The sequence below is a fragment of the Oncorhynchus mykiss genome, chromosome 19, assembly GCF_057628025.1.
Source record: "Oncorhynchus mykiss isolate SJ-2025 chromosome 19, ASM5762802v1, whole genome shotgun sequence".
In the NCBI taxonomy this organism is placed as follows: domain Eukaryota; kingdom Metazoa; phylum Chordata; class Actinopteri; order Salmoniformes; family Salmonidae; genus Oncorhynchus; species Oncorhynchus mykiss.
Genome location: NC_143040.1, coordinates 47413479 through 47670064, shown reverse-complemented (window position 1 = coordinate 47670064; position 256586 = coordinate 47413479). Strand labels below are relative to the sequence as shown.

The window sequence follows — 256586 nt, the reverse complement described above, 5'->3', positions numbered from 1 at the left end:
ATTGTATGAATAACACTGTAAAAACTTCAGTAAGAGACCGCGATCTTCAAGTCCTAGAGATTCCTGAAAATAACAGATTAACCACTTTTCCATGCTGCCACCAGCCCAATTTGAGCTTTCAGAGACTTTGGGGTTGGGAGTAGACATCATTCTTGGGAAAATTAAGAATTTGGTCATTATTGACCCAATAGCACTTCTGGAAACATTGGCATTCCACTTTTAAGAGGCTGGTGTCGGTTCAAAGCCTCTCAAGCATCATGAAGACTACATATCTGCGGTTTTGTGAAATGGGTTCTCCAGATCAAAATGGGCCACAATCAAATTGGCATCTTCTCTTTTCATGACCATGAGTTGGTTTCCATTCAGACGTTCAGATTCACCGCCTGTCTAGCATATGGAGTCATTCTTTAAACTAGCATTGAAACCCCAAGAACCTCACTGTTTTTCTCAATGGAATAAAAAAGTGGAATAGAGGAAGGGGTGGAGGAATGTCTGCAAGGGCAAACCAGACAAAACAATCTGCTATGCTCCAGTTGTGGCTCTTTTTACATCCTTCATTGGTGGGAAGCCCTGCTGCCACCCCTACCCTTGCTTCTCATTTTGTTCTGGCGGATGACGCCCACCACCCCGAAGCACACATGGCTCCTGAGCAGGAAGTAGGCCTCGGTTTACCACATATACAGTGCCTTCAGAAAGTATTCACACTCTTTTTCCACATTTTGTTATGCTACAGCCTGAATTTAAAATTGATTACATTTAGATTTTTTTGTCACTGATCTCCCCATACTGTCAAAGTGGAATATTCATTTTCTTTACAAATGAATAAAAAATCTAAATCTGAAATGTCTTGAGTCAATAAGTATTCAACACCTTTGTTATTGGAAGCCTAAATAAGTTAATCAGTAAAAATGTGCTTAAGTCACATAATAAGTTGCATGTACTCATTGTGCGTGCAAAATCGTGTGTAACATGATTTTTGAATGACTAGCTCATCGCTGTACTCCACACATACAATTATCTGTAAAGTCCCTCTTATTCGAGCAGCGAATTTCAAACACAGATTCAACCACAAAGACCAGGGAGGTTTTCCAATGCCTCGCAAAGAAGGACACCTATTGGTAGATAGGTAAAAGAAAAAAGAAGACAGTGAATATCCCTTTGAGCATGGCAAAGTTAATAATTACACTTTGGATGGTGTATCAATACACCCAGTCACTACAAAGATACAGACGTCCTTCTTAACTCAGTTAACGGAGAGGAATTTCACCACGAGGCCAATGGTGACTAAAACAGTTACAGAGTTGAATGGCTGTGATAAGAGAAAACTGAGGATGGATCAACAATATTGTAGTTGCTCCACAATAGTAACCTAATTAACAGAGTGAAAAGAACATAATAAAAATATTCCAAAATATGTATTCTGTTTGCAACAATGCACCAAAGTAATACTGCAAAACATGTGGCAAAGCAATTAACTTTATGCCCTGAATACAAAGTGTTATGTTTGGGGCAAATCCAATACAACACAGTACTGAGTACCACTCTCCATATTTTCAAGCACAGTGGTGGCTGCATCATGCTATGGGTATACTTGTAATCGTTAAGGACTCGGGAGTTTTTCAGCATAAACAAATCAATGGAATGGAGCTAAGCACAGGCAAAATCCTAGAGGAAACCCTTGTTCAGTCTGCTTTCCACCAGATAATGGGAGATTAATTAACCTTTCAGCAGGATAATAACCTAAAACACAAGGCCAAATCTACGCTGGATTTGTTTACCAAGAAGACAGTGAATGTTCCTGAGTGGCCGAGTTATAGTTTTGACTTAAGTCTACTTGAAAATCTATGGCACTACCTGAAAATGGTTGTCTAGCAATTATCAACAACCAATTTGACAGAGCTTGAAGAATTTTAAAAAGAATAATATTTTTTTTTTTTCAACAATCCAGGTGTGGAAAGCTCTTAGAGACTTACCCAGAAAGACTCACAGCTGTAATTGCTGCCAAAGGTGCTTCTAAAAAGTATTGGCTCAGGGGTGTGAATACTTATGTAAATTAGGTATTTCTGTATTTAATTTTCAATACATTTGCAAAAAATGACAATTTTTTTAATGTTTTCACTTTGCCATTATTGGATATTGTGTGTGGATGGGTTATAAAACAAAATATATTTAATCCATTTTGAATTCAGGGCTGTAACAACAAAATGTGGAATGAACAAGGGGTATGAATACTTTCTGAAGGCACTGTACATGTATCTGCTTGTTTAAAATGGCAGGGTCATGGGATACGGAGTGTGCAGCCGTAGCGACCCTGAGTTTAGGCAAAGGAATGTCCCCTCGTCTTATCTTCCTCACTCTTTATTTCTCGCTCTCCTTCTGGTTCTCTCTCGTTGTGTTTTCCCCTTCCTCTTGTAGCCTACTTTCCATCTATCTCTCTCTCCCTGGTATATAGAGTCTCTGTTATCGCTTCAGTGGTTTGTTGTGGCCCAACCCTGTAGCTAGGCCTTACACAAAAGTGATGATTTAGCACAAGGGCAGCCCACAAGATACACAGCTGTACAGTCAGGGCACATGGTGTTTGTGTGTGTATTCTGTGTGTGTGTGTATTCTGTACATCTTGAACAAAACACAGAATAGTTACCTCATTTACAGCAGGACACAGACACACACTGTTGCACCACATACTTTCAGATTCTTGCGGTATGATGGTATGAATTGCCATGGTATGATGGGACAAGCCTTACACAATATGTAATGCTTATTTTGTGTGCCTCAGCTACATGCACAGATTTCAAGAGGATTTAGTCTTTGAATGTTAAAGTAGTTGTCCAGTGTTTCCAGATTTCTATGAAATATTACCTATAATTACAATACGAGTGAAATACTCAATTACCATATTTTGGAAGGAAAAGTATGTTAAAAAGCAGCTTTTCTGTGTTGGAATGGTGTGGGCGTATCCCAATTAAAAATATTAACGCGAGTAGACCGCTGATTGGACAGCTCAGCCAATAAGGCAGGATGACATCATTCTCTATGAGGAAATAAAGCATTTTTTAAACGGTCTGTTTAATTTTTCAGTGGACAGAGTCTTTAACTTAATAACTTGTGAATGTTGGCCCAGTTTCACAAAATACATCCTCATCTTCATCTCACATGAACAGTAAACCCAAACCAGTAGTTTAAGCACAAACAGTTGTTGTGCCTTGTGCTTTGAATAATTACGATGGCTTGAGTTCTGCACGCATGTTTAGGGTTGCGTTTGTCCATGACAAGGAGATCTCCCGTGAATCTCTGACGTAAACAGGTGGGCTTTGTGTCACATGCTGATACGGGGTCACAAAGCAAACGGACCCACATTTGCTTCTTTTTTCTCTCTCTATCCCTCTCTCTCTTCTTGCTAAGTAGTAGATCTCTGTTAAACCAAAAAGATTAGTCTGAGCTGTGAATGCTGTCACAACAACTATAGCATCAACTTATTGCCTGTAATGGAAAAGAGGCATGCACTCTTTCACAAGTTTTAACTTAAGAGTCAGAGCAAGGCAACATGGATAGCCATTGTTAGGCTTTATTATGAAATTACTATATGTTATGAAGCATTGGCCTGGTTTGATCAGAGAATGTGTTAGAATCAAGACAGGTAAGATGAGATCTTATGAGGTGAGCCAATTAATGCAGCCTGACCTAATGACCATTTGGCAGTGATGAGGTGTGTTTGACAACCACTAAGTGTGCGCTGATACACAAGTGATCCTATCTTTGCACTCAAGAACCCTCTGCCCCATGTGTGTACATCATGCTCTGGCAACATAGTAGCTATGACACTACGTCACTAGTGGCCAGTTAATTTAAGTTTGATTTATTTACCCAGCTGTGTCCTCCTGACAATTTTTTAAAAGTGAAAGCAGAAATATCACCCAAAGTGACTTACTTAAAATCTTAAAAGCTATGTGTTTTCTGTTTTACAATCTCTTCATTGTCCTCAGTTCCCATTATCCTGTGCCAAGGTAGTTTTATTTGTGACCAACAAAATGATCAACAATTATCTTCCCTGCATTAGTTGTAAAATGTGTTGGATAATCTCCCCTTTGCTAAATAATTTCCTCAGTTGCAGTGTGGTTAGGTACTTGCTTTTATAATTTCTTCTCTCTCTCTCTTTCGCTCACACACAAACAGATCTGGGTGGGTAGCTTGCGGCTGGCTGTAGGTCGTTTCCATTGCTCTGGTAAGTATAAAATAAAAAAAGGTATGAAAAGAAACATGTTTCAGTCTCTCCAGTTCTACCTCAACACCAGAGAATGTTTAAAGAGAGAGAGAGAGAGAGAGAGATGTGTGGGTTGGGGTTCACACTGATTTCACTCAACCATAAAATCTTTGACCTAAAACTTCTTGGGATGTCTTTGTCTACCCAGATTTTCTACCCGGCAATTTTTCACTGTTTCAAGTTGTGATTGCTTTCACAACCGGAAGAGCAGGAGTCATTGTGTGTACACACTCACATTGCATGAGTCAATGGGTGACGCAGGGAGGTGGTACTTACCCAACAGTGGTGGTGAGTAATGTTCCCTCAATTTTCCTGGCACTGAGCCAATTTCAGGTCTGCTGAGTGCAAACATGAATGTTGTGAAAATGTTGTGCAACTTTCGGCATGTGATTACTGTGAACGCCACACAGTTTTAACAGAGGACAACATTTTAACATGGACATATCATTCAGCCCACAGTAGCAGCCAATATGTGGTGTTCAATGCCTACAATACATTAAACTTTGAAAGAAAAACATGCAGGGCTTGACATTAACCTTTCAGACAAGGAGGGTGACTGAAAATGTTGTGTTTGATGCAAGAAACCACTTCGCAAAATAAAACTCAATTCCATACCATTATTACAGAAAATCAGACAAATTATGCTACGCTCTACCTATTGTCTACTTAGTTAATTCAAGACCGTCTCAAAATACACTTCCCCTTTAAGACATAAAAAAAAACTATTTCTAGCTTTTCAAAGATGGCTAGAAATGCACACATTTGGTATTCTTGTTGGAGGCAACCACTCCCCCATTGTTGACTAGAAAGTAGCTATAACTGGGCTAATAACTCACTAACAAGCAAAGAATATGAACAAATGTGCACACATGGCTACATGCAGAACTCACTTCGATCTCAAAACAAGCACATGTACTTGTGACCACTCATACTGTAGCCTAAAACACAGTACAGTTCAAAGTGAACGGCACTGATCCATATATGGCAATGGTTATTTAAAAATAGGCTTACTGCAACTCTGATTGGTTATGGTGCACATACGGGCGGGCCTGAGTCGTGCCTGTCAACGCAATAGAATCCTACTCCATGTACACTAAATCTTGCATAGTTTGTTTTGTTTTGGTATATTACATTGGAATTTCAACCGGTGAAAGTGTCTTTGTCATGTTGTGTTGTTGTTGCCCGCATTGTTTACTGTTGAAGAATAAAGTTGAATTGAGCTTCCTTATTTCATGTTCCTCTTCAGCACTGTACTGTTTTGGATCATTCAACGTAACCAAACAAGAAATAATTGCACAAACACACACATCCACGTATAAGCACAAGCACACCCACAGACACACAAACATCCACAAAGGTACACACACAGACCTCACACAGAAACACATTACAGCATGTGTACAAAGAATGTGCAAACCTATATACATTTTATTAGTACTGTAGGGGTTAGAACATGATCCTCCATAAAGACAACACAATCCTTTATTACGACTCAACGAGTATGCCTCTGGACAAACATCTGCTGTAGAAATTCAGCCCAGATTAAATTTATCCTGGTTCAGTTCTCTTTTTGGCGTGAAGTCTTTCCTTGCGTGACTTCATCCCAGAGATCACACACACACACCTCATCTTTTTGGTATTTCCTTCGTAGACACACGTCATTAACTTTTGTCTACGCCCACTATTTCCCAACCTTCCCATGATGAGCATGCATCGTCTCTGATTAAACCACTGCTGGCAAAATCCCAAAATATTTATTATGACAACCCCAACCCATCCTCCTGCTCCAAACAATCTCTGTAAAATTCCAGTGTTCTACATTTGGGACGGAGTGTGTGTGTGTGTGGGGGGGGGGGGGTTGAGTGTGGAAGTGTGTCAGTTGGATGTTACAACTACTCATTCATTGGGAAAGGGAACGAAGATGATTGGAAGATGTTCATAAATTACCCCCAGTCACACAAAACGTGAGAAGTGTTGTTTGGGGGTGGTGCTGCTACCTAAAGTCCTTCCTTGAGGCATCTGGAGTGCACTGCTAGCTACTACTAAACCTGAAGCACCTAGCACATCCCATATGTTCTCTCATGAGTTCTCACTCATAACTGGCCCTTAAGCAGAGGAAAGGAGTCCCTTTTAGGGTATTGGCATCTAGGCCATGTCCTCCCACTACCATACTACCTCCCTCTTTCTCTGATGGTGGCAGCATCATGCTGTGGGGATGTTTTTCAGTGGCAGGGACTGTGAGACTAGTCAGGATTGAGGGAAAATGAACGGAGCCAAGTACAGAGAGATCCTTGGTAAAAACCAGCTCCAGAGTGCTTAGGGCCTCAGGCTGGGGCAAAGGTTCACTTTCCAACAGGACAATGAACCTAAGCACACAGCCAAGACAACGCAGGAGTGGCTTTGGGACAAGTTTCTGTCTTTGAGTGGCCCAGTCAGAGCCCTGACTTGAACCTGATCAAACATCTCGAGAGACCGGAAAATAGCTGTGCAGCAACACTCGCCATCCAACCTGACAGAACTTGAGAGGATCTGCAGAGAATGGGAGAAACTCCCCAAATACAGGTGTGCCAAGCTTGTAGCGCCATACTCAAGAAGACAAGGCTGTAATCGTTGCCAAAGGTGCTTCAAAGTACAGAGTGAAGGGTCTGTAAATGTCATATTTTTTTATGGGGTATTGTGTGTAGTAGATTGACGAGTGAAAAAAAGCAATTTAATTAATTTTATAATAAGGCAGTAACGTAACAAAATGTGGATACATTTAAGGTGTCTGAATACTTTCCGATTGCACTGTACTGTAGTGGCCCTGTGTTTTTAAGCGTGGATATCGACTCTGCCACTTCAGCATGCTTTTGTGGCACAGTCGATGGTCCGCTGGGCTTCGGGCCAGAAGGTTGAGTGTTCAAGCCACACTACCTGTCAGTTTCATTGCAATACATTCATTTGGAAAGTGCGCTAATGCACATTTGCTCAATGATGAACAACAGCATGCTGCATGCATACTCAAATGTACAGAGCTGCACCACTGACTTGCCAGTCTTCGGCAGAACACAAACCTTAATAGCATCTGCAATGTACATATGCATATATGAAATGCACCGTGAGAAATACCCTCTGGCTTAAATCTTACTGTTTAAAAGAGTGGAAGGGAGCTGGAATCAAATTGAACTTCTTTTGTTGTTCATCCTTGTTTAAACCAAGTTTGAATTTGCTTTCAGAATAAACCTTGGTTTAAAAAAGGATGAATCACAAAACCAGGTCACAGTGAAACAATCAGGTTGGATTTTGTGACACTTGACTGGATATATTTAACCTTTAGCAGTCCATGCCACTCAGTCTGAGTTGATGATGAGTTGGCCTTTTCTGCCAACTCATCATTTATCCCTGCCCTGGTTGACAGTCACAATGCTTTCATCTTTGAGGCATCTCTCACTGGGCCTTTCAAGTCTGGGTCATCCAGCGTTAGCTTTGCCTTAAAGCAATGGCGTTTTTTTTCATGGGATATATTTTATCACTTGTTAACGGTTCATAAAGGTTGAGCTGTCTGGGTCCTCTAGCTGTGCTGGAGGGAGGAAGGCAGTAGCTGAGGTATGAGAGATGCCAAGACAGCAGTGAGATCATTCTCTCCATCCACACGCCATGTGGGAAAGTAGGGGAAAATTATCCGCATCAAAACATTCCGCTCCATCCATCGTTCTGGAAGAGGAGATGAGACAAAAGAGGGATCGGAGAGAGAAGGTGAGAGATTAAGAAAGGGAAAATGTTTTCGTCCATAAAAGCATTTGAAAGCTTCTCCTCTCTTGATTGATCAAGTGTTTTTTAAAGTCTTGGAAGGCATTCACATGGTGCCAGCCTGATTCCGACCCAAGTTAAGCTTGCGTAAATGGAACGTAGTTTCCTTTTTATGCACTTTTCTCTACGCATATTCCGATCTTGAATTTAAGCATGAGTATAGCGTGCGTTTTGGGTGGAGATCGAATAAATGAAGGTGTGGCGGAGGTGTCTACAGATATGTTGCTGCCAATTTACTGTTAGTTCCCTTCAGTTGGTATAGCCTACATTGTCATTCCATGTGTTTCGCTTACCATCATTTGCTTCCTCTGTAAATGCGGTCATGGCCGTGTGGCAACAGTTGATCATTTTAAAAGACACGTAGGCTAATTAAATCGTTATGGAGTGTAGACCAAGCCGTAACAGTTTGAACCCGACGCACGGCACAGTACTTGGCTGTGTCATCACACAGTTCCATGGTTAGTGCAGGCAATAGACGCGGATATAGCCTACTATTGTACACTATATTCTCCCTATTATACTTCTATGTACACTAATCTTCCAACATTACCATGAGTTGAAGAACTGAATGTGGCAATTTTCAGAATGAATCAAACCACAGTTCTTTCTTTCGTGTCTACAGGCTCTCTAAACCTGTTGTTAAGATTAATAAATACTTTCCTAAACCTAAATAATCTACAAGATCAGAGTATTTTTACATCTACCAATTGGTGCTGAAATGGAGACAATATGCATATATTTAGATGGCTTTCTTTCATTGATCCCTAATATTCTTCACCTGTTTTCTTTATCTATTCTAGCCTGTCGCAAAAAAAACGAACTAAAAAGGTACACCATATTTAAAAGGATGGCTTAAGATAAGGTTTTCAGTACATTTAAATGAATGAAAACTCCACAAGAAAACCTGTTGGCCAGCAAGTGGGAGGGTTTTCATTCGTTGAATGAAATGTATTCAGAGCTAGTAAGGTAGCCACACCTGCAGAGCGCGTTATGAGACTGATTAAGTAAGTCTCAATACCAAATACTGAGGAGAAGTGTGTAGGAAAGACGTGCATAGGAAAGGCATACATTCCTGAGTCAGAATCGGACCCCATTGGGATTTGTACACACATGTACTTTATTAGCATAAGTAGGCTACACGGTTAATTATTTGGAGTCACAACGTTCCCACACAATGTCACTGCTAATGTTACTAGGCCACAGGCTAAGTTTTACTGCAAGCCAAGAAAGGGGTGCTCCGGTGTTGCTGTCATTTGAACACTGGATTGCTCATTAAACCAATTAAAATCTTCATATGCCCCAGAGGACCGGTCTTTAAAAGCACTGACAAAGATTGGTCAAGTGATGATGAAAAAACTACCCAGGTTCAAAAAGCAGTCCGAAGTAAAATGTTATTTTTCCTAGAATTCACATTCTCTCCCCTGATCCCTGCTCTTCACTCTACCCCATTTAAGGCCATGGACCATGGCCCCCTCCCTAACCCCACGTCAGAGCTCAGATGGTGACTTGTGTGTGTGATTGCTTCTCAGGGTGGCCCATTCAATCACACAGTGGAGGGGATTACTATGAAAGCAGCCCCAACTCGGCTTCTTTTGTCTGGGCTGCTGTGGCCTGCAGAAGCAGTGCACACTGGGTCAAACCTGGCCTTTGAGACAACCCAAATTCCCATTTTGGTTGCCTCAATGCAAAATGGAGAGCTCTTAATGATTGGTCTGAGTAAGTTACTGCTTGTCTTGTGCTGTGAATGAGTCATTGTGGTGGTAGTTCAAGATGAATATATACCATGATTTGGGTACTCAATCAATAAACTAATGATGGAATTGTGGTGAAACAATCTTTCACACATTTTTGGAAGCTCTTTTAAAAGGTTTATTCAAGGAGCTACTGTCATCTTAGTTTACATAATAAAGCATTTGAGCTAGTACACATCTCAATTCATTGGAGCATGGGGAATTCAATGCAATGATCAGAGCTGATTGTAGACAGCCTAAACTGAAATGCATTCTATTGGTTACTCTGACGTTTTCCTTTCTTTGTAATTTCTTGGAAAAAGAGTGATGTGCTACAGGAAGTGCCAACTTACCCTGACCCACTTCTTGTGGCCTAGATCTGGCGTATCCATGGTGATGGTTTTGTCGAGCAAAAAAGAAGACCTTATGAAAAAATCTACAAGCGTCACCAGCTGTCCAGACTTGACAGACTAACCATTCCCACATCAGTCGGTAGGTTTGCTGTCTTGAGGATAAGTTAGCAAATGACAAACACAACCAAAGTTCACTTTGTAGCATCCCAGTTGATGGCTTGAATGAGCCTCTTACGTAAGTATCATTGGTGGTGACACGCAGTCACTCTCTCACGCTCACTTTCTTTTCCTCTTTTCTTCCCAAACACAATGAGGAAAAAGTAGGCTGTGGCTATCAGCTATGTGACCCCTGAAAGTACACAGTAATGCTTAACATACATAAATCATCTGCCAACTCCCCATGCACCACTGCCCACCACACAACTGTGCCATGAAGAAAGAGTCTCCCGTTCCTGACTAACTTAAATGTGTGTCATTACTGTATGAAGACCACAAGCCTCAACCCCTCAGACACTCATAATCCCTCACTATTTCCGTATAGCAGGTCTCTCTAACCCTGTTCCTGGAGAGCCATCTTCCTGTAGGTTTTCGCTCCAACCCGATTCAGCTTCTCAACCTGCTAATTATTACAATCGGGTGTGCTAGATTAGGGTTGGGGCGAAAACCTACAGGACAGTAGCTCTCCAGGAGCAAGGTTGGAGAGCCCTGCCGTATAGTCTCCGACTGCCCTCTATTTCGCTTTACTATACTATACACAACTTGTACACAACTTGTTGTATGGTGTAAGGCCTTCCTTTTGAATCATACCATTGAATCTTGAGATATGCTTGCATAACTTGGACATTTGAGTAAATTAACAGTTATCCTTTCTTTGTTTCACCTGTTGTTATTCATCCCACTCTGCAGCAACCAACAATGGAAAGTAGAATGAACAGCTTCAACTTTCTTCAGACATCCTATAATCTTTGGATTACATTTGTATGTCATACTCCACTCGCAATGATCTGGGCAAAGACAAATGAGCATAACAATTGTAAGAGCGACTAGCCAGGTTACAAGGGTAAGCACCAAACAGGCGGGAAGGAAGAGCAAGAGAGGCAGGCAGACAATGGCTAAAGCTGGGAATGAACTCAATATACTTTTAATTACTAAAAACAAATCAAAACTGTGGAGAAATGATAACGGACCTACATTCATACAGTTTATTTACTGTGGTCAGATTGCTAATAAATCACCCAAATGAAAGCTAGACAGTCAGAGAGCATTGGCAATTCCAAAAATGATGGATAGAGGACAATTGTCTGCTAATTTTGATGGCGGACCTCGTTGAAGACCGAATGCGGGGCAAAACTAGTTTGAGGTCCCAGGCAACAGTGTTTTAAAGGAGTGGGTCGGGGGGAATTGGACAACACCTCCTGACATTTCAAAAGGTGCAGGATCAAAGGAGACAAGAGGGCCCAGCCATGTGTGAAAGGGCGATGGGTGGCCAAACGGAGAAAGGTGCTTCCAAGAATTGGGGATCCATGTTCCCAGGACTTTTCTTTTCTGTTTTCTCTTCCCATTTGTCTGGACTGAAGTGAAATGGTGGCTGTTTGATTTCCACAGAAAGTGTTGTTATACAAGGAAGTAAAAGTTGTTAGTCATGCAAGTGGACAGACATTCATTATTGGGTGCTAATCCTTATGTCAGTTGATTAAAACAAATCCTTTACCCATACAACTGAGGCTTCACCTGTAATTCATTTAAAGATGCATGCATCTCTTCGGAGAATGGAATGAGTCAGTGACTCAGTGTGTCCAATTGTTGGACGTATTTTTGGATAGCTGCTTCCATCGACCATGAGGCTACTATCAGAACATAACACAGACCAGGGAGATACGTTTAGTAGAAAGGGTTTATGGGCTAGGCACAGTGCATAATACAGATATGGTTTTGTCTGCACTAGAGAACAATGAAGATTGTGAAGTGAAAAAAAAAACACGGTGAAGGTCAGGAGCCTTTCACAGACATACGAATGCACACAGATCAAACTGCATACACCACACAATCACACCATTTTGCACCCAACAGATATTACAAATTGTATCCTTTCATAGCAGCTCCACCAACATAACGGAGTTATAGGGCAGGTCACAATCGGTCAGGTCACTTTTGTATCACAACCTCTTGATTCTCAGACGGTAACAAAGTTTCATTCTATTATAAATTAGGTTGGGAAATGGCTGTAAGAAAAGACGTTACTCTTTTGACTTTGGACTACTTAATCTCAGTATTTTCCCTGAGAGTAGTTCAGTTACCACTGCCTCTACCTCAGTAGTGCCCCCTGCCTCTACTCCCTCCTCTGCCTCTAAATCCACCTCTACTCCCGCCCCTCCCTCTAAATCCACCTCTACCTCTACCCCTGCCTCTCTCACTCGACAGGTGTCCAGCGGACCTCCTCAGCTTCTTCCTCTCCTCGTGGTGATCACGCTCCGCCTGCTGCTGCCGCTGTTGCTGCTCCGACTGAAGGAGATAATTGAGAAAGGAGAGGCAGAGAGCGAAAGGAGAAAGATATACTTTTAATTATAGTATGATTTAAGCTGCAATATATAACTGTTTGGGCAACCTGACCCAATTCACATATAAATGTGTGTTATAGATCTGTCATTCTTATTGAAAGCAAGTCTAAGAAGCGGTAGATCTGTTCTATGTGCCCTATTTCTATGCTTCCTGATCTTAAGTTTTGTTTTTGCATCTTTTACTTTCAGGTTTATACACTTTCAAACAGCTTAAAATGCAATATTTCTGGTTATGGAAAATATATTTCACAGCGGTTTAGATACAGAGCTGCCAACTCTAACGCATTGGCCGTGAGACACTCAGTTGACCCACTTCTCACGCTCTCACATCTCACGCATTGAAAAGTACTTCTTTCATTTTTCAACTGTGCTCCAAATCGTTTTGAAATCGGAGCATCTGCGCCTGAAATTTAACATCACGAGTGAAATCTATATCATTGTTTGGATGCATGGTATAAAGAAACGCCCCTCAAGATTAGAGCGGAGGTGAATGGAGAGAAAGAACAGTCTCCCCTGAGTTTATAAAACTGTAAAAAGAGAAGCACGGTAGCACACTTTTGTTTGCTGTTACTCCCGTCCCCATTTCAGAATGCAGCCTTGACAGCATGTACTAAAGTCAATTTAATCCACACTTGCATTAGTCCCCTTGTTTGGTGATTGGAATTTAGGCCGTGACAATGACAAGGCAGCACACAGACCTACAGTATGTTTTAGCAGGGAAGTTTGGTAGGGTGACCTGATTTGGAACTTTTAAAGTAATTTTGTCAAACAGATTATGAACCCAAAAGGAAAAAACTTTTAATTCTATATATACAAATCATTTGGGTAGAGTGTAGGGGTAGATTTATGTAATCTTGTCTTCAGTAGATTTTATTAGCTATTTACTTCATTTAGTCTGATCAGTAAAACAATTGTCATTCTTAACGATGGGCTAAAATATAGGGTAATTACTGTGCTTCATCAAGAACACTGCTGTTATTGCCCACACTTATTTTATTATTCTACTTTTTCACAATTCTGCCACTGTAAACACATTTTAAATCTGATATGCCTACTTCTGTGTTTGAAAATGAATTATATGAGGCTATGTAGTTTTTTGCAGCTATTTACAGACAGTTTTGAATAAGTCATACAAATAAGCATTGGATATTAAATGCTTATTAAATGACATTTTAGTATTGTGCACATGCTAGGCAGAGATGGTAGGGGGACTCAACTCATAAACACATATTTTGTCTATGGAGAGTAAGATGATGGCAAGAACATTCAACTAGTAGGCATAAACCACCTGAATATTGATATTCATTACATTTTTCTTTAAGGTTCGGCGATTTTAAGAAATGTATTGTTATAACAATAACATTTTCAAACACCCAGCACTTGTGAAACATAGATCGGGGATGGCCAACCCACCTGGAGAGCAAGCAGGATTTTCTTCCAGTCCTATTTTAAAGAGATAGCTCACCCAAATTACAAAACATAAAATGTTTGTGTCCTTACCTTGAAAGCAGTCTATGGACAAACAGACTGCAATCTATAATTTGGTTATCCACTGCCATCAACCATTAATAGTGGTAACAATCCCCGGTAGGTGTCGTATACAACTTTACACCCGAGAACAGGGGTCAATCCCGGTTTCCAACCTTCCCACTGTTTCTAGCATTTGCCTGTCTCCCTATCTCATTTTCATTACTGAATAAAGTGTCAAACCACCTAAAAAAACATTACAGCTAATATTAGCATACTTTACATTACATCCCCCCAAAATCTCAAAGTAACAAATTCGTCAAATTTTGAGTGTTCATTTAATGTTCAATGCATCCTGAATACACCTAATTTTCCACCCTGGTCATAGGCCTTCAGCCATGTCCAAATATGCAGAATTGCAGGAAATTAGCTTTAAAACAGTAAAATCTTCCTGGGTAGGACCCCCAATCCCCTGTCTAGAGATTGTGCCAGGGGAAAATCTAACTCCAAGATATCTTCAAAAGTTGGCTGACCTGTAGATGGTAAAATGATTGTCTACATTGTACTTGCTTGTTTTGTAACAAACTGAAATTAGGCGACCTATTACAACTTTAGCAACCAAGAAATGGCGGAGCGATTTCTGCATAGTGCATCTTTAAGCGATCTTCTGCAAAACAATTATAGCTTTCTCTTAACAGACCTGTAATCAACATTGACCCCCAGCTCATGCTGTAGTACAGGGGATTTACCAGCAGACAGTCTCTCTGCATGTGAGGGACCCTTGGCCAAACTTGTAAGGCTTGTAAGGGAGTTGCAGCGATAGGACAAGACTAACTACCAATTGGATATCATGAAATTGAGGAGAAAAACTAAATTATAAATGGAAGAGGCAAGTGGAAAGGGGGAAAAAAAGAGAAAAAAAAGGAATTTGTTCGTCAGCCCTGCATTAAAGACCAGAATTGGTTAAAGAAAATTGTGTTTCATTTAAGGAACACAAAAATGGTTCGCTGTGCCATATAGATTGCAAAATAGTTGGGAAGAGATTTGATGTACTGATTCTATGGCACACGGTCTACGAACTGATACGCAAAACAACGACAAACTGTTTGTTACTGAATTCGAGGATCCAGATCCGTAGTTTGAAAATACATTTGTTGTCCCTTTCAGTGGCTTATTATGTAATGGTGTCATCATGACTTACCTTCTTGAGGGTGAAGGTGAGCTGTTTGCTGCCAACAGCTGTGTCAGCCACGTTTACTGTTCCAGAACGTTCCTCCAGCTTCAGACGCTCCTCCAGTGATGCTCTAGTAGACACATAACATGTCAATACGGGACACATGGGCAGGTCTATCACCAGCTTACACACACTACAATAGTGATGAAATGCAGTACCTATAAAAGGGGAGAAAAGAGTACTTAAATATCCTACTCAAGTAAAAGTACTTTAAATGTTACTTTAATTACATTTTTCGCTCATTTAAAAAGTACTCAGAATAAAAGCAATGGAGTTACTTTTCAAATAAAAACACTAACAAATTCTAATTTAAAAAAGGCACTTTGAGACCACCATTTTTTTAAAATGCTGCAGTGAATTCATTGTCTGTTTTAAGTGTTGGGAGTAGGGTGCACTACAAAAACTTAAATAATTGCTTTTAATTGAGTTTGAAGCACAAGTAGAGGGTGTGTTACATAATGTGAAGAAAACCTTGGGACACCCTTCCTGTATTTGGAGCCTTCCTATATTTGACCCGTGTCCTCATTTTTCTTGCTACGTGCTGCATGTGTCCACCTGTCAAGACAGTGATGGATGTGACAGACTCTCAGGCCAGGCCACACATTTCTGTCTGCTGTAGAGAGCTCAGTACAGTCAGGCACCTTAGACACAGTCACACAGGCCCACACGTTTCCCTGCTAATCGTTGTACTGGCAAAATAAATACTTATAAACTAGGGCTACACAATGAATCAAATTCACATCAAAATCGCAATAGAGGCATGTGCAATATCCAGATCGCAAGAGATCCATGTAGATGCAATATTTTGAAACATCTCAGCCGCGTGTAACATCCGTTTTCATAGTTCCTCCTCCTCGCTGTTAGATCAAATCCAATATTATTTGTCAGTCACATGTACCAAATACAACAGGTGTAGTAGACCTTACCGTGAAATGCTTACTTACAAGCCCTTAACCAACAATGCAGAGCAAGATAATATTTTCTAACTAATGTAAAAAAAATATTTAAAAAAAGTAACAATATAACAACAACGACGCTATATACACAGGGGGTACGGGTTAGTTTAGGTAATTGAGGTCATATGTACACTGAACAAAATTATACAACTAAGTTTTGGTCCCATGTTTCATGAGCTGAAATTTAAAAAAATTGCAAAAATGTTCTACATGCACAAAAAGCTTATTTCTCTTAAATGTTTGTTAAATTTGTTTACATCCCTGTCAGTGAGCATTTCTCATGAACCAAGACAGGTGTGGCATAAGAAGGTGATTAAACAGCATGATCATTAGACAGATGCATCTTGTGCTGGGGACAATAAAAAGGCCACTTTAAAATGTACAGTTGTGTCACACAACACAATGCCACTGATATTACCCCAGTCTTCCACCAAGGCACCTGCAAGTTCCAGGACATTTCTGAGGGGAATGGCCCTAGGCCTCCCCCCGTCCAACAGGTCCCAGATGTGCTCAATGGGATTGAGATCCGGGTTCTTCGCTGGCCATGGCAGAACTGACATTCCTGTCTTGCAGGAAATCACACACAGAACAAGCAGTATGGCTGGTGGCATTGTCATGCTGGAGGGTCATGTCAGGATGAGCCTGCAGAAAGGGTACCACATGAGATGTCTTCACTGTAACGCACAGCGTTGAGATTGCCTGCAATGACAACAAGCTCAGTCCGATGATGCTGTGACACACCACCACAGACCATGACGGACCCTCCACCTCCAAATCGATCCCGCTCCAGAGTACCGGCCTCGGTGTAACGCTCATTCCTTCGACGATAAATGCAAATCCAACCACGACCGCGACTCGTCAGTGAAGAGCACTTTTTGCCAGTCCTGTCTGGTCCAGCGACGGTGGGTTTGTGCCCATAGGCGACGTTGTTTCCGGTGATGTCTGGTGAGGACCTGCCTTACAACAGGCCTACAAGCCCTCAGTCCAGCCTCTCTCAGCCTATTGCGGACAGTCTGAACACTGATGGAGGGATTGTGCATTCCTGGTATAACTCGGGCAGTTGTTGTTGCAATCCTGTACCTGTCCCGCGGGTGTGATGTACCGATCCTGTGCAGGTGTTACACGTAGTCTGCCACTGCGAGGATGATCAGCTGTCCGTCCTGTCTCCCTGTGGTGCTGTCTTAGGTGTCTCACAGTACGGACATTTCAATTGATTGCCCTGGCCTCATCTGCAGTCCTCATGCCTCCTTGCAGCATGCCTAAGGCACATTCACACAGATGAGCAGGGACCCTGGGCATCTTTCTTTTGGTGTTTTTCAGAGTCAGTAGAAAGGCCTCTTTAGTGTCCTAAGTTTACATAACTATGACCTTAATTGCCTACCGTCTGTAAGCTGTTAGTGTCTTAACGACCGTTCCACAGGTGCATGTTCATTAATTGTTTATGGTTCATTGAACAAGCATGGGAAACAGTGTTTAAACCCTTTACAATGAAGACCTGTGAAGTTATTTTATTTTTTACAACTTATCTTTGAAAGACAGGGTCCTGAAAAAGGGATGTTTCTTTTTTTGCTGAGTTTATATCCCACGTCAAATCATAAATCTCAATATTTGTTAAAAACCATATTTGTTTCCAATATCGTGCAGCCCTATTATATACTCTGTGCCATTTCCATGTGAGGGGTGATTTATTTCTGTTGAATGACAGTAACAATGGGAGAATCCATAGCATTTGATGCAATCGCTGTAGTATTCTGTGGCATCTTTTCAAAATATTATGGTTCAGAGGTTGTTCGTAGAAACTAGAGAACATCACCAGAAGCTCACTTGGGAAAAAAAACAAACTGTACTCACTTCTGCAATTTCTGCTTGCGCGCCACATCCCCGAAGCTGCGGAACTCCTCACCAGCCTTGATCTGGAAGAAGCGGGGCTGCTGACCCTGTTTCCTGCCCTGGGCATGGTTCTGGGTGGAGTCCTGGTCCAGCAGGGTGGTGTTGCGGTCCTGCTGTTTCCTCTCCTGCCGCCTGCGGTCCCTCCCCTCCTCATATATGAGGCGCCGCTGCTCCCTGACCTCGTCCACCCAGCTTTTATCATCATCAGAACTCTCGTCTGAGCTGCCACGCCCCTCTGGTTCCTCCTCTTCCTGGTCTGCCTCCACCTGCAGAGGAAGAAGAGGTGGGGGGTGGCATTGTAGAATTAGAAAGGGTAGAAAGGTTGTTCATACTGAAAGTCATATTTCATAGTGGGTGTCAAACTTCAGTAGGGGTAGTACGCTAGCTATCTAGCATCGTTACATTTTCGGCGTCTGTGGCCTGCTTGGCTAGCAGCCGCAGCTTCTTCCTCCTCTTCTGGCCCACTTTGGACACAATGGGGTTGAGCAGGCGGAACTCCTCACTCTGCTCCTCCACCTGGTAGTCTGGATTCTCAAACATCACCTGGAAACGCTCGTCACTAAGGATGCTGGGTAGAGCCTGGCAGAGGGGCAGAGAGAGTGAGAGAAAGGATTTGCTTGACAGCTTAGGCAGCTGACATTCGCTAGATGAGTATATTTCAGATATACATACCAGTTTCCTCTAGATTACCTTAGAACCAAAACTATATAAACCCAGCCTACAGCTCGGAAGTCTTCATCAATTGTAGACCAGACCAGTAGTATGTGAACTATGTGTGCAGGTACATGTGCTCCTACCTTGCCCTTCTTCTTCCTGGCAGACAGTTCTGCTTCGTCGTCTCCCTCCTCCATCAGTTTGAGAGCCAGCTCCTTGTTCACCTTGGGCAGCTTCTGTCTCAGCAACATAGAACATTCATACAACAAACAATATATTAGCTATACAGTTTAAGTTTACATACACCTTAGCCAAATACATTTAAACTCAGTTTTTCACAAATCCTAACATTTAATCCAAGTATACATTTCCTGTCTTGGGTCAGTTAGGATCACCACTATTTTAAGAATGTGAAATGTCAGAATAATAGTAAAGAGAATTAATTATATCAACTTTTATTTCTTTCATCACATTCCCAGTGGGTCAGAAGTTTACATACACTCAATTAGTATTTGGTAGCATTGCCTTTAAAATTGTTTAACTAGGGGCAAACGTTTCGTGTAGCCTTCCACAAGCTTCCCACAATAAGTTGGGTGAATTTTCTCCCATTCCTCCTGACAGAGCTGGTGTAACAGAGTCAGGTTTGTAGGTCTCCTTGCTCACACACGCTTTTTCAGTTCTGCCCACAAATGTTCTATAGGATTGAGGTCAGGGCTTTGTGATGGCCACTCCAGTACCTTGACTTTGTTGTCCTTAAGCCATTTTGCCACAACTTTGGAAGTATGCTTGGGGTCATTGTCCATTTGGAAGACCCATTTGCGACCAAGCTTTGATGTCTTGAGATGTTGCTTCAATATATCCACATAATTTTCTTTCCTCATGATGCCATCTATTTTGTGAAGTGCACCAGTCCCTCCTCCTACAGCAAAGCACCCCCACAACATGCTGCCGCCACCCCCATGCTTCACGGTTGGGATGGTGTTCTTCTTTTTCCTCCGAACATAATGATGAGCATTATGGCCAAACAGTTCTATTTTCAGTTTCATCTAATCAGAGGACATTTCTCCAAAAAGTACGATCTTTGTCCCCATGTGCAGTTGCAAACCGTAGTCTGGCTTTTTTATGGTGGTTTTGGAGCAGTGGCTTCTTCTTTGCTGAGTGGCCTTTCAGGTTATGTCGATATAGGACTCGTTTTACTGTGGATATAGGTACTTTTGTACCAGTTTCCTCCAGCATCTTCACAATGTCCTTTGCTGCTGTTCTGGGATTGATTTGCACTTTTCGCACCAAAGTACGTTCATCTCTAGGAGACAGAACGCGTCTCCTTCCTGAGCAGTATGATGGCTGCGTGGTCCCATGGTGTTTATACTTGCGTACTATTGGTGTGCGGGGACAAAATACATTTATGCACGATGGCACATGCGCGCAGCCAGTTTGGGTTCCGTGTTAGTGTATGTAAACTTCTGTCCCACTGGAATTGTGAATTATAAGTGAAATAATCTGTTTGTAAACAATTGTTGGAAAAATTACTTGTGTCATGCACAAAGTAGATGTCCTAACCGACTTGCCAAAACTATAGTTTGTTAACAAGACATTTGTGGAGTGGTTGAAAAATGAGTTTTAATGACTCCAACCTAAGTGTATGTAAACATCCGACTTCAACTGTATATACTTCTTAGAAAACATCATTTGTCACCATATCCAGTCTGTCTGAATGTATGTTTTTAACAGTCAGACAGAGTACGACATCCCACCTTGATTTGTACTCTCTGGGCCCTGGACTCTTCTATCTTCTGGCGAATCTTGTCCTTGCGGTACTCTTCATAGGCAAACGGATTGGCCATGGTCTTCACCTGGACAAATCACACAAAATGTATTTAAAACACATAACTCTGTAACATCAACAATCAACATAGACACACACCTACACAACCTACCTTGTGGTACAGTCTGATGTCCATGAAGAAGCCGTGCATGTATGCCCGCAGGAGAGCAGATCCCACCAGGTGAGACAGACCTATGGTTGAACACAACATTATATGTACATGAAATGTACATATTTGCATAACATGAGTAAAGAGCTACATTATACATTTGTATAATGATAGTTGATTTATACACTGCTCAAAAAAATAAAGGGAACACTTAAACAACACAATGTAACTCCAAGTCAATCACACTTCTGTGAATTCAAACTGTCCACTTAGGAAGCAACACTGATTTGACAATAAATTCCACATGCTGTTGTGCAAATGGAATAAACAACAGGTGGAAATTATAGGCAATTAGCAAGACACCCCCAATAAAGGAGTGGTTCTGCAGGTGGTGACCACAGACCACTTCTCAGTTCCTATGCTTCCTGGCTGATGTTTTGGTCACTTTTGAATGCTGGCGGTGCTTTCACTCTAGTGGTAGCATGAGACGGAGTCTACAACCCACACAAGTGTCTCAGGTAGTGCAGCTCATCCAGGATGGCACATCAATGCGAGATGTGGCAAGAAGGTTTGCTGTGTCTGTCAGTGTAGTGTCCAGAGCATGGAGGCGCTACCAGGAGACAGGCCAGTACATCAGGAGACATGGAGGAGGCCGTAGGAGGGCAACAACCCAGCAGCAGAACCGCTACCTCCGCCTTTGTGTAAGGAGGAGCAGGAGGAGCACTGCCAGAGCCCTGCAAAATGACCTCCAGCAGGCCACAAATGTGCATGTGTCTGCTCAAACGGTCAGAAACAGACTCCATGAGGGTGGTATGAGGGCCCGACGTCCACAGGTGGGGGTTGTGCTTACAGCCCAACACCGTGCAGGACGTTTGGCGTTTGCCAGAGGACACCAAGATTGGCAAATTCACCACTGGTGCCCTGTGCTCTTCACAGATGAAAGCAGGTTCACACTGAGCACGTGACAGAGTCTGGAGACGCCGTGGAGAACGTTCTGCTGCCTGCAACATCCTCCAGCATGACCAGTTTGGGGGTGGGTCAGTCATGGTGTGGGGTGGCATTTCTTTGGGGGGCCGCACCGCCCTCCATGTGCTCGCCAGAGGTAGCCTGACTGCCATTAGGTACCGAGATGAGATCCTCTGACCCCTTGTGAGACCATATGCTGGTGCAGTTGGCCCTGGGTTCCTCCTAATGCAAGACAATGCTAGACCTCATGTGGCTGGAGTGTGTCAGCAGTTCCTGCAAGAGGAAGGCCTTGATGCTATGGACTGGCCCGCCCGTTCCCCAGACCTGAATCCAATTGAGCACATCTGGGACATCTTGTCTCGCTCCATCCACCAACGCCACGTTGCACCACAGACTGTCCAGGAGTTGGCAGATGCTTTAGTCCAGGTCTGGAAGGAGATCCCTCAGGAGACCATCCGCCACCTCATCAGGAGCATGGCCAGGCGTTGTAAGGAGGTCATACAGGCACGTGGAGGCCACACACACTACTGAGCCTCATTTTGACTTGTTTTAAGGACATTACATCAAAGTTGGATCAGCCTGTAGTGTGGTTTTCCACTTTAATTTTGACTGTGACTACAAATCCAGACCTCCATGGGTTGATAAATTTGATTTCCATTGATCATTTTTGTGTGATTTTGTTGTCAGCACATTCAACTACGTAAAGAAAAAAGTATTTAATAAGAATATTTCATTCATTCAGATCTAGGATGTGTTATTTTAGTGTTCCCTTTATTTTTTTGAGCAGTGTATATTTTATTTACAGTGTCTCTATATTCAACCTCCCTGAGGCAGGCTACATGTCACCTGAAACATAAAATATTGGTGCTCTTCCAAATTGGTGACGTGTATTGCCAAGCCCAGTAAGGAGTATTATTTAAAGAGATAGTTCACCCAAACGACTATATTACACATAAGTCTTAAACAACCAGATGTGGGGGAGTTCCTTTGTTATAATTTCCCTGGCACCGTTTCCAAATGCTAACGTTTTAGCAGTTGTGGCAAAAGCCCCATTCAAGTCATGGTACCGATATTAGCATTTTTCACGCATCATGTCCAAATCAGCTGAAAGTATCTAAAATTGATTGTGAAGCTCAACGACATCACTTATAGATGATTTGAACATGATGCGCGTAAAATGCTAATATCGGTACCATGTCATGAATGGGATTTATGACCAGGAACAGTGCCAGGGAAACTAAACCAAAGCATAGATTGCTGTCAAACCTTGTCCATAGACCGCTTCCAACAGTGGTATTCAACCTTTTTCAGTGGGGACACAATTTTTTTCGCCAGAAATTGTGTCGACCCCACCACAAATCTAATATTGTAAATGTTAATTTTCACATTAACAAATAACCTTCAATTCAGTACATATTCATCAAAATTAAGAGAAGCAATAAATACATTTACTTAATGAAATTATATTTTGCAAATGTATCTTTTTTCAAAACTTTTGTATATTGTCCCATAAAATAATCTGTACGGTTAATGTCTAGTTCCCCAGCCCCCCAAAAATATAGTTTTATTTAAATTTGGTGGCCCCACCGTACCTGATTTTGAATACCACTGGCTTAAAGGGTAAGGAAACTAATGTAATTTTGTAATTTGGGTGAACTATCCCTTTAACTTTGAGAATCAGCCTATTGGAATGTGCTGTAAGGAAATGGCATAAGACTACAGATATCTGCAGACATCTGCTTCTTTCAACAGGCTGGTTGTTCCCATTTAAACTGACACGTTCAGGACAGTAGGGAACATAGGGTAGGCATATACTTAGCAGTGGGTTTTACAATCATTAAGCTTTTACTTCATATTACAGACTTTAATAATCAAGTGTATGCTAAAGAAAAACAGTTTTGTCAACAGGACTGTAATGAAAGCTTGTTTCATTTTGTGCTAGATTCGGCTAACTTGGCCTTTTCAGCTATTTGGCAAGACACCTTTTGAGAGCATTTAGATAAAGTTTTGTAACATCCGTCTCCACCCACAATTCTTTAAGCCCTGAATGAAGTTGAGTTAGTGACTGCCATGAGGCTTTTTAATCTCTGCTTAGTTTCATTCCAGAAGACCACTTTAATTCAGGAATGTGTGGGAGTTGTGGCACGCAAGGACCAGGGTTGGCTAGCTTACTTTGTAAGTGTAATCCGTTACAGTTAGTAGTTAGTTACCTGTCCAAAATTGTAATCAGTAACATAACTTTTGGATTACCCAAACTCAGTAAGGTTATCCGATTAATTTCCGTTACTTTTGGATTACTTTCATTTTAAGAGGCATTAGAAGACAAAAAGCATCCATCAAACGCATTTGGTGTGTCATCATAGTGCTCTCTGACTTGTGGTCAGACTTGCTCAGGTGGAACAAACTTAATATAGAGCCCATTTTCAATGCTGAATTGAAAGTCACTGAGAAATAATTTAAAAGTAATCCAAGAAGTAATAATCGAGTATTTCAAAAGTATTTGTAATTTAATTACAATATTTTTGCTGATAACGGAACGTATTTCATTTAACTAGGCAAGTCAGTTAAGAACTCTTATTTACAATGACTGCCTACACTGGCCAGATTACAGTTAGCTGTTTTGTAATCAGATTACATGTAATCAGTTACTCCCCAACCCTGGCAAGGACTGTGTGCGTGTGTGTGTGTGTGGTAAAAAGATAGAACCCCCCTTTCCCCAGAAATCTCACTATCCTTCTGGCAGCCTGTCTGTTACATAACAAGGACATTTCACAGCTGCAGTGAACTGAACTCCCCTTCCCCCCTAATCTACTCCACCCCTCCCTCCTGCCCTCTCTCACCCTCCCACTCTATCACCCTCCCTCTCTCCGTCTCCCCCTCCTTTTATTCCTCCCCAACCAACTGAATTTCTCGTCTTTGTCATTTGATCTCTTTAGTGCTAACCCAAGCATTCTTCTGTTCTTTCAACCCTTCTGTTCGCCACCCCTTTATCTCTCACTATCCCTTATTCCATCTCTTAATTTCTCTCTCCATTCCGACAGTGTTTCCCCTACCGTTCATTTTTAGGAGGGACTTGTAAACCGGGCCTTTGTGTTGCCTCAATATGCCTAAATTCAAAATGGTCTCCACTGAATGGCAAGTGTAGTGTAGACAGCCCTGGAAGTTTCCCTAGGACCTGTAGGCCTAAAATAACTTGAATGCTCAATTCAATAGGCACTTGTATTTCTGGAGATCTTAAGAGAAACAAATCTCTACCCCCCTCTCACCTAGGGCTGGGGCGGTAGTGACATTTTGTCAGCTGGTGATTGTCAAGAAAATAACTGCCGGCCTCACGGTAATTGACCATTAATTAACAAACACATTTAACATCTCCTGGCTTCCATGCACAGCCTACAAGACACTGATGCAGACCTTTGAAAAATCTAAATTTAAAAAAGTCTAATAAATCCCTGTAATATAGCCTACACCTTGACAATAAATCCATTATTTATTGTAGACAGGTCTAAAGAAACATGATATGATGAAAATGTAGTCTATTTCAGAAGAACAAAATAGCATACTCTTGAGTTGTCCTTATGTTAGGTCCTGATCTGGCTATGCAATATGGCTGTGGGCCATACTTCATTTAGCAGACAAGACTTGCTTAGAATTCCGTCGCATTATTTTACAGTATGAAGAATACAATTGAACATAGCTGAATAACCCAAACGATTTGAGGGAGTGCGCATATGCAGCTAGTCTGTGCTAGTCTGTGTTGAGCGGTTAACAAAGAAACAGGTCCTCCTATATGCTTAATTTAGAGTTATTTATGCAATCTTAGTTGTGATACAAACATTAGGCTATACGTTTTTAATACATTATAAGGCTGCATGATGTGAATAATGATGAGTTGAAACAATTCGCATGAAAGGCTCTGCTTTATCTTTTGCGCAGGGTGCACACACTTCATCAGTTTCTCATTCATAATTTGACAAGCACTTGATAATGCCTCAAATTTCCCGGCAGCATCCCCTTTGTGTGGCCGTAATACCCCCTAAAAAAATCCATGCCTTTTACAGCCAGTGGTCGTTGTGCCTGTGGGCTGAATATAATAATACCCTTCTCCAGGCCGCATGCTCCGAAGAATCTCTCACTCATATGGCTCTCTCAGACACAGTGCATTCAGAAAGTATTCGGACACCTAAACTCTTTCCACATTTTGTTATGTTACAGCCTTATTCGAAAATGTATTCATATATATATATTTCATATACATCTACACACAATACCTAATAAAAACAAAACATGTTTTTTTAGAAATGTTTGCAAATGTTTTAAAAATAAGAACAGAAATAGGTCAAAGGAATTGTCCGTAGAACTCAGACAGGATTGTGTCGAGGCACAGAGCTTGGGAAGGGTACAAAAATAATTCTGCAGCATTGAAGGTCCACAAGAACACAGTGGCCTCCATGATTCTTAAATGGAAGAAGTTTGGAACCACCCAGACTCTTCCTAGAGCTAGCCGCCCAGCCAAACTGAGCAATCAGGGGAGAAGGGCCTTAGTCATGGAGGTGACCAAGAACCTAATGGTCACTCTGACAGAGATCCAGAGTTCCTCTGTGGAGATGGGAGAACCTTCCAGAAGGACAACCATCTCTGCAGCACTCCAACAAACAGGCCTTAACAATGGTAAAGTGGCAAGACGGAAGCCACCCCACAGTAAAAGGCACATGACAGCCCGCTTGGAGTTTGCCAAAAGGCACCTAAAGGACTCTCAGACCATGAGAAACAAGATTCTCTGGTCTGATGAAACCAAGATTGAACTCTTTGGCCTGAATGCCAAGCATCACGCCTGGAAGAAACCTGGCACCGTCCCTACAGTGAAGCATGGTAGTGGCAGGGTCATGCTGTGGGGATGTTTTTCAGCGGCAGGGACTGGGAGAATAGTCAGGATCAAGGGAAAGATGAACGGAGCAAAGTACAGAGAGATCCTTGATGAAAAGCTGCTCCAGAGCACTCAGGACCTCAAACTGGGACGAAGGTTAACCTTCCAACAGGACAACAACCCTAAGCGCACACAGTCAAGACAATGCAGGGTGGCTTCGGAACAAGTCTCTGAATGTACTTGAGTGGCAGAGCCCAAACCCAATCGAATATCTCTGGAGAGACCTGAAAATAGCTGTGCAGTGACACTCCCCATCCAACCTGATAGAGCTTGAGAGGATCTGCAGAGAAGAATGGGAGAAACTCCCCAAATACAGGTATGCCAAGCTTGTAGCGTCACAGCCAAGAAGAATTAAGGCTGTAATCGCAGCCAAACATTTACTTATGTAAATGTAATATTACGTTTGTATTTTTTTTATTTTTTTTTACTTTGATGTTATGGGGTATTGTGTGTAGATTGATGGGGGAAAAAAAATGTTCATCCATTTTAGAATAAGGCTGTAACAAAACAAAATTTGGAAAAGGGAAGGGGTCTGAATACTTCCCGAATGCACTGTATCTCAATTCTTATTAGCCAATATCCATCAGGTGATCGGGTCCTTCTCACAGGCTACAAGTGAAGACAGACACATCGGGGAAGCAACTGCGTGTGTCCTTATTGAATTCTGAGGCGCATATTGAAGATGTTGGAAAAACTGTCCACATTTACTTTTCGTCAGCCAACAAGATGAGTAGGCTTAACAAACAGCAAAAACACTAGCTTATGTCAATCTACTATCCCCCATAGTACAAAAGTTGACTTTTCTATTGTGTGTGAGAAATAAATATTCAAACATAGTCTTGGATAGTTGTGGGACATGATAGATCCCAAATTAATTCAACCACTAGAATCAAAATCCTTCTAAAAACAGGGCTGACGCAACAAATCAATACGTTTAGCTTAAAAAGTGAACAATTAGGCTATTTCTTCACATTATATTATAAGCGTGAATGTTCCAAAATGCAATCTATTAGCGGGAAAACACCATTCTCAAAACTGACTGCAAATGTGATTATGCATGTAATGCTTTAATTATAAAGAAGCATTTTTATGGTGAAAATAATCTTCCCCAAACTTGAAACTCACGTTGAGTTTGTATGCTAATTAGGCTCTACACCCCTTGGTAAAGCGGATTAATGTACATAATTTTAAGAAGATATTTGGCCACTTTAGTTGTGATACAAACCGTATCAAAACATATAGGCCTATGGGCTAGGCTACATGAGGTGTGCGATTATTATTTTTAAAAGTCGGGGGAAAAGGCACGTGCCGTTTCTTGCCTTACTGCACACAAACTGAGCATTATTCACAAGTGATAATATATCATTCACAACTGATAATCTAATATTGTCACCCATCAGACTATTCTTGATATGATCTTATCTTTACATATACCAAATAATGTGTGTGAAATTTGTTTGGATTTAGAATGGACCATTATCATGCATCAGTCTCGAAGCAGGGGCTGGGGGAAAATACATGTATTCTATGCACTTAACTAGAGGTAGACCGATTAATTAGGGCCGATTTCAAGTTCTCATAACAATCGGAAATCTGTATTTTTGGACGACCAATTTTTTTTACACCTTTATTTAACTAGGCAAGTCAGTTAAGAACACATTCTTATTTTCAATGCCGGATGCCACCCGTTAGATAAAATACGGAAAGGTTCCGTATTTCACTGAAAGAATAAACTTTTTTTTTTCCTCGAGATGATAGTTTCCGGATTCGACCATATTAATGACCTACGGCTTGTATTTCTGTGTGTTATTATGTTATAATTAAGTCTATGATTTGATTGAGCAGTCTGACTGAGCGGTGGTAGGCACCAGCAGGCTCGTAAGCATTCATTCAAACAGCACTTTCGTGCATTTTGCCAGCAGTTTTTCGCAATGCTTCAAGCATTGCTCTGTTTATGACTTCAAGCCTATCAACTTCCGAGATTAGGCTGGTGTAACCGATGTGAAATGGCTAGCTAGTTAGCAGGGTGCGCGCTAATAGCGTTTCAAACGTCACTCGCTCTGAGACTTGGAGTAGTTGTTCCCCTTGCTCTGCATAGGTAACGCTGCTTCGAGGGTGGCTGTTGTCGATGTGTTCCTGGTTCGAGCCCAGGTAGGGGCGAGGAGAGGGACGGACGCTATACTGTTACACCGGCAATACTAAAGTGCCTATAAGAATATCCAATAGTCAAAGGTATATGAAATACAAATGGTAGAGAGAGAAATAGTCCTATAATTCCTATAACAACTACAACCTAAAACTTCTTACCTGGGAATATTGAAGACTCATGTTAAAAGGAACTACCAGCTTTCATATGTTCTCATGTTCTGAGCAAGGAACGTTAGCTTTCTTACATGGCACATATTGCACTTTTACTTTCTTCTCCAACACTTTGTTTTTGCATTATTTAAATCAAATTGAACATGTTTCATTATTTATTTGAGGCTAAATAGATTTTATTGATGTATTATATTAAGTTAAAATAAGTGTTAATTCAGTATTGTTGTAATTGTCATTATTACAAATACATTTAAAAAAATTTAAAAAATTAATCGTCAGATTAATCGTCAGATTAATCGGTATCAGCTTTTTTTTGGTTCTCCAATAATCGGTATCGGCGTTGAAAACTCATAATCGGTCAACCTCTACACTTAACAGCCCTACTCTCACCCAGGTTCTCCAGGTCCTTGCGGGTGACAAACTTGTAGTCATCGTAGACGGTACTCTCAGGGCTCTCCTCCAGCTCCTCTGTCAGGTTGTCCAGGAAGGAGCACCAGCGAGGAGCAGGTCCCAGTGCCTACACAGGGACAACATGGAGGGGAGGAAGGAGAGAAAAGAACAAGGGATGTAGTGAAGGAGGGAAAAGGAATGAAGAACAAGGAACATTTAAGAATTCTAATTCAATATATTTCTCTCTTTTCACTACGCTGTGGGCTGGTAAGGGAAGTAGGTGTTGGCAACATTCCTGTTGGCTAGGTGTAGTTTCTGCCATGTTGCTTGCACCTATCCAATCTTCTCAGGGCTCTGAGGATGAGTCGACAAGGATTGAATGAGTCTTATCAGATTGAAATCACCCCATCATCGTAAGATAATGTAATGCCACTGGGTTCAATCCAAACTGAGTTCTGTCCTATCAAATCAGAGTTCAAAGTCTACGTAATGTCCCCTTCCTCAGTGTAATCATTGAAGAGCAAATGGCTAATGTTAACTTCCAAACTTTGCCCTACTGTAATGTAGGCATCTAGGGAGGCCTTTGTACACCAGTTGAAAAACCAGGGAGAAAGGAGCTCTCTGCAATTGGAATCATATGCCTGCCTCAAATTCATGAATGATAGATTAGATGAGTAAACCAAACAAGGTGACAACGTTGTGTTATATTTGAAGTTACCATTGATGTTCATATCATACCTGAGTGAAAAATGTAGCTATTTATTCAGAGCAGTTTGAGCACTGCTATGTGAATGTTTGATATCGGCCTTCCATTTTCTGCAGAAGTATTCCAAAACTCCAATAACCAAAAATAGAATGTGTTTGCTGTTAACAGATGAACGCAATATTTCCTAAGTTCAGTATACGCTCTTTGTAGCCCCAAACACACGCTATTTAAGACCTTGTTTTCTGTATCTCATCATCACAATGATCTAATCAGTGGTTAATGAATGGGACCAGTAACTAATCGCGTCAGGGTTACCACATGATCTTTCTATACAGAGATTACATTACAGTACACACACCTCAACTTCCTAGAAAGACTACTTCACCGTAGAAACACACACATTAACTTCCTAACGAGACTATATATATATATATATATATATATATATATATTACACGTTTTTTTTAACAATGTACAAACACTTTTCCTATAAGAACTGAAAAGCTGGTATAGGGGTAGGCACAAGGCCACCTGTTGCTGAAGAACATTCCCGTTCCAACAAGGGTACTTTCTAGGTAAAACCCAGTGGGAGGTTTTCCATGAATAATGCCCTTTAGTGTTTTTTGCAGACCATAAAACACAAGCCAAATGGGGATGCCGTAAACACTAAACTGAACAAATGAATGTCTCAAAAACTCAAGACCTCAAAACAGAGATCGTCCTTTCGTGCCTTCTCTATACTGCCTTGGTCGGTTTGGTTTCAATTCACACCATGGAGTAACTCTATCTCATGGGAAAATGTACCTTTCAAACCAATCATGCACACCGAGGCATGTAAAACTAGCAGTTAAACCCAACTGTCAAATGGGCCTGAGGGAGTGCAAGGGTGGTAGAACTCACAGGGATATAGAATGTATTCATCTTAGGGTCTTCATTGGCAGTGAAGAGCATACCTGTGAAGTTAGGAGAGAAAAAGAAAAGATGTGGATGAGTGAGATGAGCTAACGAAACAACCAGATCCTTTTCCCCATACTGAAGTTAGCATTGCTATAAACTAAGGTTATGCAGAACTGTACAAAAAGGCTCATTGTCTGCTGGTTTTGTTTGACTCTAGTTACAAGCCTAACTGCATGAACATGCAGAAAGTAGAGCCCACATAAACATAGGGTGACTATAGTAGGTTTGCAGGCAGTAGACTAGTCAAATAGGAAATAGCAAAACCCTTGTTGGATTTTTAAATGTTAAAATGCATGTAACCATTACTGACAAAAGCCTGGCTTGCTCCCATCTTCATCTTCCTTTGACAACAAATCATCCATGCAAATGGTTGTGCGGATTTGCTATTTATGTGAAATTACAGCAATTACATCATGAATGAGCGTCTTAAACAGTTTAACTCAAGTGCTCAGTAAACATTGCTGTAATTAGGCATAATTGCTGGTAGAGAAGCTGTCAATGGATAGAGTTGCAGTCTTATTTCAAAAGCAAAGTCCAAGCCATCTCACAAAGAAGCATATCCTTGGTGCAGAAATGTTTAGGACTTGTTGATGAGGTCACTTGGCACCATCTAGTGGTAGTTGAGCATACTGGTAAATGACTACGAAGCAGATAAGAGTGCCTGAAGTGTAGGTCAACCCTCCAAGTTAAAATCGGTACAGAAGCAATGTTTAGTGTATCTGTCTCATTACTCATAGAATGGACCAGTCTTTCTGAGGTGATTCTCACCAGAACCAGGATAGATGCACACGTCGTTGATGTTCGTCTGGGGCTCAATGGAGGAGAACACTTTTCCCTGGGGTAAAACAGACCAAAGATATGGTTAGAATATCTGTTATAGCACTGTGATAGTTAGTGGTCTCTCTTTCATCAACCAAGTGTACAATGACACGGACATTTTTACCATAAAAAATGCTTTTCCCACATATGGGCCATTTCAATTCTTCGCACCCACTCAAGCCTTTATAGCCTATTGGCTCTTGATCATTCAAAAATAATTGTCTAGAGATCATAGCAATCACCATGTTGTCTTGTTCACTTGTCAGTTTGTTACTTAAAACAAACAGATCACGGCCATTTCCACCGTTCTCCTTGTCCAGGTTATCCAGAAATCTGGTAACTTATTTAGCTAATTTCAGTGTGATGTTTCTTTCCTTCCATTTGACCAGTAGTTGTGCAGGGTACATCAAAGGGAACAGGATTATTTTTCCCCCATAGCTTTTTCCTTATGGTGTCAATTTCTCTGCTCTTCATGTAGAGGTCTCTGCTCATGTTGGTGTACTGTAGATCCGTTGGTCATACATCAAAGGTCCGACAACCAACTTCCAGGCTTGGATGGCCAGTCATAGAACTTTATCTTTGTCCCTATAGTTAAGTAACTTTGCTATGATGCCCCTTGGTTTGCTGCTGGTGTCCCCTCCTGGGCAGCCTGTTCGAATGTGCTTATTCAATTGTGGGAGCCCGTGTGACGTTCTCCTGGCCCAGTAGTTGTGTGGTATTACATTTTCCAGGAATTCTTCCATTCCGGTTGTTCCACAGCTACCGGGGAAATTTACCAAACAAAGATTTGAGCGGTGACTGAAGTCGTCCATCCCGTTTACGTTGTCAGTAAGGCCCGTAAGGATTGTTTTTTTGTTCATCCACGGTTTTCTAGAGTTTCTCTCATGCAATTATTGCTAGAATTAACCCGGTTTCGGCCTCCTTCATACGTTTGCCCAGTTCAGTCATATCAGTTTAGATCTGATATTTTCTTCATCTTTTTCTGTTAGTAGTGTCTCTAAACTCACTTTAGTTGAGTCATCAGCTACTTGGTCCATGACTGCGTTGTTTCACTGTGTTTGTTTTTATTTCTCGATATAGTATTTGCCGTAACAATGAGTATGCCAACATGATGTTTGTTATTTCTTGACTTTTGAGTCGAGTTCTTTCAAATTTAAGAGGCACATTTTTTTTTAATAAAAAAGGGAATGCCAAGCGGATCACCTTTACCTTACTACCTCACGGTCGCCATACCGGAGATAGTTTATTATATATTATATTCTAAAATTGGCATAAAACCAATATGTGCATTTTCCCACCAGAGGGGTGTTTCCTTCAAAACAGACTTGTTGCAGATAAAAGCGTGTGCATGATAACGTAGTGCACATAAAAATAACTTCAGTGGTTAAATTCCCATGTATCGAATAAAAAATACAAGTTAAATGGGTTTCCATTGCATTTTCAACTCTACTGATGGTTTTGTCAGTTATATAGCAAATGTGCCCACTGTGGTCTTGGCATGTGCACTCTACCCAACAGCTCTCAGATACAGTGCGGGTATAGCCTACATGATGACATTATTATGGACAAAAAAAACATAGACCATTTTGATTAGTCAAACTGCAGCTAAGCATCATGTCACCAGAATAAGACTCAATGTTAACTGGAAAGAAGCGTGAATTTTCACCACCCTGTGAAGTTCAAAATGTTGTTAATCTGTAGCCTAATAAACAGCATGCTTACTAGAGTCGTAGTGGAGGACCACACAACATATTGCGTGACTCCAGGTTTACATCGATATGATTATTATTATATAAATATTTGTGCATAAAGGCGTTTACACCACCATTTCTCGCATAATTCAAGTGGAACTGACAGTGGTTTAACTACTTTGCAGATATGAAACAAACAGACAATCATTATAAAATCAGTAAAAAAATATCAAATTCCCAGTTTATGCTTCAAAACCAACTTCATAAGAGGTTTTAAAAATAGGTTCTATTTGACTCAAAATTACATGACATACATGAATTAAGGAATTGTTGGCAGAATAGATGGATGCAGTTCAATGCATGATTAATGTAATTCACCAATACATTTCTTGGTAGTCCAAGAAAATATAGCTATCAGGTTGTAAATCCCTGCTGGCCTGGTACATTGTTTGCTGGACTGTAACTAAGGTTGGGAATGTAAAAAAAAAATCGAACTAGCAAGGGCAATGATCACAGGGTCCGCGGCCCGAATAGGACACAAAAGCGAGTATAAATGAGTCTACAGCAACAACAAAAAAGTCACATGTTTTAAGTTTAAATGTTACAACAAACCTATTGTTGTTACTTGGAATTATTCACATCTGCAAGCATAACAGCAGAGTCTGGACAAATATTATTATTTGTTCTAATATGTTCAAACGCTATATACAACATTCTATGTACATACGTGAGCATTATAAAGGGCCATATTTTTTCAAATAAAACAATGGCCAGTTTGGATCGCAGTTGTACTTTTTTGTATGTCTGGCCCGTGAATTCATTGTTTTTTCAATATTGCCCATGCGCTGATTGAGTTCGACTCCACTGGGATAGGCGTGTCTATTTATGCAACTAGCTATTTATTTAGCAAGCTAAAAACACGGAGCCTAATGTTAGCTAGCTGCTGGGAGGATGTCATGTCATTGGAGGAGTGGATGAGTGACCGACTCTTCCCCCTTATATTGTTTTTTGGTGGCTACAGCTAGAGATGCAAGGGTCATTTGGTTAGCTAGCAAGAAATGTGAATCGCTTTGCTATTCTGAACTTGAACGACTATTAACTGTCGGTGAGGGGCTCGTAAGTAAGCATTTCACCTGTTGTATTCGGCGCATGTGACTAATAAAATTTGATTTGATCCACAGTTAACATATCTTTTAGATGTCAATCAAACGTATTTGGCAGGCTGGCAAGCAAGTTCCTATTCAGTTGTTCAAATGTGGGTTGGAAAAAGCATGCATTGGCAGGCAAGCTGCAGAAGAACGAGCAGGCTACTATTCCCTATCGTTTCAGTGCAATTCTGACTGCCAACTAGCTTAAAAAGTTTGAGAGGGGTTATCTAATGTTCCCTCATTAGATTCTCATTCTGGCAAGCATTAGTTGTTGATCTTGTTGTTGTTCACATGTATAGGCAACTGAGGGAGAGATGGCCTACCTTTCATGGTTGTTAATATCAGTAGGACTGAAGTTTCCAAATGTAAGAGGACTCCTGTGGTATTTACATAAAACATAAATTCAGGTGTATTTTGTGGCTTTTGGCGAATGCATTCTAATGATCTAAAGTTCCGCTGTTTCAACTGCCTGTAAACACACAGTCTGGTTCAAAGTGAATGATGGCAAGCCCGTGTGGCAAATGGCTTATTTGCATATAAGCCTACTGTAGCTTGGATTGGCTATGGCTATTGAACTTTCAAATGTCTTACTATATATCACTCCAAAACATTGTCAGAAAATGTTTTTTTTTTTTTTTTTTTTAACTGTCATTCTTCCTTGGGGTGTATATGAACAGATTTTAAAATGTCATGTTGCTAAAACACTGTCAGTTTAACTTTAATTTTACCGACACAAAAAGATCTCACATTGTCTAGTGAATTTTGTTTTGATGACATTTGGAAACGTAACCGACAAATTTGTTGTTTCCATTAGGCCTGTTATGCCATTTTTTATCCGACATGTACTTTACTCGCAAAAAATAAATTGGATAGTGCCCCGCCGAGTGGCGCAGCAATCTAAGGCACTGCATCGCAGGGTTGCGGCATCACTACAGCCTGGGGTTCGATCCGAGGCCGTGACCGGGAGTCCCATAGGGTGGCACAAAATTGGCTCAGCGTCATCCGGGTTAGGGGAGGGTTTGGCCAGGGGGGGCTTTACTTGGCTCATCGTGCTCTAGCGACTCCTAGTGGCGGGCAGATTAACGTGTTTCCTCCAACACATTGGTGCAGCTGGCTTCTGGGTTAAGCGAGCGGGTGGGTCATGTTTCATATGACTCGACCTCCGCCTCTCCTGAGCCCGTTGGGGAGTTGCAGCGATGAGACAAGATTGTATTCACAAAATTGTGGAGAAACAAGGGGGTAATTCAAAATAATAATAATAATTTCAAAGTTGGATGGAAACCTGGTTGATGTCTGGTTTCCCAAAACACAAATCAAATATATTTTCAACATTCATAAACATTTACCGTGTCTTTGTTCCAGATCTTGATGATCTTGGAGTCCGCAGTCAGAACTAGGTCTAGGTGGTCCTGGAAGTTGACAGACTTGATAGGAAGGCCGTAGTAATGGTCTTTTACCAGCAGGGGGCGGCTAGAGCGCAGGTCATAGATTAGGACCTACAGTATCAGGCAGACAGATCGTCAATGGGAAACTTGTTGGGAGGGGAACATTTAGGCAGTTTTCTGCATTATCCCAGCTATTAGGACACACAAGACGCCATTGTAAAAGTTCATACCTGCCCAGTGCTCGTTCCCACAGCCATGGTGAGAGAGCCATTAAACTTGAGTGCGCTGACTGATGGCAAGCCCTCCACTCTAAAGACAAACACATCCAAATCATGGATTTGAACGATGGCGTTTTTCTAAATACATGTAACTGTTCATGTTCTAGTGCTGTACTTACTCTGTTCCCTCTGTGACGCTGCTCAAGGCACAGTCTAGCATCCCCACCCGACTTCGTACACGAGGGTCCCAGCACTCCACTTTCCCCTAGCCACCAACAACACAGGGAACATGGTTAGACACACACAGGCACACACACAAAATGATGTCAATAGGGTTCAGGTTATGTCCGATCCATTCACTCATTATATGCACATAGGCTCCACCCACCTCGGCTGTTCCTGAAGCTAACAGTTGATGGACAGGATTGATGTCACACACATTGTGCTCCCTGTCAGTCAGAGAAATGGCAAAAAGAGACATGATCACACCATATGCATACTGACAAGTCTTGTAGTGACTGTATTTACTGTATCGTAATGCACAGGGGCGATTCTGTGTCAGCATGGCACAACAACAACAAAAAATGTATCTCGGATTGTTTTGGCAACTCTCACATATACACTTGATATGCTTTAAAAAATTTGTAACAAACCATTTTTTGGAAACTCACGATGAAAGTTGCCAATATACAGCCCTTTTTAAGACCTTTAGATGCAACCTGTAAGACCCAATGATCCGTGAACAGTACATGATACAGACAACACCTTATTGTCATTATCCTCATAGTGTCCTCTAAAATAGGGAGTATCCCTAAATTCTGAAATACAATTTCACACATGAATTTACTCAACATTAAAATTATTAATATTAAAAAAGGTACTAAACAGAATTTCTCCTCTATGTGGAAGCTAGGTGAATTGCAAGAACACTGGCTGCATTCAAAACAAATATCCCCCTTCCCTGCACCCATTTCACTGTAACATGTTAAACTATTTTATGCACTGTACAATAATAGTAAAGACATCAAAACCTATAAAATAACATATATGGAATCATGTAGTAACCAAAAAGGTGTTAAATCAAAATATATTTTATATTAGAGATACTTCAAAGTAGCCACCCTTTGCCTTGATGACAGCTTTGCACACTCTTGGCATTCTCTCAACCAGCTTCATTAGATAGTCACCTGGAATGCATTTAAATTAACAGGTGTGCCTTGTTAAAAGTTAATTTGTGGAATTTCTTTCCTTCTTAATTCATGTATTTGAGCCAATCAGTTGTGTTGTGACAAGGTAGGGGTGGTATACAGAAGATTTGGTAAAATACCAAGTCCATATTATGGTAAGAACAGCTCAAATAAGCAAAGAGAAATGACAGTCCATCAATACGTTAAGACATGGTTAGTCAATCCGGAAAATCTCAAGAACTTTGAAAGTTCCAAGTGCAGTCGCAAAAACCATCAAGCACTATGATGAAACTGGTTCTCATGAGAACCGCTACAGGAAATGAAGACCCAGAGTTACCTTTGCTGCAGAGGATAAGTTCATTAGAGTTAATTGCAACTCATATTGCAGCCCAAATAAATCCTTCACAGAGTTCAAGTAACAGACACATCTCAACATCAACTGTTCAGAGAAGACTGCGTGAATCAGGCCTTCATGGTCGAATTGCTGCAAAGAAACCACTACTGAAGGACAGCAATATGAAGAAGAGACTTGCTTGAGCCAAGAAACACAAGCAATGGACATTAATTTGAGATTTTTGGTTCCAACCAGTGTCTGTGAGACGTAGAGTAGGTTAACAGATGATCTCCGCATGTGTGGTTCCCACCATGAAGCATGGAGGTGGTGGTGCGTTGGTGCTTTTCTGGTGACACTGTCAGTGATATATTTAGTATTCAAGGCACACTTAGCCAGCATGGCTACCACAGCATTCTGCAGCAATATGCCATCCCATCTGGTTTGCACTTAGTGGGACTATCATTTGTTTTTCAACAGGACAATGACCCTAAACACACTTCCAGGCTGTGTAAGGACTATTTGATCAAGAATGAGTGATGGAGTGCTGCATCAGATGACCTTGCCTCCACAATCACCCAACTTCAACCTAATTGAGATGGTTTGGGATGAGTTGGACCGCAGAGCGAAGAAAAAGCAGCCAACAAGTGCTTAGCATATGTGGGAACTCCTTCAAGACTGTTGGAAAAGCATTCCTCATTAGGCTAGTTGAGAGAATGCCAAGAGTGTACAAAGCTGTCATCAAGGCAAAGTGTGGCTGCTTTGAAGAATATACTTCTTGATTCCATATGTGTTATTTCATTTCATTATTCTACAATGTAAAAAACAGTCAAAATAAAGAAAAACCCTTGAATGAGCAGGTGTGTCCAAACGTTTGACTGGTACTGTATTTCACAGTGATTTAGATGGTACAATGATTCCCTACAGTATTCAGTTCTTGTTTTCTCCCAAACTGAAATTGAACGAATTGTGCAGATTTTTAGCAACAAAGAAATTACAACCATTTCTACTTTGTTTCCACAGCCACAAAGGCAAAACAGCTTTCCCATTTCGACAACAGAAGCCAGTCTGGCGGGAGAAATCAATAGGTGAATATCACAGCCAATCATAACACTGTGTAAGTAATACTGTGAAACACTATTATTCCACTATGACTGCAGGTATATTATGGACATTTTATGAACATTATGGAAATTACAATGCACTTTTAATATCTCAAAAGTACCCCCTTTGATTTTGTTATTTTTAAAGACATATTGTTTGAAACAATATACACTCATTCAACTACTGTACATAATTCCAGAATGGGCTCTCTGCTGCTTTTGAAGAAATTAACAATTTTATAGATAGAAATTGACATTTTACTTTATTCAAAAGTACCAGAGGCCACTCTGGAAATGTGATGTGTTTGAAGAGTATATTGTTCCAAACAATATGTCTAAAAAATAAGCAAAATCTTTAAAAAAAAATGTACTTTTTAAATAATCATAATATTTTGAATATTATGAATATTCAATATATGTTGAATAAATTAATGTGAAAATGTCTATTTCAGAATATAAACATACGACATATTTTAGAGCACACTATAAGGAGTATATGACATCAAGATGTTGTCTGTACCATGTACGGTTCATGGATCATAGGGTATTACAGGAGGCATCTATAAGAATAAAAGGGTCCTAAAATCGGCACTTTCAGAAATATATATTTTTTTAAAGAAAAAAAGTTGGTGATACAATTGTGAAAACCATGTTAAACATCCTTCCTCACAATAAAGTTATGTGAGAATTGCCAGAACAATCTGTGACACCAAGAATATTTCCACGCAATGCTGTGGCGGAATCGGCCCCAGCTGGCTTCATAAATAATGTATTGTTGATGTATACTTACACAGCATCTGTCTGAAGGGAGTTGAGGAACCTGCCTTGCTCCAGATTGAGTCTGAATATCTCTGAGCTGAAAAAGGATTCAGTCTTACTGTGCCCAGTCAACATTAACACAACTTCAACTTGTCTTTATTTTACTGCTGCTCTTTAATAACGTGTTACTTTTATTTCTTATTTGTACTGCATTGTTGGTTAAGGGCTCGTAAGTAAGCATTTCACTGTAAGGTAGATTTGATGTTAAAGACAAGTCTAATGATACATAGGAAATCAAGACAGTGAATGATCCACCTCCTTTGGCTTTTAACCCTTACCTTGCCCCAACAAAGTAGAGGTCGCAGGAGGGGTAGTGGTAGGCAAAGTCCCTACCAAACTTGGGAATGCGTGTCTTGTAGTAGTGTCCATGCTGCGAGTGGAACTCCACGTACCGGTTACAGTGCAAAAACACCAACTACACAAACAACAATATCAGGTCACATTTGCTTGTAGAAGATAAAGTTTAGATAACCCCCACTGCAGGAAACAACCAAGTAACAGTAAGTCTGTCTTACCTTCGAGTAGTCATCAGACAGAATGTCAAAGGCCACAACTGTGAGGGGGAAAAAAACACACTTTCAGAACTAGCTACAAGAAAAAATAATATCTACTGGTTAAGGATTTTGTACAATGTAAAAGGTTTCTTTATTGGTGACCATCACATTATGGCAATTGTGTATGTCGGGTGTGTGTTAGTCACAAAACATGGCAATGTCTTAAAATGATGTAGACAACGCCATACATAGAAAAATCCTAAACGTCTGTCACAAATGTAAAAATATATATATATATTTCAAATTAATCTGCCAATTGTCCATTGTGTTGGTCGAAATAGTTAATACGCAAACCACGCATACTAACCAAAGTCTTGCAGGTTGGTTAAGGGACCAACACATGGTCCACATGGTTTTGCCAGATGACAGAAATGTCTACTTCAGTACAAGTGCTCTAACAAGTTGGGTAAACAATACTTTCCTCTGGATATTTTACTTTCCGGCAGAGTAAGTTCAAATATAATTGTATTCAACATTCCAGCTTGTAGAGGACCTGAGAGGTACCTTTCGAGAATCAAACACTGTCATATTCCAGACGATGTACTTAGAAATTCAGTGACTGGTCCCCAGGCAGGTGTGTGTTTGCTTGAAAATGTATATGTCTGGCTGCACCGTAGTTAAATATTAAAGACAGAGTAACTGGTTCAGGCCTGCGAGCTTTCATTAGTGGAGTCAGGACTAGCTGACACCATCACTGAGACAGCTGGATCCTCTTCCTATGTACCAGTCACTCACTTCACAACAAAAGGAGGGAGGGATACTTGCAGGGATTCCCATAGCAAGTCAGAATTCCAGCCGACCATAGAAGCAGAACGATCACCCTACGATTATGTAACAATATAACTACTGGGTCTATCACTTACCATCCGAATCCAGACACCGTTCAAATTTCAAGGACAACTGATACGTGTCATAGCATCGGATCCTGGGTTTGTATGTGCCTGAAAGGATGTTAAAAGAAAGTGACAAATTCATATATAACAGCAATTTGTGTTTTCCACAAGCACAAGCCAGCCAAATAGAACAATGATCCAGCTAAGATCCCCCGGGCTGGAGTTAAGAACTTTTTGCATCTCCATTTTGGTGGCGTCTGGTACATTCACATTCCATCCAAAATAAACAGCTAAATTATTGAATACTTTATTGAGATTACCTCCCAGACTGGAAACATTTGTTGTTGTGGTATTGTGTTTACAATTTAAAATGACTGAAAATGCATGGATTCAGTGAAACGTTCATTTTTTTTGGATATCGTCTAGGCCTGATCAGGACCATGATGATCAGGACCATTTAAGTATGAGAACATTAAACCAATTAATTTTTATTGGTTTACATTTAACCTGTCTTCAAGATTAAAGTATTTTACTGCAAATTATGAATTGCCACAATTGTTTGTTCTTCAAATTATGTATTTTATTAAAAAAGAAAAATTAAGTAAATATCCCAAATTACATAGAAACATGTATTAAAGGTTCAATATAATAGAATCAAACAAATTGTGTGATGGGCAATTTCAAATGGAAAAATGGGTCTCTAAAATAACAGAACAGGTGCTCAATTAAGTTCTGGGTCCATATGTGTTAAGAGAAGATCGACATCAGCTAAATTGTTTGCAACTCTTTTGATTGCAGTATGTAATTCAGTAAAAAAAAAAAGACTTGTTTAACAACTGACCCACAAATATCTGCAATAAAGGTATGATCGAAGGAGGAAGCAGGTGTTAACCATGGTCTCTGATACACTTTGATGAAATCAGTAGACCTATATCAATATCATATACAGTGCATTCGGAAAGTATTCAGACCCCTTGACTTTTCCCATTTTGTTATGTTACAGCCTTATTCTAAAATTAATTCAATCGCCCCCCCCCCCCCATCAGTCTACACACCATACCCCAGAATGACTAAGAAAAACAGCCAATTTTTTTAAGAAAAAAAAAAATTAAATATCACATTTACATAAGTTTTCTTTTTTTCTTTTTTAACATTTTACCCCTTTTTCTTCCCAATTTCGTGGTATCCAATTGTTGTAGTAGCTACTATCTTGTCTCATTGCTACAACTCCCGTTCGGGCTCGGGAGAGACGAAGGTTGAATGTCATGCGTCCTCCGATACACAACCCAACCAGCCGTACTGCTTCTTAACACAGCGCGCATCCAACCCGGAAGCCAACCGCACCAATGTGTCGGAGGCTACACCGTGCACCTGGCAACCTTGGCTAGCGCGCACTGCGCCCGGCCCGTCACAGGAGTCGCTGGTGCGCGATGAGACCCCTACCGACCAATCCCTCCCTAACCCGGACGACGCTAGGCCAATTGTGCGTCGCCCCACGGACCTCCCCGTCGCGGCCGGTTACGACAGAGTCTGAGCGCGAACGAAGGGACTCTGATGGCACAGCTGGCGCTGCAATACAGCGCCCTTAACCACTGCGCCACATTTACATAAGTATTTACATTTACATAAGTACCCTTTACTGAGTACTATGTTGAAGCAATTACAGCCTTGAGTCTTCTTGGGTATGACGCTAAAAGCTTGGCACACCTGTAGTTGGGGAGTTTCTCCCACTCTTCTCTCCAGATCCTCTCAAGCTCTGTCAAGTTGGATGGGGAGCGTCGCAGTAGAGCTTTTTTCAGGTCTCCAGAGATGTTCGATTGGGTTCAAGTCCGATATCTGTCTGGGCCACTCAAGGATATTCAGAGACTTGTCCTGAAGCCACTCCTGAAATGCTTACTCCTCCGTTTGGCCCAGTGGCCAGCTCTAGGAAGAGTCTAGGTGGTTCCAAACTTCTTCCATTTAAGAATTATGGATGTTCCTGTGTTTTTGGGGACCTTCAATGATGGGAGACATTTTTTGCTACCCATGCCCAGATCTGTGCCTCAACACAATCCTGTCTCTGAGATAGAAGGACAATTCCTTTGACCTCACGGCTTGGTTTTTGCTCTGACACGCACAGGCAACTGTGGGACCTTATATAGACAGATGTGTGCCTTTTCAAATCATGTCCAATCAATTGAATTTACCACAGGTGGACTCTAATCAAGTTGTAGAAACTTCTCAAGGATGATCATTGGAAACAGGATGCACATAAGCTCAATTTCGAGTCTCATTGCAAAGGGTCTGAATACATATGTAAATAAGGCATTTGCAAATTGATGAGGGGGAGGAAATTATTTTATACATTTTAGAATATGGCTGTAATGTAACAAAACATAGAAAAAGTAAAGTGGTCTGAATACTTTCCGAATGCAATGTAGGTATCATTAGCTTTTAAAACAATTAAATCTGTTATCTTTTATGATATTTTGGAACAGAGTGAGACTATCACTCCACTAGCCTACATATTGTTTCTGCAATGAGGAGGATTCACCATCTTCATGGAATGTTTTCATAATTTATCTGCCGATAACCAGGAGCCAAATGAACGGCTCTCGTACCGACGCGATTCGGTAGCCTACTGATGAGTCACCCACATAACGTCACTGTCTGGCAAGTCCTGCTGGACTTCATATCGAAAATTCAAACGATATCTTTAGTTTACTTGTCCAGATGTGATACCATGGATATATGATCAACTTTACTCAGTCAGTTCAACACCATTTATAAACTAGTCGAGCTTGCTGTTCGTCAATCACATCACAGTAAGCCCATGCACTAGCACTGCGTGGCTGTACATAAAACACGCAACAACAAAAAAAATCAATGTGCCAGAAAATAGGCTAAGTGGATTTCGACTCATAATTACCACATTATATGGGACGTGCAAATTGGTTCATATAGACGATGAAGGAACATCATGCTGGGCAGACTTTTTTTTTTGACTTGCGAAATGTAAAAACACAGCCTAATTTAGGTGGCATAATTCCCCGCTGAAAATTAGTGTGCAACTGGATGCATAGCCGACAGCCAGCGCTAGTGGAAAGCACTGCAATTACTTACAATCCTTTACTGTTCTACTCTACTAATATGCCAAATTTATCTGACAGTGACAGCAAGCCAAATCCTCACCTGCTGCTAGAATAAACTGCCCATCCCTTGACACTTTGATTGAGGTGCACACTGTGGGCATCTCAAAGTCCTGGATGAGCTCGATCCTGCGTTGGATGTCTGAGAAAAATACATTAGGGAGGTGACGCGTGAGCACAGGACAATATACAGTCTGACAACTTGGCCAGCACACAAATACCTATAAGACATTGACATTAGTAAAATGAATACTCACCAACATCTTTATTTTGCAAAGCCCTTTTCTTTCGATCTGAAAGCCACTGGGAAACAAATATTGAGACGTGTGTTATCACATAGTCTGGTTATTATGACAAGCTACTGTTTACTTTGTGAGCTCATACCCAATTTCACAGCAATATAAACCTCCATGCTTACTGGCCATGGATGCAGCTAGCTAACGTTAACTTAGTTGCTTGGCATGCCTGTGCTTCAAGACAAGACCGAGAAGCAATAACGTTATAGTAGCTAATAATAAAAACGACTTGACTTTGGAGATTCAATCGGTTATCAAAGTAGTATATATTAACAGTAGCTAACTAGCTTATTGGATTGTAAATTAGCTTGCTTGCTAGCTAAAGTTAGCTAGATAGCTACTTTTGAAAACGTGTCTTACCTCTGGTAGAGACTTTCCGTGGCTTAAATTATAAATCTTCACATCATTCACACTGGATATCTGCATTGTCGAGGCTGTCAAATATACTTTCCACTCATAACACTAATGTACAATAATTGTAAGTTCTAAATATTAAAAACGCATGCCCCACGTTGCCACTAACAACAGGAAGTGTTGGTCTTTACTATTTAGGTCCGTGTGGAAGCCAAAAACAATAGATGGAGTTCCTTCTTCTTTTTCTTCGGTGGGGTTTAGAGGAGGTTTGGCATCCAACGTCATGGTGCATTACCGCCATCTACTGTACTGGAGTGTGGGCCAGAGACAGGGAGAAACTAAATCCTGCCAGCCTTGTTGCTCTTAAAAAAAGATAACAACATATTTTAGACTATATCTAATGACTTTCTTCTCAATATACTCTTTAAACTAATTTCCTGTATCCCCTTCTCCCTCATACTAGATCTCAGTCTCTCTCTTTCCCTCTGATACTGCCCACACTGTAGCAATACATGCTCCACAGTCTCTGTTTCCTGACAATAATCACACTTTCATGTTGAATGCTTTCCTGTCACATTTAAGGTCTTAATCAACTGTCTGTGTCCCACCATTGATCTTGTAAAAATAGCCTCCTCTCTTCTGTCCCTTTCTGCAGTCCTCCCTCACTTTCCTCTGTACTTTAAATAAATGCCTGCCCTTAGTATCTCTATTCCACTGCTCGTGCCTTTTCTGCACCATTACTGTCCATATCAGGCTTTTTGTATCTGCCTTGCTCATTGAAACTACAACATCAACATCCCCACTACTAAGTGATTGTTTAACCAGTACATCAACTGCCTCGTTCCCCCTAACCCCCACATGGGCCGGGACCCAAGTAAATCTCATCTGTATAACCATCTGTCTAATTCTGCCATGGGTTTGTAGCACCTCATAAAGCAGGTCTTGTCTGCTACATGAGCTAAAGGACTGGAGACTCATTAACACTGCACATTAATCAGAGCAAATAACTACTCTGTCTGGCTCGTCTTCCTCCACCCACTGCAAGGCCAACAGTATGGCCATCAGCTCCACTGTATATATACAGCCAGATGATCTGTAATACGTTTCCTGACATCAACCCCAAATTCATGTACTACAAATGCTGACCCAGTACATCCTGTCCTCCCAGTACATCCTGTCCTTCCACAAAATCCTGATACACAGTATGCAGACATCTCTTTAAAAAATCAGATGGATCAATACTCTCCCTATCTTTCTGTAGTCTCTCCAACACTTCTAGATCAACTACTGGAAGTGGGAGTAGCCATGGTGGATTTACAGGAATAGCTACCGTTGGACTAAATAACCCTTCCATACAGTCCCACCTCCTTCACCTGGGTATTACTCACCCAAAGCTTGTGTTCTGTCTCCCCTAATGTTCCCAGCATGCTTGTAAAATCCCTTTCGCAGGATGAGACACCCCATGTCCCTGTAGGTTGTCCTAATAATTAATTACCAGCTGCTGTCTCCTAATCTCAATGCCATATCCCCCATCTCCACCTGTAGTGCAGCCACTGGGGACGTCCGAAACATCCCACTACAAATTCCGAGTCCTTGCCCCTGTATGGCATCTAGCCTTTCCAATGAGGTCCGGGCTGTCGAACCATACGCTATACTGCCATAGTCTATTATAGATCGGATCAATGCAACATACATGGTCCTCCATGATGAACGCCCAGCCCCCCACTCTTTCCCTGCCAGACAGCGCATCACATTTATCACCTTCTTACACTTTCCCACCCTTCTCTCAATGTGTTCGCACAGGTCAGTCCAGTGTCAAAGTATACCTCAAGGAACCTGAAGGCCCCCACCTTCTCCAAGTTTCTCCCATATAACCTCATGCATACCTCATCTCCCACCTTCCTCCTGGTAAAGCACACTGTCTGAGTTTTCTGTACAGAGAACCTGAATCCCCACATTAATGCCCACCACTCTACCTCATCAATTGCTTCCTGTACCTTCCTGACTATGTATGGCACATTTCTTCCCCTCTTCCATAAGGCCCCATCATCTGCAAATAATGACCTCCCAATATCTGGTTGTACCTGAGAGTAAAAAACACTGATCATGATTGAGAACAACAGAAGACTAATCACGCTCCCCTGTTTACTGTAAGACTTTTCTGTCATTTTAACAGAAAAACACTGTAGGATGCACAGTACAATGCCATAAATGTGTTTTACATGTACATTGCACTATTATGGGTAAAATTATTTTTAAAATACTGTTATTAAATGCAATTCAGAAGCCTCCTGTAAAAATGACTCTAACATACTGTATTTCTTTACAGTAATAGCTTATGCCTAATGTAGATTCATGCTGTCGGGTGAGACACATGAAGCTCAGACTATTTTAGTAATTATCTTCTTGAAGCGGCTGTGAAGTGTAAGAATATTTTCAGCAGCTGATGGGAAAGTACCTTGCATTGTTTATAAGTATATTTATTGCTAGCCAAAGTTGAATTACTGCATGTTTCCTTAGCTAACCTAGCTAGATAGCTGGCTAACATTTGCTAGCTAGCTAGCTGAAGTTGACAAAAGCCATTACAGTCTGCTCTAAATTGCTCATAGATATCTAGCTGTGCGACCTAGAAAAACATCACAGGGAGAATATTGAGATTATAGGCTGTATCACATCTTCTGAGTGCAATAGAGAATACACAGCACAAATTCATGACCGTTATGTTTCCACCATTACTACAGAGAAAATAGATTGTTTATTGCAGTTCAAAAATGACTTGGATTGATGGGCTGCATTTTAAACATATATTTTACCCGTATATTTTAAAACAGCGTTCCTTTTTCTGGCCCGCAAATAGCTTTTTACAAACAAATTGGTCAGAAATTTGGGAAGCACAGCCAAGAGCTGCCCAGTGACACAAGCCTACAAGACAAGCTAAACTACTTCTATGCTTGATGCGAGGCAAATAGCACTTGAACATGCATGAGAGCTCTAGCTGTTCTGGAAGACTGTGCGATCACGCTCTCCGCAGCGGATGTGAGTAAGACATTTAGACAGGTCAACATTCACAAGGCCACAGGGCCAGACAGATTACCAGGACGTGTACTGCGAGCATGCGCTGACCAACTGGCAAGTGTCTTCACTGACAATTTCAACCTCTCTCTGTCTGAGTCTGTAATACCCACAAGTATTAAGCAAACCACCACAGTGCCTGTGCCCAAGAACACTAAGGTAACCTGCCTTAACGACTACCGACCCGTAGCACTCACGTCTGTAGCCATGAAGTGCTTTGAAAGGCTGGTCATGGCTCACATCAACACCATTATCCCAGAAACCCTAGGCCCACTCCAATTTTATACCGCCCCAACAGATCCACAGATGATGCAATCTCTATTGCACTCCACACTGCCCTTTCCCACCAGGACAAAAGGAACACCTATGTGAGAATGCTATTCATTGACTAGAGCTCAGTGTTCAACCCCATAGTGCCTTCAAAGCTCATCAATAAGTTAAGGACCCTGGGACTAAACACCTCCCTCTACAACTGGATCCTGGACTTCCTGACGGGCCGCCCCCAGGTGGTAAAGGTAGGTAACAACACATCCGTCACGCTGATCCTAAACACAGGGGCCCCTCAGGGCGCGTGCTCAGTCCCATCCTGTACTGCCTGTTCACTCATGACTACACGACCAGGCACGACTCAAACACCATCATTAAGTTTGGCGATGACACAACAGTGGTAGGCCTGATCACCGACAATGATGAAACAGCCTATAGGGAGCAGGTCAGAGACCTGGCCCAGACCCAGGTTCTGTTGTAACCGGCCAAGACCGGGAGGTCCGTGGGGCGACGCACAATTGGCCTAGCGTCGTCCGGGTTAGGGAGGGCTTGGCCGGTAGGGATGTCCTTGTCTCATCGCGCACCAGTGACTGCTGTGGCAGGCCGGGCGCAGTGCGCGCTAACCAAGGTTGCCAGGTGCATGGTTTCCTCCGACACATTGGTGCGGCTGGCTTCCGGGTTGGATGCGCGCTGTGTTAAGAAGCAGTGCGGCTTGGTTGGGTTGTGTATCGGAGGATGCATGACTTTCAACCTTCGTCTCTCCCGAGCCCGTACGGGAGTTGTAGCGATGAGACAAGATAGTAGCTACTAAAACAATTGGATACCACAAAATTGGGGAGAAAAAGGGGTAAAATTAAAAAACAAAAAACAAACAACAAAAAAAAGACAAAGGAGATGATTGTGGACTACAGGAAAAAGAGGACCGGGCACGCCCCCATTCTCATCGATGGGGCTGCAGTGGAGCCGTGTCATGACGTTGTATTAGTTAATGTGACGACTGTTGTTCATCGAATGATTAAAGTTTCTAATTGTGTGATTAACTGAATCAAGCAATTATTAACTCATTAACCTGGGGCACCATGGGAAAACTAGTTTTTATTGAGTTTCTATTTCCCAAATTAACTCAAAGAATATCAGAATATCGATTTTACAACAGCCGCTAATGAACTAGTTGCCTCTACCAATCTCGTTCTGAATGTCGTATAGCCCGTGAATCTGCACGGACCCGGGTTTCACTAATGAATTCGTACCACACCAATCTTAGTTGAATATTTATTTACTAAAAAGCTAAAATAATGATAAAAGATACACATAGACAAAACACATTATAGGCTATTGATTAGAACTATGGCGTGTGTTACCCACAATGAGGATTTCAAAAGAGAGAGAAAAAAGAAAGTACACAATATAAATATACATTTGGGTGAATTTGTCAGCTATGCTATTCTAACCCTAGCCTTGCCCCAAACTGCCGCTCTTATGGGTCAGAATATAATGATGTAATTACGTGGGGATGATCTCCGAGGATTCTCTGCGTGGACCGTTCCGCTGTACGATGACGCACTTCTCCTGCGCACCTCAAATCAAATCCAATTTTATTTGTCACATACACATGGTTAGCAGATGTTAATGCGAGTGTAGCGAAATGCTTGTGCTTCTAGTTCCGACAATGCAGTAATAACAAGTAATCTAACTAACAATTCCAAAACTACTGTCTTGTACACAGTGTAAGGGGATAAAGAATATGTACATAAGGACATATGAATGAGTGATGGTACAGAGCAGCATAGGCAAGATACAGTAGATGGTATCGAGTACAGTATATACATATGAGTATGTAAACAAAGTGGCATAGTTAAAGTGGCTAGTGATACATGCATTACATAAGGATACAGTCGATGATATAGAGTACAGTATATACGTATGCATATGAGATGAATAATGTAGGGTAAGTAACATTATATAAGGTAGCATTGTTTAAAGTGGCTAGTGATATATTTACATCATTTCCCATCAATTCCCATTGTTAAAGTGGCTGGAGTTGAGTCAGTGTCAGTGTGTTGGCAGCAGCCACTCAATGTTAGTGGTGGCTGTTTAACAGTCTGATGGCCTTGAGATAGAAGCTGTTTTCAGTCTCTCGGTCCCAGCTTTGATGCACCTGTACTGACCTCGCCTTCTGGATGATAGCGGGGTGAACAGGCAGTGGCTCGGGTGGTTGATGTCCTTGATGATCTTTATGGCCTTCCTGTGACATCGGGTGGTGTAGGTGTCCTGGAGGGCAGGTAGTTTGCCCCCGGTGATGCATTGTGCAGACCTCACTACCCTCTGGAGAGCCTTACGGTTGAGGGCGGAGCATTTGCCGTACCAGGCGGTGATACAGCCCGCCAGGATGCTCTCGATTGTGCATCTGTAGAAGTTTGTGAGTGCTTTTGGTGACAAGCCAAATTTCTTCAGCCTCCTGAGGTTGAAGAGGCGCTGCTGCGCCTTCTTCACAATGCTGTCTGTGTGAGTGGACCAATTCAGTTTGTCTGTGATGTGTATGCCGAGGAACTTAAAACTTGCTACCCTCTCCACTACTGTTCCATCGATGTGGATAGGGGGGTGTTCCCTCTGCTGTTTCCTGAAGTCCACAATCATCTCCTTAGATTTGTTGACGTTGAGTGTGAGGTTATTTTCCTGACACCACACTCCGAGGGCCCTCACCTCCTCCCTGTAGGCCCTCTCGTCGTTGTTGGTAATCAAGCCTACCACTGTTGTGTCGTCCGCAAACTTGATGATTGAGTTGGAGGCGTGCGTGGCCACGCAGTCGTGGGTGAACAGGGAGTACAGGAGAGGGCTCAGAATGCACCCTTGTGGGGCCCCAGTGTTGAGGATCAGCGGGGAGGAGATGTTGTTGCCTACCCTCACCACCTGGGGGCGGCCCGTCAGGAAGTCCAGTACCCAGTTGCACAGGGCGGAGTCGAGACCCAGGGTCTCGAGCTTGATGACGAGCTTGGAGGGTACTGAATGCCGAGCTGTAGTCAATGAACAGCATTCTCACATAGGTATTCCTCTTGTCCAGATGGGTTAGGGCAGTGTGCAGTGTGGTTGAGATTGCATCGTCTGTGGACCTATTTGGGCGGTAAGCAAATTGGAGTGGGTCTAGGGTGTCAGGTAGGGTGGAGGTGATATGGTCCTTGACTAGTCTCTCAAAGCACTTCATGATGACGGAAGTGAGTGCTACGGGGCGGTAGTCGTTTAGCTCAGTTACCTTAGCTTTCTTGGGAACAGGAACAATGGTGGCCCTCTTGAAGCATGTGGGAACAGCAGACTGGTATAGGGATTGATTGAATATGTCCGTAAACACACCGGCCAGCTGGTCTGCGCATGCTCTGAGGGCGCGGCTGGGGATGCCGTCTGGGCCTGCAGCCTTGCGAGGGTTAACACGTTTAAATGTCTTACTCACCTCGGCTGCAGTGAAGGAGAGACCGCATGTTTTTGTTGCAGGCCGTGTCAGTGGCACTGTATTGTCCTCAAAGCGGGCAAAAAAGTTATTTAGTCTGCCTGGGAGCAGGACATCCTGGTCCGTGACTGGGCTGGATTTCTTCCTGTAGTCCGTGATTGACTGTAGACCCTGCCACATGCCTCTTGTGTCTGAGCCGTTGAATTGAGATTCTACTTTGTCTCTGTACTGACGCTTAGCTTGTTTGATAGCCTTGCAGAGGAAATAGCTGCACTGTTTGTATTCGGTCATGTTACCAGACACCTTGCCCTGATTAAAAGCAGTGGTTAGCGCTTTCAGTTTCACCCGAATGCTGCCATCAATCTACGGTTTCTGGTTAGGGAATGTTTTAATCGTTGCTATGGGAACGACATCTTCAATGCACGTTCTAATGAACTCGCACACCGAATCAGCGTATTCGTCAATGTTGTTGTCTGACGCAATACGAAACATGTCCCAGTCCACGTGATGGAAGCAGTCTTGGAGTGTGGAGTCAGCTTGGTCGGACCAGCGTTGGACAGACCTCAGCGTGGGAGCCTCTTGTTTTAGTTTCTGTCTGTAGGCAGGGATCAACAAAATGGAGTCGTGGTCAGCTTTTCCGAAAGGGGGGCGGGGCAGGGCCTTATATGCGTCGCGGAAGTTAGAGTAACAATGATCCAAGGTCTTTCCACCCCTGGTTGCGCAATCGATATGCTGATAAAATTTAGGGAGTCTTGTTTTCAGATTAGCCTTGTTAAAATCCCCAGCTACAATGAATGCAGCCTCCGGATAAATGGTTTCCAGTTTGCAAAGAGTCAAATAAAGTTCATTCAGAGCCATCGATGTGTCTGCTTGGGGGGGGATATATACGGCTGTGATTATAATCGAAGAGAATTCTCTTGGTAGATAATGCGGTCTACATTTGATTGTGAGGAATTCTAAATCAGGTGAACAGAAGGATTTGAGTTCCTGTATGTTTCTTTCATCACACCATGTCACGTTAGCCATAAGGCATACGCCCCCGCCCCTCTTCTTACCAGAAAGATGTTTGTTTCTGTCTGCGCAATGCGTGGAGAAACCCGTTGACTGCACCGCCTCGGATAGCGTCTCTCCAGTGAGCCACGTTTCCGTGAAGCAAAGAACGTTACAGTCTCTGATGTCCCTCTGGAATGCTACCCTTGCTCGGATTTCATCAACCTTGTTGTCAAGAGACTGGACATTGGCAAGAAGAATGCTAGGGAGTGGTGCACGGTGTGCCCGTCTCCGGAGTCTGACCAGAAGACCGCCTCGTTTCCCTCTTTTTCTGAGTCGTTTTTTTGGGTCGCTGCATGGGATCCGCTCCGTTGTCCTGTTTGTAAGGCAGAACACAGGATCCGCGTCGCGAAAAACATATTCTTGGTCGTACTGATGGTGAGTTGATGCTGATCTTATATTCAGTAGTTCTTCTCGACTGTATGTAATGAAACCTAAGATGACCTGGGGTACTAATGTAAGAAATAACATCGTCCTCCCGATGTCAGTGTCCTTTTGGGCTTAGGAGTCTGTTCCCTCACCCTTTTCTCTGGAAGGGGTCTTCTGAGGACAGACAGCTCTGTAGCTCAGAGCTCACAGCATAGGAATTAAACCCTTTAGATACCACGATTCGATGGGAGATGGAGGCTAGGTGGTTCGACTTGAATTCACCCGCTTAGACACAGCTACTCATCCGTAGCTTGGGTAGAAAGGGATTTTTTTGTCTTCAAACTTGAGTTGCTTTCTGGGTTCGTTGACTTTTTTAGACCTTGCTGCAGCTGGGGTCACATAGTCCTGTCGTAAATTCTATACTCACAGGTTTTATACCCTTTGGTCAGAAGTGGACGTAACCGCTTTTAGGGCAATTCTCTGGGCGTACCAAGTTAATGAGGCAAGGTCTAAGTTTTTCTCAAATCCAATTTTAGACAACTAACTTCACATTTCATCTTTCCCAAAACATTCTCTTTGATTTGGATATTTTCCATACAACGTACAATGTATAAACATCAAACATATACTAGGAAAACTCTTCAGGTTACAATGTTTTCGTAATAACGTCATCTATTAACCTTTAATAACAGAACAAAAATGGCATTCATTTTCATATTCCATCTATCGTCATGACCACCATTGTGGCTGACGAAAACCATTGTTCCAAAGTCCCTTTAGTTCATGTTTCAATGTTCTGAGACTGGTTCTCCATAGTAACAGGACAAAGGAATTTTTCTGTGGCCTGAGATTTACCAGGGGCGCGAGGGGCCATAAAACTCTCCACATCTTCAGACCCCTAGATCTCTCCTCCTCTGTTGGGGTTGAGAGATAATCTGTAGGGTTGTGGTCTCCTGTAACCTGACCTGATCAGGACAGTCATGACAGCAGGTTGAGAGCTTCAAGTTCCTTGGTGTCCACATCACCAACAAACTAACATGGTCCAAGCACACCAAGACAGTCGTGAAGAGGGCACAACAAAACCTATTCCCCCTCAGGAGACTGAAAATATTTGGCATGGGTCCTCACATCCTCAAAAGGTTGAGTTGAGTTGAGTTTATTTTATTTTTACAGGGACAGTGCACATTAATCAACGTTTCAGTAAAAGTGCCGGTTTTAGCCAGCCGGCTAATTTTCAACCGCAGTCCCTGGGCCGGTTATTAAAAACAATTACAATATAGACAGTCATTGAGCAGTGAGCACACGCAGAGCAACATAGCACAACAGAGCAACATAAGACAAGCAAAACATAGCATACAGACAGAGCAACATAGAATAAAAAGCAGTAAGACAAAATTCATAAAAGCAACAGAGTGTTTCCACACCTCACAAGCTACAGACAACAGACAACATAGAAGGCGGCAATACACAGCTAGGGATTATGTTCACAAATCTGATTGACATTTAGCCATGTCTTCATGCATTTTGTGAAAGTGTGATATGTGGTGCAGCTATGTGTGTCTGATGGCAGTGTATTCCAGACATGGGAAGCTCTCACAGAGAAAGCGGATTTACTAAAGGTGCTTTTCCTTAAGGGAACTATACAGTCACCTCTCATGGCAGACCTTGTGGATCTGCTGCCACATGTTTGGGTTTTCTGTTTAACAAAAATACTGAGTGGGGGGGAGCCAGGCCATTTAGGATCTTGAATACAAGACATGCATCAGTGTATTGCACAAGATTTTCCCAACTCAGGAGCTCATGCTTTCTGAGGATGTAACAGTGATGATGGCTATTGGGCTTCCTATCAAGCACTTTGCGAGCCTGTTTATGACAGACTGAATGGGCTTTAATGTTGTACAGCAAGCTTGGGTCCAACTAGTCAAGTAGTATGTTAAGTGGGGGAGTATCATAGATTTGAAGTACAGTTTTGCTACCTCTGTAGTCAAACAATTTCTTATAATTTGGAAATTAGCTAGGTTGAATTTGTTTATTTGAATGACCTTTTTCAAATGTTTTTTAAAAGAGAGATTGGAATCAAGTATGATGCCAAGGTACTTAAAATCAGATACCACCTGGAGCTTCTCCCCTGACACATAGACATCTGGCTCAGTAGCATCTGTTGCCCTCTTTGTGAAGAACATGCAAACATTTGTTTTCACATTGAGATGCAAACACTGAGCCACTTTGGACCATTACAGTAGTGAGTTCTTGTGCAGCTTGTTGTTTGCTCTTTGCATGCACATATATCACTGTATCATCTGCAAACATTTGAACTTCAGACCCAGTACAGACAGAAGGCAGATCATTAATGTACAGGCTGAACAGGAGGGGCCCCAGTATTGACCCTTGGGGCACGCCCACATCATAGCTAAGAGTGGGCGACAGCTCACTGCTCACTCTGACACACTGAGTTCTGCCTTCAAGGTATGATTTCATCCATCTCAAGGCATCTGGGGAAAAGTTGAACTTAGACAATTTTGTGATGAGAATCTCATGGTCAACAGTATCAAAAGCCTTCCGTAGGTCCAGAAACAACGCCCCAACAACGCCCCCTTTGTGCATCTTGGACTTCACATTTTCCAGAAGAAAGCCGTTGGCCGTTTCTGTGGAGTGTTTCGCTCTGAAGCCAAACTGCATGGAGTGTAATGTGAAGGGGCTGTTGTTGAGGTGGGCAATAAGTTGTTCTGCTACACACTTTTCAACAGCCTTTGACACCACAGGTAGTATACTAATGGGCCTGTAGTTACTCACGTCAGCAGGGTCGCCCGATTTAAAGATAGCCGTTATTATGGCCGACTTCCATACCCTTGGAAACACCCCCAGACCTTAGTAATGGGGCCAATGAGTGACTCTTTGTAGTTTTTAAGAAAGGTAGAGTCCAGCCCAAACATATCTTTGGCTTTAGAGTTCTTACTGAGCTAATCACCTTGTTCACCTTTGACTCAGAAACCTCCCTTATGATGAAGACAGGTTGAGCGTCATTCACTAGCACTGAGCCCAAGAAACCAGTGGAGGGGTTCTGTGTCAGTACCCTGACAGAGTGAATAAAGTAGGAATTGAAGGCTATTGCTATTTCGACTGCATCCTGTGTTAGATTGTTATTCACCATGATCTCTAGTCTTTTTGCAGTGTTACTATGGTCTTTCCCTGTTAATTGTTTTAGATTCTCCCTGATCAATTTAGAATTTCCCTTTGCTTCACCAATTATGTTAATAAAAAGGTTTGCCTTGGCCTGTCTGATTTCTTTCATCACCTTATTTCTCAACATGGTAAACCTACATCTGTCATGCTCTAATTTGGATCAGAGCTATTTTTAAAGCATAATCTCCTTCTTTTATCAATTTTGGATTTGATTTTCTTTACGAAACCATTTATTGTAGTCTGGATTGTGGATAGAAAATCTGACTATCAGCTTCCACGTCTATATGGGACAAGAGATCATTCCAGTTAATTGCCTTAATTGCGTTTTCAAAATAGTTGAATTCCCTCTTAGGTATTCTTAGTTGATCCGGCTTTCTAACAGTAGAGAGGTTAAACCTGCTCTTAGACAGCTTTCTGGCTATAAGTGTCAGATTATGACCAGATAGCCCAGTAACCATACTGAATGATTTAGTCACTCTCTCTGGTTTATTACTGAACACCAAATCAATCTGTGTTTTAGAGCAACAAGTCACCCTGGTTGGTCCTTTAACTAGCTGTGTAAGGTCAAAGGTATTAGTGATCTGTTTGAGGGTTTTCCTACAAGACTTGTCTTCATAATTAATATTAAAATCTCCCATTAAGATGACCTCTTTCCCAAAATCACATTCCCTAAGCATGTTATTAAACTGATCAAAAAACACACTTTTGGTGGAAGGTGGCCTATACATTCCAATAAGGGTAAAATACATTTTGGGAGACAGTGTAACGTTCAGGCCTATACATTCTAGTTCATTATCACATGACCACTCAATTTGTTTACATCGGATATGTTCTTTAATGTAAATCATCACACACCCCTCCTCTTCCTTCAATCCTGTCTCTCCTGAAAACATTGTAGCCAGGCACAATCAAAGCAGCATATGGAGAGTTTTTATGGAGCCATGTCTCTGAGAGGCAGAAGAAGTCAAGGTTGGTACAGCTGCACCATCGAGAGCATCCTGACTGGTTGCATCACTGCCTGGTATGGCAACTGCTCGGCCTCCGACCGCAAGGCACTACAGAGAGTAGTGCGAACGGCCTAGTACATCACTGGGGCCAAGCTTCCTGCCATCCAGAACCTCTATACCAGGTGGTGTCAGAGGAAGGCCCTAAAAATCGTCAAAGACTCCAGCCACCCTAGTCGTAGAATCAAATCAAATCAAATGTATTTATATAGCCCTTCTTACATCAGCTGATATTTCAAAGTACTGTACAGAAACCCAGTCTAAAACCCCAAACAGCAAGCAATGCAGGTGTTGAAGCACGTTGGCTAGGAAAAACTCCCTAGAAAGGCCAAAACCTAGGAAGAAACCTAGAGAGGAACCAGGCTATGAGGGGTTGCCAGTCCTCTTCTGGCTGTGCCGGGTGGAGATTATAACAGAACATGGCCAAGATGTTCAAATGTTCATAAATGACCAGCATGGTCAAATAATAGTTCTGGGACAGGTAGCACATCCGGTGAACAGGTCAGGATTCCATAGCCGCAGGCAGAACAGTTGAAACTGGAGCAGCAGCACTGCCAGGTGGACTGGGGACAGCAAGGAGTCATCATGCCAGGTAGTCCTGAGGCATGGTCCTAGGGCTCAGGTCCTCCGAGAGAGAGAAAGAAAGAGAGAAAGAGAGAATTAGAGAGAGCATACTTACAGTGCCTTGCGAAAGTATTCGGCCCCCTTGAACTTTGCGACCTTTTGCCACATTTCAGGCTTCAAACATAAAGATATAAAACTGTATTTTTTTGTGAAGAATCAACAACAAGTGGGACACAATCATGAAGTGGAACGACATTTATTGGATATTTCAAACTTTTTTAACAAATCAAAAACTGAAAAATTGGGCGTGCAAAATTATTCAGCCCCCTTAAAAAAAGCACAGCCCCCACACCACTAGAGGGATATCTTCAACCACCAACTTACCATCCTGAGACAAGGCCGAGTATAGCCCACAAAGATCTCCGCCACGGCACAACCCAAGGGGGGGCGCCAACCCAGACAGGAAGATCACATCAGTGACTCAACCCACTCAAGTGACGCACCCCTCCTATGGACGGCATGAAAGAGCACCAGTAAGCCAGTGTGCCAGCCCCTGTAATAGGGTTAGAGGCAGAGAATCTCTCTGCTACCGCATGGAAAGTGGTACCGTAGTTCCAAGTCTAGGTCCAAGAGGCTTCTAAACAGCTTCTACCCCAAAGCCATAAGACTCCTGAACACCTAATCAAATGGCTACCCAGACTATTTTCACCCCCCCCCCCCCCATGCTGTTACTACTCTCTGTTATTATCTATACATAGCCACTTTAACAACCCTATCTGCATGAACATAATTATTTCAATTACCTCGACACCGGTGCCCCCGCACATTGACACATTGACTCTATACCAGTACCCCATGTATATAGCTCCGCTATTGTTATTCACTCCTGCTCTTTAGTTATTTGTTTTTCTTGGATCTTACTTTTTTCTTAATTCTAATATTTGAGGTATTGTCTTAAAACGGCATCGTTGGTTAAGGGATTGTAAAGTAAGCATTTCACTGTAAGGTGAATGAATACCTGTTGTATTTGGCGCAGAAATGTGTCTTGTCACCCAAAACCCTGACAAGCTTTTACAGATGCACAATCAAGAGCATCCTGTTGGGCTGTATCACAGCCTGGTATGGCAACTGCACCGCCCTCAACCGCAAGGCTCTCCAGAGGGTGGTGCGGTCTGCACAATGCATCACTGGGGGCAAACTACCTACCCTCTACGACACCTACAGAACCCAATGTCACATGAAGGCCAAAAAGATAATTAAGGACATCAACCACCCGAGCCACTGCCTGTTCACACAGCTACCATCCAGAAGGCGAGGTCAGTACAGGTACATCAAAGCTGGGACCGAGAGACTGAAAAACAGCTTCTATCTCAAGGCCATCAGACAGCTCAACAGCAATCACTAACTCAGAGAGGCTGCTGCCTACATTGAGACCCAATCACTGACCACTTTAATAAATAGATCACTAGTCACTTTATACAATGCCACTCTAAATAATGCCACTTTAATAATGTTTACATGTCTTACATTACTCATATCACATGTATATACGTGCATTCTATACCATCTATTGCACCTTGTCTATGCCGCTCGGCCATTGCTCATCCATATAATTACATGTACATATTCTCCGTCACCCCTTTAGATTTGTGTGTATTAGGTACTGTAGTTGTTGGGGAATTGTTAGATTACTTGTTAGATATTACTGCACTGTCGGAAGTAGAAGTACAAGCATTTTGCTACACTCACATTAACATCTGCTAACCATGTGTATGTGACAAATACAATTTGATTTGATTTGGTATAGCTACTGCATATCTGGAAGCTTTCCCCTCATTTTCCTTTCGAAGAGGAGCTCAGCTGGGCTCCTGCCCATGGTAGAGTGATCAATGGATCTATAAACTGTCACGTACTAGCGTAGCTCCAGCTTCGAGTCCAGCCCCTCAGCTTGTGCAATCTGAATCCGTTTCATGAGGGAGGCCTTTTGCCGATCCACTTCACCATTTGCCTGTGCCCATTTTGGGGTTGTTTTTGTGGTCATTGCATTTGGAGTTGCGTTCACAGCCACAAATCTTACATAGTCCTCTGCTCTATGTGTGTGTGTTTTCCCTGGTATGTGGACAACTCAAAAGTCATAGGGTTGGAGTCTCAGCACCCACCATTCGATGCGAAACGGATGGCTTTGAGCGAGGACTGTAAATAGCCTCTAACAGTCTGAAGTAGAATGTTGTTTCCTTCTTGGTCATCTTCCGCAGAGGCTCTGAGAGTATAGAGAACTGAGGAATGAACCTACTGCTGTAGCCCACTAAACCTAGAAAGCTACGAACCTCTGATGCCGTCTCAGGCTCCCTGGCCTCGACCACGGCTCTCACTCTTTTAGCTGTGGATCCTATGCCTTTCTGTGAGAGTAACATGCCCATAAACACCAATTTGTCCATGTTGAACTGACATTTCTCTGAGTTGAGAGTCAGCCCACAGTTCTCCAGCCTATAGAGGACAGCATGTAGCCGCTGGTCATGGGTCTCCTTGTCTGGGGCGTGGACTATGATATGATGTCTGATATGTTTTCCACCACCTCGATGCCTGCCAGTGCTGTTGCGATTTCATGTTGATACTGCTCGCTCGCTAATGAAACTCCAAATATGAGTTTTTTTATATCCATATCCCATTATGCAATGCAAACGTCGCTATGCGTCTCGACTCTGGTGTTAGTTCCAATTGAGGATAGCCCCATTTAAGATCCAGTTTACTGAACATGACAGACCCATTCATTCCTTGCAAAAGTTAATCTGGTGTGGGGATTGGGTACCTGCCACGTATGATTGCTGTGTTCGCTTGTCTCATGTCAAGACACAGTCTTATGTCACCGTCCGGTTTTGACAAAATCACTACCGGATTGACCCATGGTGTGGCACCATACACTCTCTCTATTAAGTCCATATTTTGTAGTTATTTTTCTCCACAGCTTCTCTACAGGTAGAATGGTACACGCCTAAGGGCCTGTGCTACTGGTGTTATGTTTTTATTAACATGTAGGTTGATCTGTTTTGTGTTTAGCTTACCCACCCCTTCTAACAACATTGGGTGTTGCTGTTTTATCTGAGTTTTTACATCTGTCACTGCTGCTATGTGAACACCCACGTCTAGCACACCCAATTTAATGGCAGTCTCTTTACCTAGCAACGACACTCCGTGTCCACATATCTCAGTGAAATCAGCCTGTGTGCATGTCTTTCTTTGGCATGTGAAAACCCCTTTTACTGGTAATGGCTCACTTGATGAGTATGCATATAGCTTTTTATCAGTCAGTGATGAACCGCACCTTATTTTCTTGGCTTTCAACATTTTCCATGTGCTCTCATCTACTATATTACTCGTGGCCTCGGAGTCAATTAACATTAATAAACTGACCCCTCCCACTAAGAACGTGATCCTGTGAGTTACAGTTCTCATTTACCAAAAATGATCGTCTCTGTTTTGTTCCTCTGAATTAACATATTTCAAGGGTCAGTTTTGAGTAACCTTTGGTCTTGCACATTTTTGCAAAATGGTCCTTCCCATTACATTTCTTGCAGGTCTGCCCACGTGCTGGACAAGCAGGATCCTTTGCAAAATGATCTGCATGTCCACAACGATAGCAAACCTACTCTGATTGGTCTTTTCCTTCTGTATTCTGTCTCAGCTCATTTTTGTGAAATTTCCTCTCCTTTTTGAAAACATGATGCACGGTCTCATCTTTAGCATCTGTACTCACATGCATGGTGGCCATTTGCACTCTTTCACATTGTGTGGATAGCTCGAGTGACCGCGCTCATGTTAGCCCAGGGCCCTCATCCAATAGTTTTCGGTGCACATCGTCAGTATTACACTTGCTCAGTATGGCATCTCTAATCTGATTGTCCTTATCTCCAGCATAGTCAGTCTTTAGCTGCTTGCCTAAGACGAGTAACAAATTGCTGAACTCCCTCACCAGTTTTCTGTGTCAGTTGATAAAATGTCTGTCTTGCGAACGCTGTGTTCACCTGTGGCATGAAGTATGCGTTTAACGCCACCACATCCCTGACATAGTCTGTTGGTTCTCCGGTGTCTGCGAGTGTAGAGAAAATGTCCTGCACATCTGTCCCAGCATGATGCAGAAGCAAAACTCTCCTTCGTTGTTTTGTAACAGCATCAACGTCACCGTACACTATTAATCCTTTACCATCCGCAAACAGCTCAGATGCCATCAACCACCTTGTCCAGCATGGACCTAGTGTAGCCGGCTCACTGTAGCAGTCAAACTTTGGCACAGTGTTTTCCATCTCGACGACACTAACTCACTTTACAGATTCAACTATCGTTTTCAAACGTTATCCTCGTCGCCATTGTTCAATCCTATCCTTACAACTCGAAGTAAGTTAAGATATTATATCGAATTAAATCAACCAGACTCAGAGGTAAACTTCAACATGTCTTTCCTCCATCACTATCCGTGTAATCCCCTCACATTCCTCAACCGACGTGATGACGTCCTATCTCAGTACGTCACATCAATACATGACAGAAACATGTGTGGTTGAATGTCACCATGTAGCTAATAGAACATCAAAAAATGCTCTGTGGTCGAATTCATGTTGATGAGAGGAATCACTTGAAGCCATTGCGTCTGGTCAGTTCTTTGAGTTTTGCCAAAATAATTGTGTTGTTAGCGTCGGCCACCGTTTCAACAACGCCTGCCCTAGGGGAGGGAAGCCCATCACACGTTGTAGAGACAACAACCCCCATCAATACACTGGAGGCCGTCATAGGGTGTATCATTCAGTGTGTGAAGGCCAGATCTGCCTTCCTCCTGGTCAATTATGTGTGAAACACATCCCACTGTCCTAGAAATACCTCGGGCATGATAAAAACAAGCTCAGATTCCCCCATGGTGAAATTCCCCTTTAAGGAATCTGCTTGGTAAGTTCAAGTTGATGTTCATAAACATTAACCCCTAATTCTATATGTCATGTACTGTCATGTTGTGTCTTGTTTCTGTCCTTTCCCTTCACCCTGTCTCCCTCTGCTGGTCGTTGTTAGGTTACCTTTTCTCCCCCTCTTTTCCCCAGCTGTGCCTTGTCTCCTCCTAAGTACCTCGTCACCACTTTTCCCACCTGTTCCCTTTTTCCCTCTGATTAGGTCTCTATATCTCTCTCTGTTCCTGCTCCTGTCCTTGTCGGATTCTTGTTTGTGTTGTTCATGCCGGAACCAGACTATCGTCATGTTTGCTGCAACCTTGTCCTGTCCTGTCGGAACCTGCCGGTCCATCTGAGCCTACGTTTTGTTTTGTTATTAAAGAAGCTCTGTTTACGTTAATTCGCTTTTGGGTCCTCATTCACGCACCGTAACAGAAGAATCCGACCAAGAATGGACCCAGCGACTTCGGATCCTCTCCACTCAGCCGTCGAGATCCAGGGAGCGATGCTAGGCAGACACAAGCCGGAATTGTCTGCTGCTCGGCATGCCGTTGAGACCCTGGCCACCCAAGTCTCCAACCTCACAGAACAGGTTCACCATCTCCGCCTCGATCCACCGGCCACTTCCAGGGCTTTCGAATCTCCGGAGCCCAGAATCAATAACCCGCCGTGTTACTCTGGGGAGCCCACTGAATGCCGCTCGTTCCTCACCCAGTGTGATATTGTGTTTTCTCTCCAGCCCAACACTTACTCCAGGAGCACTGCTCGTGTCGCCTACGTCATATCTCTCCTTACTGGACGGGCTCGTGAGTGGGGCACGGCAATCTGGGAGGCAAGGGCTGAGTGTACTAACCAGTATCAGGACTTTAAGGAGGAGATGATACGGGTTTTTGATCGATCTGTTTTTGGGGAGGAGGCTTCCAGGGCCCTGTCTTCCCTATGTCAGGGTAATCGATCCATAACAGACTACTCTATTGAGTTTCGCACTCTTGCTGCCTCCAGTGGCTGGAACGAGCCGGCTTTGCTCGCTCGTTTTCTGGAGGGTCTCCGCGCAGAGGTAAAGGATGAGATTCTCTCCCGGGAGGTTCCTTCCAGCGTGGATTCCTTGATTGAACTCGCTATTCGCATTGAGCGACGGGTTGATCTTCGTCACCGAGCTCGTGGAAAGGAGCTCGCGTTCTCCGTTGCCCCCCTCTCCGCATCACTACCATCTTCCTCTGCCGGCTCGGGTGCTGAGCCTATGCAGCTGGGAGGTATCCGCATCTCGACTAAGGAGAGGGAACGGAGAATCACCAACCGCCTCTGTCTCTATTGCGGTTCTGCTGGTCATTTTGTCACTTCATGTCCAGTAAAAGCCAGAGCTCATCAGTAAGCGGAGGGCTACTGGTGAGCGCTACTACTCCTGTCTCTCCTTCAAGATCCTGCACTACCTTGTCGGTCCATCTACGCTGGACCGGTTCGTCAGCTTCCTGCAGTGCCTTAATAGACTCTGGGGCGGAGGGCTGTTTTATGGACGAGACCTGGGCTCGGGAACATGACATTCCTCTCAGACAGTTAAGGGAGTCCACGGCCTTGTTCGCCCTGGATGGTAGTCCTCTCCCCAGGATTCAGCGTGAGACGCTACCTTTAACCCTCACTGTTTCTGGTAATCATAGCGAAACCATTTCTTTTTTAATGTTTCGTTCACCTTTTACACCTGTTGTTTTGGGCCATCCCTGGCTAGTTTGTCATAATCCTTCCATTAATTGGTCTAGTAATTCTATCCTCTCCTGGAACGTCTCTTGTCATGTGAAATGTTTAATGTCTGCTATCCCTCCTGTTTCCTCTGTCTCTTCTTCACAGGAGGAGCCTGGTGATTTGACAGGGGTGCCGGAGGAATATCACGATCTGCGCACGGTGTTCAGTCGGTCCAGGGCCACCTCTCTTCCTCCACACCGGTCGTATGATTGTAGTATTGATCTCCTTCCGGGAACCACTCCCCCCCGGGGTAGACTATACTCTCTGTCGGCTCCCGAACGTAAGGCTCTCGAAGATTATTTGTCTGTAGCTCTTGCCGCCGGTACCATAGTCCCCTCCTCCTCTCCCGCCGGAGCGGGGTTTTTTTTTGTTAAGAAGAAGGACGGGTCCCTGCGCCCCTGCATAGATTATCGAGGGCTGAATGACATAACAGTGAAGAATCGTTATCCGCTTCCTCTTATGTCTTCAGCCTTCGAGATCCTGCAGGGAGCCAGGTTTTTCACTAAGTTGGACCTTCGTAACGCTTACCATCTCGTGCGCATCAGGGAGGGGGACGAGTGGAAGACGGCGTTTAACACTCCGTTAGGGCACTTTGAATACCGGGTTCTTCCTTTCGGCCTCGCTAGCGCTCCAGCTGTCTTTCAGGCATTAGTCAATGATGTCCTGAGAGACATGCTGAACATCTTTGTTTTCGTTTACCTTGACGATATCCTGATTTTTTCACCGTCACTCCAGATTCATGTTCAGCACGTTCGACGTGTCCTCCAGCGCCTTTTAGAGAATTGTCTTTTTGTGAAGGCTGAGAAGTGCTCTTTTCATGCTTCCTCCGTCACATTTCTCGGTTCTGTTATTTCCGCTGAAGGCATTAAGATGGATCCCGCTAAGGTCCAAGCTGTCATTGATTGGCCCGTCCCTAAGTCACGCGTCGAGTTGCAGCGCTTTCTCGGCTTCGCGAACTTCTATCGTCGTTTCATCCGTAATTTCGGTCAGGTGGCAGCCCCTCTCACAGCCCTTACTTCTGTCAAGACGTGCTTTAAGTGGTCCGTTTCCGCCCAGGGAGCTTTTGATCTCCTCAAGAATCGTTTTACATCCGCACCTATCCTTGTTACACCTGACGTCTCTAGACAGTTCATTGTCGAGGTTGACGCGTCAGAGGTGGGCGTGGGAGCCATTCTTTCTCAGCGCTCCTTCTCTGACGACAAGGTCCACCCTTGCGCGTATTTTTCTCATCGCCTGTCGCCGTCGGAACGTAACTATGATGTGGGAAACCGCGAACTGCTCGCCATCCGCTTAGCCCTAGGCGAATGGCGACAGTGGTTGGAGGGGGCGACCGTTCCTTTTGTCGTTTGGACTGACCATAGGAACCTTGAGTACATCCGTTCTGCCAAACGACTTAATGCGCGTCAGGCGCGCTGGGCGCTGTTTTTCGCTCGTTTCGAGTTCGTGATTTCTTATCGTCCGGGCTCTAAGAACACCAAGCCTGATGCTTTATCTCGTCTCTTCAGTTCTTCAGTAGCCTCCACTGACCCCGAGGGGATTCTCCCTGAGGGGCGTGTTGTCGGGTTGACTGTCTGGGGAATTGAGAGGCAGGTAAAGCAAGCACTCACTCAAACTCCGTCGCCGCGCGCTTGTCCCAGGAACCTTCTTTTCGTTCCCGTTCCTACTCGTCTGGCCGTTCTTCAGTGGGCTCACTCTGCCAAGTTAGCCGGCCACCCTGGCGTTCGGGGTACGCTTGCTTCCATTCGCCAGCGCTTTTGGTGGCCCACCCGGGAGCATGACACGCGTCGCTTCGTGGCTGCTTGTTCGGTCTGCGCGCAGACTAAGTCCGGTAACTCTCCTCCTGCCGGCCGTCTCAGGCCGCTTCCCATTCCCTCTCGACCGTGGTCTCACATCGCCTTAGATTTTGTCACCGGACTGCCTTCGTCAGCGGGGAAGACTGTTATTCTTACGGTTGTCGACAGGTTCTCTAAGGCGGCTCATTTTATTCCCCTTGCTAAGCTTCCTTCTGCTAAAGAGACGGCACAAATCATCATCGAGAATGTTTTCAGAATTCATGGCCTTCCGTCAGACGTCGTTTCGGACAGAGGTCCGCAATTCACGTCTCAATTTTGGAGGGAGTTTTGCCGTTTGATTGGGGCTTCCGTCAGTCTCTCTTCCGGCTTTCACCCCCAGTCTAACGGTCAAGCAGAACGGGCCAATCAGACTATTGGTCGCATCTTACGCAGTCTTTCTTTTCGCAACCCTGCTTCTTGGTCAGAACAGCTCCCCTGGGCAGAATACGCCCACAACTCGCTTCCTTCGTCTGCGACCGGGCTATCTCCTTTTCAGAGTAGCCTCGGGTACCAGCCTCCGTTGTTCTCATCTCAGTTCGCCGAGTCCAGCGTCCCCTCCGCTCAGGCTTTTGTCCAACGTTGCGAGCGCACCTGGAAGAGGGTCAGGTCTGCACTTTGCCGTTATAGGGCGCAGACTGTGAGGGCTGCTAATAAGCGTAGAACTAAGAGTCCTAGATATTGTCGCGGTCAGAGAGTTTGGCTCTCCACTCAGAACCTTCCCCTTAAGACCACTTCTCGCAAGTTGACCCCGCGGTTCATTGGTCCGTTCCGTATTTCTCAGGTCATTAATCCTGTCGCAGTTCGACTTCTTCTTCCGCGATACCTTCGTCGCGTCCACCCGGTCTTCCATGTCTCCTGTATCAAGCCCGTTCTTCGCGCCCCCGCTCGTCTTCCCCCCCCCCCCCATCCTTGTCGAGGGCGCACCCATCTACAGGGTCCGTAGGATTTTGGACATGCGTCCTCGGGGCCGTGGTCATCAGTACCTAGTAGATTGGGAGGGGTACGGTCCTGAGGAGAGGAGTTGGGTTCCCTCTCGGGACGTGCTGGACCGTGCGCTGATCGATGATTTCCTCCGTTGCCGCCAGGTTTCCTCCTCGAGTGCGCCAGGAGGCGCTCGGTGAGTGGGGGGGTACTGTCATGTACTGTCATGTTGTGTCTTGTTTCTGTCCTTTCCCTTCACCCTGTCTCCCTCTGCTGGTCGTTGTTAGGTTACCTTTTCTCCCCCTCTTTTCCCCAGCTGTGCCTTGTCTCCTCCTAACTACCTCGTCACCCCTTTTCCCACCTGTTCCCTTTTTCCCTCTGATTAGGTCTCTATATCTCTCTCTGTTCCTGCTCCTGTCCTTGTCGGATTCTTGTTTGTGTTGTTCATGCCGGAACCAGACTATCGTCATGTTTGCTGCAACCTTGTCCTGTCCTGTCGGAACCTGCCGGTCCATCTGAGCCTACGTTTTGTTTTGTTATTAAAGAAGCTCTGTTTACGTTAATTCGCTTTTGGGTCCTCATTCACGCACCGTAACACTATATCTTGTGTGGAATTATTTCAGTGACTCTCTGTTTCTGCATTATCCATAGGGTAACTAACTGTCAACTTGTGAGTCTGAAATTGGACACGAGAGGTTAAGGAATCTGCATTGTAAGTATCAACACTGGCCGAAAAGGGTCAATACCAGGGGATATCTTTATCTACAGTGCCTTCAGAAAAGTATTCAGACCCCTTGACTTTTTACACATTTTGGTAGGTTGCAGCCTTATTCTAAAATAGATTAAATTGTTTTTTCCCCCTCATCTATCTACACACAATACCCCATAATGATGAAGCAAAAACAGCCTTCAGTCTTCTTGAGTACGAGCTTGGCACACCTGTATTTGGGGAGTTTCTCCCATTCTTCTTTGCAGATCCTCTCAAGCTCTGTCAGGTTGGATGGGGAGTGTTTTTTCTCTTGATATGTCAGTCACTGACAGTCACTCAATTAACCATGTTAGCCAAAAATTATTTTTAATCATCACTGAATACCGACGGGCACTCAGGGCACGTGCCCAGGGGCCCCGACCTCCAGTGGGCCCCCATTGATGTTGTTAGTCAATCTCACTCAGATATCATATTAACATGGCATAAGTCATTACAAATTGTGTACAATTGCAGGAAATTAGCTTTAGAAATACAAAAAAAGCTCCCCACCTCTGTTAAACAGCACAAAGAAAATATCTGTCCCTTAGCAAAATTAGTAGAATTGCATTAAATGTGTTAGAAATTGCTAAGTTTCTCCCCATCCCATCGCAAAATGTGTAGAATTCTTTAAAACTGCACATTTTTTCTCTACACCCCAAGGCAAAATGTATTCTCTCCACCATTAAGAGGGGGGTCACTAAAATGATGGTCGGGAGGTGGGGGCCCTCCAGCCAAATAGTGTCCTCTTCTGCATCACAATGGGATTCAATAAACTATTAGCGTCCGTTGCTATATCAACGGTGTGATTACCTAATTATTAACATTTGGAGATCATTACAGCTTAAATGACCTTTTCATCATCGCTATGGAAACAAGGTTGATTTCCGCAACACTTTCACTGTCTAAACAACTTTTGTTTAGCTAATAAAAGGGGAAAAATTATTAAAACTACTTTTGGGTACCTTATTATTACAACATGAAATCCATGTCTTAAACGTTGCTACGTTTCAGAAATGTCAAAGAAAATGTGTAATCTTCTTGACACATTAAAGTTACTTACCTTACATTGAAATACTGAATTCTGGGAAATACTGAATTCTGGGGTGTGGAATATAAAGGAGGTGGTTGCTGTCTGGGTGGGAGGTTCTGCCTGTCACTTGTTCTCAACAGGCAGCCAGTCTTGGAAGGGTGACTTGAAGAGGAAGAGGCACTGCTTCTCTCTTTGTTCTGAGTGTTTGCAGTGCTAGTATTTTTTAATAATGGCCTGCATAATTACAACGTCTGTTTGTTTTGTGCTTTTAGGCTTTGTTATTATACTTACAACCCACTGAGCACAGACTGCTTGAATCATCAACATTCTTTCAATGTAATTTGTTAACGTATTGTGATGTAGAATCGATATGGAAAAAACATTAGATTTTTTTTTATTCATCAATGTAAACTGCATTTTTGAGGTTGAAATTTCAACCATAGGATTATGTCAGCGTGGTAACCAAATTTAAACATAGACAAATCTTGTATAACATATGTTTAATTTGTACCTGTAAAATATCAGATCTTCAAAGCTATAAACACGATCAGAAGAAAAAAAGAATATAGGCTGTGTCACGACTCCTACCGAAGGTGGCTGGCACCCCTTCCTGTTCGGGTGGCGGTCGTCGTCACCGGCCTACTAGCTGCCACTGATCCCTTTTCCCCCTTTCTGTTCATTGGTTTCACCTGTTTTGTGTGTAGGCTGATTAGTCGGGCTATGTTAGCCAGTAGGCCCGCCTGCTCTTTGTACGGGATTGTTTTGTGTTGCTCTGAGCACGTTCGATGTGGACGTGTTTTGTTCGTGGGTTTTTCTCCGGACTGTTTGAGTCCCCGTGTTTGGGGCATTTATTTTGTGTGCGCCCTGTGTTTTGTGGGGTGGCTTATGTTCGCCTTGTGTGCAATAAATAGCACTACCCTGTACTCTCTGCTTCCTGCGCCTGACTTCGCACCCACTACGCCCAGAGCGTTACAGGCTGGCAGCACCTACTGGAGAATTGATCTACCTACAGCTACCCTTTGGTTTTAGCTTAGCTATGACATTTTCACTGACAATTACAAATGTGCTATCGTGAATTTTTTTTGTTGAGAGAGCTCCAGTTAAAAACTAAATAGATACACTGTTGCTATCAAAGTCACTCCAAAGGTTAGGTTTTTGACTGAGCAAATAAACGTTCCCATACTTTATCACTCATATATCATCAATGGTGATATTTAGGCCTATATATAATTTGCAAAGTTATCAACAGCTATTGTTTCAATTCAACCCAGGATTCAACAAAAAATATACAATACATAGGCCTAGGCTTTCAAGCTCTGGTTTATTTCAAATGTACTGATATTTAGTGATGTTTAATTGTGTTTGGTTTTCAATGCAACCAAATATCAACATTTGAAGGAGATGTATCTTCTGCTTGGATAGTTCCATCTGTGGCACTGACTTAGTCTGGCTTTAATTCCAGTTTGTCTACAAATTAATAATTGATATGTTTCATTCACCTCTACATCTCAAACAAAAATCTAAGTTAAAGAATAGGACTAAATAAAATCAAACTATAATGTGCATTTTAGGTTTGATGTGAATTTAAACCTATTTTTTTACTTTGAGGTGGATACATGAATCCAACATATCAATTATTCCTTTGTAGGCACAGATGAAACTATCCAAGCAGAAGATACATTTAATTTTAAATGTTGATGTTTGGTTACGTTGTCAACCAAATACAATTAAACATTACTTTTGTAATACAGTAAAATAGCCTACAGTTAAGGCAATCTTACAAACTAATGTAACATTCAACCTTAAAATGAGCAGCACATCCATGGCCACATTATGAGGCTATATATATACATTTCGTATTATGTAATCATAAAGCGTGCATGTACATGATAGCCTACATAGGTCGTCGCAGGTCTGTGGAGATCTTCACAATTGCGCAAAATCTCGAACTACTTTGATCAGTTGAATTTTTTATGTAATCTCAACTGCAATCCAGATCATTTGGTTATGCTATTAGATGAAGCACAGTGATGATAACACATTCATCTGTTGTATAAATAAACAAAATATCTGACATTGTATTCCCTTTTAAATGGTTGAAATCGTGGTTGAAATCGCATTTTGAGTGGGTGAATATAGGTTGCAATCTCACTGATCAACGTCTCATCCAAATGCTACCCAATTTTCCATATTGAAATAAAATGGTGTGCCAGTTGAAATTGTTAATTAAACACCCTATTTGAAATGACCGAATGTAAGGAGAATACACCAATACAAAGGATGTTGTAAATGTACTTATTTGCATAAAGTGAGGATAATGTCATTTGTAGAGGTCCCTTTTCCTTGTATGCTTATGACATGTTTCGTCCCATGCTTTACCTATCTCCAGGCAACAGGGACGCCAGACAGCAAGCATCACATTATCCAAGTGCTAAAACTAGGAGACATCGATTGAGCCAAACAAAATCCAAGAAACTGCATAATAACTTCTGGAAATCGTATTCACAGGACCGGAATTTACAGTTTTATTGGTACAGTGCTGGATTCTCAGCACCTCGGACAGCACCCCTCCATGTTTAATCACACACACACGTGCACACATACACACTCACACCGAATGGAAGCACAGGGTCAACGACCAGGCACGCAGCATCCCTGGAGCAGATTATTGGCTGCGGCAGTGTCATATATTAAATCCTTTTAATCTGTCAATTCATTAAGGATAAAAAACTATGAATCCCTATATATGACTGGGTATTGTTTTGTGTGTCTTTAATTAACAGCTTAGAGGTCTGCCAATACAGTAGCCTTCTTTGAACAGGCTCTGTTACAGCTAGTAATCCATATGGGATAACCTTGGAGTCTATTTTTCACACAAGCAATAATCAGCAGAGTGGAACACACTACAGGCCCAGTCAAATCCAGTGTGTGTAGGAAGGATAGCCTTGTGTCCTTCATTTACACCACAGAGGCGCTTGGGGACCAGATATCTAATCTCTCAAGTCATTCTCTTCTTGTGTTTCTCTGAAGTTAAGCCTTATGGTGTTTTCACTCCTTTGCCAGGGACAGTGTCAACGCAGAAAAGAGCTCACAAACCATGAGGGTGCTCTGGCCAGCTCAGAAAATAAAAGAACAAAGAGATGTGTGGTTGTGAAAGAAGGAGAGCAGCAAAGTAGCCTAATCCACAAATGAGATATCCAAGAGGGGAGGGGGGCCTCGGGCCTTTGAAATTATGTGTTGACAGAACATTCATTATAATTGACTTGAACAAACTTCACGGGTAACATTTTGATCATGCTAAAAGCGCTGCTGTTGTCAACCATGTCCCTTCTTCCCAATGGCGATTTTAGCATGTAAATCTTGGTGGTGCAAATAACAACAAACAATTTGGGGATGCATGGCAGCAAAGCCACTACACAACACTGCCCACAAACTGTTATGGCCTACATAAAGCAGTTCCAACAGCAGAGTCCCAACAGCAGTCATTGCTACACCTGGCTATCAGCAGTCTTGTCTGGCAGCGAAACAGTTCATTCAGTTTAATTTACTGCCTTTAAAAAAACATAGCTGATATGGCTGATTTTCTTAAACAAATGTGGTTTCTACTGACAATTGAGATGTACAAACTATGGCATATGGGGATGACGAGCAGATTAGAGGCAGTCCGTAATTTCGATTAAGACATTAATGAGCGAGCTAGGACAGACGTAGTCAATATAACTATTTGTTCAGCACTTTTGAAATGTACAGGGACAGAATTCAGAACATGGGCTGTTCTTACAGGATTCTCCCTGTACACCAAGTCAGAAACATAGGATAACTAATGGGGACATATAAGCAGACAATGACAGCACTTACAATATTTGATGACATTTCTCTAAAACAGGCTATAGGCTACATGTGCACCACCAAGTCAGAACAGTAGGCTAAGGGGAAAAGGGAACAAATTGTTAAGGTGAGGCATATGGGCTACTAACAGCTTACTACACAACATACACTTAGTATTACTTTCTTAACTACAGTGTACATATCTCCCTGTCATATTACATCATTTATGCAGCAACATATACAACCTTTTTGGACTCGCCTTGTGCTGTACTCACTTGAACAAGAAGTTGGCGGGGCGGTCCTTCATTGAGACATTTTGTCATCAAACTTTGTCGTCAGAGTCTGTCATTCTCTGGATTTATGGTGCTTTCAAGACAACTGGGACAAGGTTGAATCATGATGTCAGGGATCTTCAGGTTGAAGCTCTAGGAAGAGGCCTGAGTTCCCGACTTGGAATTCCGAGTTGAATTTGCAATTTCTATCTTGTTATGTAATGTTTATGTCCAATGGCCAGTGAGGACCGATACGTTTGATCTATAATTTCTCTATTCTATAATGTAGAAAATAGTAAAAATAAAGAAAATCCCTTTAATAAGTAGGTGTATCCAAACTTTTGACTGGTACTGTATATATATTTTTTAAACAGGTGGGTCTCAAATGACGGGTCGCCACTGCTCCTTCCACTCCACCATCACCTCGTCGCCAGCCCAAATAAAGAGGTCTAAGCATCTGGGTCCCTGGCAGTACCATGTTTTCTTCATTGTCTAGCTGTAAACATTCTATATCACTTCAGTAAGGGACTGTGTTTAAGAGACTGTGTCTAGTCTACTCACAGTTCCCGTGCATCATTTGTCCAGTTCACTAAGGTCTAATTTGCATAAGTAATCACTAAACTGCACATAGTGTGATGTATTCATTGATTTTTTAAATATTTTGGTTCTTCATCATTCTGGTGTTACAAACAAATGCCCATTTATGCAGAAATAGGACATGTTAAAAGTATTTAATGCTTCTTTCCCAAATATTTGTTTATTTTTAAAAAGCACATTTTATCCCTAATTACAATAAGTCCATTTAAAATCTTTGAAATAAAACTGCTCTGTCGTAATAAATGGGCCGGTTTTCCTCCTAAAGACTAAATGCCCATGGGACATTTGTCCTCTAAGAACAGATGAACAGACAGTGACTAGACCTAGCTGGGGAGCAGATTGTTTAGTACAAAGGTATGCTTTCATTTACACCTTTGATAGTGATGAAGCACTTCCAATCTTCAGGAGTAAGTGTAACTGAATTGAAGAATGGGTCACAAATCAAATGGACTCTCAACAGAAGTCTCTTATCCAGGTTGAACAGTCTCCAAAGACTCAGTGAAACCAAAACCTCACCTGTGAAATACATTCTCTCCATGAACTTTGTACCAAAGCCCCATTTCTTGTAAGGAGCTATTAATAGCTAGGACAAAGGTGAAGCACTTATTAGTCCTCACAGATGAATGAAAATGTACTGTAGTGGGGATGTGAATAATTTAGATCTGTCTTCTTCATTCATTATTAGAAAGGCTGAACTGTAGATAAAGAAATGGCTGCTGATGTCAAGCCTCCTGGATGGCCATTTATTAACTCCACATTCACATAACATGCCTGCAATAATACCTGTGAAGCCAAATACTCACTGCTTTATAAGCATGGCCAAGGACTTCTCTTCTCTCTCTCACCCTCAAGCAGTTTGTATGGAGGACACAGTTCTGCAGTCAGTGACATTAAAGAGGAGTTAGACTGTCTTTGAGAAATGGGATGTGAAAATGGAGCTCACACATTATACTGTTGTTTTCACACTGTTGCCTGTAACAAAAGAAGAGCACTATGGTAGATGGCATCCAAAGGTTTAAGAGTAGTAGTAGCTGCACTTTGACAAATAATATCACTATAGATAAAAAAGGTTGACTGAATAATCTGCATCCTACTGCTTAGAGAAAGGCACGGCCTGTTCCTGTAGAAAAAGACACATTTCAATCTTAGCTTCTTAAATAGCTAATTTTCTAAATGTCAAATCCATATCAACACAAATGCCGAAGTATTTATATGTGGGAACATGTTCAATTGGAGAACCATCTAATGAGTGAGCATGTATTTCATCTGAAACATTCTTAAGAGTTTTAAAACAACACATATTTAATTTTGCCCATATTAAGCACACGTTTTGCATCAGCAAGGCATTCCTGCATAGCCATAAAATCTGACTTCAGTTTTGATACAGCCAGATCAACAATCGGGCACACATAATACTATCATCAGCATATACTAATTTGTTGCAGATAGGGTATTTGACTTCTCCAAGTTTGCCAAGCAATTGACATTTCATGTCCACCTAAGAGTAATCACCTACTTACTGGTTTGTTATATTTCCCCTTCAGACATGAGGAAAATGAGACGGGAATAGGATTTTATTGGGATTCTTCTGCTACTTGATATAGCCTTTTCAAGTTAGTACCCATGGGGAATAGGTGGTAAATTCAGTCTGCCTTAGAAATCTTTATGTAATGTCTTTACACATCTTGCCTGTACTAGACTCAGGGCGCAAGAGACTATGTCTGTAGAGACAAGTGTTTTATTCTAAGAATAGAGACATCTGTGAGGAGAGTCCGCTTGGTATTTTTGCACTTGTCTATTATTTTATTTGACGCCAGAAAACAGCATAAATGTTATAATGCATAGACCAGCATGAATTTCAAGCTGGTCCATGATAGTCTATGCTTGTCCATGCTAGTCTTTGCAGGACAATGCTGGTTGGATGCTGGTCAAGCTAGTCTGACCAGCATGGTCTAGCTGGTCAAGCTGGTCTGACTAGCATGGTCTAACTGGTTCAGCTGGCTGACCAGCATGGCCTAGCTGGTCAAGCTGGTCTGACCAGCATGGTCTAGCTGGTCTGACCAGCATGGTCTAGCTGGTTATGCTGGCAGACCAGGTGTCATTTTGTTTTCGCTGGTGACCAACATTCATTTTCTTTTCGTTGGTGACCAGCATTCCTTGTGTTTTTGCTAGTGATCAGCATTCGCTGTGCGTTTCCTGGTGACCAGTATTCGCTGTGTTTTTGCTGGTGACCAGTCTTCGCTGTGTTTTTGCTGGTGACCAGTCTTCGCTGTGTTTTTGCTGGTGACCAGTCTTCGCTGTGTTTTGCTGGTGACCAGTCTTCGCTGTGTTTTTGCTGGTGACCAGTCTTCGCTGTGTTTTTGCTGGTGACCAGTCTTCGCTGTGTTTTGCTGGTGACCAGTTTTCGCTGTGTTTTTGCTGGTGACCAGTCTTCGCTGTGTTTTTGCTGGTGACCAATCTTCGCTGTGTTTTTGCTGGTGACAAGTCTTCACTGTGTTTTTGCTGGTGACAAGTCTTCGCTGTGTTTTTCCTGGTGACCAGTCTTCGCTGTGTTTTTGCTGGTGACCAGTCTTCGCTGTGTTTTTGCTGGTGACCAGTCTTCGCTGTGTTTTTGCTGGTGACCAGTCTTCGCTGTGTTTTTGCTGGTGACCAATCTTCGCTGTGTTTTTGCTGGTGACCAGTCTTCGCTGTGTTTTTGCTGGTGACCAGTCTTCGCTGTGTTTTTGCTGGTGACCAGTCTTCGCTGTGTTTTGCTGGTGACCAGTCTTCGCTGTGTTTTTGCTGGTGACCAGTCTTCGCTGTGTTTTTGCTGGTGACCAGTCTTCGCTGTGTTTTGCTGGTGACCAGTTTTCGCTGTGTTTTTGCTGGTGACCAGTCTTCGCTGTGTTTTTGCTGGTGACCAATCTTCGCTGTGTTTTTGCTGGTGACAAGTCTTCACTGTGTTTTTGCTGGTGACAAGTCTTCGCTGTGTTTTTCCTGGTGACCAGTCTTCGCTGTGTTTTTGCTGGTGACCAGTCTTCGCTGTGTTTTTGCTGGTGACCAGTCTTCGCTGTGTTTTTGCTGGTGACCAGTCTTCGCTGTGTTTTTGCTGGTGACCAATCTTCGCTGTGTTTTTGCTGGTGACCAGTCTTCGCTGTGTTTTTGCTGGTGACCAGTCTTCGCTGTGTTTTTGCTGGTGACCAGTCTTCGCTGTGTTTTGCTGGTGACCAGTCTTCGCTGTGTTTTTGCTGGTGACCAGTCTTCGCTGTGTTTTTCCTGGTGACCAGTCTTCGCTGTATTTTTGCTGGTGACTAGTCTTCGCTGTGTTTTTGCTGGAGACCTGCCTTCGCTGTGTTTCCCGTGTTGACCAGTGTTCGCTGTGTTTTGGACACTAGTGATCAGAATAAGCTAAAAAAATACCAGCATCAAGTCAAATTATGCTGGCTTGCAATGTGATATTTAATTGCTATTAGAATCCAGCCAGAGTAGGTTCCCAAAATCTGCATTCAGAAAGACTGCTAGGGTTAGAATGATGAATGAATGACACTTTTTAACTGGAACAACCATTTCAGTAACGGGTGCAATGAGTCCAACTAACAGATTGGATGAGTTAAGAAAAATGTATGGTATTTATCCTTGTGTAGAATAAGATAAAATAATTGATTAATTTATAAATCAATGGACATGCAAAAACACAGATATTGAAAGAAACTGCTGCCTCCCTATAACACAGATATTGAAAGAAAATGCTGCCTCCCTATAAAGCTTGCCAGCTAAAAAATTAGTTAACAGAGGTTAGTTAACTCTGGTTTGTTCAGCCATTCCTATGGGGAAAATGAATGACTGAAGAATAGGGTGTTGGGATAAATGCATTGCAGTCAACATGGTTGCAACTCAATATTAGGATGGTGTTCTTAATGTTTTGTACGCTCAGTGTATGTTTACACTACTATAGTGGGTAATCTGTTGAGATGTGTTGGACAAACATATACAATTTGATGGTTTTACATGCTAGATAGCATACCTTTTGCACATTTGTAAGTGAATAAATAGCCTTTATTTTGGTAAAGATATTCTAATCCAATGTTAATTGACCAGCATATGCTGGTGATCAGCTTATGTATCCAAAAAACATCGAAGGCTGGTCACCAGAAAAAACACAGCGAAGGCTGGTCACCAAAGAAAACAAAATGAAAGCTGGTCACCAGAGAAAATAAAATGAAAGCTGGTCACCAGAGAAAAGAAAATGAAGGTTAGTCACCAGTGAAAAAAATACATTGAATGCTGATCCCCAGTGAAAACATAACAAAGGCTAGTCACCAGCGAAAGCACAACGAAGGCTGATCACCAGCGAAACACAACAAAGCTGGTCACCAGCGAAAACACAACGAAGGCTGGTCACCTACCTGTGCTGGGCTATGCTATTTTTTCAGCAGGGCTGAGATTGCAGATAACTCAAAAAAGGACCAGGTAAATACAGTATTTGTGGGAAATTCATATAGAATATGAACAATAGTTTAACACCCATGAATGTTTTATTGTCAAAACACAGCAAGATATGTTTTATTTTGTAAAAACAAATGTTCAGCACACAGTATTTTCGTCCGTATTCACACCACGTAGGAGGATCAAGTCAGCAACCTACAGCATCTCCAACTGGCGGCGCCCTTTTCACAACACATGTATTATTGATTATAAAGCTATTTTTTCTCCTAAAAATATGAAGCATAAACTTCAATCTCCCCGCCAAAAAATACATTTCCAAAAGTGCTTCCACCCTGAAAGGCCCAGCAGGATCATCTGAAATGCCAATAGACAACGTGGGTGCGTGGGTGCGATAGAGAAAGAGAATAGAGAAAGAGGTAAAGAAAAATCCATACATGCAACTGCAAGGTTGACTGTAAGGTTTAAGGATTCTTAAAAGGTCACCTTACAATAGGAGGCTGGCATGATAGACTGCAACAACTGTCTCTTTGTTATTTGACCCAACACATTTCCACCTGCTGATTTATTCAGACATACCTCAGAGGACAGAACAATAGCTTTCAACTATATCCCTCAATGTTCTTGACAATATGGCAGTGTTTTTTTATTAATTTGATATATTGACAGTTTCATTACAAAAATTACACACAAGTAAATTCAGGATTAGGAATCTAAAACATATTTTGTCTAGTGTTTTTTTCATTATACAGCATTGTGGTAAAAAAATTTCTGTATAGAAAAATGTCGTAACTTTCAGTAGCCTATGTGCGTAATCACTCCTAGAATTGGACTCAATGCCAAAAATACCCTTAAAGATGGTTGAGTTTCCTCAGTGGTAATCCATCATTAGTGACTGGGTTCTCCTGTGAGGCCTTGGAAACGCTTCTGACTCACCTCTCCCCAGTGACTACTGAAAAGTGAGAGGATGTGTTTTCTGTCACCAGTTTAAAGGGAATGAATTCCCACTAGGTAATTAGCTAGATTAGCATAGTCTGTAACTCTCAGAAAATGTGCAACGGGTTTATGCATATAATATTAGTGGGTTATAATTAGTCTTTGTGTATGTAATATATACAGTACCAGTAAAAGGTTAGGACACACCTACTCATTCAAGGGTTTTTCTTTATTTTTACTATTTTCTACATTGTAGCATTATAGTGAAGACATCACAACTATGAAATAACACATGGAATCATGTAGTAACCAAAAAAGTGTTAAACAAATCCAAATGTATTTTAGATTTGAGATTCTTCAAAGTAGCCAACCTTTGCCTTGATGACAGCTATACACACTCTTGGCATTCTCTCAACCAGCTTCATGAGGAATGCTTTTCCAAAAGTCTTGAAGGAGTTCCCACATATGCTGAGCACTTGTTGGCTACTTTTCCTACACTCTGCAGCCCAACTCATACCAAACCATATTAATTGGGTTGAGGTCGGGTGATAATGGAGGCCAAGTCATCTAATGTAGCACTCCATCACTCTTCTTCTTGGGCAAATACACCTTACACAGCCTGGAGGTGTGTTGGGTCATTGTCCTATTGAAAAACAAATGAAAGTCCCACTAAGCACAAACCAGATGGGATGGTGTATAGCTGCAGGATGCTGTGGTAACCATGCTGCAAAGCACCCCCACACCATCACACCTCTTCCTCCATGCTTCACGGTGGTAACCACACATGCGGAGATGATCCGTTCACCTACTCTGTGTCTCACAAAGACACGGCAGTTGGCACAAAAAAAAATCAATTTTGTACTCATTAGACCAAATGACAGATTTCCATTGCTCGTGATTCTTGGCCCAAGCAAGTCTCTTCTTATTATTGCTGTCCTTTAGTAGTGGTTTATTTGCAGCAATTCAACCATGGCCTGATTCACACAGTCTCCTCTGAACAGTTGATGTTGAGATGTGTCTGTTACTTGAACTCTGTGAAGCATTTATTTGGGCTGCAATCTGAGGTGTGGTTAACTCTAATGAACTTATCCTCCGCAGCAGAGGTAACTCTGGGTCTTCCTTTCCTGTGGCGGTCCTCATGAGAGCCAGTTTCATCATAGCGCTTGATGGTTTTTATGACTGCACTTGAAGAAACTTTAAAAGTTCTTGAGATTTTCCGGATTGACTGACCTTCATGTTTAATGATGGACTGTCGTTTTTACTTATTTGAGCTGTTCTTGCCATAATATGGACTTGGTCTTTTACCAAATAGGGCTATCTTCTGTATTCCACCCCTACCTTGTCACAGCACAACTGATTGGCTCAAAAAAATTAACTTTTAAAATGCCACACCTGTTAATTGAAATGCATTCCAGGTGACTACCTAATGAAGCTGGTTGAGAGAATGCCAAGAGTGTGCAAAGCTGTCATCAACACAAACTTTGAAGAATCTCAAACATAAAATATGTTTTGATTTGTTAAACACTATTTTGGTTACTACATGATTCCATATGTGTTATTTCATAGTTTTGATGTCTTCATTATTATTCTACAATGTAGAAAATAGCAAAAAACAAGTTCAAAATAAGTGTCAAGTTCAATGTTTAAAAATCCCAACGTTGGCTTGGGTTTCAAAGTATTTGTGATCAGAGCTGTGCGTAAGAATATTTTATAAATTAAGCCCCTGGGTTTACGTAATTGACTTATAAGGTCATCATGATTGTATTTTATTGATTTTCAATGTAACCAAAAGGCTGTGTTCCTTGCAGAGACAGAATACATTCTCCACGGAAACAGAAATAATCTCATTCCACCTATGGTGTTGAGAAAGATGTGCACTTGCATAGAGTGAATAGAGTGGTAAAGGTTGCAGGTAATAAAAATGTCTGTGTAAATGTCTGGTCTTTCCTTCTAATAAGTTATTTTGTGGTCAAATCCATTCATTTGGACATAACATGATTTAATATTTGTCCCTAAAATAAAGCTATTAGATAAAGATCTGCTCCCTGAAACGTGTCATTGGTGACCAACAAATGAACACCGTGGGAGACAGAATATTTATGTGTTTGTCAGCAATAGTAATTTTTGCAAGCATTCGATAACGTGGATGTGTGCTTTTGGTTGAAGGAAGCCAGAAAAGATATGCTCTGAGAGTCAAACCTTAACAGATCAACTTTTTTTGTTAGCCTGATCAGTCAAGCAATTGTGTAGCGGAGTGTGTGCAAAAATGATAGTATGGATGTAAATAGTATCTGACTGGATGACACAGGGCTCAATTCAAGTCAACCTTCGATATCTTCCATTTTCTTCTTTATTTCATGGTCAAATTAATTCACAGTAAAAGACTACTAAGGGCTGCGTTTACACAGGCAGCCCAATTCAGATCTTTTGCAAATTGTTTGGCATATCTGATACCTATCTGATATTTTACTTAATGCTAAACAGCAAACAAAACACATGGAATCTGACCTTTTGACTTCAGATTTATACCACATCCATATGTGGACCTCATCCCTGCATGTAGGCGAGTGTAGGCACTCTCTGAACTGTTCTCCCCATTGAGACAGCATTTTCTCGCACGCAGGTACACACAATCACACACACACAATGGAGTGATCAAGCGGGGCGCGGCTGGACCGGGCTGGACTGGAAAAATATATATCCACTAGGCAGTCTGCGCATAAAAGTTCTGTGCACCGGTATAATAATAACAGGCATGCCCTTAACCCCTATACAAACATCAAAGACATAGGAGCAATATGACTGGGGCTGCAGGTGTGAGCACTGCATTTCAAAACTACTTTCCTCAGAATGCACCTTTCCCTAAGGGATGGGAACGGGGTGGTTCAGCTCCACATTAGTATGCCTGTCTACTCATGTTTTTTTATGCAAACGCTTTATTCGATGCTAATAAATAAATAATACTACTACAATTCTCTCCGAAAAACTCAATTCAGAGGAAAACGTCCTCCATTGGATTACTGTTAAAGATAGTCGTTTAGCTGTAGACCCACATAAAGACGAAGTAACCACAGGAGGAAATAGCTCACTAATCAAGTTTCCATCCAACATTTTTATGCCAGTAAAGTGCATTGTCGGATAAAACATTTAATGAGCCCCGATGGAAACATAAAATGTTTCGGTAAACATTACAAATGTGGACAACAAAAAAAATACGCTAGACAAGGTGCGATATTTTAGTCGGTAAAATGAATTATGCGAGAAATGTCGGTGGAAACGCCTTTATGCGCAAATATTGATATAATAACCCTTATATCGAAGTAAACTTGGAGTCACACAATGACATGTTGTGTGGTCCTCCCACTATAACTGGTTGGGAAAGCATGCAGTTTATTAGGCTACAGATTAAGAAAAGTTATCATGAACTTCACAGGGTGGTGAAAGTGCAAGGTGATGAACTTGATACTCCTTCCAATAAATATCGAGGGTCTTATTCTGGTGACATGATCCTCGATGCTTGTTTGCTGTTTGACAAAAAAAAAGAATCTCGCTCTTTTGTCCATAATAATCTCATCATGTAGGATATACATGCGCCAGCACGCTCGAGCGCACGTGCCAATACCAGAGTGGGCACACTCGTCAAATAACTCAACATTTTGTACGAGAAAGCCATACGTAGAGTTGAAGATGCGATGGAAACCCATTTACCTTGTATTTTTATGTGCACTACGTCATCAGGCACAGCATTTTATCTAAAACAACTCAATTTGATGGAAACATGTCTCTGATGGGAACATGCCATATTGTTTGGGAACAAGGCATATTGTTTTTATGCGGATTTTAGACTATTCGCATGAAAATCTGTCGCCAATTGGATGGAAACCTAGCTATTGAAACACATCCCTACATAATGTTTCTTCTCCAAGTTAAAATGATTCGGTTTCCGAGCAATAATCTTTCGACTTCAAAGTCCTGGTCGATTCCTCGAGAAGTGGTATACAATTATCACTATGCGAAGTACGCATCGAGCTCTCCAACGCACCCGCTGCGCCACACTTGCGCGTTGCCTTCATCAGTGAATCATCGCTAGACTGCAACTCCATGAGCTCCAGCTCGTGCTTGGCCGCGGTCTCGAGCACTTTCTGCTTGTTGTAAAAATTGACGAAGTTGTTGATAATGGGGTGAATTGGCAACGCAATGGCAATCACCCCACACAGGAAGCTGATGGCTGCGTTGCACTTGCCTAGAGTGGTTTTGGGGTAAATGTCTCCATAGCCCACGGTGGTCATGGTGATAATAGCCCACCAGAAGGACTGTGGGATGCTACTGAAGAGGGTCTCCGGGTGGCTTTGCTCTATGGTGTAGCCCAGTGCTGAGAACACGAATATCCCTATGCCCATGTACATAAGGAGCAACCCCAGCTCTTTGAAACTCCTCTTCAGCGCATAGGTGAAAGTCTGTAGCCCAGAGGAGTGGCGCGCCAGTTTGAAGACGCGGGCGATACGCATGATGCGAAGCGCCTGGACCGCTTGCTGGACCTTGGCCAGATCCATCATGGCCGTACCCAGGTAAGTAAGGGTCAACACCACGTAGAAGGGAATGATAGCCATGAAGTCTATTATGTTCATAAAGGATAGGAAAAAGTGCAATTTGTTTGGGCAGGACACAAAACGCAGCAGGTATTCCACGGTGAACCAGCCTATGCAGGCTGTCTCGATGGCCTCCAGCATCGGGTGCTCCACAAGGTCCCCCTCTTCATCTTCTACTTGGACTTCTGGAATGGTCCCCACGCACATCACCACGGAGGACACAAGGACGAAGAGGAAAGATGCAACGGCGATGCCACGCGCAGGCAAAGAGGACTCCGGTTTCTCCATGAGTTTCCAAAGGAACTTTAGACATTGCGCTGAGCAGTTGACAGAAGGGTCCCCATCTAGATCATCCAAGATAAGCTTAACTTTGTTGACAATCTCTGCCAGCTCTAACTCTTTTTCAGCCAGGTAACTTTTACAGCACTCGTCCAAATAGCTTTGGTGAATTTTCCAGAACTCCATCTCTTTAATGAAACAAATTGGACATATACCTCGTTTGATGTGAATCTCACCGAAGTAATACACGTCAATGATACATCTGAAAGCGTCAGGATCCCGGTCGAAATAAAACTCTTTTTTACCCGGGTCATAATCATCACAAAGTGAGTAGATCATGTCGTAATTCAGAGTTGAGCAGTTGATCAGTTCTGCAAGTCTACTCTCCGGGTAGCGGTTAAGCACATCGCCGTCTAAAACTAGCCTCACGCCGCCAATGTTCACGGCCATCTCGGCTTCATCCCTTGTATCCAATTTGTTGCAGTTCTTATATCGGGGTTTGGGTATTGTCCACATCTTTCCTGCTGTCGTAGGCTATTTTTGACGCAGTATAATAACGGGAGGAAATGTCGAAAAGCAATAAACAGACTTGTGTTTCATGTAGGTCACATGAAATGTTTAAAGTGCCGGTAGCCTATAGAAAGTCATTTAAAAAAGAAGGAAAGGCATTGTGCAAAACCCCGCTCAGCGCTCTTCCATGACCAAGTGGCAATTAAGTAATCTCTCTCTCTGTTTTACTCTCACACAAACACACTCACACACACGCACACACTGCTACTGCAGCGCCTGTGAGCTATGTGAGCAAATATCACTTGGTTGCCAACTTTCTGCTTGCAGTTGAATTTACCAAGTTGTCTTGGGCAATAAAAACACAAATATTGCGTATGGTTTAAGTTGAAGTGAGGTGATATGATGTGAGTGAGGTGATTGGATATTGATGTAGAACTTGTTGGTGAGCGCATTGCACAGCCATTACATAGGCCTATTTGTCTTGACAACACATGGTGAAATTAAAAACCGTCTGGGAAATCAAATCAAATTAAATATATTTATATAGCCCTTCTTACATCTGCTGATATCTCAAAGTGCTGAACAGAAACCCAGCCTAAAACCCCAAACAGCAAGCACAATTAATACGAAGATTAGGGGGGGGGGGGGGGATTTGTGTGAAGCATAAACACAGAGGTTCAAGCACTCGCCATAATCAGCAGGTTAGGAAGAGTACATTCTTGGCCAAAAGTTTTGAGAATGACACAAATATACATTTTCACAAAGTCTGCTGCATCAGTTAGTATGATGGCAATTTGCATATACTCCAGAATGTTATGAAGAGTGATCAGATGAATTGTAATTAATTGCAAGTCCCTCTTTGCCATGCAAATGAACTGAATCTCCCAAAAACATTTCCACTGCATTTCAACCCTGCCACAAAAGGACCAGCTGACATCATGTCAGTCATTCTCTCGTTAACACAGGTGTGAGTGTTGACGAGGACAAGGCTGGAGATCACTCTGTCATGCTGACTGAGTTCGAAAAATAGACTGGAAGCATCAAAAGGAGGGTGGTGCTTGGAATCATTGTTCTTCCTCTATCAACCATGGTTACCTGCAAGGAAACACATGCCGTCATCATTGCTTTGCACAAAAAGGACTTCACAGGCAAGGATATTGCTGTCAGTAAGATTGCACCTGAATTTACCATTTATCGGATCATCAAGAACTTCAAGGAGAGCGATTAAATTGTTGTGAAGAAGGCTTCAGGGCGCCCAAAAAAGTCCAGCAAGCGCCAGGACAATCTCCTAAAGTTGATTCAGCTGCGGGATCGGGGCACCACCAGTACAGAGCTTGCTCAGGAATGGCAGCAGGCAGGTGTGAGTGTTTCTGCACGCACAGTGAGGTGAAGACTTTTGGAGGATGGCCTGGTGTCAAGAAGGGCAGCAAAGAAGCCACTTCTCTCCAGGAAAAACATCAGGGACAGACTGATATTATTCAAAGGTACAGGGATTGGACTGCTAAGGACTGGGGTAAAGTCATTTTCTCTGATGAATCCCCTTTCCGATTGTTTGGGGCATCCAGAAAAAAGCTTGTCCGGAGAAGACAAGGTGAGCGCTACCATCAGTCCTGTGTCATGCCAACAGTAAAGTATCCCGAGACCATTATGTGTGGGGTTGCTTCCCAGCCAAGGGAGTGGGCTCACTCACAATTTTGCCTAAGAACACAACCATGAATGAAGAATGGTACCAACACATCCTCTGAGAGCAACTTCTCCCAACCATCCAGGAACAGTTTGGGGACAAACAATGCCTTTTCCAGCATGATGAAGCACCAAAAATGATAACTAAGTGGCTCGGGGAACAAAACATCAATATTTTTGGGTCCATGGCCAGGAAACTCCCCAGACCTTAATCCCATTGGGAACTTGTGGTCAATCCTCAAGAGGCGGGTGGACAAACAAAACCCCACAAATTCTGACAAACTCCAAGCATTGATTTTGCAAGAATGGGCTGCCATCAGTCAGGATGTGGCCCAGAAGTTAATTGACAGCATGCCAGGGCGGATTGCAGAGGTCTTGAAAAAGAAGGGTCAACACTGCAAATATTGACTCTTTGCATCAACTTCATGTATGTCACGTCCTGACCTTAGTTCCTTTTTTATGTCTCTGTTTTAGTTTGGTCAGGGCGTGAGTTGGGGGGGGGGCATTCTATGTTGTGTATTCTAGGTTTTGTATTTCTGTATTTGGCCTAGTATGGTTCCCAATCAGAGGCAGCTGTCGATCGTTGTCTCTGATTGAGAACCATACTTAGGCAGCCTGTTTTCCCATTGTGGGTAGTTGTTTTACCATACAGAACTGTTTTGGTTTTCATTTATTTATCTTGTTCTTTTGTATTCAGTGTTCGGTTATTTCATTAAAATATGGACACCTACCGCACTGCACATTGGTCCGATCTTTCCTACTCCTCCTCAGAAGAGGAGGAAAACCGTTACAATGTAATTGTCAATAAAAGCCTTTGACACTTATGAAATGCTTCTAATTATACTTCAGTATTCCACAGTAACATCTGACCAAAATATATAAAGACACTGAAGCAGCAAACTTTGTGAAAATGTATATTTGTGTCATTCTCAAATCTTTTGGCCACGACTGTACACAACCATTCTAGGAGGCACTCTGCCACAAATGTGCTCATTTGATCTTTTCCAGCTCCAAACAGCGTGGTGGCGAGTCAATCTGCAAGTCCAATCAATGAGGAGCGCACATAACAATACAGGCTCCAGACATCACAAGCCAGCAAAAAGAAACTCATGAACTCATAAACACTCAACCTCGTGTGATGGATAGCTGTCGGCTATATTAACCACGACTTACCGTTCTTTGTGCAGCTTCAAATGTCGAACAAAGTTGGAAATGGTTGCGCCTCCGTCTGTAATTTTCTTCCCGCATGTTTTGCAATCCTTTTTTTGTTGATACAGCGTCGTCTTTATATCCGAAAATAATAATTTGGGGTATCATCTTTCCAATGGCTCCATCTGAATTCACCCGCCGATGTTCCTCTGCACTGCCACGCACAATTTGATTGGCTGCTGTCCAATTCAAACTGTAATCCATTAAATAAAGAGTTGGTGCACTGCATACTTTTTTAAAAATAGCATAATATTTTATATTTGGGCTTGGGGAGGGTATCAAGTCAGGTCAAGTCATAAGGCTCAAGTCCAAGTCAAGTCATGAGTCATTGGTGTTAAAGTCAAAGTCGAGTTGCAATTCATCATATTTGTGACTCGAGTCTGACTCGAGTCCAAGTCATGTGACTCGAGTCTACATCTCTGCTATGAAGACACCACTGATCTCGACAAGAGGCGCAACATTCAGAGAAATTTACAATCAAATGGATAGGTGTAAGCAATTATGGAAATTCCAAATGCCCTTAACTAGGTGTCTTCGCTAGACAGACACAGAAAGGGGGGATGAGAAAGAAAGGATGATAAAGAGGTGGGAAGAGAGTGGAAGACAGACAGACAGAGAGAGAGATGGAGAGAGAGAAACAGAGAGAGAAAGACAGCAGTGCAAATGTACTTAGTCTTGAGTATTTCAACAACTCTTCTCTTCCAACTTGTTAGTCAATCATATCTACCTATGGGGGAAGGATGGCCAGCCACACAGGAGGGTGATGTTTACTAAGGAGGAGAAGGAGGCCTTGCTGACCGAGATGCATGCTGGCCATTTCGAAGTGAAGCGCGTGGTTGCCAAAATCAACCTACGCTTCTGACAGGGAATTGTCAAGGAGATGGACATCTGGGCAACTGAAATAACCTTTTGTTTATTAATCACATTCTATTATATCTGAAATTATTATGATTTCAATGAATGTCATATCAGAGAGCACACAATTTTTCAATTTGTCACTTTGCTTAAAGGTCAGTACCGTCTAGCCTGCCAGAAGTTTGAGAGGGCGAAGACTGTGGTGCTGGAGTTGAAGCCCATCAGTTGTTTCACCATGGCACATGATCGGTAAGCGTCCCAATTCAAATTTTGCCCTGATAAGTTGTTTTGTAATGGTTGCTTTATTTGACCACAGCGGAGTTCAATATTATAGAATGTGAGTGTGTGTGTGTGTGTTTGTGTGTGTGTGTCAATATCCTTACAAATATGAAAATCTGCATACTGTATTACACAGATACGAGTAAGAATAAAGTAATCTTCTTTCTAACACTTTAAATGTTAGGGGTGGACCTCATCGGACCCTTCACGAAATCCAGGAATGGCAACAGCTGGTGTCTGACGGCGACCAATCACTTTACCAAGTGGGTGGAGGCAATACCCATTAAGGTCAGTAAAGAAAGAGTATGTGCTTAACTTTAATTTCCCTTCTGTAACCTATTACGGACTCAGAAGGATGTAGAGGTTTTTGACCAGGTAAAAATTATTGTTGGCTGTTCATTTATTTTCTGGCCCTCCAAGAGATATGTAAGAAATGTATTTGTAACATGAAATATAATTGCATTTATTCTCGTTATCAATCAAGGTGAGACTGAACATGGACAAAAGCACAAGAGAAACAGAAGGAGAGCTACCAGAGCAGAATCAAGAAGGAGACCAAGTGCTATGACATCCGGGGCGAATTATTTGGTTTGGAAGAAGAACAAAAGGAAGGCGAGACCTGGGAAACCTCGCTGCTCTTTCGCTCCTAGCTGTGCTGTGTTTTAGTTTCCCTAACACTGATACTTTTCTCTTTGTATTCCTATGGCTACCTCGGTGGAAGCCAACAATCTTCTACAGTTGGAGCAGTTGGACGCCCTACACTTCAGTGAAGCCCAATAGACAAAGTATGTTAAAGCTTTGGTTGACATTTGAGAAAGCAAGAAATGGTAGTTATGCTGAGGTTATAAAAAGGTACCTCTTCGATTTATCTCTTCAAATGACTTTAGGACCATCGACTGTCCGAACCTCCCAGGAGGTATCCCATCCACCAGAACCTGTGAGTTCAGATCAGTCTGATTCTCTGTGCTCTGAGTTGGAGGGGGACCAGCTTGAGGTAGGCTATACCTTCCAAAAGTGTTGAAAGTACATACCATTTATAACACAGCACTAATCCATAAAATGTTCATACAGAAAAGTGTAACCTGTGTGTTTGCTGGTTTAAGTCTCTGTCTCCCACCCTGTTCCTTTTAACTCTGCTCCTGTTCTCCAGGAGCAAGAGGTATTGCCCGACACCCAGAAATGGATCCATCTGATGTCCACCATACCAACCACCCTCCAACTTTTCATTACATCAGATATTCCCAAACTGGGTACGTGCAATGCCGTCGGGGGTACTAGTTGAGTATCTGGGGCACCAGCATTTGTGGGTTCGATTACAGGCTCAAAATGGCCAGAAACAAATAACTTTCTTCTGAAACTCATCAGTCTATACTTGTTCTGAGGAATGAAGGCTATTCCATGCGAGAAATTGCCAAGAAACTGAAGATCTCATACAATGTTGTGTGCTACTTCCTTCACAGAACAGCGCAAACTGGCCCTAACCAGAATAGAAAGAGGAGTGGGAGGCCCCGGTGCACAACTGAGCAAGAGAACAATACATTAGAGTGTCTAGTTTGAGAAACAGACGCCTCACAAGTCCTTAACTGTCAGCTTCATTAAATAGTACCCGCAAAACACCAGTGTCAACAACATCAGTGAAGAGGCGACTCCGGGATGCTGTCCTTCTGGCCTTCTAGACTGAGACTCTCTCACAATTTTCGATTAATAAATAAGGTTTTATATGTAAGATGGCTAAATAAAGAGCAAAATTATTGATTATTGTTATATTATTATTTGTGCCCTGGTCCTATAAGAGCTCTTTGTCACTTCCCACGAGCCGGGTTGTGACAAAACTCACACTCATTCTTATGTTTAATAAATTGATTGTATAGTGTGTGTGTGCCAGATTTACAATGATGGCAAAAAACAACATTTGAGAGTGAGCTGACCTTGGTGCTAGAAGGGGTACGAAGCTGGAGGTTGAATGTTTGAAGGGGTACGGACCTATAAAAAGTTTGGGAACCACTGCATTACATAATCTACAACTACTGTTTTTGTCATGTTGTCAATATCTACTGAGATATCATACTGGGCACATAATATGTGAGATACACAGAAGGATCGGACCCTTTTTTTTTCAATTTTCGCCTAAAATGACATACCTAAATCTAACTGCCTGTAGCTCAGGGCCTGAAAGCAAGGATATGCATATTATTGATACAATTTGAAAGGAAACACTTTGAAGTTTGTGGAAATGTGGAATAAATGTAGGAGAATATAACCCATTAACCCATTAAATCTGGTAAAAGTTTTTTTCCATCATCTTTGAAATGCAAGAGAAAGGTCATACATTCAGACAGGAGTCTAGGTTTAATTTAGATTTTGGCCACCAGATGGCAGCAGTGTGTGTGCAAAGTTTCAGACTGATCCAGTGAAGAATTACATTACTACACAATATTTTGTCTCAAGGATGATAGGAGTTTGCCCAAATTTGCTGAATTGGTCAATTGATACATTTTTAAGTATATACAGTAACTATAGAGAGCATATGAAAATGCTATTGTAATAAAATAAAAAAAAATTACACACTCCCAGGAATGTCTTACATGATGGATAATTAACTTCCCTACAGAAAATACACTAACCTTCACACATCTAGATGACCGAGCTGGGTGGGTGTGGGGGCAGAAACAGCATTTGAATATGAAAATGGATTTTATCAAACGAAAGTATGCTACATTTTATCTCTGGGACCCTCATTTTATCTCTGGGACCCTTTTATCTCTGGGACAAATCAGAGCAAAATTACTGAATGTAAGTACATTATTTAACTTCAGAGGTGAATGTATCAAACCAGTTAAGTGTTTTGTTGTTGTACACTCTCCTCAAACAATAGCATGGCGTTTTTTAACTGTAATAGCTACTGTAAATTGGACACTGCAGTTAGATTAACATGAATTTAAGCTTTCTGCCCATATAAGACATGTCTATGTCCCGGAAAGTTGGCTTTTGGACGTTTATAACGTCATTCTAGTCACATTAGTGCACATTATCAACAACCGTCCCGATTTAGGGGCACCGATCCCGTAGTTTCAGAAGAAAGGTCTTTGTTTCTGGCCATTTTGAGCCTGTAATCAAACCCACAAATGCTGATGCTCCAGATACTCAACTTGTCTAAAGAAGGCCAGTTTTATTGCTTCTCTTATCAGCACAACAGTTTTAAGCTGTGCTAACATAATTGCAAAAGGGTTTTCTAATGCTCAATTAGCCTTTTAAAATGATAAACTTGGATTAGCTGACACAACGTGCCATTGGAACACAGGAGTGATGGTTGCTGATAATGGGCCTCTGTACGCCTATGTAGATATTACTTAAAAAATCTGCCGTTTCCAGCTACAATAGTCATTTACAACATTAACAATGTCTACACTGTTTCTGATCAATTTGATGTTATTTTAATGGACAAAAAAGCTATTTTATTTAAAAAACAAGGACATTTCTAAGTGACCCCAAACTTTTGAATGGTAGTGTATATATGGAAGGTTTCATTCAAATCAAAAGGGGTGCTGTCAAAAAGTGATTGAATTTTTGCGGATTTACCGAATGTACTCAGATAATAGTAAAAACTCTTGCACCACGAAAGATAAATGCTAACAAACGGCTAATCGCTGATTGGCATGCTAAATACAGTATCAATGCATTCTAAATGATAAATGCTAATGCTAGCGCTCACACTAGCAGGAGTGTGAGCTAGCTAACAAGCTCAATATAAATGGTAATTACAAACAACAATAGGCAATCTCGATCTCAGAAAACAAGCCATAAACATCTTACGGCACTTACTTTTAGATGCACGCACAATAAAACATCAGAACAGCAAATGTATTGTGACCACAGGAAGAAGAGTTGTTGGAGGGATAACATTAAATGCTCATCAGAATGGTGAAAGCATGTTTCTGACTGAAAGCACGTTTTTGACATCTGACCTGCTCGTCTTCTGACTAGTTGGAATACAGCTATGACCGGAAGTTACTTTTTCTTAGCAGGTTAGGAGAACTTACACAGCAGGTTAGGACAATTAACGTGGCAGGTTAGGAGAATTCGGTTAAGGTTAGGAAAAGGGTTAGGGTTAGCTAAACTGCTCTCCTAACCTGCTACGAAAAGTAACTTCCGGTCGTAGCTGTACTCCATCTAGTTACAACCCCGTGCTCATGCTGGGGTCTTTTCCAGGGAATACTGACTGCTGATAGGCAAACATAATACTGACTAGTGTGATCTTGACAAATAAGAACTAAAGAAACGTTGTGGTCTTGTCAATAGAAGGCTGAGCTGCCTAAAGCTAGTTTAGAGTATGCTTCCCAGTCTAAAAAAGTTTGCAGACATTTTATGATTACATTTTTTGATGTTTTTGTTCGTTTTGATCTTCAGCGGGGGGGTTTTCAGCTGTTCGTGCACACAACATTTTTTGTTGAGACAAGTCGGATTTTGGTAGCCAAAGTTTACATCCCTTCATCAGTGATTGGTCAACAGTATTACTCCTACTCGGAGTGGGAACATAAAGTGTTTGTTGTCATTCAACGAGAGATGACTAGATTTCATGCACATTTTTCACTTGAGATAGTAGTCAGATATAAAATTGTGTGACTAAGACCTCTGCAAAAACTTCAAAGTTTATTTCAGATTTTTTGATTTATCTTTGATTAATTCAGACTATTTTCAGGAAGTGTATACTGGCTATGTTGTTGCCATGGTGTCTCAAGAGGGACAAACAGTAATATTGCTGCTTTTTTCTTGTTTTTCAAGTGAAGCTCTTTAGGGAATATGCGAGCATGCCTAGCTGAGTTCAATTAGAAGCAAACCGAACCTACGTATGCTGATGCCTTTAAGTAAGTACTAAATAGCTGACTGAAGCTGGCCATTTTTACACACACACACACACACACACACACACACATTAACACACACACACACACACTAACACACACACACACACACACACACACACACACACACACACACACACACACACACACACACACACACACACACACACACACACAGTCTTATACAGGTAACCTTGTGGGGACACACAAGTCCCATTCAAAATCCTATTTTCCCTAACTACAAATCCTAAAATGAACCCTAACCCATACTCTTACCCTAACCATAACCCTAATCTTAACCCAAAAACCTAACCTTAACCATAAACCTAACCCCAGCTCCTAACCCTAACACTAATTCTAACCTTAACCCTAAATCCCCTAGAAATAGCATTTGACCTTGTGGGAATTAACAAAATGTCCCAAGTTGGTCAAATTTTTGTTTATTTACTGTTCTTGTCTGGTCCCCACAAGAATAGCTACACACACACACACACACACACAGACACACACAGGTTTGAAGTGTATTGTAAACTGTCCCAGGACCTCAACAACTTGTCCAGTAGTATAGTGGTGCCTGGAGAAGGGGGTATACACTAATTTTGCTCCCCAAAATAATTATATTGCAAACAGTGACATACAGTCTGAATGACCTAGAATGATTAATCCCATATTGGTCTTTCACAGTCATTCACAGGTTTCTGATTTAGATGTTGTTCAGGTTTTCCCTGTCAAACTCACACTTTTTTCTAAATTGAAAAATAACAAATCTGGATGTTCTAAGTCCACAAAACTGCTTAAACCACATCAGGAGACCACTTTTAAGGTCTGGGAAAAATCTAAGAAATTTTTATTTTTGAGGGTAGTTACCCTTTAATTGAACTGTGCAGGCACCTAGCACTGTTGCTTGGTTAGCAGTGTTTCTATAGTGCACATGAGCTGGAGTTTGCAAATGAATGGGGAAGCTGCATCCCAATATGGCAAACAGAGAATAGGCTAGTGGGTGTGTCGAAAGGACAGTAGTGGGCGTGTGGAAAGGAGTGGGTGTGACAAAAGGAAAGTAGTGGGCATATGGAAAATAGTGGGTGTGTCGAAAGGAAAGTAGTGGGCATGAGGAAAGGAGTGGGTGTGACAAAAGGAAAGTAGTGGGCATGAGGAAAGGAGTGGGTGTGACAAAAGGAAAGTAGTGGGCATGTGGAAAGGAGTGGGTGTGACAAAAGGAAAGTAGTGGGCATGAGGAAAGGAGTGGGTGTGACAAAAGGAAAGTAGTGGGCATGTGGAAAGGAGTGGGTGTGACAAAAGGAAAGTAGTGGGCATGAGGAAAGGAGTGGGTGTGACAAAAGGAAAGTAGTGGGCATGTGGAAAGGAGTGTAGAAAGCTGTGTCGAAAGCTGTCTGCTAAAGGTTAGACGGTTTTGATTGAGCAGTGTTGTTTTCATTCTGTTTCTTACCACTCAACTACCTTGCCGTGAGAGTTTAGACTTCTGTTTTGAAGCCAGACGATGAGTCTGAGTTGTATTTCACTGTTGTATTTCATAATTGTAAATGTTCCGTTATAAAACTGATGATTGTTTATTTTTTTATTAAAAGTATTAATTATGTGTGTACTCTTGCTTCGTGCGTTGTATGCATGTGCTTACTGTGACTTTCACCCTGATATTTGCTACTAGGTAGCAACTTCCCATGCCCTTGCAGGACAGCAGTGCTTGGCAAGCGTGAGCAAAGGGAACTGTGTCCTGGCGTTGTTGCCTTTCATGCCCTCCCCACTGAGTAGTAGACTGCATGTAGGCCCTATGTATCAAGGTGAGATGGTTATCAATATTAGTTATTTATTGTGTAGGCTGCTATCCTACTTTAAATAAAATCATGTGAGAGACAAAAATGGCCATGTTAGCAACTGCTGGTGACATGAGCGTGATAACCAGTAAGAAGAACCCTCAAGTCGGCAGGGATGTCGATACAACACCGGTTCACTGGTCGCCTGGTTATCAACTCATCGTGCAGCCCAATCAGCCACGCAAAACGGTCTTGAGTGGAAACCAATCTGCCCAATTAGCTGATTCGCATTCCACACACCCACTCGCCCATTCTCCAGTCGCCATATTGGGGTGCAGCTACCCATACTTGAAACAAATGGCCACTAGATGTTTGTAAATAATCATGATATCATTCTGCCATCATTTTGTAGCTAGTTAACATTTAACTGAGAATGTTTTGGGGAAAGCCTTTCCATCTACCAGAATACAATTAGGCCTATCATTAGCATTGCAATATGTTTCCCGTTCCTTAATTGTTTGAAGCCTGGAAGGTGGAGGCAATTATTTTATAAAGACTTCCTCATATGCGCACTCCTGTTCTATTGGTTTTCAAATAAACTTTATTTAATTGTCTAGCAGCCAAAGCTATTATCCTAGTTATATTACCAACCCATGGTAGTTGTTGCGTCTTTAGATCTCCCCTCATTTTAGAACAGTGTTTTCTCACAAATTGTATTTTGGAAGATTTTTAAGCTAAACACCTTAAATTTAATTGATTGGACATGATATGGAAAGGCACACACTTGTCTATATGAGGTCCCACAGTTGACAGTGCATGTACGAGCAGAAACCAAGCCATGAGGTCAAAGGAATTGTCCACAGCACTCAGAGACAGGATTGTGTCGAGGCACAGATCTGGGGAAGGGTACCAAAACATTTCTGCAGCATTGAAGGTCCCCAAGAACCCATTCTTATATTGAATAAGACTCTTCCTAGAGCTGGCCGCCCAGGCAAACTGAGAAATCAGGGGAGAAGGGCCTTGGTCAGGGAGGTGACCAAGAACCTGATGGTCACTCTGACAGAGCTCCAGACTTCCTCTGGGGAGAACCTTCCAGAAGGACTACCATCTCTGCAACACTCCACCAATCAGGCCTTTATGGTAGAGTGGCCAGACGGAAGCCATTCCTCAGTAAAAGGCACATGACAGCTCGCTTAGAGTTTGCCAAAAGGAACCTGAAGGACTCTCAGAACATGAGGAACAAGATTCTCTGGTTTGATGAAACCAAGATTGAACTCTTTGGCCTGAATGCCAAGCGTCACAGCTGGAGGAAACCTGAATGGTGGTAGCAGCATCATGCTGTGGGGATGTTTTTCAGCGGCAGGGACTGGGAGACTAATCAGGATCGAGGGAATGATGAACGGAGCAAAATACAGATAGATTCTTGATGAAAACCTTCTCCAGAGCGCTCAGAACCTCAGACGTGCACAAAGGTTCACCTTCCAACAGGACAACGACCCTAAGCATACAGCCAAGACGAAGCAGGAGTGGCTTCGGGACAAGTCTCTGAATGTCCTTGAGTGGCCCAGCCAGATCCCGGACTTGAACCCGATCGAACATCTCTGGAGAGACCTGAAAATAGCTATGCAGCGACACTCCCCATCCAACCTGACAGAGCTTGAGAGGAATTGCAGAAACTCCCCAAATACAGGTGTGCCAAGCTTGTAGCATCATACCCAAGAAGACACTAGGCTGTAATCACTGCTAAAGGTGCTTCAACAAAGTACGAAGTAAAGGGTCGGGGGGGTTGTATACATTTGCAAAAATTTCTAAAAATCTGTTTTTGCTTTGTCATTATAGGGAATTGTGTGTAGATTGATGAGGGTAAAAACAATTTAGTCAATTTTAGAATAAGGTTGTAAAGTAACAAAATGTGGAAAAGGTCAAGTGGTCTGAATACTTTCCGAATGTACTGTACCGCTAGTACACTACTTTAATACGCATTGTGGCTATTAAGAAGTGAGTATACACATTTCCCACAAAAAAATGGGTTTAGGCTTATACCTGCTATACCCTCTACTACACCACTGAACCTGTCCATAAAAAATGCTTCATCTTCAAATACCAGTCACCTGGAGTTATATTATGGTGCCATCTGGTGGATAGATTTTCCAATTATCAATTCTTAAGTGAACAATTACACTGACTGCACAAAACATTCGGAACACCTGCTCTTGCCATGACATATTGTTGATGTCATTTGTAATTCCACTTCAATCAGTGTAAATGAAGGGGAGGAGACCGGTTAAAGAAGGGTTTTTAAGTCTTGAGACATGGATTGTGTATGTGTGTCATTCAGAGGGTGAATGGGCACGACAAAATATTTAAGTGTCGTAGAACAGGGCAAGGTAGGTTGTAGGTCTGTGCCAGGCACACAGGTTTGAGCAGAGCCGCCAACTCTCACGCATTGGCCATGAAACACGCATTTGACCCTCTTCTCACTCGCCACACCTCATATCTCACGCATTGAAAATAACTACTTTTATTTTTCTAATTAGTTCACTGTATAGTGTATTGTCCTGTCCTGCAAAACTACTGTGAACCACAGCACATTGAAGCATATGAGTGGTCTAGTTATGTAAGGGGTCAAGGGTATTGGATGAGTGTTTTAAAGAAACGCCCCTCAAGATTAGAGTGGAGCTAAACGGAGAGAGAATGTTCTTTGTTGAGTTTATAAATCTGAAAAATATAGCAGCAGGGTAGTACTTTTAAAAAAATGTACTTCTCCTCGTTTGGCATTTGGCTGTGACAATGAAAAGGCAGCAGACATAGGCCAACAGTATGTTTTAGTAGAGAAGTTTGGAAGGGTGACCTGATTTGTAACTATGTTGTCAAACTTTGTGAACCCAAAGCTGTGCTTGTCAGCAAGAACACTACTGTTATTGCCCACACTTATTTTATTATTCCACTTCTTCACAATTTTACCACTGTGAACACATTTTAAATCTGATATGCCTACTTTTGTCTTTGAAAATGAATTACGCGAGGCAAGGTATTTTTGCAGCCATTCATGGACAGTTTTGATTAAGTCATACAAATACGTGTCACGGCAGATTTCCTCCTCTTCCTCTGAAGAGGTGTAACAAGGATCGGACCAATACGCAGCGTGGTAGGTGTCCATGATTTTTAATAAGAAAAACTAAACATGACCACAGATACAAAATAATAAAGTGAACTGGCAACAAAACAGTCCCGTGTAGCACAAACACTGACACAGGAAACAATCACCCACAAAATACCCAAAGAATATGGCTGCCTAAATATGGTTCCCAATCAGAGACAACGATAAACACCTGCGTCTGATTGAGAACCAATCTAGGCAACCATAGACTTATATAAACACCTAGAATGAACACAACCCCTAAATCCACAAAAACACCTAGACAGTACAAACACCCTAGATGAGACAAAAACCATACATCACCTATGTCACACCCTGGCCTAACCAAAATAATAAAGAAAACAAAGATAACTAAGGCCAGGGCGTGACAATACGTATGGGATATTAAATGCTCCAGGCCTCAAATATAATGTGACATTTTAGTATTGTGCACATGCTAGGCAGAGATGGTAGGGGGATCTTCAACCAGTAGGCCTAGGATCTGGCAAGGATCTTCAACTAGTAGGTCTAAACCACCTGAATATTGATATTCATTGGATTTTTCTTGAATGTTGGGTGATTTTGAGAAATGAACTGTTATAACCAGAACATTTTCTTGTTATAACACCCAGCACTTGCGAAACATAGATCAGGATTTTCTTCCAGACCTATTTTAAAGAGATAGTTTACCCAAATTACAAAATGTTTGTGTCCTTACTTTGAAAGCAGTCTATGGACAAGGAGAATGCAGTATATCATTTGGTTACCCACTGCCATCAACTATTAATTGTAGTATCTCCTTTGCAGAATTTAGGTGTAGTGGTAACACTCCTAGGCACGTGGGTAACAACTTTCTACCTGAGAATAGGAATCAATCCCTGCTTCCAACCTTCCCACTATTTCTCCCATTTTCCTGTAACCCCATCTCATTTCTGAATGTCCGAATTAAAATGTCAAACCACCTAAAAAATGTGTTTAAATATTAGCATACTTTAAATTTAATTCCCCCAAAATCTCAAAGTAAGTCGTCAAATCTGGAGTGTTCATTTAATGTCCAAAGCATCCCGGATACATCTGACCTGTGATTTTTTGCATTTTCCACCCTGGTCATAGGCCTGGGGCCATGCCAAAATACTGTACGTAGAATTGCAGGAAATTAGCTTTAAAACAGTAAAATGTTCCTGGGGTTTGTTTCAGGGGGCAATGAAATTAAAATCTCACTCCAAGCTTTCTTGCTACAAAAGTTGGCAGCCCTGGGTTTGAGTGTGTCAAGAACTGCAAAGCTGCTGGGTTTTTCGCACTCAACAATGTCCAATGTGTATCAAGAATGGTCTACCACCCAAAGGATACCCAGCCAACATGAGCCAGCATCCCTGTGGAATGCGTTTGACACCTTGTTGAGTCCATGCTCCAACAAATTGAGGCTGTTCTGAGGACAAAATGGGGTGCAACTCAATATTAGGAAGGTGTTCCTAATGTTTTGTACACTCAGTTATACAAAATAATATGTCATGTCAACCATTTCCTTAGCCTATAATCCTGGCTGGCATCCTATTGAGTGCAATTTATATTTTTAATCCCCTGTTAACATTCTCAAGATCTCCAATAGGCTATTCTGCTGATATAATTCCATGATAATAACTAAAAACATAAGTGCAACAATCTTGTATTGCAGATCTATCGTCCCAGCACAACACAGGCACACATTGTTGCATTGACAGCACGGATTGATTATTGCCCGTGCAAAGAAAAATTATATTTGATTTTGTCTCGGAAAATGTGCTTTGAATAGGCATCGGTAGGCCTTATCTTCTGTCCCGTATAGACGGTAATGGTATAGCTGTGGAAACCAATTATTGAATAGATGAATAAGTAGAGCTGAATTACCCGACTGTCTCCCGGGGAGACGGAGAAGTAAACAATAGAAAGCTGAGCCCTGGCCTAGAGACAAAAGTAGTCTACAAGGCAGTAGTGATTGGGGGCACATCCGCACTCAGTTCTAAATTTACACAATTTGTCTTTGCAAAGTTAGAATGGATACGAAAGGCAACAAACGCGCAACTTCAGCAGGCTACCGATTGCCAGACCCACCTAACGTCGCTTTGATATCACAGTCCTCCGTCTCTGTGTACAAACTTCCGCCGGACAGGACTCGAAACACCCGCGGCGGAGAGAGTCCTTGGGAGAACCCCGACTCTCGCGACCCAGTCAAACAGGATCAAGTCTGGCGCGAGTTCGTGCGCGCAGAGAGGAATGGAGTGAAAGAATGGTAATGGCTGCTTTTAGAATGCACAACATGAATTATTTCCCTTCTTATCGTTTTTTACCAGTCTATCGTTAGTGCACATTTCATACAGGTAGCCCAATCTGAACCCGAAATCTTTACTGTTGTTAGCATTTAATTCAAATTCATGATACAGCCTATGTTTTCCATTTATTCTTGAAGAATTAAACGTACAAATGCTGACAATGCTATCTGGTACCTAATGAAATAAATGTAGGCCTTTCATTAGGGAGGTAGGCCGTAGACCCATGACACAACTGCGTTTTAAGTGTATATCCCAATGACTGTATATGAATGGAAAAAAGCCCTAGATCACGTGATACCAATCATTCCTATGTGAAGACTCAATAGCGCATTGAAGCAAAATCTGCTAACATTATGCGTAACCTTAAAATAAGACAAAAAAATAAAAAATAATGATTTTTTACAATTCGGACCATTTTGACTTTGTGGCTGTACTATCTAGTGGAAACCCAACTGAAGTAGGTTAAGATGGTGTCTCAGGGAGACATAACATGGTCACATAACATGTATAGCTATTCCAGGAAGTGATGTTGCAGGCTAGCTCAGTGCTGCCCCTTCTCATTGAGTAACACAATTTGAAGGCTAACCTGGGTACTTTAGGCTGCCATTAGCAACGATATAAATTATCCTTATAACTTCTTCTCGGTGCGATTTTAAAATAATCGGTTCAAGGACATACATCCGGTATATTAAAATGATTTATTGGTACTATGATTGTCGGAAGCTAGCCAACAGTAGCCCAGAGGTTAGAGCGTTGCGCAAGTAACTGAAAGGTTGCTGGATCGAATCCCCGAGCTGACAAGGTAAACATATGTCGTTCTACCCCTGAACAAGGCAGCCAACCCACAGTTCTCCGGTAGGCAGTCATTGTAAATAAGAATTTGTTCTTAACTGACTTGCCTAGTTGAATATATATTTTTATGTTATTTTATTTACATGAAGATTTACATTTTTCCATCCACTATATTTTCTGCTAACAATGCATACCGCGGTCGGCCTTGAGCTTCCGTGACATCAATGAAAGGGGGCAATCGTTCTCCCCTGGTATAGACAACCATATAGGCTTACAATCATAATTGTGTTTTGATCCACAGGCAGAAGAATTGGAGTTTTCTCAAGAACTATGATCAGCTGGTAAATAATTAGCCAATTTGTTATCTCATTAAATAGTCAACTGTTTTATTTTAACACAATCTCTTGTTGATATCAATGCTGCATGACCCCGATCTTAAGTTGGTATGACCCTAAACTTTGTGCCCACTTGTCCACACAGGGTAACCACAGGGCAGAGAGCCCTTTACCAAACTATGTGCCAGTGTTTTCTGACCATATCCCCAACACCACCAACCAGATGTTTGGGAGTCGTGTGTGCACACCACTGGGCAGGGAGCTGATGAGAATGGATAAGCTGTTAATTGGAAGCTATAGCAAGTGCAAGCCGGGTCCAGATATGCAGCCTTGCTAGCATCAGCAGGGAATAAGACTCACCCAAGAATGCCCACAATCAACCCCGCCTTCCAAAAGAAAGCATATCAGTTCTGTTTAAAAAGTGTAGCTCGTGTTCATGTAGCTAGTGATGGCTGATATGTTCCTTGAATTGAGGTTTTACTCATATTCATTGGAGGCTTGCTTTACATTAGGAGCACCATTTTCAAGAAATCTATTTTAACTGATAGCTGCTCATGTGTTTGACCCGTGAAGAGTTTACACATTGCCAATAGATCTAGTTGAGGCTCTACTTAACTCAGAAAATGATGCCATTTTTGTTAAATTTCTGTTATATTTCTCAATAAAGAAGTACTGTATATTGTACTATGGATATTATTGTGTGAACTAACTGAAGCATAGCCTATTCAATGATACACAAAAAAAAAATATTTCCATAGTGAATACTTTCAAGCTCATGGGAACTCACCCAGTTGAAGTTGACCTATCATAGCGAGTCATTGGCTCTTGCCATATGCTGTGTAGATCATCCAGCTATGTGCCTCAAGCACAAAAGAATGCATAGGAAATATTAATAATGAAATTAGATGGTTCTATTTTCCCTATTTACAGTGCCTTGCAAAAGTATTCGGCCCCCTTGAACTTTGCGACCTTTTGCCACATTTCAGGCTTCAAACATAAAGATATAAAACTGTATTTTTTTGTGAAGAATCAACAACAAGTGGGACACAATCATGAAGTGGAACGACATTTATTGGATATTTCAAACTTTTTTAACAAATCAAAAACTGAAAAATTGGGCGTGCAAAATTATTCAGCCCCCTTAAGTTAATACTTTGTAGCGCCACCTTTTGCTGCGATTACAGCTGTAAGTCGCTTGGGGTATGTCTCTATCAGTTTTGCACATCAAGAGACTGACATTTTTTCCCATTCCTCCTTGCAAAACAGCTCGAGCTCTGAGGTTGGATGGAGAGCATTTGTGAACAGCAGTTTTCAGTTCTTTCCACAGATTCTCGATTGGATTCAGGTCTGGACTTTGACTTGGCCATTCTAACACCTGGATATGTTTATTTTTTAACCATTCCATTGTAGATTTTGCTTTATGTTTTGGATCATTGTCTTGTTGGAAGACAAATCTCCGTCCCAGTCTCAGGTCTTTTGCAGACTCCATCAGGTTTTCTTCCAGAATGGTCCTGTATTTGGCTCCATCCATCTTCCCATCAATTTGAACCATCTTCCCTGTCCCTGCTGAAGAAAAGCAGGCCCAAACCATGATGCTGCCACCACCATGTTTGACAGTGGGGATGGTGTGTTCAGCTGTGTTGCTTTTACGCCAAACATAACGTTTTGCATTGTTGCCAAAAAGTTCAATTTTGGTTTCATCTGACCAGAGCACCTTCTTCCACATGTTTGGTGTGTCTCCCAGGTGGCTTGTGGCAAACTTTAAACAACACTTTTCATGGATATCTTTAAGAAATGGCTTTCTTCTTGCCACTCTTCCATAAAGGCCAGATTTGTGCAATATACGACTGATTGTTGTCCTATGGACAGAGTCTCCCACCTCAGCTGTAGATCTCTGCAGTTCATCCAGAGTGATCATGGGCCTCTTGGCTGCATCTCTGATCAGTCTTCTCCTTGTATGAGCTGAAAGTTTAGAGGGAGGCCAGGTCTTGGTAGATTTGCAGTGGTCTGATACTCCTTCCATTTCAATATTATCGCTTGCACAGTGCTCCTTGGGATGTTTAAAGCTTGGGAAATCTTTTTGTATCCAAATACGGCTTTAAACTTCTTCACAACAGTATCTCGGACCTGCCTGGTGTGTTCCTTGTTCTTCATGATGCTCTCTGCGCTTTTAACGGACCTCTGAGACTATCACAGTGCAGGTGCATTTATACAGAGACTTGATTACACACAGGTGGATTGTATTTATCATCATTAGTCATTTAGGTCAACATTAGATCATTCAGAGATCCTCACTGAACTTCTGGAGAGAGTTTGCTGCACTGAAAGTAAAGGGGCTGAATAATTTTGCACGCCAAATTTTTCAGTTTTTGATTTGTTAAAAAAGTTTGAAATAACCAATAAATGTCGTTCCACTTCATGATTGTGTCCCACTTGTTGTTGATTCTACACAAAAAAATACAGTTTTATATCTTTATGTTTGAAGCCTGAAATGTGGCAAAAGGTCGCAAAGTTCAAGGGGGCCGAATACTTTTGCAAGGCACTGTATTTGGCATTAAGGTATAACTGGAGCTACACGGATGATTCATTTCATTATCAATGGGCTTGTAAGTGATGAACATATCAAAGCTATGTGAACATGATGAAATGACGGAGAGAGGGAAATGCTTGAGTCTTTTAATAACTAAGAACTAATTTGGCAATTGCCAAATAATATTTTTCTTTGCTAAATCTTTTTCTTATTCTTTGTAAATGCTGAAAAATCCCCTTATAAGGAACTCCACTCTGGGAAAATTGCCTGTGGGACAAAAATACAAAACGTTAACATCACTGTTACTTCAGCCATATGCTACTGTATGTTACTGTAAAGTAAAGACATAGTTAATGAAATTGATTATTTTTGGAAGGATTGTTCAGAATCATACCTCTATAGGATAGAATACCAGGGGCAGGATTCTGCCAGCTATCTTGAGCAGACTCAAATGGCAACGCCATAGGCACAATGAGGGTAGAGTGTGAGGGAGGCTTGGAGGCTTTGTGGTGGTCCATAATTGCCCCATAGACTTGCAGTTAGTGGGGAAAATGTTAGCAGGAGATCACCACAAAGAGCAATGATTGGCTGGTACAGTCTTGGAGTTAAACCTAATGTAGTCTAAATTAACATTCACCTGCTCTCCTTTGGGGAGACTGCCAGCGTTCCCCAGATGTCCATTCATTCCCATTGGGGGAGGTGGTGGTACTGGCTTGTTCTGTAAAACACGTTAACTTATTTTACAATTATTAGTAATATTCTCACAGTTGAAATACAATGATCATTCACTGCTTTAAATTGAATTGAATGTAAGTGTATACCTCAGCATTGGGCTCAATTTTGTCAACCCATCTGTGCAGTGTTGGATCCCAGATAATCTGAGGATGAAAATAATAACACTGTGAATCAAGCCACAGAGAAAAACACTAATCCACTAGTGTCTATATATAGAATATAAATAACAGGTTCTTTACCGATTTGTCATTGTCCTCGGGTAGATGAGCCTCCTTCAGATGAACCTCTTTCCCCTACAGAGAACCAGCTGAGCCAGCCACCATTGTTTGGTGTGTTCTTTGCCGCAGGGGTCTCAGGCTCAGCCACTGGCCCGGCTGCCAGTCTGGCTTCGAGGGTTGGCCTCGGAGTGTTCTGGCTTGGTGATGGACATCATAGCAGGATGCGCAACATGTCTACTCCGGACATCTGTAATAAGAAGGAGAAGTCTGGCCACTCTGCTCATGTCACCATACAGAACAATCACTAGCTGACAGGTTAGGAGCGTCTCGCTCTGATACTCTCAACCAGACTGCCGGCAGTCACAAAGATTCTTAGAGCTAAACCTATTTTATGTAGCTAGAGAACGCATGAAAATATAACAGCCACACACTCACACGAGTAGCAGGCATTTGATCTATCACAACTAATTATCACACTCTTGCAATGGCAAATTAATTTCTTATAAAATAAGGCTTAAATGACCTCTTCTCTTGGAATAGTACACACTCCACCATCCCATTCCCACTTTCGTCCCACCATGGGGATGATGGGAGGTGGTTGTGGAGGATTGTCTCTATTCTTCACAGGGAAACCGGCTTTCGTGAGGATCTCTTCCCTCTGTTCAGAAACGCTGCTTGTTGGGAAGATCCCCTCCCTCTGATGAATGTTGAGATTACCTCCCTCTGTGCAGCAATGTTGGCTTCTGGGATGAAGTATAGAGCACATACAGTCATTCAAGAAAAATCTACCACTTGCAATCTATATTGTAATTGACACCGATCCATCCCAAACATTTCAATCATCATCCTCACCATAACATCATTACATAGAGTTATTCTACAGTATCTTAGACTCATCTGACACTATCTGAGAGATAGCAGTCTGCAACTAAATAAACTTTCCATGCAGGTCATTCAGCTGACCCTTCCAGGTGTTTCATCGACTGCTTTACATTGTTCAGCAGGACCTGAATCTCTGCCCTACAGGAAATCAGGTGGTTCAACAGACTGAGATGAAGAGAGAGGCTTCATGCCCATTTGACCATCTTTAGGATTCTTTCTCACTTAACACCAATCTTATTAGGAATGCACCTTTGTGGAGATGTTACAAGTGTTATTTAGAAAGCCTTACCTTGTCAGGTGCCGAGAGGACGACGGGATGTCTTCCTGCTCCAGTGAGCTCTGCTGGCATGTCTTGCTTACTGTTGGAGGAACGTGTAACAGATTAGAGGACAAATACTTATGGTTGTTCAGCAATAAAACATTCAGCACACCATGAATGTTGAACAGTAAAGCTGAAGTCAAACCTTGCTCCATTGTTGGTCATTCACAGGGGACACCATTTCCATTGGCCATATAGAGATTCCCGTAATTGTTAATGGCATATGGGGGATGGTCTAACCCTGGTAAAAGAATAACAACAGCTAGGATTTACTCTCTCACTTTCAGATAAAGTAATACAATCATGACCGGTCAGAAATGCAACGCTTACCTCCATCCAGGTTGTATCACATCCGGCCGTGATTGGGAGCCCCATAGGGCGGCGCAGAAGTGGCCCAGCGTTGTCCCGGTTTGGCCGGGGTAGGCCATCATTGTAAATAAGAATTTGTTCTTAACTGACTTGCCTAGTTAAATAAAGGTTAAATAATAAAACATAAAAAAAATTATATATTGGCCCATTGTTTTGGGCAACATTCTCCCAATTTTGCCCACTAGTTCCAGCTTGTGATGCACCGTCCTTAATGAAACAATCAAGTCAATATATTTTTTTATATACATTTCAGAGAAGGAACATTACCAATTCTACATGAGGCAGTGTTTCGACAGTGTTTCCAGATATTGCAATCTCAGGGGTCCTCATGAGGTAAGTAAAGAATCTGATGTCTGAGTACTCACAGGGAAGGTATGCATGATTCTAGGCGAAGCCAGTCCTTTACGCGATGAGCATCTCATCTGGGTCAGCAGTGGAAGGATTGATACACAAGCCTTCAGACTACTTTATGTCTTGGGCCTTAATGATGAAACATAGAAATATAATTTATATTGTGATGCATAATTGCCATGGCAATGTTGAATGTTCAGTCAATTAGCATTATGGGTAATGTTGTCAGATTCATGGAGTGACTGGCCAATGCTGATTTTAGACTATGATACCCAGGGCTATATGCAAGGATGAGCCAAATAGATTATGCATAAACGCATTGCATAAATGTCCTGGTGCTAGGCCAGCAACAGTCTTCTGCTGGAGTAGGTTTGAATTTGTTTGCAGAAAAGTGCATACCGAAAGTATACTGCTAATATCTGCCCATTACCCTGTTAGGTTCTATGAATGTGTAATTGTTTTTTGATTGATGTATTGCATGCACGGTGTTAATTGTAAGCTAGAAATCAAATGCATTATATGTGATGATAATTGTAACGCCTGCGGATACAGTTTAGCCGACACAATATCATGCATAAGTTAGTTACATTGTATTTAGCAAACCCATGACACGCAATACACTTCCTGCCAGTACTGGTCCTGACCGTCCTGCTGCTTTAGGAAATAAAATTGTCCCAGTAAGCAGAATGACGTTGAAAATAGTCTAAAAAACATATTTTCCAGACGTTGAAGAAAGGTTCCATTTAGGTGCTGAATGAAAGGTGAAAATACGTATATACGGAGGTTGAAATCAGTAAAAAAAATTGTTCTGAATGAAATGTGAAAATATGTCATTTATAGACGTCTATGTTTGGGCCAAATCAGTTCTGGTCCAGAGTGGACAAAATCTTAACCAAACATAGACGTCTTTGATTGGTTCAGATTTGGTCCAAATCATTGGACAGGATAAGAAAAATACACCCTAAAGTCGTCAGCGTCGGTCCATGCTTACTGAGGTATAGCCTACAGTGTCGCCTTAAATTTAATTTGAGGAATGCCCATCTATGTGGTAGACCTATTGTTTATAAAACACCAAAAACGGCCAATCCAGACAGGACCAAAAAAAGACTCCAAAAGATGTCGGCGTCGGTCCACGCTTACTGGGGTGTAGCCTACTATGTTGTCATCAATGGCATTTTATGAATGTCCATCCATGTGGTAGGCCCACCTTTTGTAAAACAGGCTGTTGCATTGGCTTTATTAGTCCTAATTCCCGTGACTAATCAATTGAGCTATTTGAATATCATCTACCCAACTTTATCAGGAGTTATCCTGAGTATATTTGCAATGTGTTAACACAGCGGGAAATGCAGAACTATTTTATGTTTTGCTATGATCCGTTCATAAAAAATGTATGAATACAAATTTGAAACCACTGATCGTGACAATTCAGCCCATGGGATGAAACTCCTGGACAGCGGTTGTGAGTAGCTTGATTGTCCATTCGACATTGTCCATTTTACTTTGACCTATACTGTTTTTAGGATATGTTCTTTGTTAACATGTCAGCGCATTTTTTAAATTTGATTGGGCGCCATTTAGGTTAAGCTATTTGATCCGAGAAACCTGCATAATGTAATTTTTGTCTCATTACGTTGTCAGACATTTTACCTCCAGCCTCTAGGCTACAGAAAAGACGGAATGTTCGTGGAGCGCTGCGTCTCTCCAACTGCACCCTAGAGAGGAGCGCTGGGAATGGACAAGATACATATTTTGCTTCGTTGGATTTGGCACAGTGTGCACTTCTTATCCCAGGGCGGCATCAGCGCTAACCTAAAAAGCCCATATGCCACTGGTTGAGAGAAGTTGTTATTGTTTTGGGGCAGAATTATGTGAGGTTGTATGTGCTGTTGGTGTGTCTTGGTCAGTTTAGCTAGAAAAGAACGCCCTCGTCAATCTGTAGGCCGGCCCTCAAGTAAGAAGAAAGTAAATAGAGCTTCCTCTGAAGTTGACACAAGAATGACACCAAACCATTCAATCATGATGACATGTACAATGTCGCAGTGCTGCTCTGAAATGAAATATCCTTGTTGCAAGGGCCAAGGCAAGTATATATCAGATTTGGTTCAGCATCAGGTTAAGGACAACCCAGGGAATATGTATTTCATTTAACATGTATTTAACTAGGCAAGTCAGTTAAGAACAAATTATTATTTACAATGACAGTCAAACCCTAACCCTGAAGCTGGGCCAATTGTGCGCCGCCCTATGGGACTCACAATCACGTCCGGTTGTGATACAGCCTGAAATCGAAACAGGGTCTGTAGTGATGCCTCTTGCACTGAGATGCAGTGCTTTAGACAGCTGCGCAACTCGGGAGCCCCCAAGTGGCACATACAGCAACTAATTTGCATAACAGATATATTTTTGAATGTGTAAAACATTCAAGGAGCATAAGAAATTGGGTGTCAAATCAAAGCTACGAGTCTATATTTGTGAGTAAAATAAACATACATTTTCCATCTGAAATATTTGGCATAAGCAAAGTCTTTGATTTCTGGGTCAACAGATGGAAAATAGATCTTAGAAAACATCTACCAGAAAAGTTTTAAAAAGTATCAGAAATACATCAAACACAATAACATTGATGTAAAGAACCCTGCCAACTAATATCAACAAGGACAGTATATTTTGTTTAGGATACATTGTTTACCTTGTGTAAGTTTATGAAATATTGCCTTGTTCCGTTACCCACACACATATCATTAAGATATATTCTAATTTCTCTCCCTCATGAGGGGGAGACACCCTGGACCCAAACTGTTACAGACCTATATCCATCCTGCCCTGCCTATCTAAGGTCTTCGAAAGCCAAGTCAACAAACAGGTCACTGACCATCTCGAATCCCACCGTATCTTCTCCGCTGTGCAATCTGGTTTCCGAGCCGGTCACGGGTGCACCTCAGCCACGCTCAAGGTACTAAACGATATCATAACCGCCATCGATAAAAGACAGTACTGTGCAGCCGTCTTCATCGACCTTGCCAAGGCTTTCGACTCTGTCAATCACCATATTCTTATCGGCAGACTCAGTAGCCTCGTTTTTCTGATGACTGCCTTGCCTGGTTCACCAACTACTTTGCAGACAGAGTTCAGTGTGTCAAATCGGAGGGCATGATGTCCGGTCCTCTGGCAGTCTCTATGGGGGTGCCACAGGGTTCAATTCTCGGGCCGACTCTTTTCTCTGTATATATCAATGATGTTGCTCTTGCTGCGGGCGATTCCCTGATCCACCTCTACGCAGACGACACCATTCTATATACTTCCGGCCCGTCCTTGGACACTGTGCTATCTAACCTCCAAACAAGCTTCAATGCCATACAACACTCCTTCCGTGGCCTCCAACTGCTCTAAACGCTAGTAAAACCAAATGCATGCTTTTCAACCGTTCGCTGCCTGCACCCGCGCACGCCTGACTAGCATCACCACCCTGGATGGTTCCGAACTTGAATATGTGGACATCTATAAGTACCTAGGTGTCTGGCTAGACTGTAAACTCTCCTTCCAGACTCATATCAAACATCTCCAATCAAAAATCAAATCTAGAGTCGGCTTTCTATTCCGCAACAAAGCCTCCTTCACTCACGCCGCCAAACTTACCCTAGTAAAACTGACTATCCTACCGATCCTCGACTTCGGCGATGTCATCTACAAAATTGCTTCCAACACTCTACTCAGCAAACTGGATGCAGTTTATCACAGTGCCATCCATTTTGTCACTAAAGCACCTTTACCACCCACCACTGCGACCTGTATGCTCTAGTCGGCTGGCCCTCGCTACATATTCGTCGCCAGACCCACTGGCTCCAGGTCATCTACAAGTCCATGCTAGGTAAAGCTCCGCCTTATCTCAGTTCACTGGTCACGATGGCAACACCCACCCGTAACACGCGCTCCAGCAGGTGTCTCACTGATCATCCCTAAAGCCAACACCTCATTTGGCCGCCTTTCGTTCCAGTTCTCTGCTGCCTGTGACTGGAACGAATTGCAAAAATCGCTGAAGTTGGAGACTTTTATCTCCCTCACCAACTTCAAACATCTGCTATCTGAGCAGCTAACCGATCGCTGCAGCTGTACATAGTCTATCGGTAAATAGCCCACCCATTTTTACCTACCTCATCCCCATACTGTTTTTATTTATTTTATTTTATGCTCTTTTGCACACCAATATCTCTACCTGTACATTACCATCTGATCATTTATCACTCCAGTGTTAATCTGCAAAATTGTAATTATTCGCCTACCTCCTCATGCCTTTTGCACACAATGTATATAGACTCTCCTTTTTTTCTACTGTGTTATTGACTTGTTAATTGTTTACTCCATGTGTAACTCTGTGTTGTCTGTTCACACTGCTATGCTTTATCTTGGCCAGGTCGCAGTTGCAAATGAGAACTTGTTCTCAACTAGCCTACCTGGTTAAATAAAGGTGAAATAAAAATAAATAAAAAATGAGGAAGGATAATTAAAATTCACAAAAGTACCAAGGAATGGTAGGTCTACCAATTAGTTATAGTGATTTTACTGATATCAATTTTGTTTATGAATTATTAAGTGATTAAAACTCGTAATTCCATTACCAAATCAGTAACGTAATTACAAAACAATCAGTAATGGAATTAATGCATCTGAATTGGCTATGGTAAATCATAGTATTCACAAAGCACAGTTGGGTCACCTGCTACTGTCCTACCTTCCACTGGCATAGTTATGTTCAACTCACAGGCCTAAGTTTTCTTTCTCTTTCAGTTGTCTGGTGGTAAAAGCAAGAGTATTAAAACAGTCTGGACAACCTCTCACTCTCAGGTCTTACCGACACATACCCATGAGCCCCCTCTATTTCCATTTACTGTAACCAGCATCCTCACCCAATGAGCGCCGATTGACACCATACAGCCACGATAGTTGAAATTTGGTCAGTCCACTCTGGCCTTGATGTTAACGTCTACAGATGGACCGGACCGGACCAAATCTGAACTTATCATAGACGTACGTTTCACAAGTTTGGATAGCATTTAGCTTAGTCCCAAACAATTGCATTTATCAGGAGTTGACTGGATTTACATCATGGAATGAAAATGTCTGTTTTATTGCATGTCATTACATAGTGTGGATTGCTGCACATGCATTTCTGATGTCTCCGTTCTGTCCACAGTTCTGGTATTATTTATTGTTAGGATACTGCTGAATTCATGGGTGTTGTCTACAGTTTGGTACTACAGGAGAGGGGGAAGAGAAGTGCTAAAGAAGCAAGATTGAATCTGCTATTCACAAACAATCCTGACAAATACAGTTGATTGTACCTCTGCTCGGTCAAACTGGACATTTAGCCTCCACTTCATCTTTCAGATTTTTACTGGACATTTAGCCTGCACTTCGTCTTTCAGGTTTTTACTGGACATTTAGCCTGCACTTCGTCTTTCAGGTTTTTACTGGACATTTAGCCTACACTTCGTCTTTCAGGGTTTTTACTGGACATTGAGGCTTATTTCAACATTTCACCCAAATGTGAGTCTGAGAACAGGACAGTGCTGGTGACAAACGGACAGGTGGAAACCCAATTATCATACTGAAAAAGGAATGGGTGCCGTACTGCCGTTTTCCAGAACAATGTTCAAATGAGTGAACCGATAGTGTTCATGTGCGTGGAGGTGTTTCAGGATCAGACATTAGTTCAGATGCAGATTTTGTGTGCGTATTTTTGAGCTTTTGCTACTGTCAATTTATTTCCTGAATACCTGAATCAATAAACCAAACCCTATTTAAAAAGATTGTATATGCCAGTACTTGTATATGCTGGTAAAATCACTTGAAAGTTGACATATGTGGTTATAGAAAATACAGCATACCTCACAATGAGATAAACCAGAAGGCACATACATTTATTTATTGTTCAACAGGTTATCATGAACTTTACTCTAGCAATATCAAACATGCAGTCTGGATGAGGCGCCTTTAAATACAAAGTGGACAAGGCAGTATAAATAATACAATGTGCACTGTATGTCGTCATGTAAAATATATACCGTGTATATTTATATGTATAAAACGTGCTTTTCAGAAGCTTCTTGGATAAAGGAGAGCACTCAAAGCACAACATCACTCTCCAGCTGTAGTATGAGCCAGATACACACAACGTGCCAAAAGAGGAATTCTTTACAAAAATATCGGAGAAAAACATTTGAAAAGCTTCTATTGCATGTTACTGTTCAATACTTTCAGCTTGTGAATACCTTTGCAGAAACTTTTCCTTCTTTTTTTTTTTCAACAAAAATAAGTAAACTTTCGATTTCCCCCCCACTTGTTCACAGGAATAAAAAACATTCTTACTACGGGTGCATTCACCAAAAGGAAAGGCATGTAGTCAACAGCACTTTGAGGCCTTAGGGGCAAAACGTAAAACACATGCAACATCACACAGAAGATGGTGGAGGGGTCATCAAGTAGATTTTGAATAGAAAATAGACAGTATCATTTCTAAGTAATACAATGCTTGTGTTTCATCTCTGGTTTGCCCAGACGTACATTCAAACAATGAAGGAGTCAAGCTATGATATTAATGCTGCATAATGGTGCACCATTGCATTCAGCTGGTGCAGTAAACATTTCCCTCTAATAATTGTCATGCTGCGTGGTAAGTACATTAAGGCAATGCCAGGGTGAAGTGCTATAAGGTCAGTGTTAGCATCTGAACTTCAGCTCTATCCACCTACCAGTTTACAGTATTATTCTCTTGTGGGCGTAGTGTTCTGCAGTAGATACTTATGATGGCTTGTAATTGTAAACTGTATTATTAAAATGTATTTGCCTCGGCCACAAGCATTCAGGTTGGCAGAGCACCTCAAATCGCTTACCTCTTGATCTCTGCTTTCCAATGAGGAATTTCTGTTTAAGTGTTGTCAAGGTAAGTGCTTCAACCCTCTGTTTGGCGTAATTGAGGCTATTGTTCTGTGTTGAGTGAACATCGGGATACACAAAGCCCAAAGCCAAACCCCTTCCCATGGCCTTGACATCCAACCGCCCCTCTCCTAAAGGAACCTGGAGAGAAGTTGCTCTTCATATGCACACAGACGACAGGTTGGCACATCGTTCATGGGTGACTAGCAGTTGAAGTGACTGGACATAACTGATAATTCGACACAAGGCCAAATACTATAGGACTATCAAGGTGGAAATGGGAAGAGAAGTCGTCTGGAAGAGTGAAGTGGAATCAAAGCTGTGCAAGGAGGAAATGCCAAGTGGAACATTGTTTGTTATCAGTCTTTTGATTGCGTGTTAGGACGAAACACCCACCACCTCGATCCCGAACCACATTTCCAAGTAAGGTTAACTGGAGAAAGAGAAAAAGGGAAACAGTATTAGTTTCTCCATAGTTTCTCCAAACCAACCCACAGCTCCGCGACATTGCCTGCACCACAGCATGCATGACCCCCCATAGCACGCAGCTATCACACATACAACCTCCCAGAGCCACACAGCTCCGCCCAATGGATTGCATGTTTTATTACAAAACGTCAAAAGTCATTGTAAATATATGTACAAAACATCATATTATAACACATTCTCTTTTACATTAAAATGACTAGTCAAACTGAAACACACACAGAAGAGGTAAGTCATGATTTGTGTCGATGGCCACTTTTGGAGTCTTCTCGTCGCATCCTGGGGGTGTGTGATCTAGGAGGACTGAGGTCAGAGGGCAAAGGTCACACAGGGTTCAGGAGGAGTCTGATACAAGAAAGGGTTTACGGTTAAGGGTTTGATCATGATCAGATTCAGTAGGCGTTCCTGGAAACCTAAAAGTGTACATAAAAATCTTATTTCCTGACATATACAACTACGAAGACTATAAGAGAACACATGAACATCTATTTTCTCAAATTCAGGTACACAAACCACCTCTTGGGCATGGTCCAAGAAAGCAGCCAATAGTTTAAAGAAATATAGGAATAAACAATATTCAGAAGGGAATATCCAAGTCCTATTTCAATACAACCAAACTCACTGCACAATATGCCTTACTAGGGATTTACTCATCAGAAATCAAGCACATCATCAATATCATCATCGATATCATGTAACGCCCAATGTTAGTCCTATAGGCCAAAGTTGAGCAATCTGAAAGCGGAAAGTGGTAATGGGCATTGCCTAAATCCACCTAGCATTAGTCACATTCTTTTCACATCTTAAGTAGTTGATAGGTGTAAGGTTCCCCCTTTTCCCAACCACCAGAGCCCTAGCTTTACTGTCTAAATCTGGTCTGTGGTCTTACCTGCTCTTGCTGGGGGGCAGCTGTCTGCTGGGCCGCCTCATGGACTGGCTGGGCTGGACCTTCATGGAGGAACGGGGCGAGGAGCGGGAAAAGTGCTCGGGGGCCGGGGGCTTCTTGGGGATCTTCTTGACCAGACGTCCCACCCACTTCTGTTGTTCCTCCTGAGACACGGCCAGCAGCAGCAGGTTCTTGGCCGTGGACACGTCATAGTTCACTGCAGTGGGACAAAGGGAAGGGTTTGTATTGTTTTTAATAACTGTGTTTAATAACTGTGAATAACTATGCAAAAAAACAGCAGTGCACACCTCAACCCCCTAACCATCCCTTGATATGTCCCTGACAATGTCTTTATATGCGTCTATGTAACCCCGCTCTCCTATAAGCAACGACACCACACCCCCCACACCCCTACCTCTGCAGGGCGCGATGATCTCCTCCTTCTTGTCCATGTGGTCTTTGTGGCACTTGATGTGGCAGCGCCTGCACTCCAGGGCGGGCGGAGGCTTAAACATGTTCCACAGGGGCTTGGTGCACGCCTCACAGTTGGTGGGGAAGTGGTAGAGCGTAGGGATGAACTCGTGGCCCTTGTGGCAGATGTAGCTGGACTTCTCTCCACTGGCCAGCTCCACTGGGAACTCTGGCTCCTTCTTACACTCTCCCTCATTGGCATACAGAATCTGAGGAGAGTAGGAAAAGGTCATCATGGTAATTGTCAATCATTATAATCAGTATGAACCAGCCCCATCACATGAATCGTTAAATAAATGCATGAACAAAGAGCCATAACAATCAAGGGACCTGGAATATCCTGGGGATCTCTTTGGCATCAGCACGGTAAACGTCTGTTTGAGTGACAGGCCGCACATGGAAGAGTTTACTAAAAAGACAAGGAAAGGAAGAGAACAAAAATATTTTTGATGTTGAAGGTAAACATTTTTTATTTTTGTGTCAAATCGCCAGTTGGCAACCCATCCCTTGTGGGATTAATTGATACATAAACAAACATTACAGTAATTCACTGTGATAAATCAGTGATAATCTTCTGGTGTTCTCTTCAGTGCATAAAGAGTGAAACAATGAAATATTGTTAAATTAAATATAAAAATCAATACATAATAGTAAACAAGGTTATCCAAACAATAATTATGTATAAAAAAATATACATACATATACAGTACCAGTCAAAAGTTTGGACACACCTACTCATTCAAGGGTTCTTCTTTATTTGTACTGTTTTCTACATTGTAGAATAATAGTGACGTGCTATCGACTCTCTCTCTACCGCACCAGCTGTCTTTAACTCTGAATGATCGGCTATGAAAAGCCAACTGACATTTACTACTGAGGTGCTGGCCTGTTGCACCCTCTACAACCACTGTGGTTATTATTATTTGACCCTGCTGGTCATCTATAAACGTTTGAACATCTTGGCCATGTACTGTTATAATCTCCACCCGGCACAGCCAGAAGAGGACTGGCCACCCCTCAGAGCCTGGTTCGTCTCTAGGTTTCTTTCTAGGTTCCTGCCGTTTTAGGGAGTTTTTCCTAGCCACCGTGCTTCTACATCTGCATTGCTTGCTGTTTGGGGTTTTAACCTGGGTTTCTGTATAGCATTTTGAGACATCGGCTGATGTAAAAAGGGTTTATAAATACATTTGATTGATTGATTGTGAAGACATCAAAACTATGAAATAACACATATGGAAACATGTAGTAACCAAAACAAATCAAAATATATTTTATATTTGAGATTCTTCAAAGTAGCCACCCTTTGCCTTGATGACAGCTTTGCACTATTTGTTTAACACTTTTTTGGTTACTACATGATTATATGTGTTATTTCATCATTTTGATGTCTTCACTATTATTCTACAATGTAGAAAATAGTAAAAATAAAGAAAAACCCTTGAATGAGTAGGTGTGTCCAAACTTTTGACTGGTACTGTACATACATAGGTACATATACACTGTGTATGTGTGATATATATATATATATATCTAACACGCACACACACACACACACACACACACACACACACACACAGAGAAAAATGAAACAGAAGGCATTTGAACCCAGTCTGGCACAAAGTGAAGAATCATGTCAGAGACAAGCCTATACACAATCTATATACAGTACACATGTGCCATTTACCACATAGAAGCAAAATATTTTTCTAATTTATTTATAGGTAGCCCTTTTTCTTTTATTCCAGGCTTCATCTAAATATTCCGCAAACGGAAATACACAATGGACAAAAAAACATTTCAGTTTCTCTTCATTGCTCAGCCACATAATGCCAGGGTAGAACTGGTGTAAGAGCAAGCATATCTGTGTTAGCATGATGATTTGAATTGAAGCAAGAGGAGCAGGTAGATAGTCGTTACTCACTCAATATCCAGCACCATGTAGGGGTTGGATAGCTCTTTGTCCTGTTCACTGTTATAGAACAGAATCTTCTTGCTGCTCACAACCACATACTAAAAAGAGACAAGAAACAATACTTTTAACTGTAGCGCATCAACAATATTAACTACAGAATGTTTGATCAGTAAAGCCAGGTTGTAAATCTTATCTTCACCTTTCTCTCCCATCCAAACTTCTTGGTGTTGTTCCTCACAGGCAGCGAGAGCCATCCCGCTAGTCTCATTTCTAAGAGAGTGAGAGAGGGGTGAAACATTAAAACAGCAGGTCAATGTTGTGATCGATCTACATGCTTCCCAGTTCGTACATATTCCCAGGAAACATAGCATTTTCTATTTCAATGCAAAAAAATTGGTAAACAGTAGATGCATCAAATGATCGCAGCACTCTGCACACATTATGGACGGACTCGACGACAAAACACGAAGGTTAAATGGTTTAAGTTTCAGCTCCAGAGAGGTTTCCCTTCATGATGGACAATATATCAACCAAATAAATGTATAAATCATCAGAGTAATCAGTAGCCCATTATACTGAGTACTGGCAACTGGACAACACAAGTCAAAAACAATCAGATGCCAAAGACAAAAAGAAAGATAGGTGGCACTCCAGGACAAGACAGAGCAAGTCACCAAAAACAACCAAATGTCAATATAAACATACATAAGAGGTACAAGGCTGTGAACAGAACTGCTTGTACATTGTGTTTGAATGCACAAAAACGGGTCCTCCTTACCTGTGTAGGCGTCATCCGCGTCAAAGTCTGGTCCACTGCTGAGGCTGGCTGATTCTAGGGAGGAGACGTTGGCGGAGCTGAGGAGGTTATGTAGCTGCTCAATGTCACTGTCCTTACTGTCCAGGGCCATCTGCAGCTCGATGCGTACCTGACTCTCATCTGCTATTTGCTATTTGACACAAACAGGAAGAAAGGAAACATACATTTGAAATGTCTATATATTGTTAGTTTGAGGCCCCTGTTAACTTTGTTGGTCTATCTTGGTGTGACTGACCACCTGCATGTCGTTAATCTCCCTCTGGTAATTAATGATAATGCTGTACAGGTGGTTGTGTGATGGTTAGTATTAGGTTGTGTTATGGTTGGACTGACCGCTTGCATGTCGTTGATCTCTCTTTGGTACTTGATGATGGTGGAGTTGAGTTTCTCCTTCTCTGACCTCAGCTCCAGCTGCAACTTCCTGTTCTCCTTCTCCTTCCTGCGCACATCAGTGTCATTACCGCGCCGACTGCCTGCTGCACGTACCTCCTTCCTGTTCATGATCTCCGCCAGCTTGTTCACAGCCTGAGAAACACACAAGACAAGAAATAGTCATGATGAGTATCTAAAACAATAGACAAAGGCAAGTGTCTTCAACACGGTTTCCTTGCTATGCAACATTGTAAAGCTAGAAGAAATGACATTAAATCAGCCTGCCTGGGTCTTTAGTGTTTTCTCTGACTGGAGCTGCTTCTCAAACGTGAGCTTCATCTGGCTCATCTGCTGCTCATCATCCTTGGACGTCTGCAGCTCTGAACACATCACAAATAGAAGAATAGAATGTTACAATCTAATGTTGAACAGAAATAGATATGATCCTTTTTTACCAACCTTTTTTACCAACCACACAGTCTGGAGGCAGAAACTTACCTTCAAGTGTCTCCTTGAGTTTGTTGTTGAGCTCCTCTTTCTCATTGGCTAAGTTGGCCACATCGCTAGTGAGGGTTCGGTTGGCCTCCTCCAGCTGGGCAGGAAAGAGCAGAGAAAAAGTGAGACCAATGCAATTTGATAGTATTCAGCTGCAGCAAGCATTCTCAAGGCCCAGCAGGTGTCACCTCAGAGTCAGACTCATAGATCTATTGGCTACAATAGTCGATTCCGTTGTTGTTCACTCCTGGTCCTGGCTATAGTCCCAGCCCAGTACAAGCACACAAGCACACCTGATTAAGCGCATCAAGTTCTTGATGATTATTCGACCAGTTGAATTCTGTGTTTTCGAAAGCACTAAGCTCACGCCCAATGCAGCCCACCACGGCCCTCCAGAAACAGAAGAACCAGGGCTGACTCACCGAGCCAATGGTAATGTCCTTCTCGACCAGCTCCTGCTTGTGCCGAGCCATCATCTCTTTGAGCTCCAGCTCCTTCATGATTTTCTCCTTCTCCAGGTCGGAGTACTGCTCCTCAGCGATGGAGCGAGCCAGCTGCTCCGAGTCCGCCTTGGTCAGCGTGATCTCCAGCTGCGCCGCCAGGGAGTCCCTGAGCGGTCACAGGTCAAGCATGTCTTTATAATGTTTTATAATGTAGCATTGAACATGGGTTTTGGTTGTGTTCTTTTTTTGTGTAAATAAATCAAAAACAATGTATATTACAAGAACTCAGGAGGAAGGAGGAAGAAAGCTTGAACCAGACCCTAAAGAAACCCATCCTCTTCTGGATCTCTGGGCAGATGTTTATAAGTTCAGCAGGACTGGAGTTGTACACTAGATTGTCAGTAAACAGTGCAGGGCCAGGCCATTTTCCTGTACTCACCTCTCCTCTTGTAACTCCTGAAGGGATTGCTGCATGTCCTTGTAGAGCTTGCTCTTCTCTTCACATTCCTCCTTCAACTCCCGCACCTGGGTCTTATACAGCGTCTGGGCAACACAAAAAGATGATCAATCACAAATTCAATGCAATAATGTATACACAGGGTGCAAGTTATCTCAAGTTAGGATTCCTCTCAAAGACAAGTGTTGCAGCAGACTTACCGAAAAATACTGCTCAGCCTCTAGCTGGTCCTGAAGTTCCTTCATTTGGCCGTCCGAGTCCTGCCTTTCTCTGTGGACACAAACGCAAATGAATCCTTTCAGTTTATTGTTTTATTGTGTTGACACTTTCTCTCAGCGTTATTACTTGCTAAAAATTCAAAGGTAAAATATTAAAAAAGGAGAAAAAAAAAAGAGTCTGAATGTTGACTGACTTGCGTAGCTCCTGGTTTTGTTTCTCCAGGCTGCGTTTGATTTCCAGCAGGTGGTTAGCCTCCTGTTTCAGCTGCTTCTCAGAGGTCCTCAGGGTGTTGAGCTGCTGGTTCTGGGCCTTCAGGTCATTCTGGGTCAGACTGCGCTTCTGGGTCTCCTGCTCGATCTTCAAAGTTAGGTTCTTCACCTCCTCGGTGAGCCTCTCCTTGTGCCTGCGGAGCTCATCCAGTTTCTGTAGGGACTGCTTATAGTCACAATCCAGCATGCTGCTGTGTTTCTCCAGCTCCAACATCCTGTTCTCCACACGCAGCTTGGATGCCCTCTCCTCCTGCAGCTTCTGCTCCATGTCTGGGGAAAGGGGAAAGAGGGAGAAGAATGATTTATTGAATTGGATTTGACCCTGCTGACCACAGTCTAGTTTCTTTACCGAAGATGGATTCCTGTCCTTTGTCATACCTGATAACTCAGGAAGGGCCTTACCCTTCATGGCCTCAGACTTGGCGCCCTCGATCGACTCAATCTTGCTCTTGTCTGCGAGCCGTGCCTTGGTGGCTTTGTGCGACGCCTCCTCCTGCTCCAGCCCCTGCTGCAACACCTTCAGCTTGTACGTCATGTCTATCTCCTTGCTGCTCTTCTCCTACGGGAGAGTAGAAGAGAGAGAGAAGGTTAGAAAGTGAGAGTGCATAAAATAGAGAGGGAAAGAAAGAGCATAAGAAAGTGTGGAAGTTTACCTTCTCCAGGTCGGTGAGTTTCTCCTGTAGTAGTCTCTTCTCTGTCTCTGCTTTGGATAGGGCTTGTCTCACCTGCCGAACCTCATCCTCCAGCCCTGAGATTCGCCCTACAGAGACAGAGAAATGTCACCAAAGGCTAAATCATACTGTGAATAAATACACACAGTCTCTCCCACACAAACAAAATCCCCACTAACCCTGCATGTCTGCGATGGTCTCTGAGCCCTGGCTGTGCTCTCTCCTCTCAGCCTCCAGTGCTGCCTGCAGCCCGATACACTCTTTCTCCAGAGTGAGCTTGGAGCGCTCCAGCAGGCAGCACTTGTCCTGCAGCTCTCTGCCCCCGGCCTCCAGAGCCTGCAGCTGCTTGCCTGCCTCCGTCTGGGCCTTCCTCAGCCGTGTAGCCGCCTCCTGCTCCGCACGCAATAGAGCATTGGCCTCGTCCAGCTGGATAACAAATCACTTAGTCACACTTTGTAATGTGCATTCCAATCACAAATGTAAACACATGCACATAAACACACAGTCAAGTTATTTTATACCCCAAAAAACCACACCTGTCTTTGTAAGTGAATGTTCTTCTCGTTGGATATGTGCGAGTTCTGATTTCTTTTCTTCATATCGTCCAGCTGGTCTCGGAGGCTGTTGACTGCAGATCACATCACAAGTTAGATATGAAAGTATACTGTGTGTGTGTGTGTGTGTGTGTTTGTGTTCAGCCAGCGGTCTCACCCTCGTTCTCCAGGCAGCGTTTCCGGTCGGCCTCGCTTTCGGCCTTGCGGTGGCTCTCCACAGTCTTGTGCTGCAGTAGAGCCTTCTCTCTCTCCAGCTGCCTCAGACTCGACTCCAGAGCCTTTCTACTACTCGTCTGTCAATGCACCACCACAAAGGTCAGTGTTGGAAGTGCACAACTAATTATTTCTTGGTTGATATTTTTTTTATCAGTTGTGTGCTATAGTGGTATGCTCTATTGCTACTGTAGCTCCAGAGTTCTCACCTCTTCATCAAGTTCTTTGGAGATTTTCTCTAGACGACTGGTGGAAGTTCTACAGAAAGAGAACATAGTGCATGTCACTATTCTCATCGCCCCATATCATAAAGAACATGACTAAATCACATAGCAAGTGAGTAATAGTAGTAGGTGTATTGTGTGTGTGTATGAGGCCAGGGCATGTCGTGTCTACCTGCACTTGTGTTCCAGCTCATCTTTGGTCTGCATCTCATTATTGAGCTGCTCTTCCAGCTGGTGGAGTTTCTTCTGTAGCTTGGCCGACTTGAGGAAGAGGGGAAGGAGGTGGCGCAACTGTTACAATACACCTCACCTGGATTCTGCTCTAAAACTAGAGCGTATCATTTTACCACAATTTGACCTTGTTTTTTCAAAGCCATAAACAAGTGAAATCAATTTAGAAGAGCTTTGTTTAAAGAGAGAGAGAACACTTAACATCACAAAATCCTGCAACAGATAAGAAATACATTTCATTTGCTCTGCAAAACAATTTCAGTCAGCACGGAAGTCAAAGAGCTGACTGCTTTCACGGGATTAGCTTGTTGTTTAGCTCCTGAAGCAAAGCCTCGTAAGTGTTTCAGTAGCGCTAAGAACTTGACAGATTATTGTGTATAATTCTTGAGCCAAACAAAGGAATTATATTATTATGACCTGTTATGACATTGTTATTATAGTGTTGCGTTAGATTCATATGCACAAAATATAATTACATAACTTAGGTTACTTCTCTAACTCCGGTTCTCTGATATTATGAGTGAAACATCTCACGTGGGAGATTCGCTAGGATCACCTACTCTCGGAAGCGTAAAGCATCTGTTGGAGACAGACAGGTAGAGGGGCGAATGAGGTGAGCCCCTCACCTTCCTTAAAAGGAGCCACTCTCCCAATTAATGAGATATGTCCCAAGAACAGTGTCCAATAGGTAAACTATTCTGTAGGAGAGGCAGTGTTTCCTATGGAAAAATATGTAGCAGAGGGGGACCCCGCACCACCAAAACAAGGGGGAAGAGGAACCACCCATTCAACCCTGTTTTGGGGGTCGGGGACCCACCCTGGAGAATTTCCATGTATAAAGGACGGAGAAGATACATTCTGGTGATTTTTTAAAAGGACATTAAACTTCAAAATGAATGAAAATAAAATTATGCTTGACACCATCTAAAACATGCTTTCCACCTCCAGAAATGAGCCTAATAACATACTGGTAAAATTATTAACATAATGGACCATAAATATAGCTTATGCATAGTTCATATGATCAGGTATGCTATTAGCAATAAGAATGATCACCTGTAGCCCAGCTGATGTAGCTATAAATAAATAGGCTGGAGCATGGGGCTGCCTATCTGCATTTACCCTATAGGGCTAATCATTACAGATCCCAAATGTGATCTTTTAACTAGTTATAGATATATATTAATAAATGTTGTGTCCCCAAATAATTCTATAAACACAGTGAATATAATGTAGGCCTACCTGTTAGGGTAACTTGGGATAAAACTGCCACCCGGGGTAACCCACCCTCTCCCCCAACACTTTCCCTGGTTGCCATTAATGTTGCTAAAATAAAAATGTAATCTGTCTCATCACAATTGTTTTGAATCACTCCGAAAAAAAATGATTGAGGTAGGGTGGTGTTTTTCCCCGTGTTACTCCAAAATTGACCTGTGTTACATTTATCCCCACTCTCCCCTATGCACTCACATGCTTAACCATGCTGCTGCTGAAAAATAAATATCTGGATTTAAAATTGTGCAGTTCATGCATATTTAGGAGTTGAGAAACGAATAGGATTGGAAAGACGATTGCAAGGATTGTTGTGCTGCTTGTCAAAATGCAAGTTTCCCTCCCTATGGCACTTGTAACTTGAATGCACCTCGAGAGGAATATTTCTCACACCTAGAACACACGACAACAGCTCGACTTGGACAACAACTCGACTTGGTAAATAGATTCTACGCCCAATTTTTCCATGGTGTGTCAGCTCTTCTACCCCAAACGGCGTGGTCACCGTCTTTTGGGATAGGGTCTCCCAGGACCCTCATAGGGTTGTTGCTTCTACCAGACTGCAGCAAGTCAGTCTAAATAGATGCGGAAAGAGGGCTCTCTCTGGAGCAGCCAGCACCATGACGTAAGATGTCAGGCAATATAGCCGTAGGAAGAAGGAAACAACTGCAGTGCAGTATTCCTAATCCTGGTCAGTAGGACAGCTACATAACTGGTATGTCTTGGCATGAACCAATTGCAGTAAAAAACTGGATGAAGAAAAGCCGAAGGTTCGTGGACTCGGGAGTACCAGATAGCAGTCTGGGGTTCTGATGCCTGGTGAAGGCGCCCCATCCCACTATTTTGACTTATCTCGAGCTCAATGGAGAGTGTTCTCCATAACAGAGCCAAGTCGCATTTGCAATGTAGAGGGGGGGAAAACGGTGAGCCCTGGAAACCTGCTCTCCCGTAGAACAAGGAAGCAAATGCGGTTTGAGTTCCCCTGCCTTGTTGTATAAAGTCGCAGCACCCTCTGGTGGGAAAACCGTCATCGGCGCATACCAGAGCTGGCTTGACTGGGATAGCTCGTGCCATAGCAGTCAGAGGCAAAAATGCCTCACACAATATGTAAAAAGGGCCACAGTGGATGTCAAAGACCGAATGCCATCCTGCTTCCAATGTCGGTGAGAACAGAGGGAGGGCTCACATGCTGACTTTACTGCCCCTGGCTGAAAATCCGAGAAGGCACGGGGGGGCTTGAGAATAGGGTTGTCGCAACGCAGCCCTGCCTTCCCACTGCTGCAAAACTTGGAGAGGGGAAGGAGCAGAAAACGTTAAACCCGAAAAAGGAGGGTAGGGCAGAGAGCCATAGGTCTTGCACACTATCCTTCTAAGCCGCCCTAGGTTGTCCAGCTCTTCTTATCTCCCTCAGGAAGGTTAGAGAGGTTGTTTGTTGCGGCTGCAGCGTAAGACTGCTTCCCTACAGGTTTGGCCTGGTTCAGGGGCCTTGCCGGAGTCTTGGCAGACTGCTGCGTCACCAGGGACCTCAGTCCCCCAAGGACAGCTTATTACCCCTTCCCAGCAGTGAGGCTGGGGCTATATACAGGAACCAACGGCTGCCACGTGCTTCGCCTTTATTCTTGTGCATGTCACACTTTGGCCGCATGGCGGCAACAGTTAGCCCGAACAACTCCTTGAGTGTCACTGGGGCATCCAGTCGGTCTTTAGTAACACGGCGCGAGGGGCTGAGATGGTCAGCCAGTGACGGCTCCACTGCGGGAGGGTTGCCATACTCGGATTCTTCTATATGTCCAGGCTAGGGGTATCCCTAGCAAGAATTTAGCTAGTTAGGGCTTTATCCCACTAGTTCTTAGCTTCCCTGAGGCAAACTGATAATGCGTGGAGCAGCTATTTTAAATCGAAGCTGTATGAGACAGGAGTCCCTTAACGGACGCTGAGCTCCCACAGGAGACGGCCACTCAATGCAGAGTCTGGCCACGGCTTGTTTGCAGAGATGAAGGAGCTCAAACTCCAAAGGAGGAGGGGCAGTTCCACTGCTCTCAGGGCCTGAGAGGGCCAGCCCCCATCTCCTGAGTTATCTCGAGGATATCCGTGAGATTAATTCCATCGTCATCCTCATCATCCCCTAACTCACCTTCCCCTGAAACTACATCGTCCAACAGTGAAGGGAGGGAGTTGAGGCATTCTATGGTCTAGCCCCAAATTGGCATGGTTGCGGGGAGCTGAGCCACAGCTGTCTCTGTTGGCTTGGAGGAGAGAGGGGCTACCGATATAGAAGCACATTTAAAGCCTATTCTTCAGACCTGCCCTTGTCAGCAGTTTGCAGTGCTCACAGGACTCAGGGTCGTCGAGCCTCTCATGGGGATGTTCCTTATTGATGCACAGAGGTTTGGAACCTTTCCCTACAATCATGGAACCACAAGCACAAGAACGTGGGGGTTCGAGTGCTGGGCTAGTCTCTTCCTGGGATGGGATAATGGTGGCTATTGTTTTTTCGGGCCCCTGTTCAACAGAGACATAGTGGATGAGAAGATCCTTCCCACCATGGTCCAGGCTATAGCTCTCAATGCCAGCAGGGCTCTAAAATCCCTCTCCCCCCTCTACCAGACATTGTATTCTGCCATAAAGGAACAAGGCTTGCTAGGGGGACAGCAAGATGCCGGTTGTAAGAGCAACGTGCATATGGTGTAGCCTAGATAGTTAGAAGCTTTGTGGCTGGTGGCTAGCCAAAAATATATTGTGTAAATGGTGTAATAAGCTAGCTAGTTAGAAGCCTTGCTGCTAACAGCTAGCAATAATGAGCAAAGTAGAACGCTATAGCCACGAGGCTAGAGTGGCATTAGCTAGCAGTAACTGTAGCTAGCTCAGTACTAGTTGAAGGAAACCGTGCGGGGGCGAAGTTAGCCTTCAGATAGTGTGCTCCTGTGACTGAAGGAGCCGTGAGGCTGAGACGGACGGTCTAGTTAACACAATGGGTGAACATAGTTTAATCTAGATGAGAAAAGGGAGCTAGCAATGCTACCGTGTTATAGGTACGGCGAGCTTCCCAAGTTAGCCTTGCAGAGTGGGCTAACAGAGTCTCAATAGCTAGCCGGGAAGCAAGCTACCAACAGAGAGAGAAGTAGAAAAGTCATTTCTACACAAAACGAAAACCTTCCGGTCAGTACTAAACCTCTCGAGACCTACACTAGGCAGCGATAACCTTCACGGTTCACTTGTGAGCAGTCAAGCAGGAAAACAGGCATCCAGTCAATCTGAGACCTAGAGAGTAATGTTAATTCTCTTTGTGAGGAAGAGAAGCGAGAATAACCAGAGGGCGGGAGAGTGGCTCCTTTTAAGGAAGGTGAGGGGCTCACCTCATTCACCACTCTACCTGTGTCTCCAACAGATGCTTTTGATAGGTTCTTCCGAGAGTAGGGGATCCTTGCAAATCCGCCACATGTGATATCAAAACAAATAATTGAAAGATAACTATATGTATATGACAGGCAAGTAGGTACCCACCTCTCCTTTCAAGGCTGTTGAGTTCACGGTCACAACTGTAGAGTTATTCACACCGCTTAGTAACCTGGAGGAAACACATTGGTATTTGATGAAGAACTAACAGCTCACACACATACACACATTAATACACACTTTCAGAGTTTTTAACATAATCAAAGCTTGTGTGAAACGTAGACATCCACTACACATGAGTTACTAAGTAAAAAATACTGTCCATGATGAGGAAGGACTGTGAAAGTGAGACATGAAGTCTGCAGACTTACTGGTCTTCCTTGAAGTATGTGAAGCCGACGAAAGGAAGCTGGTTTCCCACAAAAGCCTTAGGAGTAGGAAAGGTCTCCACGTCACCCTTGTCATCTTCTATCTCATCAAAGTTGCTAGTGTCAATGTCACTGCTCAACTCTGGAACCACAGGAGCCGCCGCTAAACAGTGGGAGGGAGAGTGGGAGGAGAGGTGGGGGGGAGAGTGGGAGGAGAGGTGGGGGGGAGAGAAAGAAGGAAATATTGATGTTATTTCTGTAATTTCTAGGTAACCATATGTAATATGTTTTCTATTGTACCAGGATGATCTTATAAATAAATAAAATGTACTTGGCTGTATGGCAGACACCTACTGTTTCTGATGCTGTCGAAGTTCCATTGGTCATTCTTGAAAAAGGGGTGTCGTTTGATCTCCTCCACCCCGTTGCGGCCCAGTCGCACCTCCCTAAAAACCAAAAACAGGGCCATAGACTTTGTTGAAGTCAGAAGGTTACATACACCTTAGACAAATAAAATTAACTCAGTTTTTCACAATTCCTGACATTTAATCCGAGTAAAAATTTCCAGTCTTAGGTCAGTTAGGATCACCACTTTATTTTAAGAATGTGAAATGTCAGAATAATAGTAGAGAGAATTATTTACTTCAGCTTTTATTTCTTTCATCACATTCCCAGTGGGTCAGAAGTTTACATACACTCAATTAGTATTTTGTAGCATTGCCTTTAAATTGTTTAACTTGGATCAAACGTTTCAGGTAGCATTCCACAAGCTTCCCACAATACATTTTGGCCCATTCCTCCTGACAGAGCTGGTGTAACTGAGTCAGGTTTGTAGGCCTCCTTGCTCGCATACACTTTTTCATACGCTTGTTCTGCCCAAAAATTCTCTATAGGATTGAGGTCAGGGCTCTGTGATGGCCACTCCAATACCTTGACTTTGTTGTCCTTTAGCCATTTGCCACAACTTTGGAAGACCCATTTCCGACCAAGCTTTAACTGATGTCTTGAGATGTTGCTTCAATATATCCACATAATTTTCCATCCTCATGGTGCCATCTATTTTGTGAAGTGCACCAGTCACTCCTGCAGCAAAGCACCCCCACAACATGATGCTGCCACCCCTGTGCTTCACAATTGGGATGGTGTCTACGGGTTGCAAGCCTCCCCCTTTTCCCTCCAAACATAACGATGGTCATTATGACCAAACAGTTATATTTTTGTTTCATCAGACCAGAGGACATTTCTCCAAAAAGTATGATTTTTGTCCCCATGCGCAGTTGCAAACCACAGTCTGGCTTTTCATGGAGCATAGGCTTCTTCCTTGCTGAGCGGCCTTTCAGGTTATGTCGATATAGAACTTGTTTTACTGTGGATATAGATACTTTTGTAACTGTTTCCTCCAGCATCTTCACAGGTCCTCTGCTGTTGTTCTGGGATTGATTTGCAAATTTCGCACCAAAGTACATTCATCTCTAGGAGACAGAAAGCGTCTCCTTCCTGAGCGGTATGACGGCTGCGTGGTCCCATGTTGTTTATACTTGCATACTATTGTTTGTACAGATGAACGTGGTACCGTCAGGCATTTGGAAATTGCTCCCAAGGATGAATCAGACTTGTGGAGGTCTACACATTATTTTCTGAGGCCTTGGCTGATTTCTTTTCATTTTCCCATGATGTCAAGCAAAGAGGCACTGAGTTTGAAGGTAGGCCTTGAAATACATCCACAGATACACCTCCAATTGACTCAAATTATGTCAATTAGCCCATCAGAAGCTTCTAAAGCCATGACATCATTTTCTGGAATGTTCCAAGCTGTTTAAAAGCACAGTGAACTTAGTGTATGTAAACCTCTGACCCACTGGAATTGTGATACAGTGAAATAATCTGTCTGTAAACAATTGTTGGAAACATTACTTGTGTCATGCACAAAGTAAATGTCCTAACCGACTTGCCAAAACTATAGTTTGTTAACAAGAAATTTGTGGAGTGGTTGAAAAACGAGTTTTAATGACTCCAACCTAAGTGTATGTAAACTTCCGACTTCAACTGCATGTTAGTGGCCAGGGAAAAAGCTGGGATAGTTCCGTCTGAAAATAGTCTGGATATCGGTCAGACTCCTACAAAAATGACTTTGCAAACTGTAACTTGAAGTTTAAATCTGTAACTGTGGTGATTATTCTTAATATCATTGTTACCTGTCTGTCAGGAAGGCACAGATGAGGTTTTTGGCATCTTTGGAGATCTCTACGTCATCTGGAAAGTTGAGGGAATTCTTGTGATCCATGATCTTACTGTATGTTCCAACAAGGGAGTCGGCATAGAATGGTGTGTCACCTAATGGGAACATAGCACAGAAATAATTACACTATGTTTACTTATAAGCAATTTGCTTACAAGTTCTCCAATATCTTTTTTTATAGGCAGACTTGATATATCTTCAGTTAGTGTAAACTAAGATTCTGAGTCATTATTTTTAGACAAACAAAGACCGGGAACATAAACACCAAGGAGTTAAGACAACCCCAACTCACCGACTAGCATCTCGAAGATGAAGACCCCTACAGACCACCAGTCACATTCCCGTCCGTAGTAACCATCTCCACCCTGCGACTTTAGAACCTCTGGAGAGATGTAGTCTGGAGTGCCAACCGCTGTGTCACAGTGCACCATCCCAGTCTGTAACCAGGCAATCCTTCAGTTAGACACATTTTCTCAAGCAAACCAAGTATGAATCATCAAGTATATACAGTTAAGTTTTAATGAGCGCTTATCAAATAAGTGTTAACTGAAAGCACAGCTAGGCACAAGCTATTCCGCTGGAAGTATTGTGAGTAATGCTCTCTTTAGCACACTGCACAGCTGGAACAAGTGGAAAATGTGGTCCTCACAGAGTCCATCTTCATGCAGGTTCCGAAGTCGGCCAGTTTGAGGTGTCCGTGGCGGTCCAGGAGCATGTTGTCAGGCTTGACGTCGCGGTGGATGAAACCCAGGGAGTGGATGGCATCCAGTGCCATGACCACCTCGGCCGTGTAGAACCGGGCCCACTTCTCAGGCACATCGTAGGTACTGGTGAGGTTCACCAGGTCCCCTCCAGGCATGTACTCCATCACCATGTAGAGGTAACGGTCATCTTGGAAGGCACAGCACAACTAGACATAGACCGGAAAGCAAAGACAATACAGGTTACAGGGTTTATCTTCCATCACACAATTTTGATTTGATATTGTTTGTGCAGATCGTTTTAAAATCTGTTTTTGTCCTGTCTTGTTATACAATATATTATACACTCAGTGGCCAGTTTATTAAGTACACCAACCCGTTCATGAAAATGGTTTGCTCCTACAGACAGTGAGTTACGTGGCCGTGGCTTGCTATATAAGGCAGGCAGACCGGCAACAAGACATTAAGTTACTATTCGATTTAACCTTAGAATGGGCAAAACGAGTGACTTAAGCGGCTGAGCGTGGCCAGGTGCACCGGTTCCAGTATCTCAGAAACGGCCGGCCTCCTGGGCTTTTCACACACAACAGTATCCAGGGTTTACCGAGAATGGTGTGACAAACAAAAAACATCCAGTCAGCGGCAGTCCTGTGGGTGAAAACAGCTCGTTGATGAGAGGTCTCAGAACAACAGTGGTGTGCAGAACGGCATCTCGGAACACACAACTCATCGGTCCTTGTCATGGATGGGCGATTGCAGCAGACAAAAGCACCGGGTTCCACTCCTGTCAGCTAAAAACAAGAAGAAGCGGCTCCAGTGGGCACGCGATCACCAACACTGGACAACTGAGGAGTGGAAAAACATTGCCTGGTCCGACGAATCCCGGTTGAGTATATAGGTGTGTGTGTGTGTGTGTGTCAGGTCTTACTTGTACGACCCAGGGACTGTTGGCGAAGGCCATAATATCCCTCTCCTCCCAGAAAAAGGCAGAGTCTGAGCGTTTTATCATCTCAAACTTGCTCAGCAGCTTCATGGCGTACACTTTCTGAGAGGCTTTGTGTCGAACCTGGGGGAAACAAAGGAATTAAAGAGACAAAAAGAGAGATGGAAAAATACACAAAGGGAGAGTCAAAACTAAGTGGTGTACGCAATACGCAGATGCTTCACATCTTGATGAAATACAAAAATAAATACATCTCACCAGCTGAACCTCCCCAAACGCCCCTCTGCCGATCACCTTCACCCTGTCAAAGTCCTCAGACTTCATCTGAAAGTCCCGTAGGTGCCCCATCACCTTCTCATCTGCATGGAGAAGAGAGGAGTCAGCCATCCACACACACATATTCACACACACATCTTTACTATTACCAAACATACTTACATCTGTTTAAAAAGGTTTCTACATTTTTGTTTTTCCGTAGGGCAGGGTAGTCTAGATCTAGAACGAAGGCATTGATAGAATCCTGAAATAGAGAAAGGAGAAGACTCATTAATTGGAAAAGATAAACCAACATAACATGCAATCAAGCAAAGTGAATGTGGGAGCGTTATTTCTGGGGTGTAAGTAAACTTTTTACCCAAAACAATGAGGACATTTAAGTGCCACAAAAATTGGGTATAACATGTGTCCATTTCAATTAATTTAATTCAGGTATAGGGCATAAAATGTGATCTAATAAAAATTCCATAACATTGAAGTGGAATTGACATAACTCATAACAAGGATAAAACAGAGAATGTAGGGCAGTGGATTTGACAGCTGTCATTCTCTCAGATATTTGTATGAAGATGTGTCAAGAATAACATTACAACAATTATAACATTCATCTTCATATGTGCCAAGAAAAACATTACAACAGACCTTCCTAGAACCTTTCAGATCCTACAGTTGAAGTCGGAGGTTTGCATACACCTTAGTCAAATACATTTAAACTCAGTTTTTCACCATTCCTGACATTTAATCCTAGTAAAGATTCCCTGTCTTAGGTCAGTAAGGATCACCACTTCATTTTAAGAATGTGAAATGTAAGAATAATAGTAGCGAGAATGATTTAATTCAGCTTTTATTTCTTTCATCACATTCCCAGTGGGTCAGAAGTACATACACTCAATTAGTATTTGGTAGCATTGCCTTTAAATTGTTTAACTTGGGTCAAACATTTCAGATAGCCTTCCACAAGCTTTGTGATGGCCACTCCAATACCTTGACTTTGTTGTCCTTGAGCCATTTGCCACAACTTTGGCCATTTGGAAGACCCATTTGCGACCAAGCTTTAACTTCCTGACTGATGTCTTGAGATGTTGCTTCAATATATCCACATAATTTTCCATCCTCATGAAGCCATCGATTTTATAAAGTGCACCAGTCCCACCTGCAGCAAAGCACCCCCACAACATGATGCTGCCACCCCTGTGCTTCACAGTTGGGATGGTGTTCTTCGGATTGCAACGTTCCCCTTTTACCTCCAAACATAATGATGGTCATTATGGCCAGACAGTTCTATTTTTGTTTTATCAGACCAGAGGACATTTCTCCAAAAAGTACGATCTTTGTCCCCATGTACAGTTGCAAACTGCAGTCTGGCTTTTCATGGAGGTTTTGGAGCAGTGGCTTCTTCCTTGCTGAGCAGTCTTTCAGGTTATGTCAATATAGGACTCGTTTTACTGTGGATATAGATACTTTTGTAACTGTTTCCTCAAGCATCTTCACAAGGTTTGATTGATTTGCACTTTTCGCACCAAAGTACGTTCATCTCTAGGAGACAGAAAGTGTCTCCTTCCTGAGCGGTATGACGGCTGCGTGGTCCCATGTTGTTTATACTTGCATACTATTGTTGTACTGATGAACGTGGTACCTTCAGGCATTTGGAAATTGCTCCCAAGGATGAACCAGACTTGTGGAGGTCCAAATTTTTTTCTGAGGTCTTGGCTGATTTCTTTTGATTTTTCCATGATGTCAAACAAAGAAGCACTGAGTTTGAAGGCAGGCCTTGAAATTCATCCACAGACACACCTCCAATTGACTCAAATTATGTCAATTAGCCTATCAGAAGCTTCTAAAGCCATGACATCATTTTCCAAGCTGTTTAAAAGCACAGTCAACTTAGTGTATGTAAACTTCTGATCCACTGGAATTGTGATACAGTAAATTATATGTGAAATAATCTGTTTGTAAACAATTGTTGGAAAAATGACTTGTGTCATGCACAAAGTAGATGTCCTAACCGACTTGCCAAAACTATAGTTTGTTAACAAGAAATTTGTGGAGTGGTTGAAAAACAAGTTTTAATGACTCCAACCTAAGTGTATGTAAACTTCCGAATTCAACTGTACATGCGTCTCTTTCTCACCCCCCAGTTCGTCCGTCTCTCTACTCTGCAGAAGTCAGTGTACACTATACAGCTTGATGCCAGCTGTTTCATCATCTCCACTCCACTTCCCAATAAAGGACGCACCTCACACAGAACTACTATTTGAGGAGAAGAAGCACACAGACACACGCTCACTCTGACACAAACAGAAACACGCTGACGCTCACATTGACACGGCTCATCTCCTCTTAGAGCTCAGCAATACAGGAAATGATCCACCCCGCCCAGCACTCAGAAGATAATTTAACTGTGTCATGAAGCCGGTACCTCAGTGTGCAAGTCATTTCCTCTGTAGAGAGAGAGACAACTCCACACAGCCCGCCTATCCCTACTCAATAGGCGGTGAGTAAAAAAAGTGAAGCTACACTTTATAACTAGTGGACTGTAGAAATTGTGAACTATTTACCTGTTATTTAATTAGAAAAATCACTGGAAAAAAGCATGAGTAATGTGCAATTACAAAATGCACCTGCATTTGTGTTGATGCCTGTGAAGTAGTCTACAGTTACCAGGAAGACCTGCTACTTCACAACATAAGATTCGATTTTTACCACATATTTTCCTATGAAATATCTTGCTATAAATACCCTTTGCAACATGACTGTAAAATAAAGTCTCATCCTTCCTGGGGAAAAAAGCACCTAAATCCCAGAGCATCTTGTCAGGTACAGAGCAGAACCCTGACTGATCACACATGTCAATCATGCATTACTGGACAGCCATTGGACAAGAGCCATCCATGGCAAAAAACAACAAGATATACTTTGAGTCTGAACGTCCATTCCATGCGTGTTTGTGGGCAACACCCGGGGAGATTAAGAACCCTTCTTTCAAACTTCCATCAAATCAAATCAAATCTTATTTATCATGTGCACCGAATAAAACAGGTGTAAACCTTAATGTGAAATGCTTATGCTCGAGAAACAGAGCTAAGAAAATATCTACTGGGGGCCTCCCGAGTGGCACAGTGGTCTAAGGCACTGCATTGCAGTGCTAGCTGTGCCACTAGAGATCCTGGTTCAAGCTCTGTCGCAGCTGTCCACGGCCCGGGAGAGCCATGGGGCGGCGCACAATTGGCCCAGCGTCGTCCGGGTTAGGCGAGGGTTTGGCCGGCAGGGATGTTCTTGTCCCATCTCGCACTAGCGACTCCTGTTGTGGGCCGGGCGCAATACATGCACAGTGTTTCCTCCGACACATTGGTGCACCTGTAGCGTATCATCCGCAACATCGAGTCACTGGTACTTCTTGCTTTAGTTTTTGCATGTAAGCAGGAAATCAGGAGGATATAATTATGGTAATATTTGCCAAATGGAGGGCGAAGGAGAGCTTTGTATGCGTCTCTGTGTGTGGAGTAAAGGTGGTCTAGAAATGTTTTTCCTCTGGTTGCACATGTGACATGCTGGTAGAAATGAGGTAAAACTGATTTAAGTTTGACTGCATTAAAGCTGCCGCCACTAGGAGCACCGCTGAGTGCTAAAGTTAGTTGAGTGCGGTCTTAGTGCCAGCATCAGTTTGTGGTGGTATATAGACGGCTATGAATAATATAGATGAGAACTCTCTTGGTAGATAGTGTACCTCATAATAAGCTTTAGACCACACTACCTCAGGTGAGCAATATCTCGAGACTTCTTTAAAATTTGCCCTGGCGATACACAGAAAAACAAGCCAGCTCTATATTATCCATGTCGTCGTTCAGCCAAGACTCGGGGAAACATAAGATATTACAGTTTTTCATGTCCTGTTGGTTGGATAGTCTCGACCGTAGATCACAGAGTTTGTTTTCCAGTGATTGCACGTTGGCCAATAGAACCGATGGTAATGGTGACTTACTCACTCGCCTACGAATTCTAACAAGGCACCTCTTTCCTCGGTATCTCCGCCTTTTCATCACGCGAATGACGGGGATTTGGATCTGTTCTCCGTAAAGCAGTAAATCCTTCGACTCATTAAATAAAAAAATCTTCGTCCAGTTCCGATGTCCAGAAGCTCTTTTCAGTCATAAGAGACAGTATAAGTCACTTTATGTACATAATAAGTTACAAACAATGCGAAAAAAAACTAACAAAACAGCACAGTTGGTTAGGAGCACGTAAAATGGCAGCCATCCCGTCTGGTGTGTGCAGTGGGCTTGTGTGTGTGTGTCCAGTGGGCCAGTGTGTGTCCAGTGTGTGCCTGTCTGTGTGTGTGTGTGCCTGCGTGTCCAGTGGGTGCCTGTCTGTTTGTGTGTGTGTGTGTCCAGTGGGCCAGTGTGTGCGTGTTGGTGGGTGTCCAGTGGGCCAGTGTGTGCCTACGTGTGTGTGTGTGTGTCCAGTGGGCCAGTGTGTGCCTACGTGTGTGTGTGTGTGAGTGTGTGTGTGTGTCCAGTGGGCCAGTGTGTACCTGTCGGTCTGTGTCTGTGTGTGTGTGTGTGTCCAGTGGGCCAGTGTGTACCTGTCGGTCTGTGTCTGTGTGTGTGTCCGTCCAGTGGGCCAGTGTGTGCCTGTCTGTATGTGTACATGTCCAGTGGGCCAGTGTGTGCCTGCCTTTGTGTGTGTGTGTGTCTAGTGGCTGCCTGCCTGCATGTGTGTGTGTGTCCAGTGGGCCAGTGTGTGCCTGCCTGTGTGAGTGTGTGCCTGTGTGTGTGTGTGTCCAGTAGGCCAGTGTGTTCCTGTGTGTGTGTGTGTGTGTGTGTGTGTGTAAAGTGGGCCAGTGTGTTCCTGTTTGTGTGTGTGTCTGCCTGTGTGTGTCCATCAGTTATTGGAGGCTGGGGGAAGGAACCCATACGCACAGAGCTGAAGGGCATTATAAAAATATGCCATGACCCAAACATTGAAAATTACACACAGAGAAATGGGGTAAAAACAAAAATAGGACCCTAATGTAAACACCCAGCCCTAACCTAAATCTAAATTTAGGACCATCGTACACGCAAGTAACATACTGAATTCCTTCATTTCCACACATCTTTACAACTCTTAGAGATAGTGTCTGGGAAACTACAGAGCCATAGATAGACCTATCTATCAATGTTTTATGAATAGGTATGAACTCATCAGACAGGGATGTTAAATCAGGGACACTGACCGACCCACTGCTGCTATCTCATCAGTTCTCCCTTATCTGTCTGAACTACAGTGAAAAAAAACACTGCTCACAAGCACACTGCAAACCTGCCAATGTACTGGGTTGCATGGCAACGTCTTAGAAACATGATTCAGTGGGAGACGCAGTGTGGCCGAAGTTGATAACAGGCCACACAAGTCAATCTCTACCAAAATACAACACAATCATAATCAATCGTTCATCTAACAAAATGTAAGCACACCAGCTTGTAGAAGAATACAATATATGCATGGCAAGCTTGAAAACTGTCGAAGGAGAAGCTGAGAGAAATGGATGAAAAGAAATACAAAAAACGATATATTGTTGGCAGCAGCAGCGTCTGTCCAATTGATAATTTCATTGGGAGATAGTGGGGTTAGTTGAGCCATTTTTTACATATAGCATAATTCCGTCAAGGGAAATATCCATACGCACAAAAAGCTTATTTCTCAAAAATGTTGTGCACAATTTGGTTTACATCCCTGTTAGTGAGCCTTTCTCCTTTGACAAGATAATCCATCCAATTGACAGGTGTGGCATATCAAGAAGTTGATTGATTAAACAGCATGATCATTATACAGGTGCACCTTGTGCTGGGGAAAATACAAGGCCACTAAAATGTGCAGTCGTGTCACACAACACAAAGCCACAGATGTCTCAAGTTGAGGGAGCTTGCAATTGGCATGATGACTGCAGGAATGCCCCCCAGAGCTGTTGCCAGATAATTTTATGTTAATTTCTCTACCATAAGCCACCTCCAACGTCACTTTTGAGAATTTGGCAGTACAGTGGTTTGCGAAAGTATTCACCACCCTTGGCATTTTTCCTATTTTGTTGCCTTACAACCGGAAATTAAAATTGATTTTTGGGGGGTTTGTATCATTTGATTTACACAACATGCCTACCATTTGGAAGATGCAAAATATGTTTTATAGTGAAACAAACAAGAAATAAGACAAAAAAAACTTGAGCATGCATAACTATTCATCCCCCCCAAAGTCAATACTTTGTAGAGACACCTTTTGCAGCAATTAAAGCTGTGTGTCTCTTGGGGTGTGTCTCTATAAGCTTGGCACATCTAGCCACTGGGATTTTTGCCCATTCTTCAAGGCAAAACTTCTCCAGCTCCTTCAAGTTGGATGAGTTCCGTTGGGGTACAGCAATCTTTAAGTCATACCACAGATTTTCAATTGGATTGAGGTCTGGGCTTTGACTAGGCCATTCCAAGACATTTAAATGTTTCCCCTTAAACCACTCGAGTGTTGCTTTAGCAGTATGCTTAGGGTCATTGTCCTGCTGGAAGGTGAAACTCTGTTGAGGGTATGGCTTAAAGTGGTCATATGGACAGATACTCCAATCTCTGCTGTGGAGCTTTGCAGCTCCTTCACAGGGTTTTCTTTGGTCTCTTTGTTTCCTCTCTGATTAATGCCTTCCTTGCCTGGTCAGTGAGTTTTGGTGGGCTGCGCTCTCTTGGCAGGTTTGTTGTGGTGCCATATTCTTTCAATTTTTTAATCATGGATTTAATGGTGCTCTGTCGGATGTTCAAAGTTTTGGATATTTTTTTTATAATCAAACCCTGATCTGTACTTCTCCACAACTTTGTCCCTGACCTGTTTGGAGAGCTCCTTGGTCTTCATAGTGCTGCTTGCTTGGTGGTGCCCCTTGCTTAGTGGTGTTGCAGACTCTGGGGTCTTTCAGAACAGGTGTATATATACTGAGATCCTGTGACACTTAAATAAAGTCCACCTGTGTGCAATCTAACTAATTATGTGACTTCAGATGGTAATTGGTTGCACCAGATCTTATTTAGGGGCTTCATAGCAAAGGGGGTGAATACATACGCACGCACCATCTTTCTGCCATCATCTCATGTTTCAGCATGATAATGCATGCACACAATTCCTGGAAGCTGAAAAAAGTCCCAGTTCTTTCATGGCCTGCATACTCACCAGACATGTCACCTACACCCATTGAGCACATTTGAGATGCTCTGGATCGACATGTACAACAGCGTGTTCCAGTTCCCGCCAATATCCAGCAAGTTAGCATTAAAGAGGAGTAGGACAACATTCCACAATCAACAGCCTGATCAACTCCATGCAAAGAAGTGTTGAGCTGCATGAGGCAAATGATGGTCACACCAGATACTGACTGGTCTTCTGATTCATGCCCCTAACTTTTTTTTTAAGGTATCCGTGCACATCTGATTTCCCAGTCATGTGAAATCCATAGATTAGGGCCTAATTAATTTATTTTAATTGACAGATTCCCTTACATGAACTGTAACTCACTAATATCTTTTAAATTGTTGATTTTTTTACCATGTATTATCAGTTACCAGTTTTAAAACCATGTCTATTTTTATTTCCTAAACAATTCAACAATCACTTATTTGTCTTTTCATGATTTTAAGCATATTTTAAAACATGCTTAACACCTTACAAACACTTCGTACAAAAAAATGAAAGAACAAACTTTTAACATAGGCCAGGCTCTGTTGTTACCGCATATACCAGCAATAATGCCTTGCATTACATGTGGGAAGAAAACACCAATTTGCTCAACTTGTCATTGGCTCAACTTACCCCATGGTCATTGCCCAAAGACAAACATTTTGACAATATGAGCCCACACAGCTGCAAGGATGCACTTTCATGCTAGGTTTAAAACCCTGATATTTAAGCTTATAGAGACCCCAACTGATGTATAACACATTCAATTCATTTGACTTGGAGAAAATCTGATTTTTGGACCTAGCTTACCACTTTTTCCATGTGGTTTCTTCCTTCACAGACACCATGAAATTATGACCTCTTCCTAAATAATTGGTCAAATTATTAATTTTGTGTATGGTTTTCTAGAAACAAGATTGGCTCAACTTACCCCACTCTCCCCTATCGGTATTATCTTTGTGTGACTTTCCTGTCACAAGCAAAGGCAAAACATCATTGAAGGGAAAAAAATATATCATTTTCTGATTCAAGTATTATAATTACAAGTATTATTTATTATTATGATCCATTTCATATGAAGCCTTTGTTTCATTGTATTAATTAAGAACACATTTTTGTTAGTTAAACCAAGAGCAACAGACCTGACTCCAACAGGGAACCTCCTCTCTCCATTTCCAAAACCCTCCTCCCTATCTCCAATCCCATCTCCAGGCGTGCGAAACAGAAAAACAGCCTTTGGACTTTAAAAGGCTTGAGTAAAAAGCTAATGTTTTGATCAAATTCCAGACGTTTAAAAATAGTTGCTGGGAGAAGTGGAGCCGGAGCCCAGGCAAAGTGAGGGGTATGCCAGGCAGAGCCCATAACTCTAAAATACTGGAACAGCCAGAGCCAGAGTCTCACAAATGGCAAGGGCCCCATGTTGTACTGTGACCAATGGAGGGAAACGGACAAGCACCACGTCTGTGTTTTGTCTAACTGCTGATGGATGTCTTGCCTGATATGTTCTGTTTTTGAACAGATGTGCTGGACGTCAGAGAAATGGAGCATGAGAGAAATGAACCCGTAGATGTGTTGTGGACTTATTCATCAAGTATATTATGTACTTTTCCATAGGTGATTTGACTACGGGTGATAATGTACATGGAGCTGGTGTGATGATGGCTCACTGCTTTGTATGTAGGAGTGTGCATGTGTTTATGTGAGCGTGTGCATGCACAATGTTTCTGTGTCTGTGGGAAGCGGTCTCTACCCATGAAGAGGTGATGCTTGAAGTCAGATGGATAGAATGGTAAATGAGTAGGCGGAACGCTTCTCCAAAGTACCTTCTACTCCCATCACTGACATGTTGTCATGCATGAAAATAGAGTCCGACTCCACCCCTCCCCCCCACACACAAACACACACACACAGTAATAAATCGTGCTTGCTTTAGCTAGAGACCTAGGTGCTTCTGAACCAAACACTGTTGTCATTTTATACTATGAGTAGCCAGCATTCATTCAAAATGAAGCACAGAGATCCACCTATAAAGGACTAAGTCTACTGGGCCATTGCATTTCAAATCTGACAGGATGGACTGAAGGACTGAAACGTAGCTACACCAAACAAGGCAAAATAAGTATCCAACACTAACTACTTCCGGTCGTAAGCTTAGACCCTTGGCCTACGATTACGGAACACACTTGCTCTACATTTGCATGACCAGTGCAAACTAGCTAACATTCTGCATCCTGCACAGGAGCCGGGACTTCCGCTGCTAACAGAGAGAATGTAGGAGAAGGAATCGGGGAGGAGAGGGAGAGGCTGTCTCAAGAGAGGAGGTGTGCAGGGTTGTTTTGCACAACTTGGCCCTGGCCACCATCACACTGCCATATATGGCAGTGTTTCTCCCCACTGGCACATCGCACCCAGTGCTGCTGGTGAGCAGAGCGGTCACATTTACAGACAAATCGGACAGAAAATCTGCCTCCTCCAAGTCAGAGCACAGCTGGAGCTAAGCAGAAGTGCCATGGAAGACTGAATTTCCCACACAACTGGAGACAGGAGGAGAGAGAGAGAGAGAGAGAGAGAAGGAAAGAGAGGAAGAAGGGAAAGGGGACAGGGCAGAGAAAGGGAGATGAGAGTCAAAAGAGAAATGAATGTGGAAACAAATACAAGCAGAGATTAAAACTGGTCCACAGATCATGAGAAGTGGATTCATATTTTGCACCACTTACAGGCAATTGCAGAAGTGTAACTTCATCTTAGCGATCTGCTGGGGTAAGAGCCTCCAAGTTCTGTGCTTTGCAATGGCTTCACTGTGATGTCGGCCCCTAGATAACACTCTACCATTAATCTTGAACAAAGTACACAAACTTCAACACATCAATTCAAACAATGTGTCTCCTATCCACAGAAACATCCTAATTATCAATCAGTAAAGTCATCTTGTTGGCACTAACCATAACATGGCGCTACAGCAAAGAGAAGGGAGAATGGCAGTCTGCTACTAAACATTTACCCAATCAATTACTCAAATCTATTCTCAATCCCCAAACAAAGCCCATTGATGATATTCCTTCCTTCAGATGGCACCACCTATGCCAGCCAATGCTAAACTCAGACCATACAAAAGTACAGACCCAGAAATCAATGGTGCCATTTCCATGAGTGTGGTTCCACTCAAATTAACCCACATATATAAATAATCAAAACAAGCAGGCAACTAATAGTAACGCAGCGGTAGTTGCACTGGCAGTATGTCAGTGAATACATACAAACAGTATATGGACTTTCTAGGGCATCTGCATGTTTTAACAAGAATGAGATGAAACCTCCAACAGGCATTTAGCACCAGAGAGAAGTTTGATTGACATTGTAATGCCGTCGGGGGTACGCCAAATAAAAATGTCATTCACATAAAAAATGTATACAGGTTGTGGCCAAAAGTTCTGAGAATGACACAAATATTAATTTTCACAAAGTTTGCTGCTTCAGTGTCTTTAGATATTTTTGTCAGATGTTACTATGGAATACTGAAGTATAATTATAAGCATTTATTAAGTGTCAAAGGTTTTTATTGACAATTACATGAAGTTGATGCAAAGAGTCAATATTTGCAGTGTTGACCCTTCTTTTTCAAGACCTCTGCAATCCGCCCTGGCATGCTGTCAATTAACTTCTGGGCCACATCCTGACTGATGGCAGCCCATTCTTGCATTCAGTTTGTCAGAATTTGTGGGGTTTTGTTTGTCCACCCGCCTCTTGTGGATTGACCACAAGTTCTCAATGGGACTAAGTTCTGGGGAGTTTCCTGGCCATGGACCCAAAATATCGATGTTTTGTTCCCCGAGCCACTTAATGATCCCTTTTGCCTTATGGCAAGGTGCTCCATCATGCTGGAAAAGGCATTGATCATCGCCAAACTGTTCCTGGATGGTTGGGAGAAGTTGCTCTCAGAGGATGTGTTGGTACCATTCTTTATTCATGGTTGTGTTCTTAGGCAAAATTGTGAGTGAGCCCACTCCCTTGGCTGAGAAGCAACCACACACATGAATGGTCTCAATGATGCTTTACTGTTGGCATGACACAGGATTGATGGTAGCGCTCCCCTTGTCTTCTCTGGACAAGCTTTTTTTCCGGATGCCCCAAACAATCGGAAAGGGGATTCATCAGAGAAAATGACTTTACCCCAGTCCTCAGCAGTCCAATCCCTGTACCTTTTGAAGAATAACAGTCTGTCCCTGATGTTTTTCCTGGAGAGAAGTGGCTTCTTTGCTGCCCTTGTTGACACCAGGCCATCCTCCAAAAGTCTTCACCTCACTGTGCGTGCAGATGCACTCACACCTGCCTGCTGCCATTCCTAAGCAAGCTCTGTACTGGTGGTGCCCCGATCCCGCAACTGAATCAACTTTAGGGGACGGCCCTGACGCTTGCTGGACTTTCTTGGGCGCCCTGAAGCCTTCTTCACAACAATTGAACCGCTCTCCTTGAAGTTCTTGATGATCCGATAAATGGTGAATTTAGGTGCAATCTTACTGGCAGCAATATCCTTGCCTGTGAAGCCCTTTTTGTGCAAAGCAATGATGACGGCACGTGTTTCCTTGCAGGTAACCATGACTGACATAGGAAGAACAATGATTCCAAGCACCACCCTCCTTTTTAAGCTTCCAGTCTGTTATTTGAACTCAATCAGCATTACAGAGTGATCTCCAGCCTTGTCCTCGTCAACACTCACACCTGAGTTAACGAGAGAATCACTGACATGATGTCAGCTGGTCCTTTTTTGGCAGGGCTGAAATGCAGTGGAAATGTTTTTGGGGGATTCAGTTTATTGGCATGGCAAAGAGGGACTTTGCAATTAATTGCAATTCATCTGATCACCCTTCATAACATTCTGGAGTATATGCAAATTGCCATCATACAAACTGAGGCAGCAGACTTAGTGAAAATTTATATTTGTGTCATTCTCAAAACTTTTGGCCACGAGTGTATGTATATATACAGTGGGGCAAAAAAGTATTTAGTCAGCCACCAATTGTGCAAGTTCTCCCACTTAAAAAGTTGAGAGAGGCCTGTCATTTTCATCATAGGTACACTTCAACTATGACAGACAAAATGAGAAAAAAAAATCCAGAAAATCACATTATAGGATTTTTAATGAATTTATTTGCAAATGATGGTGGAAAATAAGTATTTGGTCAATAACAAAAGTTTATCTCAATACATTGTTATATACCCTTTGTTGGCAATGACAGAGATCAACCGTTTTCTGTAAGTCTTCACAAGGTTTTCACACACTGTTGCTGGTATTTTGCCCTATTCCTCCATGCAGATCTCCTATAGAGCAGTGATGTTTTGGGGCTGTTGCTAGGCAACACAGACTTTCAACTCCCTCCAAAGATTTTCTATGGGGTTGAGATCTGGAGACTGACTAGGCCACGACAGGACCTTGAAATGCTTCTTATGAAGCCACTCCTTCGTTGCCCGGGCGGTGTGTTTGGGATCATTGTCATGCTGAAAGACCCAGCCACGTTTCATCTTCAATGCCCTCGCTGATGGAAGGAGGTTTTCACTCAAAATCTCACGATACATGACCCCATTCATTCTTTCCTTTACATGGATCAGTCGTCCTGGTCCCTTTGCAGAAAAACAGCCCCAAAGCATGATGTTTCCACCCCCATGCTTCACAGTAGGTATGGTGTTCTTTGGATGCAACTCAGCATTCTTTGTCCTCCAAACACGACAAGTTGAGTTTTTAACCAAAAAGTTATATTTTGGTTTCATCTGACCATATGACAGTCTCCCAATCTTCTTCTGGATCATCAAAATGCTCTCTAGCAAACTTCAGACGGGCCTGGACATGTACTGGCTTAAGCAGGGGGACACGTCTGGCACTGCAGGATTTGAGTCCCTGGCGGCGTAGTGTGTTACTGATGGTAGGCTTTGTTACTTTGGTCCCAGCTTTCTGCAGGTCATTCACTAGGTCCCCCCATGTGGTTCTGGGATTTTTGCTTGTGATCATTTTTACCCCATGGGGTGAGATCTTGCGTGGAGCCCCAGATCGAGGGAGATTATCAGTGGTCTTGTATGTCTTCCATTTCCTAATAACTGCTCCCACAGTTGATTTCTTCAAACCAAGCTGCTTACCTATTGCAGATTTAGTCTTCCCAGCCTGGTGCAGGTCTACAATTTTGTTTCTGGTGTCCATTGACAGCTCTTTGGTCTTGGCCATAGTGGAGTGTGACTGTTTGAGGTTGTGGACAGGTGTCTTTTATACTGATAACAAGTTCAAACAGGTGCCATTGATACAGGTAACGAGTGGAGGACAGAGGAGCCTCATAAAGAAGAAGTTACAGGTCTGTGAGAGCCAGAAATCTTGCTTGCTTGTAGGTGACCAAATACTTATTTTCCACCATAATTTGCAAATAAATTCATAAAAAATCCTACAATGTGATTTTCTGGATTTTTTTTCTCATTTTGTCGTCATAGTTGAAGTGTACCGATGATGAAAATGACAGGCCTCTCATCTTTTTAAGTGGGAGAACTTGCACAATTGGTGGCTGACTAAATACTTTTTTGCCCCACTGTATATATTTATTTATTTTTACATATTTTCAAACAGACCATTTATATTTTCCAACGGGGCTATACATTTGGCTGAGGTTTATATCCTCGCCTGAGAAGTGTCGTTTCACTGCCAAAAATAAAATGACACCATACAATGTTCATATAACAACACAATGTCAAATACAGGTAGCTTAAAAGGTAGCCACTTTTACAACATACGGGAGTGCGCTGGTTATCAATAGGCAAAGTATTGTCATGTTTTTTGTAATTGAGAGATGAGCTTAAAGTTCTTTACTGACCATCATTTTCACTTGTCTGAATGCTTGCATGATGAAGAGTTTCTCACATGACTGGCCTATCTGGGTGATGTTTTTTCTTGCCTGAATGATCTGAATCTAGGATTACAGGGCCTCTCCGCAACTATATTCAATGTGTGGGACAAAATTGAGGCTATGATTAAGAAGTTGGAGCTCTTCTCTGTCTGCATTATCAAGGACAACACACAGGTCTTTCCATCATTGTATGATTTTTGTTGTGTGCAAATGAACTCAAGCTTACGGACAATGTCAAATGTGATATAGAGAAACACCTGAGTGAGTTGGGTGCGCAATTACGCAGGTACTTTCCAGAAATGGATGACACAAACAACTGGATTCGTTATCCCTTTCATGCCCTGCCTCCAGTCCACTTACCGATATCTGAACAAGAGAACCTCATTGAAATTGCAACAAGTGGTTCTGTGAAAATTGAATTTAATCAGAAGCCACTGCCACATTTCTGGATGGGCTGCGCTCAGAGTATCCTGCCTTGGCAAATCAGGCTGTTAAGACACTGATGCCCTTTGCAACCACATACCTATGTGAGAGTGGATTCTCGGCCCTCACTAGCATGAAAACGAAATACAAGCAAAGAATGTGTGGAAAAAGATTTAACACAGAATCTCCAATACAACCCAACATTGTAGAGTTATGTGCATCCTTTCAAGCACACCCTTCTCATTAACCTGTGGTGAGTTGTTCACAATTTGATGAACAAATAAGGTTTTATATGTAAGATGGTTAAAATAAAGAGCAAATTGATTGATTATTATTATATTATTATTTGTGCTCTGGTCCTCTTAGAGCTCTTTGTCACTTCCCACGAGCCGGGTTGTGACAAAAACTCACTCTCATTCTTATGTTTAATAAATGTATTTTATAGTGTGTGTGTGTGTGTGTGTGTGTGTGTGTGTGACAGGCTTACAATGATGGCAAAAAACACAATTTGAGAGTGCACTGACACTGGTGCTAGATGGGGTATGCAGCTGGAGGTTGAATGTTTAAAGGGGTACAGGACTATAACGAGTTTGGGAAGCTCTGGACTAGTGTAACCAATGCACTTTGACACATTTAATTGAGATGTTGCGAGTTCAGCTTGATGTCAATCGTTTTTTAGTCTCTCTCGCCAGACTCTGAGTGCTCCGCATGCTTCACAGCGACAGTGAGAAGAGACTAATCGTTTATATAATTCCATCATTTGCAAGTTGTCACTCACAGCGGAAGCTTGAAATTGAAGCTGTGTCGAGTCTGGCTGTCACATTTGAGACGTGAGAATTGAAAAAAATAGTTATGTCATACCAGGACAATTCCACGACAATGGAACTGCGCTGAGACTCAGATTTTTAATACTTAAAAAGTATGCCAAACAAAAAACATTGATTTAAAAGTTTAAGAAAACATACATACAGCACATGGACATTTGTTTTTTAAACATACACTGAACATTTTATAAAAACATTTACTGGAAGAACTGTGCAGATTCAAATTTTGGCAACATAATTAAAATCTCCCTCAGTTTGTGTCCACCTTTTCCCAAAACAATATCTGATCTGAATGAAGATTCAACTATGTCTGCAGAAAGAATGGGGTGTCAGGTATGACATGACAAATTGACTTTGATCAAATCTCTTTTGGGTATTAAACTACACTAAGTGAAGTAGATTTACACCCAGTAACATAATTGCAAGAAAAACAAGACCAACAAAAAAACAAGACCACATTTTCTTGGACCATACCAAATCTGAACCAATTATACATGTCTATGTTTCACAAGTTTGGACAAAGTACAGTACAGAACAGTAGAGTTAAGTTCAGTACAGCAGAGTATAGTTCAGTACAGTACATTATAGTGTACTCAACTTGTGTACACTGTCCAAACTTGTAGCCAATTCAATAGCCGAAATTACATTACAATTTTTTGGGGAAAACCTGTTACTGATTTGATAACATAATTACGTTTTTTTATTAATCACTTAATAATTCATAAACAAAATCGATATCAAAAACACTAATTGACAGGTCTACCTTCACTTGTTACTTCTGTGAAGGTGTATTATCCTCCCTCCCCATGACAGAGAAATATTAGAAAATATCTTAAAATGTATGTGGTTTTTTTGCAAAAATAATTCTCAAGGCACAAGGCAATGTTTCTTTAAAAAAACTAACAGAAGGCAGAATAATTTCTCAGAAACTAAATATGTGTTGATATTAGTTGTCAGGGGTCTTCACTTCAACATTATTGTGTTTTGATGTATTAATAATACCTTTCAAGACTTTATGGATGTTTTCTAAGACCCCTTTTCCATCTGTTGGAACTGAAATCAAAGCCTTTGCTTAATCCACATTTTTAGGATGGAAAATGCTTGAAAAATGTATATATACTTTAATAAAATATATATTTTGACTCTTAGCTTCCATTTGACATTTTCCTACAAACTTCAAGTTGGTGCTCAGGGGTCCTTTTACATGGAAATGACCATCAGCTGCCTATTCTGGCTGCAATAATGATATCAATGGTTATCTAACAATTATGTATACAGTGGGCATCATACGTTTACACCCCCCATGTATTTTTTCACATTTTGTTGCATTACAAAATTACATTGAAATAGATCTAATTGGGATTTTTTTGTCATTGAGCTACACAAAATACTCCATAATGTCAAAAGTGAAAAGAACATTTTACAAAGGTTTACAAATGAATACAAATTAAATAACTAAATTATAGTTGTTGCATAAGCCTAAATTAGTTCAGGAGTAAAATGTGGCTTAACAAATCACAAAATAATGGATTCACTTTGAAATAGAGATTTGACATGACTTATTTAATGACTACCACTTCTGTTAGTCAAGTACTGAGTTTGAACCACATATTCAACTACAAAGACCAGGGAGCTTTTTCGAAAGCCTCAAAGAAGGGCAGTGATTAGTAGATGGGTAACAATAACAAATCAGACATTGAATATATCTTTAAGCATGGTAAAGTTTAAATTATGTATTAAACCACCAAGACAACAAAGATACAGTCGTCCTTCTGAACTGAGCTGCAGGAAAGGAAGGAAACTGCTGAGGGATGCCACTATGAGGCCAATGGTGATTTTAAAACAGCTACAGAGTTAATTGACTGATGGGAGAAAATTGAGGATGGATCAAGACCATTGCAGTTACTCCACAATAATGACCTAAATGACAGTGAAAAGAACAATATACAGTACCGGTCAAAAGTTTGGACACACCTACTCATTCAAGGGATTTGCTTTATTTGTACTATTTTCTACATTGCAGAGTAATAGTGAAGACATCAACACGATTAAATAACACATATGGAATCATGTAGTAACCAAAAAAGTGTTAAACAAATCAACATAGATTTTAGATTCTTCAACGTTGCCACCCTTTGTCTTGAAGAGAGCTTTGCACAGTCTTGGCATTCTCTCAAACAGCTTCATGAGGAATGCTTTTCCAACAGTCTTGAAGGAGTTCACACATATGCTGAGCACTTGTTGGCTGCTTTTCCTTCATTCTGTGGTCCCACTCATCCAAAACCATCTCAGTTGGGTTGAGGTTGGGTGATTGTGGAGGCAAGGGAATCTGATGCAGCACTCCATCACCCTCCTTGGTCAAATAGCCCTTACACAACCTGGAGGTGTGTTTTGAGTCATTGTCCTGTTGAAAAACAAATGATAGTGGGACTAAGTACCAACCAGATGGGATGGCATATTGCTGCAGAATGCTGTGGTATCCATGCTGGTTAAGTGTGCCTTGATTTCTAAATAAATCACAGACAGTGTCACCAGCAAAGTACCCCACACCATCTCCTCCATGCTTTACGGTGGGAACCACACATGCGGAGATCATCCATTCATACACTCCTTGTCTCACTAAGATACAGCATTTGGAACCAAAATCTCACATTTGGACTCATCAGACCAAATGACAGATTTCCACCGGTCTCATGCCCATTGCTCGTGTTTCTTGGCACAAGCAAGTCTCTTCTTATTACTGGTGTCCTATAGAAGTGGTTTCTCTGCAGCTGTCATCAAGGCAAAGAGTGGCTATTTTGAAGAATCTCAAATATATTTGGATTTGTTTAACACTTTTTTGGTTACTAAATGATTCCATATTTGTTATTTCATAGTTGATGTCCTCACTGTTATACTATAATGTAGAAAATAGTCAAAATAAAGAAAAACCTGGAATGAGTCGGTGTGTCCAAACTTTTGACTGGTACTGTAAATATATACACATACATACATATATTCCCAAAACATGCATAATCTATGCAACAAGGCACTAAAGTTATACTGCAATAAAACACAGCGAAGGATTACTACGCTTTGCCTTTAGGCCAAAAAGTATGTTTGGGGAAAATCCAACAACACATCATTGAGTACCTGCCTCCTTATTTTCAAGCATGGTGGTGGCTGCATCATGGTATGGGTATGCTTGATGTCGGCAAAGACTGGGGAGTTTCTCCGAATAAAAAGAAACGTAATGGACCTAAGCACAGGTAAAATCCTAGAGGAAAACCTGCTTCAGTCTGCTTTACACCAGACACGGGGAGAGGAATTCACCTTTAAGCAGGACATTAACCTACAACACAAGGCCAAATCTACACTGGGGTTGCTTACCAAGAAGACAGTGAATGATCCTGAGTGGCCAAGTTATAGTTTTGACTGAAGTCTGCTTGAAAATCTATGAGAAGAGTTTAAAATGGCTTTCTAGCCATGACCCCCAGCAATTTGACAGCACTTGAAGAATAAGGTACAAATATTGTGCTATTCAGGCGTGCAAAGTTCTTAAGAGACTTACCCAAAAAGAATCACTAGTGTAATTGCTTCCAAAGGTGTTTGGAATATGTATTGATTCAGGGGGGTGCATACTTATGTAATCAATGTATATTAGCATTTCATTTTTCATTAAAAAAAAACACATTGACAGAATATTGTGTAGATCTTGACAACAAAAAAAGAGCCACTTAAATCCATTGCAATCCCACAAAATGTGAAGAAATTCAAGGTGGGTGAATATTTGTGATACCCACTGTAGGTGCATATAGAAACAAACAAATTAAACAATATGTTTCTTTGACAACAACGAAACACTAATATCAGAAAAGAAATAAGTTACTGGTGTGAATCTGGCTTTGAAACTCAAATCAAACATTCATTTTGAGCCAGTGAGAGAGGAGAGGTGCAGTTAGATAAAGAGAATAGTGAAAGGGGAAAGTGCAGCCATTCAGAGGGACTTTGAGACCCATATATAGCTCCAACTATTTACTCAATGAGGTCATTTCCTTGAGGACAGTGAAAAGGCTGCAATCAAGTGTGCCTAGTTAGGCCTATCTCAAGAAATGCCCTCTCTTTCATGCTGCTAGCCCCGAGTGGCCGTTTTGGCGTTCAAGTTTCATATTTTAATGCCACGTGGTTATCAGTACAGTGGTTGATGCCGGTGACTGAAAACAGTTACACAGTCAGCACTGATGCTCTGCCAAATAAAGGGGATCAGTAAGGCTGGAGCCTGGAGAAAAATACTGCCATCAGTGATGTTTTACTTCAAGCCTCCATGATACAGTATAACGTGTCTAAGCTGATACAGAGCACTCCTGAAATTAAAAGGGTGTGCCCTGGGATTATATTAGATAGCAGTATAGGAGAAGGAGCAACAGAATACAGGAATGTTACTTTACTACACAGTTTTGCAGGTGAAAATGACTATCAACTTAGTTGACATTGCAAAATATGCCAACTGGGCAGGACTTTTCACACTAGCCAGCAATGTACTCAGTTCATGAAATATCTCAACTACAATTGTTATTGAAATAGTTCAAACATATAGCTAATCAAAGTTCAACATTTCTTTTGAACACTATAAAACACTAAGTGCATTCCATCCAATAAAGAAAAAATAAGTAACATTAATGGGTCAATTTGAAAGTGCCAGAGGGAGAAGAAAAAAAACAGCCAACACTGCAGATCAGATCCTGTTGACTGGCCTGAGTTTCCTACCCCTGAACCTGTCCTGAACACACCTCACTCTCTCAGCTGCCTGTTAAAAGCAGGCCATCTGATCCAGTTCACATTCTGAGATGGCAGAATGAATGCCATCTCATTCCTGAAGCTTTCCAGGAGACCTTAGTCAGTCTGCTGCAGTACCAGACAGGTCAGCAATAGTTGTCCTCCTCTATGTAGCCCAAACTAGTCTACATACACTCCTCTGATACGAGTTCCCTCCTATCCTTCCTTTTATTGGATAAATTGCACACTCCATTTAGGTGAATCACAATTCACTAGTACCCATTCAAATACATTCCATTTAAATGCTTTGAAACACTGCATTCTTCATCCTTTTACACACATTAAACACATTCAAGTCAACAGTCCTTCAGTCATTCATAAGATTCACACTGCTCAGTTGTGTAGTGAAACCTTGGCGGGGTAACTGACAGATCCCAGGCTGCATTCCACTGAGTGTGGGCCTAATTTCAAGTGGTAGTCAGTCCTACACTGCATCAGATCACATCAGGGATGGCCCTGTGATAAGAAACCCCCTTTGAAGAGCAGCTTGACATTCCTGAAACACTCCAGGGACATGTTTTAGGCCTACTCTCTATTTTAGACTATTATCTCTTATGTACATTGTGCAAAACAAGAAGCGTACGGGAAGAAAAACGTTTACAGGAAGTAAGGACATAAAAAAAAGGCCCAGGCATTGTTCTGCTGAGGCAACAAGTTCCTTATCCAGGATAATTATATATAAGCAGCTGTTATAGGTGTTAATGGAGGTTGATGACTAAGTATGTGTGTGTTCATAATTTATCATTAGGCAATGTTTTTAAAGTGAACAGTGGATGGTATATCAGGAAAGGTCTGAATGTGAGAGCATGTAGAAACAGGTCTGACTACATTATTGCAATGCCTGATGCTTGCCTCTGTGCCTTCTTCATAGCAGACAATAACAGAAAGTGAGAGTTGGCCAAAAATGGCTTGGGAGGATACAGCCTGTTCAGTCCTACGCACTCCTCCCACTCAACTTCAGTCTAGAACAGTCATCAAGCTTTGATATCTCTCTCCTACTCCTTCTCAGGAAATAAACACTTTTCAGCTGAGGTTTCAGTCACTGCATATAAATTAGACCGATTATGCACTTTTAACAGATGGATTCTTAATTCAACCGGTACTGAAGAAGTTGAACTCCGGTTCAGAAACTGCTTGACATTTTTAATAGAGTCTGAGGGAGCTTCACCAGGAAACACTTCAAATCCTGAATGTGTAAATCATGAGTGTTTATGATCTTGGTGTGGCTATTTCAGGCTGGACCAACTATTAGGCTATCACAATAGGTTTCTGCAGAATGTTTTCAGGCCTATAAACAGATGACAGTCCTCTCGACATTCCACAGCAGTGAGTAGGCCTGTATTGGTAAACACTCCTAAAACGTTAATGTATTATTATCCTTTTAAACAGTTGGCTTGGGGCGAAAACCCACTCCTCTCTTTGGCAGTTACTACAACGCATCCGTTTGTAGACAAGGGCACGTGTGACATGCCGTTGGTACCCGTCTGGTGCCAAACATGACAATGTGGCGCATATCCCATACAAGTCAGTGGGCCAATCCCTTGATAGGCGGGAGATCGTTCAGGGACTTGACCGGAAGAAACGTTTCCATAGAAGTAGGCTAACCTTCAGGGCTATGCACATTTTCCAATAATCTTAAAACAGATTTAATGCAGTTAGCCTACAGCTATAGCTGTGTTGTCTGCTGCATCAGATGCCCTCATATCACGAGAAAAACATATGGCTCAACTATTTTCGATCCTTATACCCTTACATAGGCCTATGTTGCCTGGAATCCCGATGTTGAATTGCATGGAATTCTAAGTCAGGCAGAAATGAGCATTTGAATCAGGAACTATTAACATATAGGCTACACATTGTCACAGGATAGGCTACACATGATGCTGTAATAGGTGACAACTTAATGCTAAATAATAACGATGTGTTTAGAATTTGTGTTACTCTAAAATATAGTGTAACAGGCCTATTCTTTCTGAAGTAAATGTTGACCTGAATCATGAAAGGCTTGGTGGTGAGGAAGTTAGCTAAACCTTGCCCAATACCGCGCAGCCAGCGAATGATAGGATTTGGCTACAATGTCGACATCGGCAACATCAAAATTGATACATATTGGTTAAATGGCGTAAGAAGTCTACTGCTACAATGCATCATGTTGGTTGCTTCAAAGTGCGCGAAGGGAAAACAGAATAGGCCCTATTAATAATTAATAAAATATTAGCAGACTTACGAGTAAACTTTCCAAGTTTATCGCAGATCTTGGATCTTTGATCATGGCCTCCAGCTTTTTCAACCGGTTTTCCATCCTTCTCTCTGCACCAAGTGACATTTTTGCGATTGATTAATGCCCGTTTCTTTTACATATAAGACGAGCCTTATGAGAACTGTTTGGGTTTACATGGGGAAAAGTCTTTTTGTTCTTGGGCAATGGCCGTTGGCCTAGCAGCCTCCTTCTATAATCGCCTCGGAATTGCAGTATCCACAATGTAGAAAAAAAAAATAATCCACCATAAACCGAGAAGCGCAGCTCCGCAAATTTGCCAATTAGTCCGGAGATTTAGTTGAACGCAAATCAAGATATACATTTATAGTACCATATTCCATATGACTGTCCTCTGTGATCCACACCGCGATTAAGTTAGAATTTTAAGAAGATTCAGCAACAGGGCGTTTTCTTGCCCCCCTCCCTTCTCTTTTTGGGCGCTCCGATGTGCTATGCTTAAATTTAAAAAAATGTGTTTCCAAAACAGTCGAAAGTGTTTAAAATCCAACATTTGAAACACTCAAATTACATGGATTTTGTAATTGCATCACTGTCATAAACAAATTGACAGAGTATGGCGTTCTCCAAAATAGCTTGAGCGATGAACAGTTTAAAAACGTTATACAATCAGCTCTTCTCATATGCAATACAGAACTATTTCGGTATGTATCCCTGCATGACGAAAAACTAAGGGTTGTCGGAATGTCTAACTGCAGTTAGCCACCGTGGATTCCTCGTACATACTCCACTTCCAGAGCTAGATCTCTCCTCCCTCCTCTGACATCAACACGCAGACACAGCCGCCTCATTTACCCATAAGCCTTCTCTGTCTCCTCAAATCAAGCTGCTGTTCAACGTGGGAAGCTGTATCATGAGGAATAATAGAGCTATGTGATGACTACTCTCCTAAAGTTTTACAAGTACATTCTTCACACTCAGTAATGATTCACCTGATTGACACATTCTTTCCACTTATGCCTCACCATCTCTTGATATTGTTATAATAGTAAAGTTTTTATGGCTGTGTGCAACGATCATGAAGTGTGCAACAAGTATGCTACTTCCAGATGATATCATAACCGCAAGTTAATAGATGTCGGAATATTAGTTGTTGTATTTAAATGTAACATCTGGCCTCCCAGCAGCGCCATCTGACTTCTGACATCAGTGTAGCGATTTGGGGGGCTAGCCAATTGGGACTTGAACAGGTGTCCCTCAAATGCCCCTGCGACTATCAATCGAACACATTGCAACAAGACATTTAAACCTCTTGACGGCTTGCCAGGTGTTGTACTAAGGTAGCTACAATTCTATGTTTAATTGGTCAGCGTTACACTATTGCAGTAGACATACTGTAGGCCTACACATACTACAATGCACTGTTGCTTATGTCCGTCCATTGATGTCGATGATGACATTTCTCCCAGTAATTATAATCTATGTGTGGTGTTGTTTTGATGCATTGTGTTTATGCCAATGCATGTAGCTGTTCAGGCGGATGTGAAACCCCCATGGTTTGCTACAGGAGGGGCTGATGTATTCAGCAATGGGAAGGGAGACCCCTGCTGGTGGGCTATTAAGGTGGGTGGGTAGTGCACAGTGGGGAAAGCGCCATAGGATGGCGCCATAGCCACAGGCACCTACTGTACATACCTGCAGTAGAGTATCAATATGCCACTGTGGTTGCACCAGTCTCGATGCTGTGTAGGCTGGTGCAGACTTTTTGCTGATTGCCACCCCAAGTGTTCTGTGATGCACAGTGGATGCTATGACACAATGTGTCCAATACATATTGTTGTGCTTATGCTCCACGTTGAGAGAAGGAATTCATGTGTGTGTGTATGTCTGTGGTTAAACAGATATTGACAAAGATGAAACAAGTTGGTGTGTGCCTCTATTTATTAGTCTCCATAAGCAATTCACTGAATAAAGCAAATACTGTTACAGCACAAAATTATTATTTTCAAAGCAATCTTGGCAACAAGTTATAGTAACAACTTCATAATAAAAAGACAACAGTTATATCCATTTCTTGCAGTTTTCTTCACTTTAATTAAATAATACTATAAAATGTACACAAAGGTTGATAATTCACCACTAGATAAAACATAGAAGGGGAAGGAGGATGTTTGTTGGTGGTGTAGGAAGAAGGGTCCTTTAACAAAATGTGAGGGTTGGGTTTATACAAGTCACAGAAAGCTGATCATCTATACATCAACACTAGCAACATAACAAAGTTGTTTTTTGTCCATTTTATTTTGTACAAAGTGGGGAGTCTTACAAGCGAGCATCATCGTCTGCACTGTAGAGTACACAAGTGAGAGTTAAGGCAGATTTTCTGTTCACGTTTGAAAAGTGACATGAGAAATGTCATGTTTTTGTTTAGTTTAGTATTTCTACTCTCTATCAAGATTTTGAATAGGAAGTTGTCATTGCATATCTTAGGCTGTTGACCTAGCCTATTTAATTCCATTAAATGGGTGCTGGATTTTTGCTTTTATTCTTCATCTCTCCCCAATGAAATAGACAGATGAAGTTATTTCCACTTCATTCCTTTAAGTAGCATTTGCAAGACTGACGATGCTGGCACTGGAGGGGTGAATTGGCATTCGGTCACAACGATGAAGGCGATATTAAGGTGTGTGTGTGTGGTATTGTCGGTATGTTAGGGTGAGGGGGACTATGCGTCAGGGCCACTATGCGTCAAAGGTCTGTGGAAGTGCTTCAAAAATCATAGTTGTGTGTATTTTCAGTTTAACTGTGTTCGCAGCAAAGAATACCTACCCTGACACCTAGTGGCAATTCTTAGCTCCACACAGTTATTTATATTTTACTGAGACGCCTCCAGTCCAACAGACAATGGCAGCAGTGGTCGGCTGAAATCAGTTGAACACACACATGCACACACAGACCCAGACACACATGTCTGCTGTCAGACAGAAGCCCGGCCTGTTTCATTGTCTCAGTTTCAACTGTCTCCAACATCTGTCAAGAACCGCAGACACTACAAGTTTCCAGTTTCAAGGCTATATTTGTCGAAGTATCTCTGGTTCGCATTACATATGGTGATGAGGTCAAGTAAAAGTGAATGAAAGAATGGAAATGATTCCTCATTATCTCTGTTTCCTATGTGATCTCTAATTTTGGTTGAAAACATTGAGGATTAGTCAGTGCAAAAGATATTTGTTTGCAAATTAACTGCTACTCTTTGAGTGTGCAGTAGGATGACTGCAAAAGGCTAGGTTGCCGAGTCTGGATAAAATTTAAAAATATATATATATACAGTACCAGTCAAAGGTTTGGACATACCTACTCATTCAAGGGTTTTTAAAAAACAATTTTCTACATTGTAGAATATAATAGTGAAGACATCAAAACTATGAAATAACACATATGGAATCATGTAGTAAACAAAAAAGTGTTTAACAAATCAAAACAATGCCTTGATGACAGCTTTGCACACTCTTGGCATTCTCTCAACCAGGTTCATGATGAATGCTTGTACAACAGTCTTGAAGGAGTTCCCACATATGCTGAGCACTTGTTGGCTGCTTTTCCTTCACTCTGTGGTCCAATTCATTCCAAACCGTCTCAATTGGGTTGAGGTCAGGTGATTGTGGAGGCCAGGTCATCTACTCTCCTTGGTCAAATAGCCCTTACACAGCCTGGAGATGTGTTAGGTCATTGTCCTGTTGAAAAACAAATGATAGTCCCACTAAGCCAAAACTAAATGGGATGGCATATCGCTGCAGAATGCTGTGGTAGCCATGCTGGTTAAGTGTGCCTTGAATTCTAAATAAATCACAGACAGTGTCACAAGCAAAGCACACCCACACTATCACACCTCCTCCTCCTCCATGCTTCATGGTGGGAACCACACATGTGGAGATCATCCGTTGACCTACTCTGCATCTCACAAAGACATGGCGGTTGGAACCCAAAATCTCACATTTGGACTCAGACCTAAGGACAGATTTACACCGGTCTCATGTCCATTGCTTGTGTTTCTTGGCCCAAGCAAGTCACTTCTTATTATTGGTGTCCTTTAGTAGTGGTTTCTTTGCAGAAATTCGACCATGAAGGTCTGATTCACACAGTCTTCTCTGAACAGTTGATGTTGAGATGTGTCTGTTACTTGAGCTCTGTGAAGCATTTATTTGGGCTCCAATCTGACATGCAGTTAACTTTAATGGACTTATCCTCTGCAACAGAGGTAACTCTGGGTCTTCCTTTCCTGTGGCGGACCTCATGAGAGTCAGTTTCATCATAGCGCTTGATGGTTTTTGCGACTGCACTTGAAGAAATATTCAAAGTTCTTGAAATTTTCTCGATTGACTGATCTTCTGTAATGGACTGTCATTTCTCTTTGCTTACTTGAGCTGTTCTTGCCATGAAATGGACTTGGTCTTTTAACAAATATGGCTTTCTTCTGTATACCACCCCTACATTGTCACAACACAACTGATTGGCTCAAATGCATTAAGAATGAAAGAAATTCCACAAATTAACAGAAACACCTGTTAATTGAAATGCATTCCAGGTGACTACCTACATTTTTTATCCTTTATTTAACTAGGCAAGTCAGTTAAGAACAAATTCTTATTTACAATGACGGCCTAGGAACACTGGGTTAACTGCCTTGTTCAAGGGCAGAATGACAGATTTTTACTTTGTCAGCTCGATTTGATCTATAAACCTTTTGGTTACTGGCCCAACGTCTAACCACCAGGCTACCTGCCACTAATGAAGCTGGTAGAGATAATTCCAAGAGTGTGCAAAGCTGTCATCGAGGCGAAGGGCAGCTACTTTTGAAGAATCTCAAATAAAAAATATTTTTTGATTTGTTTAACACTTTTTTGGTTACCAAATGATTCCATATGTGTACCTAGTTTTGATATCTTCACTATTATTCTACAATGTAGAAAATAGTAAAAAAAAATGAAGAAAAACCCTTGAATGTGTAGGTGTGTCGAAACCTTTGACTGGTACAGTATATATATTTATTTTTAAGACTGGAAATTCAAGAAAATAATTACTGTGACACAGAATCCTAGTCTTGGCACAGGACAGGCAAAGCCTAAATGCCTGACTACCATGCGGCAGATTGTATTGCAGTGCTTACTTTGAGTCAACAGTCTCTAATCTGAACATTGGTCTCTGGTTCCACCTGCTTGGCATACACAGACACTGGCAAACACTACTGTCATCGGGGAGGAAGTCAAGATAGAGCAGTTGGAACCATACATGGAAGGAGAGAGAATGAATCTCTAAACATCATTTTAGTCAGTGTGTGTGCATGTGCGTGTGTGAGAGAGTACATCATGGAGGGTGGTGAGTCGTTGCTGTGCGTGTCTGCAAATGCATTCATGTGTGTGTATGTTTATGTGTGTAACTCTCCCATTTTTGTAATTAAACATGCAACCCATAGCTCTGGCTGGTGTGTGGAATTACACTTCCCATCTGCGTTCAGAGGAAGAGAAAGAGGGTTCAGACCCAAAGGGAAATGGGAGAGATGGAAAAAGAAGCTGGCAAAGAAGCTGGAGATTTTGGCTGGACAGATAAAGCATGAAAATCGAAAGAGCAAATTTTATGTCGACAGAAGTCTATAGGGAGAAATCTTTGCACCAAAAGAAATACTTTTATTTGAACCTGACAAGCAACATGATGCTTTCTAATTTTTCTGTGCAACTGACAAACTTAGAGCCTTTTTGACACCCCCATGTGGTACACTACCCACCAATTTGGCAACATGTACTGTAAGTGCAACTCATTTTGGGTAATAATACATAAGGTTCGTCATTATGTCCCTCAATAGACTCTCAGTCTTTCAGATCACCGAGCACCAACTAGTGTGTGTGGGGGGTCTGTTAGTGTCTACCGGCAATATAGACTAGAATGAAGCTAAATATACACTGCCAAAATGTTATAATGCAGACAGATTAACACTTGCAAATGACAACATTTTGAACAGGGTGAAGGACAGGGAAGTGAGATGATTCCCCATATCATAATGTAAATATGACAAAATCTTTGACTCATTAAAGAATTGATTAATTTGTTTCAGTAGTTTGACTTTACAAATAGTTCTACAGTACGTTTGGACCAGTGTTTCCAGAGAATTATCTATGACTGACAAGCAAATTTGATTTAAGAGAGCCAGCTTCCCTTGTCAATGATAAATCCTAGTGCAACATTACGACCCTGAGCACTAGTGACGAAACAATGCTAATGGCTGTGGTCTCAACTCTCGATTGACGCAATCCCTTTGTGGTGTGATAAGCAGCAGTCATATTTTTGCTTCCATGATGAAAGTCACATCATTACCATAACCTTACTGTACACATCAGAGATGTGGCTGAAGATATATCATTATCATCAATATCATTGCGGTATTAAAAATGTAAATACAGCCGTGATGATTACAATTAGAACTACACATCTGATTTTGTCTGACCAGGGGCTTGCAGAGAAGCAAAATAGCCTCCACGTTGGCAGAGATTGCACATTGTCCACAGTTACCCCCCGTCGTTTGCTGGTGAGGTCTCTACCCTGTTGTCCACAAATCAGTGAGTGAGGATAAACTTGAAAATTCTTGTCTTTTATGACCATGAAACCCACTGAAGATGAGCAGTCCAATAGTGCCAAGGTCTCCTTTTATTGTGGAGATATCCCCACTGCTCCACAAGAGAAAGGTTCTGTGACGCAAAGGGGCCCCTGGTATCTCCAGGAATAGAGTGTGCTACAGTCAGAACACAAGGATCTCACCGCTCCTCTTTTTCTTGTTATTATTCCTCAACCTGTGAGGCTCAGAAAATGTCTCCCTCTGATTGTTACCTTCCATTATGAGATGTCTCTTTTTGGTTTCCAGTTCAAAACAAATGTCCTGTCACCCTCAATGGTGGGATGGGGGTTGGAGGTTAGCATTTTGTGCTGGTTATGATCATGCAAAGGTGGGGGGCGGGTGGGGATGACTTTAGCCTGACTTTCTTGCCACATAAAAATGCTACACCTTTCACTTTGGAACAGATTGGCTAGAAATGCTACCTTAGGCCTCTTCCAGCAAACACAAAACTGCTGGTAAATCTATTGGCTTAGCATTGTGGCTTATCAGTCTGACAGTAGAGATCTGACAGAGCATTTGCTTTGGAAGGAAGGGAGAGAGGGGCAGTGTGGGCTAAAGGAATGTGTCTCAAGAGAAAATAACACGTCTGGTCTGGGTTAAAGGTGAATGCCTCCAAGTCCCACTTCCACTGGTCCAGGGGTTATTGTGGTCAGCCTGTGCCGAGTTGTTAAGATTAGGGTGACAAGGCTAGAATTTGGAGTGCTTGTTGGCTGGGAGAGAGGTTCATGGAGTGGAGGAGCGAGGGGCGGATAGTGGAAGGCTAGTGTTGTCAAGAGCTTCAACAGCATACCTCATTCTGTAGGGGAGTTACTGCCATCTGTCTGAGCTGAAATCTGTCTGAGCTGAAAAGGAGAAAGAGGATCCAGAATTAGACATGTTAGATCAGACAAAAGGAATCCCCATTCTACAGATCTATTTTTCAACCAGACATCTCTTTCGCTCAGATCCAATAGATTTACTGCTGCACGCTTGACTAAAGTAACATTAGCGTGTTATCAACCCTGACATCAAGAGTATATCTTCCTTCATGGTTGTACATTTCTGTCAGCACCCTCTCTCAGATCAGGTCAAAAGCTATGGCAGTGGTGAGGGAAACATTGCATCTATGCTGACAAAAAAGGTCATTTTATGTTTGATGAAGAAAAGTCTGTATATTTAAACAATATGATCAAACAGTGCAATTGCCTGCATCAAAATATGCTGCAAAGCAGCACAAACACAAAATACCCTACACAGAGTTAAACCGGACATCTTCATGTTTTCAAGGGCTTTTTGAAAAACTGTCAGACTGTTTGATATTTTTGTGATATTTCCACACCACCCTTAGGGACAGGTACAGGGCAGAGATGATGGGAGGGGGACCACCTTGAGTCCTCAGTAGAGGGCGCCATGAGACCAACCTTTTCTGCCTCATTTGTTCTGATTGCGTATTCGCAGGCACCTCCTCTTTAGCGGCGGCTCCAGCTCAGGGCTCCCTGCCCCTGCTGCCAGGGGAGCGCTGATGCTGCATGACACGATGTCCGTCTTGTCGCTGGGCTTTGGCAGGGGCTGGATGACACAGCCAGCCTTGGGCAGCAGCAGTGCATAGGCGTGGTCGTCATCATCGTCCAGATCCATAAGATTGCCGTTGGCTTCCAGCTTGCCTTCCCAAGTGCCCCCCTGCACTGCCTCCTCACTTGGGCACCTCTTACCTGGTTCCCACTCTGGCACCAAGCAGCTGTTTTCCTTCAGCGCCTCCAGCTCCAGCTCGCAGTTGGCTGGTTCGCCGCAACCTCCCCCTCCTCTCCGGCCAGGGTCAGACAGAGGTGTGGGTAGTGTGCTCCGGCTGGGGCCGTCTGTGTGTTGACTGCTGCCATTTACTATGACATCACAGGGGGCAGGTGGGCTGCAGGGCTGGGTCCGTGGTGTGCCAGGGTGATTTGTTAGCTGGCTATTGTAGGAGTTTTGGTTTGGCTGTGGGGATGGTGATGTGGCCTGGCTACAAGGCAGGAAGCCTGGCTCCAGAGAGTCACTAATGGCCTCCCTGACCTCCTGGCTCATGTCCTCTAGGCTGCTGTCCCCCTTCCCCTGCCCAGATGCATTCAGAGGGGATGGTCCAGAAGGTGGGGGGCTGGTTGAGTCCCCATCTCGTTCCACCTTTACCTGGACACTGGGCACCACCCGCTGGATGACCTGCTGCAGCCGCGATCGCCGGCCCAGAGTCAGGTCGATCACGCCCTCTGGAAGGGAGGCCGTGGTGGAGGCACACCCCGGACTCTCAGTCTTCACGGTCAGGTCCACCACGTCAGTCCTACTCCTCTCAGAGCCAAAGCGGGCCAGATTGTAGCCAGAGAAGCACGGGGAGTGCACCCCGGAACTGGAGGGCCCAAACTTGTGATCCCCTCTGGAGGAACCAGGGGAGAAGGGCCTGTGGTCCTCCCCTGATGCACTGGGAATGGGGTTGTTGTTGTTGCTGGGTTTGTCCTTGGAGGTCTTGGGGTTGAAGGGGAAGGGTATGGGGATAGGGATGGGCACCGGCAGGGGCACGATTACAGGGTAAGGGACCAGCAGGGTTGGCGGGGGAACCAGAGGGGCGAGGGAAGGCATACCAAAATTCATCATGGGTGGCATAAGCATGGGCCCGTTTGGCATCATGTTGGAGTGGAAGGGAAAACCGGGTATGTGTAGGCCTGGATGTGGTGGCATCATCCCTGGGGGGTTCCCTCCCAGGTTGGGGTTGTTAGAGGGATGGTGGTGGGGTGAGAACTGTGTCCTGTGCATAGGGCTGGATGGTGGACCCAGGTTTCTCGGCAGGGGTGGTGGTGGTCCGATGCCAGGGATCATGGGGTTGGACAGGGGGCTATTAGGGCCTGGGCCGTGGGGAGGTGGGCGGAGGAAAGGTGGCCGCATCTGCTGCATCATCTGGTGCTCCATGAAGAAGGGCAGGGGCACTGGTCCCCGGGGCGTCATCACCATTGGGGGGCTACCCAAGGGAACTCCCATGGGAGAGTGCAGAGAGGGGTGTGAGGGAGGGGGTAAGGTGGGGCTCTCGTGGGGTCTGGGCGTGGGGTTTTTGGAGGAAGGGGAGCAGACAGTGCCTGTCTCAGAGGGAGAGGCAGCGGTGGAGCTGGAGGGGACTGGCACAGAGGGGTTTCCCCCAGGGGAAGGGGCTTTGCGACGTAAGTCACCCAAGGGCGTGCCCCAGGACTCGGGGGTGAGGAGCTGCGCCCCGGTGCTGCTCTCCGACTTGCCCTCCACAGGTCCGTGTCCTGGGTTACACAGGCCCCCTGGCAGCGCCGCCTGAGTCTCTTTGTAAAAGATATCCATCTTGTACTGGTTCAGGCATTTGGCACTACAGAACTGCAGCCTCCGTTCACCAGCACCAAAGTCCAGGTACTCCTTGGTGTGGCGGATGTGTTTGCACCAGTCACACACCTGTAACACAAAACACAAGACAAAAGACATCATCAGGTAGAATGCATTAGAGATACAACACATAAGCAGTTAAAAAAAGTCAGTAACATTGCCCTTTTGTCATGTGGTTATTCAAACAACTTTGGTAAGCAGAATGTAATCTCTCAGCCTCATACAGTATCTGCAGATTAGGTACACTAAAACCTGGATTGTAATTAAATTAACTGGTCAAATTTTATTTTGTTACACCAAGTAAATAAAAGTACATCTGCATGGCATGTTTGTATCCGCATTACTGAAAACCCATCTGTATTTTTGTGCTTCCAATGGCACATATATAGTCTATATGTAGTGAGGGAGACAGAGAGATTTTCATACTAACTTCACACTGCTATGACCCTTCAGGTACAGGTAATGTACAACACATGGTAACATCTTGATGAATGATTACAACTTGAGGAAGAAGTAGCTTTCAACTGGCTTTAAACGTGAGTGCAAATCTGGATCGGCGTACTTAAAGCTTTTGAATGAAAAACACTTTGTCCAGACATGTAATTCACATTTACACCTGCCATGGGGTTTCCACCTCTTAAACTTCCTTCATAAGGAGGAACCACTCCGATAAACCTGAATCCACTGAGCCGTGTGTGACAGTGGCCACAGGCACAGCCGCAGGACATAACAGCCTCAAGTAAAAGGTTTTCCCTGTAAGGAATGATCATAAGTGGGGGTAGATGAATGTGGTGGCTGGGTGAGATGGACAGACGGAGACAAGAGAACAAGCTGCCAGTAGGGGGCACGGAAGTGAGAGTGACAGCTGGGTGGAGTTTTACATGTTCTGGTGAAAATGGCTGCTGAGAACCACCTAGGTGGGTGCTATGATGCATCGCTATTTACTACTGGTGTGCAACTTTAATATGAGTGTTTTGGATATTTTTATTGCATAAAAAATATTCTGATTAATGAATTGACTGCATTAAAATGGACATGACTGCATTCAAGTAGAATTGAATGCATTAAAGTGGAATTGACTGTGTTTAAATGGAATGTGATTATCGAACACTACCCCGGGGGCATTACACACAGGGCAGAGGAGCAGCCTGGCACAGCTTGTCAACACTGTGGGATGCCAGGGCCTTGTGATGCCAGGATATTTTTCACTGGCTACAAAAGTTTCCAAAATGCTCACTGTGAATGTTCAATCATCATGTGGCTGTTCGTTTCTATACGGTTAGTTTCATTAGTGTACCTGAGATAATGAACATGACCCTGGTGAGTGGATGGCAATGGGTGGGCCAGGGAGATGGGTACAGCCCGGGCACACAACTCACTCTCCCAGCTCAGAAGGACGTGACAGCGACTCACTGAAGATAATTAAAGCATTAATCAGCTGTCAGACCCACGAACGACGTCCATCCATCACACACACCATAATCCCCCTTGTTGAATGCTAATAAATTGTGGGATGCTACTGGAAGACGATTAGGTTCGGCTCACAGACATACATGTACTGTATGATCCTTATGATCCTAACCATTTGATGTTTCAGAGCTCACATATATGCCTGCCACACTTGAGTCAAAATTAGATTTGAACACGCACACAAGCACGCAAACACACACACGTCATGGCAACTTCAGATTTGGAACGGTCATGGAACCCTCATAATAATATGCTACTCTTGTGTCATCCTCCTCTGAACCCTGGCCTGATTCATTGATTTGTACCTAATTTTTCACTAAACTAGATTTTCCATAAAGTACTTAGATCTCAGTTGATAGGCCACCCTGATTCATTCACTCTTCTTTAATCTCTCTTTTCCATCTCTTCCCGTCTCTCAACTGACAGATCACACATGTCAAAGAGATGGACAAATCAGTCAATGACAATCTCATCCATAATTTGATTTTAATGTTAAACAGAGGTCTCCTCCATCACTAGATTTCAGTCAAATGGCCACTGTTAGAAAGGCTGTCATAATGTAGATATGACCATCAGAGACCATCTCTGTAGTGCTCTTTACTGTTATAGTGGCGCAGCATTACAGGACCAAAGACTAGTGTTCCATATACTGTCAGCCTGGTTTCATAGACTAGACGTAACATAGTAAACAAAAATCTGGTACACTCAAATTAGTATGATATGTTACGTTTGGTATAGGTACATAAGACAGAAGGTTACCTGTTCAAATCTCATCACAGACAACTTTAGCATTTTAGCAAATTAGAAACTTCGCAACTACTCACTTTGTTTCTCTATATATCATACGAAATGGATAATGGATATCCACAAATTAATGTTACGTCTAGCCCTGAGTCCAGGTTGATACTGTAGCTCGGTACTCGTACAGGTGAGTGATCAATAGTCAGCCCTTTAGCCTTGATATCAGTAGTCTTCTTTTTAAACTGTCCATTTAGTACACAATGAGCCATATATTTTTTTTAAGTCTGAAAAGTGCTCTGAGAGTTGGGTTCAATGATGGTAAGCCTGGATATTTTAAATTATAAATGTGTTGACATTTTCTTGGGCTAAAAAAGAAGACAGATGGAGAGCAATTAACGACTTTCTGCACTGTGAGTGAAATTTCACTGTGCATTACCCTAATGGAGTTATTTTTTCTCTCTCTCTACTCACTTCCTCTCCTGCACAAAGATGTTTGCAGTTGAATGTAATTATGGTCATTTATTTCAACCACAGCCATCATACTGGCGGTCGCTCTGGCTCGGTTTAACCATTTGCTTTGCTGTAGGTAATACCAAGCTACCTGGGCCTCCCGAGGGGTGCAGTTGTCTAAGGCACTACATTGCAGTGCTAGCTATGCCACTAAAGATTCTGGGTTTGAGTCCAGGCTCTGTCCCAGCTGGCTGTGACCGGGAGACCCATGGGGTGGCGCACAATTGACCCAGCGGTGTCTGGTTAGGGGAGGGTTTGGCCGGGAGGGATGTCCTCACCACAGCGACCCCTGTGGTAGGCTGGGTGCAATGCATGCTGACACGGTTGCCAGGTGTATGGTGTTTCCTTTGACACAATGGTGCAGCTGGCTTCTGGGTTAAGTGGGCATTGTGTCAACAAGCAGTGCGGCTTGGTTGTGTTGTAATACTGATTTCTAGTTTGTCTAGAGAATTTAGGCGTTTTTGAAAACCTGTCCATCTCGCTAACCATCTGGTTAAACACTTAACAAAGTGATCAGCAAGGGAACAGTTTCTGATACTGTGTGTGATAGTATGTGCTGGAGGAACAATATCTGATGGGGTGGAATGTATTATTCAGTAAATTATATTATGGGGACCAGTATCTTGGGGCGGCAGGGTAGCCTAGTGGTTAGAGTGTTGGACTAGTAACCGGAAGGTTGCAAGTTCAAACCCCTGAGCTAACTGCCCTGAACAGGCAGTTAACCCACTGTATCTAGGCCGTCATTGAAAATAAGAATTTGTTCTTAACTGACTTGCCTGGTTAAAAAAAAAAAAAAATCTGCTGGGGGTACAATATCTGGATCATGATGATCTTATGAAGCTTGCAAAACAAAGTGTGTATATTCCATCACAAATCATGTAAATGCATTCATTGAACCTGATAGGATTCAAATAGCCAATGTTGTAGAGCTGATCTTTACATGTGAACCGCATGTAAAATTCTATTACTGGATTGAAATGTATTGAAATGTCACCAAAAACAATGGTCAAGATAAAATTGGCAGAAAATTCCTCATTATGGATCTATGAAGAGAGAACACAACATCTGAATCTAACACAATGCAAAATGAAAATGAGAAAATAAAACAATTTGAATGAAAAAAGTATGTGATTCACTTTAAATCAATGTAATTGTTTTATACATAACTAAAGTACATTCTCTAAAACCAAACCTCTTTACATTATTCAACACATCAAACAGTCATTAATATCAAAATATGTCATTACATTTCTAGCCATCAAAAACTTAAACTCTATCTTTGTTAAACGTTTTAGTCCTTACAAGCACATCGCTGTTTGTCTTGAAGACAAGCCTGGGCGTATCCTTAGAATAGCTGTGCTGGGGTAATTTCTCACCACGGCCGTCTTCGTCTCTCGCCTGAGGGGAGAAATAACGGCCTCTTTTTACGAACGGACAAAATAAACAGGTGGACAGAAAAGAAGAAGGGAAAACAACAACAAACTTATGAATGGAAAGACACTGACAAAGGTAAAATGGTGAACATGCATTTGGGTTGTGGAATTATATGCAGGTTCTCAGCATCATAAAACAAAGCCATGTGGAAAGTGTGTGTGTGTGTGTGTGTGTGTTTGTGTGTAGTAACTATAGTTAATTATTCACATTGACAGCTAAAGAGCCTAGATGTTATGAACTGTGAAAGAGGGGAATTCTATGAGATTGCACATTAATCTAAACATTGTTATCCGGGGAGTAAATGCTGCATTAATCCTATTTAAAGACTTCTAAGGAGAAACAACTGTTTAACAATATCACAAGCAACGTCCCAGTAATAAAGGTTAAAGGAAAGAGGATATGGGATTTAAAATTCACCAGCACCACTGGGTTGACGGGATGCTCTCTCTTTTTACATTGGCACTAGACACTGTGCAGTCTATAAGCATTGAAATTTACACACACACACACACACACACGCACGCACGCAAGCACACACACACACACACACACACACACACACACACACACACACACACACACACACACACACACACACACACACACACACAGATGTGTCATTGTGTCATTATCCAGTCTCCATTTTGTGCTGTGACCCTCTGGTCTGCTGCCAATTCATTTACATATAGTGCTAATGAGGTGCTGGCACAGTGAACGAGGCATGAGGGGCACACACACACATACACAAACAGAGAGAGGGAGAGAGAGAGCGATGGAGAGAGAGATCAACCAGCACCAGACATAGTGTTGGGTGACAGTACAGTCATACAATGGGGACACCACGTCCTTTACTGGGAATCAGGCACAACTGTGTTGTATGACGAGACTGAGAGTATGAAGTAAAACCGACTACCTGGTGATAAACCCACACATTGGCTATGAAAGTGCCTACCCGCCATGGGTAAAACATTTGTCCATCCAGAGAAGTCAAGCTGCATTTTGAAACAACTTTCCTTCCAAAAAATCATATAATCATTGGCCATCATTTCTAATCATCTGTTGCAGTGATTATGGGTGACGATGTCCCACTCTCCACTATTTGGAAGGAAAGCTGTTTCAAAAGTTACTCTTCCTCAAAATACTCCTTGGCTATTAGAAATGTTATTTACGTAAATATTACCAGAGCTTATTCCCCTGGAAAATCCAGTAACACTTTTTATCACAGTCTTATTGTTGGAAACTCTATGACAACTAAATACAGCTGCAGTCTGGCTAAAGTGTCCGGTGTAAACATCGCATCACAGTTCCACACCACCGGTATCTGTGCCCATTGGTGACTAAGATGCCCAGAGGCAGTGGCACACCAGCTGTCACTGTGCAAGCCTCCATCTGGGCATCAGTGCCTGCCCAGGTGTGTGTGCTTTTCACCTGTCAAGAGGTGTGTTTCCCAAAAGGTATACCCTCACATATATACACACACACACATAACCACAGCAACGAGAAACAGACAATCATGGAGACGTCCCATCGCACAAATACACACACATACACACTCACACATTCTCAAACACATCTAGCACAAATTCACAACTTTCCACCCACCTGGGACAACTCACATCTTTGGGCCAACCCCCTCCTTCTGTCCTCTCATTAGATTAACCAGCTAACGGGAAATGTTCCTTGAACATTCTCTTTTGCTCATGTTTGGTTGTGGGATAACAAGCTTGTTAAAGCTTGTCAAGTAACCTATGTACTGCTGTTGTAAAAGTGATCTTCATGTCATTTTACAACGATCTAGAAAGTGAGTGTTTATTTATCTGACTAACATTTGTTCTGTCGGTAGGTGCGCTGATTGGTCCAGCCAGGCCTCTTTGTTGTGATTTCTAATGATCATCAACCTTTACCTAAAAAAGAAATACAAAATCTAAGCCCGAAGCTATCTTAGCAGGGATAGTTAGACTTTGAGAGGAAGAGAGAGCATGATATGACCATGTCTGTGTAGTGCAAGTTCAAGTTCCAGTTTCTTCCCTCAAACTACTCTCTAACTACTCTCCCTTTCCTTTTTTTGTATTAATCGCTGTCAGCCATGAAATAATCACCTCCCTCACGAGGCTCTCCTGCTGCGACATGGGGACCTATAGGTTCCCTAGCCAGGACTGAATCACAACGAGGACAGGTAACACACTTCATCAAACACACACACACACACATCTTATTCAGTGTGTCTTCCTTGATACTGGATCCAGATGGTAAAGTAAATTGCAGAGTGTGTCAGAGCAGTGCAGGCAACCGACAGCCTGTGTATAAAAATGTGTGTCTGTTTGAGGTGATGTGACATTACTGGGGTTACGTAAAGAAGCACTTGCCTGGAGGGACCTCAGAGACAAAGACAGAGATGGAATTTTACAGGTCTCTAGAGGTGTAAGGAAAGATTCCTGAGCCATGAAAAAAGATAGACGTATTACATCAGAAATGGGCTGTAAAATACAAGCTAGGGCCTCTTCACTTGGACTTTACCCTCTCTAGTGCTTTTACATGATGTGAGGGGAGGCCTGAGAGTGAGAGTGTGTGTCTATGTTGAATGTCTATGTGAAATAAACCAGACTAGTCATTAGATGAGCTCAAAACTGGATCAAAACTCTTCTACCCCCAGCCACCCTATCACATGGCTGAATGTTGGTATTACTCCTGGTGCACGGGATGGATGGTGTTGTGCAGTGGCAATGGAAGAAACTGAATCCTCCTCACCCGCGCTCGCCATAAGAGGAGATTGGATTACGCGGACGAAGCAGCTGTAGATATTTAGCGAAACATGATGCGTCTCCACTGCCCACCCCTACGCCACCCTACTCGCTATGTCCTGGCTCCCCTTTCAGACACAAACAGACAACATACGTTTTCAGCCATGCCATTTTTTTTTGTTGGAAAAACTGGAAGGTTTGGAGTTGTGGCCAATCTTGTGGGTGCATGAAAAAAGAAACATGTGGATATCACTTACACAAATGGCCTGCATGAATGTGAGAGTGTGAGACATAATATAGAATCTGCACCACCTCAGCAGACAAGGACTTAATGTGCTCTAGCCATGTCTGTTTTCCTAACGTGGGAATTCTGTCCCTGGATAGCTCTTCACATAGGTCCTTACTCACTGAAATACAATATCACTTCAGTTGTTCTTTTGTTTATATATCCACATACAGCACTCAATAAACTTAGACTTTAGTGTGAACTTTCTCTTTAGGACTAGCAATACTTAACACATGTGGGAGAAACCACAGCAGGTACAAGGCAACTCATGCTATGAAAATTGATAATGTGAACAGAAAAAACTGGATTCCCGTACAGTATCTTAAATTATCAGACATACAGTGCCTTGCGAAAGTATTCGGCCCCCTTGAACTTTGCGACCTTTTGCCACATTTCAGGCTTCAAACATAAAGATATAAAACTGTATTTTTTTGTGAAGAATCAACAACAAGTGGGACACAATCATGAAGTGGAACGACATTTATTGGATATTTCAAACTTTTTTAACAAATCAAAAACTGAAAAATTGGGCGTGCAAAATTATTCAGCCCCTTTACTTTCAGTGCAGCAAACTCTCTCCAGAAGTTCAGTGAGGATCTCTGAATGATCCAATGTTGACCTAAATGACTAATGATGATAAATACAATCCACCTGTGTGTAATCAAGTCTCCGTATAAATGCACCTGCACTGTGATAGTCTCAGAGGTCCGTCAAAAGCACAGAGAGCATCATGAAGAACAAGGAACACACCAGGCAGGTCCGAGATACTGTTGTGAAGAAGTTTAAAGCCGGATTTGGATACAAAAAGATTTCCCAAGCTTTAAACATCCCAAGGAGCACTGTGCAAGCGATAATATTGAAATGGAAGGAGTATCAGACCACTGCAAATCTACCAAGACCTGGCCTCCCTCTAAACTTTCAGCTCATACAAGGAGAAGACTGATCAGAGATGCAGCCAAGAGGCCCATGATCACTCTGGATGAACTGCAGAGATCTACAGCTGAGGTGGGAGACTCTGTCCATAGGACAACAATCAGTCGTATATTGCACAAATCTGGCCTTTATGGAAGAGTGGCAAGAAGAAAGCCGTTTCTTAAAGATATCCATAAAAAGTGTCGTTTAAAGTTTGCCACAAGCCACCTGGGAGACACACCAAACCTGTGGAAGAAGGTGCTCTGGTCAGATGAAACCAAAATTGAACTTTTTGGCAACAATGCAAAACGTTATGTTTGGCGTAAAAGCAACACAGCTCATCACCCTGAACACACCATCCCCACTGTCAAACATGGTGGTGGCAGCATCATGGTTTGGGCCTGCTTTTCTTCAGCAGGGACAGGGAAGATGGTTAAAATTGATGGGAAGATGGACGGAGCCAAATACAGGACCATTCTGGAAGAAAACCTGATGGAGTCTGCAAAAGACCTGAGACTGGGAGACACACCTGCGCCACCCGGGAGGTACTGTACTGCAGCGCCAGCTGTGTCATCAGAGTCCCTGGGTTCGCGCCCAGGCTCTGTCGTAACCGGGAGGTCCGTGGGGCGCCGCACAATTGGCCTAGCGTCGTCCGGGTTAAGGAGGGATTGGTCGGTAGGGATCTCCTTGTCTCATTGCGCACCAGCGACTCCTGTGGCGGGCCGGGCGCAGTGCGCGCTAGCCAAGGTTGCCAGCCTCCGACACATTGGTGCGGCTGGCTTCCGGGTTGGATGCGCGCTGTGTTAAGAAGCAGTACGGCTGGTTGGGTTGTGTATCGGAGGAAGCATGACATTCAGCCTTCGTCTCTCCCGAGCCCGTACGGGAGTTGTAGCAATGAGACAAGATAGTAGCTACTACAACAATTGGATACCACGAAATTGGGGAGAAAAAGGGGTAAAAAAAAAAAAGACCTGAAACTGGGACAGAGATTTGTCTTCCAACAAGACAATGATCCAAAACATAAAGCAAAATCTACAATGGAATGGTTCAAAAATAAACATATCCAGGTATTAGAATGGCCAAGTCAAAGTCCAGACCTGAATCCAATCGAGAATCTGTGGAAAGAACTGAAAACTGCTGTTCACAAATGCTCTCCATCCAACCTCACTGAGCTCGAGCTGTTTTGCAAGGAGGAATGGGAAAAAATGTCAGTCTCTCGATGTGCAAAAGTGATAGAGACATACCCCAAGCGACTTACAGCTGTAATCGCAGCAAAAGGTGGCGCTACAAAGTATTAACTTAAGGGGGCTGAATAATTTTGCACTGCCAATTTTTCAGTTTTTGATTTGTTAAAAAAGTTTGAAATATCCAATAAATGTCGTTCCACTTCATGATTGTGTCCCACTTGTTGTTGATTCTTCACAAAAAAATACAGTTTTATATCTTTATGTTTGAAGCCTGAAATGTGGCAAAAGGTCGCAAAGTTCAAGGGGGCCGAATACTTTCGCAAGGCACTGTATGTATACTTCCAATTCAACAGCCGGTAGCATACAGAGCTATGCTAAGTGATTATGTTTTGATGAAAAAAGGGAAAGGAATAAAGACATAAATAAAAACATATCATACTTACACTGTAATTCCTTACATATCCAAGCTTAGGTATAAGAAAGAAAGCAGAATGTTTAACTTCAGAAATCAGGACAAATTAAAACACTATTTACTTTATGGTCTGTCTTTGGAAATATATACTGATAATTGGAACCAATGCATGTTTGAAAGTCAACTGCATAGGGTATGACTGAAACCGTGTTTCTGCATGTTCAATGATGAAACCACAAGCCAAGGATGGATATTAGTTTTGTGTTATTCTACTACAATGGGTACTCAAAAGAAAGGCCAAACTCAGGAGCGAAATATCCAAAGTACCTAAGCTTCTGGGCTCCTCACCCAGCCATCTAGTGGAGATATTGTACAAAGTTGAAAGTTGGTCAATACAATTCCTAAGGACTGACAAGTGTCCTACAGCATCTTAATCTGAGAAATCAGGAAGAGTGGATGTAGGGAGGAAGTGATGTATGTCAGTACATGTATGTACCACATGGTCTCGTGTGCACTTGCATAATTGGTTCATTAATGAGATAGGAGTGTTAAGAAGGAGTTTACCTTGTTTCTCTTGAAGTAGGCTCGGCGGCAGGCGGCAAAGCACTTCTCACTGCAGAAGCTCTTCAGCTCAGTGCCCATGTTGAGGGAATAGCGTTTGACGCCAACCTTCTGACACCATGCGCACATGATCTGGACGTTAGACACATCCTCGTCTGGGGGACCACAAACACAAACAGACACAATGTGAGGATAACTGGAGAACACTCCAGCCACCCCCCCCCCCCCTCCTCCACCCACCCAAACAATCTGACAGCCACCTGTCAAATCTCATCATGTGAATGAGTCGAACAACAATGCATCCTGACAGTATTCCCCTTCCAGGCAAAAGAGGACAGTGCTTCCCACCCCAAGGGTTTTTTGCTGCAGTCATGAAGGCAGTTAGAGACATTCTAACTAGACAGAGATGCCCTAAGAAATCGCTGTGGACAAAAATTGTTTGTCGATTTTAAAATGCTTCAGCTGAAGTCTACCTAATTAAATTGCAGAGGGCTTCATTGGAGATTCATTAGAACATGGAAACTAAACACCCTCCATGACATCAAATGGGTCTCTCATCTTAAACAAGGGTTGCTGGGTAATTTACATTGCTTTTTTAGCCCCTCAGTGTTGTACTATGTGGAGAGACTTCTTCCTGGGAGACTCACAATTATCACATTATGACTAAGTGTGTGCAAAGGTGAAAAGAAATGTGCCCATTAGTCTTTCACCTCCCTTATCACACTGTGGTGGGTACTGGGAAGGCTTTTTCCCTCTTGTTAAGCTTAATAGATCCATAGTGCAAATCTGTTTTAAAGGAAGGACATTTTCAATTAAGGGGAATAACTCCCGGGAGGCCCAAAGATAGCACCGTGGCCACAGCATGCATATTTTATGCTCCTTTATGCTCCTGCTGCATGGCCCATATTGAGAGATCTCTGTAGAGGTAGGTGTGAATGGGGGGGTAGAAAATATTCTTGGGGAAGTTGCCCCTCTACATCCCTCCATTATTGCATTGTTTTAGAAAATCTATGTCTAAAGTCCCATGGCAACCTGGCAGTAATTAAATAAAATATTTGGCAACAACAAACAAGTTGAAGTGTGGCAGGTAGCCTGGCGGTTAAGAGCGTTGGGCCAGTAACCGAAAGGTTGCTAGTTCGACTCTAGATGACTAGGTGAAAAATCTGTCGATGTGCTCTTGAGCAAGGCACTTAACCCTAATTGCTCCTGTAATTCGCTCTGGATAAGAGTGTCTACTAAAATGTAAAGTGTTCATTTGAAAGCATCTAATTATTTTTCATACAAAAAGGTCACTTGACGTGGTATGTTTGCATTCAGAATTTTCTGGCCTTTTTCTCGGCTCTCGTTATGCGTTTCCTTATTAATGAAGTCACATCTGCTGGGAGAGAGCCTTGTACTGTAATTATGCAGCGCCCATATTAAATACCTCTATCATCCAGTGTACCTGCACCTCAAAAGCCCCTCTATTGCTCTTGCAGGGCATATGAATAATTCAAAAGGGGTACAAGTTGGATGGGCCAGTGGGAGGGGGAGGGGGAGGGGGAGTGGGGGCGGTTGGTGTTGAGCTGTGAGAGAGGGACCATACCATCTGTTTTTCACCCTGTGCTGTGTGAGGCTGTGAGGCCGCCTCTAGGGTGATGCCATGGCACTCTCCTCTCCCCATGCAGGCTGATGAGCCTCTTGAGTATCACGGCACACTTATGGTTCAATGAAGCCCTCTGTCCATGTACATTTCCACTGAGTTGACCAGGTGATACTGACACTTAAACAGTTGGAGGAGGGGAACCTGGGGTGTCTGTCTATGTATTTACAGACCTTTGTTCCTCATTTATCAAGTGATTGTAAAACTGACAGTGGAGTTGAGCACTGAAATGGCAGTGATTCGTTAGAATCGTACTACACTGTTATGTATACTTGGGATTCGATTGTAGGATCCATTCTGATAGTCTTTAAAGTGCAAGCTTAAACACATGCAGTATGTTTGTTGATTTTTAGGTGTGTGTGAAGTGTTTTACCTGCTGGTGGCTTGATCATGGGGGGTGGGATCAGTGGAACTATGATGGGCATGTTCCCATGCTCCCTGGTGCTGGGTGTGGAGGTGGACGGGGTGGTGGAGGACTCTGTCACTCCGTTCCTCAATGTCGGTGTAGAGTGGGTGCTATTGGCTTGGTTTGGGGAGACATCACTATTCTCCCCCGATCCTCCTGGGATTTTTGGTAAAGAGTTTTCTGAGGGAGACAGAGTGAGTGTGCTGGTCTTTGTGGACTTGCTGTATGTAAAGCAACAGAAATGGACATCATTGATCACTTCAATGAATCCAAACAAATATGCTTTTGACGCAAGATGGGTGTCCTTTGTGTTACCCTGGAAACCATGTTGGCATCTTTGATTAGATAAGGCCCTACTGTATGCTTGCTCAATGCCTGATGTGAATTTCTACAATTTTATCCAACATTATAATCAGGGATCACCATGTAGAGATTCCAGAGACACTTGTTTAATCACCAATAGGAAAGCAAAGTGCAGTTTTCTGCTGAAACATAACTACACCATAATGACTGGATGATGCAACTACAGCAGATTTTGAACTGGATAGCCTAACTGAATTGCCTCATCAATCATGATAAACTACTGCCAAGTTGCAGCAGTACTTTCCCCAGCCTCTGTCCCTGACCCTGCAGAGGGAATTTGCAACTCAGCATAGACAGTAAATGTCACATTTTGCATCAATTGTAATACCACTTGCAAAACCATATTTTTAGATGAAGAAGTATGCTCCTGTGCACAGAACATAGCTTTTTCAATGAATCAACAACTGCAATGACCAGATAAATGAATATCTGTCTCCATGGTTATGCTCACCTTTCAGGACAGAGATGTGTGGATGTGTCTCTCCATCTGGGTAGTTCCGTATGTCGATGTTGTCCTGGTCTCTCAGGTCCACCTTGTCATAGCCATACCAGCCAAGCAGCTCATTCATGGTGTTCTCCGCAAAACTCTGCAAGACAAGAGACACAATATTTGTCATTAGGATTAACAAGCATGAACTCTGTTTCACTATTACATCACGGGGTAATGAGGGGAGCGGTGAGGGATAAAAGGGGTTGTTTGCATATGAACAAGGTTTCCACCCCCAAAACACACAATAAAGGAAATGCTTGTTATATGAAACAAATCTACATGTTTTTTGAATGGGTTGCTCCAATTTCCTGCAATAAGGCTTAATATATTCACAGTAGCAATTATTCACTGATGGAAGGATCCTAACTAGAGATACATGCACACGTATTGGATCAGGACAACTTGACAGCTGACTTATCCCAGACTAGTTTGATCAAGGCCTCAATTTACCAGCACACAATCTAATAGTTTGATCATAGCTTTTTACAGTTAATTTCGAGAAGCAATCCACGTGAGTAGCATGTAACATGTCTATACTGATCACAGCACAACAATTCCACATTGTCTACGTATCATACGTTATACAGAATTCCCAACCCATTAAACCATGACTGAGCACGACCGCAGAACATTTTCACTGCACTTCCACTGCAAATCTACACAGGCAGTAATATCCAGTCAACCCCACCTCACATCCTTACATGTAAGGAGCACAATAGTGTTATTCTATTAAGACAGAACCTCTGCCCCTCATACATTAAACTTGAACATCTCAAGACACTCTCATAGTAGAATCGTATGTAGACAGAGTTTGGTCATCTTTAGTGGTGCTACTGTATGTTCGTGTTGAATTTCTAACAGTGCAATTAGCTACCTAATTAGTGAATGCTACATGCTGACCAGATCGGACACGTAGCATGCGCGAGCGTCGCAATTCAATTATTGCACCCACACTGCTCGCGCGCGCCAACGAGCGTCTGCGATGCCAAGGGCTAAAATAGAACTCCTTTCTATTTCTGACGCAGATCGCCCTGAAAGTCCTGCCTCTCCCATCTCCTCATTGGTTTATAGAAGCAGGTACCCACGTGCCATCTCCTCATTGGTTATACCCAAGTCGGTAATTGAAAGACAAACTGCTTTGCCGGTCGTCGTGGTAATACTATGAAAGTTTAGATGTCGATCACCATATAAGTTCAAAGATGAAAAAGCCTGGAAGGAGGAGAGATGACTAGAAACGATTCGGTTGGCCGTTTTATTTGTGGATTAATTGTCGGAGTAGAGGACCTTGTGCATTTCAGGTAAAATAACAACTCAATGTTTATATCCCATGACAAATTAGTTTGCAACAACAAGCTAGCTAAATAGGACAAATTAGCTAGCAAGTGCAAGCTAACTAGACAAATTGCCATACATGTTTAATGCTTTTTGACCTGTCCCCAAATTATGATGAGAGAAACTATTTCTCTCTCATCATTACTCAATGCCTAGGTTTACCTCCAATGTACTCTCTTCCTACCATACCTTTGTCTGTACATTATTCCTTGAATCTATGCTATCGTATCCAAAAACCTGATCCTTTTACTCTCTGTTCCGAACATGCTAGATGGCCAGTTCTTATAGCCTTTAGCCGTACCCTTATCCTACTTCTCCTCTGGTGATGTAGAGGTTAATCCAGGACCTGCAGTGCCTAGCTCCACTCCTACTCCCCAGGTGCTCTCATTTGTTGACTTCTGTAACCGTAAAAGCCTTGGTTTCATGCATGTTAACATTAGAAGCCTACACCCTAAGTTTGCTTTATTCACTGCTTTAGCACATTCTGCCAACCCGGTTGTCTTAGCCGTGTCTGAATCCTGGCTTAGAAAAACCACCAAAAACCCTGAAATTTCCATCCCTAACTATAACATTTTCCTACAAGATAGAACTGCCAAAGGGGGCGGAGTTGCAATCTGCAATCTCAGAAAATAGTTATGTCTTACTATCCAGGTCTGTACCAAAACAATTTGAGCTTCTACTTCTAAAAATTCACCTTTCCAGAAAAAAGTCTCTCACTGTTGCCGCTTGCTATAGACCACCCTCTGCCCCCAGCTGTGCCCTGGACACCATATGCGAATTGATTTCCCCCATCTATCTTATGAGCTCGTGCTGCTAGGTGACCTAAACTGGGACATGCTTAACACCCCGAAAGGTTGCAAGATCGAATCCCTGAGCCGACAAGGTACAAATCTGTCGTTCTGCCCCTGAACAAGGCAGTTAACCCACTGTTCCTAGGCCGTCATTGAAAATAAGAATTTGTTCTTAACTGACTTGCCTAGTTAAAAAAAGGTTTTAAAAACTGCCTTCCTATAATCTAAGCTTGATGCCCACAATCTCACACAAATTATCAATGAAACTACCAGGTACAACACCAAATCGGTAAACACGGGCACCCTCATAGATATCATCCTAACTAACTCGCCCTCCAAATACACCTCTGCTATTTTCAAGATCTCAGCAATCACTGCCTCATTGCCTACATCCGTAATGGGTCTGCGGTCAAACGGCCACCCCTCATCACTGTCAAACACTCCCTAAAACACTTCAGCAAACAGGTCTTTCTAATCGACCTGGCCGGGGTATCCTGGAATGCCATTGACCTCATCCCGTCAGTAGAGGATGCCTGGTTATTCTTTAAAAGTGTCTTCCTCAACATCTTAAATAAGCATGCTCCGTTCAAAACATTTTGAACCAGGAATAGATATAGCCCTTGGTTCACTCCAGACCTGTCTGCCCTTGATCAGCACAAAAACATCCTGTGGCGTACTGCATTAGCATCGAATATCCCCCATGATACGCAACTTTTCAGGGAAGTTAGGAACCAATATACACAGGCAGTTAGGAAAGCAAAGGCTAACTTTTTCAAACAGAAATTTGCATCCTGTAGTACAAACTCAAAAAAATCCTGGGACACTGTAAAGTCCATGGAGAATAAGAGCACTTCCTCCCAGCTGCCCACTGCACTGAGGCTAGGAAACACTGTCACTACCGATAAATCCACAATAATTGAGAATTTCAATAAGCATTTTTCTACGGCTGGCCATGCTTTCCACCTGGCTACCTCTACCCCGGTCTACAGCTCTGCGCTCCCCACAGCAATTCACCCAAACCTTCCCCACTTCTCCTTCACCCAAATCCAGATCGCTGATCTGGACCCCTACAAATCAGCCGGTCTAGACAATCTGGACCCTCTCGTTCTAAAATAATCTGACGAAATAGTTGCAACACCTAATACTAGCCTGTTCAACCTCTCTTTTGTATCGTCTGAAATTCCCATAGATTGGAAAGCTGCCGCAGTCATTCCCCTCTTCAAAGGGGGAGACCAAATAGACCCAAACTGCTACAGACCTATATCTATTCTACCCTGCCTTTCTAGGGTCTTCGAAAGCCAAGTTAACAAACAGATTACCGACCATTTCGAATCTCACCGTACCTTCTCCGCTATGCAATCTGGTTTCAGAGCTGGTCATGGGTGCATCTCAGTCACGCTCAAGGTCCTAAACAATATCATGACCGCCATCGATAAGCGGCATTACTGTGCAGCCGTATTCATCGACCTGGCTAGGGCTTTCGACTCTGTCAATCACAACATTCTTATCGGCAGACTCAACAGTCTTGGTTTCTCAAATGATTGCCTTGATTGGTTCACCAACTACTTCTCCGATAGAGTTCAGTATGTCAAATCGGAGGGCTTGTTGTCCGGACCTCTGGCAGTCTCTATGGGGGTGCCACAGGGTTCAATTCTCGGGCCGACTCTCTTCTCTGTATACATCAATGATGTCGCTCTCGCTGCTGGTGATTCTTTGATCCACCTCTACGCAGATGACACCATTCTGTATACCTCTGGCCCTTCTTTGGACACTGTGTTAACTAACCTCCAGATGAGCTTCAATGCTATACAACTCTCCTTCCGTGGCCTCCAACTGCTCTTAAATTCAAGTAAAACTAAATGCATGTTCTTCAACCGTTCGCTGCCCGCTCCTGCCCGCCCGTCCAGTATCACTACTCTGGACGGTTCTGACTTAGAATATGTGGACAACTACAAATACCTAGGTGTCTGGTTAGACTGTAAACTCTCCTTCCAGACTCACATTAAACATCTCCAATCCAAAATTAAATCTAGAATCGGCTTCCTATTTCGCAACAAAGCATCCTTCACTCATGCTTCACTCATGCTGCCAAAGCTCATGCTACCCTCGTAAAACTGACCATCCAACCGATCCTCGACTTCGGCGATGTCATTTACAAAATAGCCTCCAACACTCTACTCAACAAATTGGATGCAGTCTATCACAGTGCCATCCGTTTTGTTACCAAAGCCCCATATACTACCCACCACTGCAACCTGTATGCTCTAGTTGGCTGGCACTCGCTTCATACTCGTCGCCAAACCCACTGGCTCCAGGTCATCTACAAGTCTCTGCTAGGTAAAGCCCCGCCTTATCTCAGCTCACTGGTCACCATAGCAGCACCTACCCATAGCACGCGCTCCAGAAGGTATATCTCACTTGTCACCCCCAAAGCCAATTCTTCCTTTGGCTGCCTCTCCTTCCAGTTCTCTGCTGCCAATGACTGGAACGAACTGCAAAAATCTCTGAAGCTGGAGACTCTTACCTCCCTCACTAGCTTTAAGCACCAGCTGTCAGAGCAGCTCACAGATCACTGCACCTGTACATAGTTCATCTGTAAATAGCCCATCCAATCTACCTCATCCCCATACTGTATTTATTTATTTGTATTGCTCCTTTGCACCCCAGTATCTCTACTTGCACATTCATTTTCTGCACACCCTAACATTCCAGTGTTTAATTGCTATATTGTAATTACTTCGCCACCATGGCCTATTTATTGCCTTACCTCTCTCATCCTACTTAATTTGCACACACTGTATATATATCTTTCTACTGTATTTTTGACTGTATGTTTTTTTATTCCATGTGTAACTCTGTGTTGATGTATGTGTCGAACAGCTTTGTTTTTATCTTGGCCAGGTGTCAGTTGCAAATGAGAACTCTCAAGTAGCCTACCTGGTTAAATAAAGGAGAAATAAAAATAAATAAATAAATACATATATATATGGCTCAGAGTAGCACTATTGTCTCGCACGGACAAGGGGGCTCACCATGGAGTAGGGCGGGTTGCCATGGAGATCACCCGCCTTGCCTGCCCATGGGTGGGCCCGCTCAGCCCGAACCTGATGAGACACGAGTCATTTCATTACATTCTGGCATTGAACTGTCAATCAAATAGTACTCAATCAAGCATTTAATTGTCAATTACGGGCTGCCCTGTCAATACCACTGGATCAGGGAGGTAATTTCATTACATGAAAGCGTAATCAACATCAGTTATAACATCAGCTCGGAATCAAAAACTGCAGACGTGGAATCACAAGGCATGACATACAAGTAACATTTAGCCAAAGAAAAAAGGCAATGTTTTAGAAATACAAGCACTGATAAACTTATATCTTACACCAAGAACAGACTGAGACAAGACTGGGCTAGCTGCTTCACATGCCGATCATGTATATATTCATACCACATCTACTAAAGTGAACATCATGTCAAATCAATAATAATTTTCTTTTCATTATGACATTTGTAATCTATGCCCTAACCGATAAATTGCTTTTCAAAAGTTGCCTAAGTATCCATTGATATTACTGCCAGTCTTTAGCAGGGATGACCGGACCCTTAAGTGAGGTTATTCATAACAATCAGTTGGTCCAACACATTGGTTCAGGGTGAGGTGAGTTACCCCAACATCAAATCGGAGTGCAGCTGCACGAGACCCGATGGTAATGCCTGTGGTAAATTTGGTTTGACTTTGAATATCCCTATGGGGCTAGTTAGGGACCATCTGTAAATTACACAAAGTACATGTTCAAATTCCAATAGCTCCAAATTTCAATGTCTTAACCACCCCCCCAGGACTGAGTTTGGGAAACCCTGTCTTAAAATACCAAATCTAAAATAAGTCAAAATCAGCCGTCCTTAAAAAAATGTTTGCCTTCTGCCCCTCTAGAGCAGTTGAATATTCCAGGCACTGGGTGTCACTAAGGACGCTGAGAGGCATATCCACCACTTCACTGAGACTTCTTAGTCACTACACTCACAACAACATAACATGACAAGACACAATGTCTGAGTTTCATCACCAGTCAATGCCAATACTCATGGAGATCAAAAGATATAAACACATCAATAGTTTGTGAAAACAAAATCTAAGAAATCATGACATCAAACACAAAAGGTCAATTGAAGTTTGCCTGTGACAGGTTCAATGAAAGAGTTTGTAGTCCCTACTATTGTCTCGGTTCGATTCTGCTGCGCTACTTCTTTCAACAACTTCTGAGGTTTTTACATGTTACAGAAGAACATTGACTCTTGCTTGCCCATTGACTAAGTGCGTGTTTGACTCAGATGTGACTGGATCACATTACTCAAACAAAATGAAAGGGTATAAAGCCAGCAACGGTCATCTGTCTATCTCTCTCCGTCATCAAGAAAGTTTGCCCACGTCTTTGCTCCCTGTCCCCTCTGTCACCCTGCCACTTCCAGAAAGAGGGAGTGGTAAAGTGAGTGGAACCCAATCTGTATGGCAGGTCATGAAAGCAGCACACAGGCTTGATGAGGAGGGAGGCAGTGCTATGGTGCTGTCTGGTCACTGATAGTCAACTGTTTATTACAAATGTGCAAACTCTCTGGACTGTACTAAGCCTCTTCTATGGCTATCCAATTTATCAGGCTTGTCCTACAGAGTGTCCTTCAACCCTGGTCCTACAGGACTTTGTTTCTGCCCAGGACTAACACACCTGATTCAACTAATCATCAACCTCTTAATCAGTTGAATCAACAGAGATCAAAAGTGATCAATGTAGAAACAGAAGTATGAACAAACTTTAATATAAGAAATGGTTGCAAAATACCACCATTCAACCCCAATCACAGCTCTGCGAAACACTGACTTGCTGCCAATGCTCAACATTGAACAGAAAAACTTTAGCAGTTTAGAATAATGATATTATTTTAATACAAAAGCTTGTTTCCTTCAGTTAGTAAGAAGTGAAAAGTAGGGGCGAGCAGGGGGAATCCGATACCTTGGGCAGAAACCAGAGTAGGTCACAGTACACCATAATAAAAGTCTCATTGAGTGGGCCCTCCTTCACTCTCCTAGCCCAGACTTTCTCCCACTGCTCCGATTTCATTTCCCCCTACCTTCCTTGATATGTGATCCTGTGCAGACGCTCAGGTTTCAGTTTTTACAGCTTAGGCAGCCTATTGCTGTATACATTCCTTTCTCCCCTGCTCTTACCCTGCACTATCCCCTATTCCACCAAGTATCTCCTTGATTACTTACTGTGGCTTATTTTACCATGGTGCACATTAAAGCAGCACAAGATGAAGGAAACACTGTCAGACTTAGATTTTCTGAGGTATGATCTCTCACAAGGGCACATTGTGTGGTGTTTTTTTCTTTCTTTCTTTTTCAAGCAGACGAGAGACAGAGACGAGGGAGAAAAGAAAGAACAAAAAGTTAAAATGTTTAAAGTAGCAAACAGGCCTTCAGTTTATGGTTAAGGGAGAGAGTTAAACTGTATTATGTTTGGCAGAGAATGTTTAAGATAGTGGCTTTTGAGATAAATACTGTATCTTATGGAAACATGGAACTTGGGCTACTTTTTCATCTGTATCCGCTAGTCTTATTAGTCTTTGTTTAGCAGTAACAATTTTGTCACACTGTGACATACATTGCCTTCAGAAAGTATTCACACCCCCTTGACTTTTTCCACATTGTGTTGTGTTACAGTGTGAATTTAAATGTATTACATTGAAATTTTGTGACACTGGCCTATACACAATACCCCATAATGTCAAAATTGAATTATATATAGTGTACCAGTCGAAAGTGTTGATGGGGCTACTCATTTAACGTTTTTTCTTTATTTTTTACTATTTTCTACACCGTAGAATAATATTGAAGACATCAAAACTATGAAATAACACATATGGAATCATGTAGTAACCATATTTTAGATTCTTCAAAGTAGCCACCCTTTGCCTTGATGACAGCTTTGCAAACTCTTGGCATTATCTTAACCAGCTTCACCTGGAATGCTTTTCCAACAGTCTTGACGGAGTTCCCACATATGCTGAGCACTTGTTGGCTGCTTTTCCTTCACTCTGTGGTCCAACTCATCCCAAACCATTTCAATTGGGTTGAGGTCAGGGGATTGTGGAGGCCAGGTCATCTGATGCAGCACTCCATCACTCTCCTTCTTGGTCAAATAGCCCTTACACAGCCTGAAGGTGTTGGATCATTGTACTGTTGAAAAACAAATGATAGTCCCACTAAGTTCAAACCAGATGAGATGGCGTATTGCTGCAGAATGCTCTGGTAGCCATGCTGGTGAAGTGTGCATTCAATTCTAAATAAATCACAGACAATGTCACCAGCAAAGCGCCCCCACACCATCACACCTCCTCCTCCTTGCGTCATAGTGGGAACCACACATGCAGAGATCATCCATTCACCTACTCTGCATCTCACAGTGGTTGGAACCAAAAATCTCAAATTTGGATTCATCAGACCAAAGGACAGATTTCCACCGATCTCATGTCCATTGCTTGTGTCTCTTGGCCCAAGCAAGTCTATTCTTATTATTGGTTTGCTTTAGTAGTGGTTCCTTTGCAGCAATTCGACCATGAAGGCCTGATTCATGCAGTCTCCTTGGAACAGTTGATTTTGAGATGTGTCTGTTACTGGAACTCTGTGAAGCATTTATTTGGGCTGAAATTTCTGAGGCTGATAACTCTAATGAACTTATCCTCTGCAGCAGAGGTAACTCTGTGTCTTCCTTTCCTGTGGCGATCCTCATGAGAGCCAGTTTAATCATTGCGCTTTATGGTTTTTGCGACTGCACTTGAATAAACTTTCAAAGTGCTTGAAATGTTCCGCATTGACTGACGTTGATGTCTTAAAGTAATGATGGGACTGTTATTTCTCTTTGCTTATTTGAGCTGTTCTTTACATAATATGGACTTAACTTTTAACAAGGCACACCTGTTCATTGAAATACCTCATGAAGCTGGTTGAGAGAATGCCAAGAGTATGCAAAGCTATCATCAAGGCAAAGGGTAGCTACTTTGAAGAATCTCAAATATAAAATAAATACAAATTGTTTAACACTTTTTTGGTTACTACATGATTCCATATGTGTTATTCCATATTGTTGATGTCTTCACTATTATTCTACAATGTAGAAAATAGTACAAAATAAACAAAAACCCTTGAATAAATGAGTAGCTGTGTCCAGACTTTTGACTGGTACTGTATACAGTATATATAGATATATATTTTTTAAATTAAATAATAAAACATGAAAAGATGAAATGTCTTGAGTCAATAAGTATTCAGCCCCTTCGTTACGGCAAGCCGGAATAAGTTCAGGAGTAAAAATGTGCTTAACAAGCCACATAATAAGTTGCATGGACTCACTCTGTGTGCAGTAATAGTGTTTAACATGATATTTGAATAACTACCTCATCTCTGTACCCCACACATACAATTATCTGTAAGGTTCCTCAATCGAGCAGTGAATTTCAAACACAGATTCGACCACAAAGACCAGTGAGGTTTTCCGATGCCTCGCAAGAAGGGCACCTATTGGTAGAAAATTTAAAAACAGACATTGAATATCCCTTTGAGCATGTTGAAGTTATTCATTACACTTTGGATGGTGTATTATTTTTATTTCACCTTTATTTAACCAGGTAGGCCAGTTGAGAACAAGTTCTCATTCACAACTGCGACCTGGCCAATATAAAGCAAAGCAATGCAACAAAAACAACAACACAGAGTTACACATGGGTTAAACAAACCGTAGAAAAATGCTTATTGAGATTCTCGATTATTGTGGATTTATCGGTGGTGACAGTGTTTCCTAGCTTCAGTGCAGTGGGCAGCTGGGAGGAGGTGCTCTTATTCTCTATGGACTTGACAGTGTCCCAAAGTTTTGGGGAATTAGTGCTACAGGATGCAAATTTCTGTTTGAAAAACCTAGCCTTTGCTTTCCTAACTGACTGTGTATATTGGTTCCTGACTTCCCTGAAAAGTTGCATATCGTGGGGGCTATTCAATGCTAATGCAGTACGCCACAGGATGTTTTTGTGCTAGTCAAGAGCAGTCAAGTCTGGAGTGAACCAAGGGCTATATCTGTTCTTAGTTCTACATTTTTTGAACACTTATTTAAGATGGAGAGGAAAGCACTTTTAAAGAACAACTAGGCATCCTCTACTGACGGGATGAGGTCAATATCCTTCCAGGATACCCAGGCCAGGTCGAGTAGAAAGGCATGCTCGCTGAAGTGTTTTAGGGAGTGTTTAACCTTGATGAGGGGTGGTCGTTTGACCGCGGGCCCATTACGGACGCAGGCAATGAGGAAGTGATCACTGAGATCCTGGTTGAAGACAGCAGAGGTCTATTTAGAGGGCAAGTTGGTCAGAATGATATCTATGAAGGTGCCCATGTTTACCGATTTAGGGTTGTACCTGGTAGGTTCCTTGATAATTTGTGTGAGATTGAGGGCATCTAGTTTAGATTGTAAGACGGACGGGGTGTTAAGCATATCCCAGTTTGGGTCACCTAACAGTACGAACTCTGAAGATAGATGGGGGGCAAACAATTAACATTTGGTGTCCAGGGCACAGCTGGGGGCTGAGGGGGGTCTATAACAAGCGGCAACAGTGAGAGACTTATTTCTGGAAAGGAAATACTGTTCCTAGGCCGTCATTGAAAATAAGAATTTGTTCTTAACTGACTTGCCTAGTTAAATAAAGGTAAAATTAAAAAAATACATTAAAAAATAAATAGGCCATAGTGGCAAAATAATTACAATTTAGCATTGACACTGGAGTGAAAGATGTGCAGATGATAATGTGCAAGTAGAGATACTGGGGTGCAAAAGAGCAACAACAACAAAAATAACAATATAGGGATGAGGTAGTTGGGTGGGCTATTTACAGATGGGCTGTGTACAGGTACAGTGATCGGTAAGCTGCTCGGACAGCTGATGCTTAAAGTTAGTGCTGGAGATATAAGTCTCCAGCTTCAGTGATTTTTGCAATTCGTTCCAGTCATTGGCAGCAGAGAACTGGAAGGAAAGGCAGCCAAAGGAGGTGTTGGCTTTGGGGATGACCAGTGAAATATAACTGCTGGAGCGCGTGGGTGTTGCTATGGTGACCAGTGAGCTGAGATAAGGCGGGGCTTTACCTAGCAAAGACTTAGAGATGACCTGAAGCCAGTGGGTTTGGCGACGAATATGTAGTGAAAGCCAGCCAAAGAGGGCATACAGGTCGCAGTGGTGGGTAGTATATGAGGCTTTGGTGACAAAACGAATGGCACTGTGATAGACTACATTCAATTTGCTGAGTAGAGTGAGTAGAGTGTATCAATACATCCAGTCACTACAAAGGTACGGGTGTCCATCCTAACTCAATTTCCAGAGCGGAAAGAAACCTCTCAGGGATTTTACCATGAGGCCAATGTTGACTTTAAAACAGTTACAGAGTTTATTGGCTGTGACGGAAGAAAACAGAGGATGGATCAACAACGTTGTAGTTACTCCACAATACTAACCTAAATGACAGAGTGAAAAGAAGAAACTCTGCACAGGATAAAAATATTCCAAAACATGCATCCTGTTTGCAATAAGGCACTAAAGTTAAACTGCCAAAGAAGGTGGCAAAGAAATAAACGTTAAGTCCTGAATACAAAGTGTTATGTTTGGGGCAAATCCAACATAACACATCACTGAGTACCACTTTTCATATTTTCAAGCTTGGTGGTGGCTGCATCATGTTATGTGTGCGCTTGTCATCGGCAAGGACTAAGGAGTTTTTTAGGATAAAAATAATCTAAGCACAGGCAAAATCCAAGAGGAAAACCTGGTTCAGTGTACTTTCCAACGGACACTGGGAGACAAATTCACCTTTCAGCAAGACAAAAACCTAAAACACAAGGCCAAATATACACTGGAATTTCTTACCTAGTTTTGACTTAAATCAGCTTGAAAGTCTATGGCAAGACTTGAAAATGGCTGTCCAGTAATGATCAACAACCAACTTTCAGAGCTTTACGAATTTTTTAAAGAATGCAAATATTGTACAATCAAGGTGTACAAAGCCCTTAGAGACTTACCCAGAAAGACTCACAGCTGTAATTGCTGCCAAAGGTGATTCTAACGTGTATTGACTCTGGTGTATAAATACTTACGTAAATTAGATATTTCTGTATTTAATTTTCAATACATTTTCTAAAAACAGATTTCCACTTTGTCATTATTGCATTGTGTGTAGGAGGGTGAGATAATTAATTTTGAATTCAAGCTGTAACACAACAAAATGTGGAATAAGTCAAGGGGTATGAATACTTTCTGAATGCACTGTAAATGGCATACAAAATAAAAATCCATGAACACTTTCATTTAGTACCAGGTGCAAAGTTTAAACCTTGTTTTTCCAGATGGAATTACTGCCTCTCAGTCAGCATAAAGCCAATTGTAATTGTGGCCCCATAAGAGTCTTGATGGTCAGGAACAGCTTGTTGACACTACAGGACATCCTATAGCCACAAACGGGCTAGGAATGCTATTGGATCAGTCTCTAATTCTATTGCCACTTGATAATCACTTATCTGTTAAGGCTGACATAGAACTGGAATTCACAGTAGTAAGTGAAAGATGTACATTGTACTTGATGTAGATTTTTGCTGTTTTCTGGCTACCATCAGCTCTGAATTGGAACTGTGTTCTTCAATGTTGAAGGATTATCAGTTAATCTTATATTTGGTTGTACGGAGACATCCAGAATTCTCTACATATGCTGATAATTATACTGTAGATGTGGCACCAGGCTGACATAGAACTGGAATTCACAGTAGTAAGTGAAAGATGTACATTGTACTTGATGTAGACTTTTGCTGTTTTCTGGCTACCATCAGCTCTGAATTGGAACTGTGTTATTCAATGCTGAAGGATAATCAGTTAATCTTATATTTGGTTGTACGGAGACATCCAGAATTCTCTACATATGCTGATAATTATACTGTAGATGTGGCACCTTACACACTTTAAACTAAGCTAATTGCTTTAAACTAAGCTCATTGATGAGGAGATGGAACAGAAGGATATGGCAGCTTTGCTCTGAGTAGTTTTTTTACAACTGATGTAAGTCAGTCACTTCAGAGAATGAATATGACGATTGAGTCATTTTCCCAACAGTGCAGACAACTTTGTCTGTCTGACACTATGAAATTAATTAAACACTTGGACAGCATTTCATAATTTGATTGATGGAGACAAAGAAACAAAATCAAATCCACAGAATACCATTATGTGCTTGTCAAAATAATTCCCATTTAGAATGCTTGTTGGTCCATTGTCTCCCACTGGGCACACAACAGTTGAATTGACGTTGTTCTCACGTAATTTACGTTGATATGCCACTCATTTTGTAGAAATTAAAATGAATCAATAAATAAATATGGCATCTTAAATGCAATAGGGATGAATGTAGCACGCATGAGACCAATATTCAAATCCAAATATTGTATGTAGCATGCCTCCACACAATTCACAGCAAGAGAAAAAGGGGTGTTTCTCTGAAACCCAGTACACACACCTCTTAGACGAGAAGAGACATGATGCACACCAAAACGTCTGTAGGCTTTTCTGACAATCTTTGTTCATAATTCCTCTAAATCAATATATACAAAATAAAACCCACACTCTAACAATAAGCCTATATCTGAATATGCGTTGGGAATTATTCTGTATTGGAAATTATTTTTCTCAACCCAGGCATAGAATGTGTACAAACAATGAACACATGATGAAACCCTGAGACAAAGCAGCGATAGGTTCCCTGCATGCCATGCCCTCTTCACGTTTTTTCCCACAATGTACGACAATTCCATCACAGCATGAAAATCTATCTTACTGTTAAATATTTAGATCAATACATGGCATGCATGAGTGTACCATTAGGTAGGCTTATAATGTATGCAGAACAGTATAACGCACGATAAACAATGTGATCTTGTCCGGCGTCTGTAGACACACATCTGGAAGCACACCTCTAGCGCTTCGGCTCGTCCACAGCTGGAAAGGACAGATGTCGTTTGGCTTGAGTTCACGATGCCGTCTAGAGACGATGTCTAGCGTTAATAATTTGCAGTAAGTCAATTTCCTTTCATTGATCAAGATAGTCTCCCCGCGATGTTTTATTTTAAATGCGTAGGCTACGCTCAGTGTTGTTTCTGCGGGAGTAGCGGTAGTAATAGTATAGTGGCACTGTTGACGCCTTGACTGACGCACTGGATTTACCATTTACTTCAATGGAACCATGTGGGCCAAGGAAAACCACACAAATTACTATAATGGGGTCCTAATTCTCCAGAATATGTTTTCCCATTCATTGCCAAAAAGTAAATGTGGGCTACTGGTAGGCCTATGTGGAACAACAAAGACGGTGTAGCCTAGCCTAGACATTCTACCCTATCCATTTTTATTCAACCTGCTGTGGACTATGAATGGGTTTAATTAATTCCCAAAAATGTATATGACATTGAACTTATTCGCTATTCATCCAATAAATTGCATCAATGAATCAGGTCTGCTCTAAAATGTGAGAGGATGCTCGCTTTACGCATCCACATATATCACGCGTTTTAATGAGTGCTCTGTTTCCATGCGTAATCACAACCAAGTGGTCCAATGTCGATCACTTACCTTCATTTCTTCGTTGATTTCCCTTTTCACGGGGTGAGCCGGTTTTCTGCTTCTTTTATTTTCGGGGGGTCTGCCCTCTTTTTCCATCTCTGCCATTTTTTATAATAGCTCTGTCAATATTTGCGATTGGGGTAGAGTGGACAAGTGCGAGGCGGGGCCGCTTTAAAGTTGCCCAAAGGCTAATGTCAAGCTGGGGAACAGCCCGGGTGAAGTTGATGATGCCGTTGAGGGCTTGCGTTGCCCTGTTAAGTCAGCCATCTTCTGCCCCTATTTTTCCACGGTCTGTGTGCAAGTTGGTGTGTGTGAGCTGCCTCTGAATCAAATGAGAGGTTGAGTGAGAAAAAAAATCTAGACAGGGGGAGGAGCGTCCCCTGTAACATAATATGACGCTGTTGATCAGAGGTGGGCTATTTCCTCTCGATTTTCCGTAACGTTTTAACTTTGGGCCCTCCTCACCTCACACATGCAATCTTACAACCTAGTCTGTCTGGTAGGCTCTCCCACTTCATGAAGGTATTTGCGCCCTATCCTGTCTGCCACTGCGGTACAGTTGTTGGTTATCTGTAGCCATTACAGATTTACAATAGAAATTGTTCAAGCCTCTGACAGGTGGTCCCAGGCAAGTTCTTGACCTCTTCCGTGTGATAGAACCAAGGAGTTTAGGTAGAACTCAGTTGCAACAAAGGCAAAGCTCTAACACACTTGCACAATTTTATGGTGAGAAGAGGCAGATGCCCTCCTACTTAACATATTAGCTCCATGACTTTCCACAGGGTGTATCTACTGTAAGGTGGCTTCCTTCCTTCCTGGTAGGCTATAATACTAACCTCAATGCAGATGAAGGAAAGGAGAGGCATCATCATTAATCCACAGAGGAGTCCCAAAAATGGGAGCTCCTTGTTCTAAAAGAAAATGTCCTTGAAATAATATCCCTGTCTAGTCTCTGTTCAAAAGCAGATAGTGTAACTCAATGAGTGCATTGTCCCGCATATGCATGTGCAAACAGACAGACAGACACACACACAGCCTGCAGTTCGATTTTGTTACATGAATTGAAACATAATAATTATGTTTTTCCTGTAGAATAGTCAACACAAAATGTAATGTAGCACAGCTCCTTCCACTCAACCAGACCCTCCAGACATCTGCAATTGGTAGTTGTGTTATTACACAGGTAGGCTTATATGAGCAACTTGGTATAAAGTGTTATCAAAATATTTAATTAAAGTAAACACATATTTAATGAAATTAACAGTCATATTTAACAGATGTATATTTTTTTCCTGGAGTCCATGCTCAACGGCTGCATTTACACAGGCAGCCCAATTCTGCTCTTTTTTCCAACAATTTTGTCTTTTGAGGAATCAGATTGGACAGTAGATTGGAATTGGGATGTCTGTGTAAACACAGCTAAAGATGCTCTAAGGCTGCATTTACACAGGCAGCCCAATTCTAATTGATGTTTTGTCCAATCAGATCAGCTCTTTTGCCAATAATTGGCCAAAATATCAGAATTGTGCTGCCTGTATAAATGCAGCCAAAGTTCCCTGAATATGAGTGAATTTACAAATGTGACCCATGGTGAAGATCCCACTCTTATAGAGTATGACTTAGATGTAAAAAGTAAACAGCATAGTGGGTCAATTTCCGCAACAACTAACAGCATTGAAGCGCGAAGCTACAACTTCTCCCCTGTTTTGGTGCCCTGGCTACCATGCTGCCAACAACATGTAGCGAACTCGTGCACATGTGCAGATACTGTGTGTGACTGTGAAAGAGCCAAGTCTTGCGTCTCGCTCATCTCAATATCTGCGGTGCTTCTCGTGGCAACGTCATTTCGCGGAGTCTACCTTTAATTAGGCAAACTTTTGGTAGTACACTGGTGCTCCCAACTTTTAAAAGTTAGGAGCACCAAACAATATTTAGGAGAACCAGAAAAATAGTTGAAAACTGAGCTGGTTGAGCATAGGCCTAACTTGAAATGTTTTGCCAATTTCATTTTTTTTGTTGCTTACAATTGCCCTTCCCTGTTGCACACAACAAGCTTCCATTCCCCATGTCACAAGAGGATTTATGGCTGATTTTAGATTAAATCGTAAACCCTTATTTGGCACTTAATAGGCACAAGTATTTTGTTTCTCTTGAGATGTGAAAACGTGTTTTTTATTAAGTTGAACATGTGTTCTGTATGACAGAATGTTAAAATGAGGTGAAATCAACGTTTTTTGTTGTTGAAAAGTCACCAATTGGTGGAACGACCCAAATAGGGCTAAGCAATTTGATAGGCTATAATATATCGACTTAGCTCGCCGCTGATACAAATGTAACAGCAGCAGGAGCGCACCAGACACAAACACAAATGGACAAATTCTAGCCTACATGGTGGTATCATGTCAGCTTTGTTATTCTAAATGACTTTTCAATAATCATATTATATCAAATACACTTCTTCTGAAGGATATCCAAAATCTGAAGAAAAAAAAGCATGTTTTTTATTTCACCGAATGTTGGATCCTTCTCAGTTAGTAAAATTAAACAATGTTTTATGTTTTGTTTTGTCAAGCCTAATATTTTTTTGCTAAATTGCGTGACGGTTTGTACTGAATGACGCGTTTCCCCAAAAACATTCTTCAACGTTCTCGAACAGATTTTGAGGTAGGTTTCTCCGTTAGGTGGGTGTCGCGGGTGTGGCTTGAAGCTATCAGTGCCTTATTCAAAGGCCAAACACCACCCATTTCTACAATGTATCTTCTTAAAACCTGTTTTTAAACCTATCCCTAACATTAACCACAACGCTAAGCGTATGCCTAAAATAATATTAAATTAAGACCATAAAGCAAATGTTTGTTCTCATACATACATTTATTTACGATATAGCTAATCGTGGATGTGCTATCTAGTGGAAACATTTTTTCGCACTGAGCGCAGCCCAGGGCACATCAATCAATAACTGTTGTAACGTTTTTGCGACATACCGTATTGCGTTTCGTCAAGATGGCGGCCTCCTGTGTCAATGTTTAACATTTTAGGTCGCGTGTTACGGTATATTTACTGGACATTTTATAGGATACATCAAAGGGTATAAGTATTAAATTAAGTAGGGTGATAACACTATGCATAATACTTATTTTAGTTAATGTGACTGTCGACAGCGAGGATGATATCCATCATAATAACATTAGATTATGTAAATATGGATGGATAGCTAGTTAAGTTACATATCTAATTTAATCGGTTAATGTCATTTTCCTGTCACCGTTTAGTTTATTTATTTAATCGACTTAGCTATATATACTAGCTTGTGTCAAGCTTGGATATAGACCTCTCAAGGGGTTGCTTGATATTTGTTTAAACTTGAATTAGTAAAAGACCTTCAGCTGTAAAGATGACAGTAATTTGGTCTCGGCTCTCGTGCATTGTTTTGCTAAACCGTGGACAGAGGAACATAAGTCTTTTCTCCAACACAACGCCTTCTAATTGGAATAAAGTGGTCTCGGATGCAGAGAAAATCGTGGGTTATCCGACTTCTTTTATGAGCCTACGCTGCTTGCTGAGTGATGAACTAAGTAATGTAGCAATGCACGTGAGGAAACTGGTTGGAACAAAACACCCGTTACTCAACACTGCAAGGTATGGTTTACACACGATCATCTAGTATTGCATACATTACATCATGTTTGTAATGAAAATGTCAAATCTTCCAATACACAATTTCATTATACACAATGCAACTCTATATTGCCTGTAGTTTTAGAAGACCTGATTTTATGTACCTGTCATGGCTATGACGTCAATCATCAGCTTTTTAATTTTTATTTATTTATTTCACCTTTATTTAACCAGGTAGGCCAGTTGAGAACAAGTTCTCATTTACAACTGTGACCTGACCAAGATAAAGCAAAGCAGTGTGACACAAACAACAACACAGAGTTACACATGGAATAAACAAACGTACAGTCAATAACACAATAGAAAAGTCTATATACAGTGTGTGCAAATCTCATAAGGAGGTAAGGCAATAAATAGGCCATAGTAGCGAAGTAATTACAATTCAACAAGTTAACACTGGAGTGATAGATGTGCAAGTAGAAATGCTGGCAATACTGGTGTGCAAAAAGTAAATAAAACAATATGGGGATTAGGTAGGTAGTTGGATGGGCTATTTACAGATGGGCTGTGTACAGCTGCATCGATCGGTAAACTACACAGATAGCTGATTGTTAAAGTTAGTGAGTCTCCAACTTCAGTGATTTTTTTTTTTTTTTTTTTGCAAATCTTTCCAGTCATTGGTAGCAGAGAACTGGAAGGAAAGGTGGCCAAATGGGGTGTTTGCTTTTGGGGTGACCAGTGAAATATTCCTGCTGGAGTGGGTGCTACGGGTGGGTGTTGTAATGGTGACCAGTGAGCTGAGATAAGGTGGATCTTTACCTAGCAGAGACTTATAGATGACCTGGAGCCAGCGGCGAATATGTAGGGGGCCAGCTGGCGAGAGCATACAGGTTGCAGTGGTGGGTGGTATATGGGGCTTTGGTGACAAAACGGTTGGCACTGTGATAGACTGCATCTAGTTTTCTGAGTAGAGTGTTGGAGGCTATTTTGTATATGACATCGCCGAAGACTAGGATCGGTTTTAGGGTATGAGGGTATGTTTGGCAGCGTGAGTGAAGGAAGCTTTGTTGTGAAATAGGAAGCTGATTCTAGATTTAATTTTGGATTGGAGATGTTTAATATGAGTCTGGAAGGAGAGTTTACAGTCTAGCCAGACACATAGGTGTTTATTTTTTAGAATTTTTTTTACCCCCTTTTTCTCCCCAATTTCGTGGTATCCAATTGTTAGTAGTTACTGTCTTGTCTCATCGCTACAACTCCCGTACGCGCTCGGGAGAGACAAAGGTCGAGAGTCATGCGTCCTCCAAAACACAACCCAACCAAGCCGCACTGCTTCTTAACACAGCGCGCATCCAATCCGGAAGCCAGCCGCACCAATGTGTCGGAGGAAACACTGTGCACCTAGCGACCTGGTCAGCGTACACTGCACCTGCCACAGAAGTCGCTAGTGCGCGATAAGACAAGGATATCGCTACCGGCCAAACCCTCCCTAACCCGGACGATGCTAGGCCAATTGTGCAACGCCCCATGGACCTCCCGGCTGCGACAGAGCCTGAACCCAGAGTCTCTGGTGGCACACTGCGCCACCCGGGAGGCCCTAAGACACCTAGGTGTTTGTAGTTGTCCGCATAGTCAGAACCATCCAGAGTAGTGATGCTGGGCGGGTGCGGGCAGCGATCGGTTGAAGAGCATGCATTTAGTTTTACTAGCGTTTAAGAGCAGTTGGAGGCCACGGAAGGAGTGTTGTATGGCATTGAAGCTCGTTTGGGGGTTTGATAACACAGTGTCCAAAGAAGCGCCAGATGTATACAGAATGGTGTCGTCTGCATAGAGGTTGATCAAGGAATCACCCGCAGCAAGAGGGACATCGTTAATATATACAGAGAAAAGAGTCGGCCCGAGAATTGGACCCTGTGGTACCCCCATAGAGATTGCAAGAGGTCCGGACAACAAGCCCTCCGATTTGACACACTGAACTCTGTCTGAGAAGTAGTTGGTGAACCAGGCGAGGCAGTCATTTGGGAAACCAAGGCTGTTTTGTCTGCCGATAACAATACGGTGATTGACAGAGTCGAAAGCCTTGGCCAGGTCGATGAAGACAGCTGCACAGTCCTGTCTTTTATCGATGGCAGTTCCTTGTGCGTGGCTGAGGTGCACCCGTGACCAGCTCGGAAACCGGATTGAACAGCGGAGAAGGTACGGGGGCTACCGAAATGGTCAGTGATCCGTTTGTTAACTTGGCTTTCGAAGACTTTAGAAAGGCAGGGCAGGATGGATATAGGTCTGTAACAGCTTGGGTCTAGAGTGTCACCCCCGCATCTTCCTAAGCATAACTGCTGATAGAGCTGACTCAACCAACTTCTGCCTTCTCAACTGACAAGTTCACAACCACAACAATGCCCCAAAATGTAGGCGTACTAAAGGGCCTACTTTCTTTCACGTAGGTCTGTCGCAGCTGGCACCATGTGCCGTCGGGCCACTAGAGCTCACTTTTAGTGACCCAAGCCATGCTGCGTTACTGGGTACCAGTCTGTGTGTGCCATCACTCCTTGTCATGGAAGTTGACATGAATGCAAACAGATCTGGGACCAGGCAATGCTGCAGTTAGTTACAAAATGTGGTGATGAATTATGTAGACAATGCCATGCACATTTACATAGAAAAATGCAAAACGTCCCTTGTCTGTCACGAATGTTGAATACAATTATATTTAAACTTACTCTGCCAATTGTCTGTGGTGTTGGTGTTCAGTCTCTGGTCGAAATCTGAGAGAAAATATCCACAGGAAAGTATTATTAAACCTACTTCAAAAAGTGGGCCTATGGGCCTCCCGAGTGGCACTGCATCACAGTGCTTGAGGTGTTACTACAGACCCGGGTTGATCCCAGGCTGTGGCACAGCCAGACATGACCAAGAGACCCATGAGGCGGCACACAATTGGCCCAGCGTTGTCCGGGTTAGGAGAGGGTTTGGCAGGTCGGGATTTCCTTGTCCCATCACTCTCTAGTGACTCCTTGAGGCGGGCTAGGCGCATGCAAGCTGACTCGGTTGCCAGCTGGACAGTGTTTCCTATGGCACATTGATGCGGCTGACTTCCGGGTTAATTGAGCAGTGTGTCATGCACACTAACCGAAGTCTCACAGGTGTTTACATGGTTTTGTTTAAATTTTGAGCAGCTGAAGGACCAACACTACGGACAATCGGGCAGAGTGTAAGTTCAAATATCATTTTATTTAACATTCTTGCTTGCAGAGAACCTGAGAGGACCAATCCATGATCCTATATTTGGTGCACCTACTCTGTCATGTTAGGTTGTATTTTGAGTGGAAAATTCCTTTTAATTTATCATAATTACATTTCATTAGAAAACCCATTGTTTCTGGCGCCTCAGTACAGTCTACACCAGGGGTATTCCATTCTTACCCTTCAAGGTCCAGAGCCTGCTGTTTCTCTGTACTACCTGATAATTAATTGCAGCCACCTTGTGTCCCAGGTCTAAATCAGTCACTGATTAAAGGGGAACACTAAAAAATTGCAGTGGAACTGTCTTCTACGCTATAGGCGAGGTGTGTCAAAGATGCTGGTATTGAGAGCAAGTGTGATTGACTGGATGGTTGTCACAGGCAAAGCCCCATAATTAACCATCCTTATGTATCAGAAAAGTTTGAATTTCTTATTTTATTTCATGGTTGCTTTTACTGCTCCCAGAGTAAGATGCTGGTGTGTCTTCTTGTTTCTCTGAGCTGAGGAGGAGTGAGCTGGGTACAGTGGCTACCCCCTTGTGGCTTGTACTGGCAATTTAAATATTCTCCTCGTACAGTGCCTGCTGGTATTGGCTGCAAAGTTGTGTAGACTAGAGTAACCTCCTCTGACAAATAGTGTCATCCAGTAAATGTAACAAAGCCCCAAAAATAGCCTGAGATTAAATGTAAACATAACAAAACATATTGGCTAAGTTGCTTCGAAAAACAGCCTACAGTAAATCAAACGGATGATTTAAATATAATAAAAAGACGCAATGATGCAATGTGGATCACGGTATGACAACTAAAAGAAAGCCAATTTTGGTGAATTTCCTTCAGTGAATTGTAGTCTACTAAAAGGTGAAACAAAATAAACTTCTTGTTTTATTATTCCATCTCTCTAAATGTGTTTAATTTAAATGACAAGTCCCATGGAATCTGTGCTGTTTAGATTGTTAAATGATTAACCCCAAATTAGTGTGTGACATTGACAGAGTGACATTAACTGATCTAAACATTTGACCTCTGTTAGATGTTAAAACTTTGGTTTTGTAGTACACCTATCACTTAGTTCAAATTAATTAATTACAAAGCCTCATAGCTGAATTTGACCAAATGACCCCTTAAGCATTTACCCTCCCACCCCCTCAACAAAGGTATTGCATATCTTATTTTTTACCTCTCAACTATCAGCTAGATAGAGTGCATTCGGAAAGTATTCAGACCCCTTGACTTACAGCCTTATTATAGAATGTATTACATTTCCCCCTCATCAATCTACACATACTACCCCATAATGACAAAGCAAAAAAGGTTTTTAGAAATGTTTGCTAATTTATACATAAGTATTCAGACTTTGTTGAAGCACCTTGGGCAGCGATTACAGCCTAGAGTCTCCTTGGGTATGATGCCTCAAGCTTGGCACACCTGTATTTGGGGAGTTTCTCCCATTCTTCTCTGCAGATCCTCTCAAGCGCTGTCAGGTGGGATGTGGAGCGTCACTGCACAGCTATTTTCGGGTCTCTCCAGAGATGTTCGATCGTGTTCAAGTCCGGGCTCTGGCTGGGCCACTCAAGGTCAAGGACATTGAGAGACTTGACCCGTAGCCACTCCTGCGTTGTCTTGACTGTGCTTAGGGTCATGGTCCTGTTGGAAGGTGAACCTTCACCCCAGTCTGAGGTCCTGAGCACTCTGGATCAGGTTTCCATCACGGTTCTCTCTGTACTTTGCTTGGTTAATCTTTTCCTCGATCCTGACCAGTCTCTCAGTCCCTGCCACTGAAAAACATCACCACAGCATGATGCTGCCACCACGCTTCACCGTGGAGATAGTGCCAGGTTTCCTCTAGACGTGACACTTGGCATTCATGCCAAAGAGTTCAATCTTGGTTTCATCAGACCGGAGAATCTTGTTTCTCATGGTCTGCGAGGCCTTAGGTGCCTTTTGGCAAACTCCAAGCGGGCTGTCGTGCTTTTTACTGAGGAGTGGCTTCCATCTGGCTCCTCTACCATAAAGGCCTAATTGGTGCAGTGCTGCAGTGATGGTTGTCCTTCTGGAAGGTTCTCCCATCTCCACAGAGGAGCTCTGGAGCTCTGTCAGAGTAACCATCGGGTTCTTGGTCACCTCCCTGACCATGGCCCTTTCCCCCCAATTGCTCAGTTTGGCCAGGCGGCCAGCTATAAGAAGCTGGTGGTTCCAAACGTATTCAATTTAAGAATGGAGGCCACTGTGTTCTTGGGGACCTTCAATGCTGCGGAAATGTTTTTGAACCCTTCCCCAGATCTGTGCCTCGACCCAATCCTGTCTCGGCGCTCCACAGACAACTCCCTCGACCTCTTGGTTTGATTTTTTTCAACTGTGGGACCTTTTTATATAGACAGATGTGTGCCTTTCCAAATCATGTCCAATCAATTTAATTTACCACAAGTTGACTCAAGTTGTAGAAACATCTCAAGGATGATCAATGGAAACAGAATGCACCTGAGCTAAATTTCGAGTCTCATAGCAAATTGTCTGAATTCTTATGTAAATAAGGTATTTTTGTTTTTATTTTTAATGCATTTGCAAATATGTCTAAACCTGTTTTCTTAGTCAATATGGGGTATTGTGTTTAGGATTGATGAAGGGGGAAAACTTATTTATTACATTTTCAAATATGTCTGTAACGTAACAAAATGTGGATAAAGGGGTCTGAATACTTTCCGAATGCACTATAGTTGGATTACCCTCCAGTGCCATCTCTCTTCATTGGGGATGAATGGCTCCTCACTGTAAGAAATAAGGAAAGGGACATGGAATGATAGTGCTGGAATCCAATCCCGCCATTGCAGACGAGTGTGTTGGTAACTGTAGCTCAAGGGTGTAATAACCTATACACCTAAATCTGATATGACAATCCATTTGGGTGTTGTAGTGCGGGGGTGAAGTGGACCTCTGACAGTCTGACTCCTCACTGTCAGCTTGGGTTGGCTGGTTCCTATTTCCTACTGTGTCTCTGCCCAAGACGCGGCGCAGATAAAAATATCCACAATAGCAGACAGGCAGACCCTTGTGGAGTTGTGTTTCGGTTTTCCCTTTCCTTTCATTCTAAAAAATGCAGCTCAGCTAACTTTGCCCAAAGTCTGGAGTTAGTGTGGCCATGCAGGAAAAATGAACTTTCACTTTGTAACAGGAAAAGACCTTGACACAGTTTGACTTTTCTCATCAAGTGGCTTCCATTGTTTTTGACTGAGTTTTGTCCTGCTTTTTTTTGTCACATTTAGGGTTTCAGGAAATATTTAGAGGTAGATGTCAAATCCTATTTTTGTACACTAAGAGTTTATCCAAATGTTACTTTTAAGTGCTTAAGGCTTCAGTGGTTGTGCACTCACTTAAGAAATGGTTATTGCTGCTTTACCCCAAAAATGGGCCACTAGGCCTACATGCGATACATTTGAATAATTGTGCAGGTCTAGGTAGAGGACCGGTAGATAAGATTCAGAGAGCACTGTAATAAATGGTGGCTAACATGTAGTCCTACCCATTAAAATGACATTGACCCATCTCTCTCCCAGCACTCATCCCAGCCCCACCCCTTTGCAGGAGGGTGATTATGATTGATTGATTTGCCATGGTGTAGAGACTGGCATGCATATTAATCATTTGTCATCTTCAGGCTGCAGACTTGGCCAGTCGCCATAGGCAGACATTTTTGGTGTGGTTGCCGTTGTTTAATTGAAAGCTATAGGAATTCCAGTGTAATTTCACCCCTCGTAATGTCAGTTTTTACCTTTGAATACATATTTTTTGGTTACATAAAGTGCTTCTAGAGGCTAGTCAAAGACCATATCACCTCCTCTCTTGCCAATGCACTCAACCCTCTCCAATTTGCCTACCGCCTTGACAGATCCACGGACAACAGAATCGTCATTGCACTGCCCACTGCCCTTACCCACCTGGACAAAAGGAATGCATATGTGAGAATGCTGTTCATTGACTACATCTCAGCCTTCAATACCTTAGTACCCTATAAGCGCTTTACAAAGCTCACAGCCCTGGGTCTGAACTTCTCCCTATGCAACTAGGTCCTGGACTTCCTGACGGGCCCCACCCATGGGGTGAAGGTAGGCAACATTACCTCCTCAACACGGGTGCCCCACAAGGGTGCATGCTCAGTCGCTTCCTGTACTCCATGTATACCCACGACTGCATGGCCTCCCACAGTTCCAACTCCATCATGAAGTTCGCTGACGACATGACAGTAGTAGGCCTGATTACCAACAGCGATGAGGCGGCCTACAGAGAGGAGGTAGGCACTCTGACGGCTTGGTGCCAGGTAAACAACCTCTCCCTCAATGTCAGCAAGGAGCTGATTGTGAACTTCAGGAGGATCCAGGCTGGACACGCCCCCATCAACACCAGGTGTCGCAGGAAGGCCAAGAAGATCATCAGGGATCACAGCCACCCAAACCATGCCCTGTTCTCCCCGCTTCAATCGATCAGACGCGGGTAGTACAGGAGCATCATGACAAAAACTGGAAGACTGACTAATAGTTTCTACCATCAGGCTGCTGAATAGCCAACCCTAGTCAGCCACCCCCCCCCCTCCCCCCACCAAACTGACTTTCACTCTGCTCCCACCTCAATGACACTCATCACTGTTAATATGTATATTAGAGTAAAACATAAAAAATGTTTAATCATTTTTGTTTTTATTTCACTTTGTCCCCACACCATCTCAATGGTCATGCTGCTCCCCCTATGGTCATTCCACCCCACCCCTTCAACAGTCTTTACTCTGCCTCCACCCCAATGGACATTTTATTTATTCATCACTGCTACAGTTGTTGTGTGTGTGTGTATAGTGCTATTTATATTTATATTGTAGTTTTTATTATTACAATTTTCATTGTTTTATTTCACTTGGTCCTGCATGTTGAAGCTCGGGCCTAAAATGTTCACTGTACTCTGCAATCACACCTGAAACCCTGTACATGTGACTATTAACTCAATCTCTGAATCTGTTGTGGTTCACCTAGGCTACATGCTGTTCTTTTTGTTACCATTACGAACACTGGAAAGTATCAGACCAGAACTTACATTATTTCATGTGATGGTTTTCGTTAGGGTCCATTGGATTTAACAGATCTAATTAGACGTGTCACTTTCCTCGCTTATCTATTGCACTTACCATATCTCCTATCATCTCCCTTTTTTTATTTCTCTCCATTCCCCTCTCCCTGCCCGTCTCTCTCTTCCTCCACCTCTCTCTCCCGCTCTCTCTTCTTCCTCTGCCGTTTGCTCTCCCTTCATTTTCTGTCTGTGTCTTTCTTCCCCTCTGCCTCGCTCCCTCTCCCCATCTCTCTCCCCTCCCTGTGGTGCAGGGCTGGGTCAGGGGGAGGGAGACTGTCTTGTGGACGCTGGTGTCTGGGCTCGAGCAGAGTGGGCGGTGCTCGGTGTCTACTCGGGGCTCTAACGAGAGTGTGATTCATGGCACAGGGGGCACCCTGGGGACAGGATTAGATGTGCTCTGTCTAAGCGCTCCCCCGGGACCACAGATATTTTATCTCCAGAGTGGCAAGACCAGTGCTAGACTTGCAGCTCTGCTTGAACTGCATGTTGTGCCACAGCTGATCAATATGGTTTGGTCTTTTAATGAATCAGTAGTCTCTTTTTTTTATTTAACCTTTATTTAACCAGGTAGGCCAGTTGAGAACAAATTCTCATTTACAACTGCGACCAAACGTACAGTCAATAACACAATAGAAAAATCTATATACAGTGTGTGCAAATGTAGTAAAATTAGGGAGGTTAGACAATAAATAGGCCATAGTGGCGAAATAATTACAAATGAGCATTAATACTGGAGTGATAGATATGCAGATGATGATGTGCAAGTAGAGATACTGGGGTGCAAAAGGGATGGGGGGGGGATGAGGTAGTTGGGTGGGCTATTTACAGATGGGCTGTGTACAGGTGCAGTAAGCTGCTCTGACAGCTGATGCTTCAAGTTAGTGAGGGAGATATAAGACTCCAGCTTCAGTGACTTTTGCCATTCGTTCCAGTCATTGGCGGCAGAGAACTGGAAGGATAGGTGGCCAAAGTAGGTGTTGGCTTTGGGGATGACCAGTGAAATATACCTGTTGGAGCACGTGCTACGGGTGGGTGTTGTTATGGTGACCTGTGAGATGAGATAAGGCAGGGCTTTACCTAGCAAAGACTTATAGATGACCTGGAGCCAGTGGGTTTGGTGATGGATATTTTTATTTTATTTAACTAGGCAAGTCAGTTAAAAACAAATTCTTATTTTCAATGACGGCCTAGGAACAGTGGGTTAACTGCCTTGTTCAGGGGCAGAATGACAGATTTTTACCTTGTCAGCTCAGGGATTCGATCTTGCAACCTTTTGGTTACTAGTCCAACACTAACCACTAGGCTACCCGCCGCCACAATGTAGTGAGGACCAGCCAACGAGAGCATACAGGTCGCAGTGGTGGGTAGTATATGGGGATTTAGTGATAAAATGGATGGCACTGTGATAGACTACATCCAATTTGCTGAGTAGAGTGTTGGAGGCTATTTTGTAAATGACATCGAAGCTTGCTTATTTAAAGCTACTCTGTGAGATGTATATTTGTTTCCATCAAAGAGTGGGGTCCACCAACAAACATGGAGTAGTGGAGCAATATTCTAAGGTCCATTCAATTACATACATTTTCACAAATGGCAAATCAAGTTCTTCCTTCGCCTCCCCATAGCTGTGCTCTCAGGTAGACACTTTCCCCTAGCAATTAAAAAAAGTTTGTCTGGCATTTCAGCTACTGAAAATGTTTATCTAATGCAGAGCTCTTGACTGAATAAAAAGCCCCTCCACTATTTGCAATGATGTAGCCCAAATACCCTTTGGCAATGCAGCTGAATTAATGATCTTGAAAAGCAGTTGTCTTCATGAGTGTGTTGACCTTTCTCTATGCGTCACCCCCATGAAGCAGCAATTAGCCATTTTGTTTGCTTAGCCATGATGTGAGAGGGAATAAAGGGATTTTTGGGGCACCCCTGGAGAGAGGTGGTGAAAGCTACACACAGTCTCATTAGCATAGTTGCACCACATCTCATTTCCATACAATTACTGGCCATTTTCTTTGTCATTGTTAAGAGGTTGCTTACTTAGCCTGCCATCCCAAGTCAATTCCCTGCTTGTCAGAATGGATTTTTTGAATGATGAAAATATATGTAAAAAAAAAAAAAATCTTACTCCTGAAGGACATTTCTTTAAATGTGTGGGAACGAACAAATGTTCAATTTATTCAAAGTCTAGATTTGGCACAAGGGCTGCCTGTTTTATGGATTTGTGTATGAAACAGTGTATTCCCACATTTTCTAAATCCTTACCCAACAATAAATGTGTAATTGATGCTTGTCCCTCTTCTCAGGGGCTTCGTCTATGACAGTAGAAACAACCTTCAGATGAGGGGTCTGGTCGTCCTACTGATGTCCAAGGCAGCCGGTCCCAGCCAGCACACAGCCTCAGACCTCCTCCCCCAGGACATGGTCAGTGGCATCTACCCCAGGTAAACACGCCTCTCTGGGGCTTTGTCTTCACATTCCTCTATCTTCCTTTCCTTAACTCCTTTCCTTTATTACCACTGACTTGGTGAAAAGACAGGAAAATGCTTGTCATTGCTCCTGATCTGACAGCACCCACACACACCAGCTCCAATTTATGTATTTTTTTCTGATGATGACATTTACTCACACTCACTCACACAAGCACACCGCACATACACAGAATGTTGCCCAGAAGAGGGAATTCTGTGTGAAGATCACTCTACAACCTTGCCAGGTGGTTACCAGAAGTCGCTGTTGTGTTTGGCAGGTGATGCGCTGGGTGTCTGAATGGCCCCTTTTCTCCTAGCTGGCAAGCAGCACTGCCTCTACTATAGGATCAGTGAGGGAGTCTGTCGAGCAGGGCGGGTGGAGAGGATATTGTGGGGTGGCTGAAATGAATATGCTTACAGTCTGACTTGTCCATGGTTAATCATTTGGTAAGATTAAGGCACCAGCTATTGACATGACCAACTATTCAGATTAAAGAGAATGAACGGCATCTTGAAACTACTGTATTTAAAAAAATATATGTTTTGGACTCGACGTGGCAATGTAGGGTTCATACATGCATAGTACATTTATTTTTTCCTGGCGGAGAAAACCTAGCAGTACATTGAATGCAAAAAATATTTGGAGTGGCTACGGTTCCTGATTTTCTGGACTAAAGAGATTTCTGCGCATGTGCAGGATCCGCTGCGCGCTTCCTTCAGTCCATTCAGCTGTGCTCACTCACTCTGACTCCCCTCCACTCTGACTCTGTTGTAACAGTGATCAAATCAAACATTTTTATTTTAACTAGGCAAGTCTGTTAAGAACAAATTCTTATTTACAATGACGGCCTACACCGGCCAAACCCGGACGACGCTGGGCCAATTGTGCGCTGCCCTATGGACTCCCAAACTGCCTGGAATCGATCCAGGGTGTCTGTAGTGACACCTCTAGCACTCAGATGCAGAGCCTTAGACCGCTGTGCCACTCGGGGAGCGCAAGCATGACACAACAGGCAGTCTAGAGATTTCATGTATTTTTTCAGAAGGGGAGTTAGCCTACATGCAGCTATATACAAAGTATATTAACAAGTAAGACAGAGTCAATAGCGATTTTAATGGGCAACCATTGGCTATTGGGAGGCAGAGTTCTTTTTCCAGCAACTCTGGCAATATAACTATAAAGATTACATCACAAACGCTGATAGTTTTGCCCCAATATCTGTTAAAATACAAATAGCCTTCATATATATTTTTGGGAAGGTTCGTTCAAATCACCACCAATTTTTATTTTATTTTAGCTGTTCAGAAATACAGTACCAGTCAAAAGCACCTACTCATTCAAGAGTTTTTGTTTTTCTTTATTTTTATTCTTTTCTACATTGTGGAATAATAGTGAAGACATCCAAACTATGAAATAACACATGGAATCATGTGGAAACTAAAAGTGTTAAACAAATCAAAATATATTTGAGTTTCTTCAAAGTAGCCACCCTTTGCCTTGATGACAGCTTTGCACACTCTTGGCATTCTCTCAACCAGCTTCATGAGGAATGCTTTTCCAATAGTCTTGAAGGTGTTCGCACATATGCTGAGCACTTGTTGGCTGCTTGTCATTGTCTTGTTGAAAAACAAATGTTAGTCCCACTAAGTGCAAACCAGATGGGATGGCGTATCTCTGCAAGATGCTGTGGAAGCCATGCGGGTTAAGTGTGCCTTGAATTCTTAATAAATCACTGACAGTGCCACCAGAAAAGCACCAACACACCACCACCTACTATCACACCACCTGGAGATCATCCGTTCACCTACTCTGTCTCACAAAGACATGGCAGTTGGAACCAAAAATCTCAAATTTGGACTCATTAGACCAAAGGACAGATTTCCACCGGTCTAATGTCCATTGCTCGTGTTTCTTGGCCCAAGCAAGTCTCCCCTTCTTATTGGTGTCCTTTAGTAGTGGTTTCTTTGCAGCAATTTGACCATGAAGGCCTGATTCACGCAGTCTCTGAACAGTTGATGTTGAGATGTGTCTGTTACTTGAACGCTGTGACGCATTCATTTGGACTGTAATATGAACATATCCTCTGCAGCAGAGGTAACTCTGGATCTTTCCTATGGCAGTCCTCATGAGAGAGTTTCATCATAGCGCTTGATGGTTTTTGCGACTGCACTTGAAACTTTCAAAGTTCTTGAAATGTTCTGGATTGACTGACCTTCATGTCTTAAAGTAATGATGAACGGTCATTTCTCTTTGCTTATTTGAGCTGTTCTTGCTATAATATAGACTTGGTCGTTAACCAAATAGCCATATCTTCTGTATACCACCCCTAACTTTTCACAACACAACTGATTGGCTCAAACAGATTAAGAACAATAAATTCCACAAATTAATTTTTAATGAGGCACAACTGTTAATTGAAATGCATTCCAGGTGACTACCTCATGATGCTGGTTGAGAGAATGCCAAGTGTGTGCAAAGCTGTCATCAAGGCTGTCATTGTGGCGGCAGCGTAGCCTAGTGGTTAGAGCGTTGGCCTAGTAATCGAAAGGTTGCAAGATTGAATCCCCGAGTTGACAAGGTACAAATCTGTCATTCTGCCCCTGAACAAGGCAGTTAACCCACTGTTTCTAGGCTGTCATTGAAAGTAAGAATTTGTTCTTAACTGACTTGCCTAGTAAAATAAAGGTCAAATAAAAAGGCAAAGGGTGGCAACTTTGAAGAATCTCAAATATAAAATATATTTTGATTTAACACTTTTGGCTACTGATTCCATATGTGTTATTTCATAGTTTTGATGTATAAAATAGTAAAAATAAAGAAATCCTGAAATGAGAAAGTGTCAAGTTTTTACTGGTACAGTATGATGAAAGGACACAGGCTACAAATTGGTAGAGTGGTTCAGAAAAGGATGAGTAAAGCATCGAGTAAAGAGAGTAACTTGAACGTGTGTTCTTTTGAGAAAGTAGTTTCTAGAGGGGCAGGCGGGCGGGAGAACTCTGTAATCGTAGCCTTGGTTTAAAATATTTAGTGATTGTGAGTTGTGCGCTCGTCGCTTTCATTGTGAAACTGCACGTACAAATTCGTAACATACTGTATTGTACGCATTGGAATTCGTAACAAATCATGCGAATTGGAGGACGTAACATATCAATCATACGAAATGAATAATGGACATCCACAAATGCATATGTAACATATCAAAATAAATGGAGTGACAAAAATGTATTGTCAACACGATCAGAAACACTCTGCTCACGACCGTTTCTTTTAAATTGTGTCGCTGGCGTGTTAAAAAAAAGGAATATAAATTGCGCAGTAGGCTTTTAAACAGGCGCGAGTCGTTCTTTATCCTGTTGGCACAACACTAAGTTTTTATTTGCTCGAGAAATCTATGGTGAATCAAACGTTGACCCACTTTTTAGATAACAAAAAGTTAGGTCAATATTTTCTTATCATGTCAACCATCCATCAAAATCAAATAATTACATGTGTCCGTCCGCCTTTTGTCTTTATAAACATTCACACACGTATTCCATGATATTGGGTAATCTGGGCAACATTAACTGTTGATTGCCAGTGATAATCATTCATCACGTAATGTAATCATGCTATATATAACCAATACTCAACTTCCAAGGAAATAGTGTATTTGATGCAAATATAAGTATAATTTTCCATTGTATAAATTTACATTAAATTATTAATAGATACAAAGTGCTTTTATTTCTAAACGGTAAAACAAAGTTGTATGAAAATACCTTCAAATAAAAGGTCACATTCTGTACTGTTGCCTCAGATGAAACATTTGATTTCAAATCCAAAGTGAGTATAGAGCCAAATTAAACATTTTAGCTACACTTTCCAAATAAATACAGAGGGGAGTGTATGTTCGCTGTCAGTTGGTGGCTACTATAGGGAAGTTACAATCTAATGAATCATTTTGTTAAATAACAAATTATTTTAGTCCAGATGGTCCTGCTTTTACAAAAAAAAAAGTGTTTTTCTCCTTTAAAATGGAAGATTAACATTAGGAAGTGTAGCTGGCTACATTCCTTCTATGATTAACATAATTATAATTGCCATGCATTGTTTTTACAAAAATACAAATTAACTGACTGACATCTGTCTGTCATTTGATGAACATATTTTTTTTGCTGAAATGTGTTTCACAAAATGAAAAGATGAAATGTCTTGAGTCAATAAGTATTCAACCCTTTTGTTATGGCACGCCTAAATAACTGTGGTCAACAAGTCACATAAGTTGCATGGACTCTGTGTGCAATAATTGTTTTTAACATGATTTTTAAATGACTATCCCATATCTGTACCCCACACATACAATTATCTGTGAGATCCCTCAGTTGAACAGTGAATTTCAAGCACAGATTCAAGCACAAAAACCAGGGAGGTTTTCCAATGTTTTGCAAAGAAGGGCACCTATTGATAGATGAGTAAAACAAATAAAAAAGCAGACATTGAATATCCCTTTGAGCATGATGCAGTTGTTAAGTCACTTTGGATGATATCAATACACCCAGTCACTACAAAGATATAGGCACCCTTCCTAAATCAGTAGCAAATATATATATATATATATATATGGAAACCACTAAGGGATTCCACCCTGAGGCCAATGGTGTTTTTAAAACCGTTAGTTTAGTGGCTGTGATAGGAGATTATTAGAGGTCGACCGATTATGATTTTTCAACGCCGATACCGATTAATCGGCCAATTTTAATATAAATAAATAATAATAATGATAAAAAATATGTATTTGTAATAATGACAATTACAACAATACTGAATGAACCCTTATTTTAACTTAATAAAATACATCATAAATAATTAATCATGTTCAATTTGGTTTAAATAATGCAAAAACAAAGTGTTGGAGAAGAAAGTAAAAGTGCAATATGTGCCATGTAAGAAAGCTAACGTTTACAGTGCCTTGCGAAAGTATTCGGCCCCCTTGAACTTTGCGACCTTTTGCCACATTTCAGGCTTCAAACATAAAGATATAAAACTGTATTTTTTTGTGAAGAATCAACAACAAGTGGGACACAATCATGAAGTGGAACGACATTTATTGGATATTTCAAACTTTTTTTAACAAATCAAAAACTGAAAAATTGGGCGTGCAAAATGATTCAGCCCCTTTACTTTCAGTGCAGCAAACTCTCTCCAGAAGTTCAGTGAGGATCTCTGAATGATCCAATGTTGACCTAAATGACTAATGATGATAAATACAATCCACCTGTGTGTAATCAAGTCTCCGTATAAATGCACCTGCACTGTGATAGTCTCAGAGGTCCGTTAAAAGCGCAGAGAGCATCATGAAGAACAAGGAACACACCAGGCAGGTCCGAGATACTGTTGTGAAGAAGTTTAAAGCCGGATTTGGATACAAAAAGATTTCCCAAGCTTTAAACATCCCAAGGAGCACTGTGCAAGCGATAATATTGAAATGGAAGGAGTATCAGACCACTGCAAATCTACCAAGACCTGGCCGTCCCTCTAAACTTTCAGCTCATACAAGGAGAAAACTGATCAGAGATGCAGCCAAGAGGCCCATGATCACTCTGGATGAACTGCAGAGATCTACAGCTGAGGTGGGAGACTCTGTCCATAGGACAACAATCAGTCGTATATTGCACAAATCTGGCCTTTATGGAAGAGTGGCAAGAAGAAAGCCATTTCTTAAAGATATCCATAAAAAGTGTTGTTTAAAGTTTGCCACAAGCCACCTGGGAGACATGTGGAAGAAGGTGCTCTGGTCAGATGAAACCAAAATTGAACTTTTTGGCAACAATGCAAAACGTTATGTTTGGCGTAAAAGCAACACAGCTGAACACACCATCCCCACTGTCAAACATGGTGGTGGCAGCATCATGGTTTGGGCCTGCTTTTCATCAGCAGGGACAGGGAAGATGGTTAAAATTGATGGGAAGATGGATGGAGCCAAATACAGGACCATTCTGGAAGAAAACCTGATGGAGTCTGCAAAAGACCTGAGACTGGGACGGAGATTTGTCTTCCAACAAGACAATGATCCAAAACATAAAGCAAAATCTACAATGGAATGGTTCAAAAATAAACATATCCAGGTGTTAGAATGGCCAAGTCAAAGTCCAGACCTGAATCCAATCGAGAATCTGTGGAAAGAACTGAAAACTGCTGTTCACAAATGCTCTCCCTCCAACCTCACTGAGCTCGAGCTGTTTTGCAAGAAGGAATGTGAAAATAATTCAGTCTCTCGATGTGCAAAACTGATAGAGACATACCCCAAGCGACTTACAGCTGTAATCGCAGCAAAAGGTGGCGCTACAAAGTATTAACTTAAGGGGGCTGAATAATTTTGCACGCCCAATTTCTCAGTTTGATTTGTTAAAAACGTTTGAAATATCCAATAAATGTCGTTCCACTTCATGATTGTGTCCCACTTGTTGTTGATTCTTCACAAAAAAATACAGTTTTATATCTTTATGTTTGAAGCCTGAAATGTGGCAAAAGGTCGCAAAGTTCAAGGGGGCCGAATACTTTCGCAAGGCACTGTAAGTTCCTTGCTCAGAACATGAGAACATATGAAAGCTGGTGGTTCCTTTTAACATGAGTCTTCATTATTCCCAGGTAAGAAGTTTTAGGTTGTAGTTATTATAGGAATTATAGGACTATTTCTCTCATTATCATTTGTATTTCATATACCTTTGACTATTGGATGTTCTTATAGGCACTTTAGCATTGCCAGTGTAACAGTATAGCTTCCGTCCCGCTCCTCGCTCCTCCTTGGGCTCGAACCAGGAACACAACAACAGCCACCCTCGAAGCAGCGTTACCTATGCAGAGCAAGGGGAACAACCACTCCAAGTCTCAGAGCGAGTGATGTTTGAAACGCTATTAGCGCGCACCCCACTAACTAGCTAGCCATATCACATTGGTTATACCAGCCTAATCTCAGGAGTTGATAGGCTTGAAGTCATAAACAGTGCGATGCTTGACGCACAACGAAGAGCTGCTGGCAAAACGCACGAAAGTGCTGTTTGAATGAATGCTTATGAGCCTGCTGCTGCCTACCACTTTCAGTGAAATACGGAACCGTAAGGGGTGGCATCCATTGGTCTAAATATTCCTGTTACATTGCACAACCTTCAATGTTATGTAATAATTACGTAAAATTCTGGCAAATTAGGCGGCCCAAACTGTTGCATATACACTGACTCTGCGTGCAATTTACGCAAGAGAAGTGACACAATTTCACCTGGTTAATATTGCCTGCTAACCTGGATTTCTTTTAGCTAAATATGCAGGTTTAAAAATATATACTTCTGTGTATTGATTTTAAGAAAGGCATTGATGTTCATGGTTAGGTACACATTGGAGCAAAGATACGCACCGCATCAGGACACGCTAGATAAACTAGTAATATCATCAACCATGTGTAGTTAACTAGTGATTATGATTGATAGTTTTTTATAAGATAAGTTTAATGCTAGCTAGCAACTTACCTTGGCCTACTGCATTCGCGTAACAGGCAGTCTCCTCATGGAGTGTAATGAGAGGCAGGTGGTTAGAGCGTTGGACTAGTTAACTGTAAGGTTGCAAGATTGAATCCCCTGAGCTGACAAGGTGAAAATCTATCGTTCTGCCCCTGAACAAGGCAGTTAACCCACCTTTCCTAGCCCGTCATTGAAAATAAGAATGTGTTCTTAACTGACTTGCCTAGTTAAATAAAGATTAAATAAAGGTGTAAAAAAAATGTCCAAATCGGTGTCCAAAAATACCGATTTCCGATTGTTATGAAAACTTGAAAATCGGCCCTAATTAAATCGGCAATTCCGATTAATCGTTCGACCTCTATAGGGGATAACTGAGGATGGAACAACATTGTAGTTTCTCCACAATATATAAAATAAATATATAATACAAATATTAAACCATGCATACTGTTTCCAATATGACAAAAATATGAACTTTTTGTCCAGAATACAAAGCATTATGTTTGGGGCATATCTAACACAACACATCACAGAGAACATATTTTCAAGCATGGTGGTGGCTGCATCATGTTATGGGTATGCTTATCATTGGCAAGGACTATGGAGTTTTTTAGGATAAAAAGAAACAGAATGGAGCTAAGTACAGGCAAAATCCTAGAGAAAAAAAACATGGCAGAATTGCAAAGAAAAATCCATATTTCAGACTGTTCAATAAAAATAAAAGATAGGCAAAAGAACAGACACTGGACAGAGGAACTCATCCTAGAAGGCCAGCATCCCGAGGTCGCCTCTTCACTGTTGACGTTGTGACTGGTGTTTTGTGGGTACTATTTAATGAATCTGCCAGTTGAGGACTTATGAGGCGTCTGTTTCTCAAACTAGACACTCTAAAGTACTTGACCTCTTGCTCAGTTGTGCACCGGGGCCTCCCACTCTTTCTATTCTTGTTAGAGCCCGTTTGTGCTGTTCTGTGAAGGGAGTAGTACACAGCGTTGAACGGTAGTGTATGCTCCTGAGTGGCCTAGTTACAGTTTTGACTTAAATTGTCCTGAAAATCTTCAGCAAGACTTGAGGCTGTCTAGCAATGATCAACAACCAACTTGACAGTGCTTGAATTCTTTTTTTATTTATTTATTTCACCTTTATTTAACCAGGTAGGCAAGTTGAGAACAAGTTCTCATTTACAATTGCGACCTGGCCAAGATAAAGCAAAGCAGTTCGACACATACAACGACACAGAGTTACACATGGAGTAAAACAAACATGCAGTCAATAATACAGTATAAACAAGTCTATATACGATGTGAGCAAATGAGGTGAGATAAGGGAGGTAAAGGCAAAAAGGCCATGGTGGCAAAGTAAATACAATATAGCAAGTAAAACACTGGAATGGTAGATTTGCAATGGGAGAATGTGCAAAGTAGAAATAAAAATAATGGGGTGCAAAGGAGCAAAATAAATAAATACATTTAAATACAGTAGGGAAAGAGGTAGTTGTTTGGGCTAAATTATAGGTGGACTATGTACAGGTGCAGTAATCTGTGAGCTGCTCTGACAGTTGGTGCTTAAAGCTAGTGAGGGAGATAAGTGTTTCCAGTTTCAGAGATTTTTGTAGTTCGTTCCAGTCATTGGCAGCAGAGAACTGGAAGGAGAGGCGGCCAAAGAAAGAATTGGTTTTGGGGGTGACTAGAGAGATATACCTGCTGGAGCGTGTGCTACAGGTGGGAGATGCAATGGTGACCAGCGAGCTGAGATAAGGGGGGACTTTACCTAGCAGGGTCTTGTAGATGACATGGAGCCAGTGGGTTTGGCGACAAGTATGAAGCGAGGGCCAGCCAACGAGAGCGTACAGGTCGCAATGGTGGGTAGTATATGGGGCTTTGGTGACAAAACGGATTGCACTGTGATATCTTTAAGTAATATTGGGCAAATATTGTACAATCCAAGCTCATAGACTTATCCAGAAAGACTCACAGCTGTAATTGCTGCCAAAGGTGATTTTAACATGTATTGACTCGGCGGTTTTAATCGTTATCTAAGCAAGAGATTGTATATTAGTTTTATTTTCCATACATTTTGTTAAAAAAAATGTCCACTTTCACATTAGAGTATTTTGTGTAGATCATTGACAAGAAACTACAATGAAATCCATTTGAATCACACTAACCCCAAAAAATGTGGAAAAAGTCATGGGGTGTGAATACTTTCTGAAGGCACTGTATGTGACATCGTGCGCACTGTTCAGATACCCTTTTTGGCTCTTGAGTACTACTTTTAAAGCTACTGGCTTAAAGTATACACAACCTCTACATCATTCTTTTTTTTAAGTTACACTACTCATAATGCAAGATGTTGCATCCAGTTTCATGACCTCGTGCCTTCTATGTCATGTGTCGTGACTCATGATGACTAACTATTGTATTGTACTCACTGACCTTTGCATTTGCATACACAATCATATGTGTGTAGACACACACACTAAACCTAACCCTAGCTCCTAACCCCAACACTAATTCTAACCTTAACCCTAAACCCCCTAGAAATAGCATTGTGGGGACTAACAAAATGTCCCCAGTTGGTCAAATTAGTGTTTGTTTACTATTCTTGTGGGGACACGTCCACACACACGCACACACACACTCAGAGAAATCTCTGCTGGGTCACCTCATTTGCTCCTTTCACTCTTTCTGTACCACAACCCCCCTTTTCCTCTCTCTCCTTCTGTCTCACCCCCGCTTCCCTGTCAGAGGGTGGGCTCATTAGCACCTGGGCCGGAGCACTGATGGGGGGGATTGATTGATACCTCTAGGGGAATGTTCTCCCCCCCTTCTGACAGCCAGCATTTGTAAAATGTCTCCCACTCCAGTGCCCAATACTGATGGCTCACCAGGGAACTAAACACAGAGAGCGGGCCAGAGCTGTACAGAATCGGAGAGATGGAGAGAGAAAGACAGAAGCAGAGAGAGTGATAAAGACCGACCGAGAGAGAGAGAGGCCAGATACACAGCTGTATTGCAGGGTAATGGGGACCCTGTAGAGGGAGGAAAATGGAACAGAACACTCAGGACAATGGGCGTGTTAGGGGCGGGAATGCCTCAGCGAGATGGCATCAGTTGCTATGCAACCGGGTGCCGAAGCTATTTATACACAAGTCCTCTTTTTCCTCTCCTGGCGAAGACGCTGCTTATCATGAGTTGTAGATCTAAGGCATAGAAGGGGCGAGGATTCTGTAGGGGTCCTAGGGTGGGGTGGGAGGAGTGGTGAATATCGTCAGAATAGCTCCTAGTGCCAACGTTATTATTTAGCTGCATTGGTACAGGATGTACTCAATATCCTGCTTTTTTCTTTTGCTGCAGTAACAATGTGTTTGGTATTTGTCTGATATATTTGTACCAAGGTTATTATTTGATGTAGGGAGTATGAACATATAAATGATTAAACTGTTTTAAAATGTTGAATCCAATAATCAAATAGGCCTATTTTGAATGTAAGGACTTTAATTACATCTTGTTAAATTAGATCAATTGTTCAACATTTAGGCTGTCATTTTCATCCCTAACTTGAATTGTCTGTTAAAACGTTTACAGCAACACAATTGAATCCTGTGTGTGTTAACAATAACATCAATGCAGTGTCAGGGATTGAAATGAAAGACATTGCCAAATTTTCTCCTCTCCACAGAAGGGGGACAATAGATATGATTGAGCAGAGAAATAAATTACATTATTGCATTTTAATAACAACTCTCTCTGAGCAACTGTAGAACATGCAATTACCTGCTGTTAGACAAAGCACGTATGTGTCAGGCTATACGGCGTAGTATGGGCAGGAACAACTAGAATTGACAGACTGGAATTGAAATGTCTTATCAGGACTGTTTCACACTGGCTGAAAGATGGTCCTAAGTGGCCATCAGTGCACCCATCCCTGGCTCCCTCCACAGACAGATCCCCCTGTCTGTCTCGTCCTGGCAGGCTCAGCCCATATGGAGAGGGACGTAATTATCCACCCGCAATGAATGAATCAACATTTGATTATAGGCTTCCTCAGGCCAAGTTCAAAAGCTCCGTTGAAAAACCAGTTGAGCATCTTTATGGTAATCAAGAATAGCACTGAGTTAAGGCTTATTTTTTTCTCAATAATGGTAATATTTTTTTCTCCAGGTTATATAAAATCTATTTAAAAATAATCTCTGAAAAAGTGAGGATTTTACATTTTGTGGTTGTCTTCAAAGTTGTTGGTTGTATCAGCGGGTCGAAAAAACGAACATTATCATGACAGAGCTAAATTAAATGAAAGACTTTGAAAATAAAAAGCTTTCTTATACGCTCAGAGTTAAATTTGTTTTTGTGAGAAACCTTGAAAACTAACAGGAATTTCAAATTAATATACTAAACTACTACGTCATGTCTCAAAATCGATATCCTTCCCTTTCGAGAAGAAATATGACGAGTTCAATGCGAAAGTGAGCCTGTCAGGTAGCCAGTAACCTTAATACTAGCACATAATCCAGCCTGACACGATGTCATTTCCCTGATAATTCATTTTTACCACTTTTGTCCCCCATCTGACCTCTATTGATTTAGTCACCCTAATTCTGGCCATGCGGTCTGGACCATTGGTTTTCTTAGAGGATTGTCTACACAATTAGTCATTGGTGTGTTCTTGATTAAACACCCTATAATTTGCACGTTTGATCTTTACCATTGTTGATACATGCTTTTGTAGAAGTGAATGTGAAATATAATGAGATTCAAAAGTATTGGGAAAGTGACACATTTTGTTGTTTTGGATTTGAACTAATACAATGACTGAGGTTAAAGTACAGACCGTCAGCCACTCCTCAGCTTTAGAAATGAAGAAATTACAGCATTTTTTTTTTCATAGTCCCCCCCCCGCCCATTTTAGGGGACCGAAAGTATTGGAACAAATTCACTTATGTGTATTAAAGTAGTATTTGGTCCCATATTCCTTGCACGCAATGACTACATAAATATTGACTATATTGGTTGGATGTTTGTTTTGGTTGTGTTTCTGATTGTTTTGTGCCCAATAGAAATGAATGGTAAATAATGTATTGTCATTTGACTTTTATTGTAAATAAGAATATAATATGTTTCTAAACACTTCTACATGGATGTGGAAGCTACTCTGATTTTAAATAATTCTGAGTGAGAAAGTTAGACGCACAAATATATATGCTAACCTCCCCTCTTATTGTAATGGTGAGAGGTTAGGATGTTTTGAGGGTATGATATGTGTGGCTGTAACTTTTGGTCCCCTAAAATGGGGGGACAATGTACAAAGAGTACTGTAATTTCTTAATGGTTCACCTGATATGGATGAAAATACCCTCAAATCAAAGCAGATACCCACAGACATCTAGTCATTGCTCTAACGCTAGTTAGTATTGGCTCATGAAACTACCTTTAACTTGCTTCATACTGGAGACATAAAAATGGTATCCCCTAGTTCATCTGACTAGGGAAGTAGATAAGGGCCTCAATGCCAAAATCCCAAAGTATCCTTTTAACCTCGTATCATATTTACATCCAAATTGCTGGAGTACAGAGTCAAAACAACAAAAGTGTCACTGTCCAATACCTTTGGAGCTCACTGTATGTGTTAAATTGGATGTTTTATTGATGTCATAAAATGTGTTTTTCTCCTCTGCAGCCAGCGGAACCTGGCTGAAATCACAGAGCTCATCCACACGGCTTTCCTGGTGCACCGTGGGATTGTCAACCTCAAGGAGTGGACCAACTCAGACGGACCCCTGAAGGACATGCAGTTTGGAAACAAGATGGCCGTTCTCAGTGGGGACTTCTTGCTCGCTAACGCCTGCACCGGACTGGCCCAGCTAAACAATACTAAGGTATGAAATAGTCATCATATAACAAATTCTGTTGGAGATAGAAAGATTTCTTGCCCTGGAGCTTTTTTGTTCAGCCTTCAAATGAGTCTTCCAAAATGCAATCTGAATTCCGCATTTATATGTCTGAGGTCTCAATAGTTTTTCAGTGAGATGAAATGATACTTGACGATGTTGAGATCGCTGCAGTATGGCTAACGATATTGATGAGAACACAAACCGTCTAAGCGGAGGAGCTTAAACACCACTCAATTTTTCCTGGCTGTTGTGGATTGATTTGAATCAACAAATCTATTCTCTCACTTAGACCTCTGGCTGGCAGGCAGGCAGACAGATACTCACACACATAGAAAAATAAAAATATGTTTGGGTGGGAATAATGCACTCACATAGACACACTATGTAGAAGAGGTTGCGTTCTCTTACTGCCTTCTACTTATTCTTACCAAGCACTTCTGCAGATTATGTGTGTCTGTGCCCCTGTCTGGGTGCAGGCATGGGTGTCACAGATTGCTTCCAGTGTGTACGCTGGCAACCCATTGCTGACAATCTGTGACCAAGCTCAACTGTCAGATTATGGCTGCACAAAATAATCGAAATAACCTATTTTCTCTCTGCTTTGCAATCTTAAACAATTATCCTCCCTGCATCAGCTCAGATGGTTCATGCTCAGATAGAAAAACGGGCATTTAAAATACCACCTCAGGTCATGGTGATCATGATCAAAGGGATAGTGGATGTACTTCCTCAAATACATTTGGGCATATTACAGCAAAAACATCTGGCAGCTTTCAGAGGTTGTCAGTGACAGTAAACATAGGCATTATTAAACCTTCACCTTATTACACTTTCATTATTAAACCTTCACCTTATTACACTTTCATGTGTTTTGCAGTGTTCTTAATAGCTTATTTTTCACCATTTCATCACATTCTAGAGCTCCCCCTGCTGGACAGACATGCATGACAAAAATATGTTTAGGTGGGAATAATGCAAGTACCCACTCTTCCCCTCAAATGAAATCAAATCAAATGTTATTGGTCACATACAGATATTTAGCAGATGTTAACACAGGTGCATCAAAATGCTTATGTTTATAGCTCAAGGTGCAGTATACCTAACAATATACCTACATTAAAGAATGTGAAATGTCAGAATAATAGTAGAGAGACTCTTTTTTTTTTTTTCTTAGATCACATTCCCAGTGGGTCAGAAGTTTACATACTAATTGGGTGTATTTGGTAGCATTGCCATTAAATTGTTTAAACGTTTCAGGTAGTCTTCCACAAGCTTCCCACAATAAGTTGGGTGAATTTTGCCCTATTCCTCCTGACCGTTCTGGTGTAACTGAGTCAGGTTTTTAGGCCTTCTTGCTCGCACACGCTTTTCAGTTCTGCCCACATATTTTCTATAGGATTTAGGTCAGAATTTTGTGATGGCCACTCCAATACCTTGACTTTGTTGTCCTTAAGCCATTTTGCCACAACTTTGGAAGTATGCTTGGGGTCATTATCCATTTGCGACCAAGCTTTAACTTCTTGACTGATGTCTTGAGATTTTGCTTCAATATATCCACATAATTTTCCATCCTCATGATGCCATCTATTTTGTGAAGTGCGCCAGTCCCTCCTGCAGCAAAGCACCCCCACAACATGATGCTGCCACCCACGTGCTTCACGGTTGGGATGGTGTTCTTTGGCTTGCAAGCCTCCCCCTTTTTCCTCCAAACATAACGATGCTCATTATGGCCAAACAGTTATATATATTTTTTCATCAGACCAGAGAACATTTCTCCAAAAAGTAGGATCTTTGTCCCCATGTGCAGTTGCAAACCGTAGTCTGGCTTTTTTATTGACAGTTTTGGAGCAGTGGCTTCTTCTTTGCTGAGCGGACTTTCAGGTTATGTCGATATAGGACTTGTTTTACTGTGGATATAGATACTTTTGTAACTGTTTGCACCAAAGTACGTTAATCTTTTGGAGAAAGAACACGCCTCTTCTTCCTGAGCGGTATGACTGCTGCGTGGTCCCATGGTGTTTATACTTGCGTACTATTGTTTGTACAGATGAACGTGGTACCTTCAGGCATTTGGAAATTGTTCCCAAGGATGAACCAGACTTGTGGAGGTCTACAATTTTTTTCTGAGTGGTTTTCTTTTTGATTTTCCCATGATGTCAGGCAAAGAGGCACTGAATTTGAAGGTAGGCCTTGAAATACATCCACAGGTACACCTCCAATTGACTCAAATTATGTCAATTAGCCTATCAGAAGCTTCTAAAGCCATGACACAATTTTCTGGAATTTTCCAAGCTGCTTAAAGGCACAGTCAATGTATGTAAACTTCTGACCCACTGGAATTGTGATACAGTGAAATAATCTTGTATTTTTAAATAATTGTGTCGGTACAGATCTGGGGAAGGGTACCAAAACTTTTCTGGAGCACTGAAGTTCCCCCAAAAACACAGTGACCTCCTCCATTCCTAGAGCTGGCTGCCTGGCCAAACTGAGCAGTCGTGGGAAAAGGGCCTTTGTCAGGGAGGTGACCGTAGAGCTCCGAAACAGGATTATGTCGAGGCACAGAGCTAGAAAAGGGTACCAGATCTGTGCCTCCCCAAGAACATAGTGGCCTCCAACATTCTTAAATGGAAAAAGTTTGGAACCACCAAGACTCTTCCTAGCGCTGGCCAAACTGAGCAATCGGGGGAGAAGGGCCTTGGTCAGGGAACAATCTCTGTATCACTCCACCAAACAGGCTTCATGGTAGTGTCCAAATGGAAGCCACTCCCCAGTATAATGCACATGACAGCCCGGTTGGAGTTTGCCAAAAAGGCACCTGACCATAAGAAATGCATCTCTGGACTTTTGAAACCAAGATTGAACCCCTTGGCCTGAATGCCAAGTGTCCTGTCTGGAGGAAACCTGGCACCATCCCTATGGTGAATCATGGTGGTGGCAGCATCATGCTGTGGGGATGTTTCTCAATGGCAGGGACTGGGAGACTGGTCAGGATTGTGGCAAAGATGAATGGAGCAAAGTACGGAGAGATCCTTAATGATAACCTCATCCAAAGCTCTGTCTGCCCTCAGACTGGGGTGAAGGTTCACCTTCCAACAGGACAACAACCCTAAGCACACACCAAGACAACGCAGGTGTGGCTTCGGGACATCTCCTGAATGTCCTTGACTGGCCCAGCCAGGGCCCGGACTTGAACCCGACCGGAGAGACCTGAAAATAGCTGTGCAGCAACGCTCCCCATCCATCCTGACAGAGCTTGAGAGGATCTGCAGAGAAGAATGGGAGAAACTCCCCGCAAATACAAGCGTGCCAAGCTTGTAGCATCATACCCAAGAAGACTCAAGGCTGTAATCGCTGACAAAGGTGCTTCAACAAAGTACTGAGTAAAGGGTCTGAATACTTATGTAAATGTGATTTTGGTTGACTTTCTTTTTTTTTTCTTCCTAAAAACCTGTTTTTGCTTTGTCAAAATGGGTTAGTGTGTAGGTTAATGAGGGGAAAAATGAATTAATTTTAGATTAAGGCTTTAACGTAACAAAATGTAGAAAAAGACAAGGGGTATGAATAATTTCCGATGGCACTGTATGTTGTGGGTAAAACAGTATGTAAACATTATTAAAGTGACCAGTGTTCAATGACTATGTACATAGTGCAGCAGGGCAGAGTACTGGGTGGTAGCTGGCTAGTAACAGTTACTAAGTTCAGGGCAGGGTACTGGGCAGAGGCTGGCTTGTGGTGACTATTTAACAGTCTAATAGCCTGGAGATAGAAGCTGTTTCTCTCTGTCCCAGCTTTGATGCACCTGTACCGTCTCCGCAGTCTAGATGCTAGCAGGGTGAACAGGCCGGGTGGCTGAGGTCCTTGATGATCTTCTTGGTCTTCCTGTGATACCGGGTACTGTAGATGTCCTGAAGGGCAGGCAGTGTGCCCCCTGTGATGCATTGGGCTGACTGCATCAACCTTTGGAGAGCCCTACGGTTGTGGACAGTGCAGTTGCCATAACAGGCGGTGATACAGGCCGACAGGATTCCCTCAATGGTGCATCTGTAGAAATGTGTTTGTCTTAGAGACCAAGCCAATTCTCTACAGCCTCCAAAAGGTTGAAGATGCACTGTTGTGTCTTCATCACCACACTGTCTGTGTGGATGGACCATTTCAGGTTGTCAGTGATGTGCACACTGAGGAACTTGAAGCGTTTCACCCTCTTCACTGCAGCCCTGTGGATGGGGGGGGGGGGGGGGGTGCTTCCTCTGCTGTCTCCTGAAGTCCATGATCAGCTTCATTTTGTTGAGGGAGAGGTTATTTTTCTTAAACCACTCCCCCAGGGCCCTCACCTCCTCCTGGTAGGCTGTGTCATCGTGGTTGGTGATTAGGCCTACCACGTTTTGTCTTCAGCAAACTTCATGATTGAGTTGGAGACGTGAGTGGCCATGCACTCTTGGGTTAACAGGGAGTACTGGAGGTAAAAGTTTCACAAGCATGGGAAAGCATAGCCTAGGTGAAATGTTGAAATCAAATTTTATTGGTCACATACACATTTTGCAGATGTTATTGCGGGTGTAGCGAAATGCCTGTGTTCCTAGCTCTAACAATACACACATCTAAAAGTAAAAGAAAGGAATTAAGAAATATCATTTATTTAACTAGGCAAGTCGGTTAAGAACAAATTCTTATTTTCAATGACGGCCTAGGAACAGTGGGTTAACTGCCTGTTCTGGGGTAGAACGAGAGATTTGTACCTTGTCAGCTCGGGGGTTTGAACTTGCAACCTTCCGGTTACTAGTCCAACGCTCTAACCACTAGGCTACCCTGCCATAGATTGAGCAATAAGTAAAGCAGTATGTAAACATTATTAAAGTGGCCAGTGAGTCTGTATGGAAGGCAGCAGCCTCTAACGTGCAGGGTTGCGTAACCTGGTGGAAGCCGGCTAGTGATGGCTACTTAACAGTCTGATGGCCTTGAGATAGAAGCTGTTTTTCAGTCTCTCGGTCCCAGCTTTGATGCACCTGTACTAACCTCGCCTTCTGGATGATAGCGGGGTGAACAGGCCGTGGCTCGTGTGGTTGATCTCCTTGATAATCTTTTTGGCCTTTCTCTGACATGGGGTGCTGTAGATGTCATGGAGGGAAGGTAGTTTGCCCCCGGTGATGCATTGGGCAGACCACACCACCCTCTGGAGAGCCCTGCATTTGAAGTTGCCATACCAGGCAGTGATGCAGCCCGACAGGATGCTCTCAATTGTGCATCTATAAACGTTTTAAGGGCCAAGCCAAATTTCTTCAGCCTCCTGAGGTTGTAGAGGCTCTGTTGCACCTTCTTCACCATACTGTCTGTGTGGGTGGATGATTTCAGATCGTCAGTGATGTGTACGCCAAGGAACATGAAGCTTTCCACCTTCTCCACTGCGGTCTGGTCGATGTGAATAGGGGCGTTCTCCCTCTGCTGTTTCCTGAATTCCACCATCAGCTCGTTTTGTTGAGTGAGAGGTTATTTTCTTGGCACCACTCTCCCAGGGCCCTCACCACCTCCCTGTAGGCTGTCTCATCATTGTTGGTAATCAGGCCTACTACTGTTGTGTCGTCTGCAAACTTGATGATTGAGTTGGAGGCGTGGGTGAACACTGAGTACAGGTGGGGGCTGAGCACGCACCCTTTTAGGACCCCTGTGTTGAGGATCAGTTACCTTTGCTGGGATAGGGGAGAGATTGAATATGTCCGTAAACACTCCAGTCAGCTGCTCTGTGCATGCTCTGAGGCTAGGGATTCCGTCTGGACCGGCAGCCTTGAGAGGGTTAACACGCTTAAATGTCTTACTCACGTCGGCCATGGAGAAGGAAAGCCCACAGCAATACACTTGGTAGCGGGCCATGTCAGTGGCACTGTGTTATCCTCAAAGCAGGTGTTTAGCTTGTCCGGAAGCAAGACGTCGGTGTCCACGACGTGGCTGGTTTTCCCTTTGTAGTCCGTGATTGTCTGTAGACCCTGTCACATGTGTCTCGTGTTTGAGCCGTTTGATTGCGACTCCACTGTGTGTCTGTACTGACATTTGGCTCTTTTTTTTTATTGCCTTACGGAGGGAATAACTACACTGTTTGTTTGTATTTGGCCATATTCCCAGTCACCTTACCATTGTTAAATGCGTTGGTTCAGTTTTGCATGAATGCTGCCATCTATCCAGGGTTTCTGGTTTGGGTAGGTTTTAAGTCAGTGGGTACAACATCTCCTACACATTTCCTGAAACTCAGTCACCATATCCGTGTATTCGTCAATGTTAATCTCAGAGGCTACCCGGAACATATCAAAACAATTAGTACTCACACTTGTGTCTAAACTATGTTCATGACACTGCCTATTAAACCAAAAGACAATGACAAATAGAGAACCCTATTCAATCCTTAATGGAGAATAAAATGTTTTGAACTCACCAATTGCTTGAGTTGTAATGATGTTAAATTGTATTTTTTTGTTTTGTGTGTCACCAAGACAGACATAACTGTAGTAGCAGTCGTAGCATTAGCACTGTGGTTTTGCAAAATATATTTTTTTAGGAGAGCAATTCATCTGGATTATGTGTCCTGGCTTTGAGAGGAATCCTAGGCCGGTACTTGTATAAATGGTAAAGTGATCTCAGAGCCCAGCTCCGGTTTCTCTCCCTCACAGACCTGTCGGCAAAACACGATCCGCCTAGATTTGGGAATAGAGTAAGGGGGAGGCGGGGACTTATCTGATACTTTCCCCCAAAATGTTCCTCATAGCCAGCTAGCACATCTGGTAGCACTTTAGAGGCATTGTCCTTTTGGGCCTTTTGTGAGGCTTGTTACCCAGAGGTCACTACTAAGACTAGAGACAGACAGTGCAACCACTTTTAAATTATGAAAAAACGACTTTAGGGAGTACAACGTATGAATCATTTTTTTCTTATCATCTACGTAGACATGTAAATGTTTGCCCATACACTGTCCTTTATGAAATTGGTTGTGAAAGAAGATAAAGCTAACCTTTTGTAAAAATCATGGATTGAGATTTAAATAAGGTGTCTGATTGAATTTACTTTGGATGATTAGTATCACATGTGTGAGCAAGTGTGCTATTTAAAATGTAGTCATGGATGCCCCCTGCAAGAGGGATATTGCAACTGCAGACGGAAGACACAAAAGTTTAGTGGAGCTTAATGAGACAAAGCTGCCCCCCCAAAATATTTAACTTGGCATCCCAAAGATCACACTTTTACATGGGGCAAGTTGAATCCTAAATAAGAAAAAACTAATGAAGTAAGAAGAACCTTTTTAAAATTTTGGAACATTTATTCCACTACATGCCCGCACACCTGGACCAAGTAGAATTCCTTGAAGGCGAGAGAGGGTGCTAGTGAAGAACATACGATACCACCCAGCAACACTGTTGAACAGAGTGAAGTTATATCTAAAACAAGAAGAAGGTATCAATACTGAGTTGGGTTCTTAATGACAAAGATCCACAGCAACAGATGTCAGACCACTGCTCAAGAGCCTCATCAACCCCCACAGCCCCCATGACATTTCCTGATTTCTGCCTTGCCATCTGCCTTCCAGCTCCTCAGACTTGACACCTGATAAAGCCTCATAATAATTCACATTAAACTGGAGGTCGCTATAAATAAAATAAAAATTGAAAAAGCTCAGTCTGTGTGTACTTAAAGAAAACAGCAGGCAGTCCTCAGCCAGTCCACACTGGTCTGATAATGTGATAATGTTAGATCTGGTCAATTCACAGCCCAGACACCCACACACTCAACCCTTATGTTTACAGCCACCCCTTAGTCTAGAGGATGGGAATCCTCTATACCAAGGATTAACAACTAAATTCAGCCGTGGGACAATTTTCTTCTTGAGATGATGGTCAGGGCACCGGGAACATAATTCCAAATAATTTGTAGACTGCACATTTTCTGCAAGAAGCCCAAACAGATTTAATATTTGGGTAACACTTTACCTGACACCCAGCGTCATAACACATATATTTACATCTGTGACATATTGCATTATTTTATGGCTGGTTTTGACACCTGCATAAGTGTCAAAGCGCACATTTATTCAAATGTGTTTTTTCCCTTGTGCGCAATTACAATTTAATATGGTAAATTTCATGAAATGTTGTGCAACATAAACGTACTGTTGACATGTAGGCTATGGTGTAATGGAATATTTTGCGTTGTGTGGTAGGTTTTTGACACTTATGAAGATGTCATAACCAGCCGTAAAATAATGCAATATGTCACGACAGTGTTATGACGCTGGGTGTCAAGTAAAGTGTTACCCAATGACTAAAACATAATCATTTCAAACCTTGCTTACATTTGTATAAGAGCACACATCTCTTTATGCGTGGGAATACTTTGGGGAACAGATTTCCAGCATTAAAACACCAGCTCCAAGTGATTTTAGTCTTATGTCCAACAATAAAAATGTAAAAAATACATATACAGTACCAGTCAAACATTTGGACACGCCTACTCATTCAAGGGTTTTTAATTTTTACTATTTTCTACATTGCAGAATAATAGTGAAGACATCAAAACTATGAAATAACACATGGAATCATGTGGTAATCGAAATACATTCTCTCAACCGGCTTCATCTGGAATGCCTTTCAACAGTCTTGAAGGAGTTCCCACATATGCTGAGCACTTGTTGGCTGCTTTTCTTTCACTCTGCGGTCCAACTCATCCCAAACCATCTCAATTGTTTTGATGTCAGGTGGTTGTGGAAGCCAGGTAATTCGATGCAGCACTCCATCACTCTCCTTCTTAGTCAAATAGCCCTTACACAGCCTGGAGGTGTGTTGGGTCAATTGTCCTGTTGAAAAAAAAATTATAGTCTCACTAAGCCAAAACCAGATGGGATGGCATATTGCTGCAGAATGCTGTGGTAGCCACACAGGCTAAGTGTGCCTTGAATTCTAAATAAATCACGAGATCTTCCGTTCACCTACTCTGTGCCTCACAAAGACACAGTGGTTGGAACCAAAAATAAAATATTTGGTTTCATCAGACCAAAGGACAGATTTCCACCAGTCTAATGTCCATTGCTTATGTTTCTTTGCCCAAGCAAGTCTCTTCTTCATATTGGTGTCCTTTAGTAGTGGTTTCTTTGCAGCAATTCGACCATGAAGGCCTGATTCACACAGTTGATGTTGAGATGTGAATGTTACTTGAACACTGAAGCATTTATTTGGGCCTCAATTTCTGAGGCTGGTAACGCTAATGAACTCTGGGTCTTTCTTTCCTGTGGCGGTCCTCATGTACTTTAGATTTGTGTGTGTTGTTGTGAAATTGTTAGATATTACTGCACTGTTAGAGCTAGAAACACAAGCATTTCATATCATCTGCTAAACACGTATGTGAAATGAAATTTGATTTGAGAGCCAGTTTCATCATAGAGCTGGATGATTTTTGCGACTGCACTTGAAGAAGCATTCAAAGTTTTTCAAATGTTTCGCATTGATGTCGTAATGTCGTAAAGTAATGATTGTCATTTCTCTTTGCTCTTTTTTTTTTTTTTTTGTGTGGAATTTTTACCCCTTTTTCTCCCCAATTTCGTGGTGTCCAATTGTTTAGTAGCTACTATCTTGTCTCATCGCTACAACTCCCATTCGGGCTCGGGAGAGCCGAAGGTTGAAAGTCATGCGTCCTCCGATACACAACCCAACCTAGCCGCACTGCTTCTTAATACAGTGCGCATCCAACACGGAAGCCAGCCGCACCAATGTGTCGGAGGAAACACTGTGCACCTGGCAACCTTGGCTAGTGCGCACTGCGCCCGGCCCGCCACAGGAGTCGCTGGTGCGCGATGAGATAAGGACATCCCTACCGACCAAGCCCTCCCTAACCCGGACGACGCTAGGCCAATTGTGCGTCGCCCCATGGACGGTGGGGCCCGGTTACGGGCGCGAACCCAGAGTCTCTGATGACGCCCTTAACCACTGCGCCACCCGGGGGGCCAGTTGAGCTGTTCGGACTTAGCCCTATTTGGTAAATTACCATCTTCTGTATACCACCCCTACCATGTCACAACACAGCTGATTGGCTCAAAGGCATTAAGAAATTCCACAAATTAACTTAAGGCACACCTGTTAATTGAAATGCATTCCAGGTGGCTACCTCATGACTGGTTGAGAATGCCAGGAGTGTGCAAAGCTGTAATCAAGGCAAAGGGTGGCTACTTTGAAGAATCTCAATATAAAATAAATACAAATTGTTAACTTTTTTGTTTTCTACATGATTCCATATGTGTTATTTAATAGTTTTGTCTTCACTATTATTCTACAATGTAGAACATTATAAAAAGTAAAATCCTTGAATGAGTAGGTGTGCCCAAACTTTTGACTGGTATTGTATATAGATTATTTTTACTGTTGTTGCTCAGAAAACTTGGGGTCCAAATACAATCCTGTTGGGGAACCCTGCCCTATACCATCTCTCTTTAGAGCAATTTCAATACTACATAAAGTGCTTTCATGGTGGTTAACAAAAGCTTTTTTATTTTGTGTTTGACAGGTTGTGGAGTTGATCTCAAGTGCCATTGGTGACTTAGTGCAGGGAATCTACCATGAGATGCCCAACAGTTTGGAGGTAAGACCATTTCCATACCAGGGTCAGTGTAACTAGTTAGCTGTAAACTCACCTAAATGAACTGCACTGTCAATTTAGGAGTCTACAATCTCACCATGTTCAACCTGCAGATCGATGTGCCTCACAGAGTGGAGTCTTAACATACGCTACATCAATGGGCCACACAGTGCATTCTGGGACAAGGAACGCTCTCCTTCAAGGAGTGAATGGGTGTCTATTGGGCGCTAGCTCAAAGACCCAACATTAGCTCGAATTTCGTCAACAAGAAGTACAACATTACAAATCCTTTCTGAGATGTTAGATAATTAACTTGCTCTCTGTAATATCGAATAGCTTTGGAATCATGACATTACGTACTTTCAAGGAACATAGGCACGTTTCTTCGCCATATACACCGACTTTGAAAAGGGATTGCGTAACAATTAGCTTAGCAACCACGTGAAATATATGATTTACATAAGTCTTCAGCCCCTTTAGATATGAGACTTGAAATTGAGCTCAGGTTCATCCTGTTTCCATTGATCATCCTTGATGTTTCTACAACTTGATTGGAGTCCACCTGTGGTAAATTCAATTGATTGGACATGATTTGGAAAGGCACTAATTTAATCCTTTTTAGAATAAGGCTGTAACAAAATGTGGAAAAAGTCAAGGGGTCTGAATACACTGTAAGAAGGGCCTTCGTCAGGGAGGTGACCAAGAACCCAATGGACACTCATATAGAGCTCCAGAGTTCCTCTGTGGAGATGGGAGAACCTTCCACAAGGACAACCATCTCTGTAGCACTCCACCAATCAAGCCTTTATGGTAGAATGCCCAGACGGAAGCCACTCCTCAGTAAAAGACATGACAGCCCACTTGGAGTTTGTCAAGTCACCTAAAGGACTCTGACCATAAAAAAAAAGATTCTCTGGGTGCCAAGCGTCACGTCTGGAGGAAACCTGGCACCATCCCTACGGTGAAGCATGGGGGTGGCAGCATCATGCTGTGGGGATATTTTTCAGCGGCAGGGACTGGGAGACTGCTCTTTGCCTCGATGCTGACTAAAGTACATAGAGATCTTTGATGAAAATCTGCTCCAGACCGCTCAGGACCTCAGACTGGTTCGAATGTTCACCTTGCAACAGGACAACAACTCTAAGCACACAGCCAAGACAACGCAGGAGTGGCTTCGGGACAAGTCTCTGAATGTCCTTGAGTGGCCCAGCCAGAGCCTGGACTTGAACCCAATCTAACATCTCTGGAGAGACCTGAAAATAGCTGTGCAGTGACGCTCCCCATCTAATTTGAGAGGATCTGCAGAGAAGAATGGGAGAAACTCCCCAAATACAGGTGTGCCAAGCTTGTAGCATCATACCCAAGAAGACACAAGGCTATAATCGCTGCTAAAAGGTGCTTCAACAAAGTACGAAGTAAAGGGTCTGAATACTTACATACATTTATATTTTTGTTTTTTTATTTCTAATAAATTTGCAAACATTGTTTGCAGAAGGTGTTCATACCCCTTGACTTATTCCACATTTTGTGGATTCAAAATTGATCAAATAGATTTGGGATAGGCCTCCCGGGTGGGGCAGTGGTCTAGGGCACTTCATCGCAGTGCTAGCTGTGCCACCAGAGACCCTGTCGCAGCCGGCCGCGACCGGTAGGTCCTTGGCCAGTAGGGATATCCTTGTCTCATCGCGCTCTAGCGACTCCTGTGGCGGGCCGGGCGCAGTGCACGCTAACCAGGTCGCCAGGTGCACGGTGTTTCCTCCGACACATTGGTGCGGCTTGGTTGGGTTGTGTTTCGGAGGATGCATGACTCTCGACCTTCATCTCTCCCGAGCCCGTACGGGAGTTGTAGCGATGAGACAAGATAGTAACTACTAACAATTGGATACCACAAAAAGGGGGTAAAAAAATAAAATAGATTTAATAGGATGAGTTGGCTGCAGAGTAAAGGAAAAGCAGCCAACAAGTACTCAGCATATTTGAGAACTCATTTTAGGCTGTTGGAAGAGCTACCTCATGCAGCTGGTTGAGAGAATGCCAAGAGTGTGCAAAGCTGTCATCAAGGCATAGGGTGGCTACTTTGAAGAATCTCAAATATATTTTGATTTGTTTAACACCTTTTTGGTTACTAAATGATTCCAAGTGGGTTGTTTTATAGTTTGTCTTCACTATTATTGTAAAAATTAAGAAAAACCCTTGAATGAGTAGGTGTCCAAACTTTTGACTGGTAGTGTGTGTGTGTGTGTGTGTGTAATGTACTGTATGTATGTACAGTGCCTTGCGAAAGTATTCGGCCCCCTTGAACTTTGTGACCTTTTGCCACATTTCAGGCTTCAAACATAAAGATATAAAACTGTATTTTTTTGTGAAGAATCAACAACAAGTGGGACACAATCATGAAGTGGAACGACATTTATTGGATATTTCAAACTTTTTTAACAAATCAAAAACTGAAAAATTGGGCGTGCAAAATTATTCAGCCCCCTTAAGTTAATACTGTGTAGCGCCACCTTTTGCTGCGATTACAGCTGTAAGTCGCTTGGGGTATGTCTCTATCAGTTTTGCACATCGAGAGACTGACATTTTTTCCCATTCCTCCTTGCAAAACAGCTCGAGCTCAGTGAGGTTGGATGAAGAGCATTTGTGAACAGCAGTTTTCAGTTCTTTCCACAGATTCTCGATTGGATTCAGGTCTGGACTTTGACTTGGCCATTCTAACACCTGGAAATGTTTATTTTTGAACCATTCCATTGTAGATTTTGCTTTATGTTTTGGATCATTGTCTTGTTGGAAGACAAATCTCCGTCCCAGTCTCAGGTCTTTTGCAGACTCCATCAGGTTTTCTTCCAGAATGGTCCTGTATTTGGCTCCATCCATCTTCCCATCAATTTTAACCATCTTCCCTGTCCCTGCTGAAGAAAAGCAGGCCCAAACCATGATGCTGCCACCACCATGTTTGACAGTGGGGATGGTGTGTTCAGCTGTGTTGCTTTTACGCCAAACATAACGTTTTGCATTTTTGTCAAAAAGTTCAATTTTGGTTTCATCTGACCAGAGCACCTTCTTCCACATGTTTGGTGTGTCTCCCAGGTGGCTTGTAGCAAACTTTAAACAACACTTTTTATGGATATCTTTAAGAAATGGCTTTCTTCTTGCCACTCTTCCATAAAGGCCAGATTTGTGCAATACTGATTGTTGTCCTATGGACAGAGTCTCCCACCTCAGCTGTAGATCTCTGCAGTTCATCCAGAGTGATCATGGGCCTCTTGGCTGCATCTCTGATCAGTCTTCTCCTTGTATGAGCTGAAAGTTTAGAGGGACGGCCAGGTCTTGGTAGATTTGCACCCCCAAAACCAATTCTTTCTTTGGCCGCCTCTCCTTCCAGTTCTCTGCTGCCAATGACTGGAACGAACTACAAAAATCTCTGAAACTGGAAACACTTATCTCCCTCACTAGCTTTAAGCACCAACTGTCAGAGCAGCTCACAGATTACTGCACCTGTACATAGTCCACCTATAATTTAGCCCAAACAACTACCTCTTTCCCTACTGTATTTAAATTTATTTATTTATTTTGCTCCTTTGCACCCCATTATTTTTATTTCTACTTTGCACATTCTCCCATTGCAAATCTACCATTCCAGTGTTTTACTTGCTATATTGTATTTACTTTGCCACCATGGCCTTTTTGCCTTTACCTCCCTTATCTCACCTCATTTGCTCACATCGTATATAGACTTGTTTATACTGTATTATTGACTGCATGTTTGTTTTACTCCATGTGTAACTCTGTGTCGTTGTATGTGTCGAACTGCTTTGCTTTATCTTGGCCAGGTCGCAATTGTAAATGAGAACTTGTTCTCAACTTGCCTACCTGGTTAAATAAAGGTGAAATAAATAAATAAAAAAAGAATTCAAGCACTGTCAAGTTGGTTGTTGATCATTGCTAGACAGCCATTTTCAAGTCTTGCTGAAGATTTTCAGGACAATTTAAGTCAAAACTGTAACTAGGCCACTCAGGAGCATACACTACCGTTCAACGCTGTGTACTACTCCCTTCACAGAACAGCACAAACGGGCTCTAACAAGAATAGAAAGAGTGGGAGGCCCCGGTGCACAACTGAGCAAGAGGTCAAGTACTTTAGAGTGTCTAGTTTGAGAAACAGACGCCTCATAAGTCCTCAACTGGCAGATTCATTAAATAGTACCCACAAAACACCAGTCACAACGTCAACAGTGAAGAGGCGACCTCGGGATGCTGGCCTTCTAGGATGAGTTCCTCTGTCCAGTGTCTGTTCTTTTGCCTATCTTTTATTTTTATTGAACAGTCTGAAATATGGATTTTTCTTTGCAATTCTGCCATGTTTTTTTTCTCTAGGATTTTGCCTGTACTTAGCTCCATTCTGTTTCTTTTTATCCTAAAAAACTCCATAGTCCTTGCCAATGATAAGCATACCCATAACATGATGCAGCCACCACCATGCTTGAAAATATGTTCTCTGTGATGTGTTGTGTTAGATATGCCCCAAACATAATGCTTTGTATTCTGGACAAAAAGTTCATATTTTTGTCATATTGGAAACAGTATGCATGGTTTAATATTTGTATTATATATTTATTTTATATATTGTGGAGAAACTACAATGTTGTTCCATCCTCAGTTATCCCCTATAGAGGTCGAACGATTAATCGGAATTGCCGATTTAATTAGGGCCGATTTTCAAGTTTTCATAACAATCGGAAATCGGTATTTTTGGACACCGATTTGGCCATTTTTTTTACACCTTTATTTAATCTTTATTTAACTAGGCAAGTCAGTTAAGAACACATTCTTATTTTCAATGATGGGCTAGGAAAGGTGGGTTAACTGCCTTGTTCAGGGGCAGAACGATAGATTTTTGCAGTGCAGGTGCATTTATACGGAGACTTGATTACACACAGGTGGATTGTATTTATCATCATTAGTCATTTAGGTCAACATTGGATCATTCAGAGATCCTCACTGAACTTCTGGAGAGAGTTTGCTGCACTGAAAGTAAAGGGGCTGAATAATTTTGCACGCCCAATTTTTCAGTTTTTGATTTGTTAAAAAAGTTTGAAATATCCAATAAATGTCGTTCCACTTCATGATTGTGTCCCACTTGTTGTTGATTCTTCACAAAAAAATACAGTTTTATATCTTTATGTTTGAAGTCTGAAATGTGGCAAAAGGTCGCAAAGTTCAAGGGGGCCGAATACTTTCGCAAGGCACTGTATTAACAGTAACATATCTGATGTATTTTCCAAACATGTAAACATGAGTGATGGGAAAGGTCATACGATTTTGCACCAAAATCATCACAAATCAAGAGATTGCAAAAACAACAAGTGGTACAGGAGGCATAAATAGCCTACATTGTCACCAGTTTGAGTAAATATAATATACAATAGGCACAATGAGAGATGCGCATAGTAATATGTTGTATGGCTTCTTCGGGAATATGAACTCAGCCAGAAAAGGTAAGGAATTTATTCCGCAAAGTTTGGACACCTACTCGTTCAAGGGTTTTCTTAATTTTTACAGTAATAGTGAAGACACCAAAGCTATGAAATATCACACATGGAATCATGTATTAACCATTAGTGTTAAACAAATCAAAATATTTTATATTTGAGATTCTTCAAAGTAGCCACCCTTTGACTTAATGACAGTCTTGGTATTCTCTCAACCAGCTTCACCTGGAATGCTTTTCCAACAGTCTTGAAGGAGTTCCCACATATACTGAGCACTTGTTGGCTGCTTTCCCTTCACTCTGCGGTCCAACTCATCCCAAACCATCTCAATTGGGTTGAGATCGGGTGATTTGTGGAGCACAGGTCATCTGATGCAGCACTCCATCACTCTCCTTAGTTAAATAGCACTTACACAGCCTGGAAGTGTGTTTTGGGTCATTGTCCTGTTGAAAAACAAATGATAGTGAGACTAAGCGCAAACCAGATGGGATGGTGTATCACTGCAAAATGCTGTGGTAGCCATGCTGGTTAAGTGTGCCTTGAATTCTAAATAAATCACTGACAGTGTCACCAGCAAAGCACCCTCACGCCACCACCTCCATGGTAAGAACCACACATGTGAAGATATTCCGTTCACCTACTCTGCGTCTCACAGACACTGTGCTTCGAACCAAAAATATCAATTTGGACTTGGAATTTAGACCAAACAACAGAATTCCACCAGTCTAATGTCCATTGCTTGTGTTTCTTGGCCCCAAGCAAGTCTCTTCTTATTATTGGTGTTCTTTAGTAGTGGTTTCTTTGCAGCTGGATGGAAGGTGGTCTACTAAGCTAACATATGGAATTATTTAAAGATTTTCGGGATAGTCTGATTAACACTGCTGTAGCTCGGCCACCTTCCACCGCAGATGCGGAAAGCCAACATAAACGGATGCGATGGTTTGAGACGCAGCCCATGCAAAACAAATATTTTTAGCTTAAATGGACATTTTATTATGTTACTTAGATTGACGCACAGGTGCATCAAGACTCTTAAGGATTTTAAACTGCGCTTCGGATCGTATCAAATAGAGCAAAATACTTGAAAATACTTGAAATAGCTTATCTATTTACTACGGTGAAGTGTGTCCAATTAAATGAATGATAGGCTACCATTCGTCCTATCCTAACTTGTTCTACGCTTAGAGGCTATTTCGCCAATAGGAAACCATCACAGAAAAGGTGAGATATTTATTCTGCAATGTTCATGGAAATAAAATAAATAATAAGAAATAGATGCCTATTTCTAATTATTTTAGAATGCAAAGATGAAAATGTTTTTGCTCTTTCACTAACAGCAAATGATTGCATCTTATTCTATTAAGCGACTTGTTTTTTTTGTCATGAATAAGAGTCATTATATATTCCTGCAAAAGGCTACTACTGGGATAAAAATGTACATCCACACAATGGGAACAGTCAGAACTGAATACATAACGTTTGATGTAAACTTTCAGGACAAGAGCCTGACTGATGACATCAACATGGTTACGTGGGAGGAGCAGAGGTTCTTGTCCCATGGTGCCTTGCTGGCAAAAAGCTGTCAGGCAGCGATGGAGCTCGCCAAACATGACAAAGATGCCCAAGGACTGGCCTACAAATACGGCAAGCATCTATCACTGGGACACAAGGCAAGTACTGCATATTATGACTCGTGGGTTTTGTCTTTAAAATAATTCAATAATGACGAGACAGAAGGGGCCTCCTGAGTGGCACAGCGGTCTGAGACCGTGCTAGAGGCATCACTACAGACCCGGGTTCGATCCCAGGCTGTCATACAAAGCGCCGTGATTGGGCGGCGCACAATTGACCCAGCCACATCCGGGTTAGGGGAGGGTTTGGCCGGGGGGGCTTTACTTGGGTCATCGTGCTCTTGCGACTCCTTGTGGTGGGCCGGCGCATGCAGGCTGACCTTGGTCTTCAGGTGAGCGGTGTTTCCTCCGACACATTGGTGCAGTTGGCAAGCGGCTTAAGCGGGCGGGTGTTAAGAAGCGTGGTTTGGCGGGTCATGTTTCGGGGGATGCATGACTCGACTTTTGCCGCCCAAGCCCATTGGGGAGTTGCAGAGATGAGACAAGATCGAACTGGGGATGGGCAAAAAATTATGAGACCGAAGACAGGAATCAGTTCAACCATTATCTAGAACAGGGATGGGCAACTTTTAAAGAGTGGTGCGGGCCACTCATCATGAGGGTCTGCAGTGGCTCGGGGGTTTGTGTATCCGTACACACACATGCAGTCAGAGCCGACCCTAGCCTTTTGGGGGCCCTCCCTCCCCCACCTAGAGGAGCAAAACGTTTTAGCTGCCCCCGTCTTGAGAGTGGAGGTCATTTAAAAAAAAATTGAGTTAATTTCCTGCAATTCTACTCATTTTGCCATGGGGCGGAGAGAACATGTTTGCAGTGTAATATCTGAGTATCTTTTTGTAGAGGGTACTATGCTGCATACAGACCCTGCTGTGCACTCAATGTTGCGGGGAAACTGAAGTGAGCTTTAACCTATTGTCTGTTTGTTTGAGTCTTTTATAAAAAAAGAAAATGTAACATTGTCTATTTGCTGCTTTTCAATCAATCATGTAGCTGTTCTTTAGGCGGTTGCCTAAGATAAATGTGTTCATACGGGCAGAATATTATATTTTGTAGCGTAAGCTACTGAATTTATGAAAATAACCAGTTCATGTGAAAATATTCGGATCTGGTAAAAGGCTGACATTTGGTTGTTTCAATAAAATAAAAAAGACTGTCACATGACACTAGAAATGGAAACTGATTTTAGAGACAAAGTAATAATAGCCTCTACAATTAAAGGGGTCAGAGTCCATCTTATTGGGCTCTTACCATTATTTATATCTTTCAAATTCACCAAACAATTTTATTTAAAAGCCCACTAGGCTACTCATTTGTTGCATTAAATGTTTTTGGATAATAGGAAGGAAAATGCTGTTGGGTGTTAATGCAATAGCCTATCCTACACAATTGCACACAGTACCCTACTGTACCCGGTGTCCAATCCGATACACAGAAACATATGAAAACATAACCTTATGCTTTCTCTGTTAAATCTTCTATCTAGACCCTTCTGTAACGCAAGCAGACGAGCAGATAATCAACAAATGTAGGGGTATTGGATTGGATCCAACACGGATCATAACTGCCTTCGCTGGCGCAACAAACGAGACATCAACATATTCTGGACATTCTTCTCAACGCTGTTTTGGCATCATGTGCTGTGTCACTTGACTGTCATTCAGAAACGTATTTTCTGGATCAGCTGATGATGGCCTAACTAAACAGCTGGATGTTAAATGTGCATCCAACAAGTTGGTCTAGCCTACCATAGCCTATGGAAGAACCACGAAAGTTAGGTGACTTTTGGTTAGAAGCATTCGATTTTGCAACCGCATTCATCACTTTGGATTTACCAAGTTTTATTTATTCTGTCTAAGAGGAATGCAACACATTTTTATTTATACAATATTCTACCCATATTTTTATTTTAGTGCATAAGGGAGCCAATAAATGAGAACCTTCAGACTGGTTTCAACATGTTTCCTCATGGGAGCCATTGCATTTGATTTATTTTACTCAATATTCTGCCCATATGAATTAATTTATATAAAATATTTTGCCCATTTTAACGAATTTATTTTCGGGCATAAGTGAACCAATATACGAGAGCCTTCAGACTGGTTTACACCAGTGGCAGGTCTAGACCATTTCAACTGGGGAGGGCCAAGCTGGGGCCAGTTGTACTGTTAGAGGGGCCAGTTATATTAGACGTTATTGTTTTCTTCACTGCATTGCAGGCAAAAGACCATGTTCATAATAATCATTGTTGCCACTGTCTAATAACGGATGTAAAAAAAGAACGATAGCAAAAATTATTTCATACTCCACATTTAGGGGGGCCACAAGGGGGTCCAAAATTGTCACAGGGGCACTGGGCAATGACTGTAGCAGGAACCCACTTTTGGTCCGTTGAGGTAGTTTCTCCAGGATTGAAAGCTCTGTCTTTTGTTCTCAGTTCACAACGTTCGACTTGACTCTCCTGTTGACGTCGCACTCCTTTTCCTTCTCAGGTTTGAGTAGGTCGAAGCTTGTGCTTAGCACCCTCTTCATGAGTAGCAAAGCAGGGAAGCCTTGTTTGTTGCATGAGGCTTGTTCCTTTAGGATAGTAGGACGCTGTTCAAGCGTTGGTACAACGTCCCTTGACCATAACACTTTCAATTCATTTTTCATGGTCTGTATGAACCTCAACGCAAGCCAGTTTATAGATGGATGATACGGGGCGGGCCTGATGTGCTATACGCCATTCACCTGTAGGAATGTAGCCATTTATTGGGACACTAGGTGTGGTCCGTTGTCGCCAACGAGTAGGAGTGGTGATCCGAACAGACTACACTTCCCCAAGTTTCTCGATGGTGTTCTCTGCAGTAGTAGACCTCATGATGGTAACATCTGGCTACTTGCTATGAGCATCCACAACCACAAGAAACATGGTCTTCAAATGGACCTGCGAAGATGCGTTGCCACACCTCTGGCCAATCCCACGGATGAAGAGGTGCAATTTGAGGTATATTTGCGAACCTTCTGACATAAGGAACACGCTTTTTCCTCCATCCAGTCCATCAGAGGTAGCTTTGTGCTATTTCCTTCGTTAAAAAAACATTCCACAATTACCTGAGTGTAGCTGGTGCATTTTCCACTTGTCTGGAGTAGAAGTCCACTTGGCGGGACTCTGGCTTGACCACATGTAGTGGTAACCTGGAAGAACTGCAATGCAGATGGATTTAACTTGCGGCTTTTGATGTCCTTGGCAGCAAGTGACTGAATCCCAGTATGCGGTCCAAAGATGCTCGTCAGCGGACGATGATCTGTAAAAAGGGTGAACTTACTCCTGTACAGCTACGGGTGACATTTACGCCCTCCAAAAACAAATGCCTAGGGATCTGTGCATAGTTAGTTAGTTTTGGCTTCGTTTAATGTCCTTGACGTGAAAGCGATATACTTCACCTGAAGGCATGATATGGGACAGGATTGCTTCCGCACTATAGGTACTAGCATCACAAGCTAGTTGGATGGGCAATGACGGGTCGAACGAAGTGCATCAGATTTCAGAAGTGTTTCCTTGGTTTTCACGAATGCTTCCTCGGATTGTTCTGTCCATTTCCATGTTTTGTCTTGACAAAACAACTAATGCAGCGGCTTCAGCTTCATTGCTAAGCTCGGAATAAATCGTCGTTAGTAATTCAGTAACCCCAGGAAAGAACATAGTTGGTTTACGTTCTGAGGAGCTGGGGTCCAAGATAGTCTTGACATTAGACGGAGCCTTGTGAAGGCCCATTGCATTGATGACAAGTCCAAGGTATTCAACCGGTGATTGGAAGAATGCACTTTTCCCCCTCATCAATCTGCACACAATACCCCATAATGACAAAGAAAAAACAGGTTTTTAAAAATGTATTCAACAAAAAAACGATACCTTTTTTTATACATAAGTATTCAAACCCTTTGTGATGAGACTCTAAATTGAGCTCAGGTGCATCCTGTTTGCATTATTCATCCTTGATGAAAACTGGGAGTCCACCTGTGGTAAATTTCAATTGATTGGACATAATTTGGAAAGCACACCTGTCTATATAAGGTTCCATAGTTGACAGTGCATGTCAGAGCAAAAACAAAGCCATGATTTAGAAGGAATTGTCCGTAGAGCTCCGAGACAGGATTGCATCGAGGCACAGAGCTGGGGAAGGGTACCAGATCTGTGCGTCCCCAAGAACACAGTGGCCTCCATCATTCTTGAATGGAAAAAGTTTGGAACCACCAAGACTCTTCCTAGAGCTGTCGGACGGCCAAACTGAGCAATCGGGGGAGAAGGGCCTTGGTCAGGGTACCATCTCTGTAGCACTCCACCAAACAGGCTTTCATGGTAGTGTCCAAACAGAAGCCATTCCTCGGTAAAATGCACCTGACAGCCCTGTTGGAGTTTGCCAAAAAGGCACCTAAAGGACTCTCAGACCATGACAAACAAGATTCTCTCGTCTGATGAAACCAATATTGAACTCTTTAGCCTGAACGCCAAGCATCACATCTGGAAGAAACCTGGCACCATCCCTACGGTGAAGCATGGTGGCAGCATCATGCTGTGGGAATGTTTTCAGCGGCAAGGACTGGGAGACAAGTCAAGATCGAGTGAAAGATGAACAGAACAAAGTACAGAGAGATCCTTGATGAAGACCTGCTCCAGAGCACTCGGGACCTGAGACTGAGGTGAAGGTTCACCTTCCAACAGGACAATGACCCTAAGCACACAGCCAAGACAACGCAGGATTGGCTTCGGGTCAAGTCTCTCAATGTCCTTGACCTTGAGGGGCTCAGCCAGAGCCCAGATTTAAACTCAAACGAACATCTGGAGAAACCTGAAAATAGCTGTGAAGCGACGCTCTGCATCCAACCTGACAGAGCTTGAGTGGATCTGCAGAAGAAAATGGAGAGAACTCTCCAAATACAGGTGTGCCACGCTTGTAGCGTCATACTCGAGGCTGTAATTATTGTCAATGGGGCTTCAAAGTACTGAGTAAAGAGTCCGAAGACTTATGTAATAATTTTTTATAAAGTAAAAACTGTTTTTTAGATTTTGTCATTATGGGTTGTTATTTGTAGCTTGATGAAGACAAAAACAAATACATTTTAGCATGAGGCTGTTAAGTAACAATGTGGGAAAAGTCAAGGGGTCTGAATGCACTGTATATACAAAACTAGGTGGACATCCGGCTATTTCAGCCACACCCGTTGCTGACGGGTGTATAAAATCGAGCACACAGCCATGCAATCTCCATCGTCAAACATTGGCAGGAGAATGGCCTTACTGAAGAGCTCAGACTTTAAACATGGCGCCGTCATAGGATGCCACCTTTCCAATAAGTCAGTTAGTCAAATTTCTGCCCTGTTAGGCCACACAAGCTCACATAATGGGACCGCCGAGTGCTAAATTGTGTAGTGCGTAAGAACCGTACATCTTCGGTTGCAACACACACTACCGAGTTCCAAACTGCATATGGAAGCAACGTCAACACGAGAAATGTTTGTGGCCGAGCTGCCTCACATGAGACTAAGATCACCATGCGCAATGCCAAGTGTCGGCTGGAGTGGTGTAAAGCTCGCTGCCATTGGATTGTGGAGCAGTTGAAACACGTTCTCTGTAGTGATGAATCACGCTTCATCTGGCAGTCTGACGGACAAATCTTGGTTTGGCAGATGCCAGGAGAATGCTACCTGCCCCAATGCAGTGTCAAATGTAAAGTTTGATGGTGGAGGAATAATGGTCTGGGGCTGTTTTTCATGGTTCGTGCTAGGCCCCCTGTTCCAGTGAAGGGAAATCTTAATGCAACAGCATACAATTACATTCTAAACGATTCTGGGAATCCAACTTTGTAGCACCAGTTGGAAGGTCCTTTCCTGTTTCAGCAGTGCCCAGGTGCACAAAGTGGGGTCCATACAGAAATGGTTTGTCAAGATTGGTGTGGAAGAACATGACTGGCCTGCACAGAGCTCTGACCTCAACCCCATCAAACACCTTTGAGTTGAATTGAACCACCGACTGCGAGGTAGACCTAATCGCTCAACATCAGTGCCCGACCTCACTAATGCTTGTGTGGCTGAATGGAAGCAAGTCCCCACAGCAATGTTCCAACCTCTAGTGGAAAAACCTTCCCAGAAGAGTGGAGGCTATTGTTGGGGACCAACTCCATATTAATGCCCATGATTTTGGAATGAGATGGTCAACGAGCAGGTGTCCACATGCTTTTGATTATGTAGTATATTAAGTTATTACGAACTTGTCTGTAATGCAGTGTATGTCCTTACGAACTCCTAGTCCGTAGTCCTTCAATCTCTGTAAGGTCGTATCCAAGTTCAGGAGATGGTCTTCTTCGTCTTTCCCGGTAACGAGGTATCATCCAGGTAGCATTGTACTCCTGGCAAGATCTTGTCATTCACTCTCTAGAACAGCGCTGGCGCACTTGGGATTCCAATTGGTAGATGAGAGTACTTGAAGAGGCTCTTGTGTGTCACGATGGTCAGAAGCTCCTTTGACTTTTCATCCATGTGCATCTGCAAGTAGGCCTGGCAGAGGTCGATCTTGCTGAACTTTTGAAGATAATCCTGTGAAAAGTTTGTATGTGTGGTAGCAGATTCTACTTAGTGGACAACACAGGGTTAACGGTAAAGTTAGTCTCCACATATCCTAATTCATACACCTTTTTTAAAGGACTGGTACGATGGGTGTTGCCCATTCACTCACGCTGACCGGCTACAGTATTTTGTTCTTGACTACAGTGTCCAAGTCAGCCTTGACTTTTGGTCTTATAGCATAAGGTACGAGTCGTGCTTTCAGGAATGTTGGTGTGCTGTCTAGCTTAATGTGAAGCTTCAATCTAATGTATTTCATGCTACATAACTCTCCATTAAAGACCTCTGATTTTTCAGTTGCAACTCCCTGCACTTTTCCTGATGAACTCAACTACTGAGCATCTTTAGCAGCTAGTTCCATGGACACACGGACTTCAATGTCTTTTGCCAGTGTCAGATTACATGCCGTCAATAGTCTCTTTTGTGTAGCTTCACGCCATAGCCCACATACTATGTCTCTAATGGTGTCATTTAGAATATCATTAAACTCAGTACTCTGATAGCTTCTTTAACGAAGCAGCAAACATTATCACTGATTCTCCCTCTTGCTGATTTCTTCTGTGGAACCTAAACTTTTCAGCGAAAAGTGTCCTTTCAGTATATCCCCATATGTCTTATCTGTCCTGTGTGGCTGTAGCAGACCGCATAGTCAATTAAATGTCTTTAGCCCCATTAAACAAAAAAATGTAGGCACAATTGTCCTCATCAATGTCATTTGCAAGAAATAAATATTCAAACCGTTCTGTATATGAGCTCCACACTTTCATTAAACTGTCCAATGTTCTCAACAATTCTAGCAATTTTTCATTTCTCAATTGGCTCCTGATTGTCACTTACTTTAATATTTTCCTCATCCACTTCACTTGACGTTTCATCCTTAACTTCTCTAGGGTAGGGGGCAGCATTTGGAATTTTGGATGAAAAGCGTGCCCAAATTAAACTGCCTTCTACTCAGGGCCAGAAGATAGGATATGCATATAATTGGATAGAAAACCATAACAGTTTCACATAACAGTTTCACAAACTGTTAAAATAGTGTCTGAGTATAAAATAACTGAGTTGGCAGTCGAAAACCTGAGAGAAATCCATTCAGGAAGTGGGATTTTTTGTTGTTGTAGTTTTATTTAATGCCATTACAGTATCTATTGACTTTGGACTCAAATTGCAGTTCATATGCCTTACACTAGATGTCAACAGTCTTTAGAAATTGTTTCAGGCTTGTATTCTGAAAAATGAGGTAGTAAGAGCAGTCTGAATGCGTGGACCCTGCCGTGTCAGAGCTTTTTCATGCACGCGACCGAGAGAGTGCCTTTCTTGTTTACCTTTTATATTGACGAGGTTATTGTCCGGTTGAAATATTATCGATTTATTTAGGCTAAAAACAACCTGAAGATTGATTATGAACATCATTTGAAATGTTTCTACGAACTTTATGGATACTATTTGGATTTTGTGACTGCGTTTGATACTGTGGATAACTGAAGAAAACTGAGGTTTTTGGATATAAAGAGACTTTATCGAACAAAAGGAACATTTATTGAATAAATTGTCTTCTGAGTGCAACCATATGAAGATCATCAAAGGTAAATTATTAATTTTATCTCTATTTCTGACTTATGTAACTCTTCTTTGTATGTAATGATTTGTCTGCCGGGCTATGTTCTCAGATAATAGTACGGTATGCTTTCGCCGTAGAAGTTAATCTTTAAACCTATGTAAAATAGTTGTATCTTTTCTGAATTATTATAATAAGTATTTCTGTATTAGAATTTGGCGCTCTGCAATCTCACTGGATGTTGGCCAGGTGGGACGCTAGCGTTCCACATACCCTAGAGGTTAATTTCCCCAGTTCTTCTTCGCATGCCTATTCCTCCCTTTCTAATCACTTTGTTTCCTCGCTTCGACGTCCGTCTCAAATCCTTTTCTGCCATCCATGACAATGCAAACTCTCTCTCTCTTAGCTAGCTCGACTATGCACTTGCCTCTACTAGCAAAACATTGTCCTAACATTAGCCTTAAACTTGTTAAAACCGACTTCTTCCAGACAGAATAGTTCCCATAGGTTCAGTCTCATTGCCAATGTTTAGTTGTTTCATAATGAGAATGGAATCAATTCAACCATTTATCTAGAACATGCTCAGTCTCAACACATAAAGCCCCATGATACTATGCGGCACAACCCCAATACACCACACTGCAGGAAACCTGAAAGATTGGCTTTGCTGAAAAGGAATCATGCTGAAATGTGAAAAGGACATAATTGTACAGCTGATTCAAATAGTCAACTCCTCATCAAGCGGTGATTATTTTAATCAGCTGGGTAACACAACATGCACTCCTTGGGGTCCCTAGGACCAAGTTTGGGAAACGCTGTAGTTGGTGAGATATAACATGTAAGGATTATGATTAGGCTGTCATGACTGACTAATGCTGTCATTTCCCACTCTTTAGTTGAACTCTGACCTGCAGCCATTTGTGAAGAACAGTTCAGCAGGCCCAGTAACATTCAGTTTGAACTCTGCTCCTGTGGTTTTCCACCGGCAGATTGTGGGGCAGGAGCGATGGCGTTATCAGCTGCAACAGGTACTGAACCACTTATCCCGTGCCATTACTTTTTCCCTGACAGTTTAATTGGTCTGTCTGTCTGTCTGTCTGTACACACACACACACACACACACACACACAGTGGGGCAAAAAATTATTTAGTCAGCCACCAATTGTGCAAGTTCTCCCACTTAAAAAGATGAGAGGCCTGTAATTTATCATATGTACACTTCAACTATGACAGACAAAATGAGAAAATAAAAATCCTGAAAATCACATTGTAGGATTTGTAATGAATTTATTTGCAAATTATGGTGGAAAATAAGTATTTGGTCACCTACAAACAAGCAAGATTTCTGGCTCTCACAGACCTGTAACTTAATCTTTAAGAGGCTCCTCTGTCCTCCACTCGTTACCTGTATTAATGGCACCTGTTTGAACTTGTTATCAGTATAAAAGACACCTGTCCACAACCTCAAACAGTCACACTCCAAACTCCACTATGGCCAAGACCAAAGAGCTGTCAAAGGACACCAGAAACAACATTATAGATCTGCACCAGGCTGGGAAGACTGAATCTGCAATAGGTAAGCAGCTTGGTTTGAAGAAATCAACTGTGGGAGCAATTATTAGGAAATGGAAGACATACAAGACCACTGATAATCTCCCTCGATCTGGGGCTCCACGCAAGATCTCACCCCGTGGGGTCGAAATGATCACAAGAACGGTGAGCAAAACAAAGCCTACCATCAGTAACACACTATGCCGCCAGGGACTCAAATCCTGCAGTGCCAGACGTGTCCCCCTGCTTAAGCCAGTACATGTCCAGGTCCATCTGAAGTTTGCTAGAGAGCATTTGGATGATCCAGAAGAAGATTGGGAGAATGTCATGTGGACAGATGAAACCAAAATATAACTTTTTGGTAACTCAACTCGTCGTGTTTGGAGGACAAAGACTGCTGAGTTGCATCCAAAGAACACCATACCTACTGTGAATCATGGGGGTGGAAACATCATGCTTTGGGGCTGTTTTTCTGCAAAGGGACCAGGACGACTGATCCGTGTAAAAGAAAGGATGAATGGGGCCATGTATCGTGAGATTTTGAGTGAAAACCTTCCATCAGCAAGGGCATTGAAGATGAAACGTGGCTGGGTCGTTCAGCATGACAATGATCCCAAACACACCGCCCGGGCAACGAAGGAGTGGCTTCGTAAGAAGCATTTCAAGGTCCTGGAGTGGCCTAGCCAGTCTCCAGATCTCAACCCCATAGAAAATCTTTGGAGGGAGTTGAAAGTCCGTGTTGCCCAGCAACAGCCCCAAAACATCACTGCTCTAGAGGAGATCTGCATGGAGGAATGGGCCAAAATACCAGCAACAGTGTGTGAAAACCTTGTGAAGACTTACAGAAAACAGTTGAACTCTGTCATTGCCAACAAAGGGTATATAAAAGTATTGGGAAACTTTTGTTATTGACCAAATACTTATTTTCCACCATAATTTGCAAATAAATTCATTAAAAATACTACAATGTGATTTTCTGGATTTTTTTTCTCATTTTGTCTGTCATAGTTGAAGTGTACCTATGATGAAAATTACAGGCCTCTCTCATCTTTAAGTGGGAGAACTTGCACAATTGGTGGCTGACTAAATACTTTTTTGCCCCACTGTGTGTGTATGTATGTATGTATGTATGTATGTATGTATGTATGTATGTATGTGTGTGTGTGTGTGTGTGTGTGTATGTGTGTGTGTGTGTGTGTGTATGTGTGTGTATAAATAAATAAAATCTCTCCACAAGGTAAAGATCTACACCGAGTGAACAAAACATTAGGAACATCTTCCTAATATTGAATTGCACCTCCCTTTTGCCCTCAGAACAGCCTCAATTCGTCAGGGCATGGTCTCTACAAGGTGTCAAGCGTTCCACAGGGATGCTGGCCCATATTGTCTCCAATGCTTCCCACAGTTGTCAAGTTGGCTGGATGTCCTTTGGGTGGTGGACCATTCTTGAAACATACGGGAAACTGTTGAGTGTGAAAAACCCAGCAGCGTTGCAGTTCTTGACACAAACTGGTGCGCCTGGCACCTACTAACATACCACGTTCAAAGGCCCTTAAGTCTTTTGTTTTGCCCATTCAACTTGTACACATACACAATCAATGTCTCAAGGTTTAAAAATCTTTATTTAACCTGTCTCCTCCCCTTCATCTACACTGTTGAAGTGGATGTCACAAGTGACATCATTAAGGGATCATAGCTTTCACCAGGTCAGTCTGTCATGGAAAGAGCATGTTTATACTCACTGTATACTTAAATGTCTTTCCCTTTTTCTTGCTCTGTGAACAGGCAAAAACTATTGGAACTATTGACCATACAAAGGTAAGCAGGGTGGATGTACATACATACAGTGGATGTTTATTATTGTGGTATGGTAGCAAGGTGGGTTGCAAGACTAAGATGCTTAAACGGTTGCCATCCGCTCTAACCAATTTTAAGTTTGAAATTTCCTTCCCAAAGTCAGTTGGAGGGAAAGGAGGGGACAGACTGGGCGCAGGAAGAAACAAAGGTGGTGGTGGGGGGGGGGGGGGGGGGGGGGGGGGTGGATCTCTGATCACGTCTGAAACCAGATCGTGGGGGATTAGGTACCTAGGACTATTTGTGGAGGAGACAGCGACAGTGGCATTGTCAGAATCTCCTTCATAAGGACAGGAGGGGGGATATGGAGAGAATGTATCCTTATCCGCACCCCAGTTATTATAGTTACTCTAACTTCCATTTCCATATAGATTAGTACTTAGAATAAAATAAATTTGTTCTGCCTGCCTGGGCTTTTACTCTGAAATGTATATTGTGTCAAACACTAGGTGTACCCTGTGCACTGCTCCTCTTAGTCTTAATGTAATGCAGTCTGAAACCATGAAGATGGTCAGACCAAATTTTGGAAATATCTGCCACCTGTTGTTCGACATAGGAAAGAAAGTGGTGGACAGAGGACAGGGCCTTTCTGGGAAGTAATGGAGTGTGGAGAAGACCCTTGGAGTGTGCTGTGTCCCTGTGTTGAAACTGACGAGTGTGCACACATTAGCGCAGTGGAGCAACACTCCTTGCCTGCTGTTTTTTTAAGCGAAGGCCCACAGGGGCTTTTCAGTCTCAGAATTCATTAGGTAGAACGCCCTGAGCAACAAATATGTCCTGACAGAGCTAGAGCAGCAGGGGGGAAAAGACACCTAAGATTACTCAGTGTGTCCGGGATGAGGGGTTCTAATGACCAATGTACAGTTTTGTTATGACCACTGCACATTCTGTCCTCCGCAGTCACAATAGGCTGCTCATTTCAACATTTGCTTACATAAAAAAATGCTGTCGTCCTATGGTCTCTTCCTGCAACAGCTGCGGTCCATGATCAAGTTGGAGGAAGGTGTCACCTCAACAATGGACCTGTGTCGTTACCACGGCAACAAAGCTCTGGAGTCCATCCAGTGTTTCCCTTCCTCTGAGGCACGCTCAGCTTTGGAGAACATCGCTAGCACTGTCACAAAGTTCTGACCCGCCCATTACCCTGTGTCCTCAGGATGAATTGCACAAACACACAAAAACAATCTTTGTTCTATTTAAGCCAATCAGTGAGCAGAACTCAGTCCTATAGACCTTTACCAGAAATGAAACTACAGATTGCCCTTTTCAAAACGCCATTTAACTGTTTGCTATTAAAACAGTTCCCATCCAGTCGTCTTGAGTTGTTTTGTGTTTGCTACTATTACAACTTTGATATGTCACTGTGCAATAGCAAAATAAAATCTAGGTGGGGAAAAATGTCAAAGCTTTCCTTGTCCCTGCCACGAGAAGCACACTTGAAGCTCCGCAAGCAGTAATTATTAATGAGGTCCAATCCTGTGACCTGCAGCAAATGGACAGGAAATGCAAGGGTATTGATTGGGCCTCTGTGCGCTGCGGGCTGGCGCCAGGGTGGTGGCCTGTGGTTTCCCAGGCACTCTCGGCTGGGACAGCCAAGGTGTGAAACTGGGTGGAGGAGCGTCACCACTACCAACCGTGTCTGTCACAGGCGGCCCGGCCTGAAGGGCACACGGCACAGGGAAAGGAGGGGGAAAGATCTGAGGCTGATCCAGGAATGCAGAGGGAATTTCAAATACAAATTTGGATCTCAGTCGATGGTAGTTTGTGTCCACTTCCGCTATGTTTTTGGCTCTGTTAGGTTCCTTCATTCAGTGTGTACAAGGGCAAGCCTCCGGCCATTGATGAAATATTCATCCATGCTGTGCGCCGACAGGAGGAAAGAAACATGGGAAGATAAAGGTACCTGCTTTGGGTCTTCTTCAAATAACTAAAACTAAGAATATATTTGACTGAGAACATTTACCTGTTCTTGAGATCCTTGCCACAGGGCTACAGGGCCTGAATTACATGTGTGGATCTCTAGTTAGAATTGGGTCCTTACAGATTAGTGATCTAACTTCAAGGCAGGGAGGTTGCATTTTAGAAGGCTCCATACAGAGACACAGCTCCATGTACAGTATCGTACATCTGAAACCCAAGACTGCTATTATTCATAGAGATGATTTTTGTGGTTTGCAGTCTGTCACACCCAGACTGCTCGGCTGTCAAGAGGGCTGAGGTTACATAAAATGTTGGAGGGGGCATCAGCTACCCCCTGTGGGTGGGTGTCTGTGTGTTGTAATTACAGATGGGGCGCAGTGGAGAGCTAGCCAGCGCAGCAAAACAGATTCCATTACAGCGTCCCCACATCATGCTCCTACAGATAGAGGACAATACCACTTCAAAGTCCACAAAACAGAGAGACTTCAGACTTCAATGAGTGTGTCTTAGAGGGGCAGAATCTTCAAATGCCACTCAAATGAAGATGAGTACTCTGGACTTGTCTACTAACGTCACAGCATATTTGAAGGAAACCTCTACTCTCTGACAGGAGTGTCCCAAAAGGTTGGGGGGGGGGGACATCCATCGATTGGTTTGCATGCATTCTAGACCAAATGAAGACCTAGGCTACCCCTTTGCCTTGCATTTATTTGTATATTTTGTGTGCATTGAAAACATGATACGTAAAAAGAAATCTGATCCATAATAGTGGGATATTAAGACTTAATTAGTATATATGAACACCTGTTAATAACATCACATGGTTGACTGATGGATGAAATCACTCAATAGGAGCAATATGCTATTCTCTCTTCTACAGAAATGAGCATATTGTCCAAAAATTGCATTTTAATGAGCACTTCTCAGTGTTAAGTGCTGAATCCCAGACCCTCTTTGCAAGCCTTCGCTTCAGTGATCCCCGACTCTGCTTTCCAGCACAGGTCTCGCTCTTATTGGCTGACAGATCAGACTGCGGCGCCACACGCTGCCACTGAACCAGCTCATTACCCAAATAATGACTGTCGCACCATCTCGGTTGCAGTGTCTTATTATATACCCAACAGACACATTTGTGACCAGTCAGTGCTAGAACATTGGGTACTAGAGTGCGTGGATGTTAGATATGATATGTTCTCTACAGAAAGAGATCAAGTTGTGCTCCCTACATTGTGACGGCACCAATTAATTACATTGCTTTGTTAACTTGCAGAATCCATTTGTAATGCCATGGAATTTGGGTCTGGGATTTGGAACCTGTCCAATATGGTCATTTCTGGACAATTATTTATATCCATTAGGTGACCCATTTTGCCTCGAGCAACCCAGGAGCGATAGGTTCTTATGGGGAGATTAATTGGTATTGCTTGCCTCTTCATCTCGCCTCCTTTTGAAGAAGGTCAAAGGTAATCGAGGGGAGGAGAGGAAACGTAGAAACAAAAGCACTTGTGCTAAATTACTCCTTGTCCGCTAGCGCATCCATCAGGCAAATTACTTTTTTACAGAGAAGGAATCCCAAAATATGAGTAGTGGTCAAAATAAATAGTTGTGCCAGACATTTTATAGATTAAAAATGATAAGTACCCTATATTTGTTAACATGCACATGCTTTTCTAATCCGATATAACAACCGCTGTTTCAAAGGGGGTGAGGTAGATTTCAAAACTCTTCCGCATAGGATACACTTGTGCATCCTCCGCCAGAGGAGGTAATTGAGGAGAGGAGCAAACTTCTCCTTTCGCCTATTAATGAATTTACACTTCTACATATGGTTTCCGGGTAACGGAGGATGGAGGAGTCTAGGAGAGGATGGACTTTTATCCAATTGAGAATCTCCCAAACCTCCTCTTGTATATCCTCTTTAGCTTAAAAGGGCAGTTCAAATCACTTAAAATTGTAGAATAGTAGTTGCCTTTGTCTACATAATGACTTAGGGCTCTATTTGATCTGAAGCGTTATAGATTCCGCTATAGAAAATTAAAGCCAGTGTTTACTGTGAATGCAGTCGCCGCTAAAACAGGAACATTGCCTTTAAAATTCAAATCACAAATTTTAGTGATGCGGATTGAATAGAACCCTTAAAGCCTCTAGTCCTCAGACAGGTTGCTGTCCACATGCATGAATGACCTTACAAAACTGGATTTGTCTTGTTAGATGCTGACATATTCCTTAGATCAAAGGGTTATGATGGTTGGATTTCGGGCATTTTAAGCGTGAAATAAATAAGTTAAAAAACAGCACATATCCCTGACCTAACAAGTATAATAAGATATTTAAGTTTGGCTGACTTAAAGGGCCAAGGGAATCTAACGTGGACCCCATAGAACCATTTCATTACCTCCACCCTCTGTACAATTCTGTTTTAAAACCACAGTAGGGTCACAAACCATATAGTAATGTTACTTTTTATGTTCAATTTGCAAGTGGAGCTGAAAAGGGGGTTGTTGATTGCAGTGTGTATTAAAGGGGTTTATAAATCAATGTCATGTATGTTTTCATTGTCATAGAATGGTGCATTCGATCACAAATGTTTAGGTAGGCTATATAGTATCATGGAATGTCATTTCATAAGAACACTATAATTAACTTTGTGCTGGTGAAAATGTCATGGGATGCATTTTCTCCATTGTTTACATTTAGTTTGTGGCCCACTCTGTGAATGAAATGGTGTTTAACAGTTTTTAATAGACACCCCCCCCCCCCCCCCTCAGAAAATAGTAGTAATCGAATACGTCAGCCACTCACACAGTATAGACTTCCGATCACTGTCCATGGTGCTGAAATTGTTACTTCTATGTGGCTGCTTATCGAACTGATGATAGGCTTTCTGTGGTGCCAGGGCATGTAGCCTATATCTTTTCTTTAGCTGATGGATAATTGTTTATTGGTAGGCCTATTTGGTCGTCATTTTCTTATGTTAAGCCTAACATTTCAAGAAGCTATTCACGGTGTCGTAATGCTGACATTTAGAATGCTGGCTGGCGGCAATAATGTAATTACTTGTTTAGTAATTAAAGTTGGATTTTTGTTTCATTTTTTGCACTTTTTACACCTTTTCCTCCCCAATTTTCGTGATATCCAATTGGTAGTTACAGTTTTGTCCCATCGCTTCAACTCCTGTACGGACTAGGGAGAGGCGAAGGTCAAGAGCCATGCCTCCAAAATACAACCCTGCCAAGCCACACTGCTCGCTTAACCCAGAAGCCAGCCGCACCAATGTGTCAGAGGAAAAACAGCACAACTGGTGAACGTATTAGCGTGCATGCGCCCGGATGCTAGAGCGCGATGGGACAAGGACATCCCGACCGGCCAAACCCTCCCCTAACCAGGATGACGCTGGGAAAATTGCGCGTCGCCTCATGGGTCTCCCGGTCGCGGCCGGATGCAACACAGCCCGGGATCGAACCCGGATCTATAGTGACGCCTCAAGCACTGCGACGCAGTGCCTTAGACCACTGTGCCTCTCGGGAGGCCCATAAAGTTGGAAATTCAAACAAAACAGATTGTAAAATACATTTGATGCAACAGCATACTAATCAGCTACTGTACCAATTGTACTGTATAGCATATCTGAACCTGCATGACATGAGATGTCCTCGCACTCTCGCCCATAGAAAGTTGTGGTGCGTAAAACCAGTCTAATGCCAATTAATAGTCAGTCCACCCTCAAAGCACTAACTTGCTAGGGATTGTTTCATTATGCAGTGTAGCCTACTATCTATATAGCTATATAAAGTATTAAGCTGCTATATAAAAAATTACACATCAAATAGCCTAACAATTCTCTTGAAGTTTATTTTTGTTGCTTCTTTCTCTTAGAAATACATTTCTCTGTGTCTGTGCTCCTCTTTGTTTTCTACGTGGAGGGCAATAGTAGCTACAGTATGCGACTGCATTGCCTTGTGCAAATGCCTGCATTTTTCTGTGCAAATGTTTTCACCTCGGCCTGTAGGCCTAGGTTGCGGTCCCAACTGTTTTCTATAACAAGTATTGATAACTCTTTCCTGAGACACTATGCATTATATTGTGCATGACTCTACAAGGTGTCAAGTGTTCCACAGGGTTGCTGGCCCATGTTGACTCCAATGCTTCCCACAGTTGTGTCAAGTTGGCTGGATGTCCTTTAGGTGGTGGACCATTCTTGATACACATGAAACTGTTGAGCATGAAAAACCAGCAGTGTCTGGCTCCTACCATACCCCGTTCAAAAGGCACTTAAATCTTTTGTCTTGCCCATTCACCCTCAATGTCACATATACACAATCCATGCCTCAACTGTCTCAAGGCTTAAAAATATTTCTTTAACCTGTCTCCTCCCCTTCATCTACACTGATTTAACAAGTGACATCAATAAGGGATCAAAGCTTTCACCTGGTCAGTCTGTCACGGAAAGAACAGGTGCTCATAAGGTTTTGCATACTCGGTGCATGTCCATTGCGCTGCACACAAGTTATGCATGCTAAGATATACCAGAGACGGTTGATATTACAACCACACAACTCAAGCGCCGGTTCACCAGTATGAACGAAATATGAAGCTGCTTGTTTTGTTTGAGCCCTCAACTGTTGTCCACTAAACATGATCATCTGTTTGCATCTGCCACTTTATTGGCTGCCCAGTATCCAGACGACCTGTCCACAGAGCTTCTTATACAGTTCATCGGTTTCTGTAACGTGGTGAGGCTGGCAATTAAGGATAATGAGAGGCTCAATTAAAGATGTTTCAGAACTGCTTATTCGAAGCACCACTCCCCTCTGCCAAGTTCCCCTGATGTTGCTATGGTAATCATGCTGTTTTTAACCATCCCTGTAACTTGCTTCTGCGGCGAGATCATTTTCTCTACTAAAACTTTAAGAACTAGGCCTACCTAAGAAGCATTAGGCTTTCGATCTGATATGCACTTTTGTATTGCTGCCACTCAGAAACCAATATTTTTTTATATAATTATTACGAAATAATTCTCATTATGAGAAACAACACTATTTCGAGAAAGATGTCATAACGAAATAATCTGGTTGCATGTCATGAGAAATAGCCTTTAATGCTGAAACGGTAGCATAGGGTACTTGGCAAGCCAGGCATCCTCTCATGCACAGGTTGACATTATGGCTGGTTTGCTTGAGTTGATCAACTTTTATTTTCTCCTCCGTTTGA

General features: G+C 42.4%; 6 protein-coding genes and 2 long non-coding RNA genes across 22 annotated transcripts; 3 read left to right on the top strand and 5 right to left on the bottom strand.

Annotated features, from left to right (window-relative positions):
- Nucleotides 1-6967: 6967 nt before the first annotated feature.
- LOC149975217 (uncharacterized) lies at nt 6968-10242 on the bottom strand. The gene is made up of 2 exons (XR_016488950.1): nt 10134-10242; nt 6968-7954 (listed from the first exon to the last, which is right to left on the bottom strand). It is a non-coding gene; the product is annotated as an uncharacterized LOC149975217 (long non-coding RNA).
- LOC110497781 (uncharacterized) lies at nt 7548-11852 on the top strand. 2 transcript variants are annotated; one of them, XR_016488949.1, is made up of 3 exons: nt 7548-7996; nt 10104-10272; nt 11040-11852. It is a non-coding gene; the product is annotated as an uncharacterized LOC110497781 (long non-coding RNA). The 2 variants fall into 2 exon arrangements; XR_002469702.3 differs by having other exon boundaries at nt 7678-7996; nt 10158-10272.
- A 160-nt stretch (nt 11853-12012) lies between these two features.
- LOC110497780 (nucleolar protein 10) lies at nt 12013-45316 on the bottom strand. Its single transcript, XM_021574141.3, has 21 exons — nt 44961-45316; nt 44562-44607; nt 44348-44446; nt 41207-41284; nt 40305-40342; nt 40068-40204; nt 39761-39826; nt 36738-36798; nt 36529-36614; nt 36362-36440; nt 36093-36242; nt 31857-31923; nt 31032-31084; nt 29426-29552; nt 20830-20909; nt 20647-20745; nt 19036-19128; nt 18641-18817; nt 18200-18504; nt 15360-15462; nt 12013-12635 (listed from the first exon to the last, which is right to left on the bottom strand). Exons 1-21 carry the CDS (start codon nt 45024-45026, stop codon nt 12444-12446), a joined length of 2202 nt encoding a protein of 733 aa, XP_021429816.2. The 5' UTR covers nt 45027-45316; the 3' UTR covers nt 12013-12443.
- A 36187-nt stretch (nt 45317-81503) lies between these two features.
- kcnf1b (potassium voltage-gated channel modifier subfamily F member 1b) lies at nt 81504-84646 on the bottom strand. The gene has a single exon (XM_021574140.3). The coding sequence runs from the start codon at nt 84544-84546 to the stop codon at nt 83089-83091; it is 1458 nt and encodes a 485-aa protein (XP_021429815.3). The 5' UTR covers nt 84547-84646; the 3' UTR covers nt 81504-83088.
- Nucleotides 84647-99143: 14497 nt separating this feature from the next.
- On the top strand, nt 99144-102459 carry cimip5 (ciliary microtubule inner protein 5). The gene is made up of 3 exons (XM_036954747.2): nt 99144-100608; nt 101742-101781; nt 101921-102459. Exons 1-3 carry the CDS (start codon nt 100373-100375, stop codon nt 102110-102112), a joined length of 468 nt encoding a protein of 155 aa, XP_036810642.1. The 5' UTR covers nt 99144-100372; the 3' UTR covers nt 102113-102459.
- Nucleotides 102460-113079: 10620 nt separating this feature from the next.
- rock2a (rho-associated, coiled-coil containing protein kinase 2a) lies at nt 113080-155267 on the bottom strand. 6 transcript variants are annotated; one of them, XR_016488947.1, is made up of 32 exons: nt 154386-155267; nt 132193-132274; nt 132013-132113; nt 131740-131877; nt 130760-131020; nt 130403-130547; nt 130067-130205; nt 128226-128317; nt 127875-128034; nt 127612-127675; nt 122777-122865; nt 122590-122638; nt 122325-122460; nt 122150-122241; nt 121793-122039; nt 121596-121702; nt 121321-121501; nt 120867-121212; nt 120655-120724; nt 120437-120540; nt 119977-120163; nt 119558-119651; nt 119345-119439; nt 119021-119212; nt 118649-118817; nt 118070-118140; nt 117880-117968; nt 116289-116367; nt 115903-116167; nt 115491-115704; nt 114823-114946; nt 113080-114548 (listed from the first exon to the last, which is right to left on the bottom strand). XR_016488947.1 is itself a non-coding variant. In XM_021574136.3 (32 exons), exons 1-31 carry the CDS (start codon nt 154482-154484, stop codon nt 114835-114837), a joined length of 4227 nt encoding a protein of 1408 aa, XP_021429811.2. In that variant the 5' UTR covers nt 154485-155267; the 3' UTR covers nt 113080-114548; nt 114823-114834. The 6 variants fall into 6 exon arrangements, 4 of the variants coding, with proteins under 4 accessions (XP_021429811.2, XP_021429812.2, XP_021429813.2 ...); XR_016488948.1 differs by having other exon boundaries at nt 121345-121501; XM_021574136.3 differs by having other exon boundaries at nt 114823-114904.
- A 1032-nt stretch (nt 155268-156299) lies between these two features.
- On the bottom strand, nt 156300-192700 carry sobpa (sine oculis binding protein homolog (Drosophila) a). 8 transcript variants are annotated; one of them, XM_021574126.3, is made up of 9 exons: nt 192365-192700; nt 182696-182767; nt 177502-177637; nt 176655-176867; nt 174643-174794; nt 174110-174133; nt 168409-168504; nt 162441-164454; nt 156300-161882 (listed from the first exon to the last, which is right to left on the bottom strand). In XM_021574126.3, exons 1-8 carry the CDS (start codon nt 192458-192460, stop codon nt 162451-162453), a joined length of 2793 nt encoding a protein of 930 aa, XP_021429801.1. In that variant the 5' UTR covers nt 192461-192700; the 3' UTR covers nt 156300-161882; nt 162441-162450. The 8 variants fall into 8 exon arrangements, with proteins under 8 accessions (XP_021429801.1, XP_021429807.1, XP_021429803.1 ...); XM_021574132.3 differs by having other exon boundaries at nt 162732-164454; XM_021574128.3 differs by lacking the exon at nt 174110-174133.
- LOC110497775 (all trans-polyprenyl-diphosphate synthase PDSS2) lies at nt 191481-250766 on the top strand. Of its 2 annotated transcripts, XM_021574134.3 has the most exons (8): nt 194684-195994; nt 206628-206765; nt 219963-220161; nt 230707-230781; nt 237764-237937; nt 246947-247078; nt 249387-249419; nt 250431-250766. In XM_021574134.3, the coding sequence occupies exons 1-8, from the start codon at nt 195750-195752 to the stop codon at nt 250584-250586; spliced, it is 1152 nt and encodes a 383-aa protein (XP_021429809.1). In that variant the 5' UTR covers nt 194684-195749; the 3' UTR covers nt 250587-250766. The 2 variants fall into 2 exon arrangements, with proteins under 2 accessions (XP_021429810.2, XP_021429809.1); XM_021574135.3 differs by lacking the exons at nt 194684-195994; nt 246947-247078; nt 249387-249419; nt 250431-250766 and adding an exon at nt 191481-191809 and having other exon boundaries at nt 237764-238844.
- The last annotated feature ends 5820 nt before the right edge of the window (nt 250767-256586 follow it).

Coding starts and splice junctions, on each gene's coding strand:
- kcnf1b (XM_021574140.3), bottom strand. CDS start 84,546: ATGTGGACAATACCCAAACCCCGATATAAGAACTGCAACAAATTGGAT.
- sobpa (XM_021574126.3), bottom strand. CDS start 192,460: ATGGCAGAGATGGAAAAAGAGGGCAGACCCCCCGAAAATAAAAGAAGC. Junction 182,768..192,364: donor AAATCAACGAAGAAATGAAG/GTAAGTGATCGA, acceptor GTGTCTCATCAG/GTTCGGGCTGAGCGGGCCCA. Junction 176,868..177,501: donor ACACATCTCTGTCCTGAAAG/GTGAGCATAACC, acceptor TGTCTCCCTCAG/AAAACTCTTTACCAAAAATC.
- LOC110497780 (XM_021574141.3), bottom strand. CDS start 45,026: ATGCAGATATCCAGTGTGAATGATGTGAAGATTTATAATTTAAGCCAC. Junction 44,447..44,561: donor TTTGCAAAATAAAGATGTTG/GTGAGTATTCAT, acceptor TATTTTTCTCAG/ACATCCAACGCAGGATCGAG. Junction 36,615..36,737: donor TAGCTTCAGGAACAGCCGAG/GTGGGTGGAGCC, acceptor GTTGGTGGCTAG/GGGAAAGTGGAGTGCTGGGA.
- rock2a (XM_021574136.3), bottom strand. CDS start 154,484: ATGTCACTTGGTGCAGAGAGAAGGATGGAAAACCGGTTGAAAAAGCTG. Junction 122,040..122,149: donor ACATTCACTTACAAAGACAG/GTGTGGTTTTTT, acceptor TTTGTTATCCAG/CTGGACGAGGCCAATGCTCT. Junction 121,213..121,320: donor GGCCCTTCCTGAGTTATCAG/GTATGACAAAGG, acceptor CCCTTTCCCCAG/ACATGGAGCAGAAGCTGCAG.
- cimip5 (XM_036954747.2), top strand. CDS start 100,373: ATGGATACGAAAGGCAACAAACGCGCAACTTCAGCAGGCTACCGATTG. Junction 100,609..101,741: donor AGGAATGGAGTGAAAGAATG/GTAATGGCTGCT, acceptor TTTGATCCACAG/GCAGAAGAATTGGAGTTTTC. Junction 101,782..101,920: donor TCAAGAACTATGATCAGCTG/GTAAATAATTAG, acceptor TTGTCCACACAG/GGTAACCACAGGGCAGAGAG.
- LOC110497775 (XM_021574134.3), top strand. CDS start 195,750: ATGACAGTAATTTGGTCTCGGCTCTCGTGCATTGTTTTGCTAAACCGT. Junction 206,766..219,962: donor GTCAGTGGCATCTACCCCAG/GTAAACACGCCT, acceptor TCTCCTCTGCAG/CCAGCGGAACCTGGCTGAAA. Junction 247,079..249,386: donor GGCGTTATCAGCTGCAACAG/GTACTGAACCAC, acceptor CTCTGTGAACAG/GCAAAAACTATTGGAACTAT.